Source organism: Sturnira hondurensis, unplaced genomic scaffold, assembly GCF_014824575.4.
Source record: "Sturnira hondurensis isolate 20B ecotype Veracruz unplaced genomic scaffold, ASM1482457v3 Scaffold0023817, whole genome shotgun sequence".
Lineage (NCBI taxonomy): Eukaryota > Metazoa > Chordata > Mammalia > Chiroptera > Phyllostomidae > Sturnira > Sturnira hondurensis.
In genome coordinates, this window is record NW_028096448.1 from 14,456,007 (window position 1) to 14,743,991 (window position 287,985).

General features: G+C 44.5%; 1 protein-coding gene across 4 annotated transcripts; it reads left to right on the top strand.

The window, feature by feature from the left end:
- Positions 1-117,274: 117,274 nt before the first annotated feature.
- Positions 117,275-242,825, top strand: ADAMTS18 (ADAM metallopeptidase with thrombospondin type 1 motif 18). Of its 4 annotated transcripts, XM_037037931.1 has the most exons (23): positions 117,275-117,483; positions 117,581-117,668; positions 120,710-121,026; positions 176,834-177,116; positions 179,210-179,403; positions 179,667-179,750; positions 181,317-181,476; positions 182,770-182,875; positions 185,782-185,919; positions 187,856-188,009; positions 195,881-195,976; positions 201,464-201,612; positions 207,089-207,261; positions 211,582-211,712; positions 212,541-212,664; positions 213,368-213,612; positions 228,530-228,671; positions 231,319-231,445; positions 234,550-234,754; positions 236,136-236,321; positions 237,178-237,381; positions 239,569-239,716; positions 241,990-242,825. In XM_037037931.1, exons 1-23 carry the CDS (start codon positions 117,394-117,396, stop codon positions 242,103-242,105), a joined length of 3,660 nt encoding a protein of 1,219 aa, XP_036893826.1. In that variant the 5' UTR covers positions 117,275-117,393; the 3' UTR covers positions 242,106-242,825. The 4 variants fall into 4 exon arrangements, with proteins under 4 accessions (XP_036893826.1, XP_036893823.1, XP_036893824.1 ...); XM_037037928.1 differs by lacking the exons at positions 117,275-117,483; positions 117,581-117,668 and having other exon boundaries at positions 120,808-121,026; positions 211,582-211,649; XM_037037930.1 differs by lacking the exons at positions 117,275-117,483; positions 117,581-117,668 and having other exon boundaries at positions 120,979-121,026; positions 176,834-177,120.
- Positions 242,826-287,985: the final 45,160 nt, after the last annotated feature.

The following is a 287,985-nucleotide window of genomic DNA, read 5'->3' on the forward strand; positions in this document are numbered from 1 at the left end:
GTGGAATACAATCTGAACTCCTGACCAGGGCCCATGGGCCTTGGATGACTTCTGCCCCTACCCATCCTTGTTTCCTGTCACTCGAACCCACTCATGGGAAATCCTTCTCTCCCACGAACGCACCGGCCTTCTTCCTGCCACGCTTTCTCCCTCTGTCTGGCTTTTCTCACACCTGCGCCCTCTCTACCCTCAGTTCTCAGGGCAAATGTCTGTTTCTCAGAGAGCCTTCCATCCCTACTCCCCGACCCTCAACAGCTCTGCCGTGGCACCCTGGTTTTTCCCTCCCATAGCGCGTACGTGCTGGAGTTATTTGATTTACTTAAGTTTATCTTTTCCCCCAACAAGACAGACAAGCTCTGGGGCTTCTTCAAGTGCCCAGTCTCGTCGATTGCTGAGTCTCTCACATTCAGGATGGATCAGCAACACGTTTGCTGACAGAGTGAATGCTTTTGGTTTCTCCAGCCTTTCACTGTGTTTTCAAAATACTCTCCCTAAACCCAGAGGCTGAGAGATTGAACTGTTTCTGTGGTCAAAATGGTAGGCTCCCCCAAACATGTTTTAACTTACCAGATCCATTACAATATACATTAACTGGGTCCATGGAGCGTTAGTTAGGTTGACTTTCAACCACCCTGTGACCCTGTGGAGTGAGCAGAACCAGGTGTGTTCTTTTCCCGTGTGTGTGTGTGTGTGTGTGTGTGCGTGCGCCTGCACGCATGCATGGTTGTGTTATTTCCCGTCATCTTTAAACAGGCCATGCAGATTTTCGCCGCAGTATAGAAGTAAAACCTGGGACTAACCTGGGTACTACTGCTGTTTGTCACGGCAGTGACACCCAGCACGCGAATAGCGCTTCCCACTTGAGAAACAGGATGGGCAGCGTCTAAGCACCACTTGCATCAGACGCTGGGGCCCTCTCTGGACCTGCTGGGTCAGATCTGGAGGGGCCCTGGAACACCCTTTGTGACCAGCCTGCAGGAGGTCCCTGCCCCAGGGAGAAGGCGTGGGCTTTGGGTTTGCAGCTGAGTCTCAGGCGTCAGCCACTGCCACGCTCGCAGGATGTGTGGCCTTGGGAAAGCTGACTGAGCCACCGTCACAAAATGGGCCCAGTGATGTAGGCCTCCCTGGAAGATGCCAGGGACAAAACATGAGTTGTGAAGTCCCCACTAAGTGTCAGACTCTCTGACTTATAGGTGGTTTGTAAAAACACCAAAGGAAGAAGTAATTTTACTTGTCATCACAGGTTTCCCCTGTGAGGAATATTGTGCCCACTTTATAGATTAAGAAACTGAAGCCCAGTCCCTTGTTCAAGGGTGACCCAGGCCCACAGCTGCCGCTCGCCCCGGGGTTCTGGTTGAGCACTGAAGGCTTTGCCACAGATCTTCTTCCCCAGAAGACCACTGATGGCCACTCCCAGCCTCGATTCAGGATCAACGTCCAGGACTCTCTGTTCAGGAAAACACAGAGAAGAACTGAGTCACATTTCAACAAGAGGGTCTCAACTGCGAGACCGGTGCCCCCTTTCCAATACGGCAAGCAAGAAGTGAGCCTGCTTGCATCTTTCGCCACCTCTGGGGCAAGAAAAGACAGAATGATCAGTCACTGAAGGGATCTGTGTATGTTCTGTTCTGGGGGTGGGGCACAGTTCCGATACTATAATGTGGCCCCCCCCCAGTTACTTTTACCTCACACCAATGTGAGGGTTCTTTGCCACCGACGTAAATACTCTTTCAGCTTTTTCTTCTTCGGTGCAGGAAATAACTGGGGTGGGGGGGAAGGGGTGAAGCCAAAGGGTCAGCCCATGTCACGTGTACTGTAACCTCTTCTTTTTCCTGGGCCAATTAGCTGAAAGGGTTTGCAGGTTTCCCTCAGCCGAGCTGATGACAGTCGCTCCCAGGGATCTCTCAGGAAGCAGAGACAGACATGAATTGATGGAAGTGGGCAGCGTTTTCCTTACATTATCGGCTTTGCCCGAAAGCCCTGTTCAGGAAATTTGTGGGCATTACTAAGCAAGTGCTGCTCTGACCCCAGGCTTCCACGGGCTCGTTGTGAAAACACCCGGTGGGTGAAACGGGGTGATCAGCAGAATGCTGCAGAGCCACAGGACGTGTGTGACGAAGAGTGAAGCCCAAAAGCACGCAGAAGGGCGGTGTGGCTTACCTCGGACCGTCAGGGCTGCGGGAGACAATCCCTTGTCGCCCCCACTGCGCCATCGTGGGAATCATAACTGTTCAATACAAGTGGCTGCCTGCTGGCTGCTGAGAGGAAAGCTTATCGACTCACTTCACAGATGAGGAAATGAAGCCTTGGCCAGGCTGGACGCTCGGTTGAGATTTGTGCCCAGAGTCCTCGGGCCGTCCGGTCACTGGGTGGAGCCTGCCCCCCCCCCCCCCCCGNGGGGGGGGCCGCCCCCCCCCCCCCCCCCCCCCCCCCAGAAGTTCCTTTCTGCTCTGTTTTGTGATGTATCCACCGTTTGGCAGCTCAGGTGTATGTCGCCCGTGTGTCTCCTTGACAGGTGATTTTACGCCTTGGATCTCAGAATTCTCAGGAGGTGCCAACATTTCAGAGACCAGATGTTTCTCGTAGGGTTTCCTGATGACCAGTGACTGGGAGCAACTCAGAAAGGCCTCTCTGTCTTCTCCTTGTCACTCGGCTTGGTTTAGGGTGACTGTTGTCACATCTGAGGGTGCAGGTGCCAGTTCTCACCCACAATTCTTAGGGCCGGTAAGAGGGACTACATGGAGGCTCTGAGCCAGCGATTTTCAACCTTTATCATCTCATTCAATGCATGAACTACCATATTTTTCAGACTATAAGATGCACTTTTCCCTCCAAAATTTGGGAGGGAGGGGGGTGCATCTTATAGTCTGAAAGTAGCTTACCTGACTCACTGTGTGTGTGTGGGGGGCGGGCAGCAGTGGGGTGGGGTCACAGGTTATTAAATATTTAACCACATTTTTTGCTTCAATTTTTTTCTATTTTCCTCCTCTAAAACCTAGGTGTGTGTTGTAGTCCTAAAATATGGTAATTACAAAAATTCTGTGGCACAGTGAAAAGATATATTTTTTTGCCATTCTGTGCCCCCCACCCAAAAGGTATAATTTTAATTCATTTGCACTGGATGGCTATTATTGTATTGGTTTTTTCACTTTTTAAAATTTGACAGTCTAAGGGAAAAGAAGCTGGTGCCCCTGACTGAACAGTCAGGAATTGCGTGTTTTAAGAGTTCTGGTGTTTCCAGTGTGCGGTTTGCAACCCAGGGGCTGAGAATCGCTGCTCTAGGCAAAAATTTAGAATCCAGAAAATGCATTGATCTTTTCAAAACCAGAAGAAATTGCATTATTCCTTCCTAATTACCCTTTCTGCCTCTTTGCAGACACACTGTTACCTGTGCAGTGCCCCAGGAGCTATAAATTATAGCAGGTGAAACTGTCAGTTTAAATGGCCCCAGAACACAGGTTCCAGAGGTGTGCTATTTTGATCGTTGTCCACAAGGTGGCGGCCTCTTCAAGGAAACTAATGCAAAAATCTGATTCTTAAGCAGCTATGATTATTTAAATGTTTAATTGGACAACTCCAAGGGCTTGGCATTGTACTAACTACTTAGAAGGTTTAGCCTCTGCCTTCAAGAGGCTTACCAAATGTCTGTCTTCAAAAGTCCCTTGAATTAGACCAGTTCTCAGCCCCTCAGTTCAGTTAGTATATGCTAGGTACTGAGCTGGGCACTTTATATGTATGTAGTCCTCACCACAAGCCTATGAGGGGTGTGGGCATTTGGCACTCCGATGCCATAGAGCTGGGAAGCAGTGGAGGCAGCATCCACACCCGAATGCGCCTGTTGTTGCAGTCTCTTCCCCCTCCACACTGTCTCTCCCCCTCCACACTGTCTCTCCCCCTGCACTGTCTTTGCCTGGAACTTACGGAACACAGTACTCCCAAGAAGTGGTCCCCAGACAGCACTATCCCGAAAGCCTTTAGATGTTTTCATGGGTGTCGCAGCCCCAGCAGATGGCTGTGAAGGAAGACTCGGGTTTCTGAGACGTGCCTCCACCCTTAGAGGGTGACACCAGGGGAACTAAGTTGTTTCCCATAAGTAGACCTGTGAGAGAAGGAATCCTAAGACGTCTTTTAGGCTTCAGCAGTAGTTGGCTGTAAACTTAGCATTTAGGCATTGAATTCTTCCGGGTTAGTTCTGTGTATTTATATACTAATGCCAGTGTGTGTATGTGTGTAATACATACACATCCATAGATATATAAAATGTAGTGGATAGATTGTGTGACGTATATAAATATAGAAGTAGCCATGATCCCTAATGGGCTGTAAACTGACCGGGGGCAGGATCCACATGTGTTTAATGTACCACACAATCCAGTTTGGACCCTTATATTTCAATGGAAATTCTTTGAATTGCTTCTTACGCAGATATATCTACCCTTTCCTTCTAAAAATGTTACCATGGTAAGAACACTTAACATGAGATAGGTGTGTGCAATACATTTTAAGCATATAACACCTTATTGTCGACCATAGGTAAAACTCCCAGAAAAAAACAAGGACTAAACCTTGGTGACATTGGTCTTGGCCATGATTTCATGGACATGATGCCAAAAGCACAGGCCACAGAAGCAACGATGGACAAGGTGAGTTAAACATGCTTCTGCACCGTGGACAATCGGCGGAGTGGAAGGGCAGCTTAGGGAATGGGAGAAAGTGCTCGCAAAGCATGTGTTGGTCACATCTACCTTTTCTTGCTCTCACCTCTGGAAAAGCTGCTGTAGGCCCGTGTGGGCTATCTGGGTAGATGAAGCTGAGACGACCCAGAGCAGACCAGGGGCTGAGGGGTCAGAGGCTGAGGGCTCGGGTGCAAGCTCCCAAGGGGAGCAGGGCAGGGCGAAGGAGGAAGATGGCAAAGAGGACAGCAAATTCAGACAAAGGCCAAGGAGCGGACTTCAGCTGATCTCATCAGGGACACTTCAGAAGGACTGCCTTAGATTCTGGGGCAAGAGAGATGGGGATTCCCTACTACTGCACCCGTCAGTTATTTAAGAGCCGCCCCTAGGGGCAAGGGAGAGAGGTGAACATAACTTCTGAGGATCTGTGGCTCTCCGTGTCTGTGAGCAAAGAAGGCCGAAAGCCGCCGCTCTGTTGGTCAAGGCCGGACTCTGTGAGAGCTCCCTCTCAGGCTGCTGTAAACATGCAGGGGAAGCCAAGGATGCACACAGGCAGCCCAAGGTGTAGGTGGGGAGTCAACACTGTCCACAACACTCGGCAGGCACTCAGCATCGAGGCTGTTTTTACGGCGATGGTTTCAAGTTGTCCCAGAGGCCTGTGAGTTGCAGTACTTTCCAGCTAGATGCAAGCTGCTCTAGTGAGGAACCTAGCAAAGGACAAGTTCACACCTGGAATCAGTGAATTCTACACACTGATTCTCTGACCCGCAGTCGATTGGCTAAAGATTTAAAATCCTGGGAGGTGCTATTCAAGTTGCTAAAGCTGACCACTTTCTGCCAGTCTGGCTGTCTTGGGAAAGAGAGAAGACACCCCTCAGCTACTCGGGGCTACGGCTGGCACTGCCTGGCTCGGCCACCAGACACTCCAGCCACCATGTGGCAGCTGTCCCGCTGTAAAGGGGGGGGCAGTTGGGAAGCAGCCAACCACCCCCACCAGTTACACCAAACACCCACTGAAGTCTGCAGCCATGTCCACTCTGAGCCAGGGCCCGACGCCCGTTGTAAGGTTGCACGTGGGCTGGGCAGTGGGGTCTGACTTGTGAGGTGAGGTCGACGTCCCAAGTCATGAGTGGCCTCTGGATCTGAAGCCTCAGATCCCCTCTCAGGGGTCCCATGGAGCGCTTTCTGTCTGGGCTATGGCTGAGGCTGCCATGTCCGGGCAGGGGTTTAGGCCAGAATTGGGATGCAGAGGCCCACTCACGCCCACAGTTCAGAAAGTCGCTGGCCACAGGCATGGGGGCGGGGCAGGTTGTGAATGACTCTGGAGGAACTCAAACTTCCCGAGGCAGCTGCTGCTGGGCCACGTTGGGATTCCCAAACTCTGGGGAGAGAAGACCTTAGCATGTTTACACGTCAAGCAGAAACGGCTTTTCCAATATCCTGGTCAGCTCCACGCTCTCAAGGGAAACACTCACAGATCTCAGGGTGCCCCCAGGGCAGGCGCTGGTGTCGGGGATAATCTCTTCAGGGAGGGTGACTCCGCCTCCGTTCTCACTGAGCATTTCCCTGAGCTGGAGGCTCACAGTCAGCATACGCGGCTCAAATCCACAGCAGCAACCCCCTCCTGCTGACAGCCCCGTCCAGGTGTGGACAGTCTGCGGGAGCACCATGCGGAGGACCCGGGACTGTGTTTTGGAGCCTGTTTTCCTCAGTCAGCTGGGCAGCGCTGTTCACACAGCTGTGTCAAAACGTTCTGATTGTCCCAATTTATGAGCAGACAGTACAGTAGTGGGGGAGGCAGACAGAAACTTTGTAGAATGATTAGAGTCGACTATGGTGTATAAACTGACTTTGTTTCTTGATTTGAGAAGGGAATATCAGCCAAGACTTGGGCACAGGTGGGGATTTTGAGGAGCCTTTAGACGAGGAAGTGCTGATACTAACGGGAGTGAACTCGGTTGACAAGGGGTGGGGAGCACTCAGGCACCAGGCGCAGTGGGTGGCTGACCTACAGGGCAGTTGGGAGGTGGGGCCCTCCCAGCAAGGAGGCTTGTCACCAGCCCCCGGACGGGCTTCTCTGAGGAAGTGATGCTAGAGCGGGAACTCATGGAGCCATGGGAGTTACTGGGGCAGAGGAGACAGACGAGGATTAGGGAGACGATGAGGTGCAAAGATGGTGAACTTGGAATGAGCTGGAGGTGTTCTGTGAATAGAAGGGAAGGGGATGCTTGTAGGGAGCACAAGCAGGGAGTTGATGCCAGGGGTCAGGAAGGGGCAGCCCTCTTGCCAATGGGAAATTCTGCTTTACCCCCGTGGACATGGGAAGCCCTAGAAGAGTTTGAAGTAACAGAAGAACCCCCCGCCCTTGCCTGCTCTGGGGCGGAGCACCCTCTCCCAGGGGAAGTCCATGCTCTGAGAGCTGCTGTGGGGTCTGGGCTGCCAGCCGGTGCCTCGGTGGCAACAGCTCCCTGGCACTTCCAGCCAAGTCGCTCATTCTCTTGACTCTCTGGCTCCAGTGGAGGGAACTTCTCCCCAGCTGTCTTCTCCTTGGTGGCTCCAGTGCCTGTAGTAGTCAGAGTCACCCCTTACTCCGCCTCTATCCCAAGAGGGAGAATCTGGTCCATCTGATGACCCTCTCCTCTCCTCCAGGATTGCCTGCTCCCCCCAACTCCAGAGATTTGTGTTTTGGGCTGCCTTCTTCCTTTTGGACATCACTCCCCAGGCTGCTTATCCCACCACAGGAACTTGTAACCATATCCTACTACAGTAGGGTTCTTCTTATGCAACAGCTCCTGTAAGGACTGTGTTAAGCATTTGCATAAATTATTTCATTCCATTCTCATAACAACCCTGTCTGAGTCTACTATTCCTCCTTTCCCAGGTGAGCTGTGAAACAGGCTGGGAAAGTCTGAGTGAATTGACCAGGGTGAGGGGCTACTACGGAGCAGAGCAGAGTTCAAACGCTGCTCAGACTCAGAGTCCTTGAGCACTGGCTGTGCCGTCTCATCGAGAGGGAGAGGCTGAGGTTGAAGCTTCCTCGCATTGCCCACCAGTGTTCAGCATCTTCCACGGTGATTACTCTGTCCACACCAGTCAGATCCTTTAGCCTCCTGGTCCCAGGACTCCCAGTTCCGAGCCCCACAGGGATGGCATGCTCAGTGATCTGGGGCCACAACCATCAGTCCCTTTCAAAGAATTAGATGTCTGAGGCCAAGAAACGAATGGGACCCTCTGGCTTGGAACCACATGCTCACTTTCAGGGTGATAATCTGTCAGGGTCAAGGACAAGAAGAAAAGGGAGAAGTCAGAGGAATTAGCAAATTGGTTGTTTAGGTCCAACTGGGGGCGAGCCATTATCTGTGAGTTAAGTTTGTATCACTTAGATCTCTTTACAGGCAGGCAGCTCGATATTAGAAATGGCCAGTGTTTATTTGCACAGATGGAGTGGAGAAAACCATGTTTCCTCGGGGCCATGTTAGCCCTGCTGATGGGCTGATAAGGGCAGCCGCACCGTCTGCCGACAGCCAAGACTCGGAATACTTTTGGGAGCATCGTTAACCGCATTTGTGATAACAACAGAGGAAATGGATCATTTCAGTTTCTCCCCCATGCAAGCTCTCTAGTTATATTGGAAACCAAACAGGAGCCCCCCTTTCTTGCCTAGAGCCTCCCCATATGTGCCCTACCTTTCAGTCTGTGTTTTCTTTCAGGAATACTTGCTGATTTGTGCTGTTTATGTCTTCCAAGATGCTGGCCTGACATCATGGTGTACGATCGCCCATCTGATGAAGAAGGCTTCTGAGGCCTCTTTGCAACCGAGCGAAGAGGAAGTATTAGCAAATGTGTAACAGAGATGCTGAGAAGCTACGAGCCCATGCGCTCGCTTTGTCGGAAATAGATGTCAGGACGCGTCGTTCCCACATTCTTTGAGAACGAGGAGGGGAATCCATGCAGTCCCCGAGGAGCCCAGGCGGTTCCTCTCCAACTGAGTCCATATCTTCGTGGGACGGGCGAGGTGGACAGGGGTCGGGTCCTGGGCAGCATCTCTCCAGGCTTACCTCTCAGTGGGAACTCCTCCACAGAGGAGCAACGCTACGCGGGGACCTGCGTGCCCATCCTGACGCATCCTCTTCCTGCCTGGGTCACCTTGGCTGGCCTCCTATCATCTCTGAGTCTTGGTTAGCTTTCATAGGATGGGCAGAATAGCCTCTTGAATCGGTGTTATTTGACCACTGCCATTGTGCTGGGTGCTGACTAGCTGGGCCCAACAGAAAGATGTGGTCCTCCAGGAACAAACTGTCAGGTGGAGGGACCATTGAGTGTCACCCATTGGTGAGCGAGACTGTCAGGTCAAGAGGTGATGTCAGTAATGGAGTACGTGGGAGGAAAGGTAAGGGCAGCTCAGGGGCCTGAGGGATAAAGGAGGAATAAAGCTGCAAATGTGGAAATAATAAAGTGCTTTCACCACCAAAATGCAGATTAAATTTGGACTGTTTCTGCTTTTAATGCTGTCGTGGTCAGGATGGGTAACGTTATGCTGCAATAACAAAAGCCATGGGACTCAGTGGCTCTACATAATAAAAATTTGCTTTTCTTCCCTAACACGCCATCCAGTGCAGCTGGCTAGAGAGGGCGAGGGACGATCTCGTCCATTGGTGTCACTCAGAGAGCAGTGTGACAAAGGCCCGGTACGCACGTGGGAGTCTGTGACCCCCGCGGCAGGAGGTGAATCTCTGCCCTGGCCCTTGAAACTTCAGTCTGCCAGACACATTCTCACTCCCACTTCATTGGCCAAAGCAAGTTACGTGACCACGCCTAGCTTCCAAGGGTCCGAGGAGGACGATCTCCCCACAGGCCTGAAAAAGAACAAGAAAGTTGAGAACAACTGCAGTATCTTCTTCAGATGTTTTCTGTAGATGTATAGCTAGCTTGCCTGAGAGTTGAAAAGTGATTTTTTTTTAAATCACATAGTATCATAACTGTACTTGAGACTCCATAATACCATCCCTGGGTATATGTATTTTCCTGGAGAAACTCTCTAATATTGTGGTCTCCAACCCCTTTGTCACCAGCGACCACTTTTGTGGAAGACAGTTTTTCCATGGCCCAGGTTGGGGGGTGGTTGGGGGGTGGGGTGGAGAGATCGGAGGATGAGCCCAGTCGGTAATGCCTGGGAAGCCTTGCTTGCCGGCCTGGTCCGCTGCTCACCTCCAGCTGCGCAGCCCAGTTCCTAACAGGCCAGAGGCCGGTACCAGTCCACGGCACACAGCCCCTGGTTTGGGGACCTCTTCTCTATTATACCTGCTCGGGTGAACATCGAGGCACTGTCTTAGTAAGGAACTGGAGTCTTTCATTTCCCTGGAGATGGAAACCCGGCTTGGTTAAAATGTGGTGGACACAGACTATGGAAAACTGTGGTAGGCAGAAACATGCTCCTACTCTCCTATTCCCCCAAAAGCCTATGTCCTAATCCCTGGAACCTGTGAATATGTGACCTTGTGGCAAAGGGGAATTTAAGCTGCTGATGCAAGTAAGGCTGCTAATCAGTTAATTTTAGAACAGGCTACTTTGGATTGCCGGGTGGGCCCGCCCATTGCCATCACAAGGGTCGGTAAGTGGGGAAGGAGGAGGCGGAAGAACCAGTGTCAGAGTGCTGTGATATGAGAAAGACTTGACCTTCTAGGCTGGCTTGGAAGATGGAGGAAAGGGCCCCAAGTGAAGGATGCGGGCGGCCTCTCGGAGCTGGAACAGCCAGGACACAGGCTCTCCCCTGGAGACATAGGGCCTGCAGAGCGGATTCGTGCCCAGGAAGGCGCGCAGCTCTGCTGGTTTCTTGCCTTTAGCTCAAGGAGGCTTATTCCAGATTTCTGACCTGCAGAACTGCAAGATAATGCATGTGTATCGTGTAAGCCACGAAGTCCGGGGCAGTTTGTTGTAGCAGCCATAGGAAATCATACGCACACTATGCAGCATGCTAAACAAACTGAACCCAAGATACAGCAGCCTGTACAGGTTTTATAAAAATTCTGAGAGAAGAATCAGGAGCGTTTGGGAGTAAACGCACAAGCACATATGTAGACACAGCACACAATTTACAAGATCATGGTTGTACTACAGGGCACATGTTATGCACCCGGCAGTGAGGTTTGTGGAAGGAAGGGAGAACGGGGTGGGGGTCTGGGGTAAAAGGGGGAAGAGCAAAAGGGACAGGGTTCCGCACTGGCCAAGGAGGACAGCGGGCCGAACCGAGGAGCATGATTTCACATAGACCTTTAAACTTCCCGTCTTGTTTGCAGAGAGCTGAGTTACAGGACTTTTTAGACACCTTAAGTTCCAGTTATTTGCATGGCCTGGAGGAGCAGTTCGAATTAGCAAAAACCTGGATTTTGGAACACTAAAGAGAAACTATAGCTGTCTTCATACATGTGTGCCCTTTGGTGCAGTGTAAGTCCACAGGTTCAAGGGCAGGGTCTGTTCCTTCCACCACTGCAGCACTGGAGCCTGGGACAGTGCCTGGCACACAACAGGCTTTCTGGAAATAATTGCAGAGTGATTGAATGACTGGGTGACTGCGTGGGAGACTCAGCTAGTGAGTGAGCAGATGTTCAGACTCAAGGCAAAGCTGAGAAGCAGAGTATTAGTTGTCAGGTACTTTTGACTGATTTAACAGTTCATGCCAAGCTCTTACCAAGCACCTGCTGGGTGTCAGACACAGAGTTATTGTGTGCTGTCAGGAGTTAAAAAAAAAAGCATATGCTCTGTTTTATGTCATCAAGAGGTTGTTTAAAATGTAAATAGGTAACGTCTTCCACAGGAAATGGCATGAGCAGAAGCCTGAGATTAAGAATGAAGTAGTCGATGATGAAGTCAGGATGACAAAGAACATTCTAGACGTTAAGTACAGTACTTCATTCTACCAGCTGTTTGAAGAGCTCACCTGGAGTATTTGAATTAATGTTCAACTCCAGGAAACCCTCTTGATTTTGCCGATCTGACTTTGAAGGCCAGAGCAGAGTGGACCTTGGAACACAACACAGGGCACTTCAGATAGCTGAGGGGCGGAGAGGGGACGTGGGAAGGAGAAGTGGCTTAGCCAGGGCTGCCAAGGTGAGGCGGGAAGGCAGGCTGCTTTCCAGGACCAGCCTGCCTCTCCCAGGGCCTGGCCCGGAGGCAATGCAGCTGAGTGGGGAGGGGGCCAGCTGAGTGGGGAGGGGAGGCAATGCAGCTGAGTGGGGAGGGGGCCAGCTTCTCCCGCCTCTTCACCAACTGGCCTTTGTCAGGCAGCTCTGATGAGCCCTGTGGCCTGGTGAGTTTTCCTCTTGGAAAGAATTGGGGGAAGTTGAGGCCCAGAGATAAGGAGGCAGATCTGTTACCTTGGCCACAGCTCTTGGCAGGTCCTCTCCAGGATTTCCCTGGGCCATCTGAGCATCGTGGGGAGATGAGAGGTCAGGCGTGGGCTGGGTGGGAAACTCTGGAATCTCCCAGGCAACCATGGTAACAGAGGGAAGAATACAGGCCTCTGGTGATCAGCCAAGATCTGTACTTCTGGTTAGTAATCAGGACTTAGACACTCTTTCCATCTGGGGGAAAACGCATTTCCGTAGAGAAAGCATCTCTCCTCAGATTGCATTTATGAGTGCCTAGGAAAGGCCAGGCTTGTGGCAGACGAATATGAGGTTTTGAAATAGGCAAAAACAAACACAAAACTGCCTTCGTTCTTTTCTCCCAGTTATTAAAATTGGCTTTCCCTTTAAATCCTTTAGGCCTCTATTTCTGTCTCCTTCTGGTGAGAAATCTTCATTTTCATCACTCTCAATCTGCAGTTCTTAACTACTGGGGCGAGTTTGTCCCTCCAGAGGACATTTGGCAATGTCCAGGTTCATTTTTGGTTGCCACAACTGGGAGGCACTATTGGTGTCTAGTAGGTCAAGGCCAGGGATGCTGTCGACCTTCCTGTGGTGCACAGGACAGCCCGCACCTCAAAGAATTGCCTGACCCCCAGTATCAATAGTGCGACATTGAGAAGCCAGCCTTGCTTTAAATCTTGCTAATCTCTGTGACATCTTCTCTGGCTGTCTTCATTCCTATCCTCATTCCTTCTAGCTTCTCTTCCAGCCCCCAGAGCCCATTCTATTCCTGCCTGATAACAGCACTTTCGTGTGGAGGCTCCAGGCAGGGGCATGTTGCATTTAAAGGGATGGCAGAAAATAATAGACAGTCATCATGGTAACGGTCATGGCACGAGCGCTCTGTTGTTGAGAGCATGGGTCAGTGCGCACTGTATTGTTCTGTTTGGCCCTCATCCGACCAGCTCTCTGACAGAGGTACTGTTTCATGCCCTTCTTACCCATGAAGATAGAGCTCAGAGGCCCTGCATTCTTGCTCCAAGTCATAGAGTTGCGGAGCCGAGTCAAACTTCCCAGCCTGTTGTGTTGTACATCCTCATTAGTTTGCCTTCCCCCCAGCCCCTTTGTTTCTTCTACAAATGAATTGTTGTTGTTTTTTAACCTTCTTTCCTCTCACCTGGAACAACTTCTCTCCTACGTCCCTCCCATGTCTATCTTTCCTCTGTTCCTCTCCAGTGGGTGTGTGTTCATGGTAGGAGAGTGTCCTACAGCCAGAGGGGACCTTGGAAGCCACAGGCCCAGGAGATGCTGCAGGAGCTGGTGTCAGAATCTGGAGCTTTTAGGAATGAGTTGTCCCAGGGCCTCTCCCAGGAATGTGTTGAATTAGACTCTGACTCTAGCCCCTGGGTAAGTGCGTGTTCTAAAAGCTACAAAGGGGATCCTGAGCTGCACACCACTGACCCAATAAGCTACTAGCAGAAGGGGAAACAGAGGCCCACTGAGGGGAAGTGAGCTGAGAGCAGCACCCAGGTTTCCTGATGGCTGCTCCAGGCCTCGGTACGCAGGGCGAGGCCCCCGTGTCCATGTGTCTCTCCCCAGCCATGAACTGGAGAGAAGCTAGATAAACATTTCCTAGCTGGGTGATAACCAAAAAAAGAGTGTTAAACAAAACACTTTTGTCATATTTGTCTTCTTTTGGACATACCCCCACCCTTAATCTTGCAAGTTTTAGCATTCTTTCAGGTAATGTTACTTAGTTCATAGCTCATCATTTTAAATGTCATTCTTCCCATTTTCCCCTGAATTTAATGCAGTGCATTTCCCTTGCCACTCTTGAAAAATGTTTCTTTTCAGTCCTTTTGAAATCTTTTAGATTCCTGAGGCTAATTAGACAGCAAGGAAAATAAGTCACATTAGTTGGCTGTCTCCTGCGTGGCAGGAGTTGTGCTCTGCTACTTCGCACACATGTTGCCAATCGGTGCTGCCACATGGCAGCCGGGGTTTCCTACTGATGGGGGCGGCACTCAGGAGGCTGGAATAAGTTAGTTGCCTAAAGTCGCAGAGCCAGTAAATGCAGGTGATGGACTTAACTGTGATGACAAAGCCTTGTGATTATCTCACTGTGATACCAAAGTCAGGTTATTTACATCATGCCAATGACCCCCAACTCTCCCCTTTACTTTGTGTTTTGATTCTAACTCTAGTTTTAATGTTGGTTGAACACGCTCTGCATGATGTGTGATTATTTTCCGAAAGAAGGCAATAGGTGTCAGCCAGGGAAGCAGAAAGCCGTCCAGGTCCTTCACTCGGAGGCAATATGATGCTGAGAACTGATCACACGATGATGAAAGAGCTAAGAAACTAAACCGGAGATGAGATAACCCAGGGATTAGGACAGCTCGTCCACCCCTACAGCCGGTGGAATAAGGATGAGGTGTTGTCACCAGGAGCCAGGGTGTGGTGGATGGTGGAGCTCCTACTGGAACAGAGACAGACAGACACCAACCAACCCAGGCCTCTCTCTTTAGTGCCTGTGCCTTATTTAATCTTTTAGTAGTTCCCCCTGTTGGCGAAACCTCTGCAGGAGCCAGAATGCAATGGAATGTGGTTCCCTAAAATACAGAGGTGAGCAGGGAGTGGCAAATAACCGAGGAAGCAGGAGTAGCCAAGCCTTCCTGTCATCCCTCCGCTGACTCGAAGCGAGCCCTGCAGTCGCTGGAGCTTGGCAGAGTCCAGTCCCGACTCTGATCTCGCCTTTTCTGTCAATGTCACCTGAGCAGTCCAAGCCATAGTGGCTTCCCCTTGAATAAAGGAGCGAAGAATCCTTCCGATGTCAGAGCATTGCTGTCAAGGTGAGAAAGGTAGAAAGAGCACAGTTGTTGACACAAAACGGGCCATTCACTAATAGAAAACATTTCTACTGATTTTTTTTTTAAAACCTGCCCTGGCTGGTGTAGCTCAGTGGATTGAGTGCAGGCCTGGGAACCACGCAATTGCAGTTTGATTCCCAGTCAGGGCACATGCCTGGGTTGCAGGCCAGTTCCCAGTAGGGGATTCACGAGAGGCAACCATACATTGATATTTCTCTCCTTCTCTCCTTCCCTTCCCCTCTGAAGATAAATAAATAAAATCTTAAAAAATTATCCTTAAAAAAACCCCTGTAGAACTGAGATTCATCTGCAGTGGGTTTTGTTGCTGATGTTGATGTCGTTCTGGGCAGGGGACTGGAGGCTGCAGTGCCTGTGTCACAAGCAATTAGCAAGTGAGGAGGAAGTCCATGCCCTTCCTCTGTAGGCAGGCTCAAAAGGCCTTTTAAATCACGGATTCAAGGGATTCTGCTGTCTCCTTCTCTATGTTCCCTGTTACCTCCCCTCCCAACACACACACACACACACACACACATACACACACATATGATCATCTGTGCACATTTTTAGTTTAAACCCTAGTAGACGCTGAATCCCGTAACATTTTCTGTACCTGAGTTCTTTCACTGACACCTTACATTGCCCACTTTTCCTTCTGGGACCCAGGGGAAGTCTGACTCCAAGCTCGCCGAGGAGGAAACTTCCTGATGCCATAATTCAAACTCTCATTCTGTCGGCCCCAGAGAGACACAGACAGTCTGACCTACTGGCGAGGTCACCCCAAGTGCGAGTTTCTCGAGGATGCGTGTTCTTGTCCAAGAACAATACTCTTACTGGTGACCCCGGTTTATGGTAAGGGTGGAAATGATTCATTGGCGCTCCAGCAGACGTGCCGGGGACAGCGGAGACAACTGGGGGCATTTCAGATTCTGCTTGGTTCCCACAGACAGGCTTGGCAAGGGCATTTTTTTAGCCTCCCTGATTGAGAGTCATCTTCTGAACAGAGGTGATCTTCCTTCCTCAGGGAAAGGTGAGATGTTTCTGAACAGGGACAAGTGAAGCAGAGAGAGAAGCAACCTGTTAACGCTGGGTTCGCCAGGGCTCAGACAGACCAGTGGCATGCCAAAGGGCATGGCAGAGAGCGTCTCAGGTCTGGGACCCGGCCAGCCAGAGAGCAGCAGAATCTGGGTTTGAATGACGACTTTCAGTAGCCATTCTCTCCTTTGCTAATTCAATTAATGTTTAGTGAATGTGTGCTGTGGGCCAACCTATAGTCCATGCTAGGGACAGAGCAGCAAATAAAAAAGACAAACGTCCCGCCTTCCTGGAGACGGGTAGCAGAGACCAACAGTGCACAGAGTGAACAACGTCTTTCGTGCACTTGGTGTTTGTAAGTGCCAAGGTGTAGCGCTGGAGCAGAGAAGGGCGGCTGGAAGGGTCATGTGGTGGCCTCCCCGAGATTGGGGCATATGGCTTTGGATAGGTGAGCAGAGTGTGACTCTGTGGGGAAGGGCATATCCAGTGGAGGGAGCCCCAGGGGCCATCCTGGGGTGAGAAGGCCAGTGTGCTCCTTCCTAAAATGCCACATCTATAAGGACCCTGTTGGTACTTTGTGCCAAATAGCACTAAAAACAGATGGCAGCAAACCCGATGAACTATGAGCTAGAATTAAAGAGCATGTGTCTAAGTTCATTTCCGATAGGATTCTGTGGGTGGAAGTTGTTCTGCTTGTAGGACATCAGCGCTGTCTGACCTTAGAAGCCACTATAGGGATTAACATTGACATTTTCCAGCTTTTTCTGCTGTTTCATTTTCTTCCTGGGACATAAACATACAACTCCACTCACCCTCCCTGCCCCCGCAAACCCACAGGAATCCTCATGCATCTCCAGTTCCGAGTGGGTGAAAGGACTGTCTAGAGCAGAACAAGCACTGAGAGGGATGGTTGGTTGCTTGGGAGGTGACACACTGCAGAGCCAGCCCCTTGGGAAGTGGAGGGGGAGCCCCATAGGATAGAGATGTCACTTGAGGCTCCTCGTTGGTGGCAATGCTGTGGATCCCTGCCCAGAGCCCCTTCGTCAGACAAGTGGACCCTTCCCCCAGCTCGGTGAGGCAGCTGCTTTCATTTGCCCCCGTGGTTTTCATCTGCCCCCTGCTCTGGAGAATTCTCTCCTGCTACCGAGAGCTGCCTCACCCAGGAAGGCATGCTCAAAGGAGAACAGCCCACAGCCAAAGGCCGGCAGAGACGGGAGGACCACAGCTAGGTCCCTTGCTTCCAGGAGGACAACCCAGTGGTGTGATGTGCGCCCCAGAGCCTCCCTGGCCCAGGCCGTAGTGGCCGGAACTTACTGGGGACCCTGTCCTCATTCAGCCCCTTCCCTTCCTTTCCTGCCTCACTCCCCCCTTATGGGTTTCTCCTGAAGAGGACACCTTCAACATGCACTGTGCCCTTGAACCTAGTCTTGGATCTGCCCACCCTACTGACAGCACCCTTTGAATTAGTTATGTTGCTTGTCACAAATCACCCCGATTTAGCAGATTACAACAACAATAGACATTTATTATGTCACATGGTGAGTCAGGAACCTGGGAACAGCTTAGAATGTCTCATGAGGTGGCATTTTTTTGAGATGTCCATCCATCAGTTGGCCAGGGCTGCAGCCTGATGGGAGAACAAGGTTTCGCATCCAGCCTGGGTTACGCCATGCGTCTCCGCCGGCACACAGAGCATAAGAATATAACATTCCAGTGTCAGGGCGGGCGGATCTGATTTCAAGGCTGTTCTCTCGTGACGTGAGTGGAGGTGCTGGCTGAGGGCTGGAGCTTTCAGTTCCTTGCCCTGTGGGAACCTCTGCCTGGGACAGTTTGTGTCCCAGGGAGAGCTGTTGCTCCCTCCAGAAGGAGCGATGTCAGAGAGGGCCAGGGAGAAGGTGCCAGGTTTTTAACGGCCTCGCCTTGGCAGGCCTATGCTGCCATTTCTGCAGTGTCCTGCTGATGACCCAGGCCAGCTCTATTTGTGACCAGAGGGAGCTGCACAAAAGCATGACGACCAAGCAGGACCAAGGCTCTCGGGCGCCTTCTTAGCGGCTGGCTACCACGCCCTGTAAGGGGCTCTGAATTGTGATAATCCCTTTGATCTTAACCTGTTGGCCCCTCCTTCTGGCTTCCTGTGTATTTTCCAACACTAAGATTCAACATCGCCCTCCTTCCCCACCAAATGACATCTTAAATCCCGGGTGACTCTGAAACTGTTAGTTCTAAACAGAAAGCTTAACCGATTTCTCCATTTTTACCAAAAGAAATAACTGTATGAACAAGACCTGTGTTTTGATGGCTATGCAAATATATCAGCACCCGAAATGTCATCTTCTCCTGGTCTCTATGCAGGTTGGGAAGGATGGTGCAACCTGGACTGCATGTGAAACCTTATTCTCCCCTCAGGCTGCTACTCTCAGGAGCGTTCTGTTTAGGCAACATGAAGTGACTGGCGGGGAAGTCATGCAGGACTGAGAAGCGAGGAACTTGAGCCAGGAGCTGTATTTCTGTTTTAAACACGTGTCCAGTGCACAGATACAGAGGAATGCTGTTAATTTATTGTGAAATAGATAAAACTCATTTTCATATTGCTTTATCATTTTCTCCTCTTTCAGGAATCTAGGGGAAGGGTTATAAGGAAATCGTGTCAGAAATCTGCTGTGGGGGTGGGGACAGGGTCTCTAGCTTTGCTCTCCGGCATGAATTACAGTTTGCAGCATGCACAGTGCAGTGAACGTGGGTTTGTTTTCTCTTTGTGAGTACTGATCCTTAGTTCCCTCCTGCTTCTGCCCATGTCAGATCAGTGCTTCCCAGTCCCGCTCTCCGCCTTGCTGGGAAGAGTCGCTGAGAAGTGGAACACGGTGGCACACTTACCGTTCGACCCGTTTTCCTTTCACCTATTTGCTGTGTGAATGTGAACCAATAAATTGACCTCTTTAAGCCTCTACTTTCTCAGCTGTGAAGAATTAGCGCCTAAATCCCAGAGTGCTTTTGAGGATTAAGTGCGATTCTGCCTGTGTCAGTAGAGCTCAGCAGTGCCCTATCATGGACAGCTGTACATAAATGGAAGCCGCCACATTTGTGTCCCATCCTCCATAATACCTTCCTCAGTCACTTCCTGTGGACCTGCAAACAATGGCTGTGCGTCGGGGTACAGCAGGGCTCCCCCAGGTCCTAGGCGTTTTTACTCTGCTCTCAGCTATGTGTGGCACAGTTCCTATGGACTTGCAAGACCTAATCACATCCGACTCATCTCAACTCTGAGTTCAGAGATGTCATGTTGATAGCTTGAAATCAGCCATGCTGAGAATATTTACACCGTGGGAAGAGGCCACCGTTGGAGCGTTTGCATCTTGGCCCTGTAAGGCAGAGCTCCTCCTGTCTAACCAGTAATTAATGATTTTCCAGCATGTATCCTCCCAGGACTGTTTCTTCAGAAGAACAATCTGAATTGCTGGTCTACCTTGCTGGTCCTGCACCCGCCTCCCCCTCAAATGCCTCTTCAACCATCTCTTTTATTTCCTTCACCCTCTTAAACCTCCACAAAACTTCATTATTTTTCCCAGGTCACTCTGCTCCTCTCCATTTCTTTGCTTCACTGTGGTGAAGGAAATACTCCCAAAGCACCAATTTCATCATGTCCAGAGAGTCCTGCTCATGGTCATCCACAGCATCTGTGCTGTGGCAGTAGTGTGCCTGCGATTGCTCAGAAGTGGGATCTTAAATCTCCTGCCCCACTGTCTCCACTCGATGGACCCAGTGTCTGTCGGACGTGGGATCTGTACAGAAGAAACATGGGCTCTACCCCAGGAAGATCTCAGCTTCAGTCCTAGTTCCGTCTCCTCTGGCGGGGCAACCTTGGGAAAGTTACTTCCCGAAGGGTCACTGTGGGGTTACACGTGTTAGTGGGTTTTCCATTCTAAGAACAGCAACTGGCATGCAGTCAGTGCTCAGTAAATGTCTTGTTGTTGTTATCCCACTCGCTCACCAGTGTTCCGCCTCCCCCGAACCTCCCCAGAGCCTTTCCTCTCCCACAGTTACGTCGTGCTCAGTAGGACCGGCTGCTGTTTTGTAAACTAAGGATGTCCTTTCATCTCCCCTTCCCTGTACAAATTCAGTCACCAGAGTCGGGCCTTAACTCACCCAAGAAAGCCCTCCCTAACTTTCTTAGCCCACTTTACATCTCCCTACCTGAGAAAGGAAGTACAGTTCCAAGGGCGGTCACATAGTTAGGGCCTGTTCATGGTGGGTCCGAGTTGTGTGGGCACAGGGCTGGGGCAGCTCCCACCTTCCTGCAGGTCATGGATTCACGGTCAGAATGTGCTGAGTAAAGAGCCCATCACAGTGCAGCTCAGAGAGCAAAACGGGAAGATCATGCTGGGAAGCACAAGGGAGAGGGCATCTCCTTCATACATGTGGATTTCAGGGAGGGGGTCCCTGAGGAAATGACACATAAATTGAGGGGACTGAAGGGTGCGGGCAGTATCAAGATGGACATGGGAAGAGGTGGGGTAGGGTTTGGATTGTTCCAGAGAAAAAAGGACACATAAAGAGGCCCAGCACCTGGAGACACCATGATGACGTAGATGGGCTCCAGAGAGTTCACTGTGCCTGGGATGTAGAGTCTTGAGGCTGAGTCACCAGGGCTTTGCCTGAACCTTAAGAGGTTGAGATGTTGTCATGAGGACCACAGACAGTGCGCAGAAGATTAGCCAGATCAGATTTTTATTCTTACCGATTGCCGTTTTGCTCATGGTGTTTCTGGGTTACCCACACTTACACCCGTAAATGAAACGGTGCTTCTGTGGTTCTCAATGTCATCTTCCCTAAAATGGGATTTTGCCGAGTGTGCTGCAGGAGACAATGTGTGGGAAAGCACTTCAGAAACCCTCCAAGCTGTCTGCACAGGAGGGGGATAATTAGTAATTTGGGGTGGAGGGCATAGCCGCGGGTATCCTGGAGTGTTGGAAAAGGCTGAGTTCACATCCTTCTCACCCTTTTATGCTGATCTCATTGTTTCCATTTCACAGATGAGGATGACACCTAACTGGTAAGATTCTGAAGAAGAAGCATTTAGGGTATACAATTCTAGGATACAGAGTGGTGTTCAGAGAATGTTTACACACACACACACACACACACACACCATATATGCTCCAACTTACCTTCCTTACATAAGGGCGAAACATATTCGTATCTTAAAACAAAACACAAAAGTACGTAACATACAACTGGGCAAATAGTAGCAAATTACATCATAATGTTAAAGTAGATAGTGGAATAATGATGTCTCTCCTCCTGTGTTTGGCATTAGACCAAGTAAGTCAAAGCCTCTGTCTTCAGTTTCCCTCGCCTCCGGTGCACATTCAGACACAGGCGCACACACACCTTTTTATCAGGCTTCCTGATGCATTTGCCTTGGAGGTGATGGTTTGGATTTCTTAATATATATGTTTCAGGGTCCTTCATACATGCAACTGCTCTGAAAGCGAGCAGAGGCCCATTGTGGCCCTCCTCCCTGGCCCTTTGACAATGGACAACCCTGGGTCTGCGGGGTAATTGCAGGCAGCAATAAGATACACTCTGAGGTTCAAGATTCAAGTGGGGTTTCAAGCAGGCATTCTCAAGTTTGCAAAATGTTGCCCAGGCTTTCCTGGGACCCAGGGAACTGCTGGTAATTTTAGAGCTTTCTCCTTTATTGTTAGGGGTTTTCCACTGAATTACACATACAATTTGGCACACATACTGCAAAATATATGGTTTTCATTTTCTGTGACTAGATAAGCCTAGAGCACAAGGGATTAATTAAAAACAACAGGCTGGAGTGATTCCTCTTCCCACATCTAGTGTTAGGAGTGGCACAGCATATTTGTCTTTGGTTTGTGCTCATTAACATAATTGGGGGCATGGCAGTCCTCTCTTTATAGGTGAGAGACCACAAAGAGGATGGAGGAGAACTAGGGCGTATGGAGAATGACAAGGGTCACTGGCAATAATGGTCAGCTAGATGAATCAGGTTTGGGGCCTCTGGTTTTGTTTCAAGTGTGATATCTTTGGAGCTGCAGTTTTCTATGGGGTTGGCCTTTATGTTGGAAATCTGACATTATTTAAAAGTTGGCTAAGGAGTACCTTCTGGAGTTTTATCGGTTAGTCAGTCCTGCCTCCACTAAGCCTCCAGTGTCTTACAGAGGAGGCTCTGGCCTGTCTGTAGTTCACGGAGAGGCGGGGTAGAGTCCATAATGGCCTGTGAGTTTGAGTGAAACTGAGTGGAGGTACAGGCTGTAGACACGGGTCTCCCTGTGCCTGTCCTGGTATCTTTCTTCTGCTGTTATCCTCAGCCACCTGATGGTGACATGACCTAAGGACCCGCGCTTGCCCGCCTTCCCTCCCATGGTCCCTCCTCCTTCCCGCCTTCGACAGTGATTGAACACACGCTCTGTGTGAGGAGCTGGGCAGAGTGCTCGCTCTCTAGTCGGGGAGATAATCCTTAAACCTAGTGCTTTCATTGCAGCCACCTGGAACTATTGTGATTGATTGCGATCTGCCTGGAGTTCCGGAGTGTGGACAGGGAGCAGGGTGACTTTGGGCTGATGGGACAAAGAGAGCCCCTAATGGGAGCAGTGGATGGAGGGAGGGCCGTGGCCAATGGAAGGACCCGAGGAGTACAGAGGTGGTGTTTCACCAAGGAGGGAATGCAACTGGTTGGAGAACACGGACACAAGTTCAACCTTGGGAGTGAGCACGAGATAATATTAGTAAACCCTTATGTTTTGTGTATCAGTTGGCAGAGAGTTTTTTTCTTCAGAGAAATTCCCTTAGCCTGGCAAGAATGAAATAAACTGGCCACATCCAGACATTAAGAGGGAATCAAGATGTCAGCTCTCCATTTCCAGTAATCTATCTGAAGGATTGGAAAAAAATGCTCTCATGTATTAATTTAATTATTAACCAGCTAAACATAGCAAAATAATCTAAATAATAGAAATAGTGTAGTTTCCTAAATGGCATCTTTGAAGAGTTTATAATAACCTAAAAGTTCTCAGAATTATTAAGTGGAAAAATTAGGATAAAATGTTTATATACACATATAATCAAAACTCTTTTAAGTGAACATGATAAAGCATAAAGGGGACATACCAACATGCCTCCAAGGGCTACCCTTAATAGCTAACAATGAAAATGGAAGGGATGGCTAGGATTTTAATGGGGTGGCGATTCAGGAGGGAGGAAACTGTAGGAAAGACACCTGCGTAGGAAATTCAGGAAGCCATCGTCTCAGGCCTCCCAGCTGATACAGATGTCAGAATTATTTTTGATGATTCAAGCTTTTTCTACCAAAATGCAGTTTTGATGATTCAAGCTTTTTCTACCAAAACTGATGGAAGCTTCAACTGTGCCCGCTAACGAGCAGGCACCAGTGAATAGATGAGCAGTAACTTTAGTTCACATTAAGCGAGACCTGCCCTGTGCTGGGCAGGAATGCCCTTCCTCATCCACGGCTGTCGTGCCGCAGAGAAAGATGCAACTCACGGGAGTTCACCTGCTCCGCACTGCAGCCCAAACCCTAAGGATGTATGTAGGGGGCAAATTACTCTTGACTTAAGACAAAAGAAAACAAAGCCACCACATTTTCTTCCCCCCTTTACTCTTTCTTTACTTCTTTGTTGGGTTGAAAAGTAGGAGACTGGTTTCAGGGTTGGCCCTGGTCCAGGGTCTCCTCTGTCAGGGCCTCCATTTCCCATCTACGCAGTGCACTGCAGTCCATTCCGAATGGCTGGGGGTGGAGCCAAGGCCGGCAGAACATAGCAGTGAAATTTCTTAAGGATAAACAAGAGACCACAAAAATCCATGTATGTTTGTGTTTATCCTAATTTAACATAACCTCCAAGTAAGATCTGTGCAGGATGCAATACAGTCGAATTTTGCTGTGGGGTGGACACTCACATCCCATTTAAGGAACTCAGGCCACTTAACTGGTTTTCAAAGGCCCCTCCAGTCTCAGGACCATGCATCTCTGTGGTTTTGAACTGCCACCCACGCCTTCCACATTTCGGAGATGGGCACCCAAGTTTGGGGTTTTTTTTTCAGCACCCCTTGTAGCACACAGGAAAACAGTGTAAGCTTCAGTCTTTCTTCTCTAGGCTGAGGTCTTGGAAAGCTCCTGTGCATTTTAGACGAAATGTGAGGCATTTCCTCAACCATCAAGGATCCAGCAGAGAAGTCTAATATCTACTATTATGCGGACAGTCCCATCCTTTCTATCATCCTTCAACTGAGGGCCCAGTTAGGACTTTTACTTCTAAGAAAGATGTTAAAACTACTACTACTACTACTAATATGTAATAATTATAATAATCTATATTAGTAATCCATACTACTAATAGTGTAATAGTAACAATACTAACTGAATCAGTTAAAGTTTTTTTGGAGCAAGTCACTGAAACGTCTCTGGGCAATCAGCAAAAAGGGACTTTACTACGAGCACGTGGGATTGAAAGAATAATTGGGCAAGCAGACCTCAGCAAGGACGGGAACCAGGGATTTTCATGGGATGAGATAGCAGGAAATAATGAACAGCTTCTCTGGGTAACACTATTCACACGAATCATCGCCATCCATTCAATTCAATTTAGATTGGGGAGAGAGCCAGAGTGTGCACATGCACACGAGAGCACGAAGATGGCAATGCTGCCCAGGAGAGGAAACAAAGACTTCTACCTTTTTTGACAATTGGTGTGAACACGTACAAGAGGATCATACTGACACTATATACAATGCATTATTCCTAGTCCTCAGCACTAACTTTCATAGAAGCATTCGTATATCTTTCCTGCAGATGATGCGCCTGAGGTTCAGAGAGGTAGAGTAACTTGCCCAGGGTCACACAGCAGGGTTACTGAGACTTAGACCCGCGTCTTTCCGATTCCAGTGGACAGGCCCAGTCTGCTCTCCTTGGCTCTCATTCATCCCCTCATGGTCCAAATCCCACTTGGTCAATTCAGTTTGCTTTCTAAATTGGCTCATTATCTTCTTCTTCTGTTTCACGAAGTTCGATGTCCTGCATCAGGAGGAAAATGCTCACCATGGCAGCAGGTCTGTCTTCATGCCTCTCGGTCTTCTTACCCATCACCGATCCACTTTCTGGAAACAGCCTGACATTTTATTACATATTATTCCTTTATTTGGATGGTGTTTGATGACTTATTTAAATCTAGGTGGAGTTTTGTATTCCCACTTTCTAAAGGAGGCACTTGATTAATATTTCTTGAAGGAATGACTGCAGGGCGTGGAAGCGGACCATGTGACACCTTTAACTCCTCGATTTGGCTGGTGACTAATTCCAAGTCTATTCCCCAGGCCAGCTCTTTCTCCTGCTTCCCTGTTTCAGTAACTTCTCTGTCCTCCCAGTCCATCAGGCTTACGTCTCCCAGGTGTCTGTGCGAGTCCCCGTCTGGCCCTGTAGGCCGATTGCCCTGGCCTGCAGCACACTGGTCGGTGACATCACCTGGAGCTACAGAACACGCTTCCCAGCCACAGTCCTGTTCCTTGCTCTTTTTCCTTAGCCTTTGTCCTAAAGCAGAGTGTGATTGTCCTGAAGCTAGCCCTCGCTGACCAGTCCTTGCTTCACTCTCCAGACTTGAATCTCAGCACCATTGTCCCAGCAAAGACCTTGGCTTTTATGGTCTGTCTGGACAACTAATCCCACCCTTGTGATGTAACAAAGCATGAAGGTGAAGCCACCCTTTCTCAGCAGGTCCTCAGCACCCCAAAGACAGTGCACAGCTCCCTAGCACAAGAGTGCCCTTCCCCTCTGGTTCCCCGGGGCTGACAGGGGGCGTCAGAATGTTATCTTCCTCATTTCTTACGTCCACATAAGACCCAGTATCTGCCATCTGTATCCTGCTCAATCTCTCACTGTCATTCCATTTCCAGGCAACTAACTATATAGCTCAGGACCCTAGTGCTTGTCATCAGAAGTGTTCTGCCCTCTTCCTGTCTCCCTGCCTCCTGTCTTACCTCTCAGGTGCCATGGGCACCCAGAAGGTTTGTTGAGCAGGAAGGCCCATGTGAATTGCTCTGCGTGCAATTCATTCAGAAGGTCCCAGAGCAGGGCAGCAGCTCGAGGGACCTTTGGGGACCTCCTCCCACCGGAATGGGCTGCTCTTCACTCCTGTCTCTGAATGCTTCTCCCCTGCACCCCACTGTCTAGCCACACTGGGCCACACAGTTCCTCTTCTCCTCTGCTCTGATTTTTTTTGAAGGGGAAATTTGAATAAAGAACTCCTTACACTGTTGTATTTTATCCTCTGAAATCTTACCCATATTTCAGGACCCAGCTCACCACCACTTTTTCCCTAGTGCCTTCCCTCTCTTCTGTGGTCAAAATCAATCTGTGTGTATGTGTGTGTGTGTGTGTGTGTGTGTCTGTCTGTCTGTCTGTCTGTCTCTGGGCTCCTGTTACATTTTCTGCTGTTCTTAGAAGACCAATGGCATCTGCTCTTTATCATGACTGCTGTCTGACCACCACCTCAGACCAACGACTCTCAAGTATGACCCTTCAGTCCCTTGACAAAGAATCACCTGGGAAGGAGGGTGGGGAGGGCGGGAGGGCAGTCCCCGTTCCAGTGCCTGTTCCCCAGCCCATCCAAGAACGGACGCCTGTTCTCCGTGCCATCCAGCACTTACTCCTGTTCTTTCCAAAGACAGAACCCTAACTTCCTTGTGGGGAGTCTCCTCCCCGTGATTCACAGTCTTTCTCAGGGGGACACTCATGGAAGGTGCCATGCCCTGTCTCCCGAGGGACAAACAGGTAGCACATTCCATTCTCTGTCATTCTGAATTTGGAGCTAAAAAAAGGACAGAAAACAGTTCTTGGAAAGTTTGTTCGTTACTGTCCTCCAACCTACAACACCCACTGCTTTTCTGATGAAATTAAATTGTGGAAGGAAAGTATCGTAGGCCCTGTGGTGAGCCATGTGATGGGAACCCACACAGCCTCATCGGATGGAAAGAAAGCTGAGCATCACGGCTCAGCAGGGCCACCACCAGGGCCAAACTGGGTTGCTTCCAGCCTAAGAAAGGAAAGATGGGATGACTGAGTCGGAACACTTGGGTGAGAACCAAGAGATTTGCATTTTTATCCAAACTTCCCCAGTTTCTTTCTTTTAATAACCTTTGTTGTTTTGGAATAGTTTTAGATTTACAGAAAACTTGGGAGGGGAGGGGAGGGGTCCCTTACACCTCTCACTGCGGCCTGTTGTTAACCTGTGCCTTCTGCATTAGTTCTTGCGCCATCAAACACCCGCTGTGCTGCATTGACGAGATGAAGAAACAGACACGGTGTATTACTATTAACTGAATTCCAGTTTCCCCATCAATGTCCTTTTTCTGTTCCAGTGTCCAGCCTGGGTACCACAGTGCACTTTGTCATCCTGTCTCCCTGGCATCCCTTGGTCGGTGACAGTTGCTTGGGCTGCCTTGTGTGCCATGACCTTGGCAGTGCTGAATTGTTCTGACTGGATCCCTTGTCGAATGCCCACTGTCTGTCCCTGTGATTTTGACAAAACACCGCACTGTTATTATCATGTGCCACGCTGTTGGGTGGCCTGGTGGAGAGGGCGAGTCGGCAGCCATGTGCTGATGTCATTTGCGCTGCCACCTGTCTCGCTGCCCTGCATGAGGAACCAGGCCTTCCTCCCCCTGCCTCCCCCATCACGCTCGGTCACTGCGCATTCCGTGACGAGACTCGGAGCAGCTCCCATGCTGTAATGGGGCCGAATGTATTTGACTCTAGGGTTTCCAGACACAAATAATCACATAATTACAAAGGAAAACTCTAATTGCGATCATCTGACCACATTTTGACATCTCTCTTTCAGTCCATTCATGAACGTGTCGCTCAGAGCCCCATCAGAGAAAAAGAAGGGAAGAGAAAGGGACTGTTGTGTGTTTTCATCAGAGCCGGGAAGACAGGCTCTTGCTCTAGGCATGTTTATAAATGCAAAAATATTTCGGATGCTTTTGCGATGTTGCTCATTCGGGTTCGGTGGCCAGGGGGAATGTGTTGGGGGGCGGCATTTCATCCAGCCGAGCTGCTGCTGGATGGAGGCTGCTCTTGGCTCTGCTGAGGGGGAAACACCGTCGTGCTGGGGGGCTGCTGTTTCACAGAATTAAGATGAGCAAACTCCGTTCAAATACTGGCTGAAACCACTGCCCATCAAAAGCATTCACCGAGTATAGCTTAGTGGATTTTGCGCTGTATTAAGTACATCCCATACATAAACACCCAAAGCTGATACCATTCTAAAAAGCTCAGAGTTTTAGTTCTCTTCTGTCCATAGTGAACAATGAAAGAATAAAGGCTTGAGAGGAAAATGCTGAGGACCAGGAGACTCTAAATGGCTGAGCTGGGGCGGGGGGACTCGAATCTCTATGGGACTCAAGCCAACATTTTGGTCTTTCCTCTTCAGAGCCAGCAAACACTGCCTGACTTTTTCTTTCCCCAGGTGTAGGTACACACATGCACTCGTCTATCGCTCATTTATTATCATTATTATTAAGTGAACAAAATCAGTACCTCCCCTATTGTTTTGTAATCCAGTACACTTCCTATTCAGCATTATATAGCACAGCGTTCTTCAAGATGGGGTCCATGAGGCAAATGCATTGGACCCCCTTGGGGAGCCTGTCGGGGTGCCCACTCCTGGACCCCAGTGCAGACCTCCTGAATTAGAAACCCTGGGAGTGAGCCTCACATGGCAACTAAACAAGCTATGCATGCCGTTGATGCAAATTCTTACTGAAGTTTGAGAACCCCCTCTGCAGGGCCACATGTGGGACTGGAACTCTGGGGGGCAGGGGCAGCCTGTGTAGTTTCAAGTCTGGGAATTTCTTGCGTGTTAACCTTGGACAAGTCAGAGCCTCAGCTGTAAGATGGGTAGTTTCTCACTTTGCATGGTTGCTGTTAAGATTATAAGAGAGAATGTGGACATGAACCTGCTCTCCCTGAGAAAGGAAGCATTTCACAGTTCTAAATGTATGGGAGAAAGAAGAAAGCCAGAATAGCCCGGTGCTGTAATGTATGTCTCTCATCTGATGGCAGGAAGGCTTTGAGGTGGCTTTACATAACTGTGAATAGCACAATGGGCTTGAAGTAACCCCTGGGGGCACTTGTGCTGAAAAGAAAGGATTGATAGGAAAACACAAAAGCCAGGTGGAAGGGTAGCATTTACTAGCACAGCCTGGAGACTGGAGTTTCTTAGCCTCAGCTCTCCAGGTGTTTGGGGCTGGGGACTGTCTTGAACACGGAAGGATGTCGAACAGCAGCACTCCTGGTCTCAGCCCGCTAGATGCCAGCAGCATCCACTCCCTGGTTGTAACAATCAGAAATGTCTTCAGACATTGACAAACGCCCCCCGAGAAGGGAGGTGGGTGGGGGGTGGAACTAGCCCTGGTTGAAAAGTGCCCCTCTCCTGGGAGATAGAACTGGTTCAGACCCTGACTCTACCATTTAACCACTTCCGTGGATTCAGCAACATGTTTAATCTCCCAAAGCCTTGGTGTTCTTAGATTATTATCCCCCATCACTTATTTAATAGCTAAATTCCTACCCCACAGGGTTCTTGTAAGGATTACACATAAAAAAGTATATCAAGAATATAGCCAAGTTCTTGACTCTGTGCTTGTGTGTGTGTGTGTGTGTTTAATAAATTTTAGAATTTTGCCAAAACATTTGACTTCCACAGTCCTTTTGCACAAAGGGATTTTGAAAAAAAAATCTGAGAATTGTTAACTTTAGGCCCAGAACTCTGAACTGAGGACGTTCTTACTGGAATGAGGGCACTGCATGTCTGAGCTGAATCAGACGTTATTTTTCCAAGAATCAGGAGACTGTCGACAGCCGGTGCTCTGCAGAATAGTGCTGCTTGGACCCAGCTCTGCCAGAGCTTTCTACCAGGCTGCAGTGAAATTGCTCGTCTCTTCCCAATGTGGACACGGACACACCGGTTGGGCCCACGGGCAGAGTTGAGACCAGGGAGGTGTTTGGTTTAGCTCTCCCTCGCCCTGGCTATTGGAACACTGAGTCTGTGGAGGGCTGCTCTCGCAAGAGAATGGGAGGTTTTAACATTTGGGACAAATTAACCAGTTTGACAAAAGCAAAACAGTTCCCCTTTTAAGATGAAGTGCTCCTTAAGTGCCTATACAGTTTCCAGCCCAGACAGCGTTTTTCTCCTCCCCTGTCTGGTCTGGAGGGGCATTGGAACCCAACGTGCGAGCAGATACCCAGACGCAGTTCTCCTGTGGGCCCGGCTCTGCGGAGTTGAGTGATTAGGCCCCGATAACAATCTCAGTCGGGCCTGAACTTGGCCTGAACCCAGAGCTTTCTGCTTTTCCTGCCATTCCTGCTGATGACTTTGGTGTGCACCCTCCCACCACCTCCCACCTCCAGTCATTTGAATACTTTCTCTGCTATTGTTTCTCCCACAACAATTGCCGTAACAGCTTGATGCTTTTCCTGGCCTGCGCCCAGTTTTCGTGAGTGCGAATCAATAACCCAAACCCTTTCTTCCAGAATTCCTCCTGTGCCTCCGGGGAAAGCCACGGCCTGCCTGCAGTTGGTTAATGAACGTCACAAGGAATCAGGGTGATGGATATCTGCTTCCCTCAAGCCCTGCTAGCCTCTCATAGTGCCAGGATTGCGGGTGGGTTACCCACCCTGTGATTAAACACTTCCAGGGACACGCGCCTCATTACCTTACAAAACGTTACAAAACGATGTGTTCCCTGTGGCACAGTGCCAGCTATTATTCTCCACAGTAGCTGTCTGGCCATGTCCTTCCTATCACTTATCAGCACCTGTAACATTTTAATTAATTTGTTTGTTTGTCGACTATCTGGGCCTCCTTCCCCCCAACAAATGTAGGCTCCTTGAGGACAGAGAACCGTGTGATCTGGTGAACATTGGGCTTTGATGCTCTTTTTGAATATTAGCTGTGTATGAAATAGTTTACTGCTTGAGCCAGACAGCAACCCTGGTGTAGAGGTCATATTCATATTTGTATTTTTTCCCCAGTGTGCAGCTTGGGTGCAGACACAGACTGAGCATTATGATGTGTCACGAGGGACACAGGTTTAGGAGTCAGAAAAAACTCTGGTAAAGTCCTGCCTTCCCACTCACAAGGGCCTCCAGCAACAAACAATTCTGAGCTGCAATTGCTTTGCCTGTGAAATGAGCTTACCCAATTCAAACATTGTTGCAAAGATTAAAAGGGATTTTTCTAGAGTACTTAGCAGTACTCCTCACATGGCAGGTGTTTGGGAAATACGTTTTGAATTGTACTGAGGAGGTCAGGTGATTGTCACCAGCAGGGTCAGAGGAGGCCCAGGGCCCAAGGGGAAGGGGTGTGGCCCATCCATCTGTCCCCGCTAGGCTGGACTCTGTCTTTGCAGAGGTTAGCAGACTGAAGTCACCAACCCATTCATTCATTCCTGAAAGCCCTTTGAGCACCTGGGGTCCCTCCAGGAGCTTGCCCACAGGTGTGGTGGCGTCAGTAGAGTGGGGCTCTGCTCTTTGGCCACCTGCCCCAGTCATTTCATAACAGAATTGATTTCAAACATGCATTTCCTTTCTTTGCCTTTCAACTTGTGGCTGCCTGCGGTGTTAAACCGTTGATTCCCCCAAATGTGCCTAGATCCTGGATGCTGTACAAATGCAACCCACACAAACACACACACATTCAGGCATTTGTCTGTCACTGTCCTAAATTAAGAACAAATCACAGTCAGTTTAAATCTCCCAATTTAATAAACAGCAGATCCCCAAATGTCTGAGCATCTAGTCTTTTTGCAAAGCCTTCAACTTGTGGCTCACATTTGCGACTGAGGAAAAAAGTAGTAAATGACATGAAATGGAAAGGGAGGGGCTGTTGTGGGAGCAGATGGGTTACTCACCAGGCCAGGAATGTGAACACAAGTCGGGTAGGGCTGGGCTCCACCATGCAGCCGGGCCATGCCCAGGCCTCTGGTCTCCGCAGACCCTGCCTGGGGTCTCGAGTTCCAGTCAGCACAGCCTGGAGCTGTGCTTTGTGATGAGCAGCTAGCTGTTGAGCAACAGGATTTTCTTTTCAAAGATGTGTCCGGAGTGGAAGAGCTTCCAATTCATAACAGAGTATCGGCTTTCCAGGGCCCAAGGAAACCTCACCTCTGTCTCTTCAGATCGCAAGATGCTTCCGACCACAGCTCGTACTATGCCAAATCTGTTTTTGTTGTTCATGGGAGGACCATTTAAAGTAGTGGGGCTCAGGGAAAGCACATGGGACTAGAAATGGATCCTAGGCCTGGTCCTACCCTAAGCTTTTTATGGATCCTAAAAGAATTCACTTCCTGCCTCTGGGACCTTGTTTCCTCATCTATGGTCTGAGGAAGGCTTCAAATCGGTTGCTCGAAAATTATGGTCTGGGAAGCATTGGGAGGTTTTTAAATATTAAGGCTGTATGTACACCTCCCACCTACGCTCCGACCAGAGCAATGCCACTGAGGTAGGGTGAATAATGGCCCGCAAATGCGTCTACATCCAATCCCTGGACCTCTGAGTAGGTGTTCTTACGTGGCAAAGGGAACTTTGCAGATGTGATTAAGTTAAGGCTCTTGAGATGCAGACGCTATCCTGGATCACCCAGGAGCATCCAGTGTAATCACAATGCTCTTTTAAGGAGCAGACAGGAGAGTCAGGGTGACAGAGGGGGTGCAAGGAAAGATGCAGAAAGAGAGACTGGAGGATGCTGTGCACCTGGCTTTGAAGATGGGGGATGGACCATGACACAAGGGGTGCAGGTGGCTCCCAGAAGTTGGGGAAAGGCAAAGAGGGAAAGAAAGAGAGGGAGAGAGGGAGAAAAGTATTGTCGCATCACCTTCAGAGAGCTGTGCACCCTGCTGATACCTTGATTGTAGGTCTCTTGACTTCCAGGCGATAAATTTGTGTTGTTTTCAGCCACTAAGCTTGCGGTAATTTTTTACAGCTGCCCTAGGAGATGAACACACACCCCTTTATTTGATTTATATGTTGAGGTTTCACCTAAGATTTCATCTGAGGCAAGATTTTGGTGGTTAAAGTGTTCAAAAGCCACCAGGAGAGTTGGTCCCTGCAGTTCATTTCAGTTGGAAACAAGGACCACGGACTCCTCAGTATTAAAGGACCACTCTGGGGGCCAAGAATGTGAGCCCTCGCCGTCCACGTGGGGTGAACACACCCGCTCTGTCACATCCCCTGCGTCATCAAGCCAGCTGTGCCTCAGGGATGGCTCCTCCTCTCCCTTCAATCAGCAGCCCTTCCGGGTGTGGGGGAACCTTTTGCTCCTGCAGGATACCCTCCTGGAGAGGGGAATGGCGGGCCATTTCCCGTCCTCTCCCAGCCGTTTCCCGAGGCAGCTCCAGGACTCGGCTTCTCTGGCAGGATGCGGCCTGCGATGACCTCTAGCAAGTTCTCCACGAGAGCGCAAGCTCCAGGAGGGCAGGGCTTCTGCTGTGGGGCCCGCCACACTCTTCCCTGTGCACGGCCTATTGCAATGATGCTCAGCGACTGCTTTTGGAATCAGTGAAAAGATAAGTGAATAAAGGACCAGTGGCTCTTGTGGGGATGCAAAATGGTATGGACAGCTTTGCAGAGAGTTTGGCAGTTTCTTACAAAACAAAATTTACCTCTACATTAAGACCCAGCAATCACACTCCTCAGTATTTAACCAAATGTATTGGAAACTTAAGTCCACATGTAAACCTGCTCACAGACATTTACAGCAGCTTTATTTGTTGTTGCCAAAACTTGGACGCAAATAAGAAGTCCTTCAGTAAGTGATGGGTAAATGACCGTGGTCCATGCAGACCATGGAATGTTATTCAGCACTAAAAAGAAATGAGCCATCAAGCCATGAAAAGACATGGAGGAGCCTTCAATGTGTGTTGCTAAGTGAAAAATGCCGATCTGAAAAGGCTGCATACTGTGTAATTCCTATTATACATCATTCTGGAAAAGGCGAAACTATGGAGGGAATATGAGGAATACTACTTCACGGGGGTGGGGGGGAGGGAGAGGAACAGGCACAGCATGGAGGGTTTTCAGGCCAGTAAACTATTCTGTATGATGCTACTACAACCATCAATACAAGGTGAGGGCCCCAAACCCCGGGGTTTATTTATAAAAATTGTGTGTTTATTCTTACATAGTTAAATGTCAGTCACCTTCAAAGTACTCTCCATCTGATGCAATACACCTATCAAGACATTTTTTCCACTGCTCAAAACAGCTTTTGAGTGCGTCAATTTTGATGCCTTTTAGTGTTTCTGCTGTTTTTGTTGTTGTTGTTGTTGTTGTTGTTGTTTCACCTCTTCTACATCAGCAAAACATTTCCCTTTGAGGACTTTTTTCATCTGGGGACACACATACAAAAAGTAGCTCAGGGTGTGATCAGATGAGTAGGGACAGTGAGGCGCCCTCCCTAATAGGAGGTCATGCCATCTTTGGTCAAGGACTGCTGAACACTCAGCACAGTGTGGACAGGTGCACTTGTAAATCATCCATCATGACTTGGGCAAATGCCTTGAAAAAAATCTTCAAAAAGAACTCACTGAAGCCGAACACAGCCTCTCACAAAAACGCCAGTTGGTACAGTGATACAGTTGGGTTCCTAGAGCACTTACTTAGTGGGGGAAGCTTGTACTGCAAGGGGCCCACCCTCCAGAAGATAATTCCAGTTTTTTGGAGGGTCCCCCCTCATACATGTCATTATACCCATAGAATACATATCACCAAGAGTGAACCTTGCCCTGGTTGGTGTAGCTCAGTGGATTGAGCATGGGCCTGTGAAGCAAAGGGTCACTGGTTTGATTCCCAGTCAGGGCACATGCCTGGGTTGCAGGCCAGGTCCCCAGTAGGGGACACATGAGAGGCAACCACACATTGATGTTTCTCTCTCATGCTTTCTCCTTCCCTTCTTCTCTCTCTAGAAATAAATAAATAAAATATTTTTTTTTAAAAAAAGAATGAACCCTAATGAAAGCTGTGAACTCTGGGTGACAATGACATGTCATCGCAGGTTCATTTATTGCCACTTTGTGCCACTCTAGTGGGGGAGGCTGTGTGTTGGGGGCACAAGGGAGTATGAACTCTCTGTACCTTCTGCCTAAAAAGCTAAAAATAATAATAAAGACCCCTAAAACCATGGGCCAACCTGCCATCTCTTAAATAGACCCTGAATTTTTTGTGCCTTTGTGCCTTGTAGTAACTGTCACCGGAGAAGGAATTCCTTCGTGTCCTTCTCTTACCTTCTCTGAACAACTCCTTCTTGTGATTCAAGATTCTTTTAATGTTTTTCTGTCTCCGCCCAGCCCACACACATCGCCACCACCTTGGCTGAGTTCCGTGTCCTCACTGTGGGCCTCAGTGCTCTCCGTGGGGAGAGCCTAACTGTCCTGAGGCACAAGCCCGTGCCTCGCTGTCGTTGTCAGTGCTGTCCACGGGACCTGTTGGCAGTGAGTTCCGGTGGTGCTAAAAGCACTCTGTACATCATGTGTCTGCATCCCTGAGGTCCCGCACTGTCCCTTACCCAGGGCAGGGCTCAGGCAGTGCTTGTTGACTGAATGATTGAGAATTAAGGGATGAGCATCAAGATTTTTACCCTCTAAATATATGGCAGTTTAAGTTCAGCTGACTGTCTTCATGTTTAGAGATTTATAATAAATTACCTAAAAGAAACTCAGAAAAGGAAGTGATAACTGACAGTCAACAGGATCAGTCATGTTTAATTGTGCCGGCCTTGTTTCAAAATAGGGCTAATTAGAGAGAGAGAGAGAGAGAGAGAGAGAGAGAGATGCTAAGGCGCTAATAACTCTGGTTTCCAGTGAAGCAGATGATGGTGATTGGGGACATCAGAAAAACGTGGCTGGATTATAATACACTGAGCGACAGAATTGGTATCCAAAATGAGGTTAATGGCCCACAAGTAACTGGAGGTGTTTGATCAATAGACAGAAACTTGAAGCACTGGGTTGGAGCGTTGTAAAAGGGAGCAGAACCTCAGTTGGGACACGGGACTAGAAAGGCTTCTAATCTCTCCTCCGGTCCCAGGAGTCAATGATCTTACAAAAACATGTACATTCAATCTAGGTACCAGAATTCTCAGAGAGGAGGAAAACATACTCTCATAACAACAGCAGTTCTGTGGTCTTTTAGGACCTTATTAGCTTAATTCTGGCCAGTTATTTTTTTACAGCTTTCATGAGTCTAATTCAAACCACATTGGGAAGCCAAACCTTTGCTGGGCTCGAGAATGTAACTAATAAAAAGGCAACTACATCGAGGTTGCCAAACGCTGCGGAAGAGGAGCATGTGACACCCGCTCTGCTGCGTGAAGCTGGGGAGCCTTCCTTTTGTTCTCCTTTTGCTGTGAGACATGTGGGCCATCTCATGCTCTTGGAGGAAGGCCACCGCGATACTTAGCAATGACTTTTAAGAAACTATCATTATCCAAGGAGAAGCCCTTCATGTCTACCTACAGTGATCTAGGAATGATCCGGCACTGACCTGTCCTCTGGGGAGCTCCATGCGAGGCCGTGCCTCTCAAATTCAGTGTCCTTTGGCGGCTGGAGAAACCTCAAAGCCTGGTGAAAAAACAAAACCTCACATCGCAGTCCCCAAGGTGATGCTGAGGTCAGGTGGCTGCATTGGCCCTGAGGGTAAAGAACCTTCCCTTCCTCTTTGTTCCCTGGCGCCCTGTGTCCCTTCCTGCCGCCCCAGGCAGTGCACATGTGGGCACCCAAACCAGTGCCCCCTTCTCAGACCCCCGTGGAAGCCCTGCAGACAGAGAACCCACCCGCCCGTTCCTTCTGCGGAGTGATAAGTGGTTCTGCCAAGTGAGCAGTGGCTCCATTAAACATATTCAAAGTAGAGTTTATTTTATCTTAAAAATTCAGTCAGTGCCCTTCACATAGCAGGTGCACAGGAAGTGTATGTACGTTGGGTCACATTTCCTTGTTGAAGTGCATGGCATTTTAAGAATAATCCTGGGCTACCTAGAGAACAACTTTCCACTGCTCTCAGTGTAAAGACAAAACTCCTTAGTGTGGCTTCCACGTGTGGTCTCTTCCTAGCGCCTCTAACCTTTCACACCTGCCTGCTCCTTTCTTTCTGCACATGCCACTCCTTCCACTGGGAATACCCTTCCTTTTCTCCCCATTGAGTCAGCTCCAGCTCATGCTTCAGACCTCAGCTCCGCCAGTCCCCTGCTTTCCCAGTCACATCCGCACGCTGTACTCCTGGAACACCAGGCCTCTCTCCTTTAGAAATACTTAGCAACAGTCTACCTTTTCATTCCCCTGGGTGATCAGTGGTCAATGGCCATCACTTCAACCGGAATGTAACTGACATGGGGGCTTCTGTGTTTTTGCATGTTTTGTGTCTAACATGTCACACAGGGGTTAGCATATCCTGAAAGTGCAATAAATCTTTGTTGAATGAATGAATGAAGAAGTGAATGAATTTGCTTTAGCCGGTGGCCATCAACTGGTTGATGGCCGCCTCTCTGGCCTTCAGTTTTATTCTTTAACAGCAAGATAAGAATATCTATACTTCCTACTTTATAGGCTTGTATTAGTAGTGTGTGAAATACTGCACTGCATTTGGCGTGTTGTAGAAACTCAAATATTTGCTGAAATAAATGCCCGGACTTAAAACTTTGGCAGCATCTCAGAGTTGTAAGGTACCTGACATTCTGTACCTTACCCAGAAAACATCTCATCCTGGACTTGCCCCACCTCAATTTCACATCTTGATATTTTTCTTCCAAGTCCTCCATGTCTTCTAGGCATGGCCTAAGAGTAATGGTAATCATATTTCATGCTTGTATGTTTCTTACAAGTTTATGAATTGCTTAGCAGTGCCGTTCGTGCATTCCATCAACAGCAATGGATTAAATGATACTTTAGTGTGTTCACATAATGGAATATCACACAATGAGAACTAATGATTGAAGCTCCTCACAACCATATGGTGAGTCTAATAAATACAATACTCAGCGAAAGGAGGGACGTGAAAGAGTGCATATTGCATGATCTCATTCACATAAATTATGAAAAGAGGAACGATTAACTTTGGGCATTAGAATCAGGATAGTGGTAACCCTTGATGGAGACGGTGTTGGAAGGGGCCAAAGGGAGCGACTGGGTCGTGCTCTGCTTCTGATCTGGGGCAGGCAATACAGGCATGCTTGGTCTGCGGGAGCTTGCCCACGGGACACTTGTCAAAGGCACACTCTTCCCCCACCCCCTCAATGAGAAGCTTATTATGAATTGCATTTCCACACATGGCAGTTGAATTCCACCTCAACTGTGAGATGGATGGGGCAAGTATTTTTTCATTCCATTTTAGAGAGGAAGAAAATGGCACCTGGAAAGTACATACCATCACAGAACTCACATCTGTCACACGTGTTACTGCTGAGGTTGACACCCGGGTGTTCTTAGTCTAGAACTCTTTCCCCGGACCATGTTATCCTCAACAAGTAACAAAACACCATTTAAATGTGCACCACCCCTAGAGGCCTGGAGCAGAGGTGTGAATAGTGGAAACCTTAGTTCATTGCTAAGGGTTTTATCTTGGGTTAGGCAGGCTCCCTGAGACACTGCAAAGCCCACCCTGTTGGTGGCCGCCTGCTTGGCTGTCCCCCACTTCTGGTTGAAGCAGTGTTGAGGGGTATTCAGAATGGTGGGCTGTCCTGCTTATACCACCTCCCACATCAGCTGCTGACGGCTCTATAGGGAGGTCCGAAGGAGTCCCAAAGAGCAAGGCAGCGATGTTGAGGACGTATGCAGAATATGACACCGACGAACAGATGTTGAGCAGCTGGACCTCTCTCTAGCACATCCAGGCAGGTCCCAGATGAACTGATTCTCTGTTTGTGTTCTTCTGTTCGGCACTCCGTGTGCTAATCCTTGCAATGGGAAGGCAGAGCCCTGGCTCGCACCTCATCACAGCAGGCTTAATGCAGGAGAAGAGGTTTTGCAGGGCTGTTTAAAGACACAAGGGGCTTGGGGGTTGATGGGAGGGGGAAAAGGTTCCAGATGTAAGTACACTATAGGAATATAGTCCAAGTTCATGGGACAACTGCCTGCAGGATTCCATGGGTGCAGAGGACACATAAAGGGACAAGGAGAGATATGAGTCTTTTCGCTTCTGAAAACAGAAAACACACAAATCTCACGAGATTTTATTTTAAGGTGCAGCACTTGGGCCTATGAAGCTCCAGGGCCAGAACTCAAGGCTCATAACTCCTAGACCCATGGCTCTTGTTTTACTCATCTGCTGTGTGACCTCAAGAAAGTCTTCCCATGTCTCTGAGCAGGTGCACGGTGCTTGATACCAGAGCTTGTGGTTATGGCCCTGGAGGAGTTTGACAATTCATCCTAGCAACAACAGCCTGTTTGGGGATAAGAACAGAAAAACAGGTTTGAGGGATCATGAAAATATGTTCCACTGAAGGAAAAATGAACATCCCACACTTTCCTTTGCAAAAAAACAAAGGACACATACCTCAAAATATTTGATACGTCACATCTAAATAGAATCCTTACTAAGGAGAAATGTATAGCATTCTTTCGACTCTTTCTTTTTAGGCACTAAGATGATTTTTATTTGCTTTTGTGTTGTTTGATTTTTTTACCCTTTTTCTGAAGTTGCATCACGTCATGGGACTTGGCCTGGACCCATTTTTATGCTGGCTTCATTGAAAAGCAATATTTTGTTTTGAAAATTGAGGTTTCCTGAAATCTGGTTTTATTTTCCCAATAAAGGTGCAAAATATCCATATTTTGATTTTCCTCTTACACATATTTTGCTTTTTCATGGATGTTAATAAAAAGGCCCCTGTGTAATAAAGAAAAATGTGCTTATGCCCCTTGCAGAAGTTCACTAATCAGAGTTCATATTCCTTTTCCACAAATATTCCAACCTGCCAGGCTTTCAACATCTTCAGGGCAATCCAGCACACACTTGCGGACATTCATCTTACATTCTGAGTAGGACGCCTTAGCTGTCGTCCTGAGGTCTCGGAGCGCATGTTTTTACCTCAGGACGGCTTCAGTCAGTGTGATAGACGGGAAGCACTGGCTGTTGAAAGTGGGCTCTACTCTGGTGGATTACTGCTTACTTTGGCTGAGCCTCCCTCTTGCAATCTCATATTTTATCGAGTGCAAAATTTCCTATCAGCTTCAGACACCAGAGACACCAGCTGAGAAGAGGTTGGGAGGCCAGTCGTTGACAGTGGTAAATTTGATTGTGCTTTGAAAAACCCCAACCAACACACACCATATGCTGCCACCCAAAAGGAGACTGATTTTGTGGTTTAAACTTCATGGCTTTAGATTTCAGCATGACATGAGTGATGTGGAAGGGAAGTACATTTGGATGATAAGATGAGGATAATTTGTACTGGGAAATTATTTGCAATTGTGATAAATAATCCCTGGCACATAATAACAGAAAATCTCAACCCTTGAACTGAATTATGTATGTTCGCATCCCATAAACAAGGTAGAAAATACATTTTTTTAAGTGGCTGCGTTTGCAGAGTTCTTTCACTTCCAAGCCATCCTCGTTAATAATCATAAAGAAGCACATTTCTAAGCTCAGAATCACATTAATCTCCCCACACGTGACCTAATTGTGCACTTTGGGGAGAATGGATGGGGTGCAGTTGCCTTTGTGTGTGACTGTGTGTTTTTCTTGTTTTCCTGGTGGATGGCTGGGAAATGCAGAGTCAGGGAGACTGATGGAGAAACCAGGAAGATGAAGCAAATTGGACTCTTTGTGGTTAATCAGTAAAGCAATGATGGAATGAAGACATGAGTGTTTTGTGTTTTATTCCTGCATTCAGGGAAGGTGAAGAGGGAATGTTTCTGTTCTTCCTCATGAAAGTTACCATGATATCTGGAAAAGTCAATGGGGAGACTTAACAGAACTTTTCTTTTGAAAGCCTGTGCTTATAAATGTTATAGAGTTGGACTTTCCAAGAGGGGGAGGTTATCCAAGGGTTGGGGGACAGGGGAACAGCTATATACAGGAAAGAATGTGAGGATTCCTCAAGAAGGGGACGTGGTGGCAGTGGGGGAGGAAATGATGAAATGGAGCAGAGGAGAGGTGAGATAAACAAGGCTGGCTTCTGCCTGCCTTCACAGCTGCCTGCCGGTGGAGGGTAAACCTTGGATGGTCCATGATGTCCAGATGGCACCTGTGGAGACTGGACCCCGAGTTTGGGACCTGGGAGAATTGAGAGGTCCCTGTAGTCAAACATGCAGTCAGTGGAGAAGGCTCCTGCAACTGAGTTGGGTACTGTCATGTTGGACTACTTACAGATGCCCAGTGCCCAGTGATGGCTTGGATGGCTTAGCCATAGGACAGTGTTGGTGATGGGAACCACCGGGATGGCTCGAAATCAGGCCCCAAAGCCATCATGTTGGAATCTCTCCCACCCTGCTACCCTTCTACCGTGTCAGCTCTGCTTTCACTGTTTGCCGTTGTAAGGTGCTGCGTAAGATTGTGTCTGAGGAGGGATCCTTTTAATAAGAATCAAAGCTGGAGAACTACTGGTTGAGTTCAACCTCAGCACTTACCAGAGGCCGAAAATGAGGCTGAGAAAGGACAATCTCCATCCATAAAGAAGGAGAAGGGAATTCGATGCCACCGAAATAGCCTCAGAATAATGCAAAAGGGTGGGAGCAGACACACGGGAGGGTCAGATGCTGTTGTCTTCCTCCTCCCAGGTTATCATGAAGATTGTATGAGATTAGGTGTGTGAGATTACTTAGTGCGCAATCAAGCTTTATTACCCCTGTCATTTACCTATTCAGTAAGTCTCTCAATGTGTATAAAGCATTTATGACTATTGAATAATCTGTCCTGAGTAATCCTAAAAACTTACAATAAAACAATTTCAGGAAACTTGGTGAATTGCTTTCAGGTTGAATTCTATAATCTGACAAGAAATAAAAATAGTAGAGATTACCCAGAGCTTGGTACACAAAAAACGGCACAGGGTTTCACAGGAAGGACTCGCCTGTGATTTACAGGGCAGGGAAAGTGTCAGGGAACCAGGGAGAAGAAGGGAGTGGTTTAAGTGCGGCCCTGAAGAATTGCTAAGTTTTGGCTTAACAGAATCTTAGAACCAGAAGAAAGTCTGGGGATTTCTCCTTCAGCGTCTACTCAACTATAGGAAGTTCCTGTGAGTAGTGGATTCAGGGATTATCTGCTTGAGCTCCCAAGAAACTCTTGCTTTGTATTATCTTTAACCCTTACAAGTGTATAAAGCTAGGATTGTCTTCATTTCCTAGAGGGACAGAGCTCAGGGGTATTCAGTAACCCACTGGGTCTGCCCAGGCAGTAAAATTCATCTTTGCAAGTAGAGTTGAGCAGTTTGGGGATAATGCTTTGAAATCACACAGGTTGAGGTTTGCACACTGGCTTTTCCACTCATAGTTGGGTAATGTATGTAACGACTCTTAGCCTTGGTTTTCTGATAGATAAAATGGGGTCAGCCCTAGCTGGTGTGGCTCAGTGGATTCAGTGCTGACCTGGGAACCAAGAGGTTGCTGGGTTAACTCCTAGTCAGGGCACATGCCTGGGTTGTGGGCCAGGTCCCTAGTAGGGGGCGCATGAGAGGCAACCACACATTCATGTTTCTCTTCCTCTCTTTTTCCCTCCCTTCCCCTCTAAAAATAAATAAATAAAATCTTTAAAAAAATAAGTAAATAAATTTTAAAATGGGGTCATAACCAGATATCCCACATGGAATTATTCTGAAAAGTTACACTAGAGTTACTAGGCAGCGTTGTGAAGTGATTCAAAGCATCTGGTTTAGTTAGGATTGGGCAAATGCTGTGTTTTCAGTATCAGGGGAAAAGAGAGAAAAGAGAGTTAGGCTGGGGTCTGAGAATACACATGGCTTCAAGGCAGAAAGTGCGGTTTTAAGGAATAGAGGATTCAGGATCAGATGCTGGGTTTGGGCGTTCAACCTTGTCTGTTGCCCCTAGTAACAAACTTGCATTTCTGTGTTTAGCCGAGTTCCTCAACCTCAGCACTACTGATATTTGGGGCCGGATACATTTTCTTGGGGTTGGGGGTGGTGCAGGGGTGGGGGCTGTCATTCGTCACAGGATATCTAGCAGCATCATTTGTCTCTGTCCCTAGATGCCAGTAGGACTTCCCTTCGACTCGTGACAATCAGAGTGTCTCCAGACACTGCCAGCTGCCCTCTGGGGAGAAAATCAGGCCCTGGTTGAGCACCACCCGTCCAGCCGTGGCCAGTGCTCCTCCCCCTGCCATGGCACGTCAGGCTCCTGTGGGAGCCTGGGCCCAGATTCTCCCAGCAGCTCCCAGCTGGAAAGTCCCCTCATGGCTTCACCAGGAATATAGACTGACTCAGCCCAAGACTATCTTTTTTTCTTAATTCCCATGATTGTGCAGTGTTGCTTTTCAGTGTTCAGCTCTGGGAGTTTGTCTTTTCTTACTCACCAAAGCCCCAGCTCAGAGCAGCCATCAGAAAATGATTAACACTGTCTGCCTGTGCTGAAGCTGCTGAACAATCGCAAGGTATAGCCACCCCGAGAACTCTCTCTGTGACCCCAATTAAAGGCAATGTGGTTTATATTTTTTACTATAAGAATTTCATGGGGAATATTTTTCTTCATTTTGTTTTCTTTCCCAGCTATTAGAAAAACTGACATTCTTTGTCTCCATGTCCTGTTTTTCCTCTCTTTGTGTCATTTTAAATAGTCACTGGGAATTTCAGTGAGGGGCTAGGTAGGTCTTCAGGGGTTGCCTGGCTTAGACAGGTCTGTGTGGACACTGAGTACAGTCCAGCCCCTGCAGGGGTGGGGTGTGCCCTCTAGGGCCTAGGCTCTTGTCTCTGCCTCTGGGTGGGAAGAAGGAAACTTGGATATGCATTTAGGGAGAACCCCAAGGGTTCTGGTATTAATTAAACACTCAGCTAAGCATCTCACTCTATTGTCTTATTCAACCTCACAAAGGCACTGTGTAAAATGGGACAGATAGCTACTACACTACAGAGTCAATGAGTGAGGCTCAGATACTGAGATTCACTGACCCTGAGTCTCACGGTTTGTTGTCCCAGCTGGGATTCAAGCCCAGGTCTCTGGTGCCCCAGTTTGAATCCTTCCTAGCGATCAACATGACTTCCTGTGCAGATGGGGTCTGATGTGATAGGATTTTATCCAGCCTGCTCACATCATTCCTTTCCTGGAATGTATCACTGGAGCCTGAAACCATCACTGAAAATCCATGAACAGACTCTGAAGGCTAGCCAGGAGGACCCAGCAAAGAGTTGACTAAGTCACAGGAAGCCTGCAGGTGACCAAGGAGGCAGGGCAAGCCCTGGCTCATCCAGACATCTACTTCATCTGCTCCAGCTCCAGAATTTACTGATAATGGGCAGGCAGGGGAAATGCAGGAGCAGATAAGATTGTCAAGGGACTAGGATTCAAGTCCAAGGCTGTATGACGCTGGACACATGATCTTTTGTTTTTTTTTTTTTCACCTTTGGAACACTTTTTCTTTCTCCCCAAATAAAACCTGTCCAACCGTAAGTGTTTCCTGTCTCCTTCTACTCCACTTGTTATCGTTATCAGGCATCTATAGAAATTCTCCCCCCACCCCTTTACACCTGTGGCCTGAGCCTCAGCCCTGCAGGCCAGGGGTGAAGCATCGCTGCCTCACTGTGCTGATACCATCTGACATCTGAGGGCCTGCCAGCTCCCAGGGAGCTCTGTTCCCACAGCTGAGGAGGTCCTCCTTACAAATTTAGGGGCCCCTCTCGCCCCCAGGCCACCTCCTGAGCCACTCCCATGCAGAGCTCTCTCCTCCCTCCATCTGCTGCTAGAATAGCTCCATCTGCTTGGCTGTGTGGGCTCCCACAGTTGGTTGCTATGGTCTTTTGTCTTTCTTGGGACTTAGGGTAGGCAAAAGGGATGCTGACTCCCGCTTAGGTTTTCTTTCTTTCTTTCTTTTATTTCCTCCTATTTAAATGAACAAACAAACTTTTTGAAACATCAACCCTGATGTTTCACATCAGTTTGTTTTGTTTTATGATGGTAACTACAATTTTCTCCTAAACATGAGTGGGCATGGTATGATCAAGTTATTTCCAACCTTTTGTTTAATGTAGAAAACATTTCCATAGGATATGTTCTTTTTCCAGGCACTGTTCTAAGTCACAGTCCTTAAGAAAGCCAGAGAGTTAGGCCCTTTTATTACCTCCATTTTGTAAATGAGGCGGCAGGCGTGCTAGGGGATATACGCTGAGGCCACACAGCAAGGACGCGGTGGAACTGACTTGTCAGTCCATGATCTTAGCCATGGTGCACATTCAGTGCTTAAGATAGTTCTATGAAAAGACTTAGAATGGTATAAAATCTATAAATTTATTGCCAGATGTAAAATGTGATTTAACTGCTTATTAAAAAGGATAAAATTGCATGAAATTGAGACCTGACTGTATTTCTATTTCTAAAAAAATTGTGCGGGTCTCGATGTGTTTGAGCCAGCTCTGAGAGCTTCTACCAGGGGAGCAATGAGAACTTGCAGACCACCACTGGAGTTCCCTTCAGCACTGGGGGAACTTCAGTGCGTCTGGGGGAGGGAGTGAGGCCGCTCACACAATGGCCTCACCATGTTATTTCCCTCTTGATGCCTTTGTTCGAGTCAGGCTTGGAATGGAGGCACAGGACCCCCAGTCTCGGCCCTCACCTGCCCCAAACATGCACATTCAGAACCAACCCCCATGAGCTTCCTTTATTCCCCTACTCTTCCTCCTGTACTTCACCTGTGCAGAGCTGGCAAAGTGGGTATTGTCTGTTGATTTCATTGGTTGGTCATTGAATAAAATCTCAATGTAAAACTACCAAATAAATTTCATACACATTAAGTAGTGACATATGAAAAATCAAATTATAAGAAAACATTGATTTATTTTTATGCTCATTGTGAGTGTTTGGGCGGGTAGGGGTAAGATCAAAGAGTCCTGAGAAGAGAATAAAAATTAACCACAATGCAACCAATCAGAAATATTTCCTATTAAAGTTTGAGTCTTTCCCCCCAGGATAGACAGATAGGGATAGACACAGAGAGATGTTAAGTGTAGATATGCCTGCTCATATATGTGTGTCATGTATTTATACACTTTGATTTGTATCCCATTGTATAAATGAGTTTTAATCCTGCCTTTTTCATCCAAATTTTTATCAACAACACTTTCCCGTTTCATTAAATAGTCCCTCACAGCACCCTCTTAGATGACCACCCATATGGGTGAGCCACAGTTCTTAAATTATTGCTCTGCTTGTTGGATATCTAGCTTATTTCCACTGTTTATACCAAAATAATAAACATTTTTCCATTAATGTCTCTTTATTTTCCCTTTCTTTGTCTGTGTGAATAGTTTTGTTACAAAGTACAGAGAGAGATATGAGTTTCATTTTCTCAGAATAGGTTTGGGAAAATCACTGGGGAAAACAAGGGGCATGTTTTGTTTTCGAAGGATTTTATGCATATTATAAAATTATTTTTTAGATAATTTGTACCAATTTGTACTCTCATGAGAGGGGAGTGAGAGTATTTTTTCCAGGGCTTCTTTGCCAAAAATTTTTGACTTTTAAAAGCTTAGTTTATTTGATAAGTAAAAAGGAAAATTTTATTTAATTTGCATTTTCTAAAATTTCCTGATGAGATTGGACATTTATTCCTGTTATTAGTCAATTTTAATTTATATTTTAGATGTTAAAGTTTTATTTCTTACTGCTACTTATATATCTTGTATGAAATGGCCACATTTTTGAATCATTTTTTTCATTCAGGGTTTGTGGCTTTTCTTTTTATATTTCCTAGTTTACTTTTTAAATTTATTTATTAATTTTTAATATATATTTTCAGATGGGATGGTCTGCCAATGGTTTTTCATAGTGAATTAAAAAATACTTATGCCCAAGCCTATCTTGGTGAAATTTAGAAACACACAACTTCCTTGTCTTCTCTTTGACAATACTGTGGTGGCTATTGTAACTCCCGGGCCGATACTCCTACATATCTCAGGAGGCAAATATTTCTCAAATTGTCTCTTTGTCTTTTTGGTTTGTTCTCTTGGATATTTCCTTAACCTTTCTGCACTTTTTTGGGTACCCCTTTTCTGTGACTATTTTATGAATATTATACATTTTTTAAATCTCTTCGAAACATGAATATAATTCTTCCTCTTAAATTCTCTTCAGTTCCCTGAATTATCTCTACCTCTTCCAGAATCATTTCTTTTTTTTTAATCTATCTTGTCTTCTCTAATTTTTATACTAGACACTTTTCTCAGCTATCTAGTGATTGATATTAAATATTGAATGAGGGGTCTGTGTGTCAGGCTGGGGTTTGTGGACAGGTGGGCTTCACATTCAGGTGACTGGAAGGCAGGGAGTGGCTGTCACACCAGGAGGTCCTAAATGCTGTGATGTGAACAAAGATAAGGTGTGCTACATGAAATGGCTGGCATCTGCATACAGCATTTAAATGAATGTCATTTCCCTCCACACACTCCTCACACCTCCACTTTCATGCTCTATCTTACTCTAGTTCTCAGTTACCTGATTTTTACAAGCTCTGAGACTCTACAGGGTTCTGTTTGGCTAACAGGCTCCCTCCTTCACAGGGTCCCCTTCCACACATATGGGCTGGAGTGTTTCTCACTGTTCATAGCAGATGTTCCCAGAGCCTGGACTCAGCCTTTCAGCCTCACCATTGATGTCCACTACAGCTGCAGGGGACAGTTCGCATCAGTTTGGACTCACTTTATACTGATGGTGACCCAGCTCAAGCATGCTCAGTATTTTCACACTTTGCCCCCAGAGTTTCTCATTCCTTGCTGATGTCAAAAGGTGCCCCTGATCAAGCAATGTGAGAAGCCTGAGTTTAAGGGAGTTAACGTGTTCATCGGCAGTGACAACCAATCAGTGATAGTAATGAATGGATCAGCATTTCTCTCAGCCCTTGGGTAGACAACTCAATGTAAACCATCCTCAGAAGATCTGGGTGGGCTTCAGCTTCAACTGCTCTTGGTCATGACCCTGGCAACCTCAACAACACACTGTTCCCTGGCTTTTCCTCTTTTTTCTCCCTCTCCTTGGTCCCTCACCATTACTCCCTGATTTCAATCTATCTCAAGTACTTTTCTCATGCTTCTCTTTCAGGAGCACAAGATTCCTAAATAAACCCTTCCATCTACTACTTTGTTTTTCTGTTTTCTGTGGATCCCTCTCAGGTTCTCTTCTGTATTGTGGAATTACAATTAGAAAAGTTATTCACTAGCATTTTTTGTATGAACTCAGTAAGAAAAGTTTGAGTATGTTATTAAATTTATTGATATCTTCTCTCTGCATTTTAAAAGTCACTCTTGAATTTAGAGTATGTATTGCTGTATATCTTTTCAGGATTTATGTTTTTTTTGAGAAAAGACAAAGATATATCATTCACTGTGCCTGATTAAAAAATGCATTGAATAAATAAACACACTCTCAATGGCATTCAGCCAAAGGTTGCTAGAAATTCACCTGTAGTTGAACAAAATAGGATTTATTAACTTGTTTTAATGAGGCAGGATGTACACCATTAGAAATTATGTATTTTCCCAGTAAGAAGGCATTGGCAAGAGCTTGTGTTAGTTAGGGTGTGGAGCTTTGCCCTAGATTGGACGCTGTACACGATATAAAGGTAACTCTTATGATTAGATAATCATTTCTCTCCAGAAGGCAGGTGGAACAAGGCAAAAGCTCAGTTTAAAACTGGTAATGAAGGGGCAATCACTTGTATTTGTCAGGAGAGGATGATGTTTGGTCTTCTAAATTAATGAGTACCATCATCATCTTATTTTATTTGGCCAACATAGTCATTTTTGTCTTTGCTCAGCCCTGACTATGGAGTGGTCTTTAGTCTGTCTTCCATCACTGTCATTTCCCCAGTGCGGAGTTCTGTGAATTCCTTGTGCTCAACAGGAGTGTGTCACAATCTGGCTGCAAGTGCCAGAAGGCTCTTGCTGGTATCCAGGTGTGCCTGGCAGTGCCATGCCTGTCCCCAGCTGTCAGGAGCTGCCTCTTCCTCGGCCTTAATGAGAGTTTTTTGCAAACTGTGATGTAAAGCAATTTCCATGTATGTTTGGTGGAGGAGCAGTACGTTATTGATGTTAATGAGCTTTACAGTCTGTAACAAGCTTGAGTTTTGAACTCCAGTTTTGCCATTCACTAAATGTGTCTTCTTTACCATATTAAACTCTCTCAGTCTGTTCCAATCCATATAGATGATGATAATGATCCTTGTAGAACTCCTCTTTAAGGTAGTAAATGATGGAATAGAATGTGTAAAATGCCCAAAAGACTGTTTGACCCCAGTTAGGTGTGTATACACTATAAGTTCTCTTCCCGTCCTTTCCCATCCTAGCTTTGATGAGAACATTGTGCCTGAAGGACCTGCCTGCACCTGAGAGGCTGTGGACACATCCCTCCCCAACCTGCAGTGAATCTGGCTTCCTGTCTCACTGACGCTCAACTTTTCCTCATCTTCCTCTCTGATGCACTTGTGTGGCTGGTTTTCACTGTGACCCACAGTTGGAAAGCTGAAGCCCTCCCCCCGCCAGCTCAGATTTATATTACATGTGAAATGTTTTGGATCAGTTTCCCCCCCTTTTTTAGAAAGCTGGTAATAATTAATCCTGTTCTACTTGCAACAATGGAAAAGTTGATAGACATTTTAAAGGCTGTAAAACCCAATGTTGTCTCAAAATAATGTACTTGTGACAACAATGCATTTAACTTTAAGCATCAAGTTTGGGGGCATAATTTTAGCTAATTAAAAAATGCAAAAGGGTTTAAGAAATGGGTGCAGCCCTGCAGTTGTGTGATGGGGTTTCTGGATAGGGTTCTCATGGACCCAAATTTGCTGCAGTGACTTGGAGCTGGCCCGAGAAGCAGACCCTGAGCAAGGACTTGAGTGTAAGCAGTTTACCTGGGTGAGGAAGGCAACACCAGTAGGGGGCTGGGGAGTTGAGATGAGAAGGGAAGACAGCTAAGAAAGCACACACTATCAAGCCAGGAACTCCTGTGACCGCTGGATCTTAATGTCACTGGGAGCCATGTGGAGCAAAGGCATCCATGGAGCTCTCCTGAGGTCAGGTAGCTGGAGTGTTTATTCCCTAACTCTCTCCAGTCCTTGGCTGAGGGATGTTCCTGAGAGAATTTGTTTCCCAGTACTTACAGGTGGGCATTTGCAAGTGGATGAGTAAAGTCAGGTTCAGCAATCAGAGAAGACACACAGGTAGAAGTAGCAACCGTGAGAGTACTAAGGGTGAGGGCAGAGTTGGGAACCAACTGCTAAAATGATGAAGTTGTGTTTAAATTTCAGGGAGATATGACTTAACAGAAGTGTCTTGTATCAAAGGCAAATACTTTTTCAGGCACATTTTCTGGTAGCAGCATAGGTTTGTGAGAAAGACCTAACATGATGGCTGTGTTGCTAGACTTCTTTGAGTTCCAAGGCCATAGCCAATGTCAAGTGCAGGTATCATACCCAGCAGAGGGTAAAATACTTGGTAGGTACTCAAGGGGCCATAATTTATTTTTTATTTTCTTCTCAGCAAAGAAAGTTTGCCTGGCCCCATTTGCTTTCAGAAAGTTTTTGAGGGAAAATGGAGCTTGAAATGGTAGTTCTCACCTGCACTTGTTGTGACTGTACAGTCTCTTGCTGCTTCCCCAGGCAACACAGAGAAGATGTCTAAGTCACAGAAGCTGGCATGCCCTGGGCCACTGTCTTTCACTGCCACTGCTGACAGCCGCCATGGGTGGGATCCAATGGTTAGGTGGGCCTTTCTTTATTCATGAGTGCTTTGTGATCATCCAAATAAGATAAATTTTTTTATTTTCACTCAATGCTGGTCTGATTCGGTGGCCTCAGTGGTAACTGAAAACACATAATAGCTACTTAAATTTTCTTCTTTCATTGGTACTTGCCGATGTTTATTGATGGACAGTCACCCTCCTTTTTCTTTCCTTGTCCCTTGGTTGAGAGATCAGGTGTTGGCCACAGGCCACTATGCCTATGAGTGTGAGTACAAGGATAGCGGTCATTGCTACTGTTGCTGCTGCTCCTGCGAAACTCCTATTCTACTACTGCTATTTGTATGCTTCTACGCTTGTTCCTGTTGCTGCTGTAACTATTGCTGCTGCTGGTGTTACTGCTGCTACTAATGCTGCTGCCGGTGCTCGTACTGCAGCGGTACTACTATTAGTATTTCTGTTGGCTGTTCTCCTTTAACTACCATTAGCTGAGGGCCCAGCAGGGAGATACTGCAGATAATATACATCCTTTGTTTGTGTGCTTAACATGTTTACACAAAGCAGGCACTGTTTTTGCTCCATCTCAGAGATAAGGATTTTCAGACTGAGAGAAGTGAACTCACTTCTCCAGCATCAAGAGTTGGTCAGCACCAGATTTGAAATTTTTTTTAAGACTTTATTTATTTATCTTTAGAGAGGAAGGAAAGGAGAGAAACATCAATGTATGGTTGCCTCTTGTGAGTCCCTGGTTGGGACTCAGTCCCTGGCCTGCAACCCAGGCATGTGCCCTGACTGGGAATCGAACCGCGATCGTGTGGTTCGCAGGCCCACGCTCAATCCACTGAGCTACACCAGCCAGGGCAGACTTGGAATTGATTTTAGATTCACTCGACATCCATGCTTAGCTCTTAGTCACTGCCCTCTGCTACTCTGCTACTACACTCCCTCCCGTGTTTTTTCATTTGTTATGGATTACCAGGCTGCACGACACGAGTGCAAGATGGGAGGACTGCGTATTCGAGGATGTGTGCTGGTGCTGTGGTTCTGAGCAGTTCAATACCCATCTACTGGGGGAGTGGGGGCCGGGGAAGGCACACAGCTTAAAAGCGTGGTGAATGCACAGCACTGTGTTCTCTCGAATGAATCTCTCAACCTCTTTGAGAGTTGGGTGTCCAGATCCATCAGGCTGAAATAGCAGTGACAGCTGACTCCCACCGTTCTAAGCATCCAAAGGACGACCTCTTTACGAGAGCCTTTTGCAAGGGATGGGCATATTCAGTAGTAAGCTGTTAGGACTCTAATAGCGTTGAGGCTCAGTGATGATCAGATAACAATGTTAAGTCAAATTCATAAATAGAGGAAAGTAAGAAGTGGTTTTAAACAAGTTATTTTTTCTATTGCATTGTTCTAAGGTCAATTGTCACATGAGGAGTATTTAGGGAAACTGTCACTGGGTGTTCCTGGTGGTTATGGGCCACATGAGGATGACTAAATTAGGCAGAAGTGCTGCATCATTGTTTCTAACTCCTGGCTTCTCTCATCCCTCAGTCCACCCACTTTACCACCTGAGGGGTGAGGTGGTCTTGTCCCACACTGTCCGGCTGGCTTCTCCTCACAGTCATATTTGAATTACTGTCTTGTTGAATTGAAATCACAAATGAACAAGATGAACTGATGTAAACATTCTTAGAATGATTGACCACGTCATTTTTTTCAGGAAACATGTAACTTCCATTAGATGTGGATGGTGGATGGTCATGGGGCATACTTGGAGATTTAAATTCAACTTTCTGATTCTCATCCAGAGAAAGTGACCCATCAGTAGGTGGAGTTTGGCTACCACCAAAATGCTATTTATAGAGTTTAGAGGCTGAATCTGTACATCCCACAATGAATAGGCAATGACCCATCTGTATGAGAGGGAGCAAAGGGTCTATTACACCGAAGCCCAAGACTCCTTTCCCATGCTTTCTCTTTGTTGTAAAAAAGTAGGCTCAGATTTCTCACCATTAAGTTTTGTTTCATGTGTGTTCCTAGTAGATATTGAACCAGAAAACTAAAATTCTGCATTATGTTTTTAAGCCTCCACTTTATTTAAACCTGAGATGTAGCATGCCTCACTGTAATTAGGGTAAATCAGCTACTATCAAGGAACATATCATCTACTCAGCTAAAACATAATTTCATCTTTAAAATTTTGGCTGAAAAAAAAGAGGTGAATTTGTTTTTCATAGAGAAAGCTAAGAAAATACATGAGCAACTTCTGAATAATAATGAATGAATAAAACATTTAACCAAATGTTTCTTGAAACCATCAATATTACTACATCTTTCCCAAATTTTGAAAAAATTCCAGTTTTCAAAAGAAGTATATAAACATGGAATTTGTGAGGAAGTTTATAAGACCTAAAAAAAGTCTATTTAGTTTTTTTTTTTTCATCAGAATTAGTTTCAAAGCTTACATTTTGTGTGGGGTCCGGCAAGTCCCCGGCATGATTTTGGGTCTAACAGGCAAAACTAGCTGTGTACTTTTGCAGTTTTCCCCAGTCTGTTTATGCATGCTCAGTCACATGTTCACCTTATCTTCTCTTGACGTGTATCCCCTTTGCTTTCTTAGCTTCTGCTTCCAGCAAATAAAATAGCCAAGTGCCTCCAGTGTGTGCTGCTGCTTTGCGGTGCTTCTAATTCCATTCTCAGCATGTTACTCATCCAGCTCCCTCACCCCTGAATTATAACGCTGTCCCTCTGTTGAGTTGCAAATCACAGATGGACTAGTTAAAGGAGCACAAAATGTAACGTAAGACACTTCGCTCCCTTGGCTACCAATTTGTCTTGCACTTTATTAGGAGGTACCGCAATGGAGAATACTCTAAGATGCTGCAGAGTCTTGGGAGGTAGTTGTAGGATAAAGGCCTGCCTGCCAAGAATTAGACCAGAGCGTTAAGTGTGATTTTATGAGTTGGCTCTGCTGAGAATTTAAAGTGGGAGGCCTTTCTGCAAGTCCTGCATATTTTAGCAGGTAGGAATTGACTTCCAGTTGTGACTAGAATAAAGAGTTGTGTGGGGTCTTAGCAACCTTCTAGATGAGGCATGGCTTTCTTAAATGGTAGTTTTCCAGGTTCTGCTTCAATGTGACCAATGGTAACAGCTCACTGTCTTTCCAAACATCTCGATTAAGTATAGTGTTGGCTAGTCCATGCTAATAGTACTCATACATAGTAATAATACCATAATAACTAACATTTACTGAGTGCTTTTTTATGTGTCAGGCCTGTCCTAAGCACTTTGCTTTTATTAAGCTACTCATGCACTGAGCAAGGTACTAATGTTATTTCTAGTTTAAAGACAAGGCAACTAAAGTTCATAAGACATCAAGTCATTTATCCAAGGTCATACAAGGTTAGATTTCTGAGCCTGGTCTCTAAACTATTGCACACATGACCCAATTTTCTATTTGTTCTTCTATACCAAGCCCATCCTCTCTTCCTTTTCATACTGTCACATCAGTCCTGGGTCTCTGCTCCGGGGTGGCATGGAACAAGCACATCTACCATTATCCTATCTGTGTTCATTCTAGAAACATTTATAGAGCACATGTTTGCTACAGCCCTTTCTATACAGTGTCATGGAACTGGCATAGTTATCCTATGAACAGATGTTAATACTTCTCTGTTGCAGCAAAATAACTTACAATACTTTTCATGATCTCAGTTCTGTTCAGAAAGGACCAACAGCCCTTTGATTCAAGCTTCACTTGACCAAAGGGAAGGACCATCCTTAGCACATTAGAAAACACACATTCCCATATCCCCAGTTGTTAGGCATTTTATTTATCATTTGGACAACATATGATAAACTATTGGCTTATTATCTCAGAGATGAATAATTTTTTCATACACTTTGTATATTCACTTGGCACTTAATATACAAACACAAGCCTTTGCCATGCACTGTATGTGGAAGACACAGGCAACACCTGTCTGCCCTCTGTGCTGTGGTTGGTAAGACCCTGATATGTCAAATAGTTGTGCTTTGGAGAGTGAAAATTCAGTTTCTAGAGGTGTTTTCAATTAGGTGGAAAAAAAGAAAGCTCTGGAGCCATTCTCCCCCTGTTCCTCGCTCCCAGAGGTTTCTTTGGGCTCCGTGGCAGGTCTCACATCCCACCAGTTCCTCTGTCTCGCAGGGATGTGTCTGCCCGCGTTGCAGGTCAGCGTGCAGAGGCAGTCAGTCATTTTTCCTACTGCTTTCCTTGGATTCCCCCAGTAGGCTAAGTGAGGGGAATGTCCCCTGAATGCATAATTGGTAGCCCCTCATGGATGATGGGTTTACAGTTTTGTGACAAAAGTGGAGCCCTCGTCCCAGCCACCATTTGTTTGGTGGTTGACCTTGAAAAAGACATGTATATAAAATCATTTTCAGCTTATGAATTAGCCTAGTTTCAAGTTTCAGGAATCCCAAATTGTTTATATTACAATTATAACATTGGATTAACAAACTGTTAATATTTTAAATATTTTGGTAACTCCTTTACTATGTGAAAAAAACTGTTGAAACACAGAGTCTACTGGAGATTTTCTTTTCATAGGACACGATAAAAAAACATTCTTGAGAATGTACTTTGATCTTAATGTTTAAAAATTTAGTGTAGGCAACATTTTAGATGGTTTTCCCCTCTGATCTTTCCTATGACTAACTGACTTACATTTATTTTCTCATGTTTTCATGAGATCAGAATAGTCCATATGTTCACCAGTATATCATGGAACCTACACATGGTACATACTTTATCATTCGACATTCAAAAATATTAAGAGTAAGTGTATTCTGAAAAAAAGAAGTTGCAGAGTAAATTTCTGTGTGTTGAAGTTCATTTTTCTATTGATTCCCTGCATAGAATGGAGTTGTCGCCTACCAAAATATTAGGAGATCTTTTCCGACCCCACCACTCAAGTGGTGATACTTAATATGATACTTGTAGGCAGAGTATCATGTAAGGGTGGAAATATCGTAGTTCACTCTACATAGTGCCAAAATTATCTTGTGCCAATGGGAAGAACAAATGGTATTCCTGCCTTTCTGTGGCCAGCTGAAGTGCAGTTCTAAGCCAGAGTTTCTCAGTCTGTATTTAATAAGCATCTGTTGTGCACTAGCTACTGTTCTAGGCACTGAGATAGTAATGAAAAAACTAAGGGCCTTTTATTTTCATGGGGCTAATATTTTGGTGGGTAGATAGACACCAAACAAGCAAAGAAATACATACCAAGTACAGATAGGGTTGTGGAGGGAACATGCAGGCATCACAGTAGATGGGAAGACCTTGAGGTACTCAGGGAAGATTCCTCTGAGGAAGAACATTTGTTTGATCTGGGGCTGAAGGAGATGAGTGAGCCAGCAAAGAAGTGAGGGGGAAATATTCTAAATGGAAGGAAGGGTAATGCAAAGGCCAGAAAGAGGAAAGATGTTGGCCTGTGAGTCAAGTTTGGCCAAACTGGCTGGAATGGGTCTTGGAAACTATATTCTTAACTTGGAAGTTAAGAATTTCAGTTTTAACCAAGAGCAATTTGGGTATCAAGAGCTTATTTGTTTGATGCTATTACTGTTTGTTGTCTGGACGAAGCTAACCATCTTGACTTTGGAACATGGCAGTGGGGATGGAAGGAGGGAAAGGGGTTTGAGATTTACTGCACAGTGGAGACTAAAAGCCATAAGGTTTATGACAGTTTGATTAGAGGGTGAGAGAAATGATAGAATCAGGGTGACTGCACCGGAAGGCTGGCGGGTCAACACTGTGAAAATGCTTCTAAGGGTGGAGAGAGTAGGACCTGTGAGTCACTTATAGAAGACATGATGACTATGACTTGATTTGGGTGATTTTCATGACAATGACCAGCTTTCATACAGTTATGGCAGAGTTTAGGTGTCCAGACCATGATATCTCATTTGGATCTACCGCTGTTGTTCAACATAGACAGCCTCAAACACAGGACAGTGAAGTCCTTGAATGTCGCCAACTGCTGAGCCCAAAGGTTTTCCAGCCCTGACCTCAGTCAGAGTCATGGGTCTCGGAGAGGTTTGATGGTCAAGCACAGGTACATGGGTTGATCCTTACCGTACACTGGGACTTTTGTTTGCGAAAGGACCTCTTCTGCTGCGTAAGGGGTTTGAGGACCACCTATCCAAACCACCAACTGTCCAGAGGAGGAAACCAAGGAAGAAATACAGTATTTCTCCTAAGCAGGTTTCAGATTTTTGTCTCTGTCTTCTTTTTGTTCCCCTACAGGGATAATAAAACCAGTTGGTGATTTAAAATGCATCTTAACATATACCTTCTCCCTTCCTTTTCATCTGTATTTGTGAGGAAGATATTATTTCTATTTTCTAGATGGGGAAACTGATGGTTAAAGAAGTCAAATACCAGGCAACTGAAGTTTCACCTACATGGTTGGAGCCAAGATTTCTTACTCGAAACTTAGTCTATACTCTTATTCTCTTACAAGAAAGGGGAAATGGCCTGGATTTTGCCATTTCTCAGTTCATTTAAGATTGACAGGTAATTTACTGAGAAGGAATGATTAACATTGTGAAGTCACAGTTTAAGAAAAAGTCTGGGCACACATCTTGTCTCTCTTTTTTTAGTACTAGGGGTGTGTGACTGTGAGCAAGTCAAATAAACTGTAGAAACATCAGTTTTTTTAATCCATTAAATGGAGATGATAATGCATAGTTTGGAGGGTGGTTTGAAGAATGAAAGAAGAAAACAGCGTGAAAAAACAGATGACTAATGTAATAATAGCTACTTCTCTGGCACTGGACCGTTGCTGTGAGAACATGATTCTGAACCAGACACTATTGTAAAAGCAAATCTTAGTAAAGTTTATTTTTAATCCCAGGATTTCTTCCTATGAGTGAGAGGACAGAGAACAGTCTGCTCTAATTGTTCATCACTATTAGTGCAATTACATGAGAAAATGCTTGCAACCCCCTCTTTCCCTCCATGTCACATGATAGCACAAAAGAAGAGGAGGATCAGCTCAAACAGGAGGGTTTTAGAAGATCTGGGGCTGGAGGCTGGATTCCAGGGCAGAGGGGAGGCAGGCCCACGGTCAGACACCTCCCAGACATCAGGCCTTCAGGAGGCCTTCATCCATGCCTTGTTGCTCGTTTGTTAAACAAAGCAAGGCACTGGGCGGTCAGCTGACATTCTTCAGAATCAAGCCCTTGCCCCATAAAGTGCCTCCCTGTTGTTCCTCCATAACAGATCTCAGTGTTGTTGCGACTCTCTTTGTAGGACTCTGTGATACAGAGACTGGATTAAGGGCAGGAAAAATTAGATGTATCTGTGCCTCAGAGATCCCAACACATCATCACACCTTTGAAAGAACAGATTATTTTTAATGTGTGTGTGTGTGTGTACATGCGTGTGTGTGCCTGGTTGGTATAACATACAGCCCTGGGAGTCAGGTGGCCTGGGTTCAAATGTGGACTTCACCTCTTATCAGCTCTATGTCTGGTTCTAGTTATTTCATCTTCTCCATCTTCTGTTTCCTCATCTGTGCAAAGGAATAGTAGCAGAATCTACCCCATAGCATTTTTGGTGAAGATTAAATGGATTACAGTATGCACAGCATATGGCCCACAGCTCTGGTTTAAATATCCATTATTTTTATTATCGCACATGGCTTTGTCGTATATGTTTCTTCCTCATACAAACCTACCAAATTCCTGCTCACTCTTCCAAACCAGCCTTGGAGGTCCCCTCCTGAGAGAGAGGTCATTACCATCCACTCTCTTCTCGTTTTGCTCTCAGAGTACCTAAACTCATCCTTCTATATGCTGTATTGTGAATCTGAGGGCATTAAACCCTCAAAAATGCTACTGGCACAAAGTAGGGAGTCGACAACTAAAAGCATGGAAGAGTAAATGAACACAGAGGAAGATCTCAGTGAATTTGTTCAGTCGATTTCCATCAAACCGAAGTAAATGGGTTGAGTTCCTTGGTGAGCCAATGCTCCAAGTTACTTGGAAAGAGTTTAAGAAGTCGGCTCAAAAAGGGCACGTGATTTTTCCTGCTCGGGCACCTTTAAGAGAACTAGTCCACTAAGCCCAATGCAACAAGGATGCTAATTAACTCTGATTAGAGAATTTATTCTCAGTGCTTTGTAGAGGAACAGATAATTGTAATGTTTGTAGTGAACAAATTACTTATTATCTCTTTGAGGCATTCCCACTTGGCCCAGAGCTCTTTGATCATGGGGACACATACACACAGGCGATCGTGTATTAGTTTTACATATGAAAGCCTCGGGTTCCTTTAATCCTTACAGGACAGAAAGATTTATCCGTGGAAAACAGATCTGAACCCTCCTGACCTCACCTCGACACAGCAAGCCTTCATTCTGGTGTAACGACAGGCCAGAAAGAGCAAATGCTTTTAACTAACGTCAACACGCTCTGGCACTCTTTGTAATTAATCAGGGCAGAAAATTTGCAGACAAGAGAGTAACATAGGCCTCTGCAAGTCATATTCCTGTCTAATCAGCAACAGCACACACTTTTTCTTCATTCCGCTTGGCATTTCAAAAGGACCATCATTTGAAAATGACAACTGCTATTGTTGAGAATCACTGGAAACTTGGTCAGCCTTTGAAGACCAGTGTTTATTGTTGCAGGCAAGGAACGGTAATGCACTTTGGTTTCAATTAGTTATCCCAAATAATTCCCCCCTAGAAACCACTAAATCCAGCCCTCTCACTGTGACAAAGTCTGTCTGAATTAAATCTATGTATTAGTTTATAACAAGAGAGTATAAAAGCATGAAAAAAATGATGGCTGAGAATATAAATAAAAAAACACAGACATGAGGGTTGGGGTACAAGAGCGAATGATTTTATTCATGCAGGGCTTAACGCTGGTGACTTCCCATTCCCAGCACGTGTGACTACTGTCTCCACTGTTGGGAGAAGCAGCTAGCCTATTGCCAGCAGGACACTTTCATAACTTTATGATGAGTTGGTAAACATATTAAAGATGGCTTCTTAAAATGAGAGGTGGTTAGCATTTTGAAATGAATTGCAACCGTTGAGAATGATTCTCATATTTTTAACTGAGAATCTATTTTTAAACAGCCTTCATTACTCAAATCAGGGAAAACAATGAGATATGATGGAAAGACTTCAACTGAAACAGACATGGATGTTGCCTTTGAGAAAGTCACTAAACCACCCTGAGACTCAGGTGCTTATGAAATGAGGATACAAAGCTTACTCCGTAGGTTTGTTTGGGCATCATGTGAGATTGGGTCCATAAAGCATCAGAATAGTGCAGGTACTTAGTAAGTTGTAGTGGCTGGTGTTTTTGTAACCACAAAGAGCTCACATATGTAGGGGAGATACAGTATCTGTGAGAATGAATGGCAGTCCATGGGCCAGAAAGATTAAGGCAGTGAGTAAAGTGAAATCAAATATCTTCTAAAGCATTTCTGTAGGAAGTGATGATACTTTAAATATTAAGCAACATGTGCGATATGGGCTCCAATTAGAATGGACAAAGGCCACGTTGTTAGGGTCCTTAGGGTCCTCAGGGCCCTCAGGGTGGGGGATGGGGGCCCTCTGTGCCAAGCTTTAACCTGTTGATTGCTGGATTGTGCACAGATGCTGTTTGGGGCAGCTGGGGCAGAGAGAGGCTCTCTAGGATGGGGAAAGACTGGGAGGAAATGGCTACTTATCAAACCACTTGTTTTTATCACATGTAGAAGTAGTTCAATATATAAATAACCAGTACAAACATACCAATGCCTCCTGCCTATTGGCTTTGTCTTCAGAGAAACTAACTAGTCATGAAAATACTGCTACCCAGTGCTCTAAGGGTCATGTGACATGTGCTGTGTTGCCACTGCTTATAAGCTTGGATCCATGCCGGGTTGGAAGGTGGGGCAACTTGTGCAGGGCAGGGATTGGGTTCTGTTCAACCTGAACCAACCACTGTTCATAGTGAGGCCAGTGTGGGACTCATACCTGCCTCCATTACTGAATAAGGGGCCAAGGCGGGTATGATATACAATTACTGAAAGGACCCCCCACTAGGTTTGCATTGTCTGCTGCTAGAGAAAAGATGTCTCTCAGTGCCAGAGATTTGTGAAAATAAAGGAAATGTTTATTTAAAGCTATACAGACTTAAAGTAGTGACCTAATGTCTTCCTTAAAATATCAAAGTCCTTCAAGATATCCACAGATGCACACAGTCCTGCCTGCTCCCTCTGTCCTAAACTGGGGTACCGTATCTCAGGAAAAGGAGTAGATTCAGGCTCCTGACACCATCAGCTGTATTGTAGGCCAGGATCAAGCCTTGTGGTTCTCCCCTTAATGGCTGCCATGTCTTGGTTTAAATCCTCGTGCCAGTCCTCCTCTGTAGCCCCATTTCTGATTCCTCCTACAATCGGCTACACTTGCCAGCACTCCCGTATCCTTCCAGCTTTACTGGGCTGCCATAGTGAGTCTGGGCAGGTGTGGCCCCATGGTGTGGAGCCAATCATCTCCAAGCTCTCATGCAGGTGCCCTATTTGGGGTCCCCCTCTTGGCTGCACCCTGTTACACCTCTGCTGTGCTTTGCTTTACTGTGAAGTTGGACCTCTACTGGGCTCTAATTCCCTCAACTGTGTGGGGCCCTTTTTACAAATCCAGGAGCCCTGATGACTCAATCTTGCAGCAACACCAACTTCAGCAATCACAGCTCACCATGCACAGGTCTTACTGGCATCTGTTGAAGGACGTTGAAGGGGACCCAAATACCCAGTCCAGAGTAATACTTGTTGATGCTATTTCCTCTTCCATTCACTTGCCTTATCCACCCTAGCATCTTTTTCTTAACTTCCCTGGTTGGGGTGTGTGTATGTCTTGGGCGTGTGTGTTTACACACATGGACGCATGCACTAAAAGAAATGAATTCTCTTCTACCTCAAATGCCATATACTTGGCATTTTTCTTCACTAATCTCTTCCTTTTAAGCACTTTATCATTTAACTCAAATTAATCTCTGATGAGCCAGAAAGAAGAGAAGAGGATACTGGGCTGATAATCAAAATATTTTTTTTCTTTGCCTGGGTAAAGAAGAGAGACTGGGCCCTCACATGGGAAAAATCATGGTTTAGTTCACACAAAATGAGGCCCTTGGTTTCAGTGATCACTTAGATATGTTCTAGACCTAAGTCTAAGTCAGAATGTAATCCAGATTCTTAAAAAGATAATTGAATAAAATAAATGAAGATATAAAATAAATGAAGAAATGTGTTTATGCATTGGAAAATTCAGTATTTTAGGATGTCTTTCATTTACATCTCCCCAAATTGACCTATAGACTCAACAAAAAATCTTAGTGAACCACACATACCTGCCTCTGTTACCCAAAAAATCCTAGTGAACTTTTTTCAGAAGTTGACAAGCTGACTTATAATTGTATGATATGAAAATGTAAACTTCTCAAAATAGTGAAAACAATTGTGAAAAAGAAGAACAAAGTGGGATGGCTTTCATTACTGTATTTTAAGAGCTGTGACAAAAGCCACAGTGGCCAAGACGATGCGGTATTAGCATAAGGATAGACATAGATGATCAATCAAACGCAATACAAGATCCACACAATTACAGGTGCCAGAGCAATTCAGTGAAGAAAAGATATGCTTTTAAAAAATGATGATGAGAGTAAACCTTTTTTTAGATATCCACAGGAGGGAAAAAAATTCTTGACCCTTACCTCACACCATGCACAAAAATCGATTAGGACCGTGGACATAAATGTGAAACCCAGAGGGAGAATCTTTGTGATCTGTGGGTCCGTAAGGTTTCATCGCACAACAGATCCAAATCACAAACCATAATCATACATCACAGCAGTTCTACTCCTCGATATGGGTCCAAGCGCAGGTTTACACGAAGACTTGACAGAAAAGCATTATTCGCTACAGACAAAAGCTGGGAACAGGGCACCAACAGAAGAACGGATAAACAACACGTAAGATCTCTATACGATGGAATTCTCTTTAGGAAAAAAAGAAGTGAGATACCAACTCGTGCTACAAATGAGCAACACTCAAAAACAGTACGCTGAGTGAGAAGACAGATGCAAGTGGCTACATACTGTACATACTGTACAATTCACTGATGTGAAGTGTTCAGAAAGGTAAATTTCTATGGAGAGAAATCAAAATAGTGGTTGCCAGAATCAGGGGTTAAGAGAGTTGACTGGAAAAGGGAAGAAGATTTTAAGGTAATGGAAATGTATTGGCTCATGATTATAGAGATGCTTATCTATATGAATCAATTCATCAAACTCTGCCTTTTACTCTATGAAAATTCTCATTAAGTTGATCTAAAATATTTGAACAAATAGTAAATAATGAACAAAAATCCCCTTAATACTGTGTGCAGTTAAATGAAGCCATGTATATGTTACCTAGCAAGTGCCTGGAAAATATTAGGCTCTCAAGATGTCTTTCCTTACCCCCTTATTCCTGCCCGCCTCCCAACTTCTCTCCTTTTCTCCCTCCTTCTTTCCCTTTTTCCCTCCATCATTCCTTACTATTTCCTGCTTGACAATTCACCAGTGCTAATCTTTTCTAAGCTGTGAACGGCCAAGGGTATGTCAAGGTGTCATTGCTCTCAGGGGTCTCTTACCGAGGAACTCTGGAGATGGTCTACCCACGGCCTTTGTGAGGAATATGTCCCAGGGGATGGAATTTTTTCTGTCTAGTAGACTTTGAAAGAAAGCTGTTATTAATTAGCCCAATGTATTCTTGGCTGGGGAAATGTAACCATTTATTTAGTAGAAAAACAAACATAAATCTCCAGATAGGCACTCTCTATTAATCAGACAAGTGGAATTTCAAGCTGTAGTTCTCATGTTTAGTCTTTGTTGCTCTAGGAGTCAGGGCAGACTTTGTGGAAAGAGCATCACCTCTTTACGTGGAGCAGACCTCCTTTGAATAATGGCACCACTCATTAGCCACATGACAGGGACCTCCTCCCTTTAGATTCTCATCACAGTTTGATGGTTGGAAACCAGGCATTAACGAGAGACATGAGCTGGGCTAGAAGAAGTTCACACCAGAATAAACAGGGAGGTTTCAGTCTCCTGGGGGAAGCCAGGAACTCCCATGTGGGGCTCCGCTGGTCAGGGGACACGTGGCTACATTAATGAAACAGTATTTGGGATCTGCTTTTATTTTTTCATTTTTTCAATTTTTATTTTTAATTGAATTTATTGGGGTGACATTGGTTAATAAAATTATATCAGTTTCAGGTGTACAAGTCTGTAAGACATCATCTGTACATTGTGTTGAGTGTTCACCACCCCAAGTCAAGTCTCCTCCCATCACCATTTACCCCCCTTACTCTTTACTCTTTACTCTCTTCTCCCTCCCCTTCCTCCTTTCCCTCTGGTAATCACCATACTGTTGTCTCTGTCTATGAGGGGTTTATTGCTTTTATTTTTATGTTCTATTTATTCTCGAATGGGAATGGGAATGTAGATACAAACAATAGTGAGTTATATACATGGGTTAGGTACAAAATGTAAAACCGTCCTGTTAGTTGCTTTGACTCTAGTTACCTGAACTGATAGCTGTTACTAAAGATCCAGAATATGTGTCCAAAATCCTGAAATACTACACTCATAATGTTACCTCGCGTTGTCCTTTAAGGACTTCTGTACATACATTATTTGATTTGGTTACCACAAAGGCCCTGCAAGGATGGGGTGTAAGGATGCCATTTACCTGCATTTTAAAGCAGAGGGACAGAAGCCTAGATGTGTTAAGTGGTGACTTGGGACTCGCGACTGCTCAGTAGACAAGGCTGGCCCAGTGTCCTCATCTTTGCAGTGACATTGTGTTCCCCCCCAAGAGGCGGGTTTCAGTGTGGACCCTTGTTTTAGTCTTTCTAGTCATCGTCTGTCCTCTTCAGGTGGTGTCAACACTTGCAGATCTGGGTCAGGTGTTCGGTGTTAGGTCATCTTTGCTTTCAGATTGTGGAGGGTGCACAACAGACCTTCCCGGGGGCAGCCTGTTCTATTGAAAAGTGCATGGGGTTTGGGGTGAGAGAGACCTGGGCTCACGGCTCCCTTGTGAGGTCCTCTAGGTGGATAATCTTGCACAAGGTTCTGATCACCCCTGAATCTCCATGTCTTCGTCATGCACAGGAATTCCTGTGAGCACATGCGCACAATTCCTGGCCTGTAATAATCCCCAGCAAATGATGGTTCACCTCTTCTCCTCCCCTGCCTATGTGGTTTTGGTCAAGTTTCATCTTACAAGAAAAATAACAGTCAGTAGAAGAAGTGATGAAGTCAACAGAAGAATCTCAAGGGAAACAGACCGGCTCTCTTATGAGGGAATGGGAGGGATGCTTTGTAGTTTATTATGGTGAATTTTCTGCCACTATTGATAATTTTGAGGAATTTTTTAAACCTGAGAGTAGCTTTTAATTCTCAGAGCAGAGGGTGAGAGAAGATAAAGACGACCGGTTTATTTTCGGCTCTCCATCCGAACACAGCGTCTGCCCCTCCTTGCTTTGTCTGCACAAAGGTGGTGCTCTTCCGTTCACGTGAGCACCAGCATTCAGCGATGGGTTTTGCCCCAAGGGAAGCGTGTCAGCAGGTCTGGGGGGGTCTGAGATGTGAGTGTTCATTTTCTCATGTGCTGGAAGGAGTTTGGAGATTATATGGTGCAATCTTTTCCTGTTACAGGTGAAGGAAGTACAACTCAAGAAGGAGAAATATCTTGTCCAAACTCACCCTGGAAGAAGCAAGTGTAATCTTCCAGCTCCCCTGAAGCCCCTCCTGTGGGCATACTCATTGACCCCCTAATGAAGAAGGGAAAGCTCAGCAGTTGATGCTCTGACATCGTTCAATAAGCCTTCTTAGAACTTTACCACAGTGGGAACTCATCCATAAGAAACAAAACTAATTAGAAGTTTATGGTAGGAGCTTTACTTACTTCAAAGAGCTACTTCTACCCACAATTCATTTACTTAGCAGCCCTTTTATCTCTATGGGAAGTTCCATGGATGGACTTCCTGGGGACTATGAAGCCCCGAAAATAAATATGAAACTTTCTGTGTGTTTCCCAAAGAGACGGTCAGGTGGAACTTAGAGCCCCACTCTGCCACCACCCTGAGTCAGCCCAGCACCAGCTCCATCAAAGGCTGTCCTACAGAGTAACAAAGAATCATTTCTCAACTCTGGCTTCCAACTGGTGAAACTGCTAGACTTTTTCTTAGACCTTGATCGGGCACTCACTTGATTGTGTGTGGTCATCAGCACAGACTGGGAAACGGGCAGTGGGAACTCCGACAACCCACCTCCTCCCCCGCAGCCTGGTCAGGCAGCACTGACTGACTTGGGGGAGGGGGGCCTCTGACCTTGCCCCCAGCCCCCATCCCTTCCACCCCAGTGCCCTGGTCCCCAACAGTCAGCAACACAGGGATTCTGGGCCTTCTGCTTCCCTGATATCATCTCGGGGTGCATTAGAAAAATATTACTTCTCCTTTTCCTTTCTTTTCTTCCTTCTTTAGGGGTTTTTTCTAGGGTTATTTTGCATTACAAACGATTTGTTATTTAGGTGGTGACTTGAAAACTTCACACTGGAATAAACTGTGACTTCAGTGTGCATGCGTGTTTGCACACTCGCGTCTTTATCTGTGGACCTCTCTGACTTGCAGATTTGTTGCAAGCAACAAACTTGCAGCAACAAATCTGCAAGTCAGAGAGGTCCACAGATAAAGTTCACAGTCTTTTGGCTGTCTCCTTCCTGGGATGACCCTTTTCCAACTTGCCCTGCTCTTTTCTAAATGAAAACAAACACAACATAATCCCCTTTGGGAATAATTAATCCACAGCTATTTTGGATACCACATATTTTTACCAGTGGTGATTGGAACTGTGAAAAATAAGGACAGACAAGACATTTTTTTGTGCTACCCTAGGGATTACAGTTTCATTTCCTGTCCCCCGCTGTTTGCTAAGCACCCACTATGTTCAGGGTGCAGGGATACAAGGGAAAATCCCCCACAAGTCCTGCCTTCCACCCAGTGAGCACTTCATACATGTATACATTGTTGAGCAGCCAGATGGACAGTTTAGATTTCTCAAGTCTCAAACGTAATTAACATTCCTCATTTGAAAGTTTTAAAGTGAGAGAAAGGGCAGCCGCCTGCCTGCTGGTCCTGATGAAAAACCCCTAATGTGCTGGGCGTGCTGTTAGGAACCTTCCTCCCCAGGATGCCAGGGCCTCAGAGGGCCTGCCAAGACCAACAGAGTCTTCCTGGTTTCTCCCTGGCCTCCCAGACTGGCATGCCCACTTGCCTCCCTGCGCCGCCTGTCCAGAGCCCTGCCTCTGTGTTGTTTGCGGAGGTGGGCGTCTGTTCTCACGCAGGTTCTGGGAAGAACCTGGTGGTGTGTGCTTGGTCACGGCTCCTGTGTGAAGTGCAACAGTCTTGTTAGTTTTTCTGCATTTGGTCTTTTGGCAAAAGGACATGGTAAGCCACGGATAAGGTTTGCCACTTTGCCACTTGCTGAAGTGTGGAAGCTCAACTTCCTAGCTGCAGGCCACCTGAGAAACGGAGTCCTTTCTATCCTGTTAAACCACTGGGGAGAGATGTTAGGGGTCCATGTAAGAAGTGGGACCTAGAGGGATGAAACATTCAGGAAGCCCCCTGACCCACAGGAAGTGCTCTGAGCACCACGATCAGGCACATCCCTGGGTTGTCTCACCTTTCCTACCTCCCATCTCCTTTTTTTCTTCTCTTCCTGCATCTGTTTTGAATGCCCTCCACCATGTTCTTGCTCAGCGCCAGGGGCTTATGCCACGTCAGCACGGGCAGGACTGTGCCCCTCTTCCCGGGGGCTAACTCCCAATTGTTCGTCATGACTCTCTTTGTCTCTTTTCCGTTAGCAAGCTCTCTAGAAGCTTTCAGATGAGACAAATGTGCCACCTCTGTACTCCAGCTCCCTTTGTTCTCCCACCCCATGTAACATGTATTCATCCCACTTAAGGCAATTGCTTATTTTTCCTTGTAAATGCTTAACAAACGAGACCCTGTTCTTAGTCCAGAACTCTGGAAGGGTCTGTTGAATACGAGCAGAAGAAAGATAAGATAGATATTAGAAAATATCTTGGGTTGTAGAGTCAGAATCCCACCTTTCTAGCTGGGTGATCTTGGGTAAATTACTTAATGTGTCTAAACCCGCTTCCTCACTTTACAGTGGCGATGGCCTCGCCTTTCTCACCAGCCTGTTGTAAAAGATTAAAAGGGAACTTCAGGAGGAGAGGGATGTGTTTATGGTATAGATGGTGGTGTTGGATTCCTGGCTGTATACTCACCTCCAGACTCATCAAGTTGGACATATGAAATGTATACAGCTTTTGGTATGCCCATCATTCCTCAACAAAGTGGTTTAAGAAAATTAAAAAGCAATAGATGTTCTTCTTAAATAGTAAAGCAATTTGCATGGGAGGGGCAACAACAATTTTTAAAGGTATCCCTCATCTTCTCCAGGGGTCAGGGACACAAGATCCTCAAATGTGGGCTAATGGAAGCTGATCGAGAGCCATGCCAATATAAGTACTTATTTTTATGAGCACTTATGGAACAATTACTGAGGGCCCATGTACAATTACTGTACTAGATATGAATTGAGATCTCCATTCTTTGCCCGAGAAGACACAGTCTGGAGGAGAGTCACTTTCCCTAAGCCACAAAGGTTGTAGGCCAAGGATCTGAAGCCATATTTGTCTCATTTGCTGTTTCACAATTGCATGATCTTAACCATCCCCTCCCAAGGGACCTGTGGCCATCTCCACAGACATTTTTCGTGGTCACACGCTCGGGGGGCGGGGGAGGTGCTGTTAGACATCCTGTAACAGGCCCAAGTGTCGGCCGTGCTGGGGCGCAGCAGCCCTGGCCCAGCTTCCCTGTGTCCAGGCTTCCCTGCTTTCACCGTGAAAGTAAGATGGTATTTCATGAACACGGCTTGGATGGTGTGGAGGCTTATCAGAGCCCAGTGCCATTCCAGAAGGTCTTCCATGCCAATAAACTCAAAAAACTCTGTGCCCCGTAAAAAGCGGTGGAATAAAAAAGGCCATGTGGACATTTACACACTGCACAACTCAGTTACACCTTTGGCCTGTGTATGGTTCAAACACACCACACCCAGCACTCTTGGCTGTGGGAGGGAAGCAGGGTGTTGGGGGCAGAGGGAATGCAGGTGGGGGTTAGTCCCCACTCCCGCCCCACTTAGGAGCTGGCAGTCCTTGGGCAGTATAACAGATCTCCTGGGACCCATTCTCTACATCTGCAAAACGGGGGCAACGATGCCTGACTCGGAGTCCATGTGAGGGTGGCCTCAAACAGTGCAGTACACTGAGTGGCGACCTAAATGGCACAAGCTGTTCTATGTTGGCCCCAGGTGAGCCTCCACGTTGAGTATGGCCCTTTGCCTCATCCTCTGCATGAACCTAATGTGGACTCCTAAGCTCTTCTCTCTCTGCCACCTTCCCAGCACTCGCCTTTGCCCTATGGGATCGGTACCTCTGGAGTCGACAGCAACAACTTTCCTACTCCCTTGGCCCCCAGCAGGTGGTAACAAGTGATGCTTCACTTGGGTAAACATTCCCTCACATTCTTTCACCCGTTGCCTCCCATCACCCTCTTTTCTCCAGCTACAGAGTGGAGAATTCTACGCTCTCAGTGGGTGGACCAGGTGGGGTGCCTTCAGGAAGAAAGGATGCTGGGGACACTTGCTCTCTCTGGTCCTCTTCACACTACACCTGGCAGATGTCCTCATTTGCTCTGTCTTCCTATGTCAGAGATTTAATTGCATAAAATGCCACTTACCCAAACCTCCAGCACGCCACAGTCTTTGCCAAGCAGCACTTTATGCGCCACAGCCTATGTTGTCATGGCATACAACAGGATAGTCAATAAATGTTTGTTACACAAATGTCACAGAATAACCTTATGAGGACCCTATTCCACATCCACACTACACAGAGGCTCAAAGAGGCTAAGGAACCTCCCAAGGCCACACAGCAGCTATGGGGCAGACCCCAGTTCTCTGACTCCAAGGCCCACATTTGTAATGAAGGCCCAATACTGGTGTGTAATGGGCAGGGGAGGGCACGGATGGCTTGGCAGGAGCCATTCACTGGGCCAGCTATACGGACGTCCCACTTTCTCTGACTATTGAAAACGCCTCTTTCAAACATTCACTTACTCAGATACTTACTGAGTTTCTACATATTCCAGGACTTGTGCTGCTCTTTACGAGAGTAAGAAAAGCAAACTAAAACTCCTGCCCATGTGGAGTTTATTCACCAGTGAGGTGGAGGGTGTTGATCCTTGAACGAAGAAACAATTATAATACACAAATGCTGAGTGTTACCAGGGATACGAATGGGCTGCTCAGGTAGAGAATAAAGGAGTTAGGCTGGAAAGCCTCACAGAGCAGGTGATTTTTATTCATCTATTTTTAAAATTCTCACCTGAGGATATATTTTCATTGCTTGAGAGAGAGAGAGAGAGTAAGGGAAAGAGAAAGAGAGAAAAACAGTGATTGATTACTGTCTCACATGTGCCCTGACCAAAGAGCAAACCCACAACCTGGGTATGTGCCCGGACCGGGAATTGAACCTGTGGCCTTTTGGTCTATGGGATGATGGTCCAACTGAACCACACCAGCCAAGATGAGCAAGTGGTATTTAAACTCTGAAGAACAAGAAGTCAGCCATGCAAGGTCTTGCGAAGTATGTTTCAGACTGAAGGAGCTGAGGCCGAAGATGAGAAAGATCCGTTTAAGGAAGTAAAAGGAGGCTGGCATGCCTGAAGTGTAGCAGGCAGAGGAGAGAGTGCAACTGCATGGGAATGACATCATTCGGATTCTTTCTACTATATAAGATGCAAGATGGCTCAGGAAGTTGGGCCCTTTGTCATTATTAGTTGTTGTAGGTTGCAGTCTAGCCCCTAATATACACACCCCTGGTACCTATGACTATGACCTTATTTGGAAACTGGGCCTCTGCAGATGCAGTTCAGATGTAAGTTCAGATGAGGCCATGCTGGAGCACAGTGGGCCCTGACTGCTAGGACTGATGTTCTTGTAAGAAAAGGAGGAGACTGCGCTGATAGACCCACAGGGAAAAGAAGGCCATGTGAAGACGCAGGCCCCAGGCAGAGTGCCCTGTGGGGCTGGAGGCAGCGACTGGAGTGTGTGGCTGCAGGCTGAGGAAAGCCAAGGGTAGCCGGTCGTCACCCGGAGATGGAAGAGCGTGCTTCTGCCAGTGCCTCCATTCTGGACTTCCGGCCTCCAGAACTGCAAAAGAAAAACTTTCTGTTGTTCTAGTCACGCAGTTTGTTGTAGTACATTAGGGTAGCCCTGGGAAATAATGCAGATACCCATTATTGGCAGTGATTCCAACAAATGATTGTGGTCTATTAAACTGAGGACCCCTGCTCAGAAGCCCCTTAAGGGGCCTCTCCTGGGTCCCTCAGCTGCTGACAGAGGGACCCCACCGTTTTGACCACAGCACCTGAAAGCTTTCCAGTCTTTGAGAAGGGCTCCATGCCTGTTCTCTGGACCGGGCTTTGTCAGAAGGCGTGACACCTCGAAAGCTGGCTGTCACACGGACCTAGCAGCAGATGCAGTGGGTAGGCCTGTACTTGGCCTCAGCCCTGACTGCAGCGTGAACGGAGGAGTTGGGTAAGTCTCTTGGCCCCACAAGAGGCATTCCCACGGCCTCAGCTTATTGGCGCCATGTCTTCTTCCAGAAGGGTTACTCCCAGGTCCTCAAATGTCCCGCAACTGAGAGAAGAGGGGAAACGGGGTTATGCAGACTGCATCCTCTCTGTGGGGAGGTTTGGGTTACCCTAGCACGGACTTCAGATGATTAGGGAAAAAAACAAAGTTTCATTTGCCCCTCGGTGCCGCTTTGCTTGAACAAGTGTTCCTCATTAACGAAATAAGGGCTTTTTTTCCACCCTGAGTAGCAATTGCCTCTTCTCCCTAGCACAAAATTCTTTGTCTAAAGCATAGTTTTAAAGAATTGAAAGGGAATGTATTTTGAGGATAGTCGTGAGTTCACTGCTGGATGCAGGTGGCAGGCATGGGTTCAGCTAGACCGCATGCTCTGCAGGGCTGGTTGCCTCTCTGAGAGCGACCATTCCCAGTTCAGAGGGTCGGTATCGGGTTCTGTGAGATCCTGTGTCTAGGGCTGGCAGAAGTGTCTGCCATTCTCAAGCACTTGGTCAAGCACCCTCATTGTATTACAGATGTATGAGGGCGTAGGTATTCACTGAGGAACTGGGACCTGGTGAGAATGGCTCGTTAGCACCCGAGACGTTTCCTGGGGTAGACGAGTATTGTGTGAGGGCGCACAGGTACATGGCTGCTTTCTGGAGTCCCACACAAGGGCATCTAGATTCTCTTTTGGTGGCAGAGGATGTTTGTCTGGATTTCTCTGGCAATTCCCTGCTTCCCCAGGAAGCTGCCAGTGTGGCAGAGCCAGAGATGTCTCCCTACTTACAAGGTGACAAGGCAGGGTGCCAAGGTTTCCTGGATGTTGGCAGGAGGCATGACGGTCCCGGATCAGTGACAAAGGACTTTATTACTCCTGGCAGAGCAACCAGGGCAAGCTTGGTGAGGTTTGTGTCAGCTACCCCTTTCCTGGGTCCCTCGGGGCAAGGCAGGGAGAGCCAGGTGGTAGGCACGAGTCGTAGGCTGTGTCACAATAGAGAAATCCTAAGCTTGGACAGTCAGCCTTTTGCTCCAGAGAGAGATACTGTATCTCCTAAGCCCGTCTGCCATGCTTCCTTGACAAGAGGGTATGTAACAGAGGCGGTCAGTGCCCCTGCTCCCAAGTATGTGAGAATGTGTACGGAAAGTTACCTACTCCTGCGTGGTGTTAAAATGATAACATACTAGTTGTAGTTGGGAAACTGCCCCATGCCACTTAGGTCCCTTCCTTTTTTTCCCAGCCCCATTCCTGTGAAGGGGGAAAGAGCACAGTCCTTGGAAGTTGGAATAGCTGGGGTTGCTGGGGTTAAATCTCAATCTGCCTCTGATTCATTATGAAATCTTGGGCAAGCAACTCACTGTGCCTGGACCTCAGTCTTTTCACCTGTGAAGTGGGGATGAGAATGCCTGCCTTACACGGCAAGAAGAAATTTGGCACCTGATAGGTGCTCGGAGAATACTGCCTGTATTTTTTAGAACTGGCCTGCGGTTGCATTCTTGCCAGGGGTCAGCAGAGAGGTACATGAACTTTATTTCGATGCTTGTGTCTCTGAGAAGAGGGTGCCAGGGTAGAGGCTGGCCCATGAGGGAAGCTTCACAAACAGAAGCTGGCTTTCTTCAGGCTCCCTTCTGGGCTCCTTAAGGAAGAAAGCTTATGAGCAGGCCGGCCTCTCCTCAGCCTGAAGGACTTCTGTGTGGAAGGTATAGCCTATGACCTGTGAATATTCCTTTATATTTCCCATCTCACCCCTATGAAACTAATGCAAAATGCCCCCCACACCCACCCTGCCCCTCCCTGGCCTACTTCCTGCATCTTCTTCACCTGCCCACCTCTCAGGGCCCGCCTCCCAGAATTTTTTCTTAGCTGCCTCCTTGACTGTGTAGACAAGCTTTAACTCACTGATGGTATCCCTTCCTCTTCCCTTCCCTGCCATTCTTGTCTTTCCTCGCTCCAGATGGGCCTTCCCTAGCCTCTGGGGCACGAAGGGCAGGAGGGCGGGAAGCAGGCATACTGCTCCACGCTCGACTATCGGAACACATGGCAGGCGGCTGCACTCTTCCCGGTGACTCGAGTCTGCTCTGCCCCTTTCTATTGCCTTTGATTTCCCAGGCCAGGAGAACACATTCAACCCTTGCCTCCTTGCAGGGTCCAGAGTCAAAAAAGAGTTAGAGGGTTGCTGATCACGAGGGCTCTGATTTCACCTGCATCCTCGTGAGGAGTGGGCCTGCTCCATGGACCTGCCCCTGACTCCTCAGATTCCTTGCTACCATCCTGGTGGGTAAGAGCTCCACGATAGAGTGCCGCGGCCCCTCGTACTGAAGTCTGCCTTCCGATAGTTAGCTGGCCTTTAGTGTCACAGCCCTTTCTGTGATGACTTCTGAGCACTGGAGAAGTGATAGAGATGGAAAATGTCTGTTCACCCAAACAAAAGTAACCGTCGGTTAGCCATCCAGCCACCGTCCATCCAACCAACTATCTGTCTGTCTGTCTTTCCCCCAGCGGCCAGAGCTGGAGGAATGAGTCACCAAAGATCATTTTCCCCCGGCCTGGGGAGACTAACCCCACATGATGGTCAAGACAATGAGAAAACTGCCAACAATCTATGGCGCAGTGAGGCCCTAGAATGTGACTGACTAAGAATATATAAATCAGTGTGGTTCAAAGTTTTACAGATACTAATTGTTTTCCGACTTCTAGAAAATCCTAGGGTCCGCGGCATCTGCTTTTCTGCCACACATGTGGAATGTTTGTTCAGTGGGTTTCAGATCAGCACTGGTAACTATTCATTGGCCATTCATGGCTCTGGTATTAGAATATTAGAAGCCTCATTCAGAACTTGTTATTAACTAGAAACTTTCCATTTCAAAAGTGAAGTTTTATTTTGCTTAAAGCAGCTGGAAGGCCAGAGGATTTCCCGCCCCTTTGCCGTTTTCAGTGGAGGCAGGAGAGGTGCCCACGGCGCCCGTGTCACCGTGTGTTCTCAAGAGAAGGAGCAACACCAAGACATGCAAGCAGACACTGGGCTGCTGAGAGGCCCGACAGCATGTGGGAGAACCCACTTCAAAGAGGGGCGGGGTCAGGAAGAACAGAGGGCGGGGCCCCAGTTCTGGGGGGCCTGCCTTTATCAGAGTGGTAGCAGGCAGTGGGTGCTGGGTCCCAGGGAAGGACTGGACAGAAAACTCCTTTCCTGAGCAGTGTCTCAGGTATTTAGCTGAAGGCTCCGTATACCCCCTTCCTGAGGTCTCTGGAGTGGGCCTAGAGCAGGGGGTGGGGCACACAGCCTGAGCCCCACAAAGAGAGGCCATGTGGAGGTTAGAGGGGTGACAGAGGGCTCCTCTGAGGCCTGGGAAATTGTGGAAGAATCACTCCCAAGCACTGACTCTTTTTTATTAAATAAAATAAAGACAGGGTATTAGCCACTAGAATAGAAGCAAAATAGGTTGTTGGTAACTTATTGAGATATTTCATTTCTTGAAAACTTCCATATGGGATGTCGAGGCGCATTTGTTAAGTTGTGCATTTTGTCTAACCCTGTGCAATGAACAGACCGACACTGGCTGAGGGAATGAGTAACAGGACAAAACTGTAGAGAGTGTCACAGCTGTCGATCCATTCTTGTCTTCTGTCCAATAAACCTCCGTCGTCTGGGTCGTTTTCCAGGTGGGAAGACACAATCTCTTCCTTTCTCCTTAGTCGTCCAGAGTGCTTGGTTCAACATCTCTCCCTTCACCTGTCCTTCCTTCCACCCCTTCTTATTGAAATCTGTCCTCAGAAAGACACAGTTATTGATGACTTATTATCCTACTGTGGTTGTAAGTTGCTGATTCTGTGGCCTCAGGAGCACTTCTTTTATTTCTCACTGGGGACGAATGATGTACTTCCTCCCAAGGACGGGATGTCAGGAGGCAGAAGGGGCAGAAAAACTGAGGGTGGCCTCTGACCAACAGTCAGCCAGGAACCACACCCCTTCCCAGCTCTCCTAAACTTCGTATCTCCCTGCCTGCCTTCACGTACTTCTTTGCGCCTACATTTTCTCATTTGCAAAATATGTTGGTTCTATCAAACCCAGATGGTTTTAGAGAATAAAATAGCAAAAAGCAAACATTCTTAGCACGTGATAAATGCTTAAAATGGTAGTTATTGTTATCACTGTTCTCATTACCACCATCAATATTAGGAGCTAGGTTACAAGGATGAAAACAATCAAGTCATGAAACTTTCTAAAAATGCTACATTTTATTTTAAAACTTCAGGAAAGACATGCTTTGACCACACTGGAATACACTGGAGGCTGCCTGTAAAAGATGATCATAACATTTGTGCTTTAAAGATCACAGGGAGCCTTGACGATGTAGCAGTTCCTTCGAGAGCATTGATGACAAAGTGAGGAAGCCGCAGCCTGGGAGTCGAACAGCAAAGGAGTGATCCCAACACACAGATAGACCCACATGCTGGACATGCACCCTCTGCATGTGAGGACATGGTTTTCCCTGACTTTCATGCTGGAGTTTAAGTTCTGGAGACAGGTATATCTGATTTGAATTGGGGTTCAGGGGCTATGACGTACCAAACACTCTGGACTGTCGGTGGTGTTTAGGTTTCTAATTTCTCAGTGTGCATGTTGGAGCTTTTCACCAACTACAGGATTGCTGGACCTGCAAACATTCCCACTGAGATTCAGGCAGCCAGAAGTTCAGGTGGCATTTCATTACCTGAAAGGAAAGACCCAGGTGAGCGAGCAATAGCCGGAGAGTTAGAAAAGCGCCACCCTCTTCTCTTATATACTCCTCTTAGGTGCTTCCTGGCCCCTGCTGGGTGTCCCCTGTCTTTTACCCACTGAGGTGACAGCAAGGAGGACCCGTTGTCTGCCTCCAAGGTGCTCATGGTTGAATGAGAGAGTCGTGTTAACAATAACGCATGCCGCACACGCTTCTCGGGTGAAGTGCACAGGGTTACGGAAGCATGGTGCGTGTGGCCTCCTGACCTTCTAGGGATTTGGGGGATGCTCCCTAAAAACAGGTTGCCGTGGACTGGATGTTTGCATCCCCCCAAATTCATATGTTGAAGCCCTGACCCCCAGTGTCATAGTCTTTGGGGTTAGATCTTTGAGGAGGTCATTAGGTTTCCATGCAGTCACGACACTGGGGGCCTCGTGGTGGAATTACTGTCCTTAGAAGGAGAGACAGCAGAGGTGCCGCTCTCTGGCACAGCAGGGCCTGTGACCCCCTTCCCGTCAGCAGAATGTGGCAAAGCTGGCAGTACGTCACTTCCCAGATCAGGCTGTAAAGGACTGTGCTTTCTGTCTCGCCTGCCCTCTTTCTCTCACCTGACTTCTTCTCCGGTGACGCAGGCTGCCATGGTGTGAGTTGCCCTGATGGTGAGGCCACAGGACAAGGTACTGAGGATGACCTTGCACCACCAGCCAGATGGGAATGAAGGCCACCAATCTGGCAATCTTCCAAAAGTAAATTCTGCCAACTACCACGTGGGCTGGGAAGCCGGTCCTTCTTCAGCAGAATGAGATGCCTGGCTGGCACCTTGACCCCTTGACTGCAGCCTGTGAGAGCCACTGAAGCCGAGGGCCTGGCTGAGCGGTGTCTGGCCTCCTAGATGGGAGGGACTGTGAGACACTAAGGGTGTGTTATTTTAAATCACCGAGTCTGTGGATTCGTCACAGAGCAATAGACAGCTCGTACAGTGGTGTTCCAAGGCATGCTGAGACAGAAACGAGTGTGTGGAAATGAAGAGGGGCCCCAGTGTGGCCTTGCCATTGGCCACCTGCTTCCTGGAGCCTGGGAAGCCAGAGACCTGCCCGGCCTGTTGCGATGTTAGCCCAGACCCACGGCAGACAACTCTGGCTTTGCGGAACTTGGGAAAGAAGCTTCTCCTAGAATAAGCCAACTGGCCTGAGTATTTGCTCCAACCCTCACCATCCCTAACAGCAGCATCCCGTGGAACCGTCTGGGATCCCACTGAAATGGGAGTGCCTACTTATGTTTTAGTCCATAGCAGGAAGAACGGGGGCTCTCAGGGGGCTGCAGCGAGGGCCTGGCCGGCCAGATGCAAGCAGGAGTTTAAGAAAAATACAGTATCATTGAGCTCATTCAGAAAATCTGTTTTTCATTCCATGCTTCCTTGGGTCTGAAAGAATGTGAAAGAGAAATGCTGCAAATAGCACTTGTCTCTTTCTCTTCTGTTTGGTGTCTGAAGGTCAGTGGAAGGACTCACTCACTTGCTTATATCACATGCAGCAAGCGTTAAAGAAATCCTAAAACCTAGTGAATGCCAGGCATTTCTTCTTGATTCTCCCTTAATGCACTTCTTTTTTGTTTTATAAGGATTTTATTTATTTATTTTTAGAGAGAGGGGAAGGGAGGGAGAAAGAGAGGGAACCATCAATGAGTGGTTGCTTCTCACACGCCCCCTACTGGGGGGCACGTGCCCTGATTGGGCACAGAATCAGTGCAGTGACCCTTTGGTTTGCAGGCCGGTGCTCAACCCACTGAGCCACACCAGCCAAGGCCCTTAATGCACTTCTGAACTTACCTAAAACACTGGGATTGTTTCTCCAGTCATGTCTAGTTGATATTTTAATGTCTTATTTAGAATTCTGGTGTCTGAGTTTTGCTCCAAGGGAAGTATTTGCATCTGAAGCTGTGCTTTAGGGCACTGCAAATGCTGAGGAACTTCCCTCCAAACTGCATGCACTCCATTGCTTTTATCTCCTTAACATACAGGGTTCTAGGTAAGGTTACAGTTTCAAAGCACAAAAAAGAGGTTCAGTGAGAAAAATAATAAAAAAGATTTTAAAGTGTTCCCCTAAACATTGACTTTCAATGTCTGCAAAACGTACTGGCCATCTCCACCATGGCAGTTTATATTCATGTAATTTATTGAGTAATTGCCTTACACCAGGTGTCTGGGTGAATGTATTTCACACTGCAACACGCCATCCCATCAACGCAAACGTGTCCTTCGCCCCCGGCGGAGAGTGAAACGGGCCCTCAAGGAAGACAACTGAGACCTCCCGGTCCCTGCTCTTCAGCCGGAGTGGGCAGGCGACGATGTCATGGGCAGTGCGACGGGCCACAAGGCTCACAGCCATCTCCAGGGACTGCTCCTCCCGACTGGGGTAATTACAAGTCCCCCTTTCATTCTCGAGAAGATCCGAGCTTAGAAGATAAATTATATAGGTCACCCTCCTTAAGGCTAATTTGGAAATGGTCGTACATGTGTGAAAAGAAATGCCTTTTGGTAAAAATCAAGCACATTTCCCACTTTCACTTAAACATAAACTAAAGCTGATTATCGACATTGATACGTCCAATTTATATATTCTTAGTCAGTCACATTCTAGGGCCTCACTGTGCCATAGATTGTTGGCAGTTTTCTAATTGTCTTGACCAGCATGTGGGGTTAGTCTCCCCAGGTCGGGGGAAAATGATCTTTGGTGACTCATTCCCCAGCCCTGGCTGACTCCCGGTTGCCATGCAAACTTGCATCCACTGGAAAGTATAAGTATCTGCTTTCCTATACGGAGACGATGGCTGCTGTGAACTTCTGGGGAGGGAACCTACCACCCACACTGTACTTTCTTTTACTTTTCTCTCCTCTGAGGAATAACTGTGAATCAAAGAATAGCTCTGTGGAAATCAGAGTTGAACTAGCCTATAAATCACACTTGTCATCGTTTCCCCAAACTCTGGTTGATTTATGGCACACCCTGATGCCTCACTGCTATGGCCACACCATTCTCGTGATGGGAAATCACATACACACACCATCAGGGACTACTTACAGGCTATAAAAAGGGAGAAACATAAACAAAACTGAATCAAAGTTGGAGAGCACTGAGTCATGTATGGGGTGCAAACACATCAGTGGAAAATCTGGGGGTTGCTGGAGATAAATGTTCACACTATGGAGAGCAAGGGGGAACTATCGTTTGGTAAACACTGGATTATCTTGGCTAATGGAGAATGGGGAGGCATGCAGATGCTGAAATAATTGAATGCTTTTCTCTAGGTACAAGGATGCTCCCATGACCTCATCCTTGGACACCGAACTGGTTATTTCTTAGCAGAGTGGTGAAGATTAGCTCCCTGTCAGAGCTGAGTGAAGGTTTCCCCATTATGTCAGCAGCAAGATGTGTTGGGGAAAAGCTAAGAGTGTGGCCAGGGAAAGGAAGAAAGCTAGAGGAAGTGGGGCTGACTGTGGTCCTCTCTCATTCTTGTCTAAGCTGGGCATTGACGATCTGGGGAAAATCTTGGGGAACTGCCCCGTGTCCACGTCCACAAGGTTAAAACTGCACATCTAGGATTCAACTTCCAGCACTACTCCCCGAACATAGTTCCTCCAATGAGTGGAATGTCCTTCTTAAAAATAAAAAGTCTTCAGGTCCCATGTATTCCAGAAATCTGTCTGGGACAATTTTCTAAAGTATTTCCACAAAGAGAAACAGTTGATGATGAAGTCATGGGGGAAGCTAATGTAAAACCTAATTGCCCTCCTTTTGGGCTGCCATGAATTCCTCACCCTCCAGAGCGCATGCAGAATCAGCTAAAACCCATCAAAGCAGCGTGGGGAATGGGCAGAGACAGCACGAGAGGGAGCCGGGTCGTGCCTGCCCTTGCCAGGGCTCTGTGTCTTCCAGCAGCCTGTCTTTTCCCATTGTCGATGACTTCACTGGTGCTATTTATTGGGAGATGATTTCGCACTCGTGGGTCTTCTCCCTTCACATGTTCTGCCACTTAAATCATCTCATTTTGCCTAGTTACTTGTCATCACTTTGGGAATTGAGCACAATCTCTTGGGCAGATTGACTTGAGTTCAAATCCTACTTCTCTCTGTCTCTTGTAAACTCTGAGACCTTGATCGAGTTGTCTAATCTTTCAGTTTGCTCACTCTCAAAATGGAGAAAATGATATCAATAGCTAGCTGGTTAAGTGTTTATGAGGTAAATGAATATAAATAACCTGGCATATTGCCTGACATAGAGTAAGCACTTAGTATGACTATGTATGTGTGTGTGTTAGTCAGGGTTCTCCAGGAAAGGGGAACCAAAAGGGCACGTGTATCTTTCTTCTTTTTTCCTCCCCTCCCCTCCCCTCTCCTTCCCTTCCCTTCCCTTCCTATTCATCTATCTTATCTGCCAAATTGAAGATTTATTTATTTTTTTTTATTTATTTTATTTTTTTATTTATTTCTTGTTCAAGTACAGTTTTCTGTATCATATTCCAAAATGAAGATTTATTGTAAGGAATTGGCCCATGCAATTGTAGAAACTTGGTAAATCCAAAGTATCCAGAGTACAGACTGCTGGGAGACAGGAGACCCTGAGGACTCGCCCTCGCAGGCCAAAGGCAGCCTGCTGGCAGAATTCCTTTTTACTTCAGCCTTCAGCTGATTGGATGAGGCCCACCCACACCATGAAAAGTAAACTGCTTTCCTCAAAGTCCACCAACTTAAATTGTTCATCTCATCCAATAAATGCCTTCACCAAAACATCCAGAATAATGTTTGACCAAATATTTGGGCACCATGGCCTGGCCAAGACGCCACATAAATTTAACCACCACGGTGTGTATGTATTTAAAATTGGGAGCTGAGTAGCTCTTTATATCATCAAATAATTATATGTATTAAATGATTATAGGCAGTATAGATGCCCTAATACCTTTAGAGTAGTCACTGAACTTTATGGAAAAAATGTTCAGTGACTTTGGCTGCTCACGCCAGACCCTGCATTCTGGACCTTTTGAAACTTGCTCCACTCTGGCTGTCTATGCCAAATCTTGAGTTAAGCAAAAACTCCTTTCTCTGGCTGACCTGGAGCAAGTCTTTTGGGGAAAAAAATGAAGCATATCTAGGCAAGATAAATGCTGAAGAGAAAGGAAATCCAGCCCCTCTCTCCTCAGAGAGACATGTGGCCTCTTCCAGAAGCATAGCCTCCTTGTTTTGGCTTCAGTGACATCAGGCCACAGCTTTGGTGGGGAGGCCAGTTAGCCTCGTCAGTCTGTTGAGGTCTCTGGGCCTTCTCAGTGTGGGCAGTGGGCTGCTCATTCTGGTCCCACCCAGCCACGTGCAGCACGGTTTGCATGCAGGGTAATCTTTGGGCACCCCTGCGATGAGCCTTTCACACTTACATGGATGGGCTCCATCCAGAGGGCCCCTGGGTGGAGTCGCTGACATTGCACATCGGTGGTGCAAGCCACTTCAGTTCACAAGGCTCGCTTTCCACAGCTGCCTCTTGGCTTTTGAGGCACCGGTCTTGGCTTCCTCACTGTGTCTCTCCAAGGACATGTCTCTCAAAGTCACTGCATTGTACGTGGCTTTGACCACCACATAAGCTGCCTCCATGGGAAAACATGTTTCAGAAAATGCTGTGCTTCCCTGGTCTTTGCCCTGCCTATGGCTTTTCACTTTCTTCCTGGTGCCAACAGCCATCTTAGAAGAAAAAGCTGATGTGGAATGAGATGGGACAAGTTAGATAGTTTGGTCCCTGTATATCTTAGGCTGACTGAAAGCAATGATTCCAGCCCAAGTGCATGTGCGTGGGTTGCCCCGTGGAGCTGGTTGCCCAAAGAGACCCATATCCCGATGCTTCTCTGAGGTGTTTCTACTCTTCAGCTTTCCCTCACCTGTTTGTGATGTATGTGTGAGGTGAAAGCTTTCGTTCCCATCTCCAGGGGCCACTCGAGTGCCCGTGCCAACCTCCTAAGTTGCCTCCTCTCTCTCCTGCTGTGCCACCTAACAGATGCTTCCTCACTGCACAACGTTTCACTCAACTGTAGCTCCTTCCAGGTGCCTTCCCAGGAAATGTAACCTCTTTTCTCCTCCGTGCTTCCATAGAATCTGTATGTCACTATTACAGTTGCTAATCAATTCATGCAATGGTTAGATACATGTTTCTTTCCCTGCTCCACTGTCTGCTCCCAAAACAGGGAATGACAAGTCTCCAATCTGTAAACTTCTACCTTCTATCCCAGACAACAGCAAAGAAGACCCTTCACAGAAGTTTGTCAGATGGTGGGATGGATGGATGCAAGGAGACTTCAGGAAGATCTCAGGCATCCCAAAGTGTCAGTGTCAGCTTTACTGCCAACTGGCTGCAGGCATGCAGCCATGTACGAGCTCTCTCTGGTTTTCTCATAGGTCAAAAGGAAGGTGCCATTTAGTAGATAACCAAACAGTTTCCTGCTTAAATTCCTGGCACCTTCTGCATACTGCCAGGTCTCCGGGCGGCGGCAGCTTCCGAGCACAGACTCGTCGCTGCTGCACCATCTTAGCATCCTGCAGCGAGCCCAGATCCTGTTGTCCTGCCGGCTGTGACTCCAACAAAATGCTTGCCCTTCAGATGCTGTTGTTGACTGATTGATTCTCTGGAATGAGAAAAAGAAACGTTAAACTCTGAGAAACTCTTCATTTCAGAACTCACGTAGCCTGCGAGGGTGGCCTGGCAATGTGGCCAGGACTGTGTATACCTGGGCGATATTGTTGGTCAGAGAGATACAAGCGAAAAAGCCAAAAGCAGCAGATCGAGAGCCAAGAGGCAAGGCAGGGAAAGCTAGTCATGAGAATAGTAGATGTGCGGTACTGGAAAAGTCCCAAGGTCCACCAGTGGCCTCACCTGGATTTGAGGCATCTGTTCTCAGGGGACATTCTGCACCAGCTCGATTCTCATCTCTGATGTTGCGCCCCCTGCAGGCTGAGGCTGTCCACACTGTTGTCAGAACATGGCAGGAAGAGTGGACCAGTGCCACTCACACTTCTCCGAAGCTGGGGCCTGCATCGTGTGACAACAAAACGGCTGCGATCCTAGATATCCATATGTCCCAGCAACTGGGAGTATACGTGTGCGTCCAGCCATGCACTTGCTCTGGGAGTGTATGTGGGTCCTGCATTCAGACATCAAAAGTCAACCATGTGCTAACTGTGTGGCTTTGGGCAAAATACTGAACCTCTTCAACCTGTTTTCTCATCTTCAAAATGGGGGTAATAGTGGTGCCCAAACTGTAGTATAGTTATGAGGCTTAACAAGTATGTATGTATTTATTTATTTATTCATTCATTCATTCATCATTCATTCATTCATTCACCACACATTTCAGAGAGAGACAAGGGTGGGGGGAGAGAGAGGGAAAGAGAGAGAGAGAGAAAGATTGAGATTAGTTGTTCCACTTATTCATGCAGTCATTGGTTGATTTGGTTGATTTGGTTGATTCTTGCCTGTGCCCTGACCAGGAATCCAAACCACAGCCCTGACAATTGGGACGATGCTCTGGCCAGCTGGGCTGCCTGGGTAGGCTAGGTAGGAGGCTTAAATGAGATGATGCCTATAAAATGCTCAGCACAATGATTGGCATAAACTAACAGCACTTACTGAACACTTGCCACGTGTGGTGGCACCTCCACTGCCACTCATAGGACCCTCTCTGTAGTGGAGAGATGATTGGGACAGACATGAAAACATGTCCCCATCCCCAAATAGAGGAATGCCCACCACAAAAAAGGGGTGGAGTGTGGCATCAGAGAATTTGGTTTCAAATCTTGGTCTGCCTCCCCCACCAGTGGTGTGTTCAGTTAGTGGCACTGGGCATCAGCGCACCTGTCATCCCTGGGGCAACATTACTCTTTATAATAAGTATGAACAGCTCAATCCTTGGAAACTTCCAAATAGATTAAACTGTTTGAACACCGTTGAATCTAAGCAGTGCAATAGAATTGAAATCTTTTTAAGTGTATGTGTGTGTTTTCCTCGGGGGAAATCTGATATGTGCCTTCTCATTTTCCACCCGCCCCCAAAAAAAATGTGTGCACACCAAGTGAAACCCCTGTGCCTCAGGTTTCTGAGTGTTCCCATCCAGCCTGGAAATGTTTGCCCACTCTGTGCATGAAAACCAACCCATGGAAGTTATTCCTCAAAAATTACCAGAGACACTTATTCATCTGTCAAAAAATAATGATAAAAGTGCATGAGGGCAATAGTGGTACAGCATTTCATACTGTCTTTCAGCAGCGCATTTGAAAATAAGTGAAAGATCACACGCAGCGGCACAAAAGTGCGGTGGATCAGGATTGATTTTCATTCTCTTGAAATACTTGTGCCCACATGAGACTATCGTGTATTCATGTTATCCACCCCACCAAGAATTGAAACATCGTTAACCCCGCAACAGTTCCTTTTGTCCGTGGTGTCTGCACTTGTTTTTCTTCTGCACTCATTCATTGGTGGTTCCCTCTCTTCTTATCAGGCCCTATTTCACACCACTGCCTATCTCAGACAGGATGAAAAAGGAGGCATGCAAATACCTGAACAATAGGTTTCATGGTGTGGATGACTTCTTACCTCCATCCCCTGAAGGCAACATCTTTGCCCCACACTTCCTTGGCTCCCACTCCCAAAGGCAGCAAAAGGAAACAATAGCTATCAGCCTGCGCCAAGCTGTGTCTTTCTGCACTGAGCTGAATAATCAATTATGGGATGAGTGTATCCGAATTTCCCTGGCTGCCTTTACATGCCTTCAGAACATCAAAGTCTGTAGGAATCCGGACACTCTCACCATCCTGCCACTCACCCCGAGCCTCTGAGGCAGCTCCTGCCCTCACCAGCCTCTCTTGCTTCATCCATCCTTTCCCCCAAGGCATCTGGAAAGAAAGACCATTGTTTCCTTCAAAAGGAGACCAGTTGGGAAGCAGAGAGTGCCGACAGCAACATTTGGCAACTTTGTGGCTCAGGGCAAGGACCAGGAGCAATGAAATGGATACTTTAAACAAGTTTTATTTTCATTTTGGTACATTAAGTGGCTATATTAAAATAAAGCGAATGGATCCAAACTGTGAGGACCTTCTAAGAGAAACCAGAGCCCTGAATGGCCTCGTGTTTCCATGTACCCATAACCCATGCAGTCAGAGGGCATCGTGGCTTCTGGTTGTCTGTGAAGTGTACTGTAAGAAAAGTCAGAATATCAAGTGATTTGACAGAGGCATCTTGCCAGCTGTGAGAGCAAGCTGGGAAACAGTTTAAGGAACAGAAAAATTCTTGTCTGTGAAGATGTCCAGTTTTTGTGAGTGTTGGTGTGGATATTTATGTCATTTGGGGAAAATGATGGCACAGGCAGAATGCCCGATTAGGAGGGTGGTTGGCAGGCAGATCAGGCAGCAGATTGTAATGGTTGGGTTTAAAAACAAATATGGTTTATGTAACAAGTTGCAAATCTGGGCCAGAATCAGCCCTATTAGATAACATTTTCTAAGAGGTACAATGTATGGGTTTTGCATTTTTTACTTGACTAAAGCTGAAGACTCAGATCTGTGTTGAGCAAATGGGTTAATAATTCTCAGAATCAGCCAGCTGGTGAGGGAGAGCTGGACTCAAGTGTTCTCATCTGTAAAATGGGAGCCACAGTGATTCCCTTACAGATGTCGGTGGTAGGGATAAAATAAGATCATTACCAGTTGCCAGAGAGTGAAATTTTATTTTATTTTTTTCTAAGCACCAAGAAAAAGTGATAAAGTGCACCAAGTAACAATATGTGTTTTGAAACTCCCTGGGGGGAATCTTTAACTGAAGAACGTGTGACGATAGTAAAAAGATTTAACCAACTCCAGGAGGTATTTATTGTATGCCTGGGGATTCAGGTTTGTTGCTTCTTCATTCATGCATTTGAAACACAGAAAGTAGATTACTTATTGCTTCAGGTTGAAGCTGTGGAGGGGCACATGGGAAGTGACTGCTAATGGATAGGAGATCTTTTTTGAGTTGGCAAAGTTCTAAAATTAGATAGTGGTCACGGTTGCAGAATTTTGCGAATATATTTCATTGTATGGTGCACAAATTCTATCTCAATAAGGTTGTTAAAAGAAAAACAATGTATAGAGACAATATGAAACAAAAGAAAAAAGAAAAGAAAAGAAGAACAAAACAAAACAGAAACAAGGCTTGGGCAGGAATATACCATATTGACTTGGTTCCTGTCTTCCTGGCACTTAAAGTCTTACAGGGTAACACACATTTGCTAACGGGTCGAATAGAGCGAGGGTTGGATAGAGAACCAGGTGGGAATAGAGCCATGTGGCAGATACTGGTAATCGCCCCGCAGTATACCATACATGCTCTTTTTTCCATTAAGCAATAAACCTGCCTGAGGTTGCAGACTGTGCTTAGAGGCATCCTCGCAGCCAGGTTTGGTTCTGGGACTCAGTTCCGGCCAATGGGTGTGAAGATGGGCACTTTTCAAGTCATGTCTCTTAGAGGAAGCTGTTTGCTTTCTATTCTCCCTAAGAACTGGGAAGCCAGATTCAGTCTTCCAACCAGGTAGGCGTGCTGGACAGCAGAGCATCAGCACCGAAACCATGGCCTGTTCACTGCTTTGAACTGCCTAACTGCCTTCTTTCTGGCCTCGTTTCCGGGGAGAAGTCTGCTTTCATTCCCACTGCAGTTTTGCTGTGTGGAACATGTCCCCTTTCTCCCAGCTGCTTTTGAGATCTTGTGTTCATGACTGCTTTAGCGCAGATTTTAATTATGATTTTGATTATTGTGAGCAGGTTTTGATTGTGATGTACCTTTGTATACTTCTGTTCATGTCTCGTGTGCTCAGGGAGACACTGAGTGCTTTGTATCTGTAGGTACATAGTTTTCATTAAATTTGGGGGGAAAAAGAACAATTGGCCACCATTGCTTCAAATATTCTTTCGGCCCCACCTGTCTTCCTCTTCATAGAAGACAATTACATGTATACTAGGCAGTCTGAAATTGTCTTTAAGCTCACTGATACTGTTTTTAATTTTTTTTTAGTTTGCTTCAGGTACACAACATAATATGTCAATATTTGTATATATTGCATAGTGATCAACACAAGTCTGGCTAATAATCATCACCATACATAATTATACTTTTTGTGTGTGATGAGGACTTGGAAGTTCTTTCTTGGAAACTTTCGAATATACATCCCAGTATTATTTTCATTTTTTTCTCTCTGAATTTTATTTTGAATAATTTTTATTGCTGTAACTCTGAGTTCACGAGTCTTTTCGTCTGTAACATCTAATCTGGAATCAATCTCACCCAGTGTATATTCCATCTTACACAGTGGATTTCATCTCTAGAGGTTCAGTGTGGGTCTTTTAAAAAAAAAAAAACTTTTTTCAAGTCTTTTAAGTGTTTTTAAGTCAAAGTCATCATCAGTTAAAACGTAACTTTTGAACATCTGGAATACAGTTATAATGATTGTATTGTCCTTGTCTGCTAATTTTAACATCTGTGTCAGTTCTGGGTCAGTTTCAATTTATTGATGATTCTCAGTTTGGCTCATCATTTCTGGCTTTATTGCATACCTGGTTATGTTTGGGTGTTAGCCATTATGAACTTCACCTTGTTGGTTGATAGATATTTTTATATTCCTAACCCGTAGGAATATATGCCTACATTGTGCAAATACCTGACTATGCTTCCTTTCATCCTTTTAGGTAGTTCTTTCACTTATTTAGAGTAGTTTTCTCACATGCATTTGCTGAGCGGTACTCTGCTGAATGTTCAAGGAAAACCACCTGATGATCTTTGGGGTGATGGGTGCAGCTCTTTCCAAAATCCTGCCCTGCATAAGTGGCCTGCAGACTTGAGCTGCCTGGCTCTCCCTGGATGCTCAGCTCAATTCCCTAGCTCAGTGTCTTCCACGTTTCACATGGGCTCCTCTCGTCACCCAGACTGCAGACCTGGCCAGAGAAGCAAGCCGGGGCAATCATAGTCCTCACTTTGGTCCTCTTCCATCCCTCAGGGGTCCTTGTCTTTACTGCTTGATGTGCTATGTCTTGAAAAATATTTTTCATATATTCCATCTCTTTTTATTTGTTGGTTTATTTCAGGTGGGAAGGTAAAGCCTGTTAATCTGTGTTGTCTGGATGTAGAAGATAGGCTTCTCAATATCTTATTTCATTGTATCAAGGAGCCTTTGAAATAGTTAACCCTCCCCCCACTTACAGGGGAGGAAGATGGGGTTCAAATAAGTCACATAACTTGTCTAAGCTCACACAGCTCGTAAAAGGTACAGCCCAGATTCTGTCCTAAGTTTGTTTCTTGGAAATACTTGTTTATACTCTTTCTTGTGTTCTGCATTCCGTTCACTCGAAATGCTCTGGGGTGGGAAGGGAGGGACTGGTCCTGAAGTAAGACCACAGAATACTCTTTGGAACTCTGGAGGTCGGTTCCCTGCTCCTGTGGGGAGTGAACATTAAGTCAGGGTGGAAAGTTGAACATGTGGTCCAGAGCCAGGGACCACACCAGTAGCACTCATTTTTTTTCTTTCTCATAGCAAAGGAGCTTCTAGCTCAGTGGGTCTTAAAGTTGGAAAACAAACAAATGAACTCGACTAGGGAGTTTTGGAGAACAATACAATTCAGAAAATAAAGCAAAGAGTGAAAATTAATATACTAAAAATTTCCCTGTGATTTTGGCATGTAGCCCTGATGAGAATGATTAATATCTAGGTATAAATTCTTCAACATAAAGGATTTCATACTCTGAGTGAATGTGTACAATTGTTTGTTTTTCTTCCGATACTTCTCTTTCTCCTGGGATATGCCCTGCTCCATTCAGTGCGGGCCCCCCCCCCCGCCCCCCGGGACTCGGCCAGGGTCTGAATGCAGACCCGGTCAATCATCAGAACCACATTTTCCTCACCATGGCCACTGCCCTGGCTTTCAGAGTCCTGACCCAAGCCGGGTTGTTCCAAGTTCTTCCCTAGGACGTTGTTCATCTGGGGCTGAAAGAAAAGGGGTTTTGTCTTTCGGGACATAGAACTGGAAGGCACAAATCAGAGTGGTTGTGGGAGCCATCTACCAAAACGCACAAGGAGGGGTTGTGTGCAGTAGGAGGAGGTACGTTAAGACACAAGAGACGCACAGCTAAGAATCTGACAGCAGTGGGGATGAGGGCAACGCCTCAGCAAAAAGGAGATGGTGAGTTTGGTCATTCATAGTTCTCAGACCCCACAGTGCAAGAGTCAGTACTTGGGCTTCCCAACTGTGTGATCCCATAAATCAAATCCAATTTTATGTTTGAACTGTTTGAGTTGGGTTTGTTACTTACAACCAAAAACCATCCTGGTAAACAGAGAGAGGAAATCATTTGTCCCACAGAAGACCCTGCATCAGTAGTGGGTCAGGGCTGATAATTCTCCTCATTCTATTTCACATCCTGAATGTAGTTGCCCAGGTAAGCGAAGGCCGCCCCTTGCACAAAGACTACCAAACACTTTTATTGTCATTGACACGTGCAAGTCCATCAAAGCTGAGGGCCAGGAGCATTCTAAGGGCATTACATGACCTTCCACACCCTGTGAGGAAGAGCTTGTGACAGTCCCCCTTTCAAGGCGAGGGAATGGAGGCTTGGAGAGTTAAGCACCTCAAGTCCCAAACTAGTTAGTATTGGCTCCAGGACTTGCAAACAAAGGCGGCCTGGCTTCCCAGCCCTGTTCTTGGCCTCCATCCTGTCTTGCCCCTGTGCTTGCCCCCAGGAAATGACCTTTGACCGGTCAGTGACAGCACAGTGTGAATTTTCATTCTGTATCAGGCACTGTGACCCAGATTTCTCCCTGAAGGATGAAGAAGCAGGCGGCAGAGGAAGGGCGGGGTGTCTCCTCCTGTAAAGCTGTCTCCTCGGCTCTGTGTCCCAGTGGCTCCTTGTTTGAGGTTTGCTGCAGTGAAGAGAGTGCCACGGAGATGGCTGAGAGTGAATCCTGGTGCACGAGGGACTGTCATTTCCATCAGTTCCCAGAAAGGATTCGCCGTTGCATCCCAGGTGCCATTCTGGCAGCACGTAGGTGCCATTCCTGCAGAACCGGTGAGTCTGAAGCAAGCCAACACACTTTTCCTTCAGCGACACCCAAGTGCTCGATAGTGCAGAATTCTCAGTTGCTCCGATTACAGAACAAGAAAAGGAAATCCCAAAGGGAGCAAAAAGTGGGGCCAGTGCCATCTTTGCCAGTTCAGGTGTCCGAATGTATACACCTTTCGCGTTTCAATGCCATGCTTGTCGCTCTAAGGGGACAGAGGCCTGTTTGGGAGAGTGAGACCAGGAAGCAATTTTTCTTGCAGTGATTGTTTTGCTGTTAAAAAGTGGGCCTTCAACTATCAGTGGGACCAGGTCTAATAAACTAAACAAAACAGACACCTCTGGCGTTTGCTATGATGGCTTTTGGCTTTTATCAGCAATAGACTGCTGGGGTTTTGCTGGGCCGACTGGAGGAAACTCAGTGGGAGCTGCATATTCAGACAGGGAGGGGCTGGGAAGCATTCGGAGGAGAAGGCCCACCCTGGGTCGGGCTGTGGGAACCGTAAACACAGGGGAGACTCCCATGTCCTAGGGAGGAAGAGACCACCAGTGGTCCCTCCTCAGAAGGATGGAACTACCTGGCCTCCAGTGGCTTTGGGGCTGGTGTCATCTCATCCCCAAGGTCACTGTCGCACGTGTCTCTCTCACACCCATATGGCCTCTGTCTTGGAGTTGGCAAGCTGAGGCTCCTCCGGTCCCAGCTGGCCAATACCCATAGGCCAGAGTGCACAGGAAGAAAGACATTGGGCCCCAGGAAGGGAGGAGTACTGCCCCAGACCTTCTAGGGCAGCTTCATGCAGCAGATAGAGCCGGCAGCCCTGTACTGCCTCTGCCCCTTGCCAGCCCTGTCAGTACGGACGAACTCCATCACCTCTGTGAGCCCCAGTGGTCTCTTCTGAAAAGTGAGCCACTGCAGCCTGAAGAAGCCTCACAGAGTATCTAATTAAAACAAGCTATGATTCTCAAAACGAAGAGAATAGCCAAGAGACCATTGTCTAGTGTACATAGAACTCTCAGGAGATTCAAGATTCCTTATGCTGTCTAGCCTGAGGTGGGAAGTAAAGGGGCAAAAAGTAGGTTAGAGAGAAACATCAGAATCCCTTAGGACACGTTTAGTGGGCCCAGTGTACCAATATTTCTTTAATATTTGTCTTTAAGCCAGCTCACTTTTTCTCCATATAGAAATACTTAAAAAGGACTCCTTCTACCCTTTGCCACAGTAAGAATTTCTAAACATTGTATTATTTTCACTGTATTTTTAAAATTACCTTTTAATTAGGTACTTTTGCCTGCCAAAGGTTCTAGCCCCAGGGTTGTTCTCTCCTTAACGTTTGTTAATCCCTCTTCTTAATGTGGCATTGAAGACCTACTCATTCTGAGATCAAACACCTCCCCTGATGGAACCAGCGAGTGAGAAAGTGAGTCCCTTTCAACTAGGTTCCGTCAGCGAGAGTTCATTGTCATTTTGTTTGTGCACCCCGGCATCCATCTCCAGGACCAGCAGTGGGCCGGTTGGCACGCTTATGCTGCCAAATGAGGGTACAGACTCCCCATGCAGGACCGGAAGTAGGGTGGACCGGAAGTGGGGTGGACTAAGATCAGCCCTGGCCATGAGGGAGAGATGTCCATGCACAGGGCAGGATCCACGCTTTTCATCACTGTTTGCTTTGGTGCAAGCTTTGTACTGGCCTTCCATAAAAATAAATTATTCTTCAGCAGCGCCGGTCATGTCCAATGCTTCCTGGACAGCGACAAACAGAAGCCGAGGGTAGTCGCATCCAGCATTGTACAAGCCACCCCTCTAACAGCTCCGGGAAGTCAAGCTTCTCGAGAACAGGCAGGGTGAATATTCTCACGCAGCTGCTGAAGTGTGGGTCTTCCTGCCCCCACCCACAGAACCTCTGAGAGCAAGTCCACAGAGGGCAGGAACTAGGCCTGCAGTATAATTTAAAGATGGATATTTGGTAGAAAGTTCCTGTTTTTCTTTTTAAATAGCAAGTTTTTGTAGTGTGATCGTGGGCACTTGAGGAGGAGGATACTGTTTAACTGCCTGGATGGGACAGGAAATGCTGCTGACAGTTAAGGAACTTTGGATAAACAGCGGCTCAAGGGCCAGGGCCACGAATCTGGCTGCTACCCCAGCCCAGCTGCTGCCCAGCTGATCAAAGATCTTAGGGCCTATGACGTGGGTGAGGGTCCTGTGATGGGGTCTGTGGTCCTCGGTGTGTCACGGAGGTGTTTCATGTATTTTATCAGGGGAAACGGTGGTGATGGCGGCAGCAGTAAGAATAGCTTCGTTAACCACCTGAATTCCGGAGCAATTTAACTCACCACCTGATGTAACTCTTGCCATGACCAATCATGTAGGTCTAACAATTCCGCTTTTGCAAAAAAGACTCTGAAGCTCACAGAGGTTAAGATGCCAACACTTGCAGACTCAGAGCTCCTTGGAATCTTACTGAGAAGGGAGCTGCATCTTCAGAGTCAGACTTGCTTCCTCGTGTTTCCTGAAACCTTCACCTCCTGTCATCCCTCAGGACAATGCTGCCATCCCTGTCCCTTTGAACACCCTTCTTTCTCGGTCATATATGCTTTGGTTCTGTGGAAACTTTAAACAGCATTTTCAACACAGACACATTTTATCTGGAAGATGTTTATGTCCTCTTTAAATGAATGTGTGCGTTCACACAAACACACACACACACAATTCTGAGACTGTGTATATTCAGAGAAAAAGGGTTTTACAGGGGCTCCTTAATGGAAATGGGAATAAATTCGATGGGGCATTTTTCCGCCTATAATAATCCAAAGAAATACATGCTGTTTTAAAGAAGATTTGGAGCTTTAAAAACCCATAGCTTTGCTGGAGAATGCCTACTGAGGATAGAAAAAGAAAGTTCACCCTAATTTGGTGATTTAATGAGGGAGTTTGGTGCTACATATGAAGTTGAATTGCTGTGATTTGTCATGATTCCCTGGAAGAGTTAGGATGCTCTGGCTACACTTCCTACTTCCACCCTTGGACAAATTTTATTAAGCACCTACTATTGCCACTTGCAGGGCTAGAGAAATGCCAGTGGGAAGGAACATTAGGCAAAAGTCCAGGCTTTTCACGGGGAGCTCACCCTAGTCTGTGACTGAGGCAACAGCTACCCAAAACATGTGCTTTGTAAGCTTGCTTCCAAGGAAGAATAATATATGCAGGCTTAGAAGTTCCCAATGCACAAAAATTTTATTAATATAGCTCCAAACTCATATAGAAAATAAAATCCATGTAGGAAAAAAACAAGCTTCGTAAATACGTTATAACCACTGATAACAGTCTGATCTGGGAGAAGATGAAGAATGGTATTATAAATCATATATTCACTTAGTGTTTTCCCTTTCTGGGGTAATGTGTTATAACAAAATTTGCCATTTTACCTATTTTCAAGTGTGCTATTCAGGGGCATTAGTTGTACCCCCAGGGTTGTGCAACCACGACCACAATTTCTAAAATTTTTTTCATCACTCCAAAAGAAACTCTGTAACTGTTAAGCAATAACTCACTGCTCTCTCTTTTCCTGTTGCCCGGTCACCTCTAAGCTATTTTCTGTCTCTGTAGATCTGCCTATTATTGATATTTCACCCAACTGGAATCACATAACATCTGGCCTTTTCACATGGCACAGTGTTCTCAAGCCTTGTTTATACTGTAGCATGTATCAGTCAGATGGCTGCTCCTTTTTATAGCTGCATAGCACTCCATCATGTGGACTTAACACTTTTGTTTGTCTATTAATCTGTGATGGACAGTTGGGTTCTCTTCACATGTTGGCTGTTGTGAATAATGCCACAATGAACATTGGTGAACAAGCAGTTTCTGTTTGAGTCTGTTTTCAATTCTTTTGAGTGTGTGACTAGTGAAATTACTGGAACTGAATCCTCTGTCTAGCTTTCTGAGGAACCACCACACTGTTCTCTGCGGTAGCTTCAGAGTTTTGTAGCCGTAGCAATGTCTGCAGGTTCCAGTTTCTCCGAACCCGCGCAGCCCTTGCCGTCGCTTCCGTCTTTTATCACAGTCATCCTTGCAGACAGGATGCAGTATCCCCTTGTTGCTGATCTGCGTTCCCTGAATGGTCATGCTGAGCATCTCTCCATCTGCCCATCTGTATATCATCTTTTGAGAAACATTTAGTCAAGTATTTTTGCCCATTTTTCAATGGGATTATTGGATGTCTTTGATGTTCGGTTTTAGAAGTCCTTCTTATATTCTGGATAGCAAACCTTTATTAGATTCCTAGTTTGCAGATTTCCCCCATTTTAGAGATTATCTTCCCACTTTCTTAATAATGTTCTTTGGTATACAAAAGTTTTAATTTTGAGGAAGCCCAGTTCACCTTTTTGTTGTTGGCTGGCACGTGCTTCTGGAGTCTGTCTGTATCAGTTTGCTGGGGCCGCTGCGACCAATACCTCTGGCTTCCTCTGAGGCCGCTCATTTGTGCTCACAGATGGCTCACCTCCTGCTGCCTCTTCTCCTGCCCTTTTCTCTGCTCATGCCCATCTCTGGTGCTTCTTTGTGTGTCCAAATTTTCTCTTCTTATAAGGATGCCGGTCATACGGAGTTCAGGCCCACCTCGGGCAATCCTCTGTAGCCTTAAAGACCCCTTTTAAGCCCCTGTCTCAAAATAGAGTCACACTGGGAGTGGTGGTGAGGGGGGCACAGCTCATCCCATAGCAGCATCCTATGTAAGAGTTCCTTGCCAAATCCCATGTGTTTCATTTTGCTTTTAACAAATAGTTATTGACTTCTTATCCTAAGGCAGCCAATGTGCCAAGCACTACATGGCCTAAGACAGAAAAGGCTCCTGCCTACATGAAGCTTACTCTCTTGTTAAAAGAGACAGAAAATAAATGAATTAGATAATATTTGATAGTGACAAGTTCTGTGATAAAAGAATAAAATGAATGTAAAATTTTAAAAATTAAATTCCAGAGCAGAGTAGAGCAGAGAGTGACTGGGGAAGAGAGAGGCGACTTAAATCGAATAACCAGGGAAGCTGTCTCTGAGCAGTTGATATTTCAGCCGACGCCTGAGTAGTTAGAGAGGACCAGCTATTTAAAGCTCTAGGAGAAATTTCAATCTTATTGCATAGGAAACACTCACTGGAATCCAACCCACCTGCTCATCGTGGCAGAGTCAAGATTTGCACCCAGGTCTTCCTACTTCGTTTTGAAACAAAGCATATTATGCATTTTAAGATTAATCAGTCAAGTCGGACTGCTGAATAGTTTATTACTAGTGGGGAAAAAGGTAAAGGGTAAAAAAAGGGGGGGAGATGTGACTTATATTTGTTTATGTATCAAATGGATGGAATCTCTGGAAGCCATAGGGGGCGATCACATGACACATCAGTTTGACCAGTGTTTGACAAGCTGCCCTGAGATGTAGGTGCCCGGAATCACTTAAGATCAATAAACAACATTCCTTGCTGGGCAAGGTGGCAGGCTCCCTGAGCAGCGATCCTGGAAAGGAAAGCAACGCACACATTCCGTCCTCCAGCCCTGGGGCTGGCCCCAGTGGGGCTTCTGGCTGGCCGAGGAGAAGAAAGACAATGCCAATGCTTGGTCTGTAGTGGGCACGCCCGATGAGCATCGAAATGACAAATGGATGTCCATAGTCCCTAGAGGTGGACGGCATGACCCAGTGGTGGCTCAGTGCACACGGCACGTTCCACTCTTGTAGGACTGCGAGGAGCCCACCCAGTTCTCAGAGCCCTTCTGGACCCCAGACCAAACCCGCCTTCTGGGGAAAGCACCACCCAAAAGGCCCACACACCCCAAACACACTGCATGCTCCCACACACCACACCCAGAGTGTCGCCTGTCTCAGCACAGTCTCAGCCTGCACAAAACAAAAGCAGGAGACCCTTCTTCGGGGCGAGGCTTTATTTCCCATTCCCTAGAAACCAGCCTCCTTGGGCAGTCTCCTCTAACTTGAGCTGCAGAGGAGGTGTCTCTCTGGGGCTTCGATGGGTCTTAATCATCGTGACTCCACCACCCGGGCAGGCCCCGAGGAGGGAGTTCCGAATTCCAAACCCATTTCTCCAACTTTTTCCCATCACATTTTCTGCACTCAGGGCGTTGTCCACAGTCTGCCTCCTGCTGCTGGGTTTTCTCTTTCTTCTTTCTCCCCTCATCGCACCTCGTTGATTACATGTTCCTGAAACAGAAATGTCATGCTCACTAATCATTGCTTGCACCACGGCACCTCCCATGCTGGGCACCAATGTGTCCTCTATGGTTCGGGTGACAGGTAAATGCAGTGACTTTTGAGAGCTATTTGAGTTTACTACAAGGGAAATGGATATAACAAATGTCACAATTTGTGTACTGTCTAAATATCTACAAGCCACAAGTATAAGGCTTGAGATAAATGCAAATGCAAAGGTTCTCTACTAGAATGGAATACCTGAAAGTTAACAGTGCACATAACACAAGTGTAGTTTTAAAGAACACATTGTAGCCCTGTACATTATTTTAAACAGAAATGGTAATGTACGGTGGCAGGAATGAAAGTGCCCGTTCACTGTGACTTAGTTCTCCGTCTCAGGGGAATTAACCAAGGAGAGGACTCAAAGAGATAAACAGCAATACATTACTACTATATACAAGATTCTCTTTACATTTATACAAAAATTAAATTGAAAAATTATATACTTATTAGACTTTCAGTGCTTTAAGCTCTACATTGTAGTCCAGGAAGTTGACATATTAACTTTGCTTGAATGTTACCACTACAACATGTAACAACATAAGCAAGAATATATTTTGGTACTAGTTTTAAAATGCAAATGTAAAAGTGTATCAGTGGTAGTGCATAGGTCAAACATGAAATATGCATGCATATATACAAAACTGATTTTTTAAAATTATTGGACTGCAGTAGCTCTATTCCAGAAAGGTAAAGTTTTTTTTAAAGCTTTGTAAACTAATTTTCTCAATTCGGAAGATGGACGGAGGAGAAACAACGTGGGAGGAAGACAGAAGCATGAGGTGCTGTTCACAGGACGCCTGTCTGCCCCCTGTGCTGGCCTGAAATGGAGCCGCGTGGCTTGTCTTCTAAGAGCAAAGAGGAGATCAAATAAATGTTTGAAAAGCGGAAACTTTCTCAGATAGAAAAGAAGATAGCTATCACACACATAAAAGCAGATAGCTTCCTTCAGGGCTTGTGAAAACAATTCTAGGATCTGAAGACTCATTAGCATAATTTGCTGTAATGTCTGACTTTTATTTAGAGAATAGCAAAGATGCCATTAGGTTAGAAATACCCAAATGTGCTAAATTGAGGGCCATCTATTTAAGTCACTGCCATAAGCCAAAGAAGTGATGTCATCTTTTTAAAGAAAAATAATCTTCTCTTAAAGAGCCTAATCAATGACAATGATTAAATTGATGAGCATTTACTGCTGTATGTGGATACTAGTGTGGTTTGTGTTTTTGTGCAAAAATAACTCCACATACTATATTGATGGTTTCACTACAAGGCTGATGGATCTGGGACAAATGCATCCTGGTTACAGGGAAACATTGGACCAGGTTTCCCTAGTGGTTGCATATGCAGGATTATGACATGGGAACTGGATGGGAGAGCTGCTGAACACGATCACAGATGACTGCAGTGGCTGATTAATGACTTCGTGTCAGCTTGGTGGGAGGTCTGCTGCCGAGTGACATGGGGATCACTCCCTGGCCCTGTCTTCTTTGTCATTTTTTATCAGCTACTTGGGTTGAAAGTATGCTTATCACATTTTCAGGGGCCAAAAAGTGGGGAGGGATGGCTAATAGCACAGACGACAGAACCAAGAGACACAGTGAAATCAACAAGCAGGCACAGTGGACTTGAACATTAGAAAATGGAGTGTAATCAGGAGAAAAGGAAGTCAGACTTTGGGGGTGAACTGTAAAATCAGTAAGTTTATCATGGGAGACATGAGACTTGATGAGAAAGCAGGAAGCAGAGGCCTGGTCCTTTCCATCCATTTCCAGAGTGAATATGGACCTTTGGAATGATGAAGACATTTAAGTTGAAAGATCAGAGCGTTTATGTCATGGGACCTGACAGTTGCCCCCTCCTGTTCATCAGAGTACTTCTGGGGTATTGTGTCTGCCATGGGAGCCTGGGTTCATCAAAAAGCTCGACAGAAACCAGGCAGAAGCCAACCCCACAGTGAGAGGGGCAAGACAACCAGAGGGCACGGGATTTTTACTCTGTGCCTCGTGCTGTGGGTGTGAGATCTCCGTCCCTCTGTCCCTCTCTGTCTCTGTCTCTCTCTCTATATATATACACACACACACACATGTGTATATATACACAAATATATATATGGGGGAAATTATATATATATATTTATATTTATTATATATATAATTTCCCCTAAAAGCCCTATGACATGGATATTGTGTTCACCAGTTTGTAATTGAGCTTGAGGCTCAAAATGTAAGGAAGTTGCTTAAAGATTAATGATGAGCAAAAGGCCAGACTGAGCTCTGAGTTCAGGACCCAGTGGTCTAGTCCTAAACTACCTTGTCCTCCAGAGACACCGTCCGTAAGTATTGAGGACACAGGCATCTTTATACATTTCAGGCACTGGCATATGGAAGCGGGCACAGATTTAATCATGTGGGTTTCCAGAGATAAGAATGAAGGCATTTGCTGCCATTGCATAAAGCAACCGATTTCTGCTTCAATTAGGAAAGAAGTTGTAGTTAGCATTATTCAACAGTACAGAGATCTCTCCATGTAAATCCCAGATTTCCTTTTGCTGAAGCTCTCTAAGTAGAGAATAGGTCAGAGATGTGTGGGAAGGGTTCCTTGCTCAGTGTGTGAGGAAAAGACTGAGCTCTGAGACCTGCACCATTCTTCCAACACTGAACATTCTGAATCTAAGAGCCAAGCCCACAAGAAGTTCAAGTCTTCTCAGAAGGGGCCCATTTGCCAACTTCTCTGATTCAGTACTTTGGGGTTCCTGCTGTCTAATCCCATGCACATTCCAGATTTTCAGAGTCTAGTTTTCAGGTCCACAACTTGTGAGCCCTGGTACCATGGAGCAGTTAGGATCATTTTCCCCGTGTGCAAAACAGGGGCGACCATAATGCCTTCTTCAAACAGTTGTGCAAACGTCCAATGAGGCATGTGCTTAAAAAAATACCAGGCACCATGCCCAGATCATAGCAAAATATCAATAAATGCTCATGATTGATAGCAGTAACATTGTGACCATAGTTATGATAAAGAGAATGACTTACTTTATTTGTTTGTAATGCTTCAAGCTCACCATGGCACTTATTATAAGGAGCCTTTTCTGTGACTCTACTGTGAAGCTTCCCTTAGAATCAAGTCAGCCCCAGCCTCATGCCCGCCATTCTGAGCAAGGCTCAGAATGCAGGTCAAGAACTGAGAACCCCTTCCACGGGCACCTTGTGTCCGTTGCTAGTTTTATTCTTAAGTGTCTTTTTAATTGCTAACATGTATAAGTGAGGCATGCTCATTTTAACACATTCAACTGGTTGGAGAGTGGGTAAAATAGAACATGGAATTTCACAATCACGCCATATATAAACCCCCACCCCTAACACACACCTTCGCACTTTTCCAGAGGGAGGGCTTGGTTGAGATGTGTATCCTTCCAGATTTTTCTTTCCTGTCCGATGTCCAACCACAAAGAGTTCTCACTGCACTGTTTCTTTTACATCCTCACCGATCACGTGAAGTGTTACCCCTTTACAGATGGTGGCGTACAGATTGGAGCATCCTTCTGGTGCAGGGAGGAAGGAGCTGTGAGGGTCGGAACTCTGCCCCAAATCTGCTGATCCTTATCCTGGCCCCAGCTGCCTTGAAGTTGTTGAAACCAGCCTTCTGGCTGATGGCACAAAGAACCATGAGAACGATTGTGAAATCAAAATTGAATTCATGAGTATTTGCTTTGAAGCTTTTGCACTGAAGAGAGAACTAATTTATAAAACTTGGTAATGAAACAGATAACCAAAACTTTTACCATCCAAGAATGTGTCATAATTATTTGCTTTAACATATAAGACAAAGCAATAATACTTACATTTTTAAGGGGCAATTTAGACACTTGGATACTGTATGTTTGGAATGAAACATGATTTGATATAGCCTCGACTTCTAGCTAGTTTAGTCTTTTCCTACCACGAGCTTCTGAGAGGGGCTCAAACTGCTGCGATTCAGGGGAAGAAAACGTTTGTCTCTCTCCACAACGCTTCCCATTTTTTAGGAGCTGTTTACTTAATAATCAGAATCAGACATTTTTTTGCAGGCTTGGCAAGTGACGACCAGTTCTGAACTCATTCTGGTTTGATTAATTGGACCACAGAGGAGACATCGAAGCAGAACTGCCTAGATGTTTCCTTTTTTCGAAGCTAAACATTTTGGCTTTGCTGCATTTTTCTGCCTGTGTACATGAGACCAAGATGTTCTATGTCCTGAAATCCATGGTTGAATTTAGAATATTGCACATTTTGTTTTGTGATACCTGCTCTTCCTGGTGGATAACTTTTTGAATTTTAAATTCAGAGCTCATTGTTGATAAATGTTCCAGTGTTGGGTGACATGTCTATGAAGGGTCCTGGGTGTGACTAAGGAGCCCTTCCATATGTCACAGGGTGACATGTGGTCAGGTTACAGAGACCAGAGTTTCCCCGGCAACCGAGTCTTGCCCTATGGGGGTTCCTCAGGAGGTTGAAAAAAGATGTTGGGGACGAGAGGTCTGGAGCCACCATGTCTCCGAGCCATTGTTTGCTTTCTTTTGTCTTCTTCCCTGCATTCTCCATCACTCTAACCGGAGTCTCCACCACGGGGCGCATTCCACTGCTGGCATACCAGAAGGTTCTCGGGGGCACAGAGAATCAAAAAACATTAGAGCTTAGTGTTCGAAACTATTACTATATTCACTGTAGGTAAAATCATGTTACAGTTTGTAAACTGAATCACGTTACATAAAAATAAGTAAATAGTTCAGGGGGTACACAGACTTAACAAATGGAAGGAAGGAAGGAGAGGGAGATTATGAGGATGGCACAGAAACAATTGGACTTGGTTTCCAAAGTTTCTACCATTTGAGGTTTTCTATTTATGGCATTTTTAAATTTCTTTAACAATTATGATGATATCTAACACCGTATTTTCCTTCAAATTCACAAAATTTTTGTATATATCTATGTAACTGTATAATCTGTCTTGGTGATTTTTTTCCAACAAGGGGGCAGAATTCTTTTATGGGCTATAGAGAGAGAAAGACCTATGAAACTGCTTCCTGGTTCAGGGTGAGAGAGCTCAGACGAGTCAGATGAGCCTCGACTACGTAGTAGAAGTTCAATAAATATTTGATCAAATACACAGTGGTAAGGCACGATAAGATTGTTACATAGTTAAACGGATGTGTGTTCTAGTTGTTGGGGGAAAACAGTACCCGCAGAGCCAGGGTGCTCAAACCTGAGTGATGATCACAATTGCCTGGAAAGCTTGTTAAAGCCGAGTGCGGGGTCCCCACCTGCAGAGTTCCTGATTCAGTGGGTGTGGGTGTGTCAAAACTGCATTTTCAGTGACTTTCCTGGTGATACTGATGCTGCCGGGGGCCAGGCCTTGAGAACCCCGGTGCCAGCCCCTACGTACTTTTAAAGACGGTTCTTGCGTCAGTGTGTTCCACACGTTTTTGAGAAATTACCCCTTCTCCACTTACCGCACTAGGCACGGCCTTGGATGCTGTAGAAGACAGACAAGTTTGCTCCTTTGTAGACCCTAAAGAAGCTTCCAGATTTTAACAGCTGTGCCTGGCAATGCTAAGGGATTCGATTTCCAGCAGGGGTTTGCTTACTAGCGGGTCTCTCCTGATCCTCAACAGGAACAAGTGCCTGCAACTGGAAGTAAAATGGGGAGGGAGGATGGGGCGGCTTAGGTTTCAAACGTCTTTCACTGAGGAATTAGTTTTAAAGAGACACACAGCAATAAAGCAGGAACCGAGTCCAGACACCGTCATTCACAGCGAGCTTACCCTCTGGAGCCGGCCCCATGCCAGCCTGGAGCCAGGTGCCTCTCTTGGACGTGAGTCAAGTGTCCTGCGGCCACCTACAGAGCACTCAGGTAGGATCCTGAATGCCTCTCAGCCCACTCTGTCCTGCTTGATGACTATTTCAGGTCCCGCCAAAGGTTCAGCAGCACACGCTCACCCCTCACCACATACAGCGCCCTGGGGAGGTCGGGCAGGATCCTTAGGAGAAGAATGATTATGGAGCTGCCTTCTTGGCTTAGAGCTCACTTCAGACAGGTATTGTTTACACATGATTGCAGTGTGCATAGCTCATTATTCAAGGCCTAGTGGGTATAGAAAGAGACAGGAGGGCCAGGCAATCAAAGCTGAGATATAGGTTTTAATATGAAACAAAACAGAATAATAGGACTTTGGAGGGGAGGTAACGGTGAATTGGGAGCAGGTCAACTGTACACAGAGAGGGGCAGGTCCAACATGTCCTGCAAGCAGGTGAGCTCACCTACAAACTGATGCTCAAGTGCAGCTCAGAGGCAGGCAGAAGACAGCTGTTTGTCCAAGGAGTGTGCGTTCGAGTACGAGCAGGTCTAGCTGAGTTGAAGGCAGAGGATCTGTACATGTTTTGTTAAACATTGAAAAGTCCCTAGTGTGGTGGTCATGAGGAAGTGCCTCGCAAACTTTCATCTGTGGGGAGGGTCACGGACCAGGGGCCCAGCTGCCCTGCGCTGAACCTTAGGGCTGCTTTTCCGAGCCTGCACTTCTGATGGGTTGCTTGCTCCTAGCCAGTGAGTGAGCACAACAGTGATACCAAGGCAGGCCCAATCCTAGGAGACATGGGACTCCTCTGAGGGCTGTCATTTAGGCCTCTTCACTGGCCTTCTGGAACATTCCTTACACTACATGGAAGTCTGAGATGCTTGCACCCAACCCTCCTCCCTTGTCTCCTTCGCTTGGGTCAGAGGCCACTTCATCAGAGGCCACATCATGGTCTGATGGGTTTCCTAGCCTCCTTGGCTCCTCCCTACTTCTCACAGATAAACCCCTAAGGCCTTTGCACATTTACTCCTCAGAGGATCCTGGTAACAAAGGAGAGCACAGAGAAGGGTCATTGACCCATTTTGGAAGGGTTGGGATAGTTTGAAAGGCTTCCATGGAGAAATCAGATTACAGCCAGTTGGATTGACCTTTACAAATAGACCCATTAGGTCCATCTGAACTGGTGATGAGAAGATACACTTTTATACAGATAGAAATTGGCAAAAACAACAATGATTTTTGCTTAAGTCTAAACCGATTAAATGTATCTGCCATCTGAGGGAAATGGCACTCTTTCCAGCCAAGAGAATATCAGTCTCTCCCCAGATTCTTTCCACTTGCGGAGCCTGAGTAAGCAGAAAGGGGATCTGACACATCAGTGCTTCTGTTAGTCATTCGCTTGCTGCAGAGTGAAGGGGGGGAAGCACATTAATGAGTTATTTGATATGCTAAGATGGGCAGGGGGTGGAGGCTAACTTGTCCTGCACAAAGGCAGGAGAAAAGCAGAGTCTTTGGGTGTGTGGAGGCCTCAAGCCAGGTGCTGGGTGGCCAGCAGCTTGTAAAAGCAGTCTGATAACTTTCCATCGGTTTAGACCTTCGTGGTGTCAACCCATCTGATGGTGGTTACAGTCGCCCAGCCTTGTGAATGCATGGAAGACCATTGCATTGTTGACTTTCACATGGTTCCAAAGGTAGATTTTATGTGTACTCATCATGGTTAACTTTAGGTGTCAACTCGACTGAGCAGAGGGATGCCCAGAGAGCCGGTAAAGCCTCATTTCTGGGTGTGTCTGTGAGGGCCTTTGTGAAAGCAGTTAGCATTTGAATGGGTAGGCAGAGCAAAGAAGGTCACCCTCACCACTGCCTGTGGCCATCCTCCAAGCCACTGAGGGCCTGAAGGCAACAGTGCCTTGGAGGAAGCGGAAATTCCTTCTTTCTGCTGAGCTTCGTCCCCATCTTCTCCTGCACTTGGACACTGGAGCCTCTGGTTCTTGGACCTTCAGGCTCAGACCAGGACTTGTACCCTTGGCTCTGCTGGTTCTCAGGCCTTTGGGTTCAGACTAACTACACCACTGCCTTTCCTGGGCCTCCCGCTGCCGCAGGACAGATGTGGGGCTCTTCAGCAACCCTTATAGGTGTATTCTCCTGACTAATACAGTCTTTTACTGATATCTATATAAAAAAGCACTTGAATCCATGAACTTTAGGAACAACCTGCTGTATATACAAATGCATTTCTTGAATGGTCTGGGGAAAACAAAAGAGGTTGTTTTCTATGTCTAGGGCAGGGGTGTCAAGTTCATTTTCACCAGGGGCCACATCAGCCTCACGGTTGCCTTCAAAGGGTCAAATGTAGTTTTAGGACTGTATAAATGTAACTACTCCTTAGCAGTTAAGGGAGAGCTCAGCACTGTTGCCAGGTAGAAGCAAGGTGGAGGGCCAGATTTGGTCTGTGGACCTTGTGTGTGCCACCTGTGGCCTAGGCTGATGGACAACAGAGGAGAGAATAGGAGAGGAGGTGGGAGTCGTCGGAACCAGAAGGTGGGTGAGAAAGCAGGTGTCTAGGAAGTCACTCAGATTGCAGCCAGGCCACTAGACTTCCAATAGTGTAAGGGATCACCCTGATGGTGTCTGCCGCATTTAGGGGACAGAGTGAACTGAGCTTACATAAAGATGGAGCAGAAAAGGCTCAAAAGGACTGTGATCTGTGCTCTGGTTTAGGGTTTATCAACTGCTGTTTGCACTACCTACCTCATAGGACTGTTTTAAGTGTCAAAGCAGTTCAATGGCTATACAAATTGAGTACGTACCGACTTGACTGTCTGATGCTTCCTTTCCATATGCTCTCTTTGCTTGCCTTAAATGTTCACTTGTCCTTCTGTGATGTTCCATTCATGTGATAATTATCACCTTTAGCCTTTTTCTCTAAGTTTTTGGCCTTCTAAATTTCCTCCTCTCTCCAGTGCATGCCCTGGTATTTGCTTCTCTGATTTCCCCCTATAATTTAAACATATAAATGCCATCTCGGGCCATGCTTATGACCTGCCCAGATGAGTATTCTGACTCCCAGGGAGAATCCATGTGAATGGTGGAGGCCTTTTTTTGGTAAACTTGAATATTTGGATGAATTCCAAACAATGCCCATTCCCAGCTGCAGTCTTATCCATTCTAGCCTTCGGGGACGGACACAGAGACAGACATCTGCTGGCGACTCCAGGAGTGCAAGGGTTGTTTCTTCCCAAATTCAGGCTCCCTGGAAACCGGAAACTACCGTGGCATGATTGGTGGTCGGTTGTAGCTACTGGACTGGTACACCCTGCCCTCCAAGAAAGGGTGGGGGATGGGCCCTATATGAGTTTCTGGAAAACAGCAGACACCCTGTCCCCCAGCCCCCGCTACTCATCCCAATTATGTCAGCTGGTAATGACTTAAAATTTCTTTATGCATTAGACATCGTTCATTTTCCAGATTAGGAAGCTATTTTGCAGAGAATTTTGATGCTTCTTTTCTTTGACTGTGCTTGGCTGAGTACCAAGTCAGCAATTATTTAGTGGGAGTGACTTCCGTCATTGTTTGTGTTGTTACTGTCCCTGTCTCAACCCAGCTAGAGTCCCTCTCTCTCCTGCAACTTTCTGAGACACATGCCTTGTGCTTCTGTTTTCTTAGCCCCACATTGCTAACTAAACCTGTGACATTCTTGATATGTACAATTGAATTCAAAGCGGTAGGTCTTGGGAAGAGGTACAGCCTTGCCAATCTCATGGTTTGTGGGTGTAGACGGCAGGTCTATGAGTGATGTCAGCCATGAGGTTGGAGGAAGGAGAAATGGTGTTTATGCTGCCGTGTCCATTGGGTGCTTGGGGTCTGCACAATGCAAGACAAACACTTGGACTCCAAACTCAGGCTTTTCCGACTGTACTTCTGCATGTCTGCAGATGGATCAGTAAGAGCGGAAATCTGGACCTTTGTTCTGGCCCAGCCTCTTTCACCCTGCAACCTCGGCCAGTGACCTCACTGACTTCGCCTGTCAATGAACCCCAGTTTCCATATCTGTTAAAGAGGGTTAGTAATAACTCCCTCGCAGAGTTGGGGGTTGAATGAGGTGCTTGCCAGCTGTTCCCTAGCACAGAGTTTGGCCCTGAGTAACAGAGAGAGCATTAGTCCTCACCTCCCTTCCCCATTCCTGGGATGATGGTGCACTTGTCCTTGCTGCTTCTATTACATTATAGCTTAACTGACTCACCCCAGGGAGCTACCTACAAATTGTTGTAGGTATGTTACATTATAATCCTTTGGTGGACCGCGTCCTGGCCGTTAACAGTGAAGGTGCCAGACCTTGTAATACCTGCAACACACTTCATATCATAACACTAAGGGGAGCGGCACACGGAGGCACATGCAATGCAGTCTCAGCTGCATCAGGTAGTGCTTACAGCTGTGAGGTACCATATGATCAGTGCTCATCTCTGACGGGTGGATGAGGAGTCCTTCCTATTGTCTCATCACATTTTATTCTGCAGTGTTTTCAAAAGAGTCTTATTGGTTTTTGTCATCATAAATATTTGGCACCATTTTTAATTTACATAATATCTGCAGCCCATCCATATTAAACCTGTCGCACCTGTCAGCTCTTTATATGTGGCGATTTCTCTGCTTTTTGGTGGGGAGTGGGTTGCTTTTGTTTTGATTTTGACTGCATTCTCTTTACACGCTGTTAAACCAAATACATGTTTCATAACCAAATCATGGTGTTCAAAGCTGTGTGTTTGTGAGAGGTATTTCATTTGCTGTACAGTACATTCATTGGACAAAGCAATATTTAGGTGATTCTGAAGGAGTGGGCCTTTTTCAGGCACAGGGGAGGTTGGGGTGGGGGGTGCAGTTTGTTTCAATTGTAATGGCTTTCCTCTGTGTCACTTAGCAGTTTTCCCGGGCTTTTTCATTATGGCAGCGCTGGGGCATTTGAGGTACCTGCTTTCTAATCAGCCTGGCTGCCGTCCAGTCAGCCTCAGCGGAAACTCACCAGGCTCGGGGTTTAATTGGGGCCACCCACCATGGGAGCGCTTCCCCCCTTTGTCCGGATAGATGGAAGCTCTTACTGTAATGCACATAAAAATGTCCAGTCCTGCAGGGCAGGCACCAGCGGCTCTGATGTCCTCAGGCTGTTATTTTGTCCCAATTCAATGTTAGCTTTTCAGAGAGACTCCATCCAATCACGCGGGAGCTACAACTCTACCGAAAGAGAGTAATATAAAGTATTAGGTTGCAGTCTGGACACAACCCCTGATGTTTGGAACGTCTCTAAATAGATCCCAGACTGCTTTAAAAATAAGGAATGCCCCTCCCATCCCTCTTACTATTATCCCTCTGGCACCTTGAATTCCTTAAATTAATTCCTTGCAAAAAGCCAGTTGAGTTCCAATAATTTTTTTAAATGATCTGCCTCTTGAAATCGTGCCTTGCAGCCTCGTGGAAACGCCAACCTGCATCGCAGGGCGGCCAAATCTCTATGCAGCTTCTGGAAACAAACTGCCTGCATAATGGGGTGTGGGCTGCGTGCAGCACTCTGGGAAGAGTGGTGGCTGTGTCACTGGGCAGATGGGGCATGAGGAAGGCCAGGCGTGGCGGCGCTCTGGGTGGTGCGGGTAAATCCAGGGAACTGCAGCCTCTTAGCATGCTTAAACCTGGAAACGTTGAACTTGGATGTGAATGGGGCATCCTCCAGCTTCCTATTGTCTATGCCACCCAGGGTAAAACGGTCAGCATCCCGGGAACAAAGAGTATTCTTGCCCTGCTGGCCCTGACCATAGTGTCAGAGGGATGGGGTGGGGGTGGGGGGCAATTAATGATAATGAGTCCACCAATTATCAAGTGCTTAGTCTAGCACTTAACCTGATGATCTCTTTTACTCCTCTCTACACCCCTGTGAGACTGTGCTACTATTAGCACCATCTGGTACCTGGGTAAACTGAGGGCAGGAGACAAGCCAGATCTGCCCAGTTTGTGTCAAAGTGCTGTCTGTTTGATCGATTGCAGCACTTCAGAAAATTAACATGCAGACAGTCACCTGGGGATCTCGATCTGACTTGGGAACTCCCGGGGGATGTGAATGCCGCCTGTCTGGGGGTCTGAGTAGGAGACTCCAGACAATGAATGGTCCCACTGGCTGCACATTGGAGTCACCTGGGGCCAGGGGGCTTGAAAAATGTTCCTTATATGTGCTCAGACTCATCAGCTCAGAATCCCTGGGGGTAGAACTTGGCCATTGTGCACACAGGTTGAGAACATCTGCTGAGGGGGGAGTCGCATGGCTGGACCGGTTGGGGCAAGCCTTGAGGCACTGAGACTTATTTTAACAATGAACATGTATGGTTTAGTTAGGAAGAGAAGGAGAAAAAGACCACTGTGTATGGGAGGGAGTGGGAGGGAATGGAAATGAGGTCAAGCTGGGGAATTCGGGGAAAGAGCAAAAACAAACAAAAGCAGCTGGAGCTAGTTCACAGGCAGGTGTGGAACCTGTTTGGTTGTGGGATTTGTCCCCCACAGGAGGCGGTAGTAATAAGGTTCCGTGGTCGGACTGGCTGGGGGCTGATGCAAAGCGCCTGCCTCAGCAGTCTGGATAGGCCTCCTTCCGGGCCATGAGGTTTCCATTCCACGCATTTCCAAACATGTGTGTGCTAGCCCAGGATGTGCTAGCCCTGTTCATGGTCCTGGAAACAAAGCCAACAGTGGTCACGGTGGTCGGGTGGGGCCATGACCTCTATTGTACTTGCCTCACTTCTCTAAAAGAGGCCGGAGGGAATGGCAGGTGGTTTTGGGAAGCAGAAAGGTTGGTCCTGGATGAGATGTTCCCTTCTCTAGTCTTAAAGGCTGACCAATGCCAAGAGCTTGAATCAGTGCATGGATTAAGGCAGCGAGGTGAGGATGAGGGGGACTGATCCTGAGGCATTTTAAAAGTAAATTTGGTGACCAGATGGCCCCTCTCTGCTCCCCTTCACCTCCCACCCACATGTAGGGGTGGCTCCCAAACTTCTCAGCTTTGGATTCTGGGCAGATGGTGGCAGCTGGAGAGACGCAGATGGTTTATGGTGGGCTTATGCCTTCCTGGGTTCAAAGTGCCTGTGGCACATGCAGTTAAAAATGCCCTGTGAATGTTTGTAGATATGTGTCTAGGGCCTGAAACAGATAGATAGATGCAGGCATAGGAGATCCAGGAGTCGCCGACGAGTCAGTTGGGATCTAGGTGTGCAGGACAGAAGATTATGTCACGAGAAAACAGAACAGACAGGATGGGAGTCTGGGAAGCACCAGTGTTCAAGGGACATAAAAAGGGACAGGGAAGTGATTGATAAGTAGAAATTAAACATGAAAGGACAAAAGGAACAGGACGCAGTCATGACCTGGAAGCTGAGGCAGTGGGTGGGTTTGGAGAAGCGGGCAGTGGAGGTTTGCTTTGAATGCTGCAACTAGTTAAAGATAAACACTGCTCAGAGCACTGCCCCTCTCTCTGAAACACCGTGAATGGTTTTCTCTGAGTGAAAGGATCCCTGTCCACATCTTTACATGTCTCTGTATTTATTTTTAAATAGCTTTATTGTCCTTAGAGGATCACAGAGTTATCCTTTGGAGTCTGGCCTTGGTGGGGACAGTTTCAGGGACTCGGGGGTGGAAGGAAAGGGACAGTGACTAAGGATGCAATGCATTTACCTTCAACTGCTTAGCCCCCCCTCCCCCTCTTTGGAAAGAGCATCCTGAGAAAGTATGAACACAGGAGGAAGATGCCAAGTAAAAACGGGGAGAGGATGAACTGGTAATTAGAAATCAGTAACTCCGTGTGTGGCAGTAGATGAGACCAACTCTGCTCCTTGTCAGATGCCCAGTCCAATCAGAAGAAGCCCAAGAGGAAGTTACAGCCCCAAATGGACACAGTGAACGGCTGTGCCCTCTTGGTGAGTGAGTTCTAAATCTCGACCCCAAAACGTGTCATCTGCCCAAAGCAGGCCCTCTTGTCCTAATTTGCATACCTCTGGCTTTCGGCTACGTCCAGGTCCCTGTACAGAGGGCATACTGTTTTCTAATGCCCACACAGGCGCTGTGTCCGGGACTTGCAGCCCTGGGTCGTGTTGGAAATAGCAGGGTCCAGCCTGGAATCTGGGGGAAAGAACGCACAGCTGGCGTGCACCTCGAAGCAGGAGCTCACAGCCTTGAGAGGTGGCGTGGCATCAGGAATAAGGGTCAACGAAGGTTCATAAAAGGGGAGAGCTGCATTTTTTGACCGCCAGTGGTTCTGGGCTGTGCATCAGACGTTTTATATGCGGCTTCATTCAACCTTCAGGCAAATAAAAACGTGTGAAGTCGAGCTTTTTCTCCCTGTGTGAGAGATGAGTGCCTTGAGACTGTGTGTGTCTTAAGTGGTAGTGAATTCAAGGATTATAGAAGAAGGTACAAGAATCATGGCTCAGATGGGAACCTGTGAATTTTCCTCTTTCATACTTTTCTTTTTCTTTCTTTTTTAATCCATTGATTCCAGATACAAGAAGGGAAATAGAGAAACACCCGTCGGTTGCCTCCTGAATGCACCCCGAGTGGGGACCAGACCCTCAGCCTAGGTCTGTGCCCTGACCGGGAATCGCACTGTGGCCTTCTGGTTTGTAGGATGCTGGTCCAACCACCTGAGCCGCATGGGTCAGGGCTCTTTCATACATTCCCATGTATTTCTTTTTGCAGCTCAGAAGGGTGGCTGCTGACAACTCTAGGCTGTAAGCACAGATTGTGGCCCCGAAGCTAAAATATGGATTCATGCTTCCATATTTTGCTGATCAACACCAGTGACTGATCCTAATAGGCTGCCCATATTCAGGTCCCACCTCTTGGCCAATAAGCTTCGCCAAAAAGTGTTATGATGTGTTTGGGCAGGTCTATATCATGGATTAAAACAGAAAAAGTGACAGAGAAGGATGGAAGAAACATTAAGAACAGAAATTACCCTCTGCTACCCCCAAATCTAAGCAACAAATACTCACAGCTCATCACTGTAGCAAGGATTCAATCTCAGGTCTATCCTTCATTCTTTCTATTGTACCTTGCTTTCTCCATGAATAAGAAATGAGTCAAAGGCATCCTAGAAGTTTTAAACCCTATTGAGTAGGCAGTAATTTTGGCATTCAAGTGCAGGCCTAAGTACCACGGGCCACAATCACTGGGTTGTAATATGTTTAGTGACATCAGAATCACCCAGGTGTTAGTTAAAAGACAGATGTCTGGGCCTCATCCCAGACCCACTTCATGGAATATTCACATGGATGCCCAGGACTGTAGTTCTAACAGTCCCCCAGGTGGTTCTGATTAGTAGTAGCCGTTCCCAATGCTGGCCGTCCCAGGTGTGGGGCGGACAGGCCGGTGTTAGAGATGTGAGTTGGAGATGCACTGGAGCAGGTGTCCACACCTGTGTGTGATGAGGCCACAATGGGGATGAGAATGAGGGGAGAAGACTTCACGTGAACGAAGGTCAGGTCCCTTTCGCAGGCAGCCTGACATTTTCCAGAGCTTTTGCAAGCTCTCTCTCCCACTCTTCCCACTGTGCAGAGAGCTCAGAACTAGGCTCGGGTTCCTTTGTGGAAGTAAGTAGTCTAGTTCCAATACTGCCTTTGACCTCGGGCATATGAACTACTTTCAATAGTAGGACTTGGGAAAGGACTAAAACTGGAACAGGGAAGCAGCCTGCAGCCAGAGCATGACCGGAGGGATGCTGAGATGAGCGGAGGAAAGGTCGTCCTACAGAGAAGTCAGACAAGCCCAGGTCACACAAGGAAGAAATCCGTGCCAGTGTCCTAAGCAAGTGCGATGAGTGGCTGAGTAAAAAGCGAGGCCGGAGAACAGTCGACAATTCCCAAGTTGTGTTTGGTGACAGTATTTCCAAAGCTAGTTGTTAAGAGGTTCTGCTTCCCCTGTTGTCATGGACAAATAGACAACACAAGTTGCTGCCTGTTGCTGGGGGCGGGGGCTTGGCCTATTTTGTGTGGTAAAGCAAACAGCTTATCTTTCTGAATTGTTGTCTCTAAAGAAGAGAGAAAACATTGGGGGCTGCTGCTCTGTCATCCCCCCACCCCCCGCCCCCGCACCGATTTTGAGCACTGTGCTGCACCTGCTCCTGAGACAGTGGCCAGAAGGCAGCCTTTCCTTCTCAGGGCTTCAAGGACATCGGTACCTTTCCTTCTCTGTATCATTCTCTTTTGGCTCCTGTGAAATAAGCTAAGCCTTGTTTCCTGTTTCTGTTTTCCCTGTGCTAGGTTTGGGCGCGTGGCTCTGGCTATCTTTCTCTGTGGACACGAGACTGGTTTCCAGGGGACACTGTCAGGAGTCGGCTCAGTAAGATCTGACACGCCGTTCAATGCAGCATTGGTGGGCCAGCGCAAAGGCAGCGTCCCTCTGCTCCCTGCATGGGAAGGAGCGGAGAGCACACAGGCTGCTGGGTGTTACAGCGCAGACTCTCACCGCGGTGCGGCAGGGGCTGAATGCCTCTTACTCTGGGTGGAGGAGATGCCTGGCATCTTCCCCGAGCAGAGACCAAGGGAGAAGGGAATGAAGAACAGGGGAACTGCCATTTATTTCCTGCTGCGGCCAGGAGGACATATGCAACTTAAGGCATATTATTTTGAAAAAAAATAAGGTTAAACTTATGTCAGTATAAAAAGAAGAAAAACCAATATACCATTGATTTTAGAGGGGAAAAGGGAAATTTCTTTTTATGCAGTTAAGAGTGAATCATGTGATCTCTCTCAATTTCCTGTATCCTTCCTTCCATTGCTTCCTCCCTTCTCCCTCCCTTCCTTCTTTTCAATAAATATTTACCCAATGCCTGCTGTGTGCCAGGCTCTGGGCCGTGTTTGACAGAATGGAGTACAACAGAATTTTTTTTCCTCATTGGTTTTTGCAGTGGATTGAATATTTGTGCTCCCCCCTGCACCGCATTGGTATGTTGAGACATACTCCAAAGTGTGATGATATTCGGGGCTGAGCCCTCGTGAATGGGACCTTACAGAAGAGACTCAGAGAGTGGGCATCCTGGCACCTTCCACCACGTGAGACACAGTGAGAAGGAGGCCGCCTGTGGGCCGGGAAGCAGGCTCTCACCTCACAGCTACCTGCAGGAACCTTGCTGTTGGAATCCCCAGCCTGCTGAACTGTGAAGAAAACCTTTCTGTTATTGATATGGCCGCCGGTCTATGGTATTTGTTATAGCAGCCTGCATGGACTAAGACAGATTACTGTGAAGTTTAGCTATTCTTTTTAGTATCCTAGAGTTACAGTTTTAAAATCAGCTAAGATTTATATTTCCAAGTAACTTAGAATTTGTAATCCGCAACTGAAAGACTGGGCCATTTGCTCATGACTCTCTGTCACCATCTAGAGGCAATTTATACATATTGCAGGGCCAGTTCCTGAAACACTGAAGGTTTGAAATCGTTCCAGAAGCGATAGCTTTGCCGGGCTTGTGTATGGGTCCTCCAGAAGAAATTAGACCTGGCCATCTGCAGATGAACGGAATAAGAAGTTTTGGTCTATAGATCAAAACTAGTCTGTGAGAAATGGGTCTTGGTTCCTATACCAAACCGTGGAGGGCTGGGGGCTACCGAGTGTAGAGGTTTGCTGATGGGTTGCAGAAGAGGTGGGGGCTCTTATAGCATTAGGTTCAGAGGAGGGCGCCTGTCCCTCAAAGTGCTAGCACTTGACAAGTATTTCTTCAGTTGAATGAGAGGCTGTGAGGCTCCAGGCTGCTGGAGAGAAAGACCACACAATGGGACTGGAATCCACACTGTGTGTCCAGGTTCTCACCAGGGGTGATTTTGCTCTCTGGGCATCGGGCCGTGTCACATTTTGTCACAATTGTGGGTTGCTACTGGCATCTGGAAGGGAGAGGCAAGAGATGCTGCTAAACACCCTACAAGGCATAGCTCAGGCCCAGCACAAAGGAACGATCCAGCCCCAAATGTCGTTGGTGCTTGAGGCTGAAAATCACCACAGTCTGGCACAGAGGGTGAAGCGTGGGTCTCTGAGACTCTGGACATCACCATGGTGAGTGACCTCTATTACTGGCTACAAGACATGGAGACCCAAGGGGTATGGATGACTTCATACAAACGTATCTCAGTGGAGAGATGCAAATGAGGGACATGGCTACTCTCAGTGGCCCGTGAACAGACCATTCACCCCTCCCATCTCCTTCAGTGTTTATCCAGCAGTATCATTCAGTGCTCACCACCCAGGTGTCCTTTTTAAAAATCTCGTCTGTTGTTTGGTGACATGGCTTTTAAGCACTGTCTTTGCTGTCTGTCCTTAATGTCCAGTTCCCCTTAGTGTCCAGTTATTTATTGAAATCACATAAAGCACTGTTGTTGCCTATGTCAGAATCCCCCACAGGTATTGCTACAAATGCACATGTGGGGCCTGCACCAAATCTATTGCATCAGAATTTCCATGGCTCAAGGTTCAAGGACCTGCATGTGCAGCCAGCGGCACAGGTGATTTCCGTGCACATTGAAGTTTGACAGAAGATCTGTAAAGTAACAGAATTGCAGGTGTCCTCTCTTCTCACTCTGCAACCCTACTTATAAAGCTCAGAACAGTATAATGCACTCATTTAATCCCTGGGATAGTCTTTTGATGTATTACTTTTATTCCTATTTTACAGATTATAAAATAGAGGTCACTGAGCTTGAACAGATTACATAGGCAAAGCTAAGGGTTTTGTTTAACCTGGACGTCCTCCCCTGGGGTCATTCTAAAAAGCTTTGCCCTGGGCAGAGGTTGTGGCTGCCTCCACAGTCCAGGTGTACCTGTTTACGGCTATAGCCAAGGAACCAGGCCCTACACAGGGGGCTGTTACTTGTTCTAAGCTGTGACACAGACCTCATCTTAACCACCTCTGTATCCTTAAACCTGGAGCAGGGTATATGCCCACTCCCCTGCCACCACCCTGGTCCAGGGTGCTCACCAAGATTCTAGTAACAGCTTCCTTAGTGGCCCCCTCTGCTCAGCACCTGCAATCTGTATCCCCACACTCAATCCACACCGTTTTCATTGCAGACAGGTGGCCTGCCTCTCTCTCTCTCTCTCTCTCCCTCACAGATGCCCACATGTACCTTAAATCCAGCTAACTCCCACCTGCTTCTCCTCAGCCTACAAGGTCCTGTTTACCAGAACCTGTTCCTGACTTTCGCTCCTGCCTGTAACCTTTCTGTTATGGCAAAGCCCTTTTCCTGTTTCAACACCTTCACCTATCCTGTGCCTCTTCTCCTGACACTAGAGATCTTTCTCCTTTTTCCCTTATAAAGCTGACCCACTCTGTTTGGTCTCCTTTGAAAAGCCATCTCTTAGGAGGCATCTTACACTCACACACACTCCTATCCTCCACTCCCCTGCCCGCCTCCCAACTATATTTGATTCCACTGCTCCTCCTTCTGATTTAGTAGCCTATGCTTTTCCTGTGGAGTATTTGTGATCGTTTAAGTTTTAGTATTGTTGAGTTATCTGAAGCGAGTCTTTCCCACTAGCCTGTGAGAATATATTCTATTTATCACTGCAGACAGTAGGGATCAAATAAAGGTACTGAGTAAATGAACAGGGGCACAGCAAACGGGATGTGCATCCGTGGTGATGGCCACCCTGTTTATTACGGCTGATTTCTGCAGAATGGGGGGTCTGGGGACAGGGCTCAATCTTTGGGACTTGGAAGCACGGTCACTTGCAGAAGAGAGAAAGAAAGATCCAGGAGAAGAGGCGAGGCCATGACGCCCACTGGCTGTGTATTTTATTCTTTCAAACGTATTGGGATAACACTGGTTAATGACACACAAAGTTCGGGTGTATAACTTTACAAGAAGACATCCGTTGTGTGCTCATTGTAGTCTCCCTCAGCCTCGCTGCAGATGGTGAGGAAGCTTGCAGTTTCAGCCCTCTGGGTCGCTGTGGACTTGGGGGTTTCAGAATTATTTATGGTAGGCTAAGTTGAGCCCACCTGAGTCCACTTTCTTCATCTTCATCCAGGGGTTAATGATTCCCACCTTTTCAAGGATAGGGCCCAAGGTAAATGAGATAAAGCAGGGGATGGCGCCTGGCACTCCGGAGGTGTCGAGAATGCTCACTACCTTGTCTGTCTCGCCACCCAGAAGACTTAAAAGAGAAGTCTGCACAGGCAGTAAAGAAGTCGGGCCACTTACCTGCGCCTCCCCCCTTTTCTCGGCTCATCTTTTCCTGCGCTTAAATTACGTTTTCCAAGCCTGACCCAGGGCGCTCCGCTCCCTCTCTCCGCGGTGGGTCCCTCCCTCCCCCTCAAGCTTACCCAGCCTCCCCTCCCTCCTCGTCCCCTCCCTCGGAGTGGGAGCCGGGAATCCCACGCCCTTGCACCAGCCCGGGGGCTCGGACGGGCCCAGGAGCCGCTGGTCGCCAATCACCGTGCGGTGGAGAGGCGGGCGCTCGGCTCCGGCGCGCTCGGGGAGCCAGCTGGCGCTGCTTTCCCCGGGAGCCTCAGACGCTCGCACAGACCCAGACAGACACACAGACTGGCGGGCAAGCGCGCGGGCAGGCACGGACAAAGTCCCCCGGCCGTTTGCGCTCGGAGGCGCGCGCCAGCCCCAGCCCGGGGAGCCCCCTGTGCCCCGCGGGGAGCCGCAGGCGGCAGCTCCGCAGCAGGCGCCGGCAGAAGGAGGGCGCGCAGGCGGTCGGAGGCGGGGAGGCCTCGGCGCGCCGGGCCCGCGATGTGAGCGGCGGCGACTCCCACCTGGCGCCGCACCTGGAGCGCCGCGCTCCGGGGCGGCGGGGAGAATGTGCGCCTTCCGAAGCCGCCGCACCCGCACCTGATCATGGAGTGCGCCCTCCTGCTCGCCTGCGCCCTCCCCGCCGCCGGCTCGGGCCCGCCGTGGGCTTCGGCGGGACTGGGGCGCGTGGCCAAGGCAGGTGCCCGCCAAGGGGCGCGCCGAGAGTGGGTGGCAGGGGCGCCCTCAAGCTCCGCCGCGCCCCTCACGCACAATGTCACCTTTTCTCTTGCAGGCGCTCCAGCTGTGCTGCCTCTGCTGTGCGTCGGTCGCCTCGGTTTTAGCCAGTGACAGCAGCGGCGGCGGCAGCGGATTAAATGACGGTTCGTATTTGACCCTTCCATCCTCCGAAGGGTCTGTCTGGGCACTTTGTCCCTTCCTCCCCCCGTCCCCCCAAAGAGGGAAAAGGTACAAAAGCTCGTCCCCCACACCCCACCCCCGGCCCCAAAGTTGCAGGTGTGTGTGTGTGTGTCTTGGAAATGGTTCCTGTTGGGAGAGGGGGTATATGGCAAGGGCTCTGAACTTACCAAAAGAATCAATGCCTCGAGCTTCGAGTCACATAAATGAGAAAACAATACTTTCCCTTGTTCACAGATGGCTTGTTTAAAAATTAAATCGTACTGCGGTGAGAAATTAGGAAGTGGAGGTGGACAAGGCGGTTGATATCAAAAGGCACCTTCCTCCTTCCCTTCCTCTTCTAAGAAAGCGGGCAGGGACTAATTCTTGGTGAGGGATGAAAGAATATGAACGCTTTTCACTCTCTCATCTTTCCTCCTCCCTCTCCGCTCCACTTCTGTTCCCTGTCCCCCTTTCCTCCCTCCTCCCTGATTCTTTGCCCTTGTGTCTCAGCTTCCCAGAGCTTGTTTGGAGAGAGGAAAGCACAGATAGCTTGAGGTCTCTGGGGTCTTTATCTCTTTGGAGGTTCCCCAGCAGAAAACCTCCCAAGCACCCTTCACTTCTGTCATTTATTAGCTTCTTGATGGCCCCCAGAAGGAAAATTCTAGTTTCCTGGTTCCCACCAGCTACAGAAACAGCTGGCGCTTGATCCAAGGTGTCCAGCAGGAACTTGGTGTGGATTCTCTCATAGCCTTGCAGGGTTTTTCCTCCTTTCAGGGGACAAGGGAACAGACTGGGGGTGAGGCAATGGCAGAAGCATGGAGAGGGGCTGTGCCAGGAAGTGGGTGAGTGAGGGAACAGGAAAGAGTCAGAAATGAGCTCTTGAGGAATTCACCTTTTGTCCAACCAGCAAGCCTGGCTGTAGTTTCTGAAACAATTTCCCACTGTCCCATCTGGGTCAAATGGCTGTGGGCCCGCTCTGTTCCAGCCACCACCTGTAAGAACCTCATCTTCAATCAGCCCCTGAGCTGATTGATCAGATCATTCTCTACATTGACCCTCTACCCATTGAGGACTGAAGATTACCATCAGCCTGTTCTTTCTTCCCTCCAAAACAAGCTAGTAGCAGGTGTCTTGGTGGATGGGGTCGGGGCAGGTTAAGCTGCTGGTTAAGACTCCCGAGTGGCCTCCCACCTAGGAACATAGTTTCAGATGGTTCTGGACAAGGAGGTAAGAAACAACTTATTGAGAGGCTGTGTTGCCTGTGTCAGGGATGGTTTTCACTCCCTTTTTTTAATAAGGGAGAAAGTGGTTTTTCGCTAAGGAAAAGCTGCATTTCATCAAAAGCCGCATACCTGCAAAGCATCACACTAAAGGTTTTTAGGAGAAGATAGCGTACACCTGCTGTTTCTGAAGGTTGAGAGAGGAGAAACACTTTTTGTTGCCCAACTTTTTCATATGTATTTTATTCAATGGTATTTCCAGTTGGAGGGGTCAGAGAGAGAATGAAAGCGGCAGGACACACACATACTGTAAGAACGAGAGTTGCTCAGGCAGCAAGAGTCACAGGTGGTCACACAGAGAAAAACATCTCAAAATTGTCATACTGGGATTTTTTAAAATAAAGGTAATAATACTTATTGATCCCCTGTTAGTTACAGGGCTTCCACATCTTTGTTTTATTTATTTATTTTTTTGCATTTGACTATTTGGGGAAAAGAGAAATTCCTCTTTCTTTTTCTTCTCCTGTAACCAAGGGCCCAAGCGACTCGAACACACCTCTTGGTTGTTCAGAATCTTTCTAAACACTTTCCAAATTAGCTCCCCATCCTGTGCCTCGAAAGTGGAAATGCAGAGCAGTTTTTCATGCACCGAGGGCGTATTCCAGATCATTGTGGGGGATGATACTTTTCAGTTTCAATGTTCTCTGATAGAAAGCAGTGTGCTGGCTTCAGGTTTTCAGGCCGCAGATTGTTCTGTAGCTCCTCCTCTCTACAACAAGCAGCAATTAGTGCTGCTCTGGGGAGCCGTGGCGAAGGTATTTCTAAACATGCCTCTCCAGGTGTCCCTGATCTGGCAACATGTCTGAGCAATTTTAAACATCAGCCCGTGTCGGGGAAGTTCTGACAATGTCGAGGCATTTTATGCATCCACCACATCTCGTGCTTACAATTGGATGGGACTGTCCCTGTGAAAGCACGTGGTAAAAGGTTAAAGGTGCTCCGAGTTCTGGAGTTTTATTGTTGTGCATCATGAATATTGGAAATAGGAACCTGCAGTCACTTGTTAATCTGAGGTACCCTCTCCATGCGTTCAGCACTGAGAGTTACCTTTGAGATTTAAATTCTGCCCCCCACCCAAAATGTTCCCAATTTAGGTTAAACCCAAAGAAAGTAATCTTATTTTCCTTAAAAATTTTTCATTTCTTTTTTTTATAAAGATTTGATTTATTTTTAGAGTGGAAGGGAAGGAGAGAAGGACAGAAATATCAATGTATGTTTGCCTCTCATGAGTCCCCTGCTGGGAACTGGCCTGCAACCCAAGCACGTGCCCTGGCTGGGAATCGAACCATAATCGTGTGGTTCGAATACCCGCGCTCAATCCACTGAGCTACGCCAGCCAGGGCAAAAATTTCATTTCTTTACTTTGGTAATTTTATATTTATTAATTTTGTCTCCAAAAAATTAATTTTTATGGACGAGTGGCTCAATGGCTAATGTATAAAAAGTCCATCTATCTCTCCCCAGACCGGGAGAGTCTGTGGCCTTTTCCATAAATATTCTCGACATCCGTCAAGACCGTGCTTGACTTTCAGCTTTTGTAGGAATTCCTGAGGCAGAGCTTGTGGGAAAGGCCACGGGCTTCTCCTCATCGTGGGCTGCTCAGAACTACTTTCGCCTTGCCTGGTAGCCATGGGAACAAAGATGTCCTTGAGCAAAGATGGCAAAGATGTCCTTGCCAGCCCCTTGGGAGCAACTGGCTGGCACTGGGGGCCCAGGGTGCTGACAGCTCCACCTTCCCCTTACAGATTACGTCTTTGTCACGCCGGTAGAAGTGGACGCGGGCGGGTCATACGTTTCACACGACATTTTGCGCAGCAGCAGGAGAAAGCGATCTGCGCTGGGCGCCAGCAGCTCCCTGCATTACCGGTTTTCAGCGTTTGGACGGGAACTCCACTTAGAACTTAAGCCCTCGGCGATGTTGAGCAGTCACTTTATTGTCCAGGTACTTGGAAAAGATGGTGCTTCAGAGACTCGGGGACCCAGGGTGCAGCAATGTTTCTATCAGGGATTTATCCGAAACGACAGCTCCTCCTCCGTCGCTGTGTCGACTTGTGCTGGCTTGGTAAGTACCCCGCTCTCCGAGGCAACGCCCCCTGGGCGTGCACTTGGTGTGACTCTGATGAACAGATGTCTGCAACATTGAATGCGCTTCTAGCCAACTCGACCCATTCACACTGTCAGCTTTGATACTTATAATATTCTCAATTGAATTAATCTAATCTCCCAGAAAAAGAAAATATAATAGAACTCTAACTACCATTTAGAACATTCTTTTGATGTTTAATGGTCTGGGCCTCTTCATTCCCCGTGTTTGAGACGATTCCCAAGGAAATTAATTTGATGGATGTCATTCGCATTGTAAAGTCCTGAGAGACCAGGCATTATATAAATCTCACAAGCTGCATGCCTCTACATTGCTTTGAAACGGGAAAACTGTATTTCATGGCAAAATTGCGTTCAGCAGTCCTGTGAAGCCCAGCCTTCACTGGAGAAGGCTGGCTTTTTGTTTTCTTTGAACTGGTCTGTTTGTGTTGTCCTGTTCATGTGTGACATCCTTTTGGAGTGTGATGTGTTTGTGGGCTGGCAGCGTGCAGGGTGCCATCCGGGGAAGCGGAACACTTAGAGGAACTGGAGACAAGTGTTCTTCCCCCTCCGTGTGTTCCTCATCCATTGAGCTCCGGGCCAAGAACGCTGCTGTAATTGATACTTGTCTCGGAATTCAATCAAATACACAGGCAGTCGGTGGCCTTTGGGGCTGATCTTGTTCTGTGCAGCAATTGAGAAGTGCCTGGCACTGACAGGGGCGTGCGTGTGGCTGTGTATTGAGACACATGGGGGTCACACTCTGGGATGACTAGGAGGAGGCCGTGAGAAAGCTCAGGTGAGCAGGTGGTTAGCGATGCCCATGGTATTTGATACATCACAACATGAAGCCAGGGTGGCTTGGGTGCTGGCAAATGAGGACTCCCATGTTCCTTTCTAATTAAAGCTTTACTATTTAACCCCCCCCATACTGTGGCTTGAAATTTAGCAAAAATCTTTCACAATTATGATGTTCTTTGGTGTAGTCTTGAAAGTATAGAGTGAAACAAAGATTGGACCATTCCCAACTAAGCCTGGTCCACTGGAAGGATCAGTGTGGCTGTCTGACAACCTATGTACTATAATGTACATAGTACATGTTATAGTACACGGGTTGTGCTGTGTACTATAACGTGGCCACACACACGTGAGTGCCTGCACAGACATGAGTCTCTCTTGGTTTTCCTTCTGTTGTCGTGAGTCTCCTGCTATTCTGGGGACACTGTTCCTATCTCCCTCTCCTCTGTTTACCCCAGTGACCTAATGTCTTCATAAGGACCATGAGCACCCTACCTGGGTGGCTCAAACATAGTGCAGTGGGTAGGTGCAGCCTGTCCAGGGTCATTGTCATGCCAGGACTTACTAGTAGGGCCTCGGGCAAGTGACTGACCTCTGCATCTCAGTTTCCTCATCTCTAAAAGGGGGATGATGAGAGTTTAGACAATGCAGTGGGGAGTAAGTACTTCTTTTGGGGAAGTGCTACAGCTGTTCTCGAAGGGCGTGGTTGCTGTGTATGTGTTCTAGTTCCTCCAAAACTTGGCCTTCTCCTGGTCGGCTCTCTCAGCATCCCACTCTCTACAGAGACAGGAAATTCGATCAGTTGTCTCCTATTAACAGATGTTGCGTTATTTCTCCTGAGGAGGAGATTTTCTTTTGAACAGAGAGCAATTGATCACTTAACACATACGAATGAGGCAAGTAAATTTCCATCTTTGAGGTGGATGTAAAAGAGGTAATCGGCAATGATTTCTGCCTAAGTATAAGGCCGATATAAATTGGAATCATGAAACTGTGATTCTGTCTCACTGTTCCACATATTCTTTGTTAGCTTTATTTCTGTAGGCCTCAGTTTCCTCTCCTGGAACATGTAAAATGACTTCTAAGACCACTGCCTTCTCTAGGCATCTGCCTCTGATTGTTCCTTTGCTGGTCCTGGCAGGACCCATGTGGCATGGGGCAAGCTTATCTCATTACCTCCCCATGGCTCTACAAAACACATACACCCAGACCATACTCAACAAGCAAATGAAACAGAGAGGGCAGAACCACAACCAAGAAATGGTTGTGGCTCAGGAAGCTTAGAAACCATTCTGTATGGACTTTTGTGACCTTGTATTGAAATATAATGTATACAGAAAAAGACAAAAGTCACACAGCTCAGTGCATTTGCAGAAAGCTCACAGTGGTGTAGCCACCAACCAGCTCAAAGAAGACATTCCCAGGGCCCCAGGACATTCCAGTGTACCCTTCCCAGTCACTACCCACCCTGGGTCACCACTGTTCTAACTTATGACATTGCTTAATTTTGCCTGTTTTAATATTTTGCATAGGTAGAATCATAGTATTTCTCTGTATAATATTTCACAATGTTCCCATTTAATTATTGGTAGACATTCAAATTGTTTCCAGTTTGGGGCAGTTACGAAGAGTGGGGCTCATACCAAGAGTGATGTTTTGAAGTTGAGTGTTATTTCTTATGCCTTTTGGCCATTTGTATATTCTCTTTGATGATCTATCTGTACCATACATGGACAAGAAATAGTATAAATATTTTCAGCCTCAACTGTGTTGGTTTTTCCTCTCTCAGTGCAGGAATTCTGAGCAAAAACACCTTTGTCAACTTAACATAATTGTTATTATGGCTTTGAATCTCTAACAGGGCATTGATCTGCTTATGAAACTCCATCAAACAGCAACAGTGAGTGCTGGGAGATCATGTGAGGCCCCACATTGAGGGGACTTTTCACTGGGGACACTGAGAAATGGGGATGGAGGGAAATAATTATGTTGGGAGGAAGAAATTCTTCATCTTACCTGGAACACACAGACATTGTCTGGCTTCTTTGGCTAAACCAGAGGTTAGTACCTTCTCTAAAGTTAATTAGTAACTACTGAAATGGATTAAGTAACTACTGAATGATTCAAGAGTTTGGGAGAAAGTTGGAGAGACTCATCAAAGTCCACACACCAGAAGAGCCAAGCAACTCTTCCTAATACAAAACTGACATGAGATGAGAGTAGGACAAGAAGCTTCTTCCACTCAAAGTCTCGACACCAGTGTTTCTGGTGACTGCGTCTGAATGTCTCTAGGGTCAGAGCAATCTCCTGGTGTGCGTGCAGTGTGCAGCAGGCAAGTAATAGGTCACCTTTGGATGAGAAAGTACCAATAGGAAAGCAATTTTGAAAGCAACCTAGGAAAGCTGCTAGGGAAACCCCAAGAGAGGGCAAGAATGGCTGGGTGGGTTATAATAATGAAAAATAAGTACTTATGTGCATACATGCACGCTCTAGCCAGGGTTTCTCTGGCAAGGGATTGATTTCCTTCAACCATTCAGAATTAAACTACTTAATATTTTCTGAAAATGCACTTCCCCCAACTGACAGGTCACACCTTATTCAGGAGTTAAGTAGGCAGTTATTAACTTTAAATAGCTCATAAAATATGAGTTGTGAACTTCTCTGAGTGAATCCTGCTGACTTTTACATCTGGGGTGATTCTTTTTAAATTTTGAAGGCCTTTCTTGAGGTGCAAGCTCTCTGCAGCTCACCACTGCCCCCTATGCCTGCTGCCTTGCACTCTAGGAAGGTGTTTGGGTTTTCAGCCCTTGTCCCAGAATCCGGGGCTGCAGGTGAACCTAATACACAGCACCATCGGCTGTGCGTGCATTTGCCACCATATCCAGCCTCTTCTTGACCATCACAGTGGTGAGAAGGTCATTACATCCAGGAAGTCTGTGCCATCGTTGAGAGAGCCTTCATCCTGCTATTGAACAGCAAACCTACCTTCTTGTTACTTTCACCAATATTTTTTTTTTTCCAGGATGATAGCAGGAAATAAAAACACCAAACCTGTATCCTGTCTTCTTACATACTGGGAAATCTAAAAGACCATTCTCCCCAGAAATGTTTCACCTCAGTGATCCCCCCAACCTTTTTTTTTTTTTTTTTTAGGATAGTGATTTTCAGAGTATAGTCAATTTCATTAGCTTCCTTTGAGGTGTTAAACATTTGAATTTCTTTACCTACAACAGAAAATCGGGGAAGCTGGGCCCAGGAATGTACACCCTTAATTCTCCAAATGATTTGAATGCACACTAACAGTAGAGAACCGTTGGATTAAGACCTTGGATCTACAGGAAAATTGTTTTAATTTGATTCATGGTTGGTTTGATCGATGGATCCCATTTTTGAAACTTAGTGGGAGTGTATTTTGAGAGGTGACAGGGAAGACACATTGAATGATTATCTTTCATTCAACAACTACTGATGAGCTTCTGTCATGTCGGGCACTGTTCAGAGCACAGTGAGTAAAACTGGAAGCAGAATGGATGCTGTGCTATAGTTCATACAGTTTCTAAGAGTGAATTTGGAACAGTATTCTTAGACCTAGAAATTGGTATTTCACTTTGAACCAAGCTGTGATTCACCATAACCCTGGAACAAGGAGCTTACGAGGCACAGTTTTAAAGGGGAACGTGGTCACTCAGTGTGCATGTCAGCTCTTGGAGCTTTACCGTACCCATCACCACAATAGGAATCCAGGAAGGCCCTACATTAAAGACATTTCTTGGATTCTGTTTAAACCTAGAATTTTCCTAATTTATTTGATCATGAAAACTTTTTTTCAAGGAGCAGTCCTTCAGTCTTGTAGTAACAAGAAAATCATGCAAGAAATACTGTATTATGTATTGATTTCTAACTGTTAAATGATGCTTCGGGAAATAAAAAGGGGGTTTTCATGACCATGTAAGTGGTTTCTTGGCTGTAGGTTGCCATTTGGTTAGGGAAATGTTAAATTTAAATTCAATCAGGCAAATGTGTTTTTCTGTAATATATTTCACTTCTTCTGATATGCCCATGTGCTTTGTGAAGCTCCAACACATGGAATTATGATACTAATTTAAATACTCCCTCCCTTTTTAAGCCCTAACTTCCATCAACAGCTTGTCTTGGGTTCTGTGGTTTACCATAGAGGCGCAATACCTGGGTCTAAGATTACTGCACTTCGCTGGTAACCTGGTAAGTCTAATGCCCATGTCTTCCAGTAGGGTAGATGCGCCCCTTGTTCTAGGAACTCTTAACACCAAGCACCCTCCACAACAGAAAATCAAGTGAAAAGACCTATAAGTACTGTCGCTCTGTTGCATTTCCGCCCAGGTCTGTAATATGACTGTACCTTTGATCCGGGAGCCCAGCGAGGGCCTGGCTGGCAGAGTGGCCGGCTGCTGTGCTGGGCCTCTCAGTGCCTTCTGTCTGGTCTCTGATGAGGATGGTCCAGCTTCAGCAAGGAGCCAAGGACTCAGCGAGGCGTGTGTGCCGTGACCAAGACTGCCACGGGGTCCTTCCAGCCTTGACTCCGACACACTGGCTAACTTTGTGACTTGGTTTTCCTTCCTTTCTCTTTTCTTTGTCCCCACCAATTAAACCGTAAGTGGCATTTCTCCTCCATGGCTGGCTGCTCTAATGTCCTCATTGTATCCTTCTTAGTGGTGGCCTTTGTAGACTGTGACCAATCCTCCAGAGCCTGGGTCCCTGCGAGGAACTTTGGAAGCAGTTAGGTTTCAATAGGTGGTAGGGGCACTTTGATCTCCCCTTTTCAGAAGGATTTTATGACTCAGGAGACTCAGCCATTGAGTTGTCTGTTGCTGGTCACTGCCTGCCCACTAGACTTTAGAAAGCCGATTTCCATTCAGAAAAGGGCTGAAGTTAAATGACCTTAGTCTGGACAGGCAGAAAGAAACCAAGCTCTTACTGCTTTGTGGGGCTTTGTTAGCTAGCAGGGGTTTGCAGAATTATATATACCTCTTTGGAACTTTTCAGGCACTTGAGGGGATCATGTGAAATTAAGGATTAGACTGGGTTGTATTTACAACTTTTTGGATACAAGCTGACCCCAATCAGAGATGTTTTTCTAGGTTCTTACTTGGTCCATCAAGGATAAAACATATGTTTTTTTGGTGTTTTGTTTTGTTTTGTTTTTGCCTCTCTCTGGTATGCCTTATTTTGACATGGTTTGTGACAATAATTATTTGCCCATAGCAACATTTCTAATAAAATTCTACTCAATCTCTTTTTTTAAAAAAATAGCTAGAGTTTTAGCCTGAGAGCTGGCCCCCCAGGGGGAGCTGAGGGGTGCTCACACGAGGGAGAAAGACCACCCCTTCCCGCCATGCTCTCTGCCTGCTTGCAATGCCACTGAAGCGTCAGACCCCCTGCAGTCCCTCCCCACCTCTGTACCTCAGTATTCTCATCTGTCAAGTGGTGGAGGTAGTGCTGTCTCTTACTATCGTGACACTTCACAATGGGCACTTAGCCTGGCATGCACTTGGTTGTTCCCGACTTTGAATGAGGCGAGGGTCTGGGAAGGAAACGGCGATGGAGGCTCCCATCCTGGATTCTCCTCCACGCTGTCCAGACAGGAGGTGAGCACTTGGGTGTTGGCCATAATTCCACTGAGAATGGGGATTTTGGGTGGTGGGGGGGAACACCACTTTTTATCAACTCTAAAGAAATACAATCGGAGAAAGATAAAGCATCAGAGAGGAGGATGAACAAGCAGATGAAGACTCGGATGGAGGCAGGTGTGCCCAAACGGCACAGAGCGATGGCTCTGAGGGTGGGCCCTGGGGCCCCAGCTCTGGCCTTTCCGCACTGTGTGTCCCAGGCCCAATTAGGTGCCCTCTCTCAGCTTAATTTCCTCATTGGTAAGGTGAGGATAACAGCAGTGCCTCCCCCGTGGGGTTTATGGATGCTTAATTGAAGGAAAGCACTCCGTGTACAATGCTTAAATTAGTACCTGGCGCCTAGTGATAGTATTGGTTGGCAGTGAGAGAGTAGTGTGGCAGAGCTTCCATAAAGGAGTTTTCAGACTCAGCTGATGCCAGTCATCCTTGCCACCCACGGGCCAAGAAGTGTTAGCCTAGACTGTAAGAATAGTTTGCATTTACGAGCACTTACTGAGCTGTCAAAACTGGAGCCGTAGAGCGAAGAGTCGGCTGAGACTCAGACCTTGGCTTTAATGCTGTTTTCTTGTGAGTTGGTATATGGGTGTTCACAGTCTTAAGTGGCAGTTGTTCTTTTTTCTCCATACACGTCAAAAAGAGCCGGGCTGGGGACTTTGGAAAAAAACAAAAACAACAGATATTCGGGCCCCATCCCTGCAAATTCAGAAGGTCCTGTTTAGAACCTGATTGTCCACTTGGATAAAGGAGAGCAAAGCTCCACACACAGTGCCCAGGGCCCCTGGGGACCATGAAGCAGCGCCCTAAAGCTGTCTGCACCTGGCCAGCTTGGGGCACGTGGAGGATGGGTGGGACCTCTTCCAGAAGATTGCTTTTGCTCTGCGGACCGCATCACATGGTGTAGGTGTGGCTGTTGAGGCTCTGATTAGTTCTAGCAGTATGCATGCTAAGGCCAGTGTGTAGGCAGGGGTGGCGAGTGTAGATTGGAATGTAGAGATTACTCTTATTTATATATGATAGGACTTTCATTCACAAGGAGAACAGTTCCATCTACAACTACTCTAGGCATTAAGAAGTATTTTTTTTGCTCTGGAGTGGTCTAACTCATCCCTCCCTGTGCTAGGATGTCCAGCTAGCTCTCAGCAGGGTTGGATCCAAGGTACCCAATGATGTCATCATTGTTTTTTTTTCTTCTCAGTCGCTCAGCAGTTTGCCAGCTGCTAGTCTTCCTTGTGCATACAGGATATTCTGAGCTCCAGACATAATTCAAACGTTTCCTTGAGCTCCTGGTAGCTCAAGTGAGACTTACTCAGCAATAACACCAGTTGTCACGTATATCGTACATGACAACAAGTATGTGGGACTCAGGGCTTCCTTTGCCCTCACCTGTCTGTAAGCCTCAGAGGACCACACTCAATTGGTCGGTGTATCCAAACATGGCTCCATTATATTTTAATTTATGTGTTGACCTGTGAATTAATACATAGGAGGAGGTCTGGAGTATGGCAGAGCAAGCCAAGGGCGCCACAGCCAGCCATCAGTGGGGCTCTTTTGGAGACCAGAGTTCATGGTTTCTGTTGTGGCTGTGTGTGTGCACATGCATTGAAAATACCCATAAATTGTATTTGTCAACACTTTCCCTGAAGCGTTGTGGGGAAGGAGGAGTGTTTTAAAATAATGTGCATCTTTGAGTTCCTTCCTTATTACCGTGTATACATCTATCTTATTCTCTTGAGTTCTGCACTTTTCATCATTACCTTCTGATTATTTTTAGACTTTTTGCTGTTGCTGAAAAGAACATCCATATATATGGGTCTTCTTAGTGGTTTGTGCAATTGTGTATCTTATAGGTAGAGGGTGGAGAGAGAGGAGACCTACTTAGTGAAAGGCCAAGGTGCCAACGCATGAGGGACATTAACTTTGGCCAGAAATGTGCTTGCTGGTAATGACATTAGTCCCCAGCATCACTGCTGCTGCCATCTCGGCCATATTAGCACACAAAGTTACTGAGAGCCCCCTTCCAAAGTTACTGAGAGTCAGTCAGAAGAAGTCTGTCCTGCGGAGTGTGTGTGTGTTGGTGAAATTGCATGGCGTTCCACCCAGGAAATAAACAATTTAGGAGGAAATCAAACTGAAGTCCGGCTACCTGCAGGCCCACTGACAGCCCTGCACATTAAGGCTTTCGTAACCAAAATACATGTGCTTGGGCTTCCTACCTATCTCAGCCCACGAACCCAGGAGTTCCTGCTCAGTCATATCAAGTCGTTCCCATGAAAGTCTGTTCCCATAGTGTTTCCATCCAATTACAGGGCAGCGTACGCTCGAACACCACAGTATGCGCCTGGCGAGAGTGGCTGTCTGGACCAGCACACTCATCTCTCCTGAAGGGACGCCTTTGATGGCTCTGAGGATTTCATTTTCAGCTGAATTCTTTTGATTGCTTATTCATGCTTCTGAGCTTGGGAATATTTTATCTGCCCTTATTCCCACTATAAGTCAAGGGAGCATGCTTTCTAGTATAAGTTATATAGTGCACATCACTAATTTACTAGACATCGGCTGTGTGCACAACCCTTCTTGGGGAGAGGGCACTTGAAAGGGACTGAGATAAGCCAGTAAAAGGAGATTATCTCTCTGGTGATTTGCTGAGCTCTCCTCCAGCAGCACACCGGTTAGTGTCTGGGTTCATTCTGGGATTTTACAGTTCCTCCTCTCTTCTGTATTGTACTCCGCTGTTTCCAGGAGGCAAAGGAAGAGTTACTCAATGTTCATTTCTCCATGAATAAATAACCAACGCAATTTTTCACTCCACCTTAATTGTTGAGTTTAGGTTTGTTTTATGCAGCGCAGAGATGTGGCAGAAAGAAAACATTAGTTAAATGCATTCTCACTCTTCAAATCTGTGAGTGTATTTTCCTGCTCCTTAGTTTTATCTCAGGCTTTTGTGGTCCTTGCTTTCCAATAAGAAATGAATCGAAGGAAGGTGAATTTCATTCTTTCAAAAGGATTCCTTCTGTGTGTGAAGTAAATAACATACGTGTTTAATATGTTTCTGTTTAATATACAAATCCAAAACTGTCATTTATGATTAACTGATGTCTAGATCAGGGATTCTTACCACACAGAGCTTTAAACAGTACAGATGCTGGGACGCTGCTTCGGACCATGGCAGCACCACGTCTGAGAGGGGCCCAGGCACCCGAGTTCTTCCAAGGGCCCCCAGTTGGTTCTAACGCACAGTCAGGATCGAAAGCCCTGCTGTAGAAAAGTGTCAGGGGCTGTAGAGGCGCCATCACGTCAGAAATGCAATAGTTTCAGAAGGCAGGATGCTGAAGGGCATGGGCTTTTAGAAGCCTCCCTTTTCCACTTGCTACTTGTATGATCTTGGTGAAGTGATTCTTTCTAAAGGCACTTTATTTTGAAATAATCTTAGACTCACAAGAAGTTGCAGAGGGTTCCTATGTACCCTTCCTCCACCTCTTGGGGCCTCATCGGGTGATCTGAGAATCTGGTTTCCTCACCTGCCCAGTGCAGATGAAAAGCGAACTTCAGAGGGCTGCTGTGAGAAGTCGGCAAGAGGGTGGTACCATGCGCGCAGCTTGGGGGCAGAGCCTGAAGCTGGCCCCTGAGCTCCCGGCCCTTGGTGTGCACAAACCCTCTCGAGGGTTCAGGTGATCACTAATTGAGGTCCTGCTGGGAAGGGATTTTAAAAGTAGAACCAACCAAGACTTCAAATCAGTTGACCTTAAGAAAGGGAGATTTCCCAGGTAGGTTTGACCTAATCATTTAGAGTAAGGAAAAGTCAGAGAGGTTTGTACTTAGAAATTTGCTGTCTGAGGAAGTCTCCTTCTGGGAGCTTGAGGGGGCCACGTGGCAAGGCATGCAGGTGGCCTCTGGGAGCTGAGTGGCCTCTAGCTGACAGCCAGCAAGGAAATGGGGCCTCAGCCTGGCAACTGAAAGGGACTGAATTCTGCCAACAATCTGAATGAACTTGACAGTGGATTCTTTCCCAGAACTTCCAGAAAGAATGCAGCCTGGCTGACATCCTGATTTTAGCCTTAGGAAGCCCTGAGCAGAGAACCCAGTCACACTGCACGCAAACTTCTGACTTGCAGGACTTCAAGGCAATAAGTGAGTGTGGTTTTTAAGCTGGTGTGTGTGTGTGTGTGTATGTTATATATGTGTGTGTACACACACACACGGTAATTTGTTACACAGCAATAAAAAACTAATACAGGAAATTTCTATGGTGCTGACTCTGTAGCAGGTGTGAACACCTAGTGAGTCTTCTTCCCTTCCTGGAATCATCTTAAATCACCAGCTGCCCATGCTCCCATGTGGGGCAGGTGGGACGTGGACCCAAGGAAGAGAAAAGTGTCCTGAGATATTCACTCTGTAAAACTGCTTAGGAATTGTTCTGTTTAGCCCAGGGTTTCTCCCCAGGGCCCTGTGGACATGGTAGATGGAGACTCGTGGGGCACTCTCCCGTGTGCATCGCAGGATTCTCAGCATCCCAGTCACTGCCCACTAGAGGCCAGTGTCAACCAAAAGTGTTTCCAGACATGGCCAAGTGTGCCCTGGGGGCATCCTTGTCCCTAGCTGAGAACCCCCGGTGTGGCACCATCACAGGCTGGCCTCTTTAATAGGATGTATTCATGTAAGTTTGTAAGTGTAGTTGCTGTTTGTTAGTGTTATTAAGAATAATGATTCCAGGTACTTCGCCTGCTTCTGAGGATCTTAGCTGGGACGCTGAGTATTCAGGTGCCTGGGGGATGAAGGTGGATCGGGCGGCAGCAGGAAAACCATCTTCAAATATACTAAAAGATGTGTATTTGCTTTGAATTTGACAGCATGCTAACCCAGACTGCTGAGAATAACAGGATCTCTGGAGACACAAAGATATATTTATAATAAAATTTACTCTTGCATTCTTATGAAGGAGGGAGCCCGACCATGTGGATTCTATTTCTGGCTTTGCAGCTGTGCAGAGATAAAAGTTCAATGTTCTTTGTGTTCTCTTGACCTGTAGGAATGGGGGCAGGGGCCAGTTCTGGGGGTTAGTGTTCTGTGACTGAGTGCCTGAGCCTGAGAGCCTTGTACAGCGATATTAGATTTCTCTTTGCACCGCATGTAGTCGGCAGTTTACACATTTAGGACATACACAACTTCTTCACTGTACTTGAAGGGACAAGGAGCTCTGCTTTAACTGGAATGCAAGATAAGGAACCCCCTCCTCTCAGGTGCTTAGACTCCGGGCTGACCTGACCATTTATACCCTTTGTCTGTTCCCCCTTCCTCAAATACAGCTGTCAGGGAGGAGGGAGCGTCCCCTGCTATCTGCATAATTTGCAACATTCTTGGAATTGCTCAACTTCTTTATAAATATACCGGGTTCACAAAATCAAGGTCACTTTGGAGCTTGTATTCCTACCTCTCAGCAACTGATTGCTTGACATTGTTTCCTCCTTTTCCCTTTATCCCTTCCTTTTTCCTACCCACCCACTCACACACCCACACACCTTCTAATCTAAAACATTTCTTTCCAGCTTACTATGGAAGTTCAAAAGTGATGATATGGTTCCTAAATTCCAGGATATTCCAATGGATGGTGGGAAGTAGCAGTGATAGGAGTGTAAGCACATAAGGACAGTGCAACAGAATCAATATGGTAGTTGAGGTGTGTTTACGGCACCATGGGGCATGACTAAGGGAGTGATGGGACTGATTTTTAAGACGATGGGCAAGCAATTTAAATGAGTGCATCAGCCTTTGGAGACAGAAGTACCTGGTGATCTTATATACATGTCCATGTAAGTTTCGTTGCTTGTACGTCAATTAAAATGTCCTAGGTTGGACCTTGCTCCTTGCCTCCAGTGTGGCCACTGATATCTAAGCCAGTGCCGACCCTCTCCCCTGGATTCCCGCAGCCTCTTCCTGTCTGATGATTCTCTTTCCTCTCCTGTGTCCCCGTAATCTGTTCTTCTCCCTGTAAGTTTCACCTTCTTCACCACCACCTAATGTTTTTTCTGTTACCCACAGCATGTGATCCAAATTCATGACCATGGACCACAGGGCCCCATGTGATCCGGCCCCTCTGGCCCAATTGCCCATCTCTCCTGCCATCACATATTCCACCTCAGCCCTTCTGGCCTCCACTGCCTTCTGCTGTCCTCAGGACCTCTCATTCCGGGACTTTGCACTTTGTAGCATCTTCCCCCGGATACTCACCTAGTTCCAATCGTCACTTCTGATGCTCTACAGTTCTCCGTGCAAACACCATCCTTGCCAAGTTCTTCCTGACACCTGCCAATCCGTTTCCCCTTACTCTGCTCTGTTTTTCTTCATACTACTTATCACTCAGGTGATAAATAGGACCCAACTTACTAGTTATTTATCCTGGACAAACACTTTCCACTCTAGACCATCTGCCCTCATGGGTGAGGGCCAGGCAGGGCCTCCTCTCTGCTGCCCCCCAGTGGCTTACAAGGCAGTCCCAGTGGATAGTAGGTATTCAATGAACACGTATTCTGTGAATGTATGCAATTAACATCCTGGTAATTTAGGTCAGATAAATCATTTCTGTGTTTAGAATACCTCATGATTTGGATATTTCGTATGCATGCATTTATTTATTTATTGGAAAAATGTATTAATTGAGTATCTTTTATGTGCATATTAGAGGTAGTGATTCATAGATGGCAGAGGCCACCTATAATTTTTGTCTGGCCAGTCACTGTTTCTCTAGTCCTTTGGTAAAAACACTGCAGTCTTCCTTGGGGACCTACCTTCCCCACCTCTGCCCTTGGACTGTTTTCCATAGTGAGCAGTCAGAATGTCAGATACCCTTGAGTACAGTGATTGGTTCAGGGATAAAAGTGTAACAGGATCAGAGCCAATCAAATCAAATTTGGTAGAACCCTGGTGGGGGGTAGTGTAAGTGAAGAGGAGGGAACGTAAGTCCAGAGTTGCTCCAGTGTTGCTCACAACTATCTTGTCACCTGAGAATAGGGTCACCCCAGCCCTGAGGTCCAGCTGTGCCTGAAATTAAAGTACTTTGGGCTTTTCATGCATATGAACCCTAACCTCTACCCTGTTGTTTTGGTTAATCTAGTTGGACTTTAGTTTCTGTCATTTTCAAGTGCAAGTCCTCACTGTGAGAGGGATGGGCAGTTATGGACTCTTTCTGCAAAGCACTCACAGCCTCACAGAGGACCCAGGCAAGCCTCATGTGATAAGGGCACTTGGCACAAGCAGCCAACTGGCAAATGCAGCAGCGATTGGCTTGCACACATCGTGAATGGACATCTACTGGGTGCAGTGCCCCACTGCACAGTCTTGCTGCAGCCAGCACTGTCAGTATGTGCTCCTTCCTGCTCATCTTGGATGCATCATCTGTCTTGTTGATTCACTGCTCTGTCTGTCAATTGTCTTGTTATTACACACCTCACTGTGTCTGCCAACAATAACTGCGGACGGCTTTACGGCAGCAAGTACAAGTAAGCACATTGTATGCCTGTCAGTGCGCAGTTGGAGGGAGAAGGGGACCCGTGGTTGACTCAGAGGATGATTTCACATGCGTAACCACTTCGAATTGGCTTCTTTGATTTGTTTGGACGAGGACATGTGGGGCAATGTTGTAAACCAAGACTGCTTATTGATTGATTACATCACGTGACATTCATATGCAGTTCATTTGTGTCTTTGAGGACATTTATTTTAATGAACCTAATTTTAGTGTGCAGTGGATTTTTTATGTTTAAGTAATAACAACATAAATGGAGTCCTCCCCAACGAATCCCCTATTTTCTTTTTATGATGCGTAGAATTCCATCTCCTCTTTGCTTTGCCACAGTGTTGTCTGGTAGAATGTAACACAAGCTAGCATATGTGGTTTTAAATTTGGCTGGTAGTCATTTTAAAAAGAAAGTGAAAAAGGTGAAATTTACGTTGGTATTACATAATTACCCCAGAGTTTTCAACTCAATGGTGGATTGGTGCCCCTAACCCCTGCCTTGTTCAAGAGTCAGCTCTATATTTTATTTAACCCAGTATGTATTGTCAATAATATTTGGAAATATAACTCACTCGAATTATTACTGAGGTACTTTTGCCTTACACAATCCAGTGTGAATTTCACGATCACTGCCGTTTCAGCTCAGACCAGCCACATGTCAAGTGCTCAGTGACAGTGATGGTATTGGGCAATGTGGGCACATCCTCTCCGGTCCCTCGAGGCTCCCTAACAGAGAGGACCACAGTGAGCCAGCAGAGGAGATCCGCTCTTTATTGACTAGTTCGCTAGAACTACTGGTCTTCTAAACAGCACCTTCACGGCACCTTCAGTTTTTTTTTCAATACGCTGCTGTGGTCTATTTGATATTTTTTGTATTGAGGCTTCACATTTATACAGTTATGTAGAAAGTTGCACAATTCTGACAGCAAACTCAGATTTAAAATGAGAATGCTAAATTGAATATTTCTCTTGATGATCAATGGAAGAAATTATGTCTTGAAAAATTTCAGAATTTACACATGGATTTTCCTTTAATTATATTTGGTCTGATCCTACTAGTTTGACTTTTACTTTTCTAAAAAAATGGAGACTTTATTAAGTCTCATCTTTCTGGTTTGTTTTCATAATAAGTTACCTAGTTATGCTAATTAAAATATTGAAAAAACAAAGCAAAATATAGTTTTTAAAGTATCCATGGTCAGGACATTAAAAGGTCAGATTACACTATTGTAAAATCCTGTAACATAGGAGTTCAGTGGCAAAAATGATCTAAATCAGTGAACACTCAGAAAGCCAGTGTCCGGCAGAAGTAAGGCTTGCTTGAGTGTGGTTGGTAGGGTATGTGAACGTCTCACACAAACTGGACAGCAATTTGAATGTTTCATCTATAAATATCATATGTGTGCTTGAGTGTGATATTGTTACATTACAGAATTACATGCTTGTGATACTGTAATAAAAAAGGGGTGTTACTTGTGCCGGACCCAATGAATACCTGTGCAGCTTTTCCCGGCTGTGGCATTGCTGACTGAGGCTGGCTGCAGAGTCAGCCAGTGGGAGGGTGTCTCCGGGCCTCCCCTGCAGGGGCTAGGGTCCCCGCCTGAGGGTGAGAGCTGCCTGGCTTTGATTCTAATGTTCTAATCCTTTGCTGAGTCTGGCTCTCCTAGGCCAGAAAAGAAGAGGGTTTCTCCAGAAAGGTTTGAAGTGCGGAGCAGGTGGCCTTCGCTCTACAGAAAGAAAGGGACATGCTCAGTCCAGGGAAATGGCAGTGGCTGCATTTCATGAGCACCCCTTTCTCCTGTTCTTGGTGGTGGGCCCAGCGTGAGTGGGGTCATATTAGGGTTCTGCATAGACACAGAACAATGCATGCCTGTCATATGTGTATAATATCAATGCATAATTATTAGAACACATTGTTAAAATACATCAATATGATATAGAACATTAAATATATATAAATAAATAGTTATGAGGAATTGACTTGTGCTTTATGGAGGCTGAGAAGTCCCAAGACCTGCAGTCAGCAAACCAGAGACCCAGGACAGCCCTTGTTTGGGGTCCCAGTCAGAGTCTGAAGGCAGGCGATGGCTGCGTTCCCCCTCAAAGTCAGGCAGAGCCGGTGAGTTCAGCCTTATTTGGCCTTTGTGCTCTGTTCAGGCCTTCAGCCACTGGGGGAGCCCACCCACATGTCTGGGGGGGCCATCTGTGTTCAAATGTTCGTTTCCTGCAGAAACACTCCCACAGGCTCTCCCAGAACACCAATTAACCAGCTCCCTGGTTGAACAAATGACAAGGTGGTTGATGTCATGACAGCAGTGCCTGTTCACTGTCCTTGGTGAAGCTGATTCTGCACCAGTAATGGGGTCGTTCTGGCAAGGTCTGTGTGCTGAGCCGGATGGCAAGTGTGTGAGGGCATGAACCCTGCCTTTAATTTTTTCTTGTCATTGTAGCTCTAGGGTCTGTCACCATGCCTGACACTCGTTTACTTACTTTCTTCAAATATAGGTACTCAAGTGCACATACTCCAGTGTACATTTTCAAACATAAAGGTATGGACATGTGTAACTCTACATTTAACACTCATGTCATCAAATAATGTTTTAAATATTGGAAACATGTCTAAATTAATTCGCTCAGTAATGCAATATGTATGGATTGCGACCCAGGAAGTGTCCAGGAAGCCGCCCAGCCTGGTGGCCCCGAAGAGGGGCATTCACATCAGGCTGACCCCAGGGTGGGCTACAGCCCTTCTGCCCGGGAGGTGAGAAACCGGGGCGGCCTCACACCTTCTGTGTGGCTCTGCTTCTCACCACCCCCTCGGTGACATGTAGATGAGATCACCTGTCCTGTGTGGTTGTGGTGAGTCTCACACTCTTCCAGCAAAACACATCACCATGCCTCGGAAAGGAGAGCGAGCATCTCTCTCTTAATCATTTAACATGTAATTTTTCAGTGCCTTCCGCCTGCTAGGGCGTGTTCTGTTGGTAGGTCTAGGAGCAACTAAAGGGAGTAAGTCCCTGCCCTCAGTCTGGGAGGAAAACAGACAGCAGTCACACAGACAAGCGAATGCATGTGCATCAGAAGGGCAGAGCCCGGGCAAGGGAGACAGGAAATGCTGGCAGGGGAGGGGGCGTTTGCTCTTCCCACAGTGTGGTCAGGAAAGGTCTCGCAGAGACCCAGGGACAGAAAGGAGCCAGTCCTGCGTCCAAGCTAGGGGCAAGCGTCAGGGCAGAGGCAGAGAGTGTGACCGAGCCGTGGTGGGTGGTGTGTTCCGGGAGCCCCGACTTCTCAGTGAGCATCTACCATCACCCCCCCCCCACCCCCCATGGCTCTTTGCTGCCATCCTCTCCAGCTCTCCATCTGGAACAGGTAGGCAGTGGCCCTTTGCACTTCATTGGCACTTTGTCGAAAAATAGGGGGTTCAGTTGTAATAAATGAGACATTTTCAAATGATGTGAGGTTCTTCCAAAATTGCCAGGCAAGCAGCGGGTAACTGGAAGGCCAGAACGTTTGTTACACTGCTGGCCACACTCTGAGGAAAGCACTGGGAGGATTCAAGGGGCTGAACATGTGGTGTCACCCCAGGCGTAGGAGGGAAAAGGTGTTCTCAGCTCCTGGGACGCAGCGCGGGGTTGGGTGGCTCATTTCAAATGTTACCAGTTAGTCCTCCTTCTTGCTAGTGTTCAGCTTATTGTTCGCTTTCTGAGCAGACGTTAAAAGCTGGGGGAAGTGCACTGGGTACCTGCCGAGGCGGCCTGGGAGCCAAGAGACTGGTTCCAGTCCCCGCCCCTTACTAGCTGACCCTTCCCAGGGCCCTGATTTCACCCTCTGAAAATGAAGGGTGGGATGAGAGAAGCGTTTATCACACTGTCCTCTTCCATCCCCCTGCAACAAAAGGTCGGATCTGATAACTCATCATCTCTGGGACTAAGACCCTTGGAATCTGCTCTTTCAGTAACTGCCATGCTCATCAAATTTTGAGAATTGGTGCAATAAAAAAAGGTAGTTTGCCTCAGACATTTGAAAAAAAATCTGATACCTTACAGAGAATTTCTTTTTCAGAATTTGGGTTGCAAGCAATTAGTGCCTCGTGAATCAATTTAGTCAGTGATGATGACTGATAGGAAGAAGGGAAATGGTACAGGTAACCTTAACCACACTGGATCAGACAACGCCGGGTTATTATCTAGGAAGAGCACTGAATGACGTTTTTCAGTGTGGGCATTGCTCACTGAGCCATGTTATAAAATGTGTGGAGGTTTGTGTACTGAATTTTTAGACCTGGCTTGTAGCCAGAATACTTTCAGACACTGTGATGGGGCATCCATATGGAATGACTGTGCCATGGGGTTTGTGTAACTGGCCCTAAGGTAAGTGGTGTTGTGTGGGCCACCTAGAGGCAACCCAGAGGAACACTGAGGGTTGTGCTACGGTCACATTCACAGCAGCTGCGGAGTCACTGAATGAATGTCTTCCCCAGCCTGGTAGGTCTTAAAGATTGTGTATATCTCTCTCCATTTGTGCCGGTTTTTTCCCTGACCCTAAAAGCACAAGAAAGGTTTCCATTAAGCATTTGAACAGAAACAGAGCATTTTTCCTCCCATGTAAGCAAATGCTTGCCTTTGATAGCCCAGCTTTTAGCTGAGCTCAGATTCAAGACAAGGCTTGTTTGATGAAGCAGGCCTGTCAGAGTGCTTCACCGTAAATGGCATAAACCTGTTGATGTAAGGGTTTCAGTGTATACTGTAGGTCATCAAGCCCCCAAAAGAGCACATGGTTTTTGATCTGAGGATTCAGTTCTCCATTGTAAATCTGTCAGCCGTGGCTGTTGAGTCAGCTACTGAGAACAGAATGTCTGTGATACTATTTATCCTGTCGTATCAGCTGAGGTGAACAGTCTTTTGTTACTCTCCGCTGTTAAATGCTACTTTGGACTCTAATGCAATTTCTTATCTGTGCTTTCTGCAACCTCCTGTTTCAGTAGGACGAGGCTTCAGGCAATTGAGCTTTAGTCTAGTTTCTGACTGAAGTGTGTCCACTCGGTTTACAAGGTGCTTCTGAAATCCTGCATGCCGCTTGTCTCCTTTCAAGAATGTTTTGATTTCTGCTCTGGAAAGTTCATTGAAATTGCATAAATATAAAAGGATGCACAAATAGTGACTATAAAGCTCAGTTAATTTTTACAAAGTGGTCACACTCGGGTAACTGGCACCCAGATCAGAATGTGGACTGTCCCCAGCCTGCAGAAGCCTTTCTCTACCTTTTCTCCCTTCTGAAGCCCCCTCCCTTCCCCAAACGGAGCCGTCACAATGACTCCTACCACTGATGGGTGTGTCCAGGTGTGTTTGTTCTCATTTCCTTAAACTTCTTGGGGTTTCCCCTATTTCCTGGATATGTGCTTGAAGTCATTTTTAGTTTTTGGAAATCTCTTGGCCATTATACAGGTCCAGCAGAAGTAAGGCCTACTTGAGTGTGGTTGATTGGTAGGGTAATAATACGGGCGTAATAATTCATAGTTTTAGTTTGAACATTTCACCTAAAATGCCATATGCTGTGCTCGAGTGTGATATTGTTATGTTACAGAATTACATGCTTATGATATTGTAATAAAGGATTTTGTAATAAAAAGGGGGCATTTTTTTTTTGTGCTGGGCCCTTTAGTTTCAGGTATTGCATCTGCTTTATGCTGTTTCATCTCCTCACCTGAGACCGCGGCTGCACATGTGTTACACACATATTTTCGTATTAGCAATAGCGTGTATATTATACCTTGTCTACTGACCTGTTTTCCAAAATATTAATCCTCCTTTCAACAGAGTCTCAATTTTTGTGAAATCATCTGAGTCCTTATTTTCAATTATTATGGCTTCCATTCTAAAGTCTAAAATTTGATTTTTTTAAAGAAGTTTTGGTTTTCTAGTGAAATGTTCCTTGCCTGCTGTTTATTGTCCTGAGTGTATTAACCACATTTACTCTAACGGGGCCAGTAACATCAGTATTAGCTTCACCGGAGGATCTCTTCCTAGTTCCTGGGGTCCACTCCCCTTTGGTCGCGTATATTGTTATGCCTTGTGATTTTAATTATGCGGTTAACTTTGCGTATGAGGTATGACAGGTTCTAGATGAGTCTTTAGCTTCTGAGGCAGAATCTACCAGGTAGGTTGGTTTAGTCCAATCAGCTGTTTTGAGGATGGACTTCAGTTTTCGTAGAGTTTGGTCTACTTCCTGTTTCCCTTTGTCCCTAGGCCACCCTCCTTCCGATGGTCTCAGGAGACTGGAGGCATTCGCCAGTTTTCTTCTTCCTTGATGGTCACTGAACCCCATTTTCTTTTTATCTCCCCATGCAACGGCCGATGCCCTGGTTTAGCACCCTCAAACTTCGGGTTATCACTTTCTGCTTGGCTCCTCTGAATCAGCACCATTTATGAAGTAAAAAATTCCTCAAAGATGTAAGCCTTTTGGAGTATTGGGTTCGCTTCTCTGTGCTTTTCTTCCCTGTGGGATGTTGGCCCTTCAAGTGCTGGATATTTTGGAAGCTAGAAACACAAGTCTCTGTCTTCCTTGCTTCTTGACTCAGCAAAAGATGAGGCTGAGGTTTCTGTCTCTGCAATTGCTTTAAATCAGTCTTTCCGGCTGCCGCATCAAATGCCTCCAAATGAAAATACTGTAGAATGCCCAGATCACCTAATTGTGTTTCCCTCCCTCTGGGATCTTTAGCCTTAGGCTCCTGGATGTCTTTATAGTTATTTAATGCCTTCAAACAGATGTGTTTTGGGGAGTTGGTAATCTTATAAAACTTATCTGGTTGTTATCAAGAATGGTCTACTATGAGATAGTCTCAATTTATGTCATTTTGTTTTACTATTGAGTTATTAAGGACACTACAGAAAAGAAAGAAAAGTTAAATTTGAGAGTGATAGAAATGGCCAACATAAACTTCCACTGCACACCTGTTTCGTGGTTGCACTCTGAGGAGCTGAAAGACAAGCCACACGGGTATTGACAAAGAGGAGTCATCTGTCTACATGTAATGCCACTTTATTTTGTATGAAGAGTTGTACTTAAGAAGGCAATAGAATACTTCATTCAGTTATCAGAACTCCTTCTAAATATAGTAAGTTTGAAAAATGCCTTTCTTGATCCAGGGCCTGATATTGTGAGCACTATACTATATTACGTTGTAATTGATAATAAAAACATATTTAAAAATTTTTTATTTATTTTTTAGAGAGGGGAAGGTAGGGAGAAAGTGAGGGAGAGAAATATCAATGTGTGGTTTCCTCTCACACGGTCCCTCCTGGGGACCTGGCCTGCAACCCGGGCATGTGCTCTGACTGGGAATCAAACTAGCAATCCTTTGGTTTGCAGGCCGGCACTCAATCCACTGAGCCACAGCAGCAGGGGCCTATTTTTTAAAAAAAGGTTCTGAGTGCTTTATTTTGTTATTCAGCTGTGTCTTATAATAATCACATTATAGAGGTTCATTATTACCACCATTTTACAGAAGGACAGACTAAGTATTAGAGTGGTGTGATGGACTGAATGAATTGGACATTGCAAGATGTTCTCCCAAGTGAATTGGAGAGGTGCTCAAGATATTGAAAAGAACTGCATGGTTTCCATTTGATTTTCATTCAGGATTGAAAATTGAGGATGCATTTGACCAAGAGCTGCTTGGCTGGACCTGATTTTTGGGTCACTTAGCTATCAACACATCACTGAGGCATCCAGATTTCCTCTCCCTGGATAAGCTCAGGGATGGCCAAATGCAGCTTTAAGACAAGGTCCTAACTTGTCTCTCCTTTGCATTCCCCTCATCTGGGTATCAATGTCCCTTTTAGTTAGAGCCAATCTGCCCACAATCACTTGGAATGTTTTGCCTCACCAATGGCTAAGGTAATCGACAGCAGTGCTAAAAAACATCTTTTTCTGGAGGCTCTTGCCTTGCACTTAAGATTTTGTTCAAGTCTCCTTTTCACCAAAGAAGTCTTCTCTGATGCTCCCACAGAGTTGAGGAGCCATGCTTTGTGATCTCGGGGCTTACCTTTGTCATCATGCTGCATTGCAGTGACCTGTGTACTTGGCCATCGTTAAGGAGAGAGATGAGATGTTGGTCTTTACAGTCTCAGAGCCTGGCATAGAATCACACTAGTCACACTAGATGCAAAGGATCACAGGGTGGACTGTGTAAGAGACACATTAGGCAAGTACGTGGACCGAGTGACCTGGACTGGGCTTTGAGGATTCACAGCCTTTTACTGTACGAACAGAACAAGCGAACAAGAACTCTGGTATTACTAACTACCCCATCTACCATGCATTTGAGAGTCCAGTCATGCTTGCTATTATTTCCCATGATGATTTTTAAAAAACATCTAGCCATGGAGTTTACAGTCAATTTTCAATGATTTTATATCTTTATTATATTACTGTTCAGTTATTAATTCATAAAGAAGCCTTGGGTCCATCTGATAATATACTAAAATGGATTTGAAGTTCACACTGAAAATCCATTTTCTCTCAAATGAATATTTTGTAATCCTGAGAAGTTTTCCTCAAAGTCTATTTTCTTATCTCTGAGAAACACCCTCTTCTCTGGTTACAGGCATCTCTGGTCTCATGGGGTTTTATGAACTTACAACAGGAATGCAGAACTCAATTCATGCTCTTGATTCATTCATTCTTCTCTACTTCCTCCTCCTCCTTCTACAGGCAAACACAGGACTCTTAAAGACAAGTCTTTTGATTCTCGTGAAGCAGCATCTGAAGAATTTTCTGAGGTCCTACCCACGTAACTCCAGTCGTCCTCCTTGGGAAGGCTCTCTCTGAACTGGATCCATTCAAGTCCCTTTGCTTTACATGTTCACGGGGCCACGTCACTTCCTTTTAAAGGGGTCATCTCTATTTGCAATTGCACACTTAATCATGTGGTTCTTTGGGTATTGTTTCTCTCTCCCCCTAGAGTGTAGGAACTGGGAGGTAGGACTCTGTGCCCCAAGTCTTCCACATATAAATATTTTGGATGACATGAATGACTCTGTCTCCCCTAATAGCTGAGCCAGCTAAAACATGAAGATGATTTAGATGTTGTTCAGGGCACCTAACTCAGCAACAGGCTATATTCCAGGCTGAGGGATCTGGCTATTCAGAAGCAAGGAGACTCTATTTTTAACCTTATGGACCCCGAAGGCCTCTCACCTTCCTTCCCCAGCCTCATACATTGTGCTATAGTGGAATACTGTGGTGTGGAAGCACAGCCTCTAAACACAGACAGTCCTCGGTTCAAAGCCTGTTTCTGACACTTAGTAGCACATGTCACAGCTCAAATTTCTTCACCTTTCATTTCTTCACTCTCTCTTCTAAATATAGATAAAGTATTCCCTGCATTCAACTATCATTTTATGGATTACATGCAGTAACTCAAAGCACTCTCACTGTATGCTTGCGTTAATATTTCCAGTAATATCAGATGTTAGCCCAGAGGAAAAGTCTCTGTTGATGTCATTCAACAGAGATGTCATTCCACCTCNTTCAAAGCCTGTTTCTGACACTTAGTAGCACATGTCACAGCTCAAATTTCTTCACCTTTCATTTCTTCACTCTCTCTTCTAAATATAGATAAAGTATTCCCTGCATTCAACTATCATTTTATGGATTACATGCAGTAACTCAAAGCACTCTCACTGTATGCTTGCGTTAATATTTCCAGTAATATCAGATGTTAGCCCAGATCATTCCACCTCTTAAAGGTACCAACACCCTCTTATGGTAAGTTTCTGTATTTTCCTCTTATCTATGTGATGTTGGGCAAGTTACCTGACCTCTGTGCATCAGTTGTCTTAGCTATTAAGTTGGTATCATGTGCCTCATAGTGAACAATGAACATGGAATTGTCCTTTTCACCAAAGAAGTCTTCTCTGATGCTCCCACAGAGTTGAGGAGCCATGCTTTGTGATCTCGGGGCTTACCTTTGTCATCATGCTGCATTGCAGTGACCTGTGTACTTGGCCATCGTTAAGCAGAGAGATGAGATGTTGGTCTTTGCAGTCTCAGAGCCTGGCATAGAATCAGTCACACTAGATGCAAAGGATCACAGGGTGGACTGTGTAAGAGACACGTTAGGCAAGTGGGTTAATGCACAGAGAGAAGTTAAAACAGCCCTGGGCACATAGTGCGAAGTTAAACTATTAGCTTTATTTGTTATGATTTATAGTGATGATTATAAAAGGAATAATTATTAATGCTGTACCGCCATGTGATTGCCCAGTAATTGCTTCATGTGTATTTGAGAGAGCTTGTGTGTTTTTATGACATTGCGGGCATTTCCCATGAGGAAGCCAGAGGCAGAGGTAAGGAATTCAGGGCATTCAACCATGGCCAGAGTTCTTGGTCTAGAGCCAGGCATCTCTAACGTTGGGATACTTTTGTAAAAATAAGAACTGGAAAGTTAAAAGCTTTGTTTTGCGGGGAGAGGGGCAACAAATTCTCGTCCAGTCTTACTTTCTTTGTTTTGTAAGAACATATTTTCTACTGTTAGTCTTTAGATCAATTATCCATGTTGCTCAAATGCAAGTTCATATATCCAAAGGAAGAGAAGGCACATACACATTCTCTAACTTAAGGTTAATTCTTAAAATTGTTTATGTTCTATTTAAATCTGGGGCTTTAAAATGGACTCTCGGTGTTTAAAGTCTCATTAGTAATCCCAGTCAGCACTCAAAGTGGGCTTGTTCTCACTTTTCACGCTTGGGTCTCCCTCAAATCTTCCAGGCCACACATGGGGATTCGCAGGAGCCTGGAAGAGCCCCCTCAGTGTTAGAACCTCTGCTGAGAAAGACGTCCCCAAGATGTCAGAACAATGAACACTGCTGGCCTCTGGGGCTGCCTCCAGGACAGGACAGGCATGGTCAGAAGTGGGGGACCGGGCATGTCCCGTAAAGTGGCCCACTCTTTGAGTGGAAAGCCATGCTTTGTGCCAGAATGGGAAACCTAGGAAATTGACTGTATCATTATGTAACCGAAATTCTTCTGTGGCTGAGCTTTCCCACTGTTCTGGGAGGTGACGGACCCTGTGAATTCTGGAGTCTGACAAGAACAGTACAATTGTGATGAAGGCTCTGGAGCCAGACAAGGTTCAAATCCCGGTTTCACTTCTTGGTGGAAGGTTGCTTAAGTGCTCTGTGCCTCAGTTTCCATACATGTAAAGCAGGGTCAATAATATAACTTACTTTAAAGGGCTGAGGAATTCATTTAAATAAAGCTCTGGAAATGGCACCTGGTACACAATAAACATGTTTGGTGTGATCATCTTGCATTATTGCACCTTAACTCTGTCTTAGTCTGGTTTCTCCCAAGGTGAAACCTGAGACAATGATTTGGGTGCTTTTTATTTTGGGTAATTTGTTTGGGAGATGATCTTAGAAGTGAGAGAACAGAGAGAAAGTGATAAGGAAAGAACAACAAGAGTATTGGGGCACTTCCTAAAGGGTTTTTCTGGGGGCACAGTGAGCTCAGTGCTGCCAGGACCTCCTGGGAAGCACACAGATGCCCCCTAAAATCTCCCTGAGGATGACTGTTTTGGGGTCCCATCCTCCACTGCTGGGGAGTTGCCCTAGGTCTTCGCCCCCTCCATCCTCAGTGCTGGGCTGAAGGCTGAGCGGGCTCCAACATGGAAGAAGCCATGGGACACACACGCACACACACACACACACACATGTGCACGCGCCTGAGATGGGGTGTCCGCTGGGTGTCAGTCTGGGCTTGCCCTGCACTGGTCCACTGTGGTGGGGCTGAAGCCGGTGGGGGCGTGGGATGCAGGCAACACAGAGGGCTTCTCTGATGTCCCAAAACTGGGGCTTTTCCACTGTGCAGGGTCAGAGAGCCCATTTTAAACTTTGTTAGCTTTTGCGAGATCTGGCTGGGGACATTGATTCACTCTAACCAGTGCCATCATGTACTTCTTAGTACCACAAAGTTTTTGTACTTATTTTAAAGAAAGATATACCCAGCCAGGTATTCATATAAGCCACTAATTTCTTAAAGATAGACCTGTGTAGGATTCTAGATGATAGGTAGCCAAGTTATCTGCAATTAATTTGTGTAAGAGACAGAATTCGGGGGGTCTGTTATGGTTATAATTGTAATTATTATAATAACTAGTAGAGTCATAATAGTAGTGGTAATCAAGTCATGATTGCATACTGAACAGTAACTATGGATATGTATTATGTGTTGAGTGTTTGGCATAAGCCAGCCACTGTTCTCAGTGCCCGGCAGCATAATCTTACTTGCCGCCCAAGACAGCCCTGTTAAGTATATAGTAGTATCTTCTGTGACTGAAGCAACTGAAGGTCAGAGAAACCAAATGACATTTCAGAATCCTAACACCAGCAAGCAGTAGGGTCTCTGAGGAGCAGCAGCAGGCATCACTTAATTTTATCTCCTTTTAGGGAAAAAATGAATTAAAAAACTTCAAATTCCTCCAGGTTCCCTAAAGTTTTCATTTCAAAATGAAAAGCTTGACTCACCTGATGTGAGGGAAAATGCAGTATGTAGGCTGGACTCGGTGGGATTCAGGTTCTGACCTCGTTCAGCAGGACTCGGTCTCTGTCCTTTGCTCGGGCCTGACTTCCATGTCAGCTCCTTCCCTGGGCCTCCCCAAGTGCCGGCAAGGATGGCCACAGCAGTCCTGGGTTCCTTTCTTCCTGTTGCACAACCCCAGACCAGAGACAGCCTTTCCCCCACGAGATCCAGCTCCGTGCCCAGGGCTGTCCCTCATCGGTCAGGGTGGACATGGGCTCCTCTCCAAATCCAAGGCAATCGGCACAGCCTCCACAGACCCTGGTGGGTCCATCTCACATCTGAACCACACGAGATGACAGTGAGGTAAACGGCACATCCCCACCAGGAGGTGTGGCTTCCGACCCAAAAGAACAGCTGGCAGGAAGGCCAGCATGTTGATGCCCCCTGCACAGGTTCACGTCATCTCGGTTTTCACGTGCATGAGCGGACCAAGTCTCCTTTCCTGTGCCGTAGTCCCCCTTGGCTGTGGCTAGGTAACCTGCGGTGGAAAGTTGCAGTGGGTCACTCTCGGTAGCACGAGGGCTTTTCTCTGTCCCTCCCAGGAAGTGAATCCTCCCTTGTCCAATGTCTCCACCCCGTGGGGGCTGCCTTCCCTTAGTCTGTCAGTGGCCATCTCCGTTACCCAATCGGCTGCTGAGGTGTCACAGTGTGCGTGTTTGAGTAACTCTCATTTCTCTTACTGTGCCGGATTTAGAAAGTAAGCTTTATCACAGGAATGCGCGTATAGCAGAATCATAGTAGCTGTAGGGTTCGGCACGCTCTGCAGTTTCAGGCATCCCCTGGGGATCTCGAACCATCCGTGCTGCAGATGGGGGAGACGACTGTTCGAGCATCTCCTGGAACAGTCATTCTGTGACATTTTCCTCCTCAGATCGAAACTTCTAGATACTATTTACATATTTTAAATCCCTCCTCTATTCAGTTCTTGAATTTTCACTTCTTAATCCATCTCTATCTCTTTTCTACCTAGAATGGTATTCTCAACCACAGGCAATTTTGATGCCCAGGGGACATCTTGGCAATGGGATTAGAGACATTTTCGGTTGTCCCATGTGAGCGTGGCAGACCAGAGACTGGTAGCCAGTGGGTTGAGGCCAGGGATGCTACTAGATATCCTATCACGCACAAGAGACTTAACCGGCCCCAAATATCAGTAGTACGGATACTAAGAAACAGAGATCTGTGTCAATGCTTCCAAACTCTTGTGACCAGAGTCACATCCTCCGTTTTGCTGACGTTGGCCCATTGCCACCACCCTCAGGTTACCCTAGCCTGTTAAAGGTACTTGACAGTTTTGACCATGGTCTTCTGGAAACCCCGCATTTCCTTGGAATATGGGATTGGTACACCACCCCTGGCTTCCTGCTCTCCTTCCGACCGCTGCTTCCCGGTTTCTTACCCTTACCCTTACCCTTACCCTTACCCTTTTTTGTATCAGGCGCCCCAAGTTCGAATCCCAGGGCCAGGCAGATATCTGAGGAAGTAAAGCAATCTTACTTCGTGTGGGAGGGCACAGAGGGGTCAGGAGCATGGAGGGACAGGGTCCCTCCTCTAACAAGGGAAGCTGCTTGTCACCGCCCTTTCTCAGGCATGAGGCACTGTGTCACTAGCTTCTCCGAGTCTCAAGGACAAGCCCATACATCCGGATGGTGTGTGAAATCTTCCTGTGTTTAACATGGGTGCCTGGTCCAACACGTCTGTAAGAAGCTCCAGGTGGACCAAACAAAGTGTGTCTCTGTGCTGTTGGTGTGTGACCACCTCTGCCTGAGCCATCAGGGCTCCCCAGGGATCTGTTCCAGTGAACGCTGTTTTCTTCTCAGGCTCTGTTACTATGGCAGGTTTACCCAGTTCCTTGGAATAGATTAACATCCACAGGCTAATGACCGCAAGTCCTACAAGGTCCACTTATCTGGTCAAGATGGCTCTATTTAGCTTGTGAGCAGAAGGGCAGTCATTGGAATGGAGTTAATGAGGACTTTTAATGTAATATCTACCGGTAATGGTGATGATAAAGACTAATTACAGAGAAAAAAAGTTGATGTGATGTATTAACATAATAGCCACAGTGTAGGAGAAGTCTGATATCCTTTTATATTTGAACTTAGGAAAACTGAGAAAATGAGGATCCTGCCTCTTTTTTTTCTGTATATTTCACTTATACAGACATGCATAAATGCTAAGTTCTTCTTTTTTACATGATTGATTTTTCTTGTTTCCCATGTCTAAAATAGATTCTAAAACTATTTTTTATTCTTTACTTGGGGTAATAATAGTATTAGATTTGGAACAATAGAACTTTGGAAAGCTATGCAGATTGGCACATGTTTGGTGGACAGACTGGGATATCGTTTAGTGTGAGCTCTCAGAAAACAATAATGTTTTGGGAATTCACCTGGTCTGCACGTTAGGCTTACAAAATAAAGCTATCCCTGTTTCTCATAAGCTTTCTTGGAACCTAGATTTCCTCCGTGTGCCGGAATTTAGAACTTACTCTTTGCAGGTTTTCTCTTGACCAGTTGTCTTACCTTCAACATTTGATTTTCTGTTAAGATTTTTTACCTTTGAATATTTCCTGCGGTTTTGGTCTAAAATGATTTTTCAACCTTGTGGTTCTGATAACAACTTCCTTCAAAAATTATACTAATCATGTGAAACTGGTACATAACCCATATGGTGTCTGGAAATAGTTATTTTTAAATGACTTTACGCTGAAATGCAGTCATATTTTTGTAAAAAGGCTGTGATCTGTTTTTAATTTGCAGCAGTTTTGAAGCCATATTGATACATTTTTTTTCTGCTGATATTTCAAATTTCCCTTTATGGCAAACACAGTAAGTCGATTAACCTCTTGACTTCCCTTACAGTTGAGTGGCAATAACTTTATTTCCTCCCTTGGAATGTCTAGAGATCGCAGGCCCTTTGATTCGCTGTGAGACTTGGGCAGAGGGTGGTGGAGAGTTGTATAGGCCGCTGGGGTCTGGAGCTCGAGCCTGGTAGTCAAACAAATGGTGAGCGGACACCCGGGCCTCCCCGCTTTCCCGTACCAGCTGGGTGGCCCTGGGCAAGTGGCTTCACTTCTGCTGAGGCTCGGTTTCCTCACCTACAAAGTATTAATAGTATTGTCCCTACTCTAGAGGGACGTTATGAGAACCGAATGAGATTAAGCAGCTTGGCGCTCTGCCTGGCTCGTAGTGGGAAGTGCTTCATAAACTGGCCCTAACTCTGGTACTTGTAGGAGCTGTGGCCGTAATAGTAGTCGTCATCCATCACGTTTCTCTAGAGTGGATCCAAAATTGCCTGAAGGATTTTTCAACTCAGGCTTCTCCAGAGTCCTGTCTGATATTGTTCATTCCATCCTTGTACTAATTTTTTAAAAAACTCCTGCTTGATGTCAGGGCCTTTGGTAGGTGCTAGAGATGCAATGGTTGCATTTTTAAAAGGTATGCTCCTTCTCTTGTGGGCTTTATAGCTTAAAATCTTGTGGGAGCAGATATTTTATTAAAGAATCATAGAAACATGCAATTACAACTTTGGTAAGTGCTTCAGAAGAAAGGTGAATGGAGCAAGGAAAGCACGCTTGGTGGAAGGGGGTTGGGAGGAAGCAGCCCTACCCTGGTTGGGTGGCTCAGTTGGTTGGAGCATTGTCCTGACACCAAAAGGTTGCAAGTTCAATTCCCAGTCAGAGCACGTACATAGGTTGTGGATTCAAGCCCCAGTCGGGGTGTGGGTGGGAGGCAACCAATTGATGTTTCTCTTCCACATCGATGTTTCTCTCTCTCTCTCCCCCCTCCTTTCCTCTCTCTCTCAAACTCAATGAAAATTTAAAAAATATATCCTCAGGTGAGGATAAAAAGTGATAATAAAAAGAGGCACCCCTGGGGGAAAAAAAACAAAACGGTGCTTAAGCTAAGAATTGATGGGAAGACCCCTTAGCCAGGTGAAGAGGAGACCTCAGGAACTCACTAGGGGGAGGGCGTGGCTTGTCTCTGGAGGAGGAGGAAGCACAGCGTGCCTGGTTGCAGGAACCGAGGAGACCACCCTGGGGAGTCACACCGGGTGGGCAGCTGGAGGGGTAGGGTCCTTGGGGAGGCTGCAGAGGGGGGCTGGGGCCAGAGTGGGGACCTGGGTGGGCTTTCAGAGAACTTTGACCTCCTCAGTACCAAACACTCTCCTTACCCACCTTTTAACCCCCTCTGCAAGCACATTTACTGATGATCGAGTTGGAAAGAAGATGAGGGCATGGTTTCTAGTTTCTCTGAGGGAAAGTGGCACTAGTTGGCCTTAGGTCTCCTTGGGTTCTGTGGCTTACTCTGTTTCCTTAGACCTACCCAGACCAGTAGTAAGATTGTCATGAAGCTAGGCCAGTAAGGGCAGGTCGCCCATGTTCTTGTGGCCACGGGCAGACCAGGCTTCCTATGCCTATGAGTGTCGGCAGGTTGTGAGCCCAGACAGACACAGAGGAAGGGTTTGTAATCTGGGGGCAGACGGTCCTGTTACCCTACAGCTTTGCCGCATGCCCAAGTATGAGGAGGACCGAGGACCCGTGGGGCTTAGAAAAGCATGGCTGCTAAAGGACCACCCTGATCTGATGGACTGCAGTCTGTCAGGACGTGTGGCCTGTGCAGTGATTGTCATCTCGGGCTCTCCAGACGGTTCCAGAGCATGCTGCCCCAGACCATCGGCTCTCCTCAGGTGGCAATGGCACTTTCGTGTGTTTGGACCCATAGGCCAGAAATCTCTGTGGTATTGTTAAATCCCAAGAGACAAATGAGCTTTTTGTTTTGTTTTTGACATTGGTTTTCAATGCAAAGGGAAGGATAAAATATAAATTTGCGCGTACTTGTTAAATGTATGTGTGTGTATGTGTACATACACATATTTATATACTTGTATGTACCTTGGGTGTGTGTGCCTGTTCTTTGCCACCTATTGGTAACAAAATGCCCTATTTTTTAAAATTATTCTTCTTTGTCTCTTACCGTAGCCTTTTTTTTTTTTTTAGATTTTATTTATTTATCTTTAGAGGGGAAGGGAAGGAGAGAAGGAGAGAAGTATCAATGTATGGTTGCCTCTCGTGAGTCCCCTGCTGGGAACTGGCCTGCAACCCAGGCATGTGCCCTGACTGGGAATCGAACCGCAATTGTGTGGTTCGCAGGCCTGCGCTCAATCCACTGAGCTATGCCAGCCAGGGCCAAAATGCCCTATTTTTTATTGTATGAAATAATGTTGATGAAGAGGGCAGTTTGGGGAATAAAGATGGAAATACCAAATTAATATTAATCAGCTACAGTTTTATTTACAGGTCCAAGAATTTCAAAAGTCTTTACAACCCCCTTGTTTTTATGTTATGTATTTTCTTGACATTTTTCTTGTAAGTCACATTTAAGGTGGAAATGTTTTTTAGCAGAATTTTTTAAAATCTAAGTATCATTAACATATATTAGTTTCAGATATATAACATGATGATTGAATGATTGCAACATGATAACCAGAGTAAGCCTGGTTAACATCTGTCACAGTGCATAGTTAACACACTTTTTTCCTGTGATGAAGACTTTTAATTTTACTCTCTTGCCCTGCCTGGTGTGGCTCAGTGGAGTGAGTACCCACCTGGGAACCAAAGGGTCGCTGATTTGATTCCCAGTCAGGGCACATGCCTGGGTTGCAGGCCAGGTCCCCAGTTGGGGGCATGTGAGAGGCAGCTGATTGATCTCTCACATACTGATGTTTCTCTCCCTCTCTTTCTCCTTCCCTTCCCGGCTCTATCTCAAAAAAGTAAATAAAATCTTTAAAAAAATTAAAAAAATAAAACGTACTCTCTTAGCAACACTTAAATATGCAGTCTAGTATTATTAACTATAGTCACCATGCTGTCTATTCTACCCCCATGGATTATTTATTTTATAAGTGAAAGCTCATACCTTTTGACTGAATTTACCCTTTTGTTTACTTCATCATCTCTGATACCAATCTATTCTCTGTATCTTGGAGTTGGCTTTCTGTTTTTTGTTTTTATTCTTTTTAGATTCCATGTATGAGTGAGACTTCATGATATTTGTCTTTGTCTGACTTATGTCACTTAACCTACTGCCCTCAGGTTTTATCCATGTTGTTGCAACTGGCAAGATTTCCTTTTTTAGGGCTGAATAATATTCCACTGAGTGTCTATATTGGGTTGGCCAAAAAGTATAATACTTTTTTTCCATATGATGATTATAGTAGTGTTTAGTTGTCTTGAACTTCATGTGACACAATTTTATTAGATTGTATTGTGACAGCTGTCATACCAGCATGTTAAAAAAACTTATCAAAATTGGTGAATTTTTATAGTAATTTTAATACTGAAGATCGAAGAAAATATACAACATTGTCAGTGCATTTTGCTTTATTCAAGAAAGGTAAAAATGCAGCTGAAATCTTGTGTAGAAAAGATTTGTGCAGTGTATGGAGAAGGTGCTGTGACTGATCAAACATGTCAAAAGTGGTTTGTGAAGTTTCTTGGTACTATCGACATTTTGGCCAAGTCATTCTTTGCTGATCTGCATTGGAAGAGGTTTAGCAGCACCCCTGGCCTCTACCCACTAGAAGCCAATAGCAAGAGATAGCCAACGTGCTCAAAATATCCCAAAATAAAGTTACTGGTGAAAGTAGAAAATGTGTCTTTTATTTTAGAGAAAAAACTGAGTGGACTTCTTGGCCAACCCAATACCACACCTTCTTTATGCATTCATCCATCGGTGAACACAGGTTGTTTCCATGTCTTGGCTACTGTAAGTAATACTGCAGCGAATGTGGGAGTGCATGTACCTTTTCAAGTTAATTTTAATTTTCTTAGGATAAATACCCAGAAGTGAATATTTATGCTGGATCATATAGTTGTTTTACTTTTCATTTTGGGGGTGGGGAACTTCCCCACTGTCTTCCATAGCAGTTTATCAATTTACATTCCCACTCATAGTATATAAGTGTTTCCTTTTCTCCACATTCTCGCCAACATTTGTTATTCCTTATGTTTTTATAATAAAGTTATTTTATTTTTATTCATAATGTAAACTAAATGCATTTTATCTTAATCTTGGTAGATGTTTTTTTCTCCTTTCTGTTTATTAGGGTATTAAAAAATACTGGTCAATTCCTTTTGACATGGATTTCTAATGCCTAGGTTATATTTGCTATCTTTCAAAACTTTCTTCTCAAAATAACACTAATAATTAACATTTTTCTATGTACCAGGTACTAGATAAATATCTAATTCTCACATCAGTCCCTGAACGAAAGCTTTTGTTTTCTCACATTTTAAATGAGACTACTAAATTTCAGAGACATTAAACAACCTGCAAAACGTCACCTGTGACCTTGCCAATTCTGTGACTATGGGCTGTCTCCACATACAAAGCAATGACTCGTTTATAAACAGACACTTTAGTGCAGGAACCTAATTGTGAAGTGAAAAGTCTCTTGGAAGTGAGATCAGTATCCTCCCCACCCCCACTCCACCGAAATGGCTGTTAAGGTTGTATTTTAATGTACAGTGATCATCAAGTTTAATGGATTCCGGGGGACAGATCTTTATAACAAAGTTGATGGTCTTGGAAAAAACAAAATTTTCATTAATCACATGAAACTCTGGTAACATGAATTGAATATCTCAGCAGCAATTACCCCAATGGGCTGCACGCAGGGCTCATAGCCAGGACATTTGTCAGTGTCAGAGGAGACTGGAAGAAAGAATGGGCCTCCAGTCACAGAGTCACATTAGAGGCCACTGGACCATAACAGCCCTGGCCCATTGGAAGTGTTTTTTTAGGCTGGTTTTTATGGCATCTCAGGGTTTAGAAGGCTGTCCACTGGGCTATGCATGATCTCAGTGCAAACCGCTGAGCCCCTGCGGGCTCAGACCTGCCTCGCTCCCTGTTTTGAGTGCACTGCACATCCCCTGGCAACCTTTCATTTTGAGACCCCTGCATGCGGCCTGTGGTGCAACAGAGACTGTGCTGGACTGTGTGGCTGACTCAGGAGGGCCACAGGTTGGCTTCTAGGCAGAGCTGGGCCACTCTGTGACCTCATACAAGTCATGCCATCCTCTGGGCAATTATTTTCACCTCCATGGTGACCAGATTGTCACTGGGAGTCATTTCAGTTTTATTTTTTAATATATTTTTCAGTTACAATTGACATACAGTATTATATTCATCTCAGGTGTACAACAAAGTGATTGCACATTCATATACCTTACAAAGTGGTCGGCCCCATAAGTCTCATGTCCATCTGTCATCATACATAGTTCTTACAATATCGTTATCTTCTGTAGGCTATACTTCAAATCCTGAAACTATTTTTATAACTAGCAATTTATATTTCTTAACCCATTCACCTTTTTTCACCCATCCCTCAAATCCTCTTACATCCGGAAACCATCCATTTGTTCTCTATATCTATGAATTGTTTTTGTTTTGTATGTTTACGTATTTCAGTTTTCAGATTCCATATATAAGTGAAATCATATGGCATTTCTCTTTCTCTGACTTATTACACTTACTGTAATACCCTCTAGGTCTATCCATGTTGTTGCAAATGACAAGATTTCATTCTTTATAGCAGCTGAGTAATATTCCATTGTATATATGTATCATGTCCTCATTACCCAACTATCTGTGGATGGACACTTAGGTTGCTTCCATATCTTGGCTATTGTAAATAATGCTGCAGTGAATGTGGAATGCAAATATCTTTTCAAGTTAGTGGTTTGGATTTCATCAGGTAAATATCCTGAAGTGGAATTAATAAGTCATATGGTAATTCTATGGTTAATTTTTTGAGGACCCTCCAAACTATTTTCTATAATGACTGTACCATTTACAGCACCATCAACAGTACATGAAGTTTACTTTTTTCTCTAAATCCTCACCAACAGTCCTTGTTCACTGATTTATTGAAGATAGCCCTTCTGACAGGTATGAGGTGATATTTTAGTATAGTTTTAATTTGCATTTCACTAATGATTAGTGATGTTGAACATCTTATGTCATTTGGTCATCTCTGTGTCCTTTTTGGAGAAATGTCTGTTCAGGTCCTCTGCTTATTCTTTAATTGTTGTGTGTGTGTGTATTTATGTGTAATTGTATGAATTCCTTTTATTATGTGAATATTAAACCCGTATTTGCTGTATCACTGGTGAATAATGTCTCCTACTTAGTATGTTGTATTTTCATTTTACTGATGGTTTTCTTCAGTGTTGATACAGTCCTATTTTATTTACTTACTTATTTTTTTCTCTTGCCCAAGGAGACATATCCAAAAAATATTTCAATAAGCACTGTCAAATAGTTTACTGCCTATGTTTTCTTCTATGAGTTTTGTAGTTTGGGGCCTTACCATTTAAGTCTTTAATCCATTTTGAATTTACCCTTGTGTAAGAAAGTGATCCAGTATCATTTTTTGCATGTATCCATCCAGTTTTTCCATCACCATTTGTTGAAGAGACTGCCTTCACCCCATTGTATAGTCTTGCCTCCTTTATCATAGATCAATTGATGATTACATATGGTTTTATCTCTAGACTCTATTTTGTTACATTGATCTGTGCATCTGTGCTGGACATGCCAAAACCATGCTGTTTTGATTACATAGCCTTGTAGTATAGTTTTATATCAAGTAGTGTGATAACTCCAACTTTGTTCTTTCTCAGTATTGCTTTGGCTATTTGGCTATTTGGCTATTTTGTGGTTCTGTATAAACTTTAGAATTCCTTGTTCTATTTTCGTGAAAAATGCCATTGGTATTTTGATAGGGATTGCATTTAATCTGTATATTGCTTTGGGAAGTATGGACATTTTAAAGATCTTAATTTTTTTCTATCCATGAGTACAGTTTATTCTATTTATCTGTATCTTTTTCAATGATTTTCTTTAATCTTGTAGTTTTGAGTATAGGTCTTTTACCTCCTTGGTTAAATTTATTCCTAAGCATTTTATTCTTTCTGATGCAGTTATGAGTAGGATTGTTTTCTTAATTTCTCTCTCTGACTGTCATTAGTATATAAACTGCAACTGAATTCTGAATATTTTGTATTCTAAATATTTTGTATTCTACTTTGCTGAATTCATTTATTTCATTCTTATATTTTTTGTGAAAACTTGAGTTCTCTCTATATTGTGTCATGTCATCTGCAAATAATAGCAATTTTACTTCTTCCTTTTCAATTTGGATGACTTTTTTTTTTCTTGTCTTATTGCTGTGGATAGGATTTTCAATACTATGTTGAATAAAAGTTGTGAAAGTGGACATCCTTGTATTTTTCATGATCTTAAAAAGCTTTTAGCTTACACCACTGAACATGATGTCAGCTATGGATTTGTCATATATGGCCTTTATTGTGTTGAAGTATGTTTACTCTATCCCTTCTGTAATGAAAAATTTTATCATAAACAGATATTGGCTTTTGTCAAATGCTTTTTCTACATTTATTGGTATCATGTGATTTTTATCCTTTATTTTGTTATGTGGCATATTATGTTAGTTGATTTGTGAATGTTTAAAACAATCTTGCCTCCTAGGGATAATCCTGTTTAATGATGGGGTATGATATTTTTAGTGTACTGCTGAATTTTGTTTGCTAATGTTTTGTTGAGGATTTTTTCATCTATATTCATCAGGTATGTTGACCTATAGTTTTCTCTTGTTTTAATAGTGTCTTTGTCTGGTTTTGGTATCAAGTTAATTTTTCCCTCCTTCCTCCTCAGTTATTTGGAATAATTTCAGAAATATAGAAATTAATTTTATTAGAATATTTGTTAAAATTTACCTGTGAAGCCATCTGGCCCAGGACTTTTGTTTGTTGAGAGTTTTTTTTTATTACTGATATGATATAATTTGCAGTTATCAATCTGTTCAGACTTTCTTCTTTCTTCTTGGTTAGGTTTTAGCAACATGTATGTTTCCAGGAAGTTATCCCTTTCTTCCAGGTTGTCCAATTTGTTGGCATAAAATTTGTCATTGAATTTTCTTAAAATTCTTTGTATTTAGCTGTTACTACTTTCATTTCATTTCTGATGTTATTTATTTATATATATTTTTAAAATATTTATTTATTTATCTTTAGAGGGGAAGGGAAGGGGAGAGGAAGAGAAACATCAATGTATGGTTGCTTCTCGTGCATCCCTTTCTGGGAACTGGCCCGTGCCAGGAACTGGCCTGCAACCCAGGCATGTGCCCTGACTGGGAATCGAACTGCGATCGTCTGGTTCGCAGGCCTGCGCTCAATCCACTGAACTACACCAGCCAGGGCCTGATGTTATTTATTTGGGACTGCTCTTTTTTTTTTTAGCAGTCTTGATAAAGATTTATCTATTTGGTTTATCTTTTCAAAGAACCAGTTCTTCATGTCATTAATTTTTTCCTATTCTTTTAGAAGCTCTTTTGTTTATTTCCACTTTGATCTTTATTATTTCCTAACTTCTCACATTGTTCTTTTTTTTTCTATTTCTTTTTGGTGTAGTGTTAGATTGAGATTTTCCTTGTTTCTTGTAGTAGGCCTGTATTTGCTATGAAATTTCCTCCAAGAACAGCTTTGGCTGTGTTCCATATATTTGGGCTGTTATATTTTCATTTTCATTTGTCTCAAGGTATGATTTGATTTCTTCCTTGATTTAGTTGTTAACCCATTCATTATTTAGTAGCATGTTATTTACTTCTATGTGTTTGCATGTTTTTCAGTTTTCTGCTTGTAACTGATTTCTAGTTCATGCCATTGTTATCGGTGAAGATACTTGATATCAATCTTCTTACATTTATTGAGTCTTGTTTTGTGGCCTAACATGGTTTATCCTAGAAAAATATTCCATGTTCACTTGAAAAAAGATATTAGTTAAATGTCTTTAGTTATGGGAATTCTGTTCAGCTAGTCTTAAGGTGGTTCTCAATGATGGCATTGTATAATTTCATTGTAATTTTGATGTGTTTGTGAGACAAGGTGAACACAGTGTGTACCTATTCTGCCATCTTGACCAGAAAGGAACCCTTTAGGTTTTAAAGTGCTTTAAATACTGTCCTTAGAAATGTGGCTGACTTTTAGAGAAATCATGATCAGCACACTACCCCTTCTATAGTACCCACCGATTCCTGATTCGGGTCTTTATACTTCTTTAATGACACCTTTCTCTGTGCTGTTAGGTGCCATGAGCTCCCCAAGCTCTAAAAAGTTTCCTTGCCAGCCCACTGATCAAGTCAACATAAAAAAAGGATTTAATAGCTTACATTTATTCTTTGATCTAATGCCTGATTAAACTCAGTGGTAAATGAAATACATTGTTATTATATCAAAAGGTATGATTTTAGTACTTAATGCAGAGGGATCTGCCATCTAGGTGTGAAACAGTGTGCATTCGTTCAACAAGGATGGAGGTACTCATTGACTCAAGAAGTAGTTTTCAGGCCCAGTCTATGCCAGGAGCTGGCGAGGCACTGGGAATACAGCAGAACGAACTGAAGTGACTGCCCTCCTGGAGCCTACACTGTAGCAGGAGGAAGTGGACCATAAGCAAACACATTATAAATCCATCAGCAGGTAAAGTGTTATAAGGAATGTGAAGTAGGGGGATGGGCTGGGGAGTAGTGGAATGAGAATTTCATACAGGGGGTCAGTGACTGTTACTGAAAGTGACAGATGAGCATGAAGGAAATGAAGGTAGGTGTAAGGCAGATGGGGGTGAGTGTTCTAGGCAGAATAAACAGAACATACTTGTATGAAGGCCCTACATAGGAGCATTATAGTTGGCATATTTAAGGATAGCCATCAGGCCAGTGTAGTAGGTGCTCATTTAGTGAAAGATGAGCATTAGGAAGTGAAGTCAAAGACAAATGAGTGAGTTCAGATCATGCAAATCATGAAGTTAACATGACAACCCATGTAGACAGTGACAAATATTTTGACTTTTAATCTTGGCTGCACTGGAGCTGGCCAGGAATTTTGAGCAGAGCAGCAAGGTGTTATCACTTGACCTTGATGTGTTTTCTTTCCCATAATACTATCAGTTGTACCTGGTACACAGTATGTGGGCAAAAATTTGACTCAATCATTCTCATTGTTTTTGTTCAGTTTCCTGTATGATTACTGGATAGCCTGGAAGGGACTGTTTTTCTGGTACTGAAGTTTCTGTGAACATAAGTAGTCAATGAGACTATTTTTTTTTAGTTAATAGCAATCTACATTACATTTTGTCCAAATCACCAAGCCACCTTCTCCCATGATATAGATAGATCCCTTTGTGAGGCTGCTTGGAAACTCAGAAAGTGATGTATCAGCTGATCTGAAGTGAGCTCCTGGGTCCCCCTGCCTGCTACCTGCATGAAGAAAGTAATACCTCTTCTTTCAGTTCCACTTGAAACCAAATACAGCTGTTGTTGCTTTTTTATTGTTTTCAGATATTTAATTTTCATTATTTTTAACCCCAGCAGATTATAGAGATTACAGGTTGGTCACAAGGCTCTTTGCAGATATTAAAGGGAACATCCATAGAACCTTACTGTTGACTGCTCCCCTCACCCCGGCTGCTGCTGCCCTGTCAGGAACACCCACATAATTACTTGGTATTTGATGTTACTGGGTTCCAGCTTGTTTGCCGCAAGCCTCTTTTAATCTTATCTAAGACTGCGGAATCATGATGGGTTGGTTTCTAATCCTGCCTACCTTCTCTTCTAAATGCGTGCGTGCTGTGACATTTAATTTATGCCTGTAAGTAGATAGAAATTCCTGTCTTTCGAAGTAGCTTGACATCTTTTAGTTTAAAAAGGAAAACAAATTATAAATGTGTGGGATCGGGGCAATTTATGAAAGTTGATGGAAGGGTGGTAGCATGGTACAGGCAATGCAATTTCCTGCCCTGTCCACTATGGTGGCCATGTGACTAATGAGCATTTGGAAGGAATGCAATTTAAACATAAATAGTGACATGGGGCCAGTAGCTACCACACTGTACCATACAGTATAGATTTGGTGGGTTGAAGGGGTTGTCTATAGGAAGTCCGCAGGCTGGGTGACAAAAGTGAAGCCATGGGCCCTTTTCATTTTTGATCTATCCAGTTGCTTACAAAGAGGCCTGAGTACCTACCTTAACTTTCTATACCCAGTAATTAAACCCTTGTAAGTCTACCTTCTTTTTTTCTCTAATTTGCGTACTTAATTTCATCTTTGCCGTTACTGCTTAGTCTCTATTGCCATTTTCTCTGCGGGAACCCAGGCAGTAGCCTCTGATGATTTCTTAGTCTCCATTCTTGTTTTCCTTTCAATCAGTTCCTCCTCCCTGTTGCAGCCATGTGAACTCTGCTCGGGATTAAATCCCTGATGAGTCTCCACTTTTCTCAGGATGGAGCGCAGAGCCCATCACTTTAATGAACACAATGGCTTTTTTTGTTTTACGAGTTGTGAGACTCTGGCATGTTGGTGTCAAGGGAATGTAAGTCTTATGGTGTTTTTATTTGGAATTACGTGTGGCTGCACATTATCTTTTTAATATTTAGAGCTTTTAAAAATCTGCTACTTTCTACTCCTGAAAGCACTTGCATGCCAGTGCAAATAACCATTCCACGCTCGACAAATCAAATAGCTGCAGGCGGCCAGCCACTCTTTCTGTTTCACCTTTGCTCCCTCACCTGGATCCCCACCCACCCCCACCCCTTGTTCACCTGGCTGACACCAGCCTCTCATTAAAGACTGAGCTTAGACATTCCATTTTCTAAGAAGCCTTTCTAAGAATTTGTTAGGTGCCCCTTCCATGATCTCCCAAGCTCCTTGGGGGGAGGGGTGGGGGGGGGCAAAAGGAGGCTGCCTTGTGATGTCTGCTTAGCAGTTGGTCTCCCTGTACAGCCTGAGGCACAGGAGCCAAAGCTGTTTCATGCCTTACCCGCAGGGCCTAGGTCAGTGCCTAATCCATTATAAATACTCATATCTGTTGAATGAGTTAATGGGACAGTCATATGCTACCATGTGGGGGAGTTTTCCAGAACCAACCCCCGCCCCCACCACAAAAGTAACAAATGAAAACCAAACTCTCTATATAGGCTGTGATTTTATATACCTTTTATGGAGCGGGATAATACAAAGTTTGGAATGCTCTTGTTTTTATCTTTCTTGAATCACATCCCTGGTTCTCCACCTGATGACTTCTTAGTTGACTGCCGCCAGCTTTGTTAGTAGCTGCTATCTTGTCCCCAAAGCATCACACATGACTCAGGGATTAAAAAAACAGGACAAGAACATGCAAGGTTCCTCCTCTCTGCTACCCCACATGATCCTGGGGAAAAAATAAATAATCATTCACTCGAGAAACACAATACTTTCAGGTAAGGAAGCAGCAAATGCAATGGACTGGCCAGGCACTCACTGTATGTCAGACACTGTTCTAAGTGGATTACATGTATTAATGTCTTTAATGTTCGGCACAAGCCTGTCTTTCACTTATCCTCAGGAAACTGAGGCACAACAGGTCCAGTAACTTAACCAAATCACAAGTCTCCCAGGTAGTGGAGCCAGAACTCGAACCCAGACATTTGGTTCCCACTGGTGGCACGACCACACTGCTGCCCACAATCGCGATATGGGAGGGGGAGGGGGTGTTTTTAATTAAATAGTCAAGGAAAACCTTTTTGAGAAGGTGAATTCAGTCTCATTGAGAGCTTGAGGTTTACAGCATTCCTGCCAGAGAAAGCCCCAAACAGGTTTGGCAAGTTTAAAGAACAGCTGAAAGACCGCCCTCCTCAGACAGTATAAAGGGTAGGGGTTGGGGAGGGCATAGTGGTGAGAGATGGACTCGGAGAGGATATCAGAGAAGGCACTGGCTCTCCTACTGAGGCTGGGTCCACAGCAGCCAAGTGAGGGGCGGCAATCACTAGGTAAATGGACAGCCTATTGGGTAGCAAAGGTGCAACGTTACCCACAGTCTTCATTGTTGAGGGATCCATGTAAGATATTAGCTGTAACCTCAGTACCCATGTCATCTTAGCTATGGTTGTAGAAACAAACAAAACTTTTTGGCAGAAGCTAAAGAACTCAGCATCCTGCTGCTGATTTTTTTAATGTGATCATGGTAAACCACTGATATGCAGCCTGAAATCTCTGATTAAAGGAGACGTGACAGCGAAAGCAATTCACTCCCCATTGCTTTACACTCCACTAAAGCCCTGGCGGTGAGTAAACTGCAGGGGTTTAACTGCAGGCCGCCTACGAAGCGGGAGCAGCTGAGTTAGGACGGATTGGTCTTCCTGTGTGTGCACTTGACTGGAGCCCTTGGAGTTTGCCTGCAAGCACCTAGTCGGCTGTTTTTATCAGCACTCAGGAAGCCGGTGCAGACTTGAAGTTCAGCTTACCCCAGGACAAGTGTGGCCAGAGCCTTCTGACATTTTGAATAACTTTGTAAACTGATCCATGACCCATGACAGACTAACATGTAACTATTGACATCAGATGGAAGTGACCCAACGTTTGGCAAGAAAGCCACTTCTTGTCTTCCTGCCACACTGTGCTTGTAAAGGGGAGAGAGTTTGCATGACGGTTGGATAAGCCAAGGAAACTATGAAAGCCTGAGGAAAAAACTTGGAAATCCCCACGCATATTTAATTAATCCCTCTGTTATATGTTAACGAGTTAGCAGCATATGCATTGGCCTGACATCCTATCTTATTTATGCCATTCTGAAGCTGAATCTGGATGGAGGGTATTAGTTTAATTTAATGCAAATGGTCCTTTGCTATTTTTGCTGCCAGACTCCCCTCCTCCATCCCCCCGCATCTGTTTGGAGTAGTAATTTGGATGCTACAGAAGGCCAGTTCAGTTCACAGAGCAGAAATGTTTACCCATTTGCAGGCTTCTGTAGTTTGTTTCTGCATGAAGGCACCCGAGTGTTTGCAAACTAACAAACTTCAAGGTAAATAAACTGTGCTTCTGCTGCAACCTTCTAAGAAAGCTGTGTTTATCTACTGGCCCCATGCAAACGGTGATCATTTATTAATCTCTTAACGAATGCCTGTCACCAAAGTGTGCTTTACCTGGTATAATCCCAAACAATGCTAAAAAGCTAGAATTCTCTGTCATTGTCATTTTACATGTGAGGAAACTAAGGCTGGGTGGGGGAGGTGGGCAAGCGGGGAATGCAAATGTTTCAAGGTTGCAAATATTTTAAGGTGTGGAGTCAGAACTTGAATCTTAAGTCCAGACTCTAAATCTCAATTCTTTTTCCCTTTGCTCAATATAAACTCATTCATAGCAGAGACTTTTTGTTCAATTATTACATTTGTGGAGTCAGCATTGTGCTCAGTGATCCAGCAGGTAAAAAAGAAGGAAAAAGAAATGTCTCTAATAATAAGACATGACTCTTCTATAAAAGCAATGCATCAAAAACAGGGTTGCATTAGGGCAGAGGGCACAAAGCCAAATGCCCACAGGCACTAGGCCAGTAATGTAATGAGGGATGTGGGACAGTGGGAAGGGCGGGCTCTGGGAGGAACTGGAGAGCATATGCTAGATCCATAGGGGGCAGCCTTAGCTGATACCAGGTGGTTGTACATACAAAACAGAATTTCTGACTTCTCTTGAGAAATTGAATGAAATGACAATATTGCGTCCAAATTCCTATGTGGAAAAAACAGTGTTAACATGGAGTCGAACAACAAAACCTTCTGATGGGGAGTGAGGTTGGCAAGATGGCAGAGTCGGAATTTCCAGTGCTGGTCCCCTCCCAGAAACATCCATTTGAATCACCGTTCATGCATGAGCAAACCTTCACAACAGCTAAGCTAAGTGAATGAGAGACTTAACAAAAGACTGGAAACTGTAAAACTATAAGAAGAGAGTATAGGGGAAATGCTTCTGTATTCATTGGTCTGGGCAGTGAATTTTTGGAATTGACCCCAAAAGCACAGGCAACAAAAGCAAAAATGGAAACACAGAACTGCATCTGACTAAAAAGTGCCTGCACAGCAAAGGAAACAATAAATAAGTGAAAAGACAACTTATAAAGTGAAAGAAAATACTGGTACCCCATACATCTGATAAAATGTAATAAATGGTTGATTTCCAAAATGTAGAAGGAACTCAATAGCAAGAGAATAAATATCCTGATTTAAAAAATGAGCAGAGGGCCTGAATAGATGTTTCTCAAAAGAAAGCATACAGTAGCCAAAAAGGGATATGAAAAAATGCTCAGTGTCTCTAATCATTGAGGAAATACAAGGCACAGCCACCATAAACAGTCACCTGATACCTGTTAGAACAGATAGTGGGAAAAAAACAGGAGGAGGTAAGTATTAGGAAGGACGGTTGTACGTTGTTGGCAGTAATATACAGTCATTTTTGGAAAAAATGGAGTTTTCTCAAAAAAAATAGAACTACCATATAACCCAATAATTTCACTTAAGGGCGTAGATCCAAAGGGAACGGATTCAGGATCTCAAAGACACGTCCGTCCTCCCTGACTCAACACAGCGTTATTCACAGGGGCCAGGATATGGGGTCAGCTGAAGTGCCCATAAACGAATGAGTGGATGGAAAAGTGTGATGTATGTATACAATGGAAAATTATTCAGCCATCAAAAAGGGGGGAAATCTTGTCATTTGCAACAGCTAGGATGAGCATTACACTAAGTAAAGTCAGACACAGAAGGACAGATACGGTGTGATCTCACTTATATGTGGAACTTCAAATGGTCACACTCATCGAACCAGAGAGTAGAGCGGTGACTCTCGGGACTGAAGGGTGGGGGACGTGGGGAGGGGCACAGACTTCTAGTTATTCAGGGTGAGCAGGTTCCGGAGATGTCACGTGTGGCATGGTGACTACAGCTAATGATACTGTGCTGTGCACGGACTGGAGTGGCTCAGTTGGTTTTGGCGTCATCCCACATAGCAAAAAGTTTCCTCTTCAATTCCTGGTCAAGGCACATACCTGGGTTGCGGGCTCAGGGGGTGCATGCAAGAGGCAGCCAGTCAATGATTCTGTTACCCCTCGATGTCTGCATCTTTAAACCTGATATTTATACAGGCTAAAGATGGGCAGTGAGGCCCCTAACTGGGTTCTGATGCTGTGCAGCACCATCAAGAAACCTGCTTATTGCTACATGTGTACCAGGCTGTCATGCAAGCTAGCCATCTTGGGCAGAACTTGAGTTTTGCATCACAGTAAATAACATGTATGTCATCACCACTCATAAAAAGAATAAAATTGCAGAAGTAGACGGGCCCTTAAATGATCAAGTCCAACCTCTTCATGAAGTAATTGAGAAAACAAATGAGAAAACAAAATGCTAGGTGAGAATGATCCACTGCTAAGCAGTTGTGAGACTTGGGGCCATTGCTTTGTTCTTTCTGGATCCCATTTTCTTCCTCTGTAAAATCAGGGGGATGAAGTAGTAATTGCTAACATCCCATAATCCTATGATTATTTTCCTTGGTTTTACTGTAAAGCAGGGAGTAAGAAGGAACAGAAGGGGAAATAACTGAGGACAGTTGGGCCCAGCTGTTCCCGACATGGTGTGCATCTCTGGCTCCTGTGCACCACGTCTGGGGGGCTCGGGCAGGCTAGTCAGTCACCTAGCCCCTCGGTGGGGCTACCCAATGGGCGGACGCCACGTGGTGAACTTCATCACATCTCTAACAGCTGGTTACTGGCGTGGCTTCCCGCTCCAGCTGTCTTTTCAAAAAAATGAAGGCTGTCAGTTCCAAGGTAGGCAGGGCAAGGTAGGGTGGAGGGCTTGACATAACCCATCACCACTGCAGACACAAGTATAAACATATGTCTTCCTGATGCTGCGCACCAGCAAGCAGCAGCCTTGGAAATGGAGGAGGCCATTTATTTCAAAACCAATTGCTCCAGCATCTTGCAAATGTAACAGACACTATTTATGCAGCTCCAGCTGGGTCACAGGACCTGTGTCAGCTGTTCCTCCTAGAAACATCACTATTTTCGGCAAATGTATATTAAGCCAACTACGTAAATTCCTTCCTGTCCAAACTCAGGAACCAAATAAATTTGGATAGTGAGAACTTAAGTAGCAATAGACAACTATAATGTATTGATTATTGATTTTAGAGAGCAAGGAGGTAGAGTTTTGATAGCAAGGGATACTAATCTTATATGAAAATATTCACCGTAATTGATTTGATACTGAGAGTTTATTTTTTCTTTTTTATATTTTTCCATAACAGTTTACATGTGGTACTATTTTGTGTTAGTTTCAGGTGTACAGCATAGTGGTGGGACAGTCGTATATGTTACAAAGTGGTTCCCCTGATATTTACTCACCCAGGCCTATACTTAGTACAATACTATTGATTATATTCTCTATGCTGTACTTTATATCCCCGTGACTACTTTGTAACTTCCAATTTATACTTCTTAATCCTTTCACCTGTTTTTACCCAGTTCCCCATCTTCCCCACCTCCTTCCGCCACCATCAGTCTGTTCTCTGTGTCTGTGACTATGTTTCAATTTGGTTTGTTTTGTTCTTCAGATTCCACATATAAGTGAAGTTATATGGCATTTGTCCTTTTCTAACTGACTTATTTCATGTAATACCCTCTAGCCGCATCCATGCTATCCCACATGGTAAGGCTATATTCTTTTTTCATGGCTAAGTAATATTCTATTGTGTAGATGTACCACAGCCTTTTTTATCCACTCATCTATTGATGGGCATTTAGGTTGCTTTCATATCTTGGCTACTGTAAATAATGTGCAATGAACATAGGGGTACAGGTATTCTTTCAAATTAATGGTTTGGGTTTCTTTGGAAATATACCTAGAAGTGGAATTCCTGAGTCATAAAGCAGCTTTATTTTTAATTTTTTGAGGACCCTCCATCCTGTTTTCCATAGTAGCTGCACCAATCTGCATTCCCACGAAAGTTCTTTTCTCCACGTTCTTGACAACACTTGTTTTTGATTTATTGGTGATAGCCATTCTGATAGATGTGAGGTAATATCTTACTGTGGTTTTAATTTGCTTCTCTCTGACAATTAGTGACATTGAGCATCTTTTTACATGTCTATTGGCCATCTGTATGTCTTCTTTGAAGAAGTGTCTTCTCAGGTCCTATCCATTTGGTAATCAGATTATTTGTTTCTTTCAGTGTTCAATTTTATGAGTTCCTTATAAACTTTGGATCTTAGGTATCATTGGCAAATATCTTCTCCCATTTGGTAGATTTTCCTTTGGTTTTGTTGATGGTTCCCTTTGCTGTACAAAAACTTTTTAGTTTGATGTAGTCCCATTTGTTTTCCTTTTGTTTCCCTTATCTGAGGAGATATAGCAGAAAAAAATATTGCTAAGAGAAATGTCAGATTTTACTGCCTATGTTTTTTCCTAGGAGTTTTATGGATTTGAACCTTATATTTAAGTCATTAATTTTTTAGTTTATTCTTTTATATGGTAAAGAAGATGGTCTAGTTTCTTTCTTTTTTCTTCTTCTATCTCTCCAATTTTTCCAACATCATTTATTGAAGAGACTGTCTTTACCACATTATACGTTCTCGCCTCCTTTGTCAAATAATTGACCATATAGGTGTGGGTTTATTCCTGGGCTCTCATTTCTGTTCCATTGACCTATCTGTCAGTTTCTATGCCAGTACCATGGTGTTTGGATTATTATGGCCTTGTAGTATAGTTTAATATCAGTGTGATACCCTCAACCTGTTCTTTTTTTCTCAAGCTTACTGAGGCTGTTCAGAATCTTTTGTGGTTCCATATAAATCTTTGCATTATTTGTTCTAGTTCTGTGAAATATGCCACTGATATTTTCATAGGAACTACATTGTATTTATAGATGCTTTGGGTAGCATGGACATTTTAACGATGTTCATTCTTCCAACCCATGAGCACAGTATGTGCTTCCATTTATTTTTATGTTGCGAGTTTAGATTTTCGTATTTGAATACCTATATTGATAATAATATGGCTCTTTAAAAAAGAAATTTGAAGCAAAGAGGGCATAGTAAGAGTTGACAAACTGGATATTAGCTGATGGGTGCTCATCATATAATTTTCTAGTCTTGTCTAATTTTTTGGCATTTTTCACGATAATACCAGGAAAAATATAGTGTCAAATTAGTTTGTCTTTCACTGTTACAGGAGGCAGAAAGTGTCTACAACTTGGGTCTAGCCAGTTTTCTATAACAGATTGGTTCTTATGGCTTTTCCCTTCAAAACCTTCTGCTGTTCCTTACTGTACAGGAGTTTGAATATTATTCTCAGGGGTGGTCTGCCCTGACGTTGTACTCCCATAGAATTCTGTATATTCCCCATTCACTAATGATGGTTTGAATGTCATGCCAGTCCCATCTGAGTACACCAAGGGGACAAGGTCTAGTAAAACACCACCTCCCCTTTGCAGAGGAGAGGTGTTGACAGGAAGACACGAAGAGAGGATAAAAGACCCCTTGGACAAGTGCTGTGGCAAAACACAGGATGTTAAAGAAGCCTACTCTAGGGGCGTATAAATCCGAATGATGGATCAAGAAAGGATATAATGTATCTGATTAATTGGTTATGTTCATCTCCTGTAGTAGAAGCATCCTTAAGTTCAGCCATCAATGTCTTGCTTGTTTTTGTCTCCATTAGTACCAAACATTCACCTCATTTCTAGCTCATTCATTAATTCCACAAATATTTACAGAGCATGTACCATGCACCAAACACTGGGCACACAAAAATGAGCAATACGGACACAAAGCCCCAGGTTTTAGGGAGTGAACAGGAGCAACGGACGAGAAACACACAAGCAGAGAGCACATGGTGAACCTCGGAGTAACAATAAGGGCTCTACGGAAAAAGGAAGCTGACTGGCATGGAGGGTGACAGGGTTTGCTTTGTGCGCAGGGTGGTTTGAAGAGGTGGCCTCTGGGCAAAACTCTAAGTGAAGTGAGATATCTGGGGAAAGGACATTCTCGAACAGTGACTTTCAACCTTTTTCATCTCATGGCACACATAAACTAATTACTAAAATTCTGAAGCACACCAAAATATTATTTTTTGCCGATCTGACCAAAAATAGGCATCATTTTGATTCATTCACACCAGATGGCTATTATTGCACTGGCTATTTTCATTTTTTTAATCTGACCATCTAAGGGAAAAGAGGACAGTGACCCTGGCTAAATAGTCCGGTATTTCATGTTTTTGAAGTTCTCGTGGCACATGGGTTGAAAATCGCTGCTGTAGATGCAAGAAACAGCGATCACAAAGGTCCTGGGGTGGGAGTTCAGCCATTCTGCTGATGGAGCAGCAAAGGAGCCCGCGTACCTGGAGTTTAGTAAAAAGGGGTAGAAGATGGATAGAGAGGCCACTAGGGGCTGGGTTTAGAGTGAACTGGACTGCAGTGTTGTTCAAAATCCATATTTCTTGTTCTGGTGCTCTTCTTGTCATAAGTCAGCATGAGTGTGGCCTATTTAAAGAGATGCTATAGAAAAATAAACTTTGGAGCAACAGAGGGTAGGCATTGCCCACATGGAGATCAGACAGGAGGCCACTGCTTTACTCTAGGGCTGGGGTGATGGGTGACAAAACTGGAATCAGAACACAGGGAAGGGCAGAGCCAGGAGCTCAGGAGCAAATTGTATGTTGAAATTCGTCAACATCGTTAACCACACAATACTGCATTCAGTAGGATATTATTTAGAGAAAATGGAAATTTGAGGTTGGGAGCACAAATTTGGATTCTGAAACTGACATTTAGAAACACAACCCTGATGGATATGAGTTATGGCTGTCTCCTCCCAGATGTGCCCCCCTTCCAGAAGACATTGACATGACATGAGACGAAGGAGGACTGTTATTAGCAGACACAGCACCAAAGCCTGGAATGATCTAGGGAGAGAGGCTGGCTGCGTGGTCTCATGTGAAGTTCGTGGAAAGTCTGGTTTCTATTAAATCCAGACACGCTAGTTAACTCGACTTGGTCCCTCACAATTAACCAACAGCCTTTATGGCAGTCATGTGTTTTCCAAATGGAGTCCTTTCTTAAGCTTCCTTTGAAATGATCTGATTCTCAAGGAAAGGCTGGAGCAAAGAGGATTGTGTGGCAGCAGGCTGTCAAGGAGCTCCTTCCTCCATCTTCCCTAGAATAGAAAGTCTGCATGGCCAAACTGCTGGGAAGGCTCACGCAGCTTTGACATCTGTCCTCTTTGATTGTTAGGGCATGTTTAGCTATTGGAGGGGCAGAGAAGAGTGGGTTTCACTTACTCCTCTCCCAAAGATGTGCTGAGTGCCTCTGACATACAGGACAGGCCTTGGCTGTTGCAAAGCAGAGTAGCCCCACCATGCCCTGCAAGTACTTGCAATGCAATAGAAGCGCGAAACCAGAGCATTGCAGGATGAGTCTGAACTAGCTTAGTAATGTCCAGTCAGGGCACATTCCAGACAGCAGCTGAGCCAGGATCTCCAGATCCACAGAGCTTTCTCTGTGACTGACACCGTTGAATACAACACTTCGGTGTGAAAATTGAGAGGGGAAGCCAAAAGGATGACTCTTATTTTAGCATCACTTTACCCCAGCCTTCATTTCTGGAAGGTCTGAGTTTCTGGGTGCCTCTCGGTGTTCTTCCTTTCCATATGAAATGGCAGGAAAAGGGAGTTGGCAGGTTAGCACTCACGTTAAGCCAGCCCACAGGTGTTTTGTCCTTAAGAGTCAGTTATTTGGGCTACTAACCTACTTTGCCAAAAAAGGTCACATCCTCTCTAGAATCTTTCTCTTTTTTTCAGCCTTGTTGAGGTAGAATTAACAAAACTGTAAGATATTTAAAGTATATAATGTGATAATTTGAATTTACCTACTTTATGAAAAGATTTTCCCCATTGAGTTAATGAACACATTCTTCACCTCATATATTTACCTGTAAACAATTTTTTTACACATACATTCAGGTTCTTTCTTAGTAAGTTTTAGTTATACAGTACAGTGTTTCTTGAACTTTTCTTGAATCCTGATGGGATGTGTATTTAAGGGTGAGGGAAGGTTGTGTCATGCAGAAGGTTTAATGAGAGTGCCTATCAAATGGAACTGTTGCGAGAGTCAGATGAGATTTTGCAGAGAGAATGTTTTGCACACTGTCTGGTGCATAGGAAACTGCGAACAACTCTTCCAATTGGTGGAGCCAGTAAAGGGGGTGGGGAGAAAAAGAGAGAGCCATCTATTGGTCATGGCTAAACTACTTGGATTAGTTTATAAGTGTTAAGTCATAGATTTTTGGCTGCTTAAAAAAACTATATGAGCATTTGTCGATTTATTTTTTGAAACTAATACTAAAATTTATGTAATAGCTATGATAAACATGCCAACATTTTGATATTTATACATTGTTTAAAAAATAATAGAGCATTTTAGAAGTAAATGCCCTTCTGAGAATGGGCACAGACTGAACATAATTGGCTCACACCTCTCAACCCAATGTTGAGTTGTGAGCCGCTGTATCCTGGTCTCATGAGACTTGGGTTGTTGAAGTAATTAAGAATTTATTTCAACAGAAATATTATTAATTAGCCAAATAAGTGAATTACATCAGCACATTATTAATATCTCTTAAGAGACACTAGAATGGCATGATCTAGACCAGCAGAGACAGTTAATTGAAGAAGGAACTGAGATGATTTGTCCGTCAATAGCATAAAACATCGCATGTGGTCAAAGCCTGTTGGTTGATAGGGTTTTGGAGCCAAAATTGGTTAGTAAGTGAAAGAAAAGGAGAATTTGTTTTGTGCCTACCAGAGTATTGGGAGGAGCTGAACATCCCAAGCTCGGGAAGAAAAAAAGCCAGGCATTTCTAAGAACTGCTGAAGCAAGAATTTTGGACCTTTCCCCTGCTTAATCCATCACTCTCAGCGTGACTCAGAAAGCCAAAGCCAGTGAGAGTACATGGAGACCCTATCTGCCTGACTGAGGTCAGGGGTCACCTGGATAAACATCTTTGCTGGGAATGCAGCTGCGTGAACCCCGGGCACAGTGCTCAGTGAGCAGCTGTTGAAGAGCGTTGGAGGTGTCTGCCCAGGTGTTCACTGGGAAGAGCTGGGCTTTTACCCATCTGTCTTAACTGATGGCCGGCATGGAATTTGAGAGCGCTGGTCCACACTCATGGTGCATTCTGCCATATTTTCCAGAAAATAGACTTTGCGTTTCTTTTTCTTCCAGCAGTATCCATCCATTTATTTCCTTAAAGCCAATCAAAGGTATTCTATTCCCCATGAAGCTGCCTGTACTCGGGAAACAGCCAGTAGATAAGGTATTGGGTCTTCAGAATGGATGAAAGCTGGATTTAAATGTTTGACCTGCATACGTTATGGATCCAAGTAGGGTCATTGGAGAGGAGACCTCTAGTGACTTCCTGTGTGCCTGCCTTCTGTCTTCCTCAACCCCGTCAGAACAACCCAACAAACAAGTCAAAACTGAAACCTAAAATCTTTGGGTTCAGCAACGATCTGAGGTTAAAAAAGAAAGAGAAATTAGATTTCTCCTTTGTCTTTATCTCTAGGTACATTTGCAAGAATTTCATTCATCTGTCTCTTTTCAAATCTTAAAACCTGTTGAGTCTTTTCATTGTTTTTCTCAATGAACAGAAAGAACATTTATGCTACTTCCCAGAATTTCAGGTCCAGCTGAAGGAGAAAATTCCAATACAAACACACTGTTAGAAAATGGCATGGCTTCTCTGCTTTGTTCCCTCAAATAATCAAGTAGAATAAACACAATAATAAACATGTACTGAGTATTTTCTCTGTGGCAAGTATTGTTCTTAGCACTTAAAATATTATTTAACCTCTAAAAATCCTCCAAGGGAAGTGCTATTATTACTCCTATTTTACAAGTCAGGGACTTGAGTACCTGAGAGGTTTATAAACTTCCCCAAGAGATAAGGGAAAGGATGAAAGGGGCACTTAACTGTTACAAAATTCAAAATACTTGGTGGCTCTTATTAGCTTCGACCCCTGCTCTCACCAGGCTGTGAAAACTTTGGGGTTATTGACAGTATCTGATTACATTCAGTTTAACTGGGCTTTTCAGGCTTTTGAAGGAAGATTATTGGGTATATGGATCTGGAAAATGTAAATCTTCTAAATCATATTTCTGTTGTGAGTCCTGTTGGTGGTGATAATGGTACCAGTGAATGGATGGGAAATGGCAGTTTTTTGTTGATGTATGTATTTTTTTTTCCTCCCAGAGCATGAGATTTTCCCCCTTCGACAGCAGGGAATCCTGGACATGCATTCTTTTTTCAGTCTGTGTCCACATGTGAGGGCCTGTCCGAGTTATCTATTAAACCATTTCCCTGGCTGTAGGTGCAGATGGCAAAAAGTTGTATTTCAGTTTCCTAGAATGGTGAGCTTTAGGGAGACCTAAGGACATTAGCAGTGTTGGTCTCGGCATAATAACATGGGAGTTTGCCCCCTCCAGGTGGTCCTTCTTGTTCTCTCCTGGGACCTGGTCTAACCCTCACAGCCACTGTGAGCCAATCTCAGCTGGCACCGCAGGTGGAACCCCCTCATGGCTTCTAAGCTGCATGTAGACAAGGGGCACCAGCTACAGTCCCCAACACAGTGAAAAGATTTAAATGTTTCTGGAAAAAAAAGTGCATTATCCTTGAAAGCCCCCCCAGCCTTAGTAACTTCCTGACTGGTTAGAGTCATATCAAAGGCTCAAACCACTGAAGTGTCTTAACTGGACTAACCAGTTAGGGAGCTCTCGTTTTCCTCCCTGTTGCAGGAGGATTGTAGGCAACTCCAAAGCAGAGTGGAAAGTTCTGTTTAGAGAAAGCAATAAAAAATAATTGTCATCCTGTAATGGGACAAACACACCGGGCCCACATCCCTCTCTGTTTAGGCCTGAGTGGATTCGAACCTGTCGCTTCCCAACTCTGGTTTCCCCATCTGTGAAGGGAGGGGTGGCGGGCGGGAGAAACATGTCCTCAGTGCTCCTCCACACTGAGTTTCTTTCAATAACTTATCCCACAAATGTTTATAGACTAATAAATATTGATTGGCTGCTGATGTGTAGCAGACACCTGGGATGCCACTGTTGAGTACATGGAAAGTGTGCCTCAGAGGTGGCGGGGACAAGGGTGCACTTTGTTTCCTTCACTGAAGATGGACTGAAGCAAACGTCTGTGGCCTGAGGTGACGTAGCAGTGGGGAGAGGCCTGCTTCAAACGGGGTCTGAGGAGGTGGCGTCCGTGCTGAGACATAGGCATTGAGCACCAGGAGCCACGCCAGTGTGTGGGAGAAGACGCGGTGAGAGACGTGTGTGCAGACCCCCTTAAGCGTGTGTAGGGGAGGAAAAGTCATTTTTCTCTTTGTCCCAGATTACCTAAAAGTAAAAAGCCAAAGTGAGAAGCCACAAGCATTTGCATAAGATTACAGAATTGCAGCCCTGGACACAGATGCAGGCAGAAATCCAGGCTGGGTGCTGATTCCAGGGGGAGGCAGGGGGTACTTGTGAGACGTGAAAGGGAAATGGTTGCGGGACGGAAGGAGAGACATTTCTGTCCCTGCTAGTAGGTGGAGCTCTTCTTTAGCTGACGACTGATTCCATCTTCAGAAGCAGAGTCCACAATCAACAGCCCTCGTGGTCAGGGTGTCTGCTGTCCTGCTAGTTCACAAACAGTTATCCCAAGGCGGTGTCGCTTTGGCTCAGCCCCAAGGTTATGTTGTCCAGTTCAAACTTTCCAAAGGTTTAAAGAGCGAGATGTGCAAGCGGCTCCCCTGGAACGACCTCTCTGGCTCTATTTTGCCACCTTCTCACATCTTCTAGGTTCCTGGCTGAGGCACCCCCATAATAAGACAGGTTTGAGGCGGTGGCTTGGGCCATTTCCAGGCATTACTGTGTTCCTGGGTATCGTCCATGTATAAAGGGAGGTTATTAAACATCTGTTTTTCTCCTGTTAATTTGTTGTTTTTTTTTTCTATTACAGGGGCAATTTCAACCAAGATTCTAGAAAGATACAGGGAAAATTATTTTTCCTTCCCCACAGTGCCAGTATTGGCTTTCCCACTCACTATCTTAGCCTCGGTTTCCTCCCCAGTAAAATGGGGCAATAAGAGTTGCAACTGCTAATGGTACAGATAAAATGAGGTGATACGAGTCAAGCGTTTAACATAGTGCCCACACACGAGAAGTAGCCAGTAAACAGTTACTGAAAATCAACACATAAAAAAAGGCATGCCTGGAATCGTTAATGTTTCCTTTGTGTTTGGCTTTTTAGTCGGGTCTGATAAGGACTCGAAGAAATGAATTCCTCATCTCGCCATTACCTCAGCTGCTGGCCCTGGAACACAACTACAGCTCACCTGCCGGCCACCACCCTCACGTACTGTACAAACGGACCGCGGAGGAGAGGGTCCAGCGTTACCATGGCTACCTGGGCTCCAGCCAGAATGACGCGGGTCACACCCCAAGACACACTGCCCCCACATATCGGAGTCAAGAAAGAGAGCATCACCATCGAAGGTTGCAAAAGCAGCATTTTTGTGGACGACGCAAGAAATGTATGTAAGGAAACTTTTTCTTGTTCTGTTCGTATATGGGCCCTTGATAGGTTTCCTCGAGCCCACTGGGTGTGCCGGCTTCGCGTGTTAAAATTGGAATTAGTCTTGGAGATGGACCAGACATCATCCCTGTCAGGCAGACACTACGTGATCGATCCTCAGCTTTTTTGGATAAACTGGAAAGATTTTTCTCTGCTTTTTCGTTCTTGATCTTTTAGCACCTCCTACATTTTAGTCACAGGTTGCAATGTTATCTCCCAATAGTGAAAGAAATCAGAGTTGCATCCTCAGGCATGGTTGGGCGTTCCTTTTAAGGATTTGAAGGAGAAACTTCCCAGCAGACAAGAATGGGGGCACTTGAGTGAATTAATTAGGACCTGGGGCATGGTCTTTTGACCTGGGCACAGCCTTCTGCATTCTCTAGACCAGCCATGTCCAGTAGAAATACAAGATACTGCCAACCCCAAATGGAATTTTAAGTGTCCTAATAGCCACAGTTAAAAAAATTTTAAATAGTTAATTTTATTAATGCATAATATATATTTTATTAAAGCAATAAAATACAAAGTATTATGTGAACATGTCATCAGTGGAACAAATGAGTATTTTTATATTAAGTTTCGGAAATCTAGTATTTATTTTGCACTTACAGCACAGTTTGCAACTCAGATGATAAACTCTCATCAGAAAAGAAATCTGTATTTAGATTTCATAAGATTTAAGGTTGAAAAAGTAGACTTACATGTTCAAGTTGTTCCAAGAATGCTTATGTTTTTTAATAACTAAATCAAGTATTGCTTTCTAAATTAAAATTAAATTAAAAATTAACTCTCTCCATTGTCACCAACCACATTCATTCCAAAGGCTCGGTAGCCATGAGCAGCAAGTGAGTTGAACGGGCAACCAAGGGATGCTTGTCCCTCCGGGGGGTGGGGAGACTTCTGTCACTGAGATGTTGATTGGGAGCAATAATGACAGACAGTGTTTTTACCATCCTAGTTAGTTTTTACATTGGGGGTGTTCTTGAAATATCCTCTTCTAGTGACATCTATTTGGCGTACATCTATAGTAGTGGTCGTGTTACTATAATTTTGGTGATAGTCACAGTGGCAAAGAGATATGAAAACTAACCTCAAGGTCATGTATTGGTGTAGCCAACCTGAGGTTTTAAATCTACCTCTAAATGGTTTGCTCTTTTAATTTCACTCTGTAGAGAGTAGACATCTCTATTATAACTGTTCCAAAATAATTGTCTATTACTTTACGTAGTTACTGTCCTGAGCTTTGCAAATGCTCCTTTCCTTCCCAGCCACCCTTGGACTTGTCACTGTCCATTCGCTAAAGAGACCGTGTCTGTTCCAACAGGCATGTCCAGGGCTCTGCCTACAGGCTGTGGCCACTATCCATTCTGTTAAGATGGTGCCTGCACCTTACCTGTTACAAAGTATTTACGCTTTTAAATATCAATCAGACTATGCTGTTTCCCGTCATTAAGTTAATATCCAGGCAGAGATCTGATTGGCCATGTACTTTGTGCTACTTTAAAGTTTGTGTTGATGAAACGAGAGTATAAGACATGGGCAGTGTTCTACAGGGTATATATTTCTAAGTTTTATTTAGGAAGTAATATGTAAAGTGTTATCATGAGCTCAGATGTAAAGAATCATGTCAATTTCTTCAGGTTTTTTGGTCATAAAATGAGCATTTTTATTTTTAAAAACTATTCTCACAAAATTGATTTTTTTCTTGACCCACTTGAATTGTAGCTTTTAATTTACCCATTAGAGCATTTCTGAGTTATTGAATCCATCCACCCACCCACCCACCCATCCACCCATTCATCCACCCACCCATTCATCCACCCACCCATTCATCCACCCACCCATTCATCCATCCAAACTTCAATTGAGTGAATCTTGTTGGACCACAGACTAAGTGCAGAGCCCCAGGACAGGCACTGGTGGCATCACTTATTAGTAGCATAGTGAAGTGTTGGTCTGTAGTCCTTCTCCTCCCCTCGTTCAGATGTCTGTCTACCTCACCCAAGTGTTCTGGACTGATACCCCATCCAAATGCTCTTCTGTTTGCCACAGATGCCCCCAGGCCTCCCACAGAGGACGCCTATCTCAGGTTTGATGAATACGGGAGCACAGGGCGGCCCAGAAGGTCAGCTGGAAAGTCCCAAAAGGGCCTAAACGTGGAGACCCTTGTGGTGGCAGATAAGAAAATGGTGGACAAGCACGGCAAGGCCAACGTCACCACGTACATCCTCACGGTCATGAACATGGTAAGGGACGCTGTGGGACTGCCACCCTGCCAGCTCTCCAGAACTGCTGGGTGGCAGAGGATCCCCTTGCGTGGGCTCAATAGCAGATGTAGCCATGCAATTTTACTGGAAAAATTTTTGAGTTTTCAGGAAATTGGCTTCATTGTACATGTATTTGGTAAAATTAAAGCCTTTATACACATAAATACTTTTCATTGGTTTTTGCCCTCCCCAGTGTTGGCAATTTTCAGATTTATTTATTTCTGACTTAATTGTTCCAACAGGTCTCCAGCCTGTTTAAAGACGGGACCATTGGAAGCGATATAAACATTGTGGTGGTGAGCCTCATTCTCCTGGAGCAAGAGCCTGTGAGTGGCACGTGTCGTTTGTTTCTTCATCCAGGAGACACTTGTTAAACACCCAGCATGTGCCAGGCCTGTACTTACTGGTCACTAGAAATTCAAACTCAAAAATATGCTGACCTTACCCTCAAGGAAAGTACACTCTAATAGGGTTGTGTATTCAAATAACTAAAGCATCCCAAAATAATTATTTATATACAAATGTGTATAATATATGCATGCATATACAGTGACACCTAAATTATGATTAAATATGCATGTATACTATAAATATGAATATAAAATATAAATCTTATATATAACAATATAAATACATCTCATAAGGTAGAGCATTTGATAATAAATGTAAGGGTTAATTGGATTTTACAAGTTGGATATGCTGAGTAATAGCAGGTATATGGAAAAGGACATTTTAAAAATATACTGAAAAAAGTCATCAGAAAATCCCTGTAGTCAATGGACTGTCTCCAGCATCATATTGGACACTCCAGAGATAAACAAGGAGTGTTGAACTGCCCCAAACTGATCACAGTGAGGTGCAAGACAAAGGCAGGGGGTAAATTATAAAATCAGCACATATAATAACGTGCTAAATGGCAGACACTCATTGCTTTGCAGTGTTTCGATGTTAAAACTGTGTTTTTCTGAGGTGGGGGATTACCAGTTCGCAGACTGTTGTTAAAATCTCTGGCAGCCTCTCATCTGCATCTACAGCCCCAGCAACAAATGAGTAGAACAGAGAGTCAGAGACCAGAAAAAGGTCCATCTCACTGCCCAGGTGTGTCGAGCTGTAGAGGTTCACAGTTTGCCTAATGGTTCTTGGAATATCCGAAAGGCAGAAGGGGTGTGTGCTATTTGGGAGGCACCTTGTCTTTGACCTTGGACTTACACTTCACTCAAGGACACGGAAGCCAACAGCAGTCTAATTCACTCTAATTGGAGAGTCACTCTAAAAACCCTGACCTTGACCCTAGTTGATCATTTAAAGCAAATGTTTTTACAAATAATTATTTTGAGGTTAGGTTCTACCTTTCCCTTTAGAATCTTGTAACTATTTGTTTCTTCATCCATTCAGTGAGCTTTCATTTGACTGGTTGGTTGATTGATCGTAACCTGTGATGTACCAAGCCCTTTACTGGAAAATTTGAGAGCAAACTAAGCTATACTCTCATTACCTTCTCAGGCTCTATTGAAGAGGCTTTGGACTTTGTCACCATCAGTTATAATTATGTCCCAAAAGTTATGATACTTTTGTGAAGGTGTTACTAGCAAGACATGAGCTAAGATGAACCTAGCCAGTCAGGTTATTGGTTATAGAAGTATAATTGGTCATCAGCTACACTACTCAACCTCTGCAGTTACTTCAAAACACTGTGAGCATTTACCCAAAATAGTTTTTAGGTTTTTTTCGGGTTTTTTTTTTTTTTTTTACCAGTAGTCACCAATCTTAGCTCGAGTTTTTTCCTCTCCCTACAAACATTCTGTTTCTGTGTTTGCCTGTGGAAATGGAATGACTCAACGTCCCCATCTCTGTGACAGATTCACACTCTGCTTTGTGTGGGTTTCCCACAGGGAGGATTATTGATTAACCATCACGCAGACCAGTCTCTGAATAGCTTTTGTCAGTGGCAGTCTGCCCTCGTTGGGAAGAATGGCAAGAGGCATGACCACGCCATCTTACTCACAGGATTTGACATTTGTTCCTGGAAGAATGAACCGTGTGACACTTTAGGTATGGTATGAGCAGAAAACCCTGTAGCTGAAAACACAGTAGGGCATCTTTCTATTGGGTGGGTGGCTCTTATGATATAAATAAGGAGACCTAATATTTAAATCATGGAATGTCCTCACTGGACCCTCTGGTGGATGTTGTTCTGTCTAGCTAAACTCAGCATGCAGTTTCTGTCTTTTTCTCCATTAACTCTGTTGATGCTCGTTGAGGCATGAGGTAAGTTCTTTAACTGGACGCACTATGGTTTATTCCATAAGCATCACGACTGCATACACGACTGCATAGCTGGGTGGCGGAAGAGAGTTTGATTGGTCTCCATGGTATTTAACTGTGTTCCTTGGTAGCAGTGTCTCCTTTGGAAAGTTCCTTGACCTTCAAAGGACTCAGATCTTCTATATTTGTACAAGACATTGAGTAAGCACCAAGTCTTTCACATCTGTAGTGTATTTTTTTGTGTGTTCCACTGCATGCAGTGGGAATTCAAGTATTTTAATGAATAGTTGGGAGATCAGTACTGACGGTGGGAGTGGAGGTGGTGATGGTGCCGCCCATGATACTGCATTAGGTTCCCCAGGTGACCTCACATCTCTTTTTTTTGACCTCACATCTTGACTGTAAGGTCAGTGCAGTCGATTCACAAGTGTGTGTTTAATACTCACTGGTTATGAGGACTCAAATGTGGGAGGAAAGACGTTTACCACTATCATGTCATTCAAAATGCAATCCAGGACTTATAACAGCTCTCGGGAGGAAGCAGTTTTTGGAAACAGGAATATTTATCACATTATAGTGAACAGGAGAAAAATGAATTTAATCTATTCACATTATTAAGGCATTTTTATCTTATATACTTTAGAAATAGACCAGAATGTGTGTTTTCTTAGAAAAGAAACCTTGAGCCTTGATGCTAATACTACTGTTAAGTGGACATTTTGCAATGGCTTAGCTATCATTTTAGCAGCTGCTCTGACCCAAATAGTGAATTTAGATAAGGCAAATACATGTTTAGTGATGCACTATCTTAGGTATAAAATGAGAATTACAATGTTCAGACTGCCTGAACAAGGTTGTGAGGAGGACCAATTGATAATGATATCTTAAGAAAAAAGAAAATATAAAATTCTGCATTTATCTATTTAGACAGGCGAGTGTTTCCAGCCTTGCCCCCCACCCCCAATAAATCCATGAATGCATTAAACTAAAACTGTACAGAACATTTTGAGGGCATAAGAAATGATGAGGTACCTGTGTTTGTTCCCTGTGGACTAACATTTGAAACTGGTATTTCAACAGGGTTTGCCCCCATCAGCGGAATGTGCAGTAAGTACCGAAGCTGCACCATCAATGAGGACACAGGGCTTGGCCTGGCCTTCACCATCGCTCACGAGTCAGGGCACAAGTAAGTGACTTTAAATGAAAGCTGGTTGGGTGATGCACTGGCATTGATCTAAGTGGAATAATTAGGGTAGATCTGGTGTAAATCTTAGAAGAGCGCCTGACCATAAGGAGGGTTCCATAAAGGCCATCAATGATGTTGCTCTTTTTAAATAGTGTCGTTTAGTGGCCCCACAGTATTGCACTGTGCATAAATGGACTGCGGGTTGTCTAACGGCTCCTCTAGTCAGTTAGGCATTTGCTTATTTTTGTCCATGTTCTGCTGGAGATACATATGGTTTATTACACAAAGGCAGTAATCATGGGAACGTGTGAATTCCCAGAATATAATGGCATGCTAATGGTTTAAAACTTTTGATGCATATTCTGGATATTCTTTTAGTTGGCATCATTGCACGGGCTTAATATTTTTAACTGCTATCAGTAAATCTTTCTTCTCTGAGAATATAGTTAGAAATGAGGTATCAGAAACCCAGGAGAAATGAAATGAATTCATTTTATAAGGCATATCATCTGGAGTGGATAACAATCTGTGGTGAATTTTTAAACACTATTTGAGCAACAGCATCTACATTGGTATATGCACACTGGTTTGCAAAATGACTAATTCAAGGGAAAGCTCTCTGGATGTATGAGTTTAGGATCGTTTCTGTGTGTGCCTCGTATTCAGCATTTATATTGAATGCTCATTTTCAGAGCATCCAATTAATTTCTGACTTAAAAATAAAAGCAAATGCCATCTATTCCACAACTATAATTTGTGTTTGATATTTTGGTGTTAGTGTCTCAAGAGCTAAATGTATTATCTCTAGGAATTCGAATCTTGACCATTACCGTTAGCTAACAGTTTCCCAGAATTTTATGTATATACAAACTGCTTTCTTAGAAAGATGTGAATGAACCAATTTAACTGAGTGGCGGTGGTTCGAAAATAGCCATTAGGCACAAGACCCTTTGTATAGAGCAGGAAATAAAATGACCTTTGAATGTCAAACATATGTGTCAATTTGTTTCAAATGAACGGGTCCAAATGAACAGGTCTCTCACCTTTCATATTACTGGCCATTAAAAAATTTAGTCATCCTTGGTAATGAATTAAAATTAACCAAAAATCAAAACTCAACATTTTAGTAAGGAAAAACAAAGACATTCTCCAGATGGAGTGAGGAGAGAATGGTCACAATTAGAAGAAAGAACAGATACAAAAATAAAGCATACATACTTATGTTCTAAGTAACATAACCTTATAGAGGTAAATTCTAAAACAGACATTTCAGGAGATTTTGATATGGTTGTTGACATGTGCTAAAGAAAATGTGTATTTTTTAAAATGCTGCTAAATTGAAATAAATTAGAACTTTTAACATTTTGAAGTTAAAAATTCAGTTTAAACTTGGTTTTCTTATGTTCATAAAACTCCAGTGAAATGCTAACTCAATGATCATTTCCTCGAGTCTTACTCTTTCCTTTGGTACGTCCTATAGAAATTTCCCTCTGCTTTTGACTTTCACCAATATGTTTAGGAGGTGTGTCTTCCAGACTAACCCCCTTAGTTTCCTGGTTTGACAGAACGAAGAATTGAATAGGGCAAAGCTGAGGCAGAGAAGATGCTTTCCCTGAGTATACGTTGAATTTAATACGTACTTACGTATGAATTTGTCACCTCTCAACTGGCTGGGGTGTTCACCGATGAGATCATGGCACACAGCCGTCTGGTGTGGCCTGCCTGATAAACAGAGGAAATGCTAGAAAAATGGCTAGTTTCAGACATGAGTCGCAACAGAATCCTATTTATGCTTGTACTTATTAGTTTAATTGTATTATTTGGTATAGGCTATCTTCAAAGGATAACTATTAATAAAAGTATATCAGAATCACATGTTTCTTTCTACAGGGGTCATACCGGCCTCATGAAGATGTGTTCTTCAGAGGCAGCTTATGCTCCTTTAAATAATTAGGTTTCAAACCATCGAAATTAATGATAAAATTGGTATATGTCTAGCCTCTGCCTCCCTGGAACCACTAAAAGCTTTTTTGTGCACTGAATTCTTTGGAGATGAAAAAGACAGTTGTTCTTCTACCCTCTACAACTTTAATATGGCTGAAGTTTGCTGCATTTATGATGCATGTGTCACGTATGGGTCTATACATTACTGTCACATTTATTCTACCCGTCAGGAGATTTGGGAACAAAGTAGGTGTAATGCATGCGATTCCTCAGGAGTAAACCACCTAAAGTTATTTTTACACTGCAGTCACTAGAACTTTCTGTGGTGAAATGGGACTGATCCAAGTTTTCTCATAAAATGCATTCAAAAGAAGTCCTTTGTATGTATGTCTTTATTAGATGAGTGCCACTCATTTTTAGTTATGGCAGAGTTTGTGATTTCAGTTAATGAACAGGCCATCATTAGGTTTATGTCGCACTTGCTTCCTGAGTGAACAGTCTAGCAGCAGCTCACGGTCAGCCTCTCTCTGTGCCTCTCTCTGTGCCTCCCCGCTCCTCAGTCTGAACGTCCTCACCACAGTTCCACAGTTGGTGGCAGGGAGTAAGTGTCGCCATTTGAAATATAAGAATTTGACTCTCTTACCACTTCAGCTTAGCCTAAGAATCTGGATGACCAAAATCTCCTCATTCTTAAAATACAGGGCAGGTATACCATTCTTTGGCTTTTCTAGCCAAGACATACTCTGACAAAGGACTCGGCATTCCTTAGAATCTTCCCCACGAATGTCACAACACTTTATGTGGCAGCTCATTTTTGTCCTCCCCTGTCCGTCCAATCCTGACGGCTCTGCCTCTTGCTTGGGCTTGCTGCTTCTCAGCGCTCCATTTTCCTCCTCTGGTCGTGATCGGGGAAACGGGGTGCCCACAGAGGCTTTGTTGTCACGGTTGTTGCTGTGCCTCAGCTTCGGCATGATTCACGATGGAGAAGGCAACCCCTGCAGGAAGGCCGAGGGCAACATCATGTCTCCCACTCTGACTGGAAACAACGGGGTGTTTTCATGGTCTTCGTGCAGCCGGCAGTATCTCAAGAAATTCCTCAGGTAAGACAGGCCAAGGCCAAGGTCAGGGCCACTCCTGGGTTTGGAGTGGGCCAATCTGCAGTGTTCCACAGCTGCGAAAACAGATGCGCGGTGGGAATAGCTCTTCACCTTCCAGTGAACAGGAAGGCTGATGGACTCTGATGATGATGGTGATGATGATATTGTCATTGTTGGAAAGACAGATGCAAAGCCTAATATTGTGCTGTAGACTCACCACGTGATGCCTCATTCAGTCCTCCCAGCAATCCTATTCTCTCCTCATCCTAGAGTTGAGGAGATGGAGTCTTATGAGGATAACTGTGTTGCTCAAGGCCCTGCAACTGGTGAGTTGCAGATAGAAGACTCACACTCAGGTCTTTACGACCCCAAGATTTGTGCTTATCCTTTTTCTCCTCTATGGCCTCCAGAGATCACTAGATATAAATTGTTCTATATTATTACTAGTTATTGCTGTCAATCTCTTACTGTGTCTAATTCATAAGCTTTGTCATGGGTATGGATGTGTAGGAAAAAGCATAGTATATATATATGTAAGGTTCAGTATCTGCAGTTTCAGGCATCCACTGGGGGTCTTGGAATGTATCTCTACAGATAAGAGGGGCACTACTATACTTTTTTGTACCTGTACAACTGCATATTATTTACCAGTGCTTACAGAATTAGCAATATGCACAGCACAGGCAAAACTGATTAAATGTTGAGATGCCTAACAAATGACATCTCCCAAAACAGTGAAAACTTGACAAAACTTGCTAACAATAAGCTTTGTTACGTAGATTTTTTTTGTTTTAAATCTATGATTTGGGGCCTGAAATGATCTTTTCTATCTCATGTGGGAATAAATATTATATATAAATCCAGGTCAACTCAATATACAGTGTGGGTCAGAAGTGAGTATACCGTTGTTCATATGGAAACTAATGCAATAATTAATAAATAATAATACAAAAAGAAATTCTGTTTCACATCCTCACAACTACTTTGTGAAGCTACTTTTGACCCACCCTGTGGATGGGACTTCCATCATTTTTGTGATGTAGTTAAATGCTTTTGGACAGCAAAGATAACAGCAGTGTCTTGGAATGGTTACTATGCTGTGTTATACGCCTTCCTTTGTCTTACTGATCTGTGTAATGACCTTCATGGGAGTCATTGTCAGAAACGAGATGCCTAAGAGTCGCGTGGTTGACTAGGACCCCATACATCTGACTCCAAAGTCACACGTAACCACCATGCTGTTTTTAACCCCTCACAGACATAATGGTTTAAGCTGATGGAGATAAGGCACTTTCTGGGAATACTGCTTCCATCAAGACTGATTTTTTTAAGACTGCTTTTTTTTTTCAATTTTTTTTGTCAGCATGTCCTTCAGGGAAATTGTTCTGCCTTATGCCCCCATGTGTTTTTTCCTCCTGACTTCTTTCAAAAACTTTATTCATTTTTTTACTTGTAAAGGTCAATTGAGGTAAAGTATCTTTACTACCCCATTATCTGTAAAAAAAAAATAAAGCATAATTTTCAACTCCATGAAGATAGACACTCTCTCCCTGTCTGGTTCACTCTATGCCTGTAGTAATTAGCATAACGCTGTCCACAGAATAGGCATTCAACAGAAACTTGTTGGATATTGTTGAACAAGAGGATTGGGGAACGTTTTCAAGTGTGTTGATCTTTCCCATCTCTTAGCCAGCCAAGCCAGGTCCCTTGGAGGTCTCTAACTTCAGTACCACGTGGAACCACTTAGGGATGTATCAATTTCACCTTCTTAGGATGAAACTTGCTATTTGGAATAAATATACATTTTCATTTTAAGCACATATCTATTTCTCTAGCCATGTCATGTTTTTCATTACATGAATGCATTTAGAGGTGTATTATTTTAAGTGGCAGATCTCAGATAAGCAAGATAATTAATAAGACTGTGTCGTCACTGCAGTACACCACAGGCTGGGTGTCTGGTGGATGAGCCCAAGCAAACAGGACAGTATAAATATCCGGACAAACTACCAGGACAGATTTATGATGCTGACACACAGTGCAAGTGGCAATTTGGAGCAAAAGCCAAGTTATGCAGCCTTGGTTTTGTGAAGGTATGTTTGCTTGTGATGTGAAACTCACATTAAGATCTTGCAATGTGTCTGTATACCTAACTGAAGTATAAACATTTAGTTTGCTAAGGCCAAGGGTTAGAGTCTGGGTTATTGCAAACATGTCAGTTGTTTGGCATGATAATTAAGTAGCAATTTTACCATCAATGAATTACCCCCGTCTGATCCTTCTAGACTGTGCCTGGTTTTAGTATATCAGACTTGCATCCTTGAAAGAACATTCCTCTACGGTAGATGGAGATTTTTGTCACAAGCAGTAAATCTGCGTTCAATAGTTTTCCTGCTCATCTCTGTTTTTTGCATCATTGTGTTCATGTTCTCTTTTAGTGTGGTATTTTTGACATAATCACCCCCCAAAATACATATAGGTGCCTTTTACAAGATACAAAAATACTTTATGGCAGCCAACTTTTTTGATATGTAAAATTCAATGTCTATCTTGAGCAATCTTAAGATATTTGTCAAGTCTTTCTTTCAATATTGTAAGAAAGATAGATGGGAAAAGGCGAAAGTTGAAGGAGTAGGAATGGGAGAAACGTGGTTCCAGTTGGTCAAAACCACGTCCCTGACAATCAACCTCACTGAGAAAGTAGATGCCCTGCTAAGCTGGTTTATCACGAGTGCCCAGAGAGAAACATGGAAATCCTAGGTCTGGATGCAGGGGGATTATGGAGTTTTATAGCTCATTTTCCTTCCTTTGTTTTCACTATTCCTCTTCCTACTCCTTTTATTTTCTGCCTCTTTTTCTTCCTTCACCCACCTACCACTACCACCACCACCACCACCATCATCATCATCATCATCATTACCACCATCATCACCATCACCTTCACCTTCACCATCATCACCACCATCACCTTCACCATCATCACCACCATCACCTTCACCATCATCACCAACAGCACCACCACCACCGTCATTACCAACAGCACCACCACCACCATCATTACCAACAGCACCACCACCACCATCGTGATCACCACCAGCAGCACTGCCGCCACCCCCCACTATCACCACTTCCTTACCATTTACCACCATCACCTGAGCAGTTGGTGACTCAACTCAGCAGGTCCTGAGTGAGTCTCTGCTCCACAGAAAGCATCCTACTTAGACTTCTTCTATTTTCCTTCAGGCTCGGCAAAAACCTTTGAAGTGAGAGTTATCACCACCTTTGACCTGGAGCTCAGAGAATGTATTTAATTTGCCCAAAGTCACAAAACTTTTAAATATGGTACCTAAACAAAATGCATCACCAACACTGGTGTTAAGCTTCCTCCTATCTGTTAGTAACTACCAGTGTTTCCTAACCTTCAATAGTTAACATTAACATTCAGTCATTAACAATTACCTTCATTAGTTATGTTGTGTCTCTTTTTTATTATCCACTTGTTGCTTTTCTATAAAACAACTCACTTAAAAATATAAGTTCAGACCTAGGAATAATAACCATGAAATCACAGATTTGATATGGGGTTGCATATTTTCCTAATACAATTTAAATGCATAACTATTAGAAAAGGTGACACATGTACCTTTTGGTGTGTCCTCCATGGTGCGTGGGCCTGTATGATACCTATAAATTAATAAACATATAACTATTTCAAATTGCCATTGAGTTGATGCATTTGGCAGAATTAAGTGGCTATTCTTTTTGTTGAAAATGGTTGCTATATTTGTCTCTGGTTGCTTCATTCTTAAAAGATTCACTAACTTATTCATTAATCAGACATTTATGAAGCACTTACTATGCAGTAGATGCACAGTTGGTGATGAGATTGATTTTCTTTAGAACCATGAAGAAAGTTTCCAGAATGACTGTCATCCCTTCAGGATCGTACATTCAACAAACATTTGTGGGGTGCATGCTCTATGTCAGGTAGTGATCAGGGCTTAAACAAGCATTCCTAAAATATAGATCTTTTTTCTAAAAATACCATATTTTGAAAGATGGAATCTCAGCGTTGTGGTCTTCCCTGGGAAGCAGAGCAAAGGGAAATGGAAATTCCAGACTAAAGGACTGAATAAAATAAGGAAAGACACATGCCCTGACCGGGTGGCTTGGTTGGTCAGAGCATTGTTCTGTACACCAAGAAGTTGCCCAGCCAGGCACATACCTAGGTTGTGGGTTCAATCCCCGTAAGGGCGCACACTTATCAATGTCTGCCCCTGTCTTTCTTTTCCTCCCTCCCTCTCTCTCCCTTCCCCCCTTCCTTCCTTCCTCTCTTCCTTCTCTCTAAAATCAATCTGTTAATATATCCTTGGTTGAGTATTTTTTAAAAAGAAAACAATAAGGAAAGGCACAGAGATGAGAAAGCCTGGCAGGGTAGGGAGATCGGCTGAGGGAGATCCTTGGAGATGACTATGCCGTAGACAGGCAGTGTTGGTAGGTGGATCCTGAATGTGGAATATACCCCCACCCTCACCATCTGCCATTGATGACCTTTGGTATTATTCTCAAGCCTACTTATAACTTGAACATGACTACATCTCTGGGGATCATAAATAGGTCCCTGGCAGGCCGTAAGTGGGAGGGGTCCTATTCATCCTCTTGATCTCGACAGGTTAGACCAGCTCCAGCCACCCAAGAAAAGCATGAGGTTTCTTTTCAGGGTCTCCATGGACCTATCACTATGTTCCCTTTCTGACCTTTTCTCCTTACCACCTGTGTTTTTTTCTCTGTACCTCCTGGAAGGGTAGTTTTACATAGTGTTTAGAAGCAACAGGAGGGAAAAAAATAAAAGGTCATTGTAAAAAATTGATTTAATCTTTATTGTGTTTTTTCCATTACCACTTAGTCCCCCCAGCAATCACCACGCTGTTGTCCATGCCCATGAGTCCCTTTTCCTTTTTTCTCAACCCCCTCCACCCTCCTCTTCTTCCCATGCCCCAATAGCTATCATCCTGCTCTCTGTCTAACAGAGTGTCCTCTCAAACCATCAGGTGCAGTGTGTCAGCATCACCTAGAACTTGGTAGAAATGCAAATGCTCAGGTCTCCTCCCAGGCCTACAGGAGAAGAACTTTTGCTTGTGGGGCCTGCCAATCTGTGCGTGAATGAGGGCTCCAGGTCATCCTGACGCACACTCAAGATGGAGGGTTATTGCATCAGGCCATCTTCAATTTGAAACACATGCACACACACACAGACACTCTGGCATTGAGAGTTAGACCCGAGTTGAAAACCTTATTCCACCCCTTCCTAGAACCCAGGGAAAATGACTCCCCTATTCTCAGCTCTCATGTTCACATTCATAAGGTGAGCCTAATAATTCTTCCCTGGTCATTGTGAGGATTAATCTTTTGGTGTAGCTTCACCACTCAATAAATAATAAGGGTTTTCTACTTGCTGCCTCCTCCATCTCCAGGAACATCAACACCATCACATCTGGTTGTCCTCTCACAGTGGCCTCCTGTTAGAGGGGCTGGGGCTGGCTACTGTTATCACCCATCCCGCCTTTCCTCCTCCTCATCCAGCCTCACAGTTTGCCTCTTCAGCATGTTAGGCTGGATGTCTGTTTCCTTTCACAGTGCTCGAGAAAATGAGTCTGTGTGGGTAATGGTTGCACAGTCTTGGACAGACCAAAAGGAGGGAGAACTTGCATCTGACTACTATGTACTTATTAAATGCTTACTGATGCAGTGAGTGATTCAGTGCTTTCTGCCAGAATGCCCCAAGCTGTATGGAAGGCTGACCAAGGCTTCCATGCTGGTTATTTTACTGTGTTAGGAATGAGCAGCCCGTACTCTGTACCTCACTGAGTAGCCAGCACAGCTGCCATCACATAGCAGGAGCTCCATCAATGTTCATTTACAGCCACACCAAGAGGGTGTGAAGCAGAATGGGAATTATGGGGAAGGTATCTGAATTCTCCTGAATATTTTCAGGCCTGTCACCTCAGAGAGCATTTTCTTCAAAGGAAAAGGCATGCCGAATATAATAAGATGGGTGTATATTTCTTCTGTCATGAATTGGACTTTGGGACCAACGAATGGAGAATAAAGAATAACTTTCTAGCCCTGGCTGGTGTGGCTCATTTGGTTGGAGTATCATCTTGTAGCTGAAAGGTTGTGGGTTCTATTCCAGGTCAGGGCACATACCTAGGTTGCAGGTTTGGTTTCCTAGTCTGGGTGCATAGGGGAGGCAAACGATCGATGCTTCTCTCTTGCATTGATGTTTCTCTCTCTCCTTCTCTCTATCTCTAAAAGCAATGAGAAACCGCCCTTGTGTGAGGATAAAAAAACAAAAGAGTAACTTCCTAGTATCTAAATCACACCTACTTTGTAATCTACTAAATTTACTACATCACATTTCAACTTCTTTAACTTCCCCATGGACTTGTGTTCCAACCAGGATGATGCCCTGCTCTCCTATCCGCAGGCCTTTGTGTCTGTGCTCTTCATCCAGAAAGCTGTACAGTCACCCATGTGACAAATATCTAGTCCCTTTTTTTACTGTTGTTAACGATTCAGTTCAAGGGTTTTCCCCTCAAGGAGATCTAAACATTCTTTTCTCCGGGCTCCATCTCCACCCTGTATGTCACCATCACAACCTTGTGACCCTGTATTACAACTGGTCCTGAAGGCCTCTTGCCCCAGTAGGTGGATAGTTTCTGCAGCACCTAGCATGCCCCTGACATACTAGCAAATACTCAGTAGTTACTGGATTTTCAGGGATTACCGAGGAAAACATTTTTTAGTGCTCCCGTTTTCAGGAAGTGGAGGATTTGGCCTCTGTCCTGTTCTCCTCTCTCCTCAAGGAGATGGAAGTGACTTCTCTGGGAGAAAAGGGAGGAGTCAGAGGTGAATCAGCGATTTATTGGTCGAGATTCTAGCAGTGTGGAGGAGCTGTAAAGTGAGCTGGGGAAGGCTGGGCACGGAAGAGGTTTGAGGGGAGGGCCAGGCAGAGAATCTTGTTTTGGATGTGTTAAGTTTGAGATGCTTTATAAAATTTGATTTGCAAGGGCCATTAACGTTTTTAGCATGTCGGGTTTTACTTAAAGGGACATCTGTCCTTTGGAATACAACTGGAGAACACAGCCAGGGAATGACAGGACAGAATAATGTATGGCACTGAGACTCCTTGCTCAAAAATCACATCCAGGCAACAGGGGACCTGGAAGTCTCTGTGGGTCTGTCCTTTTCCCTTAAATTATGACTTAAGTCTAGGGAATTGTAGATAAGGAAAAGTTAGTTGAATATGCTGGAAAAAAAGAGGGAAGAACCAGCAAAAAAGTGCAAACTCTCATTTCTGCTTACTTTGAGAGGGAGCATGTAGTAGGCTATAATTACATTTGACTTCTGCACTTCACCACAAAAGAAATAACATGTTCGTGCAGCCTGCCTTATTTCGCTCTGGAGTCCCTATGTTTCGTGTTTTGCCTTATTTTCCTGGTCCTCTCCTGCTGCCCCTTTCCCTTAGCCTGTGGCTTGGCATTGACTGTGGAATCGGGGCCTCTCTGCCCTGGTCTGTCGTGGAGTCATTCTGGTGGCTGCCACATAGGCAAAGGCTGTGCGTTTTAGCTTTCTTCTGGCTGTAAGAAGGAAAACAATTTAATTCTGAAAGCCTTTCTCACTGTGGCTCTCGTTGTTTCGATGGTTGCGTCCACTTTGCCATGTTGATGGAGACTTTTCCCTGTGGACTTGTCCCCTTCAGGCCCAGGGTGGCACCAGAGGGTGGCACACAGAGACAAGGACCTGAGGCACAGTGTTCCTTGTGCTTTTCACTAATGCCAGTGGCAGATCCACTTCCATGGGAAACATTCACATACCATGTCCTCTGAGCTGTTTGGAGCTTTGGAACTGCTGTGTGTGCCGTAAGCAGTGTCCTGAATGTGCTCCCAGCCCCTTCAAGGTGGGCATCAGGATGTTGTGGTCCTGCAAGAGCAGGCACCTGTCTCTGGTCTCCCTGTGTTTTCTTTTTTCTCTGTCCCATGGGAAACTTTTGGTGAAATATTTCTAAGCGTGTTCTTGCCATATTTTCTTACCATGAAGTCTATATTAGCTGAATGGCCAGGGGAATTGGGTGCCTACTTAATTGAATTTTTAGGGTTTCAACAAGTGTTCACAAAAATCATTTTGTTTCCTCCTTGGTTGTCAATGTTTTCCCCAAAATATATGTGTCCCCACTTCTACCATAGTAAACAGAATGTAGCAAACAAAATGGAGTCACTTTGACATGTCATGGTTTTTGATACTCCATTAGAGACGTCATTCTGAAGAGCAGCTTCAACTGTTTGAGCTAGAAGGATCTGGTTCAGTTCCCTTACTTTGTAGATTGGTGACTGAGGCCTGGAGAATTGACTGCTTTCTACTATCTGTTGGTGGCAAATCCTGGTCCAGAGCAGTGGTCAAGGATCTGCACTCTGGAATCGGCCATGGGAGTCTGGCTTTGCCTCTTACTTGGCTCTGTGACTTCACTGCACTGAATGGGTCAGTAGCTTCCTCAGTGTCCTCATTCAAGTGAGTTTTTGTGAGGCACTGGCTTAGTGTCCAGCACTAAACTGTGTCAGTCACAGCATTAGTTTCCTGTGGCTGCTGTGATAAATTTCCATGGTCTTAGTGAGTTAAAACCATACACATTTGCTTTTTGATAGGTCTGGGGGCAGACATCTGATCTGACAGGAGTCTCACGGGCTCAGACCAGGTGCTGGCGGGTGGTGCTCCTTCTGGAGGCTCTGGAAGAGAAGCCATTTTCTTGCCTTCCTGAGCTTCCAGAGGCCTCCTGAATTCCCTGGCGCATGGATGCTTCCTCCACCCTCAAAGGCAGTGACATCCCCCAGTCTTCCTCACACTGTCATCTCCCCTGTTCTCTTCTGTCATCCTCTTCCCCATTTGAGGACCCTTGTGATGACCTTGGGCCCTTCTGGGAATTTTAAGATAGTCTCTCCATCTCAAGGTGAACTGATTAGGAATCTTAACTGTCTTTTTAAAAAGATTTTATTTATTTATCTTCAGAGAGAGGGGAAACGAGGGTAGAAAGAGAGGGAGAGAAGCATCAGTGTGTGTTTGCCTCTCACGTGCCTCCCACTGGAGACCCAGCTCACAACCCAGGCATGTGCCCTGATTGGGAATTGAACCAGTGACCCTTTGGTTCGTAGGTTGGCACTCCATTCACTGAGCCATGCCAGCCAGAGCAGCAACTGTAATTCTATCTGTAATGTTAATTCTTCTTTGCTGTGTGACCTCACATATTCAGTTCCTAGGGATTAGGAGGTTGTGGTCATGGCAGGGGGCTAGGGGTGGTGGTGCAGTATTCTGCCTACTACAGTCTAGCATGGGAGTTTATTTAGTAGGTCTAGTGTGAGAATTAAATAGTCTCAATGGTTGAAAATTAATAAAAGATAAAGAAGGTAATAGCAATGATTATTACATCATTTATCCTGGAGAGCAAGCCTGTAGGGGCAAGTGCTGATTCAATCACTATTTCACAGAGAAAGGAACTGCGAGACAAGGCTTCTGTTAAATGTGTCCTTAGGGCATGTGACCTGGAATTCCAGGATGAGGATTTGAATTGGGCTTTACCTCAGTCTTGGTGTGTTCTCCTTTGCTGGTTGCTATACTGTTGTTGTTTTGTTGTTATTAGAAACCAGATCTCTTGGTTTCAAGACCAATGGTCTTTCACTTAACTATTATTACCTCCCAGTCATGCCTAAACATCCATGAACATGCGGGTAGTGTAGAAACTTCACTGGTTAGAACATACTACTGGTTACCTGGCTACCATCAACTTCACATGCCTCTGCTTTCTGGATACTGTCTCCTTCTGGCCACCTCGAAATGTATTATGTATAAAAAGCTTTGGATATTTTTGTTTTTATTGTACCATTATCCTTATGAGTTCCTTCTTTCCTTTCAGGATATTTGCAAGTCACTTTGGTGCCACCGAGTGGGCCACAGGTGTGAGACCAAGTTTATGCCTGCAGCCGAAGGGACCGTTTGTGGCCTGAGTATGGTAAACTGCATACTTGGTAGTTTTTTAGTTCTAGAAACGTGATGGAGCATAGAACCTAAACTCTTGCTGCTGTGACCTCAGAATGGAATACCTTAGCTGCGTGCCTTTTCTGGTTTCTCTTTAAATCAACTAGCCTTGTCTTAATCTCAGTGATGGCATAACCTAGTTGTCTCAAGTCTTTAAGAGGATTTTTTTTTTTTACTTTTTGCCCTTATTTTCCTTTTTTTAAATGAAGATTTGGGTCAAAACATTTCTCTTTCAGTGAGCTGGTAGGTTTCATTGTATACTGTTCGTGTTTTAAACTTGATTCAGCATAGAACAGCCTCAGGGAGCAGATGGCCCTTTGAGTAGCAAAGAAAAGACTGCCCCTCCATATAAGGCCCTTACTCATGACCCCCAATACCCGCCATGGAGCCTGTGACACACCTAGTGAAGTCCCATCACATGTAGGGACCTGTGCGGAAGGGTAAGCTGCTTCTTCATCCACAGTGTGTCTGCCTGCTAGCCAGCATCTTCTACCCTGTGAACCGCTCCCATTAGGGAAGGTAATGGGAGATTTTTGTGTTTTGCATGAAGAACTCTCACATATTAGTTTCTGTTTTTCTTCCCCTTTCTCAGTAGAATCTGGAGGGAAAGGTGCAATTGAAGTACAGCAAATGGTCCAGATTGGGGTGTTGCTTTGAAAGACCGAGATAGGGGAGTGATGAATGATGAAAGATCACATGATGCCACAGGGCTTCTTTATCTCTGCTTCTGGCTCTCTGGAGGGCAGCACAAGCCTGCGCACAAGAATTGGCCATTGAAAGTGAACTCGATTCCACAGTAGTTTCCTGACTACTACGTATCAGAAAGCTCTGGGGGCACACAGACGAATAAAACTCAGTTTTATCTCTTCAAGAACTCACAATCTCGTGAGCAGACCTATGCAGAAGCCAATAACTCAAACTTTCTTTATAAACATACCTTCTTTAAGCACAGAATCGCTATTCAGGCCCAAATGAACGAGAAGTGAGTCTTACTTAGGATTGGGTGTGCACTCAGAACATACTGCAGTGCATGGGCACACCAAGGTGCATGTCGGAATTTGAACTGAAGTTTTTCAGTTGAATGAGAGGCTGGCAGTGACAGAGTAACAACAGAGGCAAGGATAGAACACACACGATTGAACATGCCAAGAAATGCTTTCTGAGATCTGCTAAGTCATTTGTTCAGCATCTCTACAAGATTTGTAATTTTGAACTCTAAAGAAAATAAAAATTTAAAAATTGAGGCATTAACACACAAGTTTTAATTAGATGCACCTGTCTTAGGAAACCCCAATAAGGACTCTTGTGGGAAGCCTGCATCTGAGTGTTTTAGCTGTGATGATGAAAGGCAGCGAGTTAACTGAGTGCCTGAGAATACAGCTACACTTCAAATCATATATATAAAGTGCACTTCTTTTTTTTAAAAAGATTTTATTTATTTGTCTTTAGAAGGGAAGGGAAGGAGAGAGGGAGAGGAATACCAATGTATGGTTGCCTCTCATGCATTCCCTGCTGGGAACTGGCCTGCAACCCAGGCATGTGCCCTGACTGGGAATTGAACCATGACCCTTTCATTCACAGACCCACGTTCAATCCACTGAGCTATACCAGCCAGGGCAAGTCATTTATATTTTTAAAGCATCAAAATTGAGAACTTGAAACTTGTCATAGGTATTTTTGTCATTAAGAAAGCAGCAGCATTAAGTGTAAGAGGGATGTACAAGAAAAGATCGACATGATAAATGAGGAAAATAAGCCTGGCATACGTCTCAGGATTATTATAGGAACACCCCTACAATCTAGTTCCTGGAGGATAAAGTGCCCGTGGATTAGACTCCAGCTAATATGACACGAGACAGACCATGCCAGGAATTAGAACACAGATGTCCTAATACTGCTTTCCACACCCCACTATTTTAGAAGACCAGACTCTGGATATACCAAGGTCTGTCTGGAAAGTGTCCAGCCATGTACTAGGAAAAATGGAGACATTTATAGAAGAAGATACAAGATACAAGAAACATTGTACATAGGACAGTGATGCCTCAGTTTCCTTCAAAGTAGGCTCCTTGGGACCTCACACAGTTTTCCCAATTGCCATCAGCTGCCCTGTTGTGCTTTCCTGAATCTCACTGACAGTCTGAAATCTCTTCCATTTCAAAGGAGATTTTAGTTTTGGGAAAAGCTAGAAAGAAGTTGTAGGGTGCCAAATCTGGGCTATAGAGGGACTGAGTCACCTGGGTGATTTGATGTTTTGCTATAAAACTCTGAACCAGATGTGATGTATGAGTAGCACATTGTCCTGATGAAGCTGCCAATCACCAGATGCCCATAGCTGTGTCCCTTCTGAATCATCCCAGTAGTTTCCACAGAGGAATATTCAAGTGTAACACAAGGTTTGATGCAGATTTGTTGCTCTATTTGCTCAATCATTTTGAATGTAACGGCCACACAGTGCATGTGCTCACTCAGTGGCATCTACCTTCCCCACTGACTAGCACAGGGTAGTTGTCATTACCCACATGTGCACATTGCAATCCACTCTCCTTGGCTGCCAGGTTATGACCATGTCATGCAAACCATTCTTGTTATATTAACAATGGCTGGACTTTTTCCGGACAGACCTTGTAAACACTGGGAGAAAGCCCTCAACTGTAAGGCCACCCTCAGTAGAAAGCATTTGATAAATTTCACCCATCATCCCTGCAGTAAAATTACTTCTCATTCACATAGATGGTTCTCAGAGTCTCCCTTCACTGGAGGATATAACTGGCTGTGTGTAACTGACTGGAAACCTCAGGAGGTCAGGCCATGTCTTACTCAGGCTTAACCCGAGGGTCTTGCAAAGTAGCAGCTATTCTGTGTGCTATTTTTCCATAACTGGGCCCAGCTGAATCCTCCCCCATCTTTCTCCAGTCCCTTCCTCGTGCTTCAGGGATAGTTGTACCGTGAACGCTCAGTATGTATGTGAGGCTGTGAAAGCCACTTCCTATTATCTAGGTTATGTGTGCAAGGAAAGAAAGCCTTGTGCTTGCTCTCTATCATAAAGGACATTTGCCCAAGTCACGACTATTCAATCTGAAATTAGAAGCAGTACTAGGAATATGTCTGTGTGGATAGAAAAAGTTACATGTGTATCTATTTTATATTGGGTTGGCCAAAAAGTTCATTTGCTTTTTCCATAAGATGGCTCTAGTAGTGCTTAGTTGTCTTTAACTTCACTTGAAACAGTTTTGTTAGATGTCATTATGACAGCTGTCATATCAGCTTGCATTAAGAAGAACTTATCAAAATGGCTGAATTTTTGAGTAGCCTTCTTAACATTAAATAAAATACACAATATTTGTGGCATATTATGCGTTATTATTTTGAGGTAAAAACACAACTGAAACACAAAAAAAGATTTGTGCAGTGTATAGAGAAGGTGCTGTGACTGATCAAGTGTGTTAAAAGTGGTTTGTAAAGTTTCATGCTGGAGATTTCTTGCTGGACAATGCTCAATGGTATGGTAGACCAGTTGAAGTTCATAGCCATCAAATCAGAACATTAATTGAGAACAATCAATGTTATACCATGTGGGGAGATGGCTGACAAACTCAAAATGCCTGAATCAATTAAGTTATTGATGAAAATGAACAATGTGTCTTTTATTTTACAGAAAAAAACCATCCAGACTATTTGGCCAACCCAATATTTGTACATTCAGTGTAAAATTTTATATATACATGTGGACTATGCATGTATGGGTATGTGTTCCTATATATTCCTGATTCCTATACAAACTGAAAAACCCAGAGGGGACTGTCAGTACTAAGATGAATAGTAGAATTAAATAAAATCAAAATAATTGAAGAGTTGGAACAGATCTAAAAACCACATTTCTAAAAAGAAAGAAATTAGATCAGAGTTCAGATACCTTGGTGGGCGGTTTGCCTCCAAGGGGAAAGTCTGTGTGTCGTGTTTAGTTTTGATGGCTGGATTTAAATCCGGCCCCTGCTCATTGTGCAGCTGCTTGGGTGGGTGTGTGACCCTGAACAAGTTAGTTAGTTTCTCTTTGCTAGATTTCTCTCATCCAGAAAACAGTTATAAACCGCTACACACTGTGTGAGGATTGCATTAGATATAAATGTGAAGTCTCCCTCCTTCCCCTGCCTGCACCATTGGGCACACACACAACTTCATAAACTGGAGCTGTGGTGGTGGTCGTGGGCTATTGTTGTCATTTTGTCTCAGCCACTGAGCCCTGTCCAGGAGGACCCAGGGACCCCAGGTGGGGAACAGTCAGATTCTTTCTTACGGTAGACAAAATCTTCGAACGACCCATTGCTCCCCCACCACTCAAAGTCCTCTGAAATGGCAGTCCTCTGAAAATCCAAGGGAGAGAAAAATTATAAACAGAAGAATTCATCAGCTTTATGGCAAGAATGTGAAGACAGGAAGCAATGTGTCAACCTAGACAAAGTGCACTAGCAACACAATAAACAGCTACAAGCCAAACATATCATGGGAGAAGAGTGAAGATTTAAAAATCAAATCTCCCCATAACTCTGTACCCGACTCCCCTCTCCTCAGTGGAACCTGGCACAGTCCACACTCCAGCCCTTTGGGTCTGACTACAGAGTCCTTCCGAAAAGGGTGCAGTTCTGTGAAGTCATGCAGAACTGGCCCATAAGTAAAGGCACCACTGGAAAGAAGCCACTACCAGGGGCTAATGCAATCCCCAAGGACAGATATGACCAGAGAAACCTGGGGTACTAAAACGAGAAGGTTAGCGCAGAACACCGTTCTCTCCCTGGCTTGAGCAGATCACTGACAAATGGAAGACCCAAAGCTAATCCATAAAAGACACTTGCTGTTCCACGTCATCTGAGGGTCTTTCATAGGGACTTTCTATACACACAGAAAAGTGTTGTCTAAAAGCACAGTATGTGTAGCCTGAAAGCTGTTGAGTTTTATAGGAAATGCTCTCTAGGTGGAATAAGCAAAAGTGTATGCATAGTTGTCTTTGTTTTCACCATGAGACAAACATTCAGAATGATGAGTTCTGTTACCATCTTAAAAACTGGTTCTCTGAGTGCACGACCCAAACTGCTCTCTGTGTACGTAGCGTTGTTCTGTTGTTCCTGGTCATCCAGGGAGACACTGTTGTCATTTTTCTGCTCTGACTCGCTCAGCTGCTGGGTGGCATCTGTCTGAACCTTTCAGCTCCACAACACACAAAGCATCTGTTGGTGACAGATGCCCCTTCTCTATAGATGTCAGCTTTTCAAAACGCACATGGTCACTGCAGACTAAGCCACTGTTTATACAGCACAGCCAGCTCAGGAATTCCGTCAGTGGGTCCTGCCTTCTCCCACTTGCCAGCCGACTCCTTTTTCCTGATCCCATGCAGATGTCTGCATCCCCCCACCCTTTCCCAGGTGGTTTCTGACAGCAGATGTGTCACATGTTCTCTCCCCAGTGGTGCCGGCAAGGCCAGTGTGTGAAGTTCGGGGAGCACGGGCCCCGGCCCATCCACGGCCAGTGGTCTGCCTGGTCCAAGTGGTCGGAGTGTTCCCGCACTTGTGGAGGAGGAGTCAAGTACCAGGAGAGACACTGCAACAACCCCAAGTAAGGCTCCCCCACACATCAGTGTTCGTAAGGCATTGACCTTCCGCCAGTAACGTGCTGGCTCGGTTTTGTTGTTAAGGGCGGCTTTCTTGTCTCTGGTTCATAGCGGTCAACTAGGGTCTCACTGTTGCATGTGAAGGTGGGTTGCACTGGGGGGGAGGCATGGTGGGCAGAAACAACACGAGCAGAGGAGTTAGTCCACGTGAGAATATGGTGATCCAGGGCTCCCTAATGGTAGCCATGGTCTGAGCTGCTTTCTGAATCTGAATGAGGGCTTCAAGTCCTCATTCCACCTGAATATGAGGCTGTGGAGCCTGGGGGCTTGGCTGGGGGGCCTTGTGCTCCTCTCACACGGGCCGACTGGAGAAAGCAGGCTGATGTCTGCCTTGCAGGAGTGTCCATCAACACGGGTTGATGAATCTGCCTGACTTTTCAAGAGAAACCAGAAATCTAAAGAAAAAGTTGTGTGAAATCTCCCAATATTTAAAATATTGATGACAAATTCAATTTCCTTCAAAAAAAAAAACACTGAGGAATAATCAAAACATCTGTGGATTGCAGCTGGCCCGTAACCCCAGTGGGCACCTTCTGACCCGGTGCTGGGGGTCTGACTCCAGTCTGTGCTGTGGAAGAAGGGGCTCTGCTGTTACTTTCATCAGATCTGATTCCCACAGGGACCACACGTATGTTTCCTGATTGGCTTGGTTTGCAGAGAGAGCCCAGGTCTGGGAGCAGGAAGACATGATTCCGCACGTTTGGCCTGCCACTTACTAACTGTGTGGCTTTGGGAAGACCACATGAACCCTGAGCTTGGGTTCATGCACACGGAATCGAGGTGATAGTACTCACCTCTGAAGGTTTGGGGAGGATTGGAAATCACAGCTGCAGAATGTCTGACACACTGAGGATCATCCAATGGCCAATCAACCAAGGTTCTGGGGTCCATGTGGTTTTTACCCTTTCACCTGAAATCTCACTAGGAGCATGGGGTATCAGGGGACCAGCCCTCAGATGCAGTGGGAGAGGCCTTACTAAAGAAACCGGGCTTTGGAGGATGGTATGGAGTGAGGAGAGAGTGATGGGGCGTGGGAAAATAGTGGAGTTGATTTTACAACATCATGTCAGTGGGGGCGCAGCATGGGAGCTAAGAACACAGACCTCACCCCGATAACCTGGGTTTGCCTCCCGGCCCCCCGCCTCCCAGCTCTGGGCCATTGACAACATACTCTGCTGCTCTGTATTCCTCATTTGTAAAAATGAGGTAGATACTACCTCTGTCGACTGAGTCAATATTTGCAAAGTGCTTTTATAAGTGCGTGGCAGGTTGCAAACATTGCATAAATGTGTGGTAGATTGAGAAAATAATGAGACTAGAGCCCGAGCCAATTTTGAGGACACAAATGATACTTTATGGGAATGAGCAGGCTGAACTGGATCAAGAGGCCAATTTGTTCCAAAATGCAAGGGGGGGCAGTGGGGAGATACACTAACCATAGTTTCTTAGGCACCTTTTGGGGTATCTCAGGCTGATATAGGATTTCTCAACTTCGGCACTGTTAATGCATTAAGCTGGAAAGCTTTTTTTGGTGTCAGGGTTGGTCCCGTATGTGGCAGAATATTTAGTAGCATCCTAGTTTCTCCCCACGAGATGCCAGTAGAATGACTCCTCCTCCCCGCCGGCCCCCAACTTGTGACAACCAAAAATGTCTTCAGATGTTGCTAGATGTCCTGTAGGGAGCAGAGTCATCCGCAGTCGAGACCGACTACTCTCATCAGACCCAGTGACTGCATAATGGTGCGGAGGTTTGTGATAGTGGCAGAGTGTATGTCAGATTTTTAAAACCACACTCCTCTACTCTGAATGTAGCCCTCGTCTTGGATGAAGTTGTTAAAATTCATTATATTGTATTTCATTTTTTGCAGCACGTTGCATGGATCTGGTTTTCATACATCACAACATTTTACCATCTTGATTTTCCCAAGAAATAGATTGCCTGATTTACTAGCCCGGCTGATAGCGTGAATGACACCCCCGAGGCTTCAGTGAAACCCTCTCCCATGTCTGCGGGGTTGAGAGCTCTCATTGCAATAGGGCATTGCTCATGGAAGTATCATACTGTAACTTTAGAGATGCCTAATAGAAGAATTAATCACTAAAGTAGTTCCACTTGGTGCAGTTTTAATTTTAAGCAAGATTAAGGGTAATCATGGTACTGTTTGCCTTGATTAAGCTTGAAGTCACGAATAAAACAAGTAAGTGATTGGCTATCCCAAGACAATTGAAGTTGTTCTCTGTTCCTAGTTCACCTCGTTGTAGCACAGCTGTTTTTTCCTCCCTATTGAAAGTTACTGATTTCTTTCTTCCTTCAGTTTAAACATTTGTTCTGTTCACATCACTCGGCCTAACCATTTTTATTTTTTCATGTGAAAGCAGTGTGCGCTTTTTATTTCACACGATGATGGCTTTCCCAGAACATATTTTTGTTTCATAAAAAATGAATTATTCCTGGCTGATTCATGGTTTCATATCAAGCTTTCCAGCTTCATGAGAGTTTACAGCTTATCTGGTCCTGGAATGGCCAGTCCCAGGTACACAGGGCCCTTCTTAGTTTTCCCATGTCTGCCGCAGACATTTTTCATTGATGAAGCTTTATTTTCTATCAACCCTCAGGAACCTTCTCCAAACACTTTCCAGGCATTTGCTCCCAATTAGGTTAGAACAGATAAATGAGTTGTGACCTGTTGTCTAATCCAGTTATTTTACGAGTAGGTGACAGGGAGGCAGAGGGTCCCATGCCCGGCGGCAGTCCTCGCCCAGGTCACCAAACTGGTGATGTTCCAGTGAGACCAAGGGCCCACTGTCTTAATCCTCTGATATTTTTCCTGGTTCCCTTACTATTAAATTATTACACTTCAGAGAACCTAGTCAAATTCATATAAACTCTAAGAAAACAGTGAAATGAAAATTGTGAAAATGAAACACATTTGGTATTCTAGAACTTCCCTAAAGTGTGAGTCCATTGGAGAAAGAATAATATACCACTAACTAGAATCAGCATAATAATTGGTTCACATCTCTGGCTCTTTTTCCAACCAGTAATTTCCAGGCTCAGCTGATTATCAGAGTCTCCACCTTACTTTAAAAACCTGATTTCTGGGTCTTCGCTATCACATGCTCTTACGGAGAATGTCGGGGAGAGGCCCAGGAGGGTGCAGGTATATGTAGCAGAGCTCCCCAAGTGGCCCTAATATCATCTGAGCAGCCAATATTAAAACCATTTATAGGAAGGACCTGATAAATTATGCAGAAGCAAGTTATGGATATACTTTATAATACAAGCATGAAATGTGTCTAGACATTTGTCTTTGGTTTATATTTTTGTTTTGAATCTTCAAGAACTTATTATACCAAGGGATGCCATAGTAGAATTTTCTGTTAATTTATCTGAACACTCATGTTCATAGCTCTAGAAAAATGTACTTGTATTTGAGGATATGATGGAAACAGCCAAAGCCTTGTTGGTCATTAGAAAGCATTTAAAAATAGAAAGCATTTATTTGTGAGAACCGGACCCTAAACTCTGCCCTAAATTCTTTACAAGTATTGTCTCCGTTAATTGTCACAGTTGCCCCCACTTTACAGATTGGGAAGTTAAATAAAATTGCCTAAAGATAAGCTGGATAGAGGCAGACAATAGTTAAATCCAGATCTGCCTCATTGGAAAAGTCCATCCCCGGGACCACTGCGTGCTCCTTTCCTCCTCCCCTGTGCCTGGGTCCTGTTGCCCTGTTTGGTTACGTGCCGGCAGAGCAGAGTAGGCAGAGAACGCTGGAGAGTCTGGGCGTAAGAGCTTCAGCTCTGCTCTCTTCTAGCTGTGTGGCCTTGATGCAGCAAGTTGTGTGAGATGGCTATACGAACCTTGAGGTCTTTTCCATGTTGTGGTTTCTGAGTTGAAAAAGTAACACGTGGTCTTCTTTCACTATATTGCATTTAAATCATCTGAATGAAGGTTATGTGTGAAACCTCCGGGAGTCTTGCACTGAGGAAGATTGACATATGCCTTGGAAAGGTGACCAGGAACAGGAAGACTGTCCGAGGGCACTTGCAAGTTTTTCCAAGTGCTTCTTAGATAGTGATTTAAGAAATCCCCAGGGATTTGATCTACACGGTGACTGCAGGATGTTTAAGTAGTTGCTCCAGAATGTTTTGAAATAGCAGAAAAATCTCATTCTGGCGGCATGGCACGTCTCATTGCTGTTGAACCATTTTAGCGTGCAGTTATAGGAGGATTTGGTAAAATATGCTGAAGCAGTTCCAGGGTTGTTTTATAGCATTCTTGTGCTTCCTAAAGAGAGGGGGAATTTTAATCATATAAATTTATTAACCTGGAACTTCCTTTCATGTTACATGTTTGCATCGAGCTTTGGTGTGAGGCGATCCATGGTTGGGTTTAGCTGTTGGAGAAAACTACAAAAAAAGTGGGAATGAAAAGAAGCCATTTGCTTTGTGCCCAGATTAAGGCAGATAAGATGTTGTTGGTGATTTTCAGTGTGATTTGTGCTCCCTTTTTCTTTATTTTGCTTTCTGTTTTTTGCAGCCTGCCTAAGGTCTTAAAGAGCTTGCCATTAGATCCTAATTATTTATGTTCTAATGGGATTCTCTACTCTTGAAATCCATTTCCCATTGCGCTTGGCAGGAAAGGAGTGAGCCACCTACAAAGTTAAAAAGCGATTGTGCAGATGAAAACGAGGGAATGATCAGCCTTACAGCTTTGGAACAATTATATAAACCACACAAGAGTCAGACAGCAATCAGAGTATCAGCTCAGTGACTGACAAAGGCGGATTGGAAAACATGGCAGATGAGGCTCCTTCTCCCCAGCATCCTGAACTTGTGCACATCAGCAGGGGCAGGGTGACCCACAGGAAGGTGATGATGAGTGTCTAGAAATCTGTGGAAAGCTGGAGAGGTGGGTGGGTTCACAGTTGAAGAGCTTTGATGCCAACCTGGGGGTATGTGTGAGTAGCACACATCTACCTTGATAGGAGCATGGAAGTGCATTCACAGATTTCCTATCATGTAAGGTGACAAGACCAGTGTCAAGAGGATGCTTTTATCGATCTTTAAGGAAATGCCAGGTGTAGAAATGATCAGAGATGCCAACTAAGTTTGCTCTAACCTGCCAATTCCAATTGATGAGCAGTGGTAGTAGCTACCTGAGGGCTATGCTGAGGGGGATTTTGAGGACATGTCAGGCTCTGCGCCTTCCCAAAAGCCTCTGATTGATTGGTTATGTCTGCCATGGATACAAGAAGGGATGTCCTAGGTTGTATGCTAGCACACACTTCCATTCTCATCATGGACCATATGCACTGTGATGACACTCACCTGGCTCATCCCTCAGTATATTACTCTCTGAGACTGTAGCGAGCACTTTGATGGCTAGCACTAAAGTTCTTTAATTTTATTTTTTAGGCCTCAATATGGTGGCAAGTTCTGTCCGGGTTCTAGCCGCATTTATCAGTTGTGCAATATTAATCCTTGTCATGAAAACAGCTTGGATTTCCGAGCCCAGCAGTGTGCAGAATATAACAGCAAACCTTTCCGTGGGTGGTTCTACCAGTGGAAACCCTACATGAAAGTGGAAGGTAATTTGCTCTCTATGCCTTTCAGATTAACATGTCTCTGTGTGGACAGCAATGTGAACGCACAACCCAGAAAAAAATGGCTGCCGATGGGACAGAGTGTCCATTTTTTTTTAAAGATTTTATTTATTTATCTTTAGAGGGGAAGGGAAGGAGAGAAGGAGAGAAATATCAATGTGTGGTTGCCTTTCATGCATCAACCCAGGCATGTGCCCTGACTGGGAATTGAACTGCGATCATCTGGTTCGCAGGACTGTGCTCAATCCACTGAGCTACACCAGCCAGGGCCAGAGTGTCCATTTTTATCTTTTGTCCCCCAGATCTGTCCTGGCCCATATTTTAACTTGGTTTCATAGGTTTTGTTTATTTTTCCACACTTAATTTTTCACAAGACACCCCTTGTCTCCCACATCTGTAAGCCAAAGTATTCATGTGTTTGGAATGCACTTACATTTCTAAACTTACCTCTGACATTTCAGCAATTAAGCCTCCCAGGGATGTTAATTGAAATTGGTATGAATTATCCAGACCAAAAACTTGTGAAACCGTATATGCCCCATAGAGACACCACTCTCAGTAACTGACATGTTAGATGGTTACAAGCACGGGAAGGCCTGTTTGCCGAGTGTACACACCCTGGCCCCCATGAATAAAAAAAGTCTCATACTAGGTTCTCAATACTTATTATAACTTAAAGTGGTGGCTCATATTTTGCTTTTGCATTCATTTGTTTTTGGTTAAGCATCAAAACATTTATTTCGGTTCTAATATACAAATTGAACGCGCTTCCTGTTATCTTCATAGTGCAAGCCACCGCCCATTCCAGTTGTTTCCTTCCATTGTTCCCATTCACTGGGTTTATAGGAGCTCATACATGCTCCCTGGGAAGGGAAACCTGGGAATCCCAACTGCTTGTGCGTGATGTGGAAAGAGACTAAATTTAATGACAACTCATGGGGGAGAAGACTGTGGGCTGCTCTGGTGCAAAAGTCCGAAATGAACCTAGCTTATCAATTACCACGGAGCAGCCAATGCAATTAGAGACATCATTGTAACCGGGAGTGCCTCCACATCAAAGATGGTAGTGTGACTCTGCTCAGCACCTGCCCAGCCCGTCGCAAAGCACTGGTCTGTGTCTGAGTCACAGGTGCCTAAAACAGATAACAGACATGAAAACTCTGAAATCCCTGTCTTAGGAGGAAGCGATGAGGAACCTATATAGGTATTTCCTGTAGAGAAGACACTAGTTACTTCAAAAATTCAGAGTTCCATTGACTGGAAGGGAATTTAGATTCCTTTGAAATTGCTTCAGCACATAGAATTCATTCAAGGACTAGGAACTGTCTAGCCACATCAGCTCCTCAGAGAGATTCTAGTTGCCAGCCTGTCCAAAACACTCTTCCTTCGCATTGTCTTTGAACCCTTAATCTGCTTTATTCTTCGTAATTCTTACTAGTGCATGAATTTATATTATACAGTCATTTATGTGTTACCTTTCCCCCCACAAGAACTTAGGTTCTACAGGAATTTTTATAACTTGGGCTGAATGAGAAGATGAATATAAACTGTCCATAGTGGAAATGTGCCCCTTTAGGAGCCATAAACTCTCCGCCACTAGCAGCATCTGATCACGAACCGAGTGGTTATCTAGGAAGGATACTCTCTAGCAGGTCCCACTGGACAATTCAGTAGAATACCTACAGTTGCTTTCAAGTCTGACATTTGAAGATGTACTTGCTCTTCATTGTACTCTCCCATAATTCCACGTTTCTTTCTTTTTTTTAAAGATTTATTTATTTACCTTTAGAGGGGAAGGAGAGAGGGAGAGAAACATCAATGTATGGTCGCCTTTTGTGTGTCCCCTGCTGGGAGTTCGCCTGCAGGGAACTGGCCTGCAACCCAGGCATGTGCCCCGACTGGGAATTGAACCACGATCCCCTGGTTCTCAGGCCCATGCTCAATCCACTGAGCTACGCCAGCCAGGGACTCCACGTTTCTTATCTATGGTTCTTTCTCCGAGGCTCTGTTGTCCTTCCCTTCATTTCCCCTTTCTGCTCTTTGCTTTGTCTTCTTAGATATTCCCTGGCCTTTCCCACATCTTTCATTCAAACATAGTGTTTATGGCCCTGGCTGGTGTAGCTCAGTGGATTGAGCACAAGCTGTGAACCTAATAGGGGTCGCTGGTTTGATTCCGAGTCAGGGCACATGCCTGGGTTGCGGTCCTTGTCCCCAGTGGGGGCCACATGAGGAGCAATCACACATGGATGTTTCTCCCCCTCTCTTTCTCCCCACCTTCCCCTCTCTCTAAAATTAAATAAATAAAACCTTTTAAAAAAGAAAAATACAAATATAGTGTTTATGGAATCTGTCGATAGATTATGATCATCCTTTAAACAGGCCCTATCTTGAATACATATGAATTTTATAACGTGTAAGATGTTTTTTGGCTTCAAAGGTCTTTCACCGATTTTACTGGAGTTTCTACTAAGCAAGGAGCGTGCCGTTTCACTCATTCACTCAGCAGATGTCTGCTGAGCACTGACTGCATGGCAGACTACCTGCCCGGTGCGGAGCAGACTACACGAGTCAAACAGAGTCCACAGCCGTGGATCTCAGAGCCCAGTGGGGAGGCAGAAAAGTGAAGGCCTTCTTGTCCCTCCCTCTCCTCCTTTTGATACTCACTTAGGATCAGAAAAGACCGACCACGATTGAAGCGCTTGTGACTTTCATGCAATTTGGGAAAAACAAGGGGTGGGTTATGAATAGATCATCTTTATCTTCTAGTTGTAAGCTTTTTCCTTTTCCTGTGTTTCATGTGGACTAAGTCATAACTTGCTCAGGAACCTGTGCTGGAAAAATGGAGTTTTCTAGAGCTTGTTACTTCCAGCTCCATAATCTCATATGCAAAAAGTAGCAGGTGTTAAATAAAGCTGCTATGTAAAAAATTTTAGGTGGGAGAAAAAAATTAATCCATCTACACATCTGCAGATTTGGGACACAATAATTGAACTTTTTTTCTCATTTTTGGCATTGTCCTTTATTGAGAGGTTTTATGAAGCACAACTGTTTGCAAACTGTTCACACATTAGTTGTGAGACTGTTGTTGGGCCTATCATGATGTTGCTTGCTTCAGGTCTCATGAAAAATGCCATCTGGAGTTGATGGCCTAGGAGAACTCTTCATATTTGAGAATCTAGCATAATAACTTCTTTCTGGTAACAGGAGCTCTATAAGTATAATACTATTTTCTCTTTGCCTGTGTTACCAGAAACTTCATGGTCAATGAAAGTTAATTTTTTTAGGTTTTAGGTTCAGTTCATTTGCTTCCTCTTCCTTTTCATGATATGATTCTTCTCTGTATGTTTTATGAACTTTTATGAATATTACTGAATATACGCCTTTTTTCCCAAAATGCCTAATTTTTTTCCTCTTAACTGATCAAATAAATATCTATAGTAAGCCATGTCCTAAATCACTGGTCAGCAAACTATGGCCTGTGGGCCAAATCTGACCTACTTTTTTTAAAAAACAAAGTTTTATTGGAGAAGGATAAATACCATATGATTTCACTTGTATGTGGAGTCTAAAGAAAAAAACTAGATGAACAAACAACACAGAAACACAGATACAGAGAACAAACTAATTGCTAGAGAGGAAGGGGTTGGGAGCTGGGTGAAAAGGGGGAAGAAAATAAGAAGCACATACTGGTAGTTACAAAGTTGTTATGGGAGTGGAGAGTTCGATGGAGGGAGTATAGTCAATGATGTTGTGACAACTGTGTATGAGGCCAGGTGGGTACCTGAAAAATCATGGGAATACTTTGTAAATTATGTAATTGTCTAATCACTACTCAGAACACCTGAAACTATTATAAAATAATATTAAATGTCAATTGTAATTGAAAATAGAATTAAAAAATAAATATAAGTATATAGTTTTATTGGAACTTTAAACACTCCTTCATTTATATATTGGCAACAGCGGACCATAGTTCCTATGAAGTTTCAAATATTTACTGTCCAAGGAGAGTAACTATACAACCCATGTGTGTATTGCAGCTGTTACTAAGGATCAGAGAAATAAAAATCTTATACAGTAATGTGGAAGCAACTTTATATGGATTACTAAATGGCATTCCTATTTTTAAAAGCCACATACATAAGCATACGTGCACAAACATGCCACACACGCAAAACTGTAAATAACACTTTCCATTTGGATCCTGCTGGCATTCAAAGTAAATTTAATTCATCCTTCTGGAGGTGAAGTCTTTTTCCTGTGATTCCTCTTGACCATGTTCTCTCTTGATCCCTTTGCTTCTAGAGGAAGACCGATGTAGACTGTACTGCAAGGCTGAGAACTTTGAATTTTTTTTCGCAATGTCCAGCAAGGTGAAAGATGGAACTCTTTGCTCCCCAAACAAAAATGACGTTTGTATTGATGGGATTTGTGAAGTAAGAGAACCTTTCTGCTTTGGGATGTCTGAGCATGTTTTGTGTTTCTTCACATCAAATGCAGATGTGAGAAGTGTGCAAGAGGCTCTGTCTGCAGAAAAGCAGGCGGCGTGGGGTCAAAGGGCAACATCTTCAAACGGGGTGTGAACACTGTCTCCAGGTTGCCCACTTACTTGCTGTGTGGCCCCAGTCTGAGTTTTTAGTTTCCTTTTGCTCCATCTTTGTGTAATAGAATGGAGACCCTGATATAGCCTACTTTGCATAGTAGTTGTAAAAATTACATAAGAATGCATATAGTAGCAGTAAACGTTTATTGTGTATTCACTAAGTACATTCACTATATGATTAGAGCCTCACAAATGTGTATGAAAAAGTACTACTATTTATTTCTGTTAGTTTTCTATTTGGGTACCCACTTTCTCTTTTAATTGGATTGTGGGATCTTTGATCTCTTCAGGGTCTGTGTGTGTGTGTGTGTGTGTGTGTGTGTGCATGCATGTGTGTTTCATCCAGCATTTTATGTTTCAGCGGTGGAGCTGACCAAAATAAGCTCATCTGCCATTGTTAGCAAGAAAGACTCTTTATTCCAGTTTTACAGACCAAGAGTCTGAGCCTAGATAAGTTACACAACCACCTAGACATGTACCTAGTAATGGCAGAGGAAGGATTTGCACCCTGTCAACTGAACTTGACACTGTACTTTAACCGTGAAGCTGAGCCTCCTTCCTCATGTTCTATAAGTACAGAAAACCATGGGCCTCTCTGTTATTCTTAGCCACTGGCTTCTCTGACTTGTGATTTTTCTCGCTTTTTTGGCCTTTGTCACAGCCAGTGGGATGCGATCATGAACTTGGCTCTAAAGCAGTTTCTGATGCCTGTGGTGTTTGCAAAGGTGATAATTCGACTTGCAAGTTTTATAAAGGCCTGTACCTCAACCAGCATAAAGCAAATGGTAAGAGATGCTCCTGTTTCATTGCTGCCACTGGTGGGACACACCTGTAGCTACTGAACGTGTTCAGGTAATGCTAAAGGTGGTCAAGCCTTTACCTGGCTCACCTGGCTCATGGAAAATGATGGCTTTTGGCACTTCCGCAAGAGTGAAAAAGGAGAGGTGGGTTTTCTAAGATAAAAAGTTCTGTCAATACACACATCTCACAGATGTGTTACACACATGCTCTCCTACTAGACAGTTTTAATATGCTATCCAGGCTGGCACATGCCCCACATTCGTTTGTTAAACAAAGAGCTTATTATGAAACTTGGATAATACACCCTCACAGTGTTAGATGGATATTTGAAGCAATTATCTCAGCATCTTGAGTAAGATTAAATTTCGAGCTCTGTTTTTTGAATAGCACTGTGAGAATACATGACTATGATTTTCTTGTAGATAGATGAAAAAGAAAAGGCATTCTTGAATTTCCTGGCTTTGACGTGTAGCCTCTGTCCCCACACAACTGCCTGGGAAAGCGACCTAGATTTCTCTGTCTGGTGTTCTGTCCCTTGGGAAAGGAAATAATTTATCATTTTCACTTCATAAGAGTAGAAAGGAATGTCAGTTGATGATTCAAAAACCTCACTCTATAAAATGGCCACTATAGGTCTCTGGGTGCTCCTTCCATGGAATACAGAAATGTCCTCTCGTTCCCATTCAGAGTACTATCCGGTAGTCACCATTCCGGCGGGGGCCCGGAGCATCGAAGTCCAGGAACTGCAGATATCCTCCAGTTACCTTGCGGTCCGAAGCCTCCATCAGAAGTACTACCTAACGGGGGGCTGGAGCATCGACTGGCCTGGGGAGTTCCTCTTCGCGGGGGCTGTGTTTGAGTACCAGCGTGCCTTTAACCGCCCCGAACGTCTGTACACTCCAGGACCCACTAATGAGACGCTGGTCTTTGAAGTAAGCTCGTTCGGTTCACTCAGTTCTCAATGCCTCTTGCGCAGTTTAGGATGATGATCCCAATTTGAGCTAGTTTGGAGAGCTCTGATCCTTCCAGTTTGTGTTTCCTAACAGGCTCAATTTCAGACTGCACAGGGGGAAAGAGAGCAACTCTAGTTGGGGGAAAAGGGCAGGAATCCAACAGGTCTCCAAGAGAGCGTGTGATTTGCATGTTTACTTGCGAACCTTTCACCATTACCTTGGCTGTCCTGAATGGTCAGGAGGAGATAGGTTAGGAATACTTTTTATATTGTTCCAGTTTATCTGTGTCTGCCATTTGGATAGTCCATTCTAGCAATTCACCACATTGGTTGACTGACTCAGGAGGTGGAGTGCTATAATAGCACTCACTTGAGTGCGAAGAAAGTTTTAATCATCACAAACCACCTTTCTCTCATAGGTCACCATTTTCTTACAGATAAGAAAAGGAAAATAATTAATGGGTAATAATGATCATGGAAACAGCCAACATATGTGCCCACAACTTTGCAGGTTGTTACCGTGTGCGTTTTCTTTGCTCCTCCTGATGTTTAGTTTGTAGGACAGGGCTGGTCACTCACTTTCAGAGGCCAGGGATTTGCTTCAGGTGGTATGGAAATCACGCTGGCTTCCCCTCACTGAGGACCTACAGAACTGGGCACTTGCACTGGTTGTTTTGAGCTTCAGTTTCTCACCCACGAAATTGGGATAGAAAACCTGCCTCACTAACTTGCCAGAAAAATAAGCAATGAAGTGTGACGGGAGCTTAAAAGATTTGCCTAACTCACACAGCTAAGGAAAAGCAGTGCTGAACTGTGGCCCAATGTTTCCGCCTCGGAGTTTGTCATCTACACTCCATTGGGCCCTACTGGTCTTCTCAACTCAAGGAAACATTAGCTTAACTCAGTAACAATAACTCTTATTATTACTAATATTGTTATTATTTTTAAGGCATTAGCCTTAAACATTTACTAAGGAAAATGAGTAGAGGACAGTTAAAAGGATGACCACCTGTAACTTTGGATTCTAAGTCAGATATTGTACATATAGTATGGTCAAGCATACAAACGCTTAGCTACCTCTAAACTTGGGCAAGTTTCTTAACCTCTGTGCCACTTAACACCCACACTTGTAAAATGGGCAGGCCATACTAAGCAACCATTGGGGCTATTGTGAGGATAATCCAAGGTAAGTTCAGTGCTAACAGGGTGCTCAGCACATAATTGCCTTCCGAGAATATCAGATACATATTTTTTTTCATCTGAACCTCAGACCATGGCTAGCAAACTGCCAACCACAAGCCAAATCAAGCTCCCAGATCTGCATATTAAAACAAAATGGATCAATGCTTTAATATAAGGTGATTTCTTATATTTAAAAATACAGATTTTTGACTTCTTTTCAGAAAAAAGAACTTCAGGCCCTAGTAGGTACAATATTTGAGTTTGCAATCTAAGCCCTAGAGGTCTTTTTTTAAAAATCCTCATCCAAGGACATTTTTCTATCACTTTTGGTGGGGGAGGGAGAGAGGGAGGAAAAAATTGATACAAGAAAGAAACATTGATGAATTGCCTTCTGCCCTGATGGGGGACGGAACCTGCAACCTAGGTGTGTGCCCTGACTGTCAACTGAGCCTGTGGACTTTTGGCTGTGGGATGATGCTCCAACCAGCTGAGTTGTGCCAGCCAAGGCTAGACCCTGGATCTTGACCATGAGTCAACTTCCCAGTGTATTATGAACTTGAGGTACTAGGTCCTATTCCCTTTCCCACACAGACAAAAGGTCCCCCAACGATGTCACAACACTAACTCTGAGAGAAGCCATCATTACAAAATATTCTTCCCACCCTCTCAGGTCTTCCAGACAATCAGCATAGAAACCCCAGATTAAAGTGGACTACGGTTAGGGTGGTTGGGACTCAGCCACAAATCCAGCCCCTGAAATTATACTTTCATTAAACCTAAGACAGAGGAATCGAACTCTCTGCTTAAGGATTCCTAGACTTTTTTTTCAAGCCTTAGTTTTAGATATGTATTTCTTTTCTATCCAGTGTCTAAGCCACAAACATTTCTTTTCTTTTCTTTTCTTTTCTTTTCTTTTCTTTAGAAAAGGTCTGTGTTCTTTAGGGAGGTATATTTATTTAGCTTTCAAGGTGTATGTTTTAGGGAAACATGGCTTCCTTAGTTTTGCCAAGAGGACTTTGATCCATCTCTAAGCAAACGTACGTACAGCACGTTCTGTGGCTGAAAAATAATGTGGATTAGGAAGTGGCTGAGGCACCACTCGCAGCCTCAGCCGTGGGCAGTCAGAGCCACATGCAAATTCCTCCTGAGAAATGTGTGTTTTACTCCTTCGTGACAAGCAGCCATTTTTTGTTGTTTCTCCAGTTTTGTTCATAAACACAAAGCCGTTCCAGTAGGTGTTGTCAGTGCTGTTGGTAATTTCAGGTTTGCCGTTAAATGTATATCTACTATAGGAAAACCACAAAGAGTAAGACAAGATGATGGAAGTGCAAAGCAGAATAGCTGAGTTCCTTCTTGTTTTCATCTTCACTCAGAGCCTGAAATATCTGCTGGCACTGTCTCTGTTGATCAAATTAACCAGATAGTTGATGCCTTGTCGTGGAACGTTGTACCAGCCTCAAGCTAAGAATGTCTTTGTGCTTTGCATAATGTGAGCATAGCTCCATGTCTTATTCATCTGCATTGTGTAGCCTTGACTACAATGAAATCTTTGGGTTGTTCACTTGGTCCAAAATTTGTTCTGATGTTTAGGAGCTCTTTTTGAGAAATAGAAGGATGATCTTAGTTGGTGATGGAGTACTCTAAAATTAGTCAAGTTCATCCAAATCTCTGTAAATACAGGCAGCACCTTGAGAAAGGAAAAAAAATGTTAAAATATAAGAGGAAAATATTGGGTAGATCTAAATAAAATTATTTTAAAAATCTTCCCTGGGTTCAACTGGATATGTAAAATATATTTTTAAAAATAGTTTTACTACCATATGAATAGAAATAAGAACTATAATATCTCTATTAATACAAAAATCATAGTTTCACTGCATTGGACTAGCATCACATTGGCTTAGCTATTGCTTTACAAAGCCACACTTTATGTGCTTGTTCTACTTATAGAATCAATGAAAGCTTAAATTAATGTCCTAGGAATGTGCCCTGTCTGAAAGCAACCTAGAGGGAAATGTGTGATTAATTGGACATGAATTACTTGTATTTTTAAAGGAGTTATGGTTTCATTCAAAATTTGCAAATATGTTTCGAGCTTAGAAAAATCAAATCCAGGGACCTTGTATTATGTCTATTTTATCTTTTAGAAATATTGGGGTTAATGACTTTAATATTTAAATTATACTTTATTCCTCTCAGGAGAACATCAAGTTCCAGGCCATTTTTTTTTTTTGCATGTACTCCGTCCTCTCCTAAATCGATATAACACAGTGATTTTTAAAAAGTTAAAATCAGAGTTAGCAGTAAATTACATTTTTTCAAAACTAGATTACATATCGGTATCCAAGTAATCCATGGCTGTATTCTTTAAAGGAAGTTCAAGTTCATATGCTTTTCCATACAGCTATGAATTGAACCAAAATGAATACTTTTAGAGCCAAAAATATGTTCACTCCAATATAAAAATGTTGAATGTGTCTTACAATCCTGTGGGATGCTGAAAATCAAAGTGTGGGAACTTACCAAAGTAAAAACTGCTGTTCCGTCTGCAGAAAGTATATGTCTGTGGAAAAAAGGTGCTTTCTCACTCAGCCACTTAAAATATCTGCATGTTCACTGAGCTCTTATTATAGTGGAAAAATCAGAAGAGCGTGCTTGCCAACGCATATGATGCTGGCATTGGAAGGATAATGCAATGTCCCTATTTTTATCTCATTTATGCATATTAATCAGGTCCTCCCGATATCTTCTGGCTAGTTCCCATCTCCAGCCATGTTGGTGTGTATTGATTTAGGTAACTACCTTCAAAGTAATTTTCTTCTCCTTACTTCCTCTCAATGTCTGAAAAAAATTAAACATTTTTGGGTCCTTTGTATTAGACCTTGGGAATACATGGTGATGAAGACAGAAATCACATCACACATATTTAAAGGATGTGAAGAGTGAGTTTTGGTGTGTGGATCCTGCTCTGTTTGGAAGCAGCACGGGCCGGACCCGGGAGCATCTGTTGGCATAGTTAGCAGCATGGGTCACTACCTGTGCTGCTCTGCATACGTCACTTCACCTTCCTGGATCCCAGCTTTCTTGCTTGTGAAGTCATTCCACAAACTAGTGCTAAACTGCTGTTTTCCACTTGGTCCTACAGCACTGTCTTTAAGCAATTTAATAGCACCTGAAGCCCTACATTAGTAGGAAGACTTACTCATCTTGGCAGCTTCCAGGGCTGGCATAGTACCCAGAACATCATAGATGCTCAGAAAACAAACAAACAAAAATACAGTGGAATCTCAGTTCTTGAACTTACTTTGTTCCAGAAGATTGAGAAGTGATTTGTTTGAAAACTGAATCACCTGAGAGACACATGACTGATCACACAGGTATCAGCACAAAAGGGCTGTCAAGTAGGGAATCAAGCCCCAAAGCTTTGTTAGACCATGGAGATTTTTTTTTCCATGAACAACTTTGTGGAGAACCAAAATGTTTGAGAACCAAGACATTTGAGAACTGAGGTTTGCCTGTATTTGTCGGATGAAGAACGTCCAATGATAAAATTCACTTATACACTTAAAAAGCAAAATCTTCTTTCCAGGTTGAAAAATCGTACATAGAGGTGATAAATAAATGAGAAGAGAGTTTCTCTGACCAGAGTCAGGAGTAACAGGCCCAAGGCCACTCTTCTTCCTCCACGTTTTTCCCTCTGTCCCAACCACAGCTGTAGTCTGGAGTTCTCTGAAAGGCCCAGACTTCTAAAAATGCACCTAAAAAAACCACTGGGTTTCATCATCTTCTAGGACTAGTCTTAGAACTGGCTAGAGTTTAAAGTTGAGTACAGTGGATAGCATTTAAAGTATTGAAATCTGATCTCCTAAATTGCATTTGAAGAATCAGTATGGTTGTGAAGTGAGTAATTTGCACAGAAGAAGTTGCTGACCAGTTGGTTTGCAGGAGACTCACTCTGTCTGCCCTCCCAGGGTGGTGGGTTTCCCAGGTCCTTTTGCTTATTTCACATGGTTTTCTAGCAGGAGGCAGGGTAATGCAACCCTGAGAATAATTGACTGCTGTCAGTTAGCCTCAAGAAGAAAGTGTGTGGCCTGACACCAAATAAAAGAGTCTTCTGCTTCTGGTTATTTTTATATGTCAAAGCTTTACAGAATGTCTTCATAGAGAAGCTCAGTTTAAATGGAAAACAGACCTTTACTTTTATCACTGCATTGTGTGCCCGCCCGATTGTAAAACGCACTTCCTTACAAACATCCTTTGTCCTCGGGACCCTGGCTCACGTGCTTCAACATTTGCGAGAGGTGTGTGTGTCAAATTGAGTATCAGTGGCCAAGGGAAATTCATAAGGATAATCAAGGATTTATATGATTGCCTTAGATCTTAAAATTTTTAGGCATTATTTAACCCATCAATCAACTTCTTATTCTGAAATACATATATATGTAAATGAGCTGGAGAAAAGGAGCTAATTTTCATGACCCTGTATTACATTTCTGCATTGCCCGGGGCAAAATTACTTATGCACATTCACACCCCAGCATCAAAACAAGTCAATATTGATTTGGCAATTATATACACTCTGAGGTCACTGCAGATACAGTTATTATAAACTAGGTAATTTTTGCATATTTCTTTTATGCAATTCATTCCACACAGCATAAGTGTGGAATAAAGTCTAAGGAATTTGTCAATTGTCTGAAAGGTTTCAAAGTCAACTTACAGTTCTGTAGTCTTCAGGATATCAGGTGTACACCACTGCATTGTTTATTGCACTGGGTTTGGGAAGACCAAGGAAACCGTATCTATGCTACTTCCACGCATCCTGCTTAGTGTGTGTGTTGAGTAAGGACTTACGTTTTGAAGGAGCAGAAATGTAAAAATTGAAGATCAGAGTTGAAATGTGTCCATGCCTTATTGAAAAATAATGATTTAATCTGAGGTCTCCATATTTGTGCTGGGCTTTTGAGTGGGGCTGAAAACTTCATTCTTTTCATTTTGAGATAGGATGTAGGTCATGTAAGGTCACTGACTCTTCTTTGTTTAAGCGTCATCCGAAAGGCCTGTCGAATGTGTAATTTAGAAGGTCTGGACAATAATAACTAAAAGCACTTGCATTCTCTTTGTTCTTGATCAACTAAGGGGTCCACTCAGAGATGATATAAGATGAGCTGTTTTGCTGGCTGATGCCCTCTCTCCTCCCTGTGTCCTCACCTGTCTACTACCTGTCCCATTCTTCTTCTCCCACATTCTTTCTCTCCTTCCACTTCCTCTCTCTCCCCCTCATGCTCCATCTGTTTCTCTCTCTCTCTCTGTTTCTGTCTCACACGCATGCATACACACACGCACAAAACAATAGATGAGTCACACACTCTACCCAACTGTCATGCCATTGGAGGGCAGGTGAGGAAATCCATCCTGAGTGTTTCATTATAAAGTAACTTCGTCTCTGTGTGATGGATGGTGACTTGGGATGACACGATAACACAGGTTGCTATTCTAAGACTGAAATGTGATCACCTGTGTTTTTACAACATTCCTTTTTTTGGTCTTAAAAATAAAAGCTTTGTGCTAAAGATTTCCCCCCCTCTTTTTTAAGTGGCCAAAGGGGTGTTTAACTCTTTGAGCCCCCTTCCCAATTAATAGCCTACCCAGGGGCAGTCCCGAAGCCAAAAAGGACGGCAGCCTTTGTAATGACAGCATGTGAGAAATAGGTTAACCACAGGCCCGTTTCAAGGCAGAAAAAAGACATGTAAAGAAAATTACTATAATAAACAACTTCCTCCACTCTTTAGCAACAGGAGATGATGGAATGGAGGGGGACCAGGTGGATGGGCACATAGATCAGCGAGATGACAGTGTGTGAGCCCCACTGACAGGGTATCACCTTGTCGTTTAGCTTCTTCCCTGTGACCCTGCTATCCAAGTTCCCCCCAGGGGAGGGAGCCGAAATGAGTGAAGATGAGCTTCAAGATAAACGCAGTGCAGAGGAATGGAGATTAGCCAAGCGGCATGGACCGAGTGAAGACGCAAGACACAGAACAGGCAAAGACCAAATGGAGGATTAATGCAGAACAGATGATATAAAACCCAGACTCCAGGGGACAATTCAGAGGTGCTTTGGCAATGCCACATCATTTGTTTGGAGAGTGCCACTTACTATTAGGAGCATAGGCCTCAGTAAATTCACAGCAAATATTTCTGTGTTGGGTGGGAGGACACTCTTTCTCTTCACTGAACTCTGAGGAATGTTGATGAGTCGAATTAGAACTGCAGTCGGGGTTCAGTGTGTCAACCGCACCTTTGAAGCTGCCTAACAGATGTGTTTGAGCTCCCGCGTCAGGGTCTCTTTGTCGCTGCCTTGTGTCAGATCCAACTCGCTCCCACATAATAGTGGCGATGATAGCTGGTCATGTTCTGCAAACTTTGCAGCAACAAGAAGGCGACAAAGGCAACTCACATTGGAGGGTTTCCAAAAATCCAGGAATGTACACAAACATGCATCCATACCACGTAAGTGTACCGGCTTCCAGAGCATTAGGCCACATTCGGTGTCATTCATGACTTCTCAGGAAGGGCCATTCTATAAAGCGTATTGTGTTTCAGTTATTAAAACTGTGATGGTTAAATAATACATCTAAATAAACACAGGGGAAAATGGATTTAGGAGATTAAAAATCATGGATGTTTAAATCACATATTAGCATGTTCTAGAAATCAAACATTCAGGGTTTGAACCCTGTAAATGGCGTATAGCATGCTCTTGAGTCCTAGTAATAAAATATTTTCAATAGTTGCCCTGGCTGTTGTGGCTCAGTGGATTGAGCACTGACCTGTAAACCAAAGGGTCACTGGTTCGATTCCCAGTCATGGCACATGCCGGGGTTGCGTGCCAGGTCCCCAGTAGGGGACACATAAAAGGCAACCACACCTTGATGTTTCTCTCCCTCTTTTTCTCTTTCTCTCCCCCTCTCTAAAAACAAATAAAATCTTTAAAAAAATCTTTTCAACAGTTGATAGAGTTTTTAGTATTTTAAGTTAGAATCCTAGACATTGTGTTTCCCAGCTGGGGAGGCAATGTCACAAGAGTTAAAAGATGTTGAGTTTTGGAGTCAGGCAATATTAGAGACTCGAGTCCATTGCTTCTGTTTACTAGCTTTGGGGTCCTGTGTATTGGTTTATTCATGTATGAATATTAATAGCCCTGTACCTTCTTCATAATGTTATCAAATTTACATGAGATCATGCATGTGCAACACTTGGCCTGGCATACAGTAAGTTCTGCTATTAGTATTTTGTAAGCCATCAAATGTATTACTAAAGACAAGAATCAAGCTTTCCAGCATGCATTAAATAAAAAGCCAGTCTTTTCAGCCTGTCCATAACTCTTTGATTTCCATGGGAGAATTAGGACAATCTCTTAAAAAAAAAAAGCCTAAATAATGAAACGAATACAAAGCTGGTTGAAGTCACTTATAGTTTTAACATTAAAAATTAAACATGAGAGCAAAAGAAAGAAGGCTGCTTACCCAGGATTACTCAATGTAACCTTTGTTTTAACTCTGTGTGCCCAAATCAGAAACTGCACCCCTGCCGTTCAGAGGGCCATTGGTAGAGTCCAGCCACTGCAACCACCCCCCCCCCCCGCCTGTCTGTGGTTTTCCAACTTAAGAAGCTGTAAATTTTATAACTCTGCACCCTGTGGTCAAAGCTGCTGAGTGTTGTGTCTGAAGTCAGGTGGTTCATGTGTTAGAGGTAGACATTAAACAGTTCTACTGAGGACCTGGAAGCACTTAGGGAGGTTGCTTGCCAGCTGTAAATTAGAGACCCAATGCCAGTTGGCTGGAAAATTCTCTGGACTAAGACCAGTTAAGTAGACTGAATCGCTGGCGGTCTTTCCAAATTTGTGCGTTGAACAGCATGGCTATACAGCCTGACATGCCGTGTGGGGTGGCTCGGGATGGCCTTGCACCATGGCAGAGGCTGGGGAGGGGCCCTGTGACATTCTTGTGACCTACAGGGCATTTGTCTTTTCTACTAGTGCTGAGAAAAGTTACTGACTGCTCCCTGACAGAGTCACTGAAAATGTTCTGAAATAGATGTGAGTGGTGGGGATTATTTTCAAATTATGTACTGCCCCAGGTGTGTCGTTCCTCAGCATTCCCAGAGGCAGTTAGAATCTCAGCCCTGTGGTCGTCGTACATCATCCCCAGCCCTCCTGCTTCCCACATTCTGGTGGGACAGACTGACTGTGGTTGAGGTGATGGTCATGGTCATTCTGAGGTACGTTAGGGGCTATAGTCTTTATCCAGGAAGAGGGGGCGAAGGTGTCATTAGACCACAGTGCTATTTGGAATGTGGAAACTGTTAAATGGTGTCTCAAAGCTGCTGCAGGTGAGAAAGCCTCCTCCTAAAGGCTGGGCAGAGCTGATTTCATGGGTGTGAGCCCTGCGGGGTCAGTCTCACAGGGCCTCACACTCAGGTGGGCTCTGTGTTGGGTTGAAAGCTCTGCTGTCACCAACATGAAATTCTTTTAATTTGTTGATTTTAGAGTGATGTGTAACAAAACATCTCTTTGTTGTTTCACTTACTTATTACACATTCATTGGTTGACTCTTGTATATGCCCTGATCAGAGATCAAACCCACAAGCTTGGTTTATGGGGACGATGCACCAACCAACCGAAGCACCTGGCAAAAGCCACCGACTTGAAATTCTTAATCATTTTTTAAATAAGGGGCCTTGTGTTTTCATTTTTGCCCCAAGCCCCAGAAATTCTATGGCCATTCCTGACTGTAGGATTGACTTTTTTGTTGAAGTGCAGTCACTTTGAGAATCTGTATTCTATTCACCAGATGGACAGTCTATTTCCAAAGGAAAGAGTAAAGAGATTGTAAGTAAGAGATTAAAAGTAAGAGACTAGATCACCCCTGTGTATTCTGTTCTTGGTCACTTTCCCCCTCAATACGAGGTAAAGAAAAAGACAGAAATGTACTTCAATTATCATCGAGAAGCAAACCCTGGTATGACTGGCAAATGTTCATCTTTTATATATTTGGTCTTGGCATCTATTTGTTTAAATAATCACTATTTTTGAAAGGATTTGAGGAGGGGTTGCTAAGGTAAATTCCTAAGCCAGCTTTCTGCTAGTCCATACAAATACTCTCCCTCAGCGCACGTGACCACACGCCCACTCTGCAGGCGAGTTGGCAGCTGCCCGGACATCACAGTCAGGCCTTGAGTCATCGAGTTTCTAAGAGTTGAGAGACTTTTCTTCATTTATGCATTCATTGAATGCATTAATATGTTCAACGAATTATAAACAATGTATTCTTTATGCCTTTGGCTATAAAACTATAGTAGTAATACAATGATATCCAGCTCTATGTATTTTACAAGGTAGTAATTTAAAGTTGCATAATCTGTGAACCATTACAGTAAATTGTGTAAGTTATTTCCCTTCTCACTTTGGCTGGGTAAGTAAACTTCTTATTACCTTGATAATACGAAATGGATTAGTTGCCTTCTTGCTACTAAGTATTGTTTGCTACCTTTGTTAATTTTTGCTCAATCATTTTACTTTTCAGGGGATTTTTAAGCTATGAGTGAAAGCCTGTGGGAAACTCAATGTAAAAGTTTGTCCTTTTGAGAGGAATAGAAATTCTCAAAGAAGACTTAACTTCTATATTGTTGTCTTGTGGCCTTTTTTGCTGAAGTCATTCACCAAAATTCACTGATAGCCACAAAGCTGCTTCGGGTGTGTGGTCCCCTCCTCCGGTCTCATAGCAGCCATTTGATTTTTCTGGGCAGGTTTATGGTGCTTTGTCTTTAACCTCTTAAGTCACTGTCCCTGGGTTGTTGTGGTGTGGACGTGCCTCATCCCCCACCTCCACTGGAGAGTGGGCCTGGCCTCTGGAACAGAGTGCCCTGACTGTGGACATCAGACGAGGTGGTAAGGGTGCAGCTGCCTCCACAGGCAAAGGGGCACATGGATTTGAGATATGTTGGAGGCAAAGACAACACCATTTCCTGGTTGATTAGCTGTGAAGGATGAGAAAATGGGAGGCAGTCAAAACACTGCCAGCTTTTAACTTTGGCCTAAACAGTCAGAAGGACTGAGTTGCCATTTTATGAACCTAGAGAGAAAATCCAGAGTTCTGTGTGGGACGCTGACACACCTTTTAAACATTCAAGTACAGAGGCCAGGTCGGCAGTTGACTATGTGAATGTGGAGTCAGAAAACAGGTTTCGTCTATAGCTGTATTGTTCAGTATGGTAGCCACTACCCATGCATGGAGGAGTTTGCGTCTTAAGGAATTAAAATGTGAAGTTTTGCTCTTCAGTCACACTAGTATGCTAGTGCTCAGTAGCCGTACAAGGCTTGTGGCTCCCACGTGGAACAGCACAGCATGTTATCATCACTGCAGAAAGTTCTATTGGAAAGCACTAGTGCAGTGTTATGGATTTGGGTGGTCAACAGGGTGATTGGATTTAAAACCACAGGACTAGTGCAATCACCTAGAGAGGTGAGTATAGAAAAGAGCAGGGTCAAGAGGCTGGAGATCACTTTGATATTGAGTAGCTAGGACATAAGAAGGATTCAGCAAAAGAGACTAGAAATGAAGTCAGTGAGTCAGGAAAAGAACTGAGAAAATGGGTTTCTGGTGACTAAGGAAGGAGGAAGTGATTGACTGTATCCGATGCTGCCTATTGGTTGAGTAAGACAAGGCCACTCAGCTATTGAACATCACCAGGCATTCTTGAGGGAGCACTTTCAGTGATGTGGTGGGGAAGGGTACCGAATGGAGAAGCAGCATGGGATGATGAGGAACGATATGGAGACAATACGGAGAAAAGGCAGCTCTTGTAGGAATTTTTGCAATAAAGGGAAAAAGGTGGGACAGGAGCTGTAGGGATATATGGAGATAATTTTTTTCTTAAGATGAGAACTATAATAGCACATTTGGATACGTGAAGGGAATGATCCAATCGATGGGGTAATTTAAGGCTCGAGAAAGAGAGGGCAACTGTAGTAGCAGAGTCCTGGAGCAGGCAAGGGAAGGTGGGGTCCGGCGCCTGAGGACAACCTGGACTAACCCCAGAGTCAGGAGAAGGCATCCTGGGTAACAGGAGAGGGACAGATGCAGGAACAGGTTGGACGTGGGGAGAACATCTAAGTTATTTTATTAACGGTAAGATATTTTGATGGTTTTTTTATAGTTGGCTTTACTGGATACCTGGGGAACCATGACATCTTGATGGTTCTGTTTGTTCAATAGTGATGGCACTTTGATCTTCACAGTCTAATCTTTTTTCTTAAATGCATCCTGCTATTCACAGCAACATTTAAAAACATTTTACAGTGAAGCATATGACACCTATCATTTAAGTTCTACAATCTGTCTAAAAGATGAAAGTAGAATGTATTTAAATGCCCTTTGAAGATGTATTAAACTACTGTTAAATCACCAGAATTTAAGTCCTTAACATCCCCAAAGCAAGAACTAATGTTTAATTTTCTTTGCATTTCCACTAGGGATCACTTTCCCTTATGGCAGGAGAAGTCAGGATTTAGTTTGAAGGGGGGAAATGGGTGGTTCTAGGAAGAGGAGATAAGTGAGTGGATGTCTTTATCACACTTACACTTGAACATACCTTCCTTACATGTATGTGTGATGTAACTCCACTGCATTGCAATGCCACCCTGCCTCATGAGCCTTAGCTCACTCCAACTTCTGTGCAGTTTGTTTGTATTTAACTACGTGTATGTGTGGTGCATGAACTACAATATCTTCTGGTCTACAAGATTTCTGCATTCCTACTACATAAAGAAAATAGCAACCCAAAGTGTTGTGTTGGAGATACTGCTTTAATTGAAGGAGAAATTCAGTTGAGAAATCATTGATCATCAAGATTCTTCTGAATGTAAAAATTCCCTCAAAAGTCTAGTCTGTGGAAAAATTTCTGAAGTATCTGTTTACTTAACAGCACATGAAGACATTTACAGAAACACTTCAAAACTCTGAAATAAGGCCCTGGCTGGTGTAGCTCAGTGGATTGAGTGCTGTCCTGCTAACCAAAGGGTTTCTGGTTCAATTCCCGGTCAGGGCACATGCCTGGGTTGCGGGCCAGGTCCCCAGTAGGGGGCACATGAGAAGCAACCACACAGTGATGTTTCTCTCTCTCTCTTTCTCCCTTCCTACCCCTCTCTAAAAAAAAGTATATAAATAAAATCCTTCAAAAAATCTCAAATAAGGATCAAATAAGGAAAGAATGCTATTTATTCAAAATGTATGACATGTTTAGCATAATTAAACACATGGATTTTAAGAACAGTTGTATGATTTAGCTGCAAAAATAAGAAAAGCAAAGACTGACTAGATCCTCAGAATGAAACAGCCCCTAGGACCTCAAGTTTAAGAAGGTTTTTTGTTGGTGAGAATTTGGCATTTGTCTGTCTCAGTGATGGTACTTGTTTGCTGTTTTTATTTTTGTGTTGGATGGGGATGGGAGAGCAAGACCCATTTGTGAACATTCGGTTGTTTCTGGGAGGCCCTAAGATTTGTTTTGTCGTGTTTTTATTAAACAAGTGATGTCCACACCATGGAGTGTTTCAAGTAAGCCTTTATATTCCTGGGTACGTTTAGGGAAGCGGCGAAGTGGAAAGCATTCGGTAGCGTCCTCAGGGGTGGGCCGGTATGACAGAGGTCCTTGAACAGCCGCCACCCCCAACTTTAGTTGAGGTGGGATCCCAGCAGACAGAGAGAGAGCCAGCAGAGGTTTCTATTTTTAAGTGGAAGTCTGCTTTGCTTCTTGAGCATGGATGCCCAGTTCTGGTGGTAAAGAATTTTCCATAAGACTCTGGGGCAGAGACAAGCAGCTATTTATATTCATGCACTGAGCTTGAAAGGAGAGAGTTAAGAAAAGAGAGAATCGGGAAAAGGGGCAAAGAATGTTCTTCCACACCAAAAACAAGGACATGTATTGCGGTGTTGAAATGCATTTTGTTGGGGGTCCTAAGTTCTGCTTTAAACTCATTCAGTAGTCACCTGTGTGATCTTGTACAAGGTCTTCTCAGGTTTGGGTTTTTTTTACCATGAGAATATAGGCAGCTATATTATAAAGTGGTTGGAGGAATGTTTTGAGATAATGCTTAGCAAAAATTCAGCAGGGTGCCAGGTGCCTAGAATGTGCCAGTAAATGATTGCTCTCATCTAGTAGTCAGATCTTATAGAACCAGATTTATCCTAAGACCTTGCCCTTTTAAGATATATATATATAACCAACCCCTACTTCTGATCGTATTTCTTTTTGCCTTAATCTGCTGCTCACCCTGGTACACAGTGAACAGACACGTTCTCTCTAAGACCTCCAATTGTAACCTTCTTTCCTTCAGTATAATGTTTAAAAAAAGTTTGGTTTATTAATGCAATTCCTTTTTATTAAAACTATGCCTCACATTGAGAGTTGTGGGCTTATGGCAAATGTCAAGTCACGTTTCCCTGTGCAGCATTTATCTTCATCCCAGATTCGATGATGTGACAGTGCACGTTGCAAAGTGTCATGGGAAACTTTAGGTCAACAGGCTTGGGAACAATGATGTGAACCAACTTTAAGGTCAAAATGTCATGCAAATATCTTTAAAATGTGCAGGGAGCTCTCTGGAATTCCAGGGTCTGACCTGTATCTTGACCTGTGATGTGTCTTACGCTGTGCAGGTTCTGATGCAAGGCAAAAACCCAGGGATAGCTTGGAAGTACGCCCTGCCCAAGGCTGCGAACGGGACGCAGTCGGCCGCGAAAAGACCCGTCCACGCCTGGAGCACAGTGCGGTCCGAGTGCTCCGCCTCCTGCGGCGGAGGTTCGCTCATATCTTTGCTCCATCCTCCAAGTCTCTTCTCCAAACAGGTTCTTTCGCCCCAGGACTCTTTAAACTGTGTGGTTTGAATAAGCAACAAAAGAACTGTCTCTTATGGGAACCATCACTCTGAAAAGCAAATATTATTGTACTGCTTGAGTATTTTCCTATGTAGCAAGGAAGCGATTCTCACAAAACTCAAGTCAGCCACAACCAGGAATCAGAGTCACCCATCAGAACCTTCTGGGGGAAATACACAGGGTGCAGCAGAAGGAAGGCCTGCTTGAGTGTGGTTGGTAATAATGTGGGTGTCATAATTTATAGTTTTAACTTGAACATTTCACCTAAAATGGCATGTGGTGTGCTTAAGTGTGATATTGTTAGGTTACAGAATTACATGCATATGATTTTGTGTTAAAAGATTTTATAATAAAATATGGGGCATCACTTCTGCTGGACCCTGTAAAAAGTCTGTGAATATAAGAATATCTACATATGTATTTGTATATTTAAAACATTTTTTTGTAGCCCACAGTTTAGTTTCCCCATGCCATGACTTCTCTGTTGTAAACTGCCCACGGGGGCTTAGAAAGGCAGGGCCCTGACAAGGAAGTCGTCAGACGGCTCTGGTAGGTGGGTCCTGTGCCCCACCATCTCCTCAGGGGTGAGGTCAGCATTCCTCCAAAGGGAAGTGGATTAGCTCTGAGAAATAACCCTTGTAAGGAGAAAAACCAGTTATCCTCTCAGCAAGTAGAAGCTGACATTTTATGGAGATCCAAAAACATACACATTTGCTTGTTAGGCAAATTTTGTCATGCTTGGGAAGAGGGACAAAAGTCCATAAAGAGGCCCATGAAAACAAAGCACAAAGGTTGGTCACTCCTTTCCTCTGTCCAGAGCGTCTGGTGACATTGGGTCCCCTAACTCTCTCTGTCCCACTTAGCGAAATGGGGTATCTTGGAAGCAGAGACAGAGCAGGAATATAGAAAATGAAGAAATTCTTATGTCTGTAAGGCCTGTTCTCCAGGAATTCATGGTAATTAATGAAATATGAGGAAATACTTCTTTTTAAAAATCTTTAATTTAAAAGCAATACAGTTTTAGCAATAAACATTTTAAAGGGAATATGCTAAAAAAAGAAAAATAATCTCCCATAATCCCTTAATTATCGCTGGCCAATGTGAAATACTTTGGTCTGTATCATTCTATTCTTTATATTATGCAAACAAAAAAATGCATGTGTTTGACCTACTTGAACACAGGCATCGGTATTGTTTTGTCTGTTTTTCTTACAGAACAGACACCATGCTATAGACCCATGATTTTCACCCTGTGTCATACCCTGGCAAACACTAAATGGATTAAATTCTGTGGCACAGGGAAAAATATACTGTTTTGCTATTCTGACAAAAAATAGGTATACTTTAGATTCACTCACACCAGACAGCTGTTGTTGTGTTGGCTGTTGTCTTTTATTTGACAATCTAAGGGAAGGAGGTCAGTACCCTGATTAGATAGTCTAGTATTGCATGTTTTAAAAAAAATTTGTAGCACACTGGTTGGAAATAGTTGCTATAGACATATCTTTATCCTTTTTTACTGAATTTTGGAGCAGGAACAGTTTTTCCTATATCAAGGGTTCTTTCAGATCATTTGCAATAACTCCCTGGTGTTCCAGAGGGAGCACAGGTCCTTGGAAGGAGAGAGATTCAACCATTTTCCATTTATAGGGAATGAATCCAGCCAAAGGGAGGATGGTGGAGAAGTGCATTATGAGATTCCCTCTTGCCTCGATTTAGCAATCCAGTCACATGACTCACAGGTCACATTGTGTCCAAGGCATGTGAGAAGAAGTAAGTTCTCTGGAAGTAAACTCTTGACATTAGGGAATCCCTGTGTGGTTTTGTTAAGTGCCTCCTGAAGGCAAATCCACTTCCACCTACCTGTAATAGCAGGGGTGACCTTTCATTGCTTCTTAAGGAAAAGCACCATGTAAGTATAAACAATTCAGAGAGGAGGCAGAATTCCTATTCGGGGAGCTGACAGACATTCACAAAATTTGTGTCTCTGATGAGAAGTCCTTAAATGGCACTGCAAGTAAGGCATAGGATGCCACTAAGACAGAAAGCCAGAATCCTAGCTGACAGGTACAAATATGTACGTGTTCAGTGAGCTCCTCTCTTTGCTTATATACATGTCATACTCTATGGAAATAGAGGATGCTGCATGGAAAGGCAGAATCTCAGAGCTTCTGCCCATGATTCACTGATGGTTTTTCTTTGAAGAATTCTTTCCACTGGATGTGTGCAGTGGAGTTACAGTCAATGGGATGTTCCCCTTATGGCTTCCCTGTGTTCAAAAGCCTGTGTGTGTCACTGTGTGGCTCTAGACCCCACAGCAGTTTTGACAATGAAGAAGCTACATCTGAAAATTATTAAGATGTGAAAACACGTGCTATTATCTTGGGGGGGGGCAGGAATAGGATCAAACGAGTTGCAGATTTTATCAAAAGGAGGCCTTCTCACACAGTAATTGGATTCCGCAGCTTAAGTAACGTATCAAAGCCCCGGTAAGTCAGAAGCTAAATTTGGAAACGAAATTGAATTGGTTACCAGTAATTTTAACTTTGTGACTTTTGATGTCTTATTAGGTTACATAAGTGTAAAGGCCATTTGCTTACGAGATCAAAATACTCAAGTCAATTCCTCACTCTGCAATGCAAGAACGAAGCCAGCAACCGAACCCAAAGTATGCAATGCTTTCTCCTGCCCTGCCTAGTAAGTTATCTGGAATGTCTTTCTGGTTATATTTGTACTTTATATGCCTCTGTTGTTGCTATGAAATCATTAAAACCCATAAGGTCAATGCTTCTGACCAAAAGTGTTGTTAAGATAGATGGAATCCCCAGAAAGGTAACAAATGAAAGAAGGTAGTGGAGATTCAAATATACAACTTGAAAAACACAAATTTGTTTTAGACATTCATTTAACTCTGCCTGTGCAAACCTAACCTTGGGATATAAAAGTGTTTTTTTATTTTTTAACCTTTACATAGACACTCCTCTTCTCTGCACTAGATCAAATAGATATTTAAATAACACAGATAACTGTATTAGTTAAATTTCCATGTGGTTGTGTGTTTAACTTTTGTATAGTTGTCCAAGAATTTAAAAATTATAATACTATGCAGACCATGAAACCCCAAACACAAATTACACAGTAGCAAGATGCAGATTAAAAAGACAGGGTGAGAGGCCAAGTGGTATTCCACTTCTGATGGTGGGAACCTCTGGGGAGCTCCGTGGGTTTGGTTTTGGATGGATTTTAGCCACACTATTGTTTGAACAATAATTTGAAGTGATCTTTCTTCCTAGCCATATGGAGTCTTTTCTTGTGCAACTTATCTCCTGCCAAATGTATTTATATAGAATTGACAGAGTTTTTTCAAAAGCAACATTTGTTCACTAACATTTCAGACCATCTTAATAAGCAGTGTTTGCTTTGTGGTAAGGCAGTGATATCACACAGTCTTTTTGTACACACACATGTATTTTGTCCTTATAAATAGGGCATTGGCCATAATTGTCTGGGGCTGTAGCTACCCACCAATCCCACAGGCCCAATTGTCAGCCCAGTCTTTCTCTTAGAGTCTGGAGCCAGCTATATCCTAAATACATGAAACAGAAATTTGGGGGGCTTTCATGAATTTTCCCCTTTTGCTAAGAAACCCGTGTTCTAAGGAACACATGTCTCCACGATGTGGCTACCAGACAGTCGTTGGCCGTTGTGGAGTGGTTTCTCCTTTAGGTGGTAGGTGTGTGTGTGTACATGTAGAAATTGTATGCTTGAATGGCAAGCTGGGGTTTTATTTCAGACCTCCTCCTCATTGTCACAGGTTATCTAGCCAGCCACAGAAAGGGGCCCCACTTACATACACGTGCATGAAAAGGGAGAGAGCCGAGGTCCTGTCCAACCCCTAGGACCTGCCGGGAACTCCATGTAGAACCAGCACCCTGAGGAGTAACAGGTTCACTGGTTATTTAAAAGCAGATGCGCCCCTTGCTGTGACTGCCAAGTCGTGATGGCGAAAGGGCAGGGTCTTTCCTTGTCTTCTTTCTTCGCCGCCCTGTTACTCACATCTCATTACTTTCTGTCGAAATCAAAGGGACTCATGGGGATAGTCTTCCCTAGGGAGATCCTAGAACTTTAAAGTTTAGACTCAGACTGTTGGAGCTGGAAGGACAAAGAAAGGAATCTGAGCCAGCTCCACTCTCTTCCCACGTAGCTGTTACGCCACGTGTGGGCCTCTCTGTAAGCCGGCTTTGAGCCGAGCACTGGGATGTGGAAATGACTTGCTTGTAGCTCTTGCCACTGAGCTCTTGCAGCTCAGTGAACCTACAACCAAATGGAGCAGGCAGATGCGTAAAGAAGTCATGGAGATGTGGTGAGAGACACACTGTAAGAAGAGGTCATGTAAGAAGAGGTCATATAAAAGATCAGTGAGTGGGAAACGAACACTGTAGGGGTCTGGGCTGTGAGGAAGGGCGCAGGGAAGGAGGCCAGGTGTGGGCACCATGCCTGCCATGCACAAAGTTCATGCGTGTTATGCTTTTCCCGCTGCTTCTACAAAGTCATCATCTTAGCCACATAAAGGAAGGAAACTTGAATAGGAAAGAAACTTGGTAGACAAAATGCCATTTTTATAGAAGTGTTAAAGCTACTGATTTCATAATATGTTTTCTTTATGTCTTATTATAAAATCAAATAATTATACAAATGTAGAAATGCTTTACTTGACATAGTCTTTCTTTAGGTAAGATAATATGGACTATGGGGTGGTTTAGAGCACACATAATCCTAAATCCACATGCTAAGTTCTCTGGACTACAGGTCTTTAATTTCACACATCAGGCTTGTGCAGAAACCAGAGGAAAAAAATTATAGGGCTAGGGAAGGTGAGAGAAATGCAAAGATATAATGAAAGCATATTTGTGACATTTTATTTCTTAAAATGATACTGAGAATATTGGTCGATCAAGCTGAGTTTTAGGCATTTCTCTGGCTCCAGTGATTACTGATCAATATCTGATAGGTCTTCTTAACTCTAGGTCTTCAAATCATAGAATTTCAGTTAATCAAAGTAGTTATTGAAAAGGATTAATAGTTTCGGTTGATTGGCCTTCAAATAGAATCCAAGGCTCAGACTGCCGTGGAAAAAGGTGGTCCGGCAATTTTTAAATAAAGAATGCAAGGTTACATCTCTAACTCATCAGTAAATTTTAAGACTAACAAGAGAATTAGGTGGTGGAATTGCCTGCTTAGAAATGTCCTCTGTGAGACCTCCCCTGAATGCACCCCTCCACCCTACACATATGCCCACCATGGATCACTCCTCCACGAACCTCACTGTTGTAGTTTATATTAACTAAGATTGTGGTGGTTACCGGAAAGTGTTGTCTTTATTTGTTAGCGTATCTGCCTCGTCAGGGTGTTGTAGGCTTCTTAATGGAAAGAACACTGCCTCATTCCTTTTTCCAACCCTGATACCTAGGAGAGTGCCTGGCGCGAAGTTAGGATCCCAAGAAATTTGGCTGAATGAATGGGTGGCTTAGATTCCCAAGTGGCACATGTTTCTTCCCCGGGAAGGGCAGGAATGTATTTTTCCCCAGAATTTTGTGGTGACTGAATGTGACACCCAATGGCTGGGCCGTATTAGTGAGAGCTTCAAAATCTGTAAAAAAAGAATTAGTAGGAATCTCCCTTATTGCTCCTAAAATTGACCTAAGGCTTTCATCAGGTGGTTAATGTTTCACAGCAACTGCTTTGGAAGGCACGAGCCCAAGTCTGAGCTTTATTGGAGTAATTTTGCTTTTCCTTGACAGCTGGAGGCCGGGCGAGTGGAGTGTGTGCAGCCGGCCGTGTGCGGGGGGCCAGCAGAGCCGGAAAATCCAATGTGTCCAGAAGCAGCCCTTCCTGAAGGAGGCGGCCGTGCTGCACTCTCTCTGCCCAGTGAGCACACCCACCCAAGTGCAAGTCTGCAACAGCCACGCCTGCCCCCCAGAGTGGATCTCCGGGCCCTGGTCCCAGGTAGCTGCGAGTTGTGGGTCTTGTTCCTCATGGAAAATGACAGCAACAAAGATACAGGTGGCGTCTCTGCTTCCCAAGAGGCTGTCAGCTGGTTTCACACCTTCTTGAGGGCTACGCTGAGTTCATGTGAGGGACATTGTCATTGTCATTTTCGGTGATTCTCACGCAACCCGCCATTTGGGAATCCTTAGAAGTCCAGAAGTTAGTGCAGAGTGGGGGGGCCATGGGGCTGCACTGGTATAGAAGCACAGAAAGACAGCGTTCGAATGCCAGAGCATTGGCTGGTGGGACCGGCGACTGAATTCGCTGAAGCAAATGGAAAAGACAGATACAAAGGGTGAGGCATAAAAAGGGGATTTTACTGTTGCTTCAATGAAAGGGGGGGTTGAAAGAATACAGAGAGGAGTTGGGCCTAAAGTTTGCTTTTGTCACCAACTCCCAGTGAAATGTCAAGTTATAAAGTTGGAAGAAGCATAGAGCTACCTGTCATTTACAACTCAGAGGTTCTCAAATGAGCTTGCCCCCAGGGAGGCACTAGGTAGTGCCAGGAGACCTGTTTCATTGGCACAGCGAGTGGGGGATAGGTGCCGCTGGTGAGGGAAACACCCCACAACGGACTGGACTGCTCCCCAGCACAAGAATTGCCTGGTCCGAATGGTGCCCAGGGTGAGAACTCTGCTCTGTAACTGCCCAGCCTCTGCTGAACCACCGATGGTGAGACAATTTGAGGGAATAATACAATTTTGGGGGTTGTATTGCCTGAACCGTGAGGCCAGTGGCAGCCCTGGGCCCCATTTCCGCCCTGCCCTCCTGCAGGGTGCCTACTGGCATGGAGGGCATTTCTATCAGATTCAGTTTAACAGGGCACTACTATGTCCCAAACAGAGGTCAGGACAAGGTTCTGCTTTGCTTTTTAAGTGATAGAACAATATGAAAAATGTTTTTAAATGTAAAGAGTGTATCTGTTAAGGGAATAAGGAGTTGGTGGTGGGGAGAAACATCTAGCATGCTTACGTGTCCTTTAAAATGAGGGCATGTGTTCCTTTATCGCAGACGCAAATCCAAGTCGTGCATGGCATTGAGTAGGGTCTCTGTCTGCAACTAGGAGTTCTAATTTACCAAAGGACAATTCAGAGGGCTGTTCTAGCCAAATGTGCGTGGTGGGTGTGGCGAAAGGAGCTGGGTGTTCGGAGAATCAACTAAGGACTCCAGCGAGAGAAGGGGCCTTAGTGCACGGTGTTTACTCCGAATTTCACATGGAAATATTTTGAGGGAGTATTTTTCTTTAATCCTTTTTTTTTACTACTAAAAGCAACTGTACCTGAGAACCTGAAAATCATTTGAAATGAGAATGCCAACGGCATTTTTTCCCCATCTCCAGTGTTCCAAGACCTGTGGACGAGGCATGAGGAAACGGACGGTGCTGTGCAGGGGCGCCTCCATGGCTGAGGGCCTCCCGGACAGCCTGTGCGCCCGCGCCCCCAGGCCGGAGTCGCAGGAGGGCTGTGTCCTGGGTCGGTGCCCAAAGAACAGCCGGCTGCAGTGGGCCGCCTCTTCGTGGAGTGAGGTAAGAGCCCCGATGTACTGCTAGGTGTGGCGGTGTGGCTGCTGCTGTTCACGCCCAGCTTCTGCACTGCCACCAGATGCTTGGAGCTGCTTTCCATTCAACACGTGTGTGCCAGGTACCTTCAGGTCACTCCTCCTTCCTGCCTGCCTTCTTCATTAAAGATTGGTGAAGCGGCTATCACCCTGATTGGGCAGTGGAGGCGCAGAAACATGGGTCGGGGTGCGGAGTGCCCTGATGGGGTCTGTCACTCCGCAGGGCGGTCAAGGTCCACCCAGCCCAACATGGGGAGAAAGCCTTGTCAGTGGAGACTTTCCAGGGAGTGCAGGCCTGAAGGATGAGCAGGAATGGGACAGAGGTGGGGCTGGGGAGAGCCTGTTCCAGTCCAAGGGTGGACACGATGCAGGGGACACGAGGGAACACACTCAGTGAGGAGGCATCAGGTGTGCGCAGGAGCTGCCAAGGTCACCAGGGACAGAGCGGAAGGGCCTCAGGTGATGTATCCTAGAAATGTGCCCTATAGACAGACATTAGGGGCCAATTAACATGGAAGTGAAGGAGTGGAACAGGCAGGTTCTCATGTCAGAGAGAAGGGGTGAGGTGCAAAACAGGCAGAGGCTGGAGAGGCGCCTGCACAGCTATAACAGTACTTCAGACTGAAGGTGAAAGGGGGTGGAGAGAAGCAGCATCTCATTCTGTTTTATGGTGCTGGTGAGTTCTGTGACGCTGGCTTTTTCACCTGTAATGTGAGGGACCTGGTGCCAGAGTTGTATGGTCCTTCGAATTCCACGCGGATGGTATGTCCTCAGGTTGGAACCCGTCTGCTCTGCACACTTACGCCTCCTTTTCTGGCTCCTAGTGTTCCGCGACCTGTGGTTTGGGTGTGAGGAAGAGGGAGCTGAAATGCAGTGAGAAGACCTTCCAGGGAAAGCTGATAACTTTCCCGGAGAGAAGGTGCCGCAACATTAAGAAGCCAAACCTGGACTTGGAAGAAACCTGCAACCGAGGGGCCTGTCCAGGGTACAGTGTGGCAGCTGGATGGTATTCATCGCCATGGCAACAGGCGAGTGCACACACATTTATGAGGTTTCTATTTAAGTGAGACTCAAAAGGAGGCAGTCCACCAGGGGCTGCTGATAGATACCGGTCCACAGGTACAAAATACAGGGCTTACGTTCTTTGGCCCACCCACCACCTGTGTGGCCTGAAAGGTTACAGAATCTGTGGACCTCAGTTTTCACATCTAAAGCAGTGAGAAGATATCTTGCAAGGTTTTTTTTCTTCAGTAAATAAGGTAATACAAAGCACTTAGTACCTGGCTTGTCACATAGTGCTAATGTTCGCATTTGTCGCTGCTATTAAATCTACTGCTAGAGTCATCTGCCTTCTAAAAGTCAGTCTTGACTCATTTGGTTCTTATGTTTCCAAATAATATTATAATAATAGTCAACGTTTGTCAAGCCACTGCTATACACTGTGTTAAATGCTTTTATATGCATTCGCTCTTCTCTCACTTCACCCTTTTAATAGTCTCATTGTGGATATTGTTGTCCCTATTTTGTAGATGAGGCAGCAAAAGCTCAGAGTTAGGCAGTTCAGCCAAGGACCCCCAGCTTTTTCACCTCATTATACGTCATGCCACCCTTTTTCTCAGAAGACTTAGGTGAAGTGTTGGTCATGTCAGTTGGTGCTTATCGGTAGGAGTATGTGGTGCTGTCTGAGAGAACAGTACGTCCTCAGGAATCCAAAGCTGCCTTTTGGTCCACGCAGCATTTCAGCCAATGGTGGTGCACAGCTGTGCAAAGAACTCAGTCAAGATGCTGCCCACAGCTCTCTGTGAAGTGTAGGGTTGGGCAAGGACCCGTGTGTCTGTGTTTTTATCCACACACTTTCCTGCATAGTTATATACACATGTGCATATGTGTTGTAAGTACACATGTATGTATGCAGTTGACCCTCGGACAACATGGCTTTGAATTGTACAGGCCCACGCACACGTGGATCTTTTCAATAATTACTAGAAGTGTATTTTCTCTTCCTTATGATTTTCTTCATAACATTTTTCTCTGGCTGACTTTATCATAAGAATTCAGTATACATACATATAACTAAAGTACCTATTAATTGACTGTGTTATCAGTAAAGCTTCTGGTCAACAGTTGGCTATTAGTAGTTAAGTTTTGAGGAGAGTAAAAATTATACATGGATTTTCAACTGCATGGGGTATGGACACCCTGAACCTAGGCTGTTCCATAGTCAGCTGTGTGTGTGAGAGAGAGAGAGAGAGACAGTCTGGGAAGTGTACCCGGAGAAAGGAAATCAGCATGATGCTCTCTCTCCAGATCAGTGGGCACTGTATCTGTGTGCTTCCCTGTGTCCCAGGTGCAATACCTACAGCTATGGACTGCTTTTTAAAATTTTTATCATTTCATTCATTTAACAGATTTGGAAATTGACTTTTGTATGATTATGTAGATCAGTAAAGCATCACCAGCATGCCAAATCTGTGCCCCTACCTGTTTGTGCTACTAATGGCCCATGAAAGTTAAATGATAATATAGTGAAATTTAAAAAGCAAAATAAAAGCTAATCAATTTAAAGGGCTTTTCCCCTGACAATATTTTCTTATTTATTCTTTTGTTATGAAATCTTTGTTATTTTGTTCAGAAACACATGAAAACGTAAGGATGCTAACAGCCCTTGTCAGTCATTTATTTTTTAGGAAAACACTAAGTGGACAGTAATAACGCTGACCACGGAAAGCAGCGTATCCACCGTGCTAACTAGGAACTCGGCTGGGCACTGAGGGCTTGGTTCCAGAGCCTCTTGAGTATTGTTTCTTTTGCTGCCCTCGCTTTGAACTACCCCCCCCCACCACCATTGCATCTGCAGAGGTTATTTGGAATTCTTTACATACTGCGATTAATTGCCTAGATGTATCTGTATTTGTTTCTGCATTCTTAGGGCAGCTTCTGTATTTCTGGAAGCTTTCTTCTCTCTGAGTCACTTAACGGGGAGAGACGCACTCTCGGGTGAACAAGCATTAGCCTAAGACCCTTCTAATCAGGCCAAATGGCTCCCACATGTTAGAAGAGACTGTAGACGGTGAGCACATGTACCTGGCGCTGGACGATTCGTTTTATCACAGGCACCCTGGTAATGTCGTAAAGCCTAGAGATGCTCTGATAGCGCTGACACTAAAAGGATGCTGTCCAGCTGAGTGTTTCTGACTCCCTCCTCTTCTCTGCAGTGCACCGTGACCTGTGGAGGCGGCGTCCAGACCCGATCCGTCCACTGTGTGCAGCAGGGCCGGCCTTCCGCCAGTTGTCTGCTCCAACAGAAACCTCCAGCAATGCGAGCCTGTAACACTAACTTTTGCCCAGCTCCTGAAAAGAGAGGTAACAAGGAGCCCACACTCCATCAATTTTACTAGTCTTCAGAGAATGTTTCAAAAACCTCCCCCATTTGCTTGTGCAGTTCATGGTGTTTCACTCCTCTAGGGGGCGCCCTTCACATCCAGGTCTATGCGAACCATGCTCCTTGCAGGTGTATGAGGCACACATCCAGGCAGTTCCTGCTCAGAATGATCTTGTATGCAGGGAGAGTTAATTATATGATAAGGCTTTTTAGTCATCAACTCTTACTTTGAAAGGGAGAAATGGTAATCTTGCAAGTCCATTTTTCCAAACTAAATTGTGACTGAACAAACACATGGGAAAGTAAGCACTGTGTACCAGAGATTGTACTACTCAGTGGGAATGCAAGCGTGAACAAGAATTGCCCTCAAGGAGCTCACATATTAATTGAGAAGATAAATTAATTACAGACAATTAGAGTGAATATGTATTGTCGTAGGACTATGGCTTAAATGTTTTCTTAGTTCAAAGGCCGTGCAGTGAATGCTGATGGGAAAATGGGAAATTCAGTTATCCAGGTGGACTCTGCCACTCCCCACGAGTGCAACTTCTTTAGAAGCAATCGAACAGCATGGCATATTTTTTTCAGCCTAACTGGATTTCCTTGGGCTAAAGAATCATGTATCTGCTGAGTTGTCTTTTTATTTAATCACAGCTTTTCCAAGACTATCCAGTCTTTTACCCTACGCTCTCCAATTTGTGGTAAATCAGCTTCAGGACTCTGACTCAATTCCCATCTCTCTCTCTCTCTCTCTCTCTACATTGTTGTTTACCTACTTCTACAGCCTTTGTTCCAGGCTCTGGGCATCACTTTCCCTTCCTCTGCCCTCCCCCCCTCTTATCTGAGGCTAGCACAAATAATACGCAGTTGCTCTGAGCTAGGCCACCTCTAGGCAGCCTTTCTCAGTAGAAAGCTAAGGAGTAGTGTGTGTGTGGGGGGGGGGGGGTATGCACCATTTTGAGAAAGTTGTCCTATCTTCCTAGACCATCTCCTCCTTTCTTCACCATCAGTGATTTCAAATTTCCACTGTTTAGTCTGATGGCTCCAGACGCAATTACACGTACAAAGGAAGGAGGAACCTGGTCAGCCAATGCCAGAGCTACCGTCTATTCTGAGTGGCTGGGAGCTAATGGCGAGTTTGGGGTAGAGGCATTACATGGACTGGCTTAGGGATCACAGGGGTCAGTATGAGGCAGGATGTGTGTGTGTGTTAAAGGGAATTTTAGGCAGAAGAACAAAGGCTTGAAGAACTAACCTTCAGCAGCTCTGGATCGTAGAAAGGGAGGCTACCATTGGGTGCAGCAAGAGAGCTGAGAGTTTTGCACGCTGTGACCAAAGGCACTTGAGTAGATGCCCATGGGCAATGTGGGTTTTTGTGTGAGTTGAAGGTAAAGGCAACTCAGGGCTTGCATAGAGGAGGGGGGAACCACCCCAGCTATGAATGAGAATAATCACATAGAAGGTAGACCCCAAATATTAAATAAATAAAAATTCTTGAGAATCCAGTACAATGGCTGGGCCCTAACTCCTCAAACATGTATTGTGTTTACATAAAGAACATCTTACTTACAGTTTCATATGCATTCTGTGTCTCATGAGGCCCTTCTGGATCAGAATCCCTGATGTATGGCGTCCTGCTTCCAATCAATAATCTCATCTGCTGTCCTGCTTAAAGAAGTTAGAAAGGACTGCTGTTGACTTGCATTCACTTAGTTGCAAATTGGCTATGAGATTTACTTAAAACTACACAGAGTGTTGCAGCTGGGTCTCCAATACAGGTGTCCCAACTCCCAGTACATTGGCTGCTTGTTCCCCAAAGTAATCTGCACAGACCAGCAGCAGCATCCGCTGTGTGCTTGTTGGAAGTACAGGACCCCAGCACTCACCAGAGACCTTCGGAACCAGAACCAGTGGTTTCACAAGATCCTCCAGTGATTTTAAATGTGCCGGTCTAGGTACTTCCTTGGGTGCAAAATGTACATCCCAGGCTATTTGGGGAGGAGCAGATCATCTCTAACTAGAGATGACTTTTTGTCTTAATAGCCACTTTTCTCCCACCTGTTTAAATTTTGCTAAGGGTCATAGTCCCTTTCGATGTCTGAATGCTGCTTTCCCCACCTTCCTGCCAAAGTCCTAATGGATAAGAAGAAAAACCACTCAGAAGCACGGGCAGGTGGATACATCTGCAGGATGTCACCTTAAGAAAAGAGACTGAGCCTTTTCCTAACACACTAAATCTGTTTTCTCATCTTAGAGGATCCAGCCTGTGTGGATTTCTTCGGCTGGTGTCATCTAGTTCCTCAACATGGTGTCTGCAACCACAAATTCTATGGCAAGCAGTGCTGTAAGTCATGCACGAGGAAGAGCTGACACCACCCCCCACCCTGCTGCCCTTCCAGCACCTGAGGGCCAGGGGCTCACCTTCCAGATCCAGGATGGCTGATGGCCGAGGCAGCTCACCAGCGGTCTGCAGCGTTGAGGGGACAGCTCCGAAGACCAGGTGGGCTTCTTTTCCAGTTCCCCCGAGCACCTGGTACTCTGAAGCACTTGAAAATGGGAAGCGACAACAAATCTGACAGAGAAACAAAAATGAAAACCACATGAATTTGCACTGTGTACATGGAAGCAGTGATGAGTCACACTGAGATAGGTCAACTTTTAGTTTTGTCAAAGTGAGAATCTGGCCAACTTTGGACACATCCCCCTTGGAATCTGAAAGGGTCCCATGGCAAAGACATCAGTTTTGAAAAGGCCCTTTATGACTTCAGGTCATAGGCTGAGAGCTGGAGGAATCAGACACAGATGAAGGTTTACTTGGAACTCACGGCTTGGCTGGTGCTGTGGACACGCCAAGCCAGGAGCTGGCCAGGAAGCCCACCGGTGCTCAAGGCGGTGCTTGCCGCTGGACTGGCAAGCGTCACATTATGTTCATTTAGTGTGTGTGTGTGTATCATTTTGTTTAAAATGTATTTTGCTTATAGAGAGTCTCCAAGACTAAAACTCACAACTTGAAAAGGAATATTCTAAAAACACAGCAACACAGGCTATTTAAGATCGCCATTTAGTTGAAATTCACACTCTGGGGATAAATAAAAAACCCTCATAAGAAGGGTGAATATTAACTCCCCGTACATTATATCAACCTCGTAACTTTTGGTGCTAGACAGGATCCTCCAGTCTGCTCTTTGGGAATCAGAATTGGTGAAATGTTTATTTCTGGTAAAAATCTAGGAAGAGTTAAATAGCAGTGTGCTGAAGGAGAGGAGACCATTATTTGTAATGCTCCCTACTTATTATCATAGCTGCTTGGAAAATTAAAGGCCACTTGTGGGCTTTTTTCCTACCAACTGACATATTTAAATTTGCCCTAGGATTTAGTTTACAAGAAAAAAGTCATAGTGGCAGTAGCAAAATCCATCTGTCTTCGTGCTACATTAATACTAATAAATCATAATATGGCAAAACCGTTCAATGAATAAGAGTATTTTCCAATCTTTCAGATATTTTCAGTCTTCAAAAGCCCGCTGTCGGTTGGCACTAATGAGCTTAAAATTGTCCTCAATTGCAAAAACACCACACTAATTTGCCAAAACCAGAGTAACTTACGAGACTGAGTCCTCCTGTAATTTTTTGAGCTGTGGTCATAAAGGATGTATTTATATAATTCTACTCTATTCCTCAATTTTTGATGAATGTAACCCAGTTTTACTGCTTTAAAATGTTTCGATTTAAACAGGGGTTTGCCAGCTCAGCACAACCGACCCAGGAGACAGCGGTCTGCTAAACTCGGGGTGTCCTTTGTTCCCATTCTCACGGAAACCATGCGCATTCACACCTCAGAGGAGTAATTAGGGTACTACTGTCTCAGCTCTCTTGGCTTAGAGTAGTGGCCATTTTACCATCAGAAAAATGATTTATACATCATCACCCTTGGAAAATTACAAGTTATTTGTTTCTTTATATAATTATCATTTTATTATTTTATGGAGAAATTAATTTATTAATAGCCTATTGTTATATGTTCTCACTTGCTTCTCTGAGTGATATTAATTCTGAGGAAAAGTGTTGAATAAAAGCATGGGTTATGGAGAAAAGTCAAAATATATGTATAATATTTAATTATTTTATAAGTTTTATAATAAAGTGTTGTTTCTTTATCTTTGAAACTTGTTAAGTTCTTGAATAAATTAGTGAGAAGTCAGTTATTTCCAAGGTGATTTAACTGTATAAGTGATTAATTTTTCAATGAAAAGTTGAGAAATTTTTAGGGGTAGAGATATGAATGAATTTTCCTATTTGCATATGATAAAATTAAAAACTATCAAGCATTGAGATGAAATAGATGACATATTTACTATTTTATACGGACACTATTTTTCTGCTCTAATGATTGTGTAAACATTTATGGAAATCATCCAAGTTAGTTAGATAAATCTACCATAAATGTAGTTGGTTTTCATTCTAGTAAAGTTGTTTTGCAAAGAGAGAAAAAGAAGGGATGAAAAAAGAAGGGAGGAAGAAGGGATGAAAAAAAAACCCTAAATAACAGACCAGATATAAACCCATGCCTACATGTTCCATTAATCTACGACACAGGAAGACCCATTATATAAAGACAGTCTCTTCAATAGTGTTGGGGAAACTGGACAGATATGTGCAAAAAAATGAAATGACCACTTTCTTACACCATATATAAAACTCAAAATGGACTAAAGACTGAAATGTAAACCCCAAACCATAAAGATCCTAGAAGAAACACGGAGTAGATGCTTTGACATCACTCTTAGTAACATTTTTTGGATATGTCATAGCAAGCAAATAAAGATCAAACAAAAGTTTTTGCACAATGAAGGAAACCAACAAAATAAAAAACCCTACTACATGAGATTAGATACCTCTGGTAAGGGGTTAATAACCAAAGTACATATATTTTTAAAACCACACAATTTAACACCAGAAAAAAACCCCAAACAATGTGATAGAAATATAGGCAGAGGACCTGAATAGACACTTCTCCAAAGAGAATGCAAAGGTGGCTGCTAGACATATAAAAAGATGCTCAACATCACAAATCATCAGAGAAATGCAAATTAAAACCACAATGAGATGTCACTTTATACCAGTCAGAATGTCTGTCATCAAATCAATGAACGAGTGCTGTTGAGGACGTGAAGCGAAGAGAACTCTTGGGCACTGTTGGTGGGATTACAAACTGGTGTGGCCACTATGAAAAACTGGAGTTTCCTCAAAAATTAAAAATAGAACTGCCGTACCGACCCAGCAGTTCCACTTCTGGTTATTCATCTAAAGAAATCTGAAGCACCAACTTGAAAACATATGTGCACCCACACACTCATTGCAGCACTGTTTACAGTAGCCAAGATGTGGATGCTACCTAACCGTCCAACAACAGATGGATTAGGATAAAGAAATGGTGTGATGGAATATTACTCAGGCATGAAAAATAATTGAGTGTCAACATTTGGGACAGCATGGATGGACCTAGGGGATATTATGCTAAGTGAAATAAGTCAGAGAAAGACAAATACTGTTTGATTTCACTTATATGTGGAATCTGAAAAACAAAATGAACAAACAAAACAGAAACAAACTCATAGATACAAGGAACAAACTGATCGCTGCCAGACAGAAGGGGAGTTTGGAGAGTGCATAAAAAAGGTACGCAATCTATTGGCAGTTAAACAGCCCCAGGGACGTGAAGCATGGTGCAGGGAATACGGTCAATAATGTCATAATAACCATGTGTGCTACCAAATGGGTGCCAGACTTATGTGGGTAATGACAATAAATTATATAAATGTCTAATTATATAAGTGTACAATACTGTGTTGTACACTTGAAACTAAATCAATATTGTATGTCAACTATAATTGAAAAACAAAAAATATTTTTAAAAGATAAAAGAATAGAAAACTGGAAAGCAGAAAGAAATTTGCATATGTTCCCTTGGCTGGTACAGGTGGCAAACACAAGACCTGCGGGCCAAATCCGACTCTCCACCTTGTTTTGTCCAGCCCTGCACCTTGTTTCTACTCAGCAGCAGTGCTGAGCTCTTGCTGAACTGTTAAGGAGCAGTTACATTCATACAGTCCTAAAGTTACATTCGGATCTTTGAAGGCAACCGTGAGGCTGATGTGGCGCCCAGTGAAAATGAGTCTGATGCCCCTGGCCTGAGGGAAAGGCAATGGGCTGTGATTGGAGATAAAGCTGTATCATCAACCCCCAAAGAAACAATCTCGAAGAAAAAAAATCAAAGTAGAGCTTCGTTTACAAATTCTAATTCTAAAGGGTGGGCCCTGCCCCAGTTTAGCTGCAGTAAATTCATTTACCAGAATGTAGTATTTGAGGGGGGAAGGGCTGGGAATATAAGACAGAAAACTGTACTTGAACCAGAATTTAATTTAAAAAAAAGAATGTAGTATTTCACAGTCCCCTACCTATAAATTTCTCAAATTTGTACGTAATCCTGCCAAGCTCAGGATCATTCTGGACCATGATTACAAATTTTATTTACAATCCTTTTTATTGACTACTATACCAAATCCTTGTGTAATCATCTATTTCTTCTCCTATAAAACATTCAAATTCTTTTTAAAAAGTAAAAGAGCAGCCCTGGCTGGTGTAGCTCAGTGGATTGAGCGCGGGCCTGCAAAGCACACGATCGCGGTTCAATTCCCAGTCAGGGCACATGCCTGGGTTGCAGGCCAGTTCCCTGGAGGCCAGTTCCCAGCAGGGGATGCACAAAAGGCAACCATACATTGATGTTTCTCTCCTTCTCTCCTTCCCTTCCCCTCTAAAGATAAATAAATAAAATCTTTAAAAAAAAAGTAAAAGAGCAGTTTTTCTCAGGTTTTTCAAATTTTGAGTCATTAGACCAAGAGAGAATAAAACCACCCAGGCAAAGTGAATCCAGATGACCTGAATAAGAAATATTTTCCCTGAATATAGAATTACATATATTTAATATGTAAATCATTTATGCATACATAATTTTAAAATATATTTAACAGGATTTTATATGAATTACTACTAATTGGAATACATAATAAAAAGAAATTCGGTTAAAGATGAAAAATGGTATAAATGGCAGAAAGAAGAAAGTGTCTTTATACAATTAGGTAATACAATATTATTAATAAAAGTAACCATGTACTTGTGCTTACTGGGTACCAAGCACTGTGCTAATAAGCTCTTTACGTGTTATCTCATTTAATCCTCACAAAAGCCTGCTTAGGAAGACAGTGTAATCTTCCCCATGCAGCTGAGGACTCTGGATTCAGACACTGGGCCCAGAGGCACATGGCCATCACGTGATGGGTCAGGGTTCAAACCCGAGTCAGGTGGTACTCTTGTCACTGTGCTGCATCACCCTGGGAGAGCTGAAATAAAAAGGACCTGTAGTCCCCAGAACTCCATGCATGTGAAGAGGATCAATAACCCAATGCTCACTGGTGGTGAATTATGGGCAGAGCTGGGATGGCTTCAGATAGGGAATTGGGAATGGGAGGCCATGAATTCCCACTTAGCTGGTCTTCTCAGTACAGGATACTTAAAGACTCATTGCATAACTGTTTTTATCCTCTAATAACTGCTTCTGTCCGGAATGATAGTGTTGTTTCCTGAGCAACAGAGTCTCAGAGACTGGAGCCTACAATGTCAAGTCCATTAGCATCGAGAGAGCCAGTAAGAGGGAGTGAGGAACAGTGCCCTTGGTATGGATTCTATTTGATAACTGGAAGGAAGGACGATCTCACAGCACTGTGTACCACACAAGGAATGGTTAAGAAATTAATAGCATAGAACCCGTTATTGCTAAATGCAGTGAAGAAAAGTCCATTTAAGTTCTATTTGGTTTGTTTTAGTAATGAAAAGAATATGCTGTAAGTCCTCACTCAATGTCATCAATAGGTTCTGTGACATTAAGTGAATGACATAGGCTTATAGACGTAACAGGAGTCCAGTTCCTATAGCATCTCACTGATGTTACAACAAAACTATGTTGAATGAAATGGTAGTATTCAAGAACCTGCTGGATATGAATGGCATGTTTTGTCTGCCACACCTTACCTTTCCCAGTAGATCTTAAGTCCTCGAGCACTTCCACGGCCTTAGCTGGTACTAAGGAACTTCACTTGATTGACGTACCTTTCATCAGCGCCCCTGGATCTGAGTCGCTGTGTGTCCCCTCCAGGGAGACTGCAGGCAGAGTGATGCTGGAAAGGCTGTCACTCATTACTACCGTCTTCAGCTTCCATGCAAACAAGCACAAAGCACCCCTGCTAAATTTCTAATTTACCGACTTAAGTAAATAGTTATTTCATCTAGTAAAATATTATTGAAAAGTCAAGTTTATTATGAAAGTAATTTTACATGCTTAAAAACATTTTTTATTGTCAGTCAATTACAGTAAACTTTTATAACTCCTTTAAATGCAAAATCTGTATTATTTGCCATAAATAGAAAGTAGCTATACAAGTACTAAATAATATTAACATTTAAGTTAATTTTAATTAAAAACAAAATATTGTCACTATAATTGGTTTACAGAATTCATACTGAAAAAAATAATCCTCAATGAGGATTAGTAAACTGTGCGTAGCTAGCTCCTCAAGAACATTCCATTGAGCATCACTAAGCCTAGGATAAAGATGGAGTTTCCTGTCAATTCCTGTCAAGATAAGGTTATTTTTATCTTGAGTCCCAATTTATATTTGCATATAAGAAAGGCATATTATATTTATTAACTGTACCTTTGCTGATAGAGTTAGACACTGAGAATCAATGACATTGAGTTAGGCAGTGACTTTGGTTCAACAAATTTTTGTGCATAGAGAAGCCATCAGGAGCAATATCCAGAATAAGAGTTCTCTGATTGTGTCCAGTTATTTGTTAGTTTCTGCAGTGTAATGCCAAGTCTCCTTACTCATGCCAACTGCCGTTGTGTTTGGATAGTATGAAGAGATTCTTTGGTGTATAGCCGAGTGTTTTCCTGAACTGTGTTTAGTGATGGTCACGGTTGAGTTCATAGGCCATTCAGTACTGAAAAGTAATTTACATATTGTTGGTTCATTTAATGGACAAAGGAGGTACAAGGAGTGTTTCCAGCACCCTAACTGGGTTGAGAAAGAGGCACTGATGTCTAAGAAAAGGAAATCCTGTAGGCCGTGTCTCCCCAGGCCCCTCTGTTCCTTTCTGTCCCTCTTCTCTTCCTCCCTGAACCGCCCTGGCCTCCCCACCAAGGTTACCTCTGCCCACACAGGTCAGATCACCTGCCAGGACCTAGTGTGGCAACACGATACCCATGCCACGTGCTAGCATAACTCCAGATGAACGCTTGGTACTCCTTAACCCTCTATGGCGATGGCCAACAGCCTTTCTAAAACCGGTGCACAATACAAATGGGGGCACTTCTGCTGGAATAAGCGAGCAATCAGAGCCCTTGAAGCATATGGTCTTTAAAGGTGAGCCAGGGCCAGGGGCTATTCCTGCTAAAGGCCCAGACGTGTTTCCCTCTGGCTCCCTCCTCTCTCTTTTTTTATGTGACTGGAGCATAGAAAGCACAGGGCAGCCCCCTATTGGACGAAGGCCTAGCCAGCTCTCCTGTTCTGCCGCTCTCATTCCACACACTACGCAGTTGAGGATCTCCCCTTTCTTGGAAGGAGGGTCCTCTCTCCCCTGCCCCATCCCCTTTGAAAACAAGTTGAAGCTAGAGTACTTATGAAGACAATAGTTTCTAAATAACTAGTAGCACCACAATCACAAGAATATTTTACAAAAAATTCTCAGGCCCCATTTTATTAATTACTGTATTTTTTGGACTATAAGACATACCCCCAACTTGGGAGGAAAGGGGGGTGCATCTTATAGTCCAAATGTAGCTTACCTGGCTTGCTGTATTGGGGGGCATCAGTGGTAGAGTGGGGTCACACATTATTAGATATTTTACCACATTTTTTGTTTCAAAAACCTTTTTCCTATTTCCTCCTCTAAAACCTAGGTGCGTCTTATGGTCCAGTGCATCTTATAGTCTGAAAAATATGGTCATTAAGCCTGGGGTAGGGCCTGGGAATTCATATTTTGAAAGGCATTCAAGTTTCTCAAAGAAAAACCAGTTTCAGAACCACTTGTTTAGGGCAAATAAAGATGTGCTTTGGGTCTGACTGCCCTGTGTGGGCAAAGGAGTCCCCTTGGCACCACCCCCTCTGGTGCAGCTCTGGGGTGATCGGGCCACACTGAGCCAACAGTAAAGGGGTCTGGACCTACTCTCATCCTCTGCCTGCAGGTTTTGCCTAGGGGTCTCTTGGTGTGGTGGACTCCCAGGTGGTGGACTTACGTAGGTCAGGAGGAGGATTCCCAGGCAGAAACCAGTGCCTGGGCCACCTTTCTCTCAGATTGTTCTCATCCCCAAGCATGTCAGGAGCCTACAGCAGGGTGTGGTGGGCAGTGGATTGGCAGGATGGAGGGCAATTGGCCATTTCTCTCAGTCAAGCACCCACATGTAAGAGCTAGTATACTGTGGTGGTGGTGTTTTTTGTTTTTGTTTTAAGGAACAAAAGAAAAACCAGTGAAATCCTTATCAGAAAGTGTCTTCTGGCAAATGACTCCCAGGACCTTGTGCGGGTGTGTGTAAAAGCCCGCAATGCACAAAAATAGTTGTGCTTCTGAGGCCCAGTCAGGGCAGCATGAAGTCTCCTGTCCTACTTCCTGTCCAGTCATTAGGTACCAAGAGGTCAATTATCCACTTTTATGAATTGGGCTAACTGTCCCTTCCTTACAAATTGTCAGAAATGCACTGGCTGACCCAACTGAGTATTTATACTAAATTTATCCTTTGTACCATGGAAGACAGAAGAAACAACATCTTTGAGAACATGGGGAAGACGTGTTAGACTGATGCTGTTTGATCATGGATTTTGCTGTTATGAGTCTTTGGTTTTTCTTGTTTAATGGCTAATTTCATTAATTTACAAGGTACGTTTTTGAAGATTGAGTCAAGATATTTAGATAAACGTGTCTGGACTTGCACTCAAGACAGCACAGTAGGTAACTCTGTGCTCGTCTTCTCCCACGACCACATCCAAATTACAACTAAATTGTACAGCCACCATCATGGAGAACCCCCGAAGCCTAGCCGAACAGAATTATTATAACCAAGATACAAAGAAGAAGCCACAAGGAGACTGGTAGGAGGGATGAAGTTGCAGAATGGGAAGGTCACACACCCACAGTGGGGAGGGACTAAGAGTCAGGAAGGAGGGAAACTCAAGCTGGGGAGGTTCCCCTTGAAGGGCGAGGGGTCCTAGCCCTCCACTGGGCTCCACAACTGAGAGTGTCAGTGCCAGGAAGAGGAGGCCCCATATCAACTGGCTGGGAAAACCAGCGGGAATCATGTCTGAGACAGACAAAGGGATGCTAGAGACCAAGGCTCTTCTTTTAAAGAAACTATCAAGTGCCGGGTGAAATCCAAGCAGAAACGGATCTTGTTCCTAACGCAAAGGAACTCATACTTAAACATACGAGACCTGGCTGAGAAGTTCAGTTGGTTAGAGTATTGTCCTGAATCACCAAGGTTGTGGGTTCAGTCCCAGACAGGACACAGACAAGAATCAATTCAGTGATTGCATAAATAAGTGGAACAACAAATCCATCTCTCTCTCCCCTGCCCCACACACCACATCAATAAATTTTGGGAAAAAAGAGAACTATAGGTAATTATCCTTACAACAAGTACACATTGGTCCATGGTCATATAGTCCTAAAATTTTTTCCCTCAATTTTACATTCACACCAATCAACACTGGATAAGGTTTTTTTAGTCTTTATTATTGTCGGTATCACATGTGCAAATTAGGGTCATGAGACTGCAGGTGTGGTTTTTCCCCTTTCTAAAATTAAAAAAATCACACTAAGAGAGAGAAGGCCACTTGCAAACTGATGTTTAGAAGTTAAGAACTGGAAGAGAAGTTGGTGATTTTATTCTCTCTCCCAAATGTAGCAGCTGAGACCCACAATTCCAAGGAGCACCCCAAAAATCACTGGCTGAGTTCATGATAAGTCCACTTGTAGTCAGCTTTAGTGATTGCCACATAAATACACTTTTCATTATCTTATAAAACATTTACTAATTCTTTACTTAACAGCTAAACACTCTCATTGAGTTTAAGGACAACTTGAATGAATAGTGAGTGTTTCCTAACAGGAAACATTCCTGAGCTCATGTGATATCTGTACTATTGACTTAAGTTTCCCTCTCCAAAGGGAAATGCTCTGGTACCATAAGAAGCACAAAAATGTTCTCAGACTTCCTGTATGTGGGGCAAAGGAAACCTCATGAGAGCACCAATTTTCAAAACCGTCTGGCGCATTCCCTTTCCAAAAGGTTGGTATCTTCAGGAAACGGGGCCAATGCTCTGTCCTGAGCAATGAATGAAGAAGGATGCTGAGGATTGAAAAACTCTGTAAAGATGCTAAAAATCATTGAATTGCACACTTTAAATGGGTGGATTGTATGGCATTAAATTATATCTCAATAAAGTTGTCCAAATAAAGGCATATGCTTGAAATGAGAACTATGTTTACACCTATAACCAAGGAATTTTGGTGTCACACAGGAATTTTTCTGTGCAGTGCCAATTCTTCTTGTACTGTTCACACCCCACTGGGGATATTTACTTGGTATAACACAGTGTTCCAAGCAAATCTGAATTATAGGAGGGGCAACGTTATTCCTTCATTTTCTATTTCACTCAGTGAATGACTGTAGGGTGCTAACTTTGGCCCTGTGCTTGGTACTGAAGCTAGAATTAAGGACCATGAGGGCAGTGGGATTTTTCATATTGTCTTGTACAATATCACCATTACCTACCATTTCTTGAATGGGCAATATACAGGGGCACAAGACAGACATAGTCTGTGCCTCTTCTAACTCATAATCTAGTTAAAGATACAGAAAATTAAATGGGACCCTTAATACAGAATTATCTAGGAAAGAGAACTGTGGGACCAGGAAAAGAGCTGGTCTCAAGTTTCTTTTGTGACTATTTAATTTGATCAAAGATGAAAAAGATAAACTTAATGTTAGCGTGCATTTTTTAAAAAATGCCAAAGTTGATTCCCTGTACTCTTTCAAAAAGGAAAAACATTCTCAGTACCAACATTAAGGGCACAGATAGTAAGCGTGTTTTGACCCTATCACAAATCAGTACGTTTAAAATGGCCACATATGCCCAGTTAAAAGAGTAGTTTGATTTATTATGTTTGTTGTGTTAAAAAAAAACATAAAACAACAGAATAATTGAAACAAGGATAATTAAATCCTCCTGCCCCTGACTGGGTCGTAGGAAGAAATAAACCAGATTGGCAGTAAGCCCTTCATTTTTGTGGTGACGTCACTGAAGGATAAGGCCCTGTCAGGAATGAGGCTGTTTCCACCAGAGAGGAGGAGGGTGGGAAGCACCGTCAAAGTTCTGAGCTCTGGTTGCAGGAACAACCGAGAGAATTAGAGCCTTGCACGTTACTCGCTCAATCTGTGCTTTAGGAGTTTGGCAGGAGCAGCTACATCTGGATTTGTAGCCACCCACATCCTAACAGGGGAAATATCTATATCCCACACATTAAAAGAGTAAAAGATATATACCTGAGAGAAGTTATTTGGGACAGTGTTCTTCAATATCTTGTGGGATTTTATAAAACAGATTTTTTTAAATCTATGTTTTAAGAATCATTTGATAAATTTGAACTGTTTTGCTTATTTTCATAAAATTGCCCCAGGATTTACATGGAAAACCCAGAATAACAATGCAGCGAGATGCTAGAAGTTCCCAAAGACCAGAAACAGAAGGGGGAAGAGAGGGAGGGGCAACGATGATGTGATGACAGGATAATAACTAACATTAATGCACACCTGCTATGCACAAGGGCTGTACTTTGTATTGCCCATACATTAATCTGAATTTCTGTAGTTATCCGAATCTTAAAGCAACATGTGAAATTATTAGCTCCCCTTACTTTGCATATGAATCACAGCTCACAGACATTTCATATGATGACACTGGATTTATGGAGACACCATTATGTTGATTAAGAGCAAGGAATTTACATCCACACAAACCTCAAAGTCATAGCCTGAGTTTCCCCCAAAGACTCACCTTGTCAGTGACAATGTCACCTCATTTCTTTGAGCCTTAATTTCTTCACCTAGGAATGACATTTTATCATTTATTCAACCAAGTTTGCATCAATTGTGCCAGATAGGACAAGATTGAAGAGAAATAGGGTTCTGCCCCCACCGAGCTTTTTGTTCATGGGTGAGGACAGCCATTGCCAAGACACCTCGTCAGAAAAAACACAAAATTGCACAAAATCAGGGCTAAGCAGAAAAGGTGTGTGATTGTAGCATAAGCCACCTAGTCACTGGAACCCTTCCTCATTTTCTTGCACACCAGTCTTTGGTGTGATTTTACTCCCAAAGCCAGCACCTGCATTTCCTTTTCCAAGGTCATGCTCTTGCTGCTGGCACTCACTGGGCTGCGAACATAGAAAACCACAAGTGCCTGGAAATGTACTGCCCCCTCAACCTTCAGAAGACTCTCCACCAATGTGCCATTCATTTATTAGTGACTGACATCGTCAAGAGCAACTATAGTAACTAGGACTGTTTGAATGTTCAATAAGGTATTGTGTGCTGAATAGGAATACTCAGCAAATGGTGACTACAAAAAATATTGAGAAAAAGAACCAGAAGAGTGAAGAAGCACAGATGTTCTTCCAACAGCAAAAGAGATTTGAAGCATACAATTAGAGTTTTATAATTTTGAAGCTTTTCAGAAAAACACTGAGAAGCAAATTCATTTGTGGCCAACATTTCTTGAGGCCTTGGACCTGACCCCCACTCCATGCTGGCAGACCCCTGGCACAGGTACACGGCTGAGGTCCTCAAAGGACAGAGCGCTGCCAGTGAGAATCACTGGCTGCCAAACCCCACCTCTCCCCAGAGTAGGAGGAGGCTGGTTCCTGTGTGACCGTTAATTAAATCCTAACTGGGTGGGCACTTTTAACGTCTTTTCCAGTAGCAGCCTTACTAGCAGAGTTCATAACTGAACTGCAGCCAGCCTCAGCCAGGGAACAGGAAACAACTTTTGGCGGGGTCCAAAGTGCTTGTTCTCCATCCAAATTTACTCACCCAGGTAGAGGTCTGAGCTGGAGGTCAGCCTGTGATTCTCAATGGACAAATTGTTTCCACCCATCTCCCCCCTGCAAGGTCTGGAAGACATGAAATAGGATTTGGGAAGATTAATGTGCTGCTTTCCCATATTGTCTATCTGGAAGGCACACTCCAGGTATTGTTCACTAGCACAAAGGGTCTTTCAGAGTTACTCTGCAGGGATTGCTTTTTGGAAGATTGTGTTTGGGAGTTCGGTGTCTCAGTGTCCCTCCTACAAAGTGGCAGGGAGATTTAGTAGTGAGCTAGATAATCTCATCAAGCCAGATAATTCAGATATCGGTTTTTACTGCCTTCGAAAGTGGTAGCCAAAGAACTACCAGATAGTTTAATTTCTTTCCAAAGCCTTTACTGCTCCACAAAGAAAAGTGGGCTGACACTTGCAAAACCCTGATCACATGTCAAATACTGTCTGAGGCACTTTATCGGCCTTCCCTGCTTTAATTCTCATATCAAAACTCTTTCCATAATTTCTTCCCTATTAAGTACAAGAAGAATGAGTTCAATAAAGATAAATAACTCACTTGAAGTCGCACAAGAAAACATGACATGACAAGGCTTAGAATATAGGTCTGTTTCAGGTTATAAAATCTTTCCACTGAAAAGAGAGAGGAGCCTATTTTTAATAATAAGGCAATAATAAAACGTGTTTAAAGATTGTCCTGTGGCTTCCACTGATATGATGATGGTATAAGCCTCCTAAAGACTAACTCTGATACAGACAAACTTTGGACAAAATGTGAAAACCACCTGACAAGAGATCTGGAGAATAAACATAAGCAGGCACATGTTTGAGGGGAGTGAAATGTGGAGAAGCAAAGAGTAAATGGGCAAATTTCTTTTCCTTTCATTTCCTTTCTATGAGGAAACCCAGAAGTTACACTTAGTAAACAAAAGTTTTAAATCTGCTATTTTAATACTCCAAAAATTGGGGGGGGAAATGTTTGATGAACTAATACATAAGAGTTATGGTAAAGTATGAGGAGTGTCCTAAATAGAGAATTAATTACAGTCCATAAAAAGACTGTAATTATAGAAAAGAAACAACTAAAAATTCTAGAGTTTAAAAAGTTTCATAACTGAAATAAAAAGAAATACATGATCGAGGCTAAGCAGTAGATTTGCGCAAGCAAAAGAAAGAGTCAGCGAACTTCAACCCTGGTCAGTTGAGATTACTCTAGCTCTGTGATACAATTTAACTGCAGGAAGTGTGATAACCCCAGTTTGCTTTCTTTTTTTTTTTCCTTCTCAGATTTGTTGGTCTATTTGGGGTCTTTTGTGGGTCCATATGAATTTAGGGCTGTTTTTTTTCTATTTTTGTAAAATATGCCATTGGAGTTTTCATAGGAATTGCATTGAATCTATAGATCACTCTGGGCAGTATGGACATTTTAATGATGTTAATTCTTTGAACACATTAACATAGACTATCTTTCCATTTGTGTCTTCTTCAAATCCTTTTATCAATGTCTTAGAGTTTTCAGTGTATAGATTTTTCAGCTCCTTTGTTAATTTTTTTTTTTTTTTGGTGCTGGAATTTCTTTACATTTATATTTCACATAGTTTGTTGTTAGGATAGGAAGAAAACTGATTTATGTATGTTATATCTGCAATTTTACTGAATTGTTTGATTACTTCTGACAATTTTTTGTGTATAATATTTAGGGTTTCCTATGTATAAGAATTGATCATGTGCAGAGAGACAACTTCACTCATTTCATTTCTAATTTACGTGCCTTTTCTTTCTTCCTCTTGCTTAGTTGCTCTGGCTAGGGCCTCCAGTACAGAAATGGTGAGAGCAGGCATCCTTGTTCCTGATCTTAGAAGAACATTTTACCATTGAGTAAGACGTTAGCTGTTGGGATTGTCAAATATGGCCTTAATCATGTTGAAGTATATTCCTTTTATACCTAATTTTCTGAGGTTTCTTTTAATCATGAAAGAATGTTGAATTTTGTCAAATCTCTGCATCTACTGAGACGATATGATCTTTAGTCTTCATTCTGTGGATGTGTGTCATATTTACTAATTTGTGTATGTTGAACCATCCTTACACAACAAGGACAAATTCCACTTCATCATGGTGTATGACCCTTTTAATGTGCTTTTGAGTTCAGTGTGCCAGTATTTCGGTCAGGACTTTTCCCATCCATGGTCATCAGAGACATAGGCTGTAATCTTCTTTTCTCACAGTGTCTTCATCTGGCTTTGGTACGAGGGTAATGCGGGCCTTGTAAAATGAGTTTGGAGGTGTTCCCCCGATCAACTTTCGAAAGAATTGAGAAGGTTTGGCACTAATTCTTCGTCAAATGTTTGGCAGAACCCACCCATGAAGCCATCTGTCCTTATATTTTCTTTGCTGGGAGGTTTTCATTTAACGCTTCCATCTTCTTGCATATTATTTTTGTGCTCAGCCTTCCTGAATTTCACTATTTGCTCTTGGTAGGTTGTATTCCTAATGGCAAAAGTTGGAAACAACTCAAATGTCCACCAACTGAAGAATGTTTAACCAAAGTGTAGTATAACCACAATGTGAAATATTATTCGGCCATAAAAAGGAATGAAGTACTGATATATAATACGACAATGAGAGAACTTTGAAAACACTATGCTAAATGAAAGAAGTAACTCACAAAGGATTATATATGATTCCATTCATGTAAAATGTCTAGAATAGAGAAACCTATAGGTTCAGAAAGTACATTAGAGGTTGCCTAGGGCTAGGGGAAAGCTAAGATTCTGAGGGGTGATAGCTAAAGCATGTTTTGAAAATGTTCTAAAATAGGCTATGGTGATGACTGCACATATCTGTGAATATATCAAAACCATTGCATTGTATACTTTAAATGGATGAACTGTATAGTATGCAAACTATACCCCTATAGAGCTGTTTAAAAAAAACAAAAACACTTAAGCAGTGCAGCACACACCAGAGCCACAGAAATCTTTCCACCACAGGCTGTCAGAACTGAAAACAATGTTCTCTGGAGATCATTAGTCCGGGATTTTTCAGCTAAGGGTTGGACATCAGGATCACTTGGGGATCTTCTAACATACCTGTTCCTGAGCCACTGTAGATTTTCTAAATGAAAATATTGAGAGTAGAGTCAGAGCTTTTGTATTTTCTAAACTCAGAGGTGATGCAGTATGCAGCCTGGATGGAGAACCTGAGCACCAGACTGAGCGCCTCCAACCTGTGTGGCACGGCTGGTCTATGGCAGAGGAGATGCTGGAACTCAGCTTTACCTGGCTTGCAGCCCAGCATGCTTTCTACATGCTCTGCTGCCTTGCAGAAATATCGGATTGGAATGGAATTCTATGCAGCAGAAAGAAAGAATAAGCTCCCACCCTTTGCAACAGCATGGATGGAACTGGAAAGCATTATGCTGAGTGAAATAAGCCAGGCGGTGAAAGACAAATACCATATGATCTCACCTTTAACAGGAAGCTAAACAACAAAACAAACAAGCTAGCAAAATATAACCAAAGACACTGAAATAGAGAACAGGCTGACAGTGACTAGAGAGGAGAGGGGAGGGAATTTCAGGGGAAAAAGGGGAAGGACTTACAGGAACTAGTATAAAGGACACAACTAAGGGGGGTAGAAATGGGAGAGAGGTGGGGAGCACTGGGGAGGTGGGCTGGGATGGGAGTAAAAGACAGAAAACTGTACTTGAAAAATAATTAAATTAAAAAACTATATATTAAAAAAAGTAAATTTTCTAACCTAAAAAGAAGAAATATTGGATTGGCCAAAAAGTCTGTTTTGTTTTTCCCATAAAAGACACATTTTTCATTTTCACCAATAACTTTATTGATTTGATATTTTCAGTGTGTCAGCTATCTCCTGCTATTGGTTTCTAGTGGGTAGAGGCCAGGGGTGCTGCTAAACATCTTCCAATGCATAAGACAGCCCCAGGGCAAAGAATTATTTGGCCAAAGTGTCAATAGTACCAACAAACTTCACAGACCACTTTGACACATTTTATTGGTCACAGCACCTTCTCCATACACTGCACAATTTTTTGTATGTGTTTCAGTTGTGTTTTCACCTTTCTTGAAATAATAAAGCATAATATGCCCAAAATGCTGCATTATCTTCTTCCATCTTCAATATTAAAATGATTGCACAAAAATTCACCAATTCTGATGTTTTTTTAATGCATGCTGATATGACAGCTGTCACAATACAATCTAACAAAATTGTTTTAAGTGAAGTTAAAGAAAACTAAGCACTACAGGAGCCATTGTACAGAAAAAACACAGCTGACTTTTCCGGCCAATCCAATAATGCACTCAGCCCAAATATCAAACATTAGAGTACAATATTCTGTTGACTGAGAATCTTGGGTGCATATGGTTCATTACTTAAAGAATGAGATTTTAAGATTTACTGTCTTTGTTCCCTGAATTGATTAAATAGACATTAGTAAGGGCATTAATTACGAAGTACATTACTACAGTGCCTTTAAAAGAAGGAAAACAGAAAACCTGGAGTTTAAACTTTGCTTTGCATGAACCCTGTAGATGAACTTGTTTTTTGTCTCATATCCTCCCTGAGTCCAGGGTCTCAGATGTTGTGATGCTCAGCTATGAATGTATATCAGAACAAGCCAAAGAGAATGTAAAATATGCCATGCCCATGCTCACCTCCAGAAGTTCCAATCTCACTGATTTTAAATAAAGCTGCAAGTTCCCCAGGTTACTCCTATTCAGAGGGCCGGGAATTCTTGGTTAAATTCCAACAACATCGTAGATGAGTCATGTAAGGGCTCTTCAAAGCCCTTGAATCTTCCATAATTTTACGATGGTTTCTATTCTCACTGAAAATCTAAGAATGACTTTAGCCTATTGTGTAAGTGGCCTGAAAGTGCAATTGCTACAGCAATTTTTTTTTTATCTTCCCTGGGTGGGTTCAACCAACAAAATTAAAAACACCTGTGCTGAGTACTAATTGCTGCCGTGACATGAGACACAGCGAGAATGGGGTCGGGGGAGGTGGCTCTCAGGGAGGTGGCTCTCAGGGAGCTCTCTGTTGGAAAACTCAAATCAAAACCTTTTTAGATGGGTGTTGCTGTTGCTCTGGTGCAAACCACAAACGCTCTGGCCACACCTCGTCAGTGGGCTTGGAGCAGCAGGCACTGCCGTTCTCTGGTTCCACAGATACCTATTTGCTTCTCCTCGCATCTGAAACTCTCATGGATGTCAGCACAACTCTGGACAAAGAGAAACAACTGTACCGCTTTTGGAGAGTGAAGGTCTCAGAGGAATGAGGCAGGGGCACAAATGAGCCCCGGTACCCCGACAGAAAAACATAAAGCTCACATTTCAAGCCTGATTTGGAAGAGATGATGTTCTTGTTCTGCCCCCTTTTCAATTTCCTCAGTTTCCCTCTCCTAAAAGAAAGCCAGTCTTACTGTTGAATAGTGATCTCCAGGACTTGCTTAGCAAGCCTTTGCCTTTATTATTCCTTCCCCAGAGAAAGTCCTTCCCATGCGTGAAGTTAGGCTTCTGCATCAAGAACAGAGGACACTGGAGCTCAGAGGAAGGCGAATAAGCACCCTGCAAGTTCTCTCTTTATAAAGAGCTCTTTTCTACCTGTGCCTGGAACCAAATGTCTGAGTCTCCTCTTCACGTTCTGGAGCTGACATGTGCTTTTCTCTCCCCTGTGCCTCATCCGGTCGATGCGCACTCTGTATTGCTCTTCTGTTAGAGAAGGCTCTCGGGGATGAAATTAGAGCTATTAAGTTATAAAAGAGGTAAAAGAATAAAAACCAAATCTGCTCCAGTGATTTAATTCTCTTCTTTCTGTCAAGGTTAGTGTCTGTCCCGAAAAGTGTGTATTAAAATCAGACCTCAATTCTTCCCATTTCCAAATGAAGAAATTTGGGCAAGCTAATTTTTAAAGCCTTTTCCTGCTCTAACAGTTGTGATTTCCATTTTATCTCAGCTTTCCCTCATAGAAGATTGTTTCTTATTAAAATGAAATGTAAGTTGAGGGTTTAAATGAAAATAGCACTTGGGGTCTTTTACATTATCTTAGGTGCTGTTTCCTATTTTTACTTCCTCACTGTTAATTCTGGCCCCTGAAAATGGGTTAGGGATGATCACGTGAGGGGAGTGACACTGATTTAATTGACATATTCTATAAGTACCTGTTATTTGCCAAAATTTAACTCAATATTAAAAACACTAGATAAGATAAGGCCCTTTCTTTTACAAACTTCTTGGCCCTTTCTTTTATTTGTCTCTTGGTGGAAAGATAAAACTGGACTTTACAGTGAAATGCATCTTTTCATAAGCGATAACCTAACAGAAATATGCGCAAAGTTCTATGGGGAAACAAAATGATTATTACTTCCATTGAATGGATTCAGAGAAGACCTCACCCAGGCCGTGGCACGTGAGAGGATCCTAGAGCAATGGATGGGAGAACACAAGGTAAAGAAGAGGCCAGAGCAGTCAGGGGAACAGGAGCAGCATGTTCAGCCAGCCCCCAAGAAAGCCCCTGAGAGCTCTGCCTCCCGGTACCCATGCCTTTGTGTAGTCCCTTCTCAGACCGATAAAAACTCACCTGTGTAACCTATAAAACTGCCAGATTAACTGTGTGCAATTTCCAAGGCCAGGCCATAAAAAGTATTTCAGTGTCTGTCTTGGCCCTCTTGGATTTCACACTTGGGGGGAGTCCACTTCCCCATCCTGGGGGTGCTCAAGCAGCCCACGAAGAACTCACACCTCCTGACAGCACCACCAGAGTGACACCGTGGAAGCAAAGACCTGTCTGACTTCTTTCCTGCCTCCTCACGACAGATCTCAAGCCAGGGCCACCCAACTAACCACTTCTGAATCCCTGTGACTGCTGTGAGCTACTGTGTTTGGGGGTTATTTGGTGGCATCCAGGTTTATGTTATGCTCTGAGATGTGAAGGGAAATGGTAAGGATGGGGCTATAGAGGGAAAGGGGGAGATCCAATTGGAAAGGTTTTCTATTCAGGGTGAACCACAGAGAGCTGTAAGAGGGGGTTATTGTTGGTTTTAACAGTGAAGTGACGGCATTGGATTTGTAAGTTAGGAAGTAAATGCCTAGACACTAGACCATGATCTGAACGAAGGTGTGGATATGTATAACATTAGGCATAAATTATAGCACATTTTTTCGACTAGATTTTCTATGTCTACCTTTATCGGAGGTTGGCTTACAGAGTTGCAAGAGAATTTATGGATTATAACATCCTCCTTCCCTCTTGAAAACTCTTATCCACAGCCTATTTGACAGATGACCTTCCTGCCTCAGCTGCTTGAATATCTTCAGGGATGGAAAGCTCACTACCAGTGGAGCCAGCCATCAACACATTGATTTGAAAAGCTGTATGACTCCCCATAATTCTGACAGACCACTGGACTGGATTTGGGCTTGTTTCTCCCACTGGTGACCTTCAGGCTAGAACTCGTAAGGTCAGCATGAACTTGGATGGGGATCAAGATCCTAGTGCCTGCCACCAGCCTGCTCCTTCCACTGAGATGAACTCCCGTAAATCAGTAATAAAACAATGATTCTGAGCTCCAACCCTGGAGATACTTATTAATTCTAGGCTGGCGTCTGTGAGGCAGAGTGATTGAGGCTTGACCCTGACACTATGAACCTGGCTTTACCCAATTGAGCAACGGAATCTTTGGGGGAAGCCGAACCCATCTGTCTCTACTTGACATCCTATTTTGCAGCTATTTTAAAGCACTGGATTGAAAATGACTTTGTATTAATTTGTAGTTTCCTAAATACTTCAGAGAGTTCAAACTGTAACAGATCCTGTGCCATCTGACTCTGAGGGTCCCCAAGTGGCCGTAGATGGAGGTGATTGAAAGGCCGCAGTCCCAGGGTGTCTATCATGAAGATGAGGTCATGGTTAATCAGGACTTGGCTCAGACCAAGCTCTGGTAGAGGGCGCCTCAGAAGCATCCCAGCTTGTGTAAATCCTGTGCCCCTGCAGTCCAGGGTTAGAGCTCTTGGCGACCGTCAGAACCCTCTTAAATGACTTGGATGTCCACACAGTTGCTTAATCAGTAGGTTCAATCATCTGGGGTTTTAATAACTTTTAATCATTCAGTATATTATAGAATCCTGTAAGGTGCTGCCAAGACATAGTTTCAAGAGAGAGGAAACGAGCAATGGAAGCAAGACTGTGAATGAGAAGGTCACCTTGTGTCTTGTTTGTCAGAGGAGCTTAAACTCTAATGTCATATCTGTGTTGGTATTGCACTCGTGTGATCTTTAAAACTACGTAATAGGAGGTGCCTTAAGTCTAAGAAGTGTAGCTAGTGAAACAAAGGGCTTTAAAGTCAGATGGACCCACTTTTTCAAATCATGGCTTTGCTGGGACATCTGGATTCCATGGCAAGGAGTACAGTTAGCTGAGAACTTCAGCTACAGTAACTTCATTACCATTTCTGCTCAGTGTGGAACATCTGTAATGGGCAATTTTCACTCTGGAGCTCCCTGCTGAATTGGCCCCCCACCATCACACAAGGGTACACATGCAGGCACGTGCACACACACACAGAATGAACCGCTTAAACTATTCATTCTATTTCAGTATCTACTTCCCAAAGGATCCAACTGACAGAGTTACTTAAGTTCTCTGAAATTCTATTCCTCTTTCAAACTGCATTGCTACCATGCACACCAGCAGAGTGTGAGGAGGGGAAATGAATTGGAAGACATAACGTGCCCTGGCTCCCAGAACACTGTCACCAGGGTTGTTTCCCTTCATTCAGCTCACTAGTTGGGTCTTTCCCATCATCGCTGAGTAAAGGTAAGACATATTCTTCACTTTTATTCACCAACTGTGATACGCCTAAAACAGTGTTTAACCACCACAGGGCAATGGGATGCTGGGAACGCATACAACTGTAGATGAGACTCATCTCTCACAAGTCTGTGACGTCTTGAAGGTGGGCTTTGGCTTTCCTAAGTGCTTTGACAAATGGAGATCCAGACAGGAACACCGAGCAGGGAAATCTAGCCTGGAGTGCCGTGCAAAAACTACCCCTGGGGAAGGCCCTCTGTTTCGATGAATACACATTCACCAAGTGAAAGAGGAAGGTTGTTGCCGCAAGAGGGGACAGACCTTGCCAAGAGTCAAAGACACTGGACACCAGATAGAGTGAGACAAAGTCAGGGTGTTCCACAGGGACACCCCGTGAGATACCAAGTAGAGTGAGACAAAGTCAGGATGTTATACAGAAAACTGGGGAAGGGGGAAGAAGTGCCCCAGCACACCTGGCCAGTGAGGGTTTGATGATGAGATTATCTGCTCCACAGCACAGAAAAGGAAGCTGAGCAGGGCCCGGAGTGGTTCAGTGCCTGGCCCAGGGTCACAGAGTGGGAAAGTCACTGAGCCCCTGGAGACCCAGCCCAGAGCTGTGATGCTCCTCTGACTGCCAGTGTACAAAGACCACCCCCTCCCCAGAATTACAGATGAGCCCCACACAGGTCCTAATTCACTGATCACCTGCAGAACAGGGAGAAGGACACAGAAAACAACCTTAAAATCAACACTTGAAGCCTTTTCTGAAGAGCACATCTCTGTGCTCAAATACTTCATGGAATGTGAACTCTTTTAAAACACAATGTTGAAGAAACAGGAGCCAGTGTACACATTCACAGCATTCAGTTCCCCGAAACCAATTATGTTTAAGTGATGTCAAGGGCCTGACAGAGCCACAAAGGAGAGAATGATCTTCAACCTCAACACTGACTCGGACCCTCATGCCTTAATCTAATCCATTGTGTCTGGCCCTACTTGCAAGCCCAGGTCTGGTTCTCATTGCTTTTGTGGATTTAAGTAAAACCCTTCCCATAATTTAAATTAGGTTTTGTGTTGATGAGATTTCTTTTGTTCTAATATGAAAAGAAAAAAAAAAAAAGAAAAACATCCAAATCCCTAAAATCCAGGCCTGCGATCTAGTAGACAGACACAGGCTATCCCAACAGATGGACAGAGCATTTTTCTCAAGAATGAGGGTGACACCCATGTGGGTGTGTGGGTGTGGCACAGGGGGTGATAAGTGCAGCCCCTTTTAAAAGAGCCAGAAGGGCTTGAGCTGTCCCAGCCACTGCTATTGCTTGTTGGTGTGGAACAGCTAATGCAAACCATTCCGGGCCGGGTGTCGGCTGCAGGAGGCTGCAGGAACAAACTGGGGGACTCTGCATCAAAAGCAGGTTTCTGACATGAATATTCTAGAAGAAACCACGTTTCATGCTGGGTGAGAACACAAAGACCAATCTAGCTCAACTTCTCGCCTGCTAGATGGAGAAATGCAGGATTTGGTTGGACAGATGACTTGCTCCAAACTAAGGTCAAGGTCACGGCACAGGCAGAACTAGAATCCAAACTTTCTGGCTTCCAGACCATCACTTTGATTTGGCTTAACTACTCCGAAAGCCATGGAAGGCTTCTGGTTCCAAGTTTTCCTTTTCATTTGGGTGAGAAAAATGGGATATAATCCTGAAAGAAAGGGCTGCCCACAGAACAGTGAAAAGAAAAAAAGAAAAATCCCAATAGCTTTGGCTGCGATAAGAATGCTATAAAATGCATTTCTAGATTTTGTATATCACCTTCTCCTTTGTGCACGCACTGATGGGTGTGCGTTTTACCCATGTGGCTCTGTGTAAACACAGCACTGTCAGCTGCCTAGGCCACGTGGTTTGGGGTTGACAGATACAGCCCCTCTCAACAAGGAGAATGTCCCCACTTGCACCTGGTGTCGGAACCACAGAGAGAAACATCACATGTCGGTGTGTTGAAAGAGAGAAAAGATTGTCACTGTTGAGAAAGCTTTTAGGAGATCACCTAGTTCAGCAAGTCCCAAAGAATAATCCACGGGAAGAGGACCTGCTGTTGTGGAGAGAAATGGGTCCCAAGGTCAAAAGACTTTGGGAGACTTGAACCCCCACGGAGCAGGCTGCTTTACCCGAGGACTCCCCTGCCATGGGGTCTTCACCGTGGCATCGCACACTGAGGATGTCTGGGAAAAGGATGGGAGACTCCCACTCTCCCAGACTTGCATATCTACTCAACTCCTTTTCATTCTAAGGACGACTTCCTGAGATGAGTGCTTATTGGAAAATACCTTTAAAGGTTGACCTATTCCAATATCCTCATTTCACATGTGAGAAAAAAATAAAAGTCTGAAGGAAAAAGTGACTTTCCTTAGGTGGCAGAAGTCATCTGAACCAGGACTCTCACCCTGAGCCCAGACACAAAACCAAAGGACCAGATCCCCCTCGGCAGCTTCCTCCTCGAGTCTTCAACAGAGTCATTCACGTAGTGAGGAGAGATAATAAACAAGGACTAAATGTTTCACCTGCGTTGCCTCATATCATGATCACAATGCTAAGGGACAGATTTTCTTATTACTAATTTTACAGACAAGGAAATAGAAATTCGATATGTGGACCATTTGACCTTGGACAGGTGGAGGTACGTGGAAAGGGAGTAAATGACTAAATAGTGCAGGACAATTTTTACTACAGATATAAATAACTACCCCCAGAGTCTTCCCCCCAAAGAGGAATCTGTAGAAGGGAGAAATAACAAAGGAATACAGTTGCTCTTTGATCATGACCAAGGTCCTTCTCCCAAATGAGAGCTGAAGATCACACTCCAGACCCAATAGCTCCAGAACTCAGCCCCACGAATGACACAGAGGCGCTACTCGGATCTTGCAAGTTAACACCATTGTGAGCCTCCCAGGTGAAGGCCTGAGAAGGCCCATCAGGAAGACATTAGCCTTGCCCTCCCACACTTCCATTGTCTCTTGAAAGCTGCTCAAGTCTTTGATGGCATCACCGAAATCCCATCTCTTGGGAGTTCACATTGTTTCCCATCCTCACCTTTAATTCCTAGTGTGTTCCTTTCTCACACTAGGAAAACCTTAATACTTAAAGTTAGAACTCCTGAGACTGGACCCTGGCTTTGGACCTTATGTGATGTGAGACCCTGGACAAATGATTTGGGGCATAAGAGAATCACTACCATGATCATCACCATCATCACTATCATCTTCATCAAAGTGCTGATTGGTTGGCTTTACTGACCATTATCAGCATTAAGCTTCACAACGAACCCCTGAAGCAGCTGCTATCGTGGTCCGTGCTTCATAAATAAGAAAACGTGACACAGAAAAGCTAAAGGAGCTCATCAATTCATAAATGCTGTGATGTGCATGAATTGTATGAGCGAGTGTAAGAGCATGAATGAATTCTCTTCTGTGGTCACACATCTATGAGGCGGGGTACCATCCCCATTATAAAGATGAGAAAACTGAGTCTCAAAGAGATTAAATCTGCTAAACATCACACCCATGGCAAATGAGTGGTGGGGACAGAATCAGAGCTAAGAGCTGTATGTCTGCAAAACCCAAAACCCAACTGTTTTGATTCTATGATTCTGAAGTTTCTGAAGCACAACTTCCACTTTTGCAAACAAAGGTGACAACAATGTCCCCCTCTCCATGCCTGCAGCAAAGATGATGGTGTACAGCAGGCCTCTCAAGCCGCATGCCAGGCGATGGCTGCCTACTGCCCGTCGTTGTCTGTGCAAACCTGGAATGAGAAGTCTTGGCAGGCTGCCATCTGCTGACTCTGGGTTCATGTGTTGGCTGCAAGTGAGCTTCGCTCACCTAATTTTTTAGGGCCTTTTACAATATATGAGGTCATTTGTCTTTGTTAGCAGAAAAAAAAAAGATTTAGTGATGAATTCACCCTACAGCGTAATTAGCCCCAGGCCTGTCGGTCCCTGAGGGAACCCCTCCTATCTTAGCAAAACAGAGGCAACGTGAGGCGTGGGGGCCTGTCACTCCACTGAGTCCAGCTAATCTAACACAAAATGCGTTGGATCAACAGGTCTTTATTCCTGCTGCCTCTCCGAGACTCCATTTCTCCCCAAAACAAAACAAAGGAATCTCTCTTTTTTAAAAATTTTTGTGAGCATTAAGTTTGACTGAACGACATAAACCCCAACGTCAACTCTAAGAATGGCTGAATTCTCCGTGCATTTCTGCAGGTGCTCCTTGGAGTTCAGAGGAACAGAGGGTGCACTTAAGAAGCAGAAGACTCTTGTGGAGCTCGCTCTGGCTTCTAGAACATGTCTCTACTTGATTTTTAAAAGACTTTCTGAACATAAAGGCTAGGTGGTTGCCAGCCCACCTCAAAATGACAGAAGGATTACTCAAAAGAGAGTTTGCACTATAATTTTCAACCTCGCTCTGTTCCTGCCCACAAAGCAACCCAAAATGTGAGGGAGTGTTGGCTCTCCATCCCCAGTGGCTTAGATCATTTGGCTACCATCTGACCTTCCGCGATCTGAGGCATCTCTGTCCTGGCATTGCCAGAGGTTGACTGCTGTTCAGTTCTTCCTCGCAAAGGCTGTTCAGCAACAAACTATCTTCTCCAAACTGGCTGAAGATAAATAAGGGGAGGAAATCCCATGGCGATCCAACTGGTGGTAGATACACGTCGGCAGCAATGGCTTCAGCCCTCATGTGCTGAAGGCCATGTGCTCTCTTCATGGTCCTCAGAGTCCCTGGTTTCAGTGCGTACAACGGAGCCAGAGGGAGTGTTTGCAGCCAGCCAAAGAGCAGAACCTCTCCTCCACTCCCAGGGAAGGAGTATGGCCAAAACAGGGAAGCAGGAGTCATGGATGATCAGACCCGGAGACGTAGCAAGGACCAGTACCTGGGGTTCTGACCAAATCCATGGGAATGAAATTCAGGGGCTGCTTTAGGGAGGAGCTGTGAAATGACACTCCTGACACACACAAACAAAACTCACTGTCGAAGTCCCCCTGTGTAATGTTCTCCTGCTGAACTTCTACATTCATCGAACAGGCCCTTTGTGATCTCAGGTCTCCAGCTGGGTCAGTACTTGCTGATCACTTCCCAGGCAACCCCGTGCCCTGGGGGACACTGCTAGAAGGAGCAGTGCCCTTCTCCTGCTGTGTCTGTGCCCACAGTTGCTCCCCTGATCCTCTGATACCGAAGCCTGTGGCCCTCTCCACAGCTCAGCCATGCTCCCCCCGCTCTCCCTGCCAGGCTTTGCTCTCCTCTGCTCCCTCACTGAAATATCATTCATCCTCAAGGACTCAGCTCAAGCTTCCCCTCCCTGGAGCCTCCTTCACTGAGTCTAGTATGGATTTTCTCAGAATGATTGAGGGAAATTGGAAAACATGGCCAGAATATTTTGTAGTGCCCCCTATCAAAAGTACAAACCCATTTTCTTATTCTTTAGTCTCAAATTTGCTTTGATCCATAGAAGGTGATGGAAGTGATACTGTATGAGTTCTACAAGCCAGTGCCCAAGACACCTTGAAATGTCCCTCTTCCTCCTCTTGAAATGCTGGCCCAATACCATGATATAAAGAACATCTGTCTATCCTGCTGAAGGATGCGAAGCTGAGTAAAGAACCAAAGTATTCCCAGAGGATGCTAGCTGCACCTGCCAGGAATTTGAGGCCATCTGGACCATCACCCCAGCTGGGCTAACAGACTATGGCAACCCCTGAGTGATCCCCAGATGAGCCAGGAGAAGAACCACACAGCTGAGCCTGGCTCAGACTGCAGAATCATGAGCAAGTACATAGTCTGGTTTTAAGATGCAACACTTTGAGGTGATTTGTTGGGCAGCAATAGGTAACAGGTATGATAAGACATTTTTCTTTGCATCAGAAAGATCACATACATGTAGGCACAGGAAACTTTGTGCTCGGGAAAACAGACTATTTCCAAGGGAAACCACCACTTTCTTCCACTCTTCTTTTTTTAATCTTTACCTGAGAGAGAGAGAGAGAGAGGGAAGTAGAGTGTGTGTATGGGGGGGGGCAGGTAGGGAGGGAGAACGGGGGCTGGGGAGAGACAAATCATTGTGAGAGAGAAACATCCATTGATTGCCTCTTGTACGAGTCCCAGCCTGGGATCCAACCCGCAACCTAGGTGTGTGCCCTGACCAGGGATTGAACTTGCAACTTTTTGGTGTACAAGTCGATGCTGCAACCAACCGAGTCCCCTGACCAGGGCCTACCCTCTTTATCTAATTTCTATTCACTATTCAGGTCTTACACTAGACAGCCTTTCTCTGGGACTTCTTCTCTGACTCCCCCAAGGTAGGGGTAGGTGGTTCTCTGGTGGGCTCCTTACCCACCTGCTACAGTGGGTTATACACCCCGTGGCTGCGATGCCCGCTTTCTCCACCAGACTGGCAAAGCCAGAGCTTGCCTCAGTCAGTCGTGATCGTGCTCCCAGCTTTAGTTTGGCACTTGCCATAAGGGGAAGAATTTTCTGTTTAGTAGCTCATCGCCAGTCCACCAAGTGTTACCCATCCCCTCAGCAGTCCACCCCTCCCTCTTGCCGAAATGTGGCAGCAAGGACTTCGCATGCCGGGAATGATACGACTGAGTAGAATAGAGGACAAAGATCGCATAGGTTTGTTTAGAACTTTTATTCTTTTCTTGCTGCCTCTGAAGTCCATCTAGATGTACCAGACAGACTCCTGGTGCAGATTATAACTCTGCCCCCAGGAGCCGTGTGAAAACGCTCTGGGTGAGCCCTCATTCACATCGCCCCGACCGGAGCTCATGCAGTTGATTTGATTTTCAGTATTAACATTTTAGAGAACAAGTGTAGCAACTTTCATTCAGCCTTGCTTTAAAATGCACGCAGTAGCTGGACTTTTTAGGGACTATGGTGATCACAGAAGGTGGTGCGTTACACCATGCTGCGAATCCACAGGAAGTCAGAATTTCACATCGCATTCCACCTAGAACTTGCCCTCAGTAGAAAAGCTTCTCTTTAGCAATTGGCAAGAATCTTTGTTGAATTCAACTGCATTCTATTTGGAAAAGGAAACACAATTGCATGTGACACTGAATTCCTTGCAGAGAATTAAATATTTCTTCAGAGATCTGAATGTCCCCATGTTGTAGGGGAAGCAGCAGAAAAAGGCTGCAGAAACATCAGTATTTGGACTTGGATAAATTTGAGTCTCCTCCCTGTCACTGGGCAGTTTATGACAGTGGAGAAGCACCTAAGAAGTGACACTGAGGATCAGCTGCCTGAAGTGTGAGGGGGTGGGGGAGACAGAGTGAAGTCCCTCACAAATTAGCATGTCTAAAACCTCACTGGATACACACAGCCACAGCTCCTGTGCCAGGCGGAGAAGTGCAGAATCGGCTTCATTCTCAATTGGCTCTGGTTTCTTACAGGATACAATCTCTGCCCACCTGGTACCCTGGTTGACCTTGGAGTCTAGTATGTTCTGCCACTGAAGCGTGCATTTAATGTAGAGCACTTCCTGTGATCGCCAAAGTGTGAAAAAGGAGATAAAGAAAAAGGACAGCTCCCTCTGAACCTGGAGATGTGGGGCTTACTAGCTCAGATTGCAAAGTGTGTGTGTGTGTGTGTGTGTGTGTGTGTGTGTGTGTGTGTGTGTGTGTGTGTGTGTGTGTGTGTGTGTGTAACAGCCCAGCTCTGTGGATAGCCCCAGGACCCTCCTTGTGAAAAGGTGTAGATGGGGTGGGGCGGGGAGGGCAGTTACACATACAGGGTCTGGAAACCCAGGGGGACTCTTTCCTACGAACAGATCTGAACCAGAGGCCTCTGTAACCAGCAGTGAGCGCTTAGCGCCCTCTAGTGTTCCATAAACAAGTTCCTGTGGTGCTGTGAGGTGAGAACAGGGTTGGATGGTGCATCCCTAGGCACATGCTGCCATCTCCTGGTTAGAGTCCCACTTAGCAAATCCCAGGGTGTTCAGGGTTCTGGGGGGCTGGAAGCTGCAGGGACTGGGCCTCTTCCCCCTGAGTCCCTGGAGAGTCACTATCAGCTTTGGGAAGGCATGAAAACACAAAGGAAAAAATAAGCTGGCTGTTAGCGGAGCCCACGATTCCCTCATGATGTACTCTGGGCCCATCATCCCCTGCATGAATCTCTGCCGCAGCATTTTTCAAACCTGCCTGTGCTGGAAGTTTTCTTTCTGGTTTTTGAAGGCCCCGTGTGGGAAGTATGGTTCTGAGGCATCAATGTTATGTAAAGATTTTGTTATTGTCCTTGGAATTTAAGCAACTTTACTAGCAAGTAATTTGTTAAAGTTCCTCCTACAATGAAACAGTTAATCCAAAGTACTGGCAAATGGCCTGTAACATAACAGGTATTTTCACATGTTATCTAACTACTCCCCAGCACACCCCATCCCAACCAAACCTATGGTAACATACCAATGATTGCACACATCTGCAGCTACCCACTCATCAGCTGCTGTCTAACCTGTTTGATTACCTCTGCTGACAGAGCTCTCATTACCCATTATGGCTGCTGATTCTACTGTTGGACAATGGTATTTGTTAACAAGCCCTCATTTGTCTGACTGGCTCCTTTTTTCACATGGTGTCTGTTCAGATGTGCAAGGAGGATTTTAGTATCCAGGTCTCTGTTCCTCAGAATAAATATTCTTAGGTTCTTCAGGCATAGCACACATGACATAGATTTCACAATCTCTACTATCATGCTTCTCCTACTTACTTGGATGCACCTCATTCATAAAACCCATCTCAGACTAAGTTTATCAGATCTTTGCAAAGTGCCCTGAGCAGTACTCAATCAGCAGAAGCACCGTGATCTCCTTGTTCTGAACGCTAGGGTTGTATCAGTGTGTTTGCAGGTGCATAAACGTGGTTTTACAGGGTCAGGAAATATGCCTGCACTCTGTAATCCAGGTATTTTCTCACAGGAACGCCTGCTAAACAGGCTGGTGCTCTGTGTACTGACCATGGTCTTCAGTACATGTAAATCATTTGCAGTCATAGCGTGAGATGGCTCTGGTCACTGTGTTCGGACTTCCTGTATAATCCTGCTCTCCCCCAGGTTATCACAGTTTAAGGCTGTGGTTTAAGTTGTTGCATAACAAGTACAATTTCTATTGGGGTTGACAAAAAAGTTTTTAAAATAGACAGTGTCGATGCTTTTACAGCATTGTGAAGTGCTTAATACCACTGACTGGTTCACTTAAATGGTTAAAATGGTAAATTTTATGTTATGTATATTTTACTTATAAAAATACATTTTAAAAGCCTGTGTGCTTTCGCTTCTTTCACAGTGGCACACATGTGTTCTGGCCTCTTTCTTCTCTACCTGAATGAACTTGCTTTCCTTCTCATTCTGACTTGTTCTTGGAACCTTTCCTGCACAGGTCAATGTCAAGAACCTGGAGGTCCCAGATGTGCCAGGGCAGGGCAGGGCAGGGCTGGGCCAGCCCCCCCACCCCACCTCACCCCACCCCAATGGAACCCGTCTGGTGACAAGGTAATGCAGATTAGAGAGGATGGTCACATTTTCAGCTGTGAGGATCCCAGGCTTGAGCCTAACATTATCTGCCTTCAAAGGCTATGTTTTTCATTCCACCACAAGAACAGACATGAAAAAGTGGAAGAATCGGAAGCTCCTCCCTGTGGCAGTTGGGTGGTTCTCAGACTCCGTGGGAGAGCAGGTTGTGAGTGCTGCCGCAGACCTGCCTGCGCCCTCTATGCACACATGAAGAGAAAGCAAAGCGGCCTGCGCACGGCTGTCGGGGCAAATGTAAGTTAGACGATAAAACGGACACTTAATTCTCCTCGTTGAAACTAAGGGAAGAGACTTTGCCTGCCTTTCCTTAGAGAATCTTCTTTAGATAACTCACCATCTCTTCGTCTCTTTCTTTGCAATGTATATAAATCCTAAAAGCTGCAAATGGAAAAAGAGATCTGCAGAAAGTAACCTCACAGTGTGATCTGGTCATAAGCCGGGAACTGGGCAGGCCTTGATGGGCCGGCAAGCCCCCGGCCCACAACTTGTTTAATGCAGGGTTTAAAGCCAGCCCTGACCACGTTCTTGCACATCTAGTTGAGCACACCTTTGAGATGCCCAAAGTAACACCCTTGAAAGCACAGCCACCCACAAGAGAGCACCAACTCACTCACCATTCTATAACCCAGTCCCCCGCCTGGCTTCCTCCCACCTTCATATAACCTTCTCAGGACCTCTCCTTCATCCCAAATGTACACACAAAGGGCAAAACTGTCACTCTCTGGAGCATTTGAGATCTTGCTTCCTGGCAAAGGTTATCAGTGTTGGCTCAAACTCACAAAAATTCTGCACAGATTTGGACCTTCTTACCTTGACAAAGGTACGTAAACCTCATGCCACATTTATGACCCGGAAACTTCTGCCTCGAGGACCTAGGACCTATTGCTTTAAAATGTAATCATCTTACACCATGTTTACACGTTACACATATGGCATGAAAGCCATGTGTGTGTTACACATGTGGAATCTGAGGAAGAGAGTGCTCGTCACCCAGAGTCCGCGGGGGGGTGGGGGGGACCCTGATTCGGCAGGTGTCTTGCTCCCAAGCTGCCTCCTGTCACTTAATTTTCCTCTGGATGAAACCGATTAGCTCACACAGATTGCCCCCATTGCCGGGTGAATCTAGGAGGACTCGTGTGTGACAGGTGGTACTGTCCAGTCCACTGTCGGAGGACCAGACATTGTCCACCAGTGGGCTGTCTCTGCTTGCTGGCTGTGGGAAAGGGGAGCTTTCTTGGTCTCCTCTTCAGTGGGCTGTGCCTCACATTCTAGTATATATTCTAGTATATATTCTAGTATAATGCTTATTTAATAACAAAACCGTCTTCTTTCTCTTCTACTTTTTGGAGTGAGGTGTTCCATTGGCAGGAGATTTTATTTTATTTTATATTTTTAAGATTTTATTTATTTATTTTAGAGAGAAGGGAAGGGGAAAGAAAGAAAAGGAGAGGAACATCAATGTGTGGTTGCCTGTCACACACACCCTACTAGGGCACTGGCCTGCAACCCAGGCCTGTGCCCTGACTAGGAATCAAACCAGCAAGCCTTTGGTTTGCAGGCCAAAACTCAGTCCACTAAGCCATACCAGCCAGAGCTATTTTATTATGTATGTTTCCCCAACAAGGTCACACAGTGAACTGGGGCTGAGTCACAATGGGAAACACCTGATTCCTGACTTGGTCACTCTTCCCATTGGCCCCACTGCCTCTCGGGAAGTAGAGGAGAACAGAATATGCCACCCCCAAAACGTGCCTCCTTGGCCTACGGATTGTTTTGAGATGGTTATTTTAATAAACAGTGGACACAGGAGAAGCTCTGAAAACTAAGCAGAAATTACCCTTTTGTAAAAGAGCTTTCCATTTATAATGAAAATCTCCCCTCTGTAAGGGTGTCTGCCCCTCTGTGCCAGCAAAGGCAGGCACCCGAATCTTTTACCAATGGAGAAGCAAAGGGCCTAAATCTACATAACAACTTTGCCCTTGTTTGTTGTGCTTCTCATGGTAACCACCTAGAGCTGACCTCCCAGGCAGGCAACATCCTCTTTCCTCTTTGCCAGAGATGTTATTTAAAGGGGTGGATGAGCCATGTGGAGGAGCTTCTCAGTCTTCCAGTCTGCCTATACTGGAGGTGCACATGTTATTAATCTTCTCTTTGTTTTTGCCTGTTAATCTGTCTTTTATGAAGGAGGATGGGCAGAGGGTCTCGGCCAAGAACCTAGAAGGGTAGAAAGAAATTTCTTCTTCCTTGCCTACAAGAGTGTCCTGTTTTGTGCTTGCTGTTTTTTCCCCCATTGAAGGGGTTCAGAACAGGCCTCCCCGAGGTGCGTGCTTCGGCATCTGAATTATTTTGAGCCAAAGGGAATGAGCCCCTGCAGGCTCAGGGGCACTTCCACTTCCACTTTAAAGAATCGAAAGTTGGGTCCTTGCCGTAGTAAGAAATATCGTTTTGTGACCTATTTGTAGTGCAGGGAAAACTTCTATTACTAAGTATCCATTTTTGTCATCCTACAAACAACCTTCCTCCCCCACCTCCCCCGGGACCCCCAAGGTGCCTCACCTCATCCTTAGCTCAGAATACCATCTATCCCCTCACTTTCCCTTTCTTCCTCTGACTGCCTCGCATCCGTGGGGTTCCCACAGGCACATGAGTAACTAAATTCGGTTATTTTCTCTTGTTAACCTGTCTCATGTAGACTTGATTATCGGACCACCAAAATAACCGTAAAGGGTAGAGGAAAGCGCTTTCCTCCCACAACGTGTAGGGCTTTTCTTCCTGCACCGAGTGTCTACGAGCAATGTGAGAGCAGAGCCCGTGACTCTGCATTTCCTGTGATTCTCTCAGTGAAATGGCAGGGACCCGGCAAACACGTACATCCAAGCTGAGTCACTGAACTTAGAGGAATGAAGTCAAATGGATTGTGATCTTCACTCACTACAAAATTGTTAAAAACAAGATGACAGGCTCAAAATGCAGGTGCATGGGATAAGAAACCCCATGTCACCAAACAGATAACAGTTCCAGCTTCCCCAGAGATGGAAGCTTAAATCAGTCCAACAGGAAATGCCTACTCATCGCTGGTTCTGTACTCTGCCTGACAGACCCCGCCGTCCTGAGGAAACTGGCCCTGTGGCAGCCAGCAGGCTCGGCTGTCTGTCTGGTGCCGCATCCTTGTTCCCACTGCCCCTGCCTGTGAAAGTGCCTCACCATGAGCGGAGGGAGCAGGGAAGCAGCAGACTCGAAGCCTGGCTTCTAAAAGAATCTCCTCAAACAGCGAAGGCTCACACTGTGCGTCCAAACACCCCTGCTCTCTGATGCCAGTGTGACCTGTTTATACCTACACCAAATTATTAGTAACTCTAGTGTGACAATGACATTGGATTGTGAGTGATGTTGGGGCACATTGAGGTTGTACTTACAGAGTAGCTCCTCAAAGAGTTTGAACTTAGGAAATAAAAGAACAGTGAGCAGTCTTTGCATCACCCTTTACGTTTATAAATCATTTTCTCAGGCATTTCATTCACACCTAGTTCAAAGAAGACCGTTCAGCCTAACGAGGTAGATTTCTCAGTGGTCAAGTTGGAACCAAATGCTAAGTAAAACCTAAACATTGCTAAGAACCCAATACTGGCCACTCCTCAGTATAAAAAATTCCAGCTGAAGGCATGAACATTGCAATGTTTAATGTTACCTAAAATAAATTTTTCCCCTCACGTACATTCCCAACCACAGAGTGTAAGATTAAATCATATAAACTCCATGAGACAAGCAGGTTAAGTGATTTATCATTTGTTCTCTCTAAATCGTGCTGTCAGTCTGATTTCCAGTTGTGTGTGTGTGGGAAATTGCAGGACTTGAGGAACCCAGAGGAAAACGAAATTCTTACTAATGTAAGTGTAACAAAGCTAATGTTCCCCATAGACTCCCAGGGCAGGGGGTTACGCTAGTAAGAGAACTGTTCTATTCGTGCCTTGGTTTGCTTGTGTATTTAAATTGCTGTTACTATTACCTGCTGCACATGCAGCCGGTAAGAGAAGATTCAGATCACATTGATAGACACGGAAGTTCTTTATACAAAACAATCGGCCTGAAAAAAAAATGATGATACAATATGGCCAGGTAGCGCTTGTGCCTTCACAATGTCAATTAATCTAATAGTTCTGGGGTGTCCCAAGGAATTATATTTACCTCCCAGAAGTGTGAGTTTCATGAGGTTATTGATTTGTGTTGGTTTTGGGTGGGCATGGGCCAGATATGATGTATATTTATTATATCTTGAAGAAGAGTATAATACTAAACATATATGTAAGTTTTTTTTAAAGGTTTTGTAGAATTTATAATCCAGAAGAATTTAGGGTATTTGTAGATCAGGCTGTCAGTCAATGACCGACCTCTTCCACTCTCACTCCCCACACGCACCCGTGTACAACTCACTTTTTGAGAATTTACTGTCATTGCTCAATTAGGAAGTAGTAATTTCATCATTTCTATTTTACTGTAGAACCCTACACTGTATTTTTAGGAAATGTGTCTCCATAAAGGATGCACGTGTCACAGGAAATTAAAGGCAGGAAGCTGCTCACTGACACGCAGCTCTGCAGTTCAGAGGGAACTGAGACATGACTTTCACCCATTTAGTCTCTGCAGGGTGTTTTAACATTCATGGGAATCACCAACACTCAAAAGAATTACATCTCTGGCAAAGAAAAATACAATGAAAGGTTTTGGAGACTTTGCAAACTGCTTCTTGAGCTTATCATTTATGAACTCTTTGCTCTTTAAAATTGAGAACAGAGCAATTAACTACAATTTCACACCTTCAGGAAGACTAAGGACACAGCCTGCCATCCACTGTGAATTCCAAGTGTGTTCTTTCACTGAAATTTATAGTTCCATTGTGGGATAACTTCCCTCCTATTCAGAAGAAAGTGTGAAAGTCTACCTTTTATTTTGTTCACTGAAAATGGATACTGCATTGCAATTTTGTTCCTAAGAAAATAAGCTTAATAGGCCCCACTGTAAAAACAATAGCAAGGCTGGCGTTTAAGAACATGATCCGAATGAGCCTACCATTTCAAGTGGGACAGTGTGCCTCTTGGTCTGTGCACTGAGCGTGGTGATCGAGACATTAAGAGGCCTTGTGCCCCCAGTTCAAGCACATCTACGTAATTCCCTCCCCCACCTCAGCCCAGGAATCCTCTGCAAATGCTCGCTGAGGTCTTGCTCTGTCAATGGTCTGGCTCGGCCCTTGGATACCTTCGACTATCCATTTAATGCGGGTCCCGCCCTTGAGTCACAGATATTTAGCAGTTGGATGAACCACACACATACCCAACTGAAATAAAATAACCTGGAACAATGACTGGAACCTTGGAGATTTTATTGAATTCAGTTAGAAAGTGTGTATATAATTCAGCTATTTTAGTTGTGTTAGCAAAGAAAGCAAACTGACATGCCCCGTGGGAAAATGGTGCAGGTTTCAGCCTGGGGACCTGAGGGTCATGATGTTGACCTTTAGGATGGGAGAAATACCATGACCTTTCCCTCTATTCTACCTTCAATTTTGCACTGATTTTATTTAATTTCATTTTTTAAATTTGCACCCAATATATTTTGTCACTTTCCTACTATGGGTCACTCAGGTTTTCCACTCTAAAAGCAGTATTTTCTCAGTTTCTGCCTGTGTAAAATGTATTATAATACACTGTACTCACCTATCCAAGTTGAGCATGTAGCCCATCTCATTGTTAAATGACCACGCCCTTCTGTGGGGTCCCATAGCTCTCATGGCCCCCTCGGCCCATATGTCTGTCAGAGGGTTGGGGAAGCAAATGTTTCCTTCATAATCAGATCACATCTAACACATCTGCAGTATTGTCAGGGCCTGGACCAGGTCCCTAAAATTCCTAAAATCGTGTTGTCTCATAAACACTTTCCCCTTGAAATTCTCCTGTCATATTATTTCTCTATATATTTTCTTTAAAAAAATTATTTATCTTTCATTTGCTTTCTCTTTTTACCCTTCAGAAACATTTCCAAATGACTTCCCAATGTGTAGTGCCTCCAAAAGCTAATCTGTTCCGCCCCTGTTTCCTTGTCTATAGAGAGACTATCACCTAAAATACAAGGTTAACAGGGAGTGCCGCACACGGGGGGCACGAATCTTGGGAGTCTGGACCCTGTAGGAGAACACACACAAATGAGCCATATCTGAATAAGTATTCTCACCTCACTAGGTGAGTTTTATTTCTCCTAAGAACCAGTAGTCTTGCGGTGCCCACTAGGATGAATACAGGGGTGGACAAGCTGGGTCATACAGCTTCGGGCCGAAACAGACGAGCCGTTTGCAGGGATCGTCCTGCCCTCCTCCAGATGAGGGCCTGCGTGCCTCTCCCATGCTCACCATAGACCCTCCTCGCCTGACCCACAGAATGATGCCCACCCTTCAAGCATCAGTTCAAATTCTGCTCCCTCCATCAACATGTCAATCCTCCAACCAAATGTTACCACTCTCTCTTTTGAATTCTTCCCACTTCTCAGATTTTTCATCTCTCCTGCACCCACTTTCCCCAACATTGCACCTGTTCACCTAAGTAGTTATTCCCATTGATCCCATCTCAATATTTCAAGAGGAAGGACTGTGTAGATCTTTAACTCCTACTCATCACTACTAATGTCTTACATGTCAGGTTTTAGCAACTGTATAAAAATAGTGAATTACTGTACAAAGAAGGATTTATAGACAGCATACCATAAAAAAAACTTAAAAAGAGGAACAGCCTAATTAAAAGATTGGAAGACATGAAGGCTAACTGGTAAAGAGAAAAATACATTTTGAGATTGAAACTAGGGCAAATAATTATAGAAATAGGCTTTTGATGGTAACTCTACCCATAGTTTGGATCTGTCCCACGTACCTCACAACCCTACTACTCCGGTAAAGTCAATGCTCCACAGCATTGTGAGGTTCTTTTGGTACAGTTCTTAATTTTAACATTGTTTTTTTTTTAATTTTAATTTTTATTTAATTACTGTTCAAGTACAGTTTTCTGTCTTATGTTCTCAGCCCTACCTTCAGTGCTCCACACCTCCCTCCCATTTCCGCCCCCCACCCTTAGTTATTGTCCATGTGTCCTTTGTACTTGTTCATGTGAGTGCATCCCCTTTGCCCCTATGACTCTCTCCCCTCTACCCTGTAGACCATGTCAGCGTATTCCATATTTGCATGTCATTAGTCATATTTGGCTTATTGTTTGTTTTGTTGTTTAGGTTCAAAGATGATATATCCCTGTGCGTGAGTGTTCCCTTTTTGGTTGGCAGAAAGGTAATTCCAGAGCTCCTTCACTATCGAATCTACCGCAACAGTGACTACAAAAAATACTTCTACACAAGTGGCACAAAACAGTATTTATTGCCAGAGACAGGACCCATTTCAACAATCCCAGAATAGATTACACTGACTAAGCATTTTCAACACAGCACAGAGACTACTTCCATGAGTCTTGTGGCAAAACATGGTGACTGCCCAGTCATTTGGAACGGTTCATTCATTTCACCACTGTAAGGAAAGAGAGAAATGTACTTGGTGTTAGCTTCATATTCCTATGACATTCACATAAGGATTTATTCCCAGTCAGGAAGCATTCAATGCTTGCATGTCTGAGCTACTCTGTTCTTTTGTTCAGAGAGATTACTGGGAGGATCCTCTACTGCATATGATAATTCTACTTAAAATGTGCCACAGTCTTCTAAATCTATTCACTCATTTGAGGACAGAAAATGCCTTCAATATGCTCTCACTGTCAAACTATCCGCCAAACACATATTTCTGTAAGGCCCTTGAAAAGAAGTGATGAAAACAGTCAGGATTACCAGGTGATTTTCAATTTAACTTCTATTGAAATGTCCTTTAACTCCTAGCTTTATTATGAATGTCCCAAAACGTATATAGTAAAGCCACTTTGAAAAAGAAAAAACAGTCTCATTCTGGCAAGATTTGTAAAGGTTTCTCTGATTCCTTCTACTTTATCATAAAGAAATGCATCCATGACTGAAACTGAACAGTTAGCATCTTTTTCATTTTGACAGTTAGAAAAGTGGTGCAAATCAGGCCATAGGCTCTGCCTGCATGCATTCATGTTGCTATGTTTTTCTGGTGAAAAAGACACCTAGGAGAACACTGTACTCTGAGGGCAACTTCTACTTAGAAGATCACACAGTCCCGGGCTATTGCTCAAACGTTTGCTGATGGAAAATCATTTCCAAAGCTCTTTTGCTATCAAGCACTCCTTAGAATTGATACTTCAGGGAGATACTCCAACACAGTGCTCAACAAAGTACATACATTCTCAGATACCACCTACTTCTTCGTGTTCTCCAGTGAGTAAAATCATAAGGCAACACACAGTGTAGATATTTTTTGTTGGAAACCCACTTCGTATGAAATGTTACTGTTGCCCACTAACGTAGAAAATTCGAAACCCTTCACTATGCAGTTGACACAGTGCAATGCTCTGAAATTCCCAACATGCTTTCCCTATTATCATATTGCCTTAGGCATTCACAATTCTGTTCAACGTTGCATAGTACATTCTAGATGCATTTCTTAGTTACGCTTCGCTTTTCCTCTTGAAAAACACTTCTGATCCAGACTACGAGTTACTCACTTAGTGTGTCACAGATGATATATCCCTATATGTGAGTGTTCCCCTTCAGGCTGACAGCAATGGAATTCCACAGCTCCCTGGGTATCCAACCTACCACAACAGTGACTGCAGAAAGATACTTCTACACAAGTGGTACAAAGCAGTATTTATCGCCAGAGACACCACGCGTTTCCAATTTCCCATAATACACTACAATGATTAAGCATTTTCAACACAGCAGACAGAGTCATACTACTTCCATGACTCTTGTGGCAAAGCGTGGTGTCTGCCCAGTGATTCTGAAAAAAACATTGAATTCACCACTGACAGGAAAGACAGAAATGCACTTGGTGTGAGCTTCATATTTCTCCTGAAATTCACACAAGGATTTATTCCCCAGTCAGAAACCCCTCAGTGCTCGGATGTCTGAGCTATGCTGTTCTTTTTTTTTTCAGAGAGATTACCAGGAGGATGCTCTCCTGCATAGGATTATTCTACCTAAAATGCGCAACAGTCTTGTGAATCTAGTCACTCATTTGAGGACAGAAAATAGCTTTCAATATGCCTTCACTGTCAAATTATCCTCCAAACACGTATTTCTGTAAGACTCCTGTAAAGAAGTGATGAAAACAGTCAGGATTACCAGGCGTTTTTCAACTTAACTTCTATTCAAATGATCTTTAACTCCTACCTTTATTATGAATACCACAAAACATGTATATAGTAAAGCTGGTTTGAAAAAGTAAAAGAGTCTCATTCTGGGAAGATTTGTAAAGTTTTCTCTCATTCGGTCTACTTTATCGTAAAGAAACGTGTTCATGACGAAAACTGAACGGTTGCATCTCTTTCATTTCCACAGTTAGGAAAGTGGTACAAATCAGGCCATAGGCTCTGCCTTCATGTCTTCACGTTGCTAGGTTTCTCCAGAGAAAAAGATACCTGGGAGAACACTGTACTCTGAGGGTAACTTTTGCTTAGAAGATCACACAGCCCTTGGCTACCGCTCAACACTTGCTGTTGGAAAATCATTTCTGAAGCTCTTTAGCTATCAAGTGTTCCTTAGAGTTAATACTTCAGGGACATACTTCAACACCGTGCTAAACACAGTAATACATTCTCAGATACCGACTACTTCTTCTGGTTCTCCAGTGAGTGAAATCATAAGGCAACACACGGTGCAGATATGTTTTGTTGGAAACCCGCTTGATACGAAATGTTACTGGTGCCCAGGAACGTAGAAAATTCAAAAACCTTCACTATGCAGTTAACACAGTGCAATGCTCCGAAGGTCCCAAAATGGTTTCCCAAGTATCACATTCTTTTAAGCCTTCGCACTTCCGTTCAATGTTGCATAGTACATTACAGATGCATTTCTAGTTAGGCTTCGAGTTTCCTCTTGATAAACACTTCTGATCCAGACGGGGAGTTACTTGCTTACTGTGTGTCACAGATGATATACTCCTGTGCATGAGTGTTCCCTTTTTGGCTGACAGAAATGTAACTTCACTGCTACCTCGCTATCCAACCTACCGCATCTGTGACCGCGAAAGTTGCTTCTACAAAAGGGGTAAAAACAGTATTTATCAGCAGAGAAACCACGTGCTTCAACTTTCCTGGACTAGACTACAATGATTAAGCATTTTCAATACAGCGGACAGACTACTTCCCTGAGTCTTGTGGCAAAGCGCGGTGTCTGCCCAGTGATTTGGAAGGAGTAATTCAATTCACCACTGTAAGCAAAGAGAGACATGCCCTTGGCATCAGATTCATAATCCTTTCACATTCACACATGGATTTTTTCCCCAGTCAGGAAGCACTCAGTGCTGGCACGTCTGAGCTACTCTGTTCTTTTGTAAAGAAAGATTGCCGGGAGGATCCTCTACTGCATATGATCCTTGTACTTAAAATGCACCACAGTCTTGTGAATCTATTCACTCCTTTGAGTTCAGAAAAGAGCTTTCGATATGTTTCACTGTCCAACTATCTGCAAAACATGTATTTCTCAAAGGCACTTGAAAAGAAGTGATGAAAATAGTCAGGACTATCAGGCATTTTTCCACTTAACTTCTGTTGAAATGGCCTTTAACTCCTAGCTTTATTATGAATGCCACAAGACATGCATATAGGAAAGCCGCTTTGAAAAACAGAGACTCATTCTGGGAGATTTGTAAAAGATTCTATGATTCAGGCTACTTTATCACAAAGCAATGCATTCCTGACTGAAACTGAATGGTTGGGATCATTTTCATTTTGACATTTGGAAAAGTGGTGCAAATCAGGCCATGGGCTCTGCCTACGTGTCTTGGTGTTGCTATGTTTTCCTAGTGAAAAAGACACTTAGAAGGAAACTGCACTCAACGGAAAATTTCTACTTAGAAGATCAAACAGTCTCCCCCTATCGTTCAATGTTAGAAGATGGAGACTCATTTCTGAAGCTCTCTTGCTATCAAGCACTCCTTAGAATTGATACTTCAGGGACATGGTCCAGCACATTGCTAAACACAGAACACACATTTTCAGATATCACCTACTTCTTGTTCTCCAGTGAGTAAAACCGTAGGGAAACACACGGTGCAGAGAGATTTCCTTGGAAGCCCAGTTCCTTCAAAATGTTCCTATTGCCCAGTAATGTAGAAAAGTCAAAATGCTTCACTATGCACTTAACACAGTGCAATGCTCCGAAAGTCCCAAAATGGTTTCCCTAGTATTACATCACCTTAGGCCTTCGCAACTGTGTTCAACGGTACGTAGCTCATGATGGATGAATTTCTTAGTTGGGCCTCACTTTTCTTCTGGACAAACACTTCTGCACCAGACTGCAGGTTACTTGCTTACTGTGTGTCACAGATGCGATACCCCTGTGGGTCAGTGTTCCCTTTCTCGCTGACGGAAATGTAATTCCACAGCTCCCTGGAAATCCAACCTACCGCAACTGTGACTATGTCAGGACACTTACTTCTACACTAGGGGCACAAAACAGTATTTATCAGCAGACACAACAGGAGCTTCAAGTCTCCTGTTCTAGACAACAATGACTAAGCATTTTCAACACAGCCGCCAGACTGCTTCCATGAGTCTTGTGGCCAAGCGTGGTGTCTGCCCAGTGATTTGGAAGGATTCATTCAATGAACCCCTGTAAGAAGAGAGAGACATACCCTTGGTGTCAGCTTCATAATTACTTTGACACTCAAACAGGGATTTCTTCCCCAGGCAGGAAGCACTCAGTGCTGTCCCGTCTGAGCTACTCTGTTCTCTTGTACAGAAAGATTACCGGGAGGAACCTCTACTGCATGTGATCATTCTACTTCAAATGTGCCACAGCCTTGTGAAGCTCTTCACTCCTTTGAGTTCAGAAAAGAGCTTTCGATATGCTTTCACTGTCAAACTAGCAGCAACACACGTATTTCTGAAAGGTCCATGAGGAGGAAGTGATGAAAACAGTCAGGGCTATCAGGCATTTCTCCCCTACACCACTGTTGAAATGACCTTTAACTCCCAGGTTTATTATGAATGCCGCAAGAAACGTAATTAGTGGAGCCGCTTTGACATAGGAGAAGAGTCTCATTCTGCTTTGATTTGCAAAGACTTCTCTGGTTCAGTCTCCTTTATCATAAAGCAATGCATTCCTGACCGAACCTGAATGCTTAGCCTCTTTTGGATTTGGACAGTTCAAAACTTGGTGCAAATCAGGCCATAGGCTCTGCCTTCATGTCTTCCTGTAGCTATGTTTTTCTGGTGAGAAGGACACCCAGGGAGGTCAGTGACTAAGAGGGCACCTTTACTTAGAAGATCACACAGTCCCTGGCTGTGGCTCCACCATTGCCGCTAGACAATCTTTCCCGAGGCACTCCTGCTCTCAAGCACTCCTTAGAATTCATACCTCAGGGAGATGCTTCAGCACCGTGCTAAACACACTCCATGCATTCTCAGAGACCACCTACTTCTTCTCCTTCGCCAGTGAGTAAAAACCATAGGGCAAAACACGGTGCAGAGAGTTATCTCTGGAAATCCCGCTTCCTACGAAATGCTCCTATTGCCCGCTAACGTAGAAGAGTACAAGCACTTCCCTGTGCGGTTAACACAGTGCAGTGCCCCGGCAGCCCCAAAATGGCTTGCCTAGTATCACATCGCCTTAGGCCCTCGCAACGGTGTTCAAGGCTTTGTAGTTCCTGCTGGATGCATTTCTTAGTTGGGCTTCGCTTTTCTTCTGGAAAAACACTTCTGCACCAGGCTGCAGGTTACTTGCTTACTGTGTGTCGGAGATGCGATGCTCCTGTGTGCAGTTTTTTCTCTCTGGCTGACGGAAATGTAACTCCACAGCTCTGGTTTGTTGTGAATGCCCCAAGACATGTCAACAGTGAAGCTGCTTTGACAAAGGAAAACAGTTTCATTCTCCTTTCATTTGCAAAGACTACTCTGGTTCAGTCTACTTTATCATAAAGCAATGCATTCCTTACCGAACCTGAATGCTTAGCCTCTTTGGATTTGGACAGTTCAAAACTTGGTGCAAATCAGGCCATAGGCTCTGCCTACATGTCATCCTGTAGATATGTTTTCCTGATGAGAAGGACACCCAGAGAGGACAGAAGAAAATAACGAGGAAGAACAGACATTCATGTACTCTGCAGTACCTGATTGGAACAAACCCCTTTGTGAATAACAACATGTAAAGCAGATGAGCAGTTTACTTCTTTCACACAACTGACCTTCCCTGCGTTCTAAGCACTATGAAATGTTGGGAACTTGGGAAATCTCTTGGAATGAACAAGTTCCTTCCAAAGCTTGTTTGAGGAAAACTGTCTGAAGTGATTCCAACCGTAGTGCAGTCAACTCCTTTTACTGGTACAGAAATGTAATGTTCTTTGAAATACTTCAACTTTTCTGGCAGTTCTGAGAAAGTGTTCTTGAGCGTGAACACGTGTCCTCTTAAATACTATACCAAAACATTCACCAATTCACTTGTTTCGCACATAGGAATCATATGGAAAAGCGTGCTATCTGTGAAATAGGGGAAACTTCATAGTTTTCCTAGAGGAAAAGCATATCAAAATGTAGATGTGGAAGTACCTAGGCTTTGTAGCAGACTCTTTTGTGATGATAAAAGCGAGCCTGAAAGAATGCTCCATTTTTGGTCACCTAGTTCATATTTCTTAGAGACAAGCATATGGAAACTTTGGAACTTAACCAAATCAAGGTGGCAATACACGTATTCAACACAACCGTTTCTGGGAAAACAATGTTTCTAACTCCAGGAGAATAGTTCTGTTTCAGACAAGGTAAACAGAGTAGGGTTTTGGATTATGTACATCGCCTTTTCCACTGCTGCTTAAGTATTCCCAAATCGTCCAGTTCTAACTAAGTTGGAGAATGGAGAAAAGGCTACTCAAATAACGTTTTCTTTCTGCAAGGAGTCAGCAAGGATGTACGCCCAAGTAACTTTAAAGGTAGGGGAGCTTCTACTGAAAGGTTCACTGAAACGCATTCTTTCCAGTAGAAAATAACGAGGAAGAACAGACATTCATGTACTCTGCAGTACCTGATTGGAAGAGACCCCTTTGTGTATGCCAACATGTATAGTAGATGAGCAGTTTTCTTCTTTCACACAACTGAGCTTCGCTGTGTTCTAACCACTATGAAATGTTGGGAACTTGGGAAATCTCTTGGAATGAACAAGTTCCTTCCAAAGCTTGTTTGAGGAAAGCTGTCAGAAGTGATTCCAACCGTAGTGCAGTGAACTCCTTTTACAGGTACAGAAATGCAATGTTCTTTGAAATACTTCAACTTTGCTGGCAGTTCTGAGAAAGTGTTCTGGGGCGTGAACACGTGTCCTCTTAAATACTATACCAAAACATTCACCAATTCACTTGTTTTCGCACATAGGAATCATATGGAAAGGCGTGCTATCTGTGAAATAGGGGAAACTTCATAGTTTTCCTAGAGGAAAGCATATCAAAATGTAGGTGTGGAAGTACGTACTCTTT

Coding starts and splice junctions, on each gene's coding strand:
- ADAMTS18 (XM_037037931.1), top strand. CDS start 117,394: ATGGAGTGCGCCCTCCTGCTCGCCTGCGCCCTCCCCGCCGCCGGCTCG. Junction 213,613..228,529: donor ATGAGACGCTGGTCTTTGAA/GTAAGCTCGTTC, acceptor TACGCTGTGCAG/GTTCTGATGCAAGGCAAAAA. Junction 236,322..237,177: donor CCGCCTCTTCGTGGAGTGAG/GTAAGAGCCCCG, acceptor TCTGGCTCCTAG/TGTTCCGCGACCTGTGGTTT.